The sequence below is a fragment of the Syngnathoides biaculeatus genome, chromosome 5, assembly GCF_019802595.1.
Source record: "Syngnathoides biaculeatus isolate LvHL_M chromosome 5, ASM1980259v1, whole genome shotgun sequence".
Classification (NCBI taxonomy): domain Eukaryota; kingdom Metazoa; phylum Chordata; class Actinopteri; order Syngnathiformes; family Syngnathidae; genus Syngnathoides; species Syngnathoides biaculeatus.
Window position 1 is genome coordinate 9,737,575 of NC_084644.1, and position 286,269 is coordinate 10,023,843.

At 42.9% G+C, this 286,269-nt stretch overlaps 13 protein-coding genes, 2 long non-coding RNA genes, 1 other non-coding gene and 1 pseudogene across 44 annotated transcripts in view; 4 read left to right on the plus strand and 13 right to left on the minus strand.

Annotated features, from left to right (window-relative positions):
- Positions 1-21,519: 21,519 nt before the first annotated feature.
- si:dkey-22o22.2 (neural-cadherin) lies at positions 21,520-146,469 on the plus strand. 2 transcript variants are annotated; one of them, XM_061820373.1, is made up of 35 exons: positions 21,520-23,012; positions 78,743-78,931; positions 81,945-82,170; positions 84,055-84,259; positions 87,772-87,883; positions 87,968-88,217; positions 89,628-89,770; positions 91,893-92,065; positions 92,149-92,317; positions 92,949-93,119; positions 97,249-97,305; positions 97,449-97,621; positions 97,868-98,035; positions 104,033-104,282; positions 104,557-104,684; positions 104,886-105,072; positions 106,090-106,233; positions 114,629-114,912; positions 118,725-119,354; positions 119,602-120,598; positions 121,738-121,831; positions 127,760-127,944; positions 129,229-129,464; positions 131,606-131,883; positions 132,772-132,989; positions 135,183-135,310; positions 136,197-136,327; positions 136,417-136,528; positions 136,631-136,811; positions 139,314-139,483; positions 139,583-139,847; positions 140,517-140,700; positions 141,597-141,847; positions 143,370-143,527; positions 144,635-146,469. In XM_061820373.1, exons 1-35 carry the CDS (start codon positions 22,106-22,108, stop codon positions 145,160-145,162), a joined length of 8,682 nt encoding a protein of 2,893 aa, XP_061676357.1. In that variant the 5' UTR covers positions 21,520-22,105; the 3' UTR covers positions 145,163-146,469. The 2 variants fall into 2 exon arrangements, with proteins under 2 accessions (XP_061676357.1, XP_061676359.1); XM_061820375.1 differs by lacking the exon at positions 97,249-97,305.
- LOC133501010 (uncharacterized) lies at positions 22,860-53,167 on the minus strand. The gene is made up of 3 exons (XR_009795072.1): positions 53,089-53,167; positions 40,153-40,252; positions 22,860-22,966 (listed from the first exon to the last, which is right to left on the minus strand). It is a non-coding gene; the product is annotated as an uncharacterized LOC133501010 (long non-coding RNA).
- On the plus strand, positions 58,506-58,624 carry LOC133501565 (5S ribosomal RNA; annotated as a pseudogene).
- Positions 146,470-146,784: 315 nt separating the features above from the next.
- ccne2 (cyclin E2) lies at positions 146,785-157,146 on the minus strand. Of its 2 annotated transcripts, none has more exons than XM_061820010.1 (12): positions 156,774-157,146; positions 154,830-154,871; positions 154,344-154,425; positions 153,499-153,555; positions 151,835-151,977; positions 151,622-151,757; positions 151,229-151,375; positions 150,466-150,561; positions 150,236-150,370; positions 149,015-149,126; positions 147,839-147,996; positions 146,785-147,322 (listed from the first exon to the last, which is right to left on the minus strand). In XM_061820010.1, the coding sequence occupies exons 1-12, from the start codon at positions 156,884-156,886 to the stop codon at positions 147,206-147,208; spliced, it is 1,338 nt and encodes a 445-aa protein (XP_061675994.1). In that variant the 5' UTR covers positions 156,887-157,146; the 3' UTR covers positions 146,785-147,205. The 2 variants fall into 2 exon arrangements, with proteins under 2 accessions (XP_061675994.1, XP_061675995.1); XM_061820011.1 differs by lacking the exon at positions 156,774-157,146 and adding an exon at positions 154,970-155,047.
- A 2,279-nt stretch (positions 157,147-159,425) lies between these two features.
- tp53inp1 (tumor protein p53 inducible nuclear protein 1) lies at positions 159,426-171,370 on the minus strand. 5 transcript variants are annotated; one of them, XM_061820548.1, is made up of 4 exons: positions 171,197-171,370; positions 166,930-167,247; positions 163,621-164,107; positions 159,426-163,388 (listed from the first exon to the last, which is right to left on the minus strand). In XM_061820548.1, exons 2-4 carry the CDS (start codon positions 167,054-167,056, stop codon positions 163,172-163,174), a joined length of 831 nt encoding a protein of 276 aa, XP_061676532.1. In that variant the 5' UTR covers positions 167,057-167,247; positions 171,197-171,370; the 3' UTR covers positions 159,426-163,171. The 5 variants fall into 5 exon arrangements, with proteins under 5 accessions (XP_061676532.1, XP_061676528.1, XP_061676531.1 ...); XM_061820544.1 differs by lacking the exon at positions 171,197-171,370 and adding an exon at positions 170,985-171,181; XM_061820547.1 differs by lacking the exon at positions 171,197-171,370 and adding an exon at positions 169,939-170,668.
- Positions 171,371-178,127: 6,757 nt separating this feature from the next.
- nagpa (N-acetylglucosamine-1-phosphodiester alpha-N-acetylglucosaminidase) lies at positions 178,128-194,874 on the minus strand. Of its 3 annotated transcripts, none has more exons than XM_061820803.1 (18): positions 194,600-194,874; positions 192,152-192,372; positions 189,274-189,541; positions 187,137-187,279; positions 186,941-187,049; positions 185,822-185,950; positions 185,637-185,746; positions 185,504-185,551; positions 184,529-184,654; positions 183,367-183,495; positions 183,031-183,156; positions 182,703-182,831; positions 182,282-182,410; positions 181,430-181,558; positions 181,073-181,201; positions 180,482-180,610; positions 180,060-180,108; positions 178,128-178,933 (listed from the first exon to the last, which is right to left on the minus strand). In XM_061820803.1, exons 2-18 carry the CDS (start codon positions 192,360-192,362, stop codon positions 178,720-178,722), a joined length of 2,307 nt encoding a protein of 768 aa, XP_061676787.1. In that variant the 5' UTR covers positions 192,363-192,372; positions 194,600-194,874; the 3' UTR covers positions 178,128-178,719. The 3 variants fall into 3 exon arrangements, with proteins under 3 accessions (XP_061676787.1, XP_061676785.1, XP_061676786.1); XM_061820801.1 differs by lacking the exon at positions 194,600-194,874 and adding an exon at positions 194,257-194,507; XM_061820802.1 differs by lacking the exon at positions 194,600-194,874 and adding an exon at positions 194,257-194,506 and having other exon boundaries at positions 187,137-187,276.
- Positions 194,875-195,391: 517 nt separating this feature from the next.
- Positions 195,392-203,742, plus strand: ndufaf6 (NADH:ubiquinone oxidoreductase complex assembly factor 6). Of its 5 annotated transcripts, none has more exons than XR_009795044.1 (9): positions 195,392-195,628; positions 196,650-196,749; positions 198,000-198,122; positions 198,694-198,750; positions 198,900-199,002; positions 199,071-199,204; positions 200,215-200,336; positions 201,227-201,283; positions 203,225-203,308. XR_009795044.1 is itself a non-coding variant. In XM_061820060.1 (9 exons), the coding sequence occupies exons 1-9, from the start codon at positions 195,435-195,437 to the stop codon at positions 203,351-203,353; spliced, it is 999 nt and encodes a 332-aa protein (XP_061676044.1). In that variant the 5' UTR covers positions 195,392-195,434; the 3' UTR covers positions 203,354-203,742. The 5 variants fall into 5 exon arrangements, 4 of the variants coding, with proteins under 4 accessions (XP_061676044.1, XP_061676046.1, XP_061676045.1 ...); XM_061820060.1 differs by having other exon boundaries at positions 200,235-200,336; positions 203,225-203,742; XM_061820063.1 differs by having other exon boundaries at positions 195,611-195,628; positions 196,650-196,753; positions 200,235-200,336; positions 203,225-203,742.
- A 3,476-nt stretch (positions 203,743-207,218) lies between these two features.
- LOC133501435 (beta-2 adrenergic receptor) lies at positions 207,219-215,376 on the minus strand. Its single transcript, XM_061821198.1, has 2 exons — positions 209,702-215,376; positions 207,219-209,089 (listed from the first exon to the last, which is right to left on the minus strand). Exons 1-2 carry the CDS (start codon positions 209,764-209,766, stop codon positions 208,021-208,023), a joined length of 1,134 nt encoding a protein of 377 aa, XP_061677182.1. The 5' UTR covers positions 209,767-215,376; the 3' UTR covers positions 207,219-208,020.
- A 7,231-nt stretch (positions 215,377-222,607) lies between these two features.
- plekhf2 (pleckstrin homology domain containing, family F (with FYVE domain) member 2) lies at positions 222,608-232,244 on the plus strand. Of its 2 annotated transcripts, none has more exons than XM_061820086.1 (2): positions 222,608-222,799; positions 231,065-232,244. In XM_061820086.1, exon 2 carries the CDS (start codon positions 231,076-231,078, stop codon positions 231,799-231,801), a length of 726 nt encoding a protein of 241 aa, XP_061676070.1. In that variant the 5' UTR covers positions 222,608-222,799; positions 231,065-231,075; the 3' UTR covers positions 231,802-232,244. The 2 variants fall into 2 exon arrangements, with proteins under 2 accessions (XP_061676070.1, XP_061676071.1); XM_061820087.1 differs by lacking the exon at positions 222,608-222,799 and adding an exon at positions 224,524-224,528.
- A 3,668-nt stretch (positions 232,245-235,912) lies between these two features.
- On the minus strand, positions 235,913-244,019 carry wdr73 (WD repeat domain 73). The gene is made up of 8 exons (XM_061820084.1): positions 243,864-244,019; positions 243,186-243,253; positions 239,902-239,990; positions 239,420-239,508; positions 239,277-239,344; positions 239,038-239,199; positions 237,254-237,589; positions 235,913-236,385 (listed from the first exon to the last, which is right to left on the minus strand). Exons 1-8 carry the CDS (start codon positions 243,920-243,922, stop codon positions 236,138-236,140), a joined length of 1,119 nt encoding a protein of 372 aa, XP_061676068.1. The 5' UTR covers positions 243,923-244,019; the 3' UTR covers positions 235,913-236,137.
- Positions 240,017-243,174, minus strand: pdcd7 (programmed cell death 7). The gene has a single exon (XM_061820083.1). It carries the CDS (start codon positions 243,106-243,108, stop codon positions 241,810-241,812), a length of 1,299 nt encoding a protein of 432 aa, XP_061676067.1. The 5' UTR covers positions 243,109-243,174; the 3' UTR covers positions 240,017-241,809.
- A 246-nt stretch (positions 244,020-244,265) lies between the features above and the next one.
- On the minus strand, positions 244,266-248,279 carry cfap418 (cilia and flagella associated protein 418). The gene is made up of 6 exons (XM_061820130.1): positions 248,046-248,279; positions 246,367-246,466; positions 246,218-246,276; positions 246,078-246,143; positions 244,931-245,026; positions 244,266-244,796 (listed from the first exon to the last, which is right to left on the minus strand). The coding sequence occupies exons 1-6, from the start codon at positions 248,267-248,269 to the stop codon at positions 244,637-244,639; spliced, it is 705 nt and encodes a 234-aa protein (XP_061676114.1). The 5' UTR covers positions 248,270-248,279; the 3' UTR covers positions 244,266-244,636.
- A 334-nt stretch (positions 248,280-248,613) lies between these two features.
- On the minus strand, positions 248,614-248,695 carry trnas-aga (transfer RNA serine (anticodon AGA)). The gene has a single exon. It is a non-coding gene; the product is annotated as a tRNA-Ser (tRNA).
- A 1,640-nt stretch (positions 248,696-250,335) lies between these two features.
- cd83 (CD83 molecule) lies at positions 250,336-259,996 on the minus strand. Its single transcript, XM_061821132.1, has 5 exons — positions 259,806-259,996; positions 259,581-259,705; positions 258,700-258,934; positions 256,442-256,560; positions 250,336-253,250 (listed from the first exon to the last, which is right to left on the minus strand). Exons 1-5 carry the CDS (start codon positions 259,843-259,845, stop codon positions 253,149-253,151), a joined length of 621 nt encoding a protein of 206 aa, XP_061677116.1. The 5' UTR covers positions 259,846-259,996; the 3' UTR covers positions 250,336-253,148.
- A 4,004-nt stretch (positions 259,997-264,000) lies between these two features.
- Positions 264,001-284,702, minus strand: zgc:113232 (uncharacterized protein LOC541546 homolog). Of its 16 annotated transcripts, none has more exons than XM_061820999.1 (31): positions 284,519-284,622; positions 283,662-283,714; positions 283,547-283,584; positions 283,346-283,452; positions 282,828-282,984; positions 282,704-282,744; positions 280,206-280,290; positions 280,057-280,122; positions 278,741-278,904; positions 277,348-277,482; positions 277,207-277,260; positions 277,044-277,097; positions 276,683-276,736; positions 276,559-276,612; positions 275,056-275,109; positions 274,923-274,976; positions 274,764-274,817; positions 274,591-274,644; positions 274,225-274,269; positions 273,124-273,177; positions 272,785-272,838; positions 272,644-272,697; positions 271,588-271,659; positions 271,462-271,497; positions 269,209-269,253; positions 269,087-269,119; positions 268,639-268,785; positions 268,142-268,318; positions 267,292-267,382; positions 267,121-267,198; positions 264,001-265,014 (listed from the first exon to the last, which is right to left on the minus strand). In XM_061820999.1, exons 5-31 carry the CDS (start codon positions 282,928-282,930, stop codon positions 264,815-264,817), a joined length of 2,112 nt encoding a protein of 703 aa, XP_061676983.1. In that variant the 5' UTR covers positions 282,931-282,984; positions 283,346-283,452; positions 283,547-283,584; positions 283,662-283,714; positions 284,519-284,622; the 3' UTR covers positions 264,001-264,814. The 16 variants fall into 16 exon arrangements, with proteins under 16 accessions (XP_061676983.1, XP_061676985.1, XP_061676984.1 ...); XM_061821001.1 differs by lacking the exon at positions 284,519-284,622 and adding an exon at positions 283,791-283,829 and having other exon boundaries at positions 283,346-283,404; XM_061821000.1 differs by lacking the exon at positions 284,519-284,622 and adding an exon at positions 283,791-283,817.
- On the minus strand, positions 266,757-267,114 carry LOC133501322 (uncharacterized). The gene is made up of 2 exons (XR_009795156.1): positions 266,899-267,114; positions 266,757-266,794 (listed from the first exon to the last, which is right to left on the minus strand). It is a non-coding gene; the product is annotated as an uncharacterized LOC133501322 (long non-coding RNA).
- Positions 284,703-285,129: 427 nt separating the features above from the next.
- snrnp48 (small nuclear ribonucleoprotein 48 (U11/U12)) overlaps positions 285,130-286,269 on the minus strand; it is a 7,287-nt gene continuing 6,147 nt past the window's right edge. Inside the window, exons 6-9 of the mRNA XM_061819616.1 lie at positions 285,712-285,833; positions 285,531-285,643; positions 285,353-285,457; positions 285,130-285,285 (exon numbers count right to left, since the gene is read on the minus strand). Of these exons, the coding sequence (XP_061675600.1) occupies positions 285,198-285,285; positions 285,353-285,457; positions 285,531-285,643; positions 285,712-285,833 (428 nt within the window). The 3' untranslated portion in view covers positions 285,130-285,197. The remainder of the gene's footprint in view (positions 285,286-285,352; positions 285,458-285,530; positions 285,644-285,711; positions 285,834-286,269) is intronic.

Consider the following 286,269-nt stretch of genomic DNA (forward strand, 5'->3'; position numbering starts at 1 on the left):
TTCAAATTTTTAATCAGTCACCTAAACCATCCGTCCATTTTCCAAGTGGCTTATCCTCACTCGGGTGCCCGGAATGTTGTGGCAAACTTGCTACTACACTGAAGACATGTAACTCTAAAATCATACTTCAACAATAAATAAATAAATAATTTTAAAAACGTCTGCCCGTAAAAATCTGTGCTATAGCTTTTGCAGTAATAATAAATAGAATTAATAATAAAAAATAAACCCGGTCGGTGCTTTCTGAGCTGACAAGTCCTTGCAGGTTCGCATCAACTCACACAGACTCTCGCTCAGTTCTGCCGAGTCGGCACACCTTCCATCATATTAGGTCAGTTTTTTTACCCACTCAAGTTCACCACGCTTGTGTGTGTGTGTAAGTGTATGTGTGTACACCTAAACACACACGCGTGCACGCACATATATATAGAATTAAAGACAGATTGAGAGTTTGTGTCGTCTCAGCTTTTACTTCTTGCAGACTTTTAAACACATTTGTGCATTTCTCCCAGATTGAGAAATTGAGTCTTTGTATGCGTGTGTGCGCGTGTGTGTGTGTGTGTGTGTGTGAGCGCGTGTCGGCGTGTTGGTGTGTGCGCCAGCTCGAGCTGTCGTCCAGGATTTACCCTCACTGAGAGTTAATCTGAGTGTCGTCAGGATTCTCTAAAGGTTAGAGAGACGGGGAAGGAGTGTGTTGGAACCATCGCGGCTGACCTCATTTTTGACGCAAAGCTAACACACACACATGCAGACACGCAGACGCAGACATGTACACACATAGAAACACACACACCTATGCGGCGTCGGGGGCAAAAACAAAACATGCGTGAAATTGGTCAAATTGTGCTTTCAGTCTCCACCTGCAGCAGCACACAGCGTGCACTAGCAAGCTCGCATGTATTTTCAACTCATTAGCTCTCGTAATTAATTTGCTGACTTATTTACACTCCATTTTCAAAATAAAATACTGGATGTCGTCACGCACGAGGCAAAGCAAAACAGTGATTTCGGTTTTTGGTCACACTCCCTCATGAAGGATTTCTAAATGGCGGGGTTAATAATCGTGTCATAAAAGCTTCATGAAGTTATGAATAAATTGCTACAAATTGCTTTACAACAAACAATGAGGGCTCGCTATTCGGAAAGAAGTTGGTAATTTTTCCATCAGTGACTGTACTTGTTTTCTACTGCCTCAGCGCTCCTTCAGAGTGCCTCGTTGTCACTGTGGAAAAGCCATGCATGGCTGTGATGGATAGAATCCAACCATCAGAGGCTTTTCGCAGTAGGTCCGTGTAAAAGAAAGATGCTTGACAAAGTAGCATCGATATTTACATATTTTAAATTTGTTTGGTGTGGAGGGATATTTTGTATTTTTTCTTTTAATTTGAGATGATTTTTTGAAAATTAATTTAAAAAGAAATATTTTGAGAATGGGGCCACGGTGAAATATTTATTTACTTATTTATTTAATTGTCACCTTTTTTTAATAAAGTATAATTTTATAGAGTGGCGGCACGGTGGAGAAGCTGTAGAGCGTTGGTCTCACAGTTCTGAGGTCCCGGGTTCAATCCCAGCCCCGCCTGCGTGGAGTTTGCATGTTTTTTCCCGTGCCTGCGTGGGTTTCCTCCGGGTAATCCGGTTTCCTCCCACATCCCAAAAACATGCAACATTAATTGGACACTCTAAGTTGCCCGTAGGTGTGATTGTGAGTGTGATTGGTTGTTTGTCTCTAGGTGCCCTGCGATTGGCTGGCAACCAGTTCAGGGTGTACCCCGCCTCCTGCCCGTTGACAGCTGGGATAGGCTCCAGCTCTCCCGCGACCCTCGTGAGGATAAGCGGCTAAGAAAATGGATGGTTGGATGTTCCTCTTCTGTGGGATCTTTTGGCGGTTGGCAAACTAGTTGAATGGTACACTAGCGCCAACAACCAATATCGTCCTTCCACTGCAAGGATTTATTACAGATTTGATCTGACATGGTCTGAAACGCACTCATATCTCAAATATTTGCTCGTATCTCAAAAGACGAAACAATGGCGGTGTGATGGTCTGAACGCTCCCCCGTGCTGAAAAGTCTCCTTGTCATGAATGCGCATGCGCTACTAACAGGGGAACTCTGGGTACGGAGCAGACGCTTACTGGGAAATCCCCCGGTCTCATAGTTCCCCTTCTTCTACATAGACGGAGCTAACATACGTTATGACCTAACCTTAAAACCAAAGTTGATGAAAAGATATACACATATATGTACATTCAGACTGGCGGGAAGTTTACAAAATATACGTGCATGTGCAATAATCACAAGGAGACTTTGCAGCACCGGGAGCGCTCAGACCGTCACACCGGCTGGTACTCAGTCAAAGTAGGTCTAAATTTGGGAATTGTTCTTCAGTCCCCAGTTCCAGGATATAGTCCGTGTGGTGGAAATGTACTTTCAAGTGAGTGAGACTTTGCTAAATCTAGTGTGCTTCCGGTCATAACGTGACATTCAAACATAGCGTCAACATTGATTTCCTCACATTTGAACTACAACTCTTGAAAAAAAAAAACAAAAAAAAAAACGTATAGCACAGCGTGAGCGGTCGCCAGCGTTCACGCCTCTTTGAAGCCACGCCAACTGGCTCCATTCCAGCGTGCTCATCTCATCCCAAACCAGGAAGCACGTCCATCCTTTTTTTTTTCCGCTGCTGCAGTCGTGCACCATTGTGAGTGTTTGGGTGGGGGGGGAGACAAGCGGCCCTAAGGCACGCACACCCTTTGTGACCCAATTTATCACACACACACCCATGCAGATTTACACCCACACAATGCACCTAATGGTCAGCAGGATAGGCGACAAACGTCACAATCCCGTGTTCCACTTTCAGGTCAATACATGTAATAACATTTTTTTTTAGCGTACAATGTTGTGCTGTGATGTTTGACTGGCTGATGTGCTACAAAGTGTTGCTACAGTACAATATTTTGCTACTATCTAAGGGTATGTTGTGTAGCAACGATGTACAGCCGAGATATTTAGCTATGATATTTAGCAACAATGTACAGGTATGATAAATACTTATGATGTGGTGCTAAAATCTATAGTTACGGTTTTGTGCTCGCGTCAGACTAGAATTTGCGGTTGCGATAATTGGCTGCGATGTTAGGTGAGAATGTTTCATTATGATGCAATGCTACGCTACAGAGTTGTGCTACGGAGTTATGCTAGAGAGTTAATCTAATCTAGTATAATCTAGTCATGTAATGCTCCAAAGATACGTTACTGAGTAATGGTTAGAATCAATGCCACGAAGCAAGTCACCAAGTTAAGCATAGAGTTACACTACTATGTAACTAAGTTACGCTATAGAGTTCTGCTATCAAATTAGGCTATTGAGTTAGCCTATGAAGTTATCCTATGGAGTTATGTTACAGAGTAATGCTGCAAAGTTATATTACAGAGTTACGCTACACAGATAAGATACAAATGTTTGATCAAAGTTATGCTAAAGGGATATGCAACTAAGTGATGCTAGAAATTAATACTACAAAGTAATGCTATTGAGTTACGATTATGACATCAAGTTATGATATAAAATAATGCTACAAAATGTTAAAATGTTACCTTATGGAGTCATACTAATGATGTACGCTACGGAGTAATGCTACAGAGTTATGGCTCAATGAAGTGACATTGTGAAGTAGCGCTAACCCAGCAAAATAATGCTACAAAGTCACACGAAGAAGTAGCGCTACAAAGTAACGCTGAAGGATAACAATGTGACGACGATGCAAACTCCAACAAGTAACAACGCTATGAAGTATCGCGACAAAGAATTGCTATGAAGTAACGGTACGAAATAACACGATGAAGTAATGCTACAAATTAACGTAACAAAGTAACGCAACAAAGAAATGCTACAAAGTAACACTATAAAGTAATGCTACAAAGTAATGATGTATCGCTACAAAGAATCACTATGAAGTAACGGTATGAAATGACGCAATGAAGTAATGCTACAAATTAACATAACAAAGTAATGCAACGAAGTAACGCAATGAAGTAATGCTACGAAGTAACGCTACAAAGTAATGCTACAAATTAATGCTACAAAGTAATGACTCAATGAAGTGACATTGTGAAGAAGGGCTATCAAATAACCCAGCAAAATAATGCTATGAAGTCACACTAAGAAGTAACGCTACGAAGTAACCTAGCAAAGCTGGAGGATAACGTTGTAACACAAAGCTGCAAACTCTAACAAGTAACCCGATAAAGTATCGCTACAAAGAATCGCTACGAAGTAACGGTACGAAGTAATGGTACGAAGTAACGCTCTGAAGTAACGCTTCAAATTAACCCAATAAAGTAACGCAACAAAGTAACACAACAAAGTAATGTTACGAAGTAACGCCACAAAGTAATGCTACAAAGTAACACCACTAAGTAACGCTACAAAGTAATGCTACTGAGTTATGATCTCTAGTTTCGGTTACGGATTACGACATCAAGTTATGCTACAAAATGTTAAAATGTTACACTATGTCACGAGTCACGCTACTGAGTTACGCTACAGAGTTACGACTCAATGAAGTGACACTGTGAAGTAGCGCGATCAAATAACCCAGTAAAATAACGCTACCAAGTCACACTAAGAAGTAACACCACAACGTAACCTAGCAAACCTGGAGGATAACGTTGTAACGCAACGCTGCAAACTCTAACAATTAACCCGATGAAGTATCGCTACAAAGTAACGCTACGAATTAACCCAACAAAGTAACGCAACAATGTAATGCTACGAAATAACGCTACGAGGTAATGCTACAAAGTAATGCTACAAAATAATGCTACAAAGTAACAATGAAGTAACACTATAAAGGTTAATGGTTACTCCACGGGTTTAGCTACGAATTAACGCTATGAAGTAACGCTGCAATATAATGTTACTGCACTCCGTGAATATTGCTTACTGAGTTCCGGAAAGTCCCAGAGTGAGTAAGTGGTATTTTTAATCATGCCTCCTACAGGGAGGAAATTATCTAAGACAGACGGGATGTCTTCTTTGGAACAATTTGTGTGTGTGCGTGCCTGTGACAGGCGTGATGTCGTTTGGAGATTTCACGAATTGTGTGCTGAATTGTGGAGGACGTCTGGTGGTGCGTTCAGGGACCTCTGGGTGTCGTCGTCACTCCCATCTGTCTACCGCTCTCAGGCGCACTGTGGAGATGAAAGAACGTGGGCTGATGAAACAGACTGGATGAGTGTCACACTACACACACGTATACACGATTCAAAGTCACTATTGGAATTTCCTTTGGGATCAATAAAGAAAAACTACTGATCGTTACTAAGAGGTCTGCGCCGAATTTAAGCCGCTTACATATTTTCATATTGGCTGTCAAAGTCACGAAATGGTGGAAAGCTGCACTGTTGCGTCGAAAGCAGTCGTCACTGTCGGACATTTATATTCATATTCCTTCGTAGATACAGTCGCATGGATGGGACGACTGCCGTGTGAAATAACAGACGGCAAAATAGGAAATATGAAATTCAATATGCGCTACTCTTCTCTAACCCTGTTGTGTCGAAAGCAATTTTTGCTGTCCGACAGGCTTTCTAAAACGCCTCGTGGGTCGTATTAGGGGTGAGTATCTGCGTGTGGAAAAAGTGGTCGGCATGTGTCAAATCGTCCGCTTAAATGCATTTATTGTTTTTAAATATGCAATAACATGTTCGGGGGAACTAATTTAAAAAGGAAATTATATGGTGTCCAACCTGGGGTGAAGCATTTTCCACCTCGGGTCATGTGATATCAAGTCATCATGGATATTCACGAGAAAACCGCCCAACATTTTTTTTACCCGTGGACGCGTTTAAAATTTATTGTGTTTCACTAGACTGACGCACCCCCCCCCCCCCCCCCCCCCCGTCGCTGGCTCCCCGGGAGCGACATTTGCTGCATTCATAATAATAATAATAATTTTCACTGTAGCCTCCAGGGGACAACAGTGGGTCACGAATAAACTGTTGTACATTGCTTAGCACGCGTGCTAATACTTACATAGTTCCCTCAACAATGTTATGGTACAGTGGTATGCTGCGATATTACACTGTGTCGCTACGATATTTCGCTATGATGATTAATGATGATGTTTTTGCCCCAATCCGTCGTTACAGTGTCTTGTTTTTTTGCTAGCTAGCTACACTTTCATGCTAACCTTTTTTGCGACGATGTTTTGTCCCGATTGTCATGAGCCAGGCTGGACCACGGCCAAGAGGGGCGTGGCCACTTCTCTGGTGCGGTGACACCTGTCACCGCTCACGGATGTTTCACATTGGGACTGTAATTAGAGAGCTATTTAAGTTGGGGTTTTTGTCACTGACATTTGCCAGTTCGTTGTGCCTTGAGTTTGTGAGTTGCATTCACTGACAGTAGGAATCTCCATCACTGAAAATAGTGTCGTGTTGAGCTATCCTCGTCACGGTGTTTCAGCTTGAATAAAACTATGCCTAACATTATGTCCTCGTCTTGGAGTCCTGCATTTGGGTCCAGCCCCTCACCGGAGGTTCGTAACACCGATGTCTTGCTACACTATCTCTTCTCATTCTTGACTCTCTCAATAGGCTACGCAGTGTGGCTGCATAAAGCCGGCCCAAAACAAAATTTTAAAAACAACGACTCGAGACACCACCACGACAATATCGACGCACGTTCACCTTCGCAATTTTACGAAATCGTGACTATTGTTACACCCTTATTCACTTTGCGTTCTTACGATCCTTTCTGGCTAAACTATCTTGCCACCATTTTACTTCAACATTACGTTCTAACGTAATTCTCCAACATTGTTTCAAACATAGACTATATAATAATTTGGGTACGACCTAAGCTTTAATGTTTCGGTGCGACTTGTCGAGATTTCATAGTTTTTCTCAATACGTCTCCCCGAGATGTCACGCATCGTCTTCCCGTGATGTCACGCTACAACGCCACTCGAAGACATCTCGTTATATCGACATACTGTATCATTATATCTATATCTCATGACGACATCTCGCTACAGCGACTCGCTACGAAGTCTCGCTATGACGTTTAGCTTGCTCTCTATCACTACTACGACTTTCCAAAACGCTGTCACGCGACGTTATTGTTGCTACAATATCTTCCGCCTGTCTCTCTCTCGTCTCTCTAACCAGCCGTCCCTCCCATCACATCATTTGCGCCGGTGGTCCCCTGCTCTCCGCTGTCACGCGTAGATACGCCTCCACTTTTCTGCTCGGCTGGCGAGGAACAAAAGGAAGATTTTTTTTGCGCTACTGTTGGGAAAACAGCGGGAGCGGGAAAAGTATGGAAATGACTCAACAACTACATGGAGGACGCTTAAGCCTTGATGTGACGTTTATTGTTTTCACTGATGTCATGTTGCTGTCGACAAACTTCTCTTCAAATCCTGACCTCGGTCTAAAACCGTAGCTGAAAAACCTAACCCTGTCTTGAAATTGTGAAACCCTGATTTAAAACTAAGACTCAAAATTCGGATTTAAAACCCAAATGTTTGGTTTCCAACAATGAGGCTTCAAACCCTCGTTTGCCAACCTTACCCATTCTTGAATTGAAAACCCGAACTTGGAAATTTAACCCCGGCTCCAAACTCGAATTCTCAACCCTAACCTCTTCTTTGAACTGTAAACCGTGTTTGAAATCCTAACCCAAGACTAATAATAATTGAAGACCTAATTTAAAACCTGAAACCCTAATCCTGCCTTGAAACCCTAATTTGAAATCCTGACCTTTCCTTGTCACCTTAATCCCAGATTCTACTCTGGTCTGAGACCCCAACCCTTGTTTGAAACTCTGACCCTAGCATGATATTCATATTTGAACCCCCACCCCCCACTTTTATCATCTGGTCTCTTTCTTGACCAAAGTTTCTGTTTTAGTAACGGCACGACAACGTTAGGTTGTTGTTGTGACATTTGGCTTGTCCCGTCATCATATATCCAAAAACATTTCTCCCGCTTCGCTTAGTTCGTCCCGTCGTGAAGGTGCTCTGGTCTGGTCTCAGCAAAGCGTTCCTCTCGGGAACGTCTCATCTGCTTGTCCCGCTGCATCACCTTCATCAAAGTGGCGCTGTACAGCGGTGGACGTATTACAGCGCATTCGCCCGCACGTCGTAGAGTCAACCGTGATGCCGGATCAGGGACCGGGTTTCCACGCTAACCGATGACTCCTTTTTATTTTTCCAGTGAAGAAGTCATGCTCCCCCGAACTGTGTTTGGAATCATTCAGTCAACCCCTGTTCCATAAAGGTCTATTGTCATCCCTATAAAATTCTAAAATAAGATATTGAAATGAAAAATACATATAAGATTATTCACTTCAATGTATACTCGAAAAAATGAATATGAGCGGAGAGCGCGTCATCCATGCGCAAAGTTGCGGGAGTCTCATCCGACGACATCCAAGTGGTCGCCATAATGGCTGCATCCTCTGTCCGTGGCGTCTTCCGGACATTCACCAATGAAAACACGCGGTACACCCTAACAATGGGAGATAAACACGCCCCTTCTGACCCGGAAGCTCTTTTCGAAGAAGAGAATATCACACAACCGTTTGAAGTTACCAGGGCAATATTACCCTATTGTTTCGAGCCATATTCAGATGATATGCGATCACGGCCAAACCGGCTCCCCGTCCGATCCGCTTCCGTGGCAGAGATCAGCTATTGCGGCTCATCGCCACCAGCCAGTGTGGCTCATTTTCGGCGCCGAGGTGGCTTATCACAGAGCCGAGCCGTGCTGCTTTAGGGGGTTGTTCATAGCCGCAGTACGCGATGAACAACACCGTTGATCCGGGGCGCTTTACTGCTTTGTCGTCGCACGCGGCTGAGTGCTGCATTGTCGGCAGCGTTTTTCAGAGCCGCCGCCGTCCGCGAGCCCGACGCGCAGCCTTTGCCGAAGCCGTGACCGGTGGACGCGGCGCCTCAGCTTCTGTGTGTCATTTTCGGCGCCGAGGTGGCTTATCACGGAGCCACGCCGGGCTGCTTTAGGGGGTTGTTCATAGCTTCCGCAGTACACGATGAACAACACAGTCGAGCCGGGGCACTTTACTGCGTTGTCGTCACACGCGGCTGAGTGAGGCATTGTCGGCAGTGTTGTTCAGAGCTGCTGCCGTCCGCGAGCACAACGCGCAGCCTTCGCTAGCGAAACTACGCAGCAGCCTTCGCCGGCAAGCCCGAGGCCGTCCGACGTGCACATCGACACATTTAGCACGCCTGTCATACGTACGCGGGTCTTTTGTTACGTTATGAGAGACCGATTACGTGGTCCGCCCCAAACTATTATTTTTTTTAGTAGCTGTATACACACCTACCTGTCATTTGGAACCCACGAAGCTGTCGTCCGTTGTACCCGTGCAATCCATTTTTCACGACGAACCGGGTCCCTTGCAAACTTATGAATGGTAAATCCACCCTCCCGGGTGTTCAAGCAATGTCCGGCAATGCAGCAAGCCGGCATTTTGGCTAACACGAAGGAACAACGAGCTAGCTTGCCGCAGGGAAAACTAATAGAAACAAACGAGTCCGCTTGAGGGCGCTCCTGCCATTTACGTCACTTCCTGCTTCTTCACGAAAACAAATCCCTCGAGAGGCTTTTCATGGGGGGAGTTACAAAAAGCTGTTTATGTCAGAATCATTTTTTGTGGTGAAAAAAAACGCGTGGGTCCATGTCGGCTGCCGTTTTTTCATGAATAACATACTAAAAAAATCATGCATTTCATGACAGTGGCCCTTGAATCACTATATTGTAGAAGGAAGAGCATTATGTAGGGAATACCCAATACTCTCTGCATTCAAACCCATCTCCAAAATGGCCAAATCTGTATATAGGCCACTGGATTGTGGCTATGAAGTGATTCCCAACACAAGTCTCGTTCTTGACACAAACGCCGTCTTCTCCTGCATCTCTGGGACTTGCTGCCACTTCCTTTTTGGCTTCCAGCTTCACTTGCGCCTTCCCGCTCTCATAAAGTGCTTTTTACCCGTAGCGTCTGCTTCATCCCGAACCATCTTTTCCCTACACGCGTCCCCCCGGGTCTCGCCATGCCGCTACTCGCCGTCCTTTAACTATCACGCCGACTTGACTCTCGTTCGGAGAGACGCTTTTGTGACGAAGCTGCTCGCCATCGTCACTGTTTGCATTCTGGATGTGGCCTAACGGCTCGGCATGGTTCAAACGGCAAAATGCAAATTTCTTTCTGCTCTTCACCTTCTCTGATCTCTTCATGCTTTTAACCAAGCAACAACCAGACGCTGTCATGAGCAAGGCCTGACCACTACCAAGAGGGGTGTGGCCTGGCCACTGCACTGGGCGGTGCCACCTCTGACACCTGACACCTGTCACAGATTCTGTGCCCTTTTGTTTGATCATGTCCTGTTAAGCTTGTTAGTTTGCCCCGTAGTCATCGGAACTTGCCGTATGTCTTTTGGATCCTGTTTTTGTCCCTCTGGCTTGTTTTGCACTGCTTTTCAGTATTAACCAGTTTCCTCAATAAAACCACATTGAACATTGTGCCTCTTCCTGGAAGTCCTGCATTTGGGTGCGCCCTCGCACCACTGGTTCGTGATAGACACAAACACACACACATTTTCTTCACTTTTAAAATCTCTTTCTGCAGGTGTCCCAACACTTTCATCCAAACTCCCCATTTTCAAGTTCTGTGGTATCGCAATACTTTTGTCCTCTACCTTTTTACAACCTGTTCATGTCGCAATACTTTTGTCCAAACTCTAAATGTTCACTTTGTGTGCGTGTCCTAATACCTTTGTCGACTTTGTCTTCACTTTGAACCTTCTGTTGGTCTCGTTGTACTTTTGTCCCCTGCTATAAATTTTCACTTCGTGTGGCGGTCCCAAAACTTTTATCCCAACTCGACACGGACGGTAAGTTTGTTGAAGTCTCTAAATTGGTCGCAGGTGCGAATCTTACTTTGTCCATGTCTTCCCTGTGATTGGGTGGCGACCAACTCGGTGTACACTACCTCACTCACCTTGGATTTGCTCCACCACACCCGTGACCATAGTGAGGATAAGCGGTATTGCTAGACATTTTCCTTACGTTCCTCTCTGTGTCTGAAAAATGTTGTCTATTGCTGAAGTCATTACAATATGACTTCTTTGATGGCGATCATGTCATGAGCAGGGCCAGGAGCGGCGTGGCCTGGTCACCGCTCTGGGCGGTGCCACCTCTGGCATTCGTCACGGCTGTTCCGCATTTAGCATGTTAATTGACCATGCATTTTATGTTGTAGTTTTCGTCACGGGCATTTGCCAGTTCATTGAGTTTGCACCGGGTCACTGGGTGCCGACACTACTTCTGAAATAAAACCCACTGCACATTATGGCTTTGTCTCGGAGTCCTGCATTTGGGTCCTTCCCCGCACCGATGGCACGTGACAGATCATGGGGTTCAGCATGAGTAGGTGCATGGAGGTGATGGCGGGAGAGGTTGAAGGATTAATAATCTGGCAGTCTCTCTCTGTCACAACACACTCTGATTGAGTGACTGGTTGACGGGCGTTTCCTGTCCATCTGTACGTTTAAACACTTGAAGATGTGTGAGTCCAGGGAGCAAGATGCAGACACACTTAAGTGTGCGTTCAGACGATCTGGAGTCTGTTGTCAGGAACATCAGTCAGTTGGAGCTCCTTTCAAGTTCACGGCGTCACTTTCGGAGCCTAAACGGGGAAAGACGCAGAATAAACGTAGCACAGGAAAGCTCGGATTTGAAAGAAACAGACAATTTGTGCCTTTTTTTTTCACAATTTAGAAGAGTTCCCAGGTGTCTTACAAATGCTCTAACGTCCTTGCATCAAAATCCCAAAAGAATGACACATACCATTCTGGTTGAAATCACTCGTTTTTTTTTTTGTTTTTTTTTTTTTTATGGGGGCGGGGGGTTCTTTCAGGTGTAAAAGCCAAAGACAGCTTTTGCTAAACTTGAGCAATTCACTTGTTGCAGTCCATTAAAGTCCCACTGTCATGAAATGGATGATTTTTAGTTTGTTATTAATGAAAAAACGGCAGCCGACATGGACCCATGCGTTTTTTCACCACAAAACATGATTTTGACATTTATGACTTTTTGTGACTCCCGCCATGAAAATCCTCTCGAGGGATTTGTTTTCGAGAAGAAGCAGGGAGTGACGTACCGGGCAGTAGCGCACTCAAGCGGACTCGTTTGTTTCTGTTAGTTTTTCGTGCGAGAAGGTAGTTCTTTGTTCTTTTGTGTTAGCCAAAATGCCGGCTCGTTGCATTGCTGGACATTGCTGGAACACTCGTGGGGATGGATTTACCCTTCACAAGTTCCCAAGAGACTCGGTGCATCATGAAAAATGGATTGCACGGGTGCAAAGGACGAGAGCTTTGTGGGTTCCAAATGACAGGTAGGTGTGTATACAGCTACTAAAAAAAAAACAATAGTTGTAATCCTTTCAGAATGTAACAAAAGATCCGCGTCCGTAATTCAGAGGTGCTAAATTTGTCAATGTGCCAGTCGGCGCCGTGTCCGCCGATCATGGCTTCGGCCGGGGTGGCTCATCCACGCTGCGCGGAGGTGGATCGGACAGGGAGGAATGTTTGGCTGTATGCGGTTTGGCCGCGAGCCGCATATCATCTATATATGGCTCGAAACAACAGGGTAATATTGACCCGGTCACTTCACTCGATTGTGAGATGTTCTCTTCTTCGACAAGAGCTTCCATGTCCCATAGTAGGTGGGCGGACGAGCCGCCGTCGAAGCCGCGGCTTGCGGACGAGCACGGCTTTGGCCGGGCTGTGTCATACATAATGTGTGGGAGTCTGTTGTTAGTTCGAAGTGATCCGCATATCATCTAAATATAGCTTGAAACAATAATATTGCCCCGTACACTCGGTTGTGAGATGTTCTTCGAAAAGAGCTTTCGTGTCTGAAGGGGTGTGTCCCGTAGTAGTGGTCACGGCGTGTTTTGTCTGAATGTCTGGGGTGACATCACGGACAGTTGATGCACCCAATATGGCGACCACTTGCATGTCGGATGACACTTCCGCAAACTTTACGCACGGATGGATTCATTTTTTCATATAGACATTGAAGTGAATAATGTTATATGTATTTTATATTTCAATATCTATCTTAGCATGTTTATAGGGGTGACACTTGAGCTTTAAAGTACGGTGTGGTCATGTGGCTTACATTTTTGGTCATGTGACTTCACTGAGAAGCCATTTGACGTCGCTGTGTGTACGCGTTACTTCACAGACAACATGGTGGTGTCATCGACTTAACTGTGTGGTCATGCAGCTTCTGTGTTTTTGGTCATGTGATATCATAAAGCACAGGGGTCAAACTCAAGGCCCGGGGGCCAAATCTGGCCCGCTGCATGATTTTATGTGGCTTGCCAAGGCAAATCATGTGTGTTCCATGGTTCTGGTTAAAATATGGAACACAATTTTAAATTGTCATATCATAATTGATAACGTTGAGATATCATAAGCATTTTAATGTGCCCAGAAATCAACAATAGTGGAAAAAACCATTACCCTTCATTTCTGATTCCAAACGTAGTTCATAAATTTCAAGTGTCAATATGATGAGGCGATTAATGTTTTTTTATGGTTTCACAGTCATAACAGCCGTAACTACAATCTGGCCCGTGACAAAAATGAGTTTGACACTCCTGTCATAGACACAATCCTATTTCAAGAAAAAAATGACACTTTTATTTAATTTCCTTTTCTCAAAACTGTCAACAGTGAAATGACAATTAAGGGTGGTGTGCTTCCATGCTAGTTGTTTATCATTTTGGATTTTGCACACACACTCTCACGCGCAAACACACCTTTATTTTTTTTTTTTTTCCTCTCGCGGGTGCGCTAAGCAATCTCGTTATTTATTGCAGCTAATTCATTGACTCACATTAGCGGCTTTCGCCAAGCGCCGACAGCAAGCGTGATGCAAACGCACCAAAAGCAATATTGCGTATTATCCCTTTTAGCGTGCACGTGTAATCCTTTTACGACGTGTAATTAATGTCATTTTTGCTCCTGCAGCTGCAGATTGAGGACATGAAAATATATTTTTAGTTTGCATTAAAAATCGTAATGATGTTTTTTTTTTCTTTTTTCGTTTTTTTTTTTTTTAAACACAGGCACGCAAAGTGCTTTTAAAGCCCAAACAAGCGTCCTCTAACTAAACATTTTAACAGTCGAGAGGACATTATTGTGCGTTTTTATTAAATGTGAACGAACCCTTTCAAAAGGTGTCCCTGCAACAACGAAGCTGATATTTTGCAAACAATTTTCAACATTTTGAGGGCTTTGCCATATTGAAAAATTCAAAAAGTGGCAAGTTTGTTCATCTCGGGGGAAAAATTTGAGTAGCGAATTTGAGTTCAGTAGCGGCACACTCCGGGATACGGGGAATACTCGGTTCTCGAATGTCTACGAATGTTCTCGAACAAATCGGTTTTCGAACAAAGATTTTGAGATTTTTTTTGCTTCTGTTTTCGAACGGAAATCGGTACTCGAACGCCCCCAACAAAACCCGGAAATAACATAACGCGCGCGGGCCGACCAGCTGAGCCACGATGCGCGTTGTGTATAACGCGCCCTCTGTACGGAGATGTGTCCCGCTAGCTACATGTGCTGACTGTGTTTTCTTCGTATTGAGGACTATTCACCCCCAATCGTGGCTCCAAAGACGTGACACTAAATAAGTTCTTTAGAAAGAGAAAAGAACTTCCGGGGGGCGAGTCACCCCAACCCAAGAGATTTGATATAGCCATTGATAGTTTTGCATTGCTTTTTTCTTGTGAACTTTAATAATGCTCTGTTCCATTACCATTTCTGCATTTTTGTTTTGTTTCAAAGATTTCATTAACTCGAGTTCATGTTTTTGTATGTTACGTTTTGTAAATATAAAAAAAAATGGTTTGCTTCCCCCCCACCCATTATTGCTTGTTGCTTATTCTACACTTTGTTAATACAAAAAGTTTACATGGCTGGTGGCCCAGTCGTTACAGATACGGCAATGCACTCCCAGCCTAGCCTACTCTACTACTAAAACATACATTTAAAGCAAAAAATAAATATATTTCTGAAATAATTGTATTATATAAAGTATTTAAACTATAAAAGTATTTCTAATGTCCAGTTTATTATCAGGAAAAGCTAAAAAAAATGCTTTAAAAAGCCCCCCTTTTTTAGGTTTGGAACCCATTATTTCTTTTTTCATTAATTGTAATGGGAAACATCGATTCGGTTTTCGAACAAATCGCTTCTCGAACCGCCTTCTGGAACAGATTGTGGTCGAGAACTGAGGTTCTACAGTATTTTGAAAATTCAACCCCTGTAGCCAGTTTTACTTGGAAACGTGAAATTTGGTGGGCAAGTCCATTCCGGTTAGGCCTACAAAATGGCTTTTTGGTTTGAAGCAGCCACTTTAGGGTCAATTTTGGCAGTTTACAATTTTCATTTTCAGAATGAATCGATAATGTATTCCGTTCCATGTCATGTCATTTTCCAAGCCGCTTATCCTCACAAGGGTCGCGGGGAAGCTGGAGCCTATCCCAGCTGTGAACGGGCAGGAGGCGAGGTACACCCTGAACTGGTTGCCGGCCAATCACAGGGCACATAGAGACAAAGAGTCGCACTCACAATCACACCTTGGGGCAATTTAGAGTGTCCAGTTAATGTTGCATCTTTTTGGGCTGTGGGAGGAAACCGGAGTGCCCAGAGAATACCCACGCAGGCACGAGGAGAACTCCACACAGGCGGGTCCGGGATCGAACCCGGGACCTCAGAACCGTGAGGCCAACGCCTTCCAGCTTCTCCACCGTACCGCCTCAAAAAAAAGTCTCAAGAATATGAATTCCGAATTTACGAATTAATGCATTTCGAGCCATTTGACTTTGCGCTGGGTCCATCCAAACAAGCAGTCGCTTCCCAATTTGCTGCGGAAACATCACATCGCATCCCATCATGCATCTGAGCGCAGGAGACGCGGGTGCCACTTGATTGACAGCTCTTTGAAAACACCGTTATTAGAGGCTGAGTGGAAAGAAATAGCTTCAAACACCCACTCGACGTACACACAAACGCGCACGTCTCTGCAACTCCAGAAGAGCCCGGCAGCCATCACATATTTTACTCAGCTACATTTTTTTTGGATTCGTTTTGTCAGGCCTAATTATGATTACGGTTAGCGGTCATTAAGTGTGCGCGCGCAGGGGCGGCGGGCGTACGCGTGCGTGCGTTCGATAATCACACACTTTGCCCGTCAGTCACCTGCGATAGGCAAACGCCGCACAATTTCGAGCGTCATTTGGCGGCTGGTCTCCATCTGCCGGGAAAACGCACGCGCTGGCTGCGTTTGCGTGTCGGCCCGGGTTGATGGTTGTCAGATTGCCGCGTGACATTTGGCGGACAGATGAACGCTGATTTGAGCCATATGTCACAGACTGAATATGGACGACGCAGTGTGGTGATGGGACTTCTGCCTTTGGTCTTGAGATTCAGGATTTAAAGGGGAAATCCAGTTCTTGCATGAACAGTGTATCCAATATTTCATGTAAATATGAACCATATTTTAACAATGTGATGTTAAATCCTCTCATTTAATAGTGTTTTGGGAAGATTTTTATCGACAATTACGAATTTTCAGGGGCGCTGCCATTTTTGTGAGTCACGTGTGACGTGTACAGTACCGCAAGAAAGGCTCGATTACGCGGGACACCGTTTATGCCCAGTGCCGATTTCTTGGATTTATCCTCATCTGATGAAGAAATAGCAGTATCGGTTGATCGGGAAGACGGAGGAATACTTCCAAACGGATTTGAACCTGTGGCTGTAAATGTTGAATATTCAGATGGTTCTTCGGAAGGAAATGACGCAGAGTCTGACAAGCGAGCTCCGGCGCCAGCCGCGAGCCGAGCTTCAACGTCCAGGGAGGCCTTTAACCGAGCTTCGGTGGTGGCGGAGGCCTTTAGCCTAGCTTTGACGTCCGCCGAACGTTAGCCCCGGAGGCCGAAGCTCGGCTAAAGGCCTCCGCCGCCCGAAAGCTCGGCTCGCGGCCCGCCACCGCCCACTTCGTTAGCCCCGGACGCCGAATCTAGGCTAAAGGCCTCCGCCACCACCGAAGCTCGGCTAAAGCCCTCCGCCGCCTGAAAGCTCGGCTCGCGGCCCGCAGCTAGAGCTCGCTCGTCAGACTCCGCGTCATTCCCGTCCAAAGAACGCACTTATGTCGCGCGTAGGCCTCCGAGTAGTCAGAGTCCGCGTCATTCCGCCCGAAGAACCAATCCGAATATTCAACATTAATTACAGCCACAGGTTCAAATCCGTCTGGAAGTATTCCTCCGTCTTCCCGATCAACCGATACTGCTATTTCTTCATCAGATGAGGATAAATACAAGAAATCGACGCTTGGCATAAACTGTGTCCCATGTAATCGAGTGTTTGGAACGGCACGGTACACGTCACATTCGCCCACGTAGATCATGTCACTCACGAAAATGACAGCGCCCCTGAAAATTCATAATTGTCAACAAAAATCATCTTAAAACACTATTAAATGAGAGAGGATTCAACATCACATTGTCAAAATAGGATGCATATTACATGAACTATTGGATACACTGTTCATGCAAAGCACCGGATTTCTCCTTTAAGTGTCCGCGCTTTCTGTCCTGAAACTGGTCTTTCCGTCGTGCGTTCTGCGTAACGTGGCCTTGAAAAGTGGCCTCACAATTACATGATGGTAATTGAACTGGAGTCACTGTTCTAGCGGTACACGGGCCTGACTTTGGTGCGGGCAACGTGGTATCGATTCCCGCTCATGGACGGTGTTGATACTTGCCCTGTGACTGACTGGCAACCGGTTCAGGGTGTACCCTGCCACCTGCCCGTTGATAGCTGGCTTGGCTCCAGCACTCCTGCAACCCTTGTGAGGATAAGCGGCTAAGAAAATGGATGGATGGAATTATGAACTAGTTTTGGCATCAGAAATCAAGGGTAATGGTTTTTTTTTAACTATTGTTGTTTGGGAAGTTTCTGTCGGCTTGTCCCATTAGCGGTCACCACAGCGTAACATCTCAGATGAACGCTTATATTTGTTGGGAACATAAAAATATATGATATCTCAAGTTTATCATTCATGATATTTGACAATTTGAAATTTTAGTAGATTTTCACCAAGAATCATGGAAGTGGACATACATGATATGCCGTAGCGGGCCACATAAAATTATGCGGCGGGCCGGACCTGGGCCCCGGGCCTTGGGTTTGACACCTTTTGAATATATGACTCAACACAGTTGATATCACACCAGAACGTACTTTTTAGTGCTCGTTTCCTTCACGTTCCAACAAACGCCTTCAAACATTCGGGGATTATGATGGTTCCCTACTAGGAGAGGAACCCTGTTGATTCGCGTATGATTTTTGATATCATTTCCACGCTTTTTTTTGTCGGCGCGTGCGCTTAAATGAGAACAAGCTAATAAAACAAGAGCAAACAAAGTGATTCCATTCATCCCGCACGTCGTTTCGCCATCTCGCCACTCACTCTCAAAGCGTCGCTTTGCTTTCATCAGGCCGCCGCCAACATGTGGAGATAATTCTGACGTCTCCGAGGGGGGGGGGGGTAGCTTCCTCTTCCCAACGCAGCTTTGAGCTGTCACTCTTTTCAAAGCAAAGAAAACACATTCATGTCTACAAAGTGTGCTTTTTTTTTGGGGGGGGGGGTAATTCTAAACATTTGAGCTGATGGATGAGCACCATGGGATTTGCTCACAAGTGATGTAATCACAAAGCGAATAGTCCAAACACAAGAGCGACCATATTCGCCTCCTTTGTTATCTGTTTGTGACCTGTGGCGACCACGACGGTGGCGACCGATCAGCGTGGAGATTGATCAAAGGCGTCAGTGTGTGATCACACCCAGCAGGAAAACCGCCACTTCATGAGATACAGTGAATACTCGGTTCTTGAACGTCCCAACGTTCTGCATTTTTGTTTTGTTTCAAAGATTTCGTTAACTCGAGTCACGAGTTAATGTTTTTGCATGCTATCCATCCATTTTCTTCACTGCTTATCCTCACGGGGGTCGTGGGGAGTGCTGGAGCCGATCCCAGCTGTGAACGGGCAGGAGGCGGGGTACACCCTGAACTGGTCGCCAGCCAACCGCAGGGCACATGGAGACAAACAGCCGCACTCGCAATCACACCTACGGGCAATTTATAGTGTCCGATTAATGTTTCATGTTTTTGTGATGTGGGAGGAAACCGGAGTGCCCGGAGAAAACCCACACAGGCACGGGGAGAACATGCAAACTCCACACAGGCGGGTCCGGGATTGAACCTGTGACCTCAGAACTGTGAGGCCAACGCTTTAACAGCTAATCCACTGTGCTGTTTTTGTAACCCCACCCATTATTGCTTGTTTCAAGTTATTCTGCACTTAATTAAAAAAAAGTTGACAAAGCTGGGGGCCAAGTCGCTACAGATACAGCAATGCACTCCCAGCCTAGCGTACTCTACTACTAAAGCATACATTTTAAGATAAAAATAAATAAATTTCTTAAATTATTTTATCTTACAAATTATTTAAACTATATATGTATTTCTACCATGCAGTTTATGTTCAGGAAAAGCGAAAAAATATGCTTTAAACAGTCTATTTTTTTTAGGCTTAGAACGCATTATTCCTTATTCCATTATTTGTAATGGGAAATATCGATTCAGTTTTCGAACAAATTACTTCTCGAACCGCCCTCTGGAACGGATTGTTGTCGAGAACCGACGTTGTACTGTGCAGTGTCAGTCAAGACAGATTAGTTAATTCTCTATTCTCTTCATTTCATAACATTTTCTTGAATGGACTGCTTCTTATAAGTGTACATCAAAACGTCATTTTTTTTCCAATTAGATGACATCATCAGTGTCAGAATTAGTAGTACTGGGCGACGTCATTTAAATGACTGTACGTTAGGAATGGTACTATTTCTTCAACCATTTACATTTTAATTTTTTTCCACAGAGCCACAGCACTGGCCAGTCGACGATGTTCGCAATTCTACGTCCACCGATTGGCTACTCTGAGCTAGCGAAGTTTGACGAGCAAAAACTTGTGAGCAGCCAGACACGGGTACAAAAATCTGGTTACTTTAAAAAAGTGTAACTTAAGTTAATGTATTGGGTCGTCATCCAAGCGACTATTGGAGTCAGAAAAGTGAAAAAAAAATACACATTATTGAGTAACTGGTGAGTTACTTTTGATTTATTATTTTAATAGCGTGAATGAACAAAACACGTGGGCCACTTTTAAACTAGTTAGACGAGAGCAACTAAATGTAACAGAGTAAATGTAACATTATCGATTACCCACATCTATCTGTAGCCAATTAACAATCAGTACCTCCGATGAAGTTAATGTATTTTCTTTCAATGTTTTTTGTCATGGTATTAATATAAATATTGTGAATTTTTCCAGACGATCTATGTGGCACAGTCGCGAGCTGTTTTAATACATTTTTTTTTTTTTTTTTTTTAGCATTGGTGATTTTATATATTAGAGGCAAGATGAAGAGGTACATTTAATTGGGTAATTCCCCGCTTACCCAATGTTGACATCAGTGCGGGGACCACGCAGTAAATGTTTGATTACATTTATTTTATTTCAACAATTAATTTATCTCTCGGGCGGCACGGTGGCTCAGCTGCTAAAGCGTTGGCCTCACAGTTCTGAGGTCACAGGTTCAATCCCAGACACGCCTGTGTGGAATTTGTACGTTCTCCCCGTACCTGCGTGGGTTTTCTCCGGGCACTCCGGTTTCCTCCCATATCCCAAAAACATGCAACATTTAATTGGACACTCAAAATTGTCCCTAGGTGTGATTGCGAGTGCAACTGTTTGTCTCTATGTGCCCTGTGATTGACTGGCAACCAGTTCAAGGTGTACCCCGCCTCGTGCCCATTGCCAGCTGAGATAGACTCCGGCGCTCCCCGTGACCCTCGTGAGGATAAGCGGAATGGAATTTATCTCTCGCAGCAAACATTTGACTGTTTTTCCAGAAAATCCAAGCTCTCCCACTCGCAGGACGGCGGCTTTTCGCTCAGTTGTGAATTTGAGGGTTACGTCTCTCTCAAGCGCCAGCTGAGCCGACCAAGCGTTTGATTTTATGAAGCACTGTGCACCTGCGGTCGGAAAACGATTGTTTTTCCACAACGAATCCTCGCGCATGACCGTGGAAGCGCGAAATGTTGACCAAAGGCCTAACATATGACCAGAGAAAAAAAAATGAACACTTTTTAAAAATGTTTTAATAGATTGAAAATAACTGCAGATGACGCTTTACGATTTTCTTTTTATTATTTGGTATTCTTTATCTTTGGATATCTGTAAAAACAATTAGAAAAAGTGGGCAAAAAATTAATTTATTTGACCAGATTTTGCCATTTACAACACAAAACCTTCATAAAATCTACAGAGCACAACATTATTGGTGTTCGACCTATGTCACAATTATGAGAAATACATTTGTAAAAAAAAAAAGTCTTGACCATGAGTGACTTGGGAGCTCATTTGGAGGGTTGCTCGCGAATTTCTGTTAAATCCCAAATTCGTCCCATCATAAAGTGGGTCTTCCCCGCCTGTCAATCAAGGCCGACTCCTGCTCCGCGATTGGTCCGTCTCCTCGTGGGGTGGGCGGGGCCTCCAGAGCCACATGGAGCCCCTTTGAGTTTTCTCCCAGTCTTGTGTTCTCCCCCCCGCCCCCGTTTTCACTCCAATCCAGCCTCCATCCGGCACTGGACACACTCGGCACCCCTCCGCGTTGGATGTCTCAGATTTGTCTATTTTCGGTCATTAAGAGACTTTTATTACTCAAAGAGAGTCATTCCGTTGAACAGGTTTTGTTTCATGGAGAAGAGGATGGAGTTGTTTTGCAATTTAAGGTCGGTTTAGGTGTTAAATTAAGGAAGTTTGACTCATTTCTTTCTTTTTTTTTTTTTTTTTTGGACGGGGGTGTAAAATTTGGAGTATAAAAAAAAGGACTACGGGGTTCTTGTTTTTGTGTTTCTTTAATGGAAAATGGGGGGGAAAGAACTCTCCCCGTACTTTCTCGTCGTCATCTTCCTCTTCGTCCACCTGCTGCCAAGTTCCGCTCGTCGCTCTCACTACTCCGGACGAATCCCGGAGAACTCCCCGGCCGGGACGCCCGTGGACGGCGTTGCCGTGCCGGTGGTAACCGACGTCTGCCCCGGTAGTGCGGCCGCGCTGAAAGGGAGCTACGCGTCCGATTTCCGGCTCGTTCGCCTCCACGGACGCCGGCGGCACCTGGTCCTGGTGTCAGCCAAACGTCTGGACCGGGAGTTCATTGCCATGTACGAGCTGAGCGTGGAGCGGTGCGCGGGGGCACCGGTCCTCATCCAGGTGGAGGTGACGGACGTCAACGACAACGCGCCGCGCTTCACCGGCGGTAACCGAACCCTGGAGGCGGACGAGTTCACCCCGCTCGGTGCGGAGTTGACCCGGTTGGACGCCAAGGACGGAGACGCGGATGTAAACGGACGCGTCACTTTTTACGCACAGCCCGAGTCCAGCTTGCTCCGCGTGGACCCCGAAAGCGGGCAGGTGACGCTGGCGGGCTCCCTCCGCGGGCTGAGCCGAGTCACAGCCCGGCTTTACGTCAAGGACGGCGGGGACCGGCCTCGGGTCGGCGGGCCGGTCTTCCTGGAGGTCCTTGTGCGCCGGTCGCCCAAGCGGAGGTCGCGCGCCCTGGCCGAGGAGGTTTCGTACGCCGTGAGTGTGCCGAATGAAGCCCGCGTCGGGGACCTGGTGTTCACGGTGCCGGACCGGAGGTTCGAGCAGCGGTGGTTCGAGGTGAGCGCCGACGCCGACTCGCCGGTGCAGATCGAGAGGGACTCGGGGAGAGTGTTCCTCGCGCGCAGCCTGCAGGAGCCCGTGGAGGTGACGGTCAAGATCCACAAACACAGAAGTAAGAACGAAACTCCCAATTTTATCAGCATAACTTTGACATCTCAGGGGAAAGTTTCGCGTTGATTTATTGATTGAGAAATATTTTGTCGAGCTGAGGTTTGGGTTTCATTTGATCTGCTGGCCCCTGGGGTCGAGTGATTGTGTTAAAAACATCTTTTGAAGAGAATTGTTTCATTAATAGTTATTTAATCGCCTCCCCCCATATGAATTCACTTATTTCAGAGTAGAAAGATAATAATTATTCATTTGTGACTGACACTGTCAGAGATATTCATTGAAAAAAAAAACGTTTAGAATTGTCAGTGGTCAAAAATAATGAAGTCCAGATACTTTGTTCCTTTACCCGAGTACATTTTTTTTTGTACTTGTCTTAAGTATTTCATTTTATGACCACGAGCAGATTGAGAAAAGTGAGATATTCCCCACCCACAGAGGCTCGTTTAATTATTTGGAGTCCTCCACATTTATGTCCTGCAAAGATTTTGAATACTTATGTTTTAGTAGTAACTATAAAGTGTGGATTTGAGAAAATGTTTCTCATTTTCTGAGTAGTTAAATTCAGTTTTGAGGATGGTTATCCAACAAGTGAACAACTGTAATCGCGAAGAACATGAATTCATGTTTTTAGTATAGTTAACCATTTTGACGGCTTCATTTCAATCCTCGTGTCACTCTCCACTTCCTCCTCATGGGCTGACACACTGCAAATGGTTCTGCCCGTTACGTGTCACGGTGAAAAAAAAGATTGACACATTTGATCATTTTGCTCAAATTTTGTTTTCGTCTTGCCTTCTCCTCCTCCAGTAACTCCGCACCCATTTTCTCGCAATGTGCCAGCAAAGTTTTATTTTTTATTTTTTTTTTTTTTGCACAATTCCTGAATCAAGTCTGTACATTTGCAGTAAGAAGCAGGAATAGTCCATTGCATGAGAAGGTAGGGGCAAAGCGTTTGCAATAATCATAAATGATTATATATATATATATATATAATCATTTATATATAGGAGGACCCAGGTTCGATCCCGGCCCCACCTGTGCGGAGTTTGCCTGTTCTCACCGTGCCTGCGTGGGTTTCCTCCAGGCACTCCGGTTTCCTCCCACATCCCAAAAACATGCAACATTAATTGGACACTCTAAATTGCCCCTAGGTGTGATTGTTTGTCTCGGTGTGCCTTGCGATTGGCTGGAAACCAGTTCAAGGTGTACCCTGCCCCCTGGCCGTTGACAGCGAGGATGGACTCCAGCACTCCTGCGACCCTCATGAGGATAAGCGTTTTGGACCTCGGAATCTTCGTCAAACTTTGTGCTCATGTACTCATGTACTGTAATCCAGTTGCTTGATGTTATTGGCACGTCATGTTTTGATATCCTAAAAATCAAGCCAACATGTGTTTCCTTCTGGTTAATATATATATATATATATATATTATATATATATATATATATCCAACCATTTTCTACTGCTTTTCCGGGTCAGGTCGTGGGGGGAGTAGCTTCAGCAGGGACACCCAGACTTCCTTTTCCCCGGCAACTTCTTCCAGCTCTTCCGGAGGGATCCCGAGGCGTTCCCAGGCCAGCCGAGAGACATCGTCTCTCCGGCGTGTCCTGGGTCGTCCCCGGGGTTTCTTTCCTGTGGGACGTGCCCGGAACACCTCACCAGGGAGGCATCCGAATTTTTGGAGCCAGGGATCGGATCGCCAAGGGCGACTTTGACCACTGCCCAGCTCACATCGCACCCGACCCCTATTGCCCCTTTCATAGGTGGTGAGCCCATGGGAAGGGGGACCCATGTTACACTTTTGGGCCGTGCCTGGCAGAGCCTCATTTTCTATCTATCTATCTATCTATCTATCTATCTATCTATCTATCATCTATCTATCTATCTATCTATCTATCTATCTATCTATATCTATCTATCTATCTATCTATCTATCTATCTATCTATCTATCTATCTATCTATCTATCTATCTATCTATCTATATCTATCTATCTATATCTATCTATCTATCTATCTATCTATCTATCTATCATCTATCTATCTATCTCTCTTTCTCTCTCTCTTTCTCTCTCTCTTTCTCTCTCTCTTTCTCTCTCTTTCTCTCTTTCTCTCTTTCTCTCTCTTCTCTCTCTCTTTCTCTCTCTTTCTCTCTCTCTCTCTATCTCTATCTCTATCTCTCTCTCTCTATCTATCTCAACCAAATATTTTTTTTTGTTTTGTTTCGCTGTTAATAATAAGGAAATGGGTTTTTTGGTGTAGAAAAGTAGTATTTTTACTTTTGTGCTTATGTACCATATTTCAGTCTGCATATCCGTGTTGAATCAGTACTTCTGATTTGACCAGTATTTTTATTTTTGTAACACTAGTTCAACAGCAGAGTGTGCGTACTTTTGCAACTTACGTTTGTGTTTGCAGTTTGCAGTGGCGTACTGAGCCGTTTGTAAAATTTTATCCATACTGCGTAGGCGCAAAGATAATAATGGTCACTTTTCATTGACGATCAATGTTTAATTTAATAGAATCCTCTTATGGTTGTAGTTTGCAGTTGTGTACAAAATCATCGTGAGATCTTGTTAATACTTTTGTCCTCAATAAGGTGTGTGTGTATACAAGCGCGCGTGTGTGTGTGTGAGCAGCCCAACACACTTCACACACGGTTGCTGCATGAGCACATACACACACACACTGGACTACAAATACCGTTGCTTTCGTCAAGTGTGTGTTCTTGTTTGTTTGGAGTACCAACTTCATCTTAGTGGTTGTTTAGTTTACTAAGTTGTTACCATTCAACCAATTCCATCCATCCATCCATCCATTGTCTGAGCCGCTTATCCTCACAAGGGTCGCAGGAGTGCTGGAGTCAGTCCCAGCTGTCATCGGGCAGGAGGATGAGTACACCCCAAGCTGGTTGCCAGCCAATCGCAGGGCACATGGAATCAAACAACCATTCGCACTCATGATCACACCTACGGGCAATTTAGTGTCTCCAATTGCGTTGGGATAAGGGAGAAAACTGGTGGGCTTTGAGAAAACCCACACAGGCACGGGAAGGAAATGGAAACTTCAAGTTGGTGGGGGCCGGGATTTGAACCATGGTCCTCAGAACTGTGAGATGAGCAACCAGTCGTTGACCCTGCCACATCAACCAATCCCCCCTGAAAAAAAATATTTGACACTTGCTAACGAAGACGGGACAACTAGTTTTGTGGGTTTAGAAACATTGACTGATGAGTTTTTAACGTATATGTGGAGGAATGAGTTGTAACAGTTTTTAATATATCACAGCATAACAAAGTCATCAATGCGGCAGAAAAGAAGTTGTAGCTTGCGTGTCCTGAACAAGACGTACGTTATTTTCTTTGATGGAGTTGTGCATGTACACAAACAGTTGTTGTTGAGTCACTCGAGGCGCCTGAGGATTGTCCTCAGAAGCGCTAGACTCGCATGTGAGAGGCCCCATAGTCCTTCAAACAGTCGCGCTGGAGGACTGCTAAGGACCAAAGTTCCTTGTTCGGATCAAATATTACAGCATTATTATATCTATATACATTTCTTCTCCAACATATCTGTCATCTGTGTAATATACATGGTTAAAATCTGGTCAAAATCGGACAAAACCAGTAGAACAAGATGGCCTTCAAAGGACACCTGGAAATAAATGCTTCAAACCAAAATGGAAGACTTCCTGTTTCTTTTCAAACATAGATTCTTGACAATTCTTTGTGGGTCTACTCATAATAGAAATGCCTACCGAATTACGTCTTGTTTTGGCGGCTGAATTCAAGGGACCCCTAGTAAGTTTCTTTCGCCGTGTCCCGTTAGTGGTCGCCACAGCGTACCATCTGAGATGAACCCTCATATTTGTTTGGCACAGTTTTTACGCCGGTTGCCCTTCCTGACGCAACCCCTCTTGGGGATTAGAGGGCCCCAGTGAGATATGAACTCACAACCCCTGGTTTACCAAACCTATCAAACCTAATCCTCTAACCACTGAGCTACGGAGTCTCTCAAGGAACCTCTCGAAATGGACAAATTCTATCCTAAAATTGCCACTACCATTGCGGGAGACGTCCAATTTGTTTCAAAGCTTGGCTTCTTGGATTTTTTTTGTGGGTCTACTCATGACAGAGATGCATACCAAATGTCATGTTGCTAAGTGAAACGGGGGCGCGAGGCTGAATTGGCAAAACGTTTCAAAAGTCTGCTGGAAATTGACCATCTTGACACTTTAGTAGCCGCATCAAACCAAAACTGCAGTCTTCCCTGTATCTTTTCAGGCACTGGCCTTGAGATTTTTTTTTCTGGCCCTATTGATGATAGACATGCCAACCAAATTTCATGTTTCCACGTGCTAAATTTGGTGGCACTGAGATAAAACTCTTCTTTTGAAGGCGACATCGAATTGGGTAAAATAACCCCAAATAGGGTACTTCAAACCAAAACTCCAGACTTCCTCTGTCTTTTTGGGCATGGCTTCTTGCCACGTTTGTGTGAGTCCTCTCATGATAGACACATTTCATGTTGCTTAGTGAAACTGGTTTGGGGTGAGGGTCGGGGGTCTTAATTAAAAACTGTTCCACGGGACACTACCGACGCCCTAATTGAGGCTCATGCCCTCGACTTATACCAAATGTGAATTACCGTCAGGATGAACAAGACTGCAAAATCTGGGTCAATCTCTGAAAATGGAAAATCCCAGAAAAATTTCAGGGGGGCCTTTGTACCACTTGCTCGGGCCATAAAAATGTCCATTTTTTTAATGTTTTGTTTAACTTGATTGACATCGTTTTCATGTACGATGTGGCCTCAGTCCGAACTGTGAAGTTGAAAGTGAGACCTTTTCAAAATAAAGTAGCAGAGTGTTGAAGATGGCAACGTCCTGTTTGACAAGATGAAATGACATCCAGATGCCGGTCTGACTGTTGCCCCCCCATAACTCCCACCCGGTCCCCCTCCTGCTGTACTGCCACCAGAAAAGTAAATGTTTAAGCAGGACTCTAAAATGGCCCCATCTGGACGGCGGCTTAGCATCCAGGTCACGTTTGTTCAATCAGCGTGAGCTGGCCGCGCGGCTGCTGTTTATTTGCTCTAATTAGCTGTGTTTGCTCACCTGAACGTCCCCCCTCGGCTTCGATTCTGATAGCGGGGGCGCCGCCCGGAGCCCCGGGCCCCCTCCGACAGGAAGCTTTGTTTTGGTTAAGGCAGACAGGCCGAGTCTGCCGTGTCTTTTGTGTGATTTGCGGGACACGCCGCTGAACGTCGTGTAAACTCCCGACTCTGATTGAGCCGCTCTGTTTTTTGTCAGCGGCCAAACCAGGGGCAGATGTGTCACCGCGTCGGGGTCTCAATTGGTCGCCACGGTCTCCGCAACTGACAAGACAAGGCTTTTATCTGCGATTGAAACTAAGCTAAGCTAACGTAAGCGTAAAAAGAAGGTACATTAAAGTGAACTTGGGTAAGACAACGAAATCAAAAATGGAAACAAAAGGCAAGTTCATCAATCACAGGCTACACTGAGCTACCGTAACCCAAGAGCGGATATCTTAACTGGAGACTTGTGATTCATTTTTATGTAACATATTCTGAAGTCAAGTTAAGACCAGTCTAACCTAAATTGAGCAGACAATGTACATTTTAAACAGACCGGTCTTCAAATAAAGTGTTATATAGTATTGGTAAAGGTAACAAAAACAGGCTATGCTAAGCTAAAATAAGATAACAAATTATATTTATACTGGTGTTCAGCTTCACTAAGGTATTGTAAATATATGTAAATGTTAAAATGTAAGTTAAGACCGGCTAGACGAGGTGAAATTCAGGAAAAAGCAGACCTCTTAAAGTGCAACAGTGTTGATTTAGCATAAGGTTTAGAAAATAAAGGACTAGGCAAAGCTAAAGTAAGCTAACAGAAGACAGCTTAACCATTTTTCAGTCAGTGGAAGGTACTGGAAAAGTAAACTATGATCGGCGATGCTAAACTCTCAACAAACATTTGAACTGGAGAGTGATATTCAATTCAAGTATGGTATAGGGAAAGAAATCCAAAGATAAATTAGGCTAATGTATGTACTTTAACCAGAAACAGGTGTTCAACTCTTGCTTGGATATCTTTGACAAACTAAGCTAAATTAAAGGTCCACTGTCATGAGATTGGATGATTTTTAGTATGTTATTAATGAAAAAACGGCAGCCGGTATGGACCCATCCGTTTTTTTCACCACGAAACGTGATTTTGACGTAAATGGCTTTTTGTAACTCCCGCCATGAAAATCCTCTCGAGGGATTCGTTTTCGACAAGAAGCAGGAAGTGACGTTGGAGGCAGTAGCGTGCTCAAGCGTTCTTGTATGTTTATTCTAGTTTTACCTGCGGGAAGGTAGCTCGTTGTTCCTTCGTGTTAGCCAAAATTCGGGCTCGTTGCATTGCTGGATATTGCTCAAACACTCGCGAGGATGGATTTAGCCTTCATAAGTTTACAAGAGACCAGGTTCGTCATGAAAATTGGATTGCACGGCTGCAAAGGACAAGAGATTCGTGGGTTCCAAATGACAGGTAGGTGTGTGTATAGAGCTACTAAAAAAAAACAATAGTTGGGGGTGGGTACGTAATCCTTTCAGAACGTAACAAAAGATCCATGTCTGTAAGTCAGACGTGCTAAATGTGTGAATGAGCCCGTCGGCGCCGTGTCCGCCGATCATAGCTTCGGCTGAGCTTCCGTGTCCCATGAGCCGCCGCAGAAGCTGTACCTCGCGGACGAGCGCGACTTCAGCTGGGCTGGCTCATACATATTGTCTGGGAGTCTGCTGGCAGTTAGAAGTGATCCGCATATCATCTAAATATGGCTCGAAACAATAGGGTAATATTGCCCCGGTCACTTTACTCGATTGTGAGACGTTCTCTTCTTCGAAAAGAGCTTCCGTGTCAGAAGGGGCGTGTTCGTCTCCCGCAGTAGGGGCCACGGCGTGTTTTCAATGGCGAATGTCCCAGTGTGACGTCACGGGCAGGAGATGCAGTCAATATGGCGACCACTTGGATGTCGAATGACACTTCCGCAACTTTGCGCATAGATGACGCGCTCTCTGCTCATACTGATTTTTTTGGTATAGACATTGAAGTGAATAATGTTACATGTATTTTGCATTTCAATATCTATTTTAGAATGTTTATAGGGATGACACTTGGGCAACAGAAGAGTCGCTTTCACCCCCGTCATGCCTTTTCCGGGGTTTGCCGGTCTGTACAAATGACGCTGACACCCAAATAGGGCGGACCAAATTGTTCCCACAGATATTCTGCCATTGAAGCTAGCATCAGAAATCCAACAGAGCTTGTGTAGCTATCATGTCGTGACTGGGACAGTTTGACACCTGGCATTAATTTCTCCCAGCCCGTTGAGATGAAAGAAATTGTCGCCCTACGTCGCGTAGTTATCCGAATGCGGCGCGGGACGCCGTGTCGCAGTGCGAAATCTTGCGGTTGCGAAAACATTCACCATTTTACGCTGCGAAAACATTCACCATTTTACGCTTCTCCCTGACATCAACCAGCCTTCGGCGACACACTTTGAGGCTAAAAGAGAATCACGAGTTGTTTTTCTGTGCCTGACGGGTAGGAAAAAAAAAAAACAAAGAAAAGACTTGATCACAGACACAAACAGTCGTTTATAGTCCCGTAAAGTTGTCTTTGCAGCGCAAGAGAGACGATTAATTCCGCCGAATAAAGATCAGTGTCGCACCCAAAGACAAAAGGATTCTAATGAGCTGAAAGCTCAGACAAAAAAACTCAAACTGCGCACAGAAAAAAAAGGACGACTTTGATTATTATTTCACAGGACAACACTGAGAACACAACAGCAAGAAACATTTTTAGCGGCAGCGCTACAGAGCTAATACATAGATCATTTTCATCCAGAGAGCTTGCAATATTTTGACACGCCAACACATTTATTTACACGGGCATTACAATACTTTAAATTCGTCCATATTTTTTCATTTCACATGGGCAGCAGATTATCTGAAGATCAATCATCGCTCAAATTTTGGCTAGCAACAAAAAGTCAAACAAGTGATGGCTCCGTAACTCGAAAAATGCGTACATTGTGGCACTCTGACAGTAAATCTATATTCAAAACGGCTTTTATGATATCAACACAAGCCTTTCTGTACGTGCACCGAAAATAACGACGAGCCCAACGAAATGAGAAAAACGCTCCCGTCGGCCACAGTTAGCGCAGCCGACTCTGCCCTCATTAAGCTGTTAACTAATATTTATAGTCACAGACTGTGGATACACAAACACTCTCACGCGCGCACACAAAGCGTCCGGTCGTGTTGTCACTTTTTTTTGGGAGGCGGAGGGGGTGCGACTGTGCAAGCCCTGAGGTTACATACAAGTTTTGTCGCTCCGGTTTATTTCATTGTCTTTATTTGTGGATTTAGCCAAAGGCACGAAGCAACCTGCCACAGCTTGTGTGTGCCTGTGTGTGTGTTTGTGTATGTGTGTGCGCACGCAGTAGCAAGTACCATCAAATTGTGTGTCCTGGAGGCAGCTGAGCGTCACAGAGTGCATTTATCTGTCTGTCATTGTCACCAACATTGATCACACCACTCTGGATATGTGTTTTCTTGCTGGTCCGTGTGTGTGTGTGTGTGTGTGTGTGTGTGGTGTGTGTGTGTGTGTGTGTGTGTGGTGTGTGTGTGAAAATGCCGCGGGATAAATTATGGTGGCCACATGCTGACGCTCCCTGCTATGACCTTTTAAAGGGGACCAAAGCAGTGTCACAAAAAAGTATTTTTTTTAATTTTGTGTGTGTGTATATGTGTATTTACATACCCAAATATATATATATACACACACATTGTGTTGAGCATCAATGCTAACTAATGCTACACAAATGAGCTAGGCAGTCTATGTTTTGTTTCGGATTGCTTAACAGCAGTAGTGGTGGTAAGTAAAGCACAAAATCAATTCCCTTACAGTTACTACATCAATATGCATTCTGTTACTTTTATTTTACATCTATCTATCTATCTATCTATCTATCTATCTATCTATCTATCTATCTATCTATCTATCTATCTATCTATCTATCATCTATCTATCTATCTATCATCTATCTATCTATCTATCTATCTATCTATCTATCTATCTATCTATCTATCTATCTATCTATCTATCTGAAATATGTTGCATGACATTTGACCAATCAGAGGGAGCCTGACAGCCACATGACTGCACACTGCACCACCGCCCTACACAAAAGCACAGTTTCCAAAGTGACTTTTCTTTTTTTGTACACAAAACATGTCTGAAACAACAGGGGCTGTCATGGCCTGTCATCTGTGTGTGCCAAAAAATGTCGCCGAACCAGCCTACAGGAGCTCCGCTTCAAACTTGACAAAACGCGTCGTGGTTTTTGTTTGTAATCCAACGCCTGGGGAGCCTATTGTGATGTTTCACAAGTGCAAATAAATAAAGATAATTTAAGTTCTTAATGATGTAATTTGTTATGGCTGTCACATCTGAATTTATTTTATAAATATTTACTTTAATCATTTTAATTTAGGCGGCATAGTGGGCCAGCTGGTAAAGCGTTGGCCTCACAGTCCTGAGGTCCCGGGTTCAATCCCAGACTCGCCTGGGTGGAGTTTGTACGTTCTCCCCTTGCTTGTGTGGGTTTTCTCCGGGCACTCTGGTTTGCTCCCACATCTCAAAAACATGCACTATTAATTGGACACTCGAAATTGCCCCTAGGTGTGATTTTGAGTGCGACTGTTTGTCTCTATGTGCCCTGCGATTGGCTGGAAACCAGTTCAGGGTGTACCCTGCCTCCTGCCCGTTGACACCTGGGATAGGCTCCAGCTCTCCCCGCAACCCTCGTGAGGATAAGCAGCAAAGAAAATGACTGGATGGATTTTAATACAAGCATGTCTGTAATGAACCTGTCGTCCTCTAGGCGGCGCTATCCAGGCTCCAGCGTGCTTTTTTTTTTTTTTGAGTCTTCATTGCTTCTCTTTGGCCCGAGCGGAACGTCCTAATAGCTTATTGACGGCCAATCGGCCGCAGCCTCGGGCGAGGCCGCTCACAACTAGGACAAGGTCGTCCAATCGGCATCCGCACGCATCCCGTGCAACCTCGAGCGCGAACAGCACCACATTGACAAAAGAAAATCCTCTGGCTAGCGGTGAACCTTCAAAAGCATCAAATAAAATTTTAAAAAAGTTAGTCTTCTTTGAGTTGTTGTTGTTGTATAAAAAGTCTTTAGATATGATGTAGAAGAAAAATACGTAATGGATAATTCATTTAAAAAAGTTCAAAATACAACCAGAAATGTTATTGTAAAAATAGAATGAATACAAAAATAATTATAATTGATAAATGGATATTTCAAATGTGTATGTAGAAAAATATTTTTAAAAAGACATTTTAAATGATGGGCGGCACGGTGGATCAGCTGGTAAAGCGTGCTCACAGTTCTGAGGATACGGGTTCGATCCAGGCCCCGCCTGTGTGGAGTTTGCATGTTCTCCCCTGTGCCTGCGCGTCTTTTCTCCGGGTGTGCACTCCGGTTTCCTCCCACATCCCGAAAACATGCGACATTAATTGGACCCTCTAAATTGCCCCAAGGTGTGATTGTGAGTACGACTGTTGTCTGTCTCTATGTGCCCTGGGATTGGCTTAGCGACCAGTTCATGGTGTACCCCACCTCCTGCCAGTTGACAGCTCGGATAGGCTCCAGCTCTCCCGGAGACCCTCGTGAGGATAAGCGGCTAAGGAAATGGATAGATGGATTCATGAATGAATAATACATGAATAAAATAAGTAAAAAATGCTCTAAATCAATTTTGAAAAAAATCCTTCAATCAGACATTTATGAAAAACTGAAGGTAAATATGATGCAAAATATTCCCTAAATAAAAACATGTACGTGATAGTTAATATACTGTCACTGGATAAGTTAAATAAATGTGTAGTAAATAGAAAAATCAAAATGTCAATAAAAATAGACATGTCAGACACATCAACGCACTTTCCCTTCCCCCTGCAGATTCCCCTCCACAATTAACACACAAATTGGAGCTCAGCTGTGGTGTGAGTTAGAGCGTTAGATGTTGCACATGTGCTGTGTGTGTGTGTGTGTGTGTGTCCCGCCAACCACACCCACGCAGACGTGTCCCCCTGTTGGGCAAACACACACATGCATAATTTTAACGCATGTGTGTTGACGTGTGCTGGCTAATTGTCTCCGCGTTGCTCTTCTCCTCCAGCTTAGTGATGCTCATTTGACCTTTCGCTCTTCCATGTTGATTCAGCTTCATGCGGACTGGATAGATGGAAGGGAACTATTGTTCGAGTGAGTTGAGGAGCTTTATTTAGAAAAAAATAGTGCTTTGGCACCATTTTGTGGCATTTTGATGCCAATGAACTGTGTCGAATCCACTTGAGGTCTACATTTAGACAAAAGTAGTGCTCTGCTGCCATGCTGTGGCATCTTGGTACGAGGAACAATGTCAAAGTGAGTTGAGGAGTTTCATTTAGAAAAAAGCGGTGCTTTGCCATCTCGTGGCAACTAGTTGCAGTGAGTTGAGGCTGTCCATTCAGACAAACGGAGTGCTTTGCGACCGTGTCGTGTCATCTTGTTGCCAAGGACGGCTCACCATTGGGTTTTTATCGTCATGATTTTGAAGTTTGTCGAGCAGACTCGAACAAAGTCCTTTCAAGAACAGCGTGGCGAATCCTGTTCAAAAGCGCGACGTCTTCTCAGCCCGTCTGTCAATCGCCACCGTGACGCCGCCTGCCCTATCTGGTCCCCTCGCAGTGGCCTCCCCCCCCCCTCCCCCTCCCCTCGGGAAGTCCCTCTGCAGGGTAAGAGGAGGACCGAGGGATGAAACCGGCAAGATTTGCTCCCTCCGGCCAGCAGCTTATCTGCTCCCAGTGCGTCTCCTCGGCGGGATCAGAGTCTCCCAAGGCAACCGAGTGATCAGAAGTCGAGAACTTTTTTAATAAACTGGATGTACTTCAAAAAGAAATCACTTCGGGAACCTCAGCTTTGTGCACAGAACTTTAACTGTAAAGTCAAGGGAGTTTTAAATCAAGCAAATTGTACTCAAATACAAACACAACATTTTTAGGAAAGATTTGTATTATTTCCAGTATTTTCACTTACTGTTTGGATCTAATAGAATCAAAACCAAATTGTTCTATTCTGTATTTGTATTTTTTTGTATTAAGTTTGTATTTTAATATTTTTATACATCCATATTTGTTTTCAATTTAAAAATGTCACATAACTAGAAGCTCCATGCATTAATTAAGTGCAAAGAATTGTAAATTACATTTAGTTGTAAATTGATAAAAATAGATATTCAGTACAGATATTTTTAAACAATCTTTTTAATTTACATGTATATGTTTATCTACATTTTTTGTTTACATTTTTAGGTTTGAATTTACTTTCAAAATTTTTAAATTCCTTTTCAAGTGAAAACTGAATTTTTATTCATACATTTGAAATGTTTACACGGTCACAGTTTTAATTTTAAAATGTACATTTTACATGACAGCATCTTTCTTTGACTTGAGTTTTTGCTTTTGAAATGAATTTTATTACTTCATTCATCATTTAAAGTTTGTGTTTTTATTTAAATATTAAATTTCTCATCATGAATTCTGAAGTCGTTTTTTGAAGGAACTAAACCATCTATATATATATATCCATCCATTTTCTTTACCGCTTATCCTCACAAGGGTCGCGGAGAGGGTTATCCCAGCTGTCATCGGGCAGGAGGCGGGGTACATCCTGAACTGGTTGCCAGCCAATCGCAGGGCACATAGAGACAAAGAGTCGCACTGTGAGGCCACCGCTCTTCATGTGCCGCCATTTTATATTATATATATATATATATATATATATATATAATATATATATATATATATATATTCTGCAATTGTACCGTCTCTTGCCTGTCGACAGCTGGGATAGGCTCCAGCACTCCCCGCGACCCATGTGAGGATAAGAAAATGGATGGATGGATATATATATATATATATTATATATATATATATATATAATATATATATATATATATATGTATTTTTTGTTTTTTTACGAGTAATATGAATTTTATTCTCATGATGGACTTCAGTATTTAAACCGCATATGTTGGTATATAGTCTAAATAATAATTTACTCACAATTATAACATAACATATACATGTAATACATAATGCAGTATGCTGTTCAATGGCATCCCCCTGTAGTGTTGCATTGTGGGATGTTTGTGTCATTGCCAGGTTGCAAGGGTGAATGCAGGTCATTTGTAGTCAATTAAGGCACAAGTAAAAAGTACAAGCGGGAGTGTTGTCATAATTACTTCAATCATCACTGACTCCCATCACCCCCCCCCCTCCCCCCCACATGTTTAGCCAGCTGTCAGCAGTCCCTGGAAACCTGACCCACATGCTTCTTTTGCCACATGGACACATTCTGGCCCACACACATGCCACGCATGTGTCAAAATCCACAAACACACACTTTGATGTCAACTTCTTTGATACGATGACAGTTGACTGTCAATCACATTGCGTTGCCATGGTTACAATACACGGTTACCCCCCCATTTTTAACTTAACGATCAAAATGAATACAGCGAGTCCTCGGGTTCAGACGGTCTCGACCTAAGACGTTTCGACTTTACAACGCAGTCCCCCGTCCGCCATTTTGTCTGGCTAATGCTCGTCCGTGTTTGTGCGCCGGTAGTATCTTTGCATTTTTCGCCCCCATTTTTAGACATTTAGTTACGAGTAGAAAAAATAGATATTGAAAGACGTCGCTTATTTTTGTGTAGTCTTGACATTAATTTACGTGTTTATGTCATAAACATCTTTAACTAAACAAGCCTGCTCCAAAACAACCAGCATTCACCCGGAAACAGGAAATGCAAGTTAACCGTACTGAGCGTGTACGGAAGTTAGGCCGAAAGTGCACGTTTGGAGCTGCTTCACGTACTGCGAGCGCATTTACGTCGAAAGTCATCAACATCATGAGCCACGGCAAAGGAAATTCAGTTACACTAGAGGTGCTCGATCGCGAGGCAGTGTGACGGCGTGCCCCCAACCCCCAAAAAACGATGTTAGACTATCATCCACTTCGTCGCTTGATTCAGGTGTAGCCAATACGTCGAGCGCACGCACATAAAGGTGCGTTCCAGCAAGCCGGCCTCCTATTTACGGCAGTCCCGTGATGCGTGCCCCCCCCAGACCCCCCCTCCCCCCACAACAACTCATCATGATTGGCGACAGGAATGTTTGTTACAATCTACCGCTAGCTTGTTGCTACGAACGCCGATTATGCATTTTCAAAACATTGCGAGTATAGACCGTTCGTGTTTATTCCTTGACAGGCCGGCGCATTGAATTTTTCTTCAGATAAAGTTTGTCAGATCAAGAATTTTTATTGATGAAAAATTTTAAATTCCGTTTTATATCATGTTCTACTAATATCAGCTGAAATTGGAAATGATCATTTCTGAGTTAGAATTTTTTTGTTTTATTTCTATTTTAATTATGTATTTGTTTATTTTATTTTTAATTTACAGTTATATCAATCCAATAAAGTCTTGAGATTCCATCCCTAATCACACGTGCAAACTATCTGCGAGCATGACTGACCACACCCATACATTTTTCAAATGTGAGTGACTGCATTACCATGGAAACGAAGCTAACGATCATAAAAAGATCGGAGAAAGGAGAGACAGCAACACCACCGAGGCTTCAGTCGGTCAACCGTGGTGACAGTTATTAAAAACAAATATTTTAGCGGATGGGAAGGGTTCCGTTCCTATATCGGATACAATCATCACAAAACAAGGTTCTTTGATACTGGTCAAGAAGGTTCCTTCGCAATAGCTGACGTCACCGCGGACATTCGCCATTGAAAACATACGGTGCACCCTAACTATGGGAGACGAACCCGCCCCTTCAGACACGGAAGCTCTTTTTGAAGAAGAGAACATCACACTACCGAGTGAAGTTACCGGGGCAATATTACCCTATTGTTTCAAGCCATATTCAGATGATATGCGATCACGGCCAAACCGCCTCCCCGACCGATCCGCTTCCGCGGCGGAGATGAGCCGTCGCGCCCCGCCATTTTCGGCCCCGGGGTGGTTTATCATGGCGGCTTCCCGGGGCGCTTTACGGCGATGTCGCCGCATGCGGCTGAGTGCGCCATTGTCGGGAGCGTTGTTCATAGCCGCTGCCGTCCGCGGGCTGACGTGAGAGCCTTCGGTTGCGAGCATCGACACATTTAGCACGCCTGTCGTACGTAAGCGGATCTTTTGTTACGTTATGAGAGACCGATTACGTGGTCCGCCCCAAACTATTTTTTTTTTTTTAGACACACCTAACTGTCATTTGGAACCCACGAAGCTCTCGTCCTTTGCACCCGTGCAATCCATTTTTCAGGACAAACCGGGTCCCTTGCAAACTTATGAAGGGTAAATCCATCCTCCCAAGTGTTCGAGCAATGTCCGTCAATTCAAAGAGCCGGGATTTTGGCTAACACGAAGGAAGAACGAGCTTCCTTCCCGTAGGTAAAACTAATAGAAACAAACGAGTTCACTCGAGGGCGGTCCTGCCATGTACGTCACTTCCTGCTTCTTCTCAAAAACAAATCCCTCGAGAGGATTTTCATGACGGGAATTACAAAAAGCTGTATACGTCAAAATCACGTTTTGTGGTGAAAAAACGCACGGGTCCATGTCAGCTGCCGTTTTTTCATTAATGGCATACTAAAAATCATCCATTTCATGACAGTGGACCTTTAACGACAACCACTACCTTGCACGATAGAAATCAGCACAACCACTAGAAAAAAGTCTGGGACGGTGCCCAAAAAGACACTACAAACACACACACATTATTGTCCCAATTGGTATTGGAACTGCATTGCAACACACGGTGAGTTATGATGCAACTAGTGTTCATAAAGATACTTCTCACACACACACAGTAAACACAAACATGCGGAGAGAGGTAGATTTACTATGACAATGAACCTGTGCGGACACACACACAAACACACATTTCAGTGATAATAAAGGTCTATAGTTGTTTGGAGATTCACAAAACTCTTCAGGGACGACAACACACACACACACACACGCACGCACGGAGAAGAGCCCGAGGCTGCGAGCGGTGGTCGTCTTGTCAGAGCTGATTTGAAGTCGCAGTGTCGCAAACACAAACCTGTTTCATATTAGATTACCAGCTCCACGATGAAGAGGTGTGCGCAGAGGGTTCCGTGCCAAGAGGTCCGGCCTCAACAGTCGTTAACACCAAGTCGTCTCCTGACTGTGTGCGCGTGGAGGGATCCGTGCCAAGAGGTCCAGCCTCGGCAAGCGCTAACATCCAGTAGCGCCTGCTGAATGCTTGCACGCGCGCACGTGCATTGGTGTCACCGATGTCACGACCGCGCGACACAACGCAATCTTGTTGTCATGGTGTAGTGTTTGCTCGTATAACCTTGTATTATCTGCGGTGTTTTGGTTCCCATGGCAATCATAAATGCCATCAAAGAGAACTATAGGGACGGACATGCAGTTGGCGGATACGACGTGGCTTTTTTTGCAAATATTCTCTCGAGAGCAAGGTTGAGTTAAAAATTCATTTTTCAACGTTGATGCATTGTATGGAAGTAGATTAGTGCCACCAGGATTTGAATTTGAAATGTAAAATAGTTTCAATAGTTTTATTTCAGTGTAATTTTTCAATGTTAACAATTCGACCGGCTGCAATTCGCTGTCTAAAATTCACCATCTGTGCCACCAGGCAGGGTCACTTCAGGTCCGAAGCAAACAGCCAGCCAATCGTAGTTACGCTTTCTTAGTCACGTGACGTCACATACTAAGAAAGCGTAACTGGATTGGCTTGGTGTTTTTGTCCTGACCTGAAGTAACCCTGCCTGCTGGCACAGACGATGAATTTCAGCCAGCGAATTGAAGCAACTGTTGAAAATGTGATCGTTTTACATTTCAAATTCAAATCCTTTTTTTCTGTAGTATTTCAAATTCAAATCCTATTTCACTTTACATTTCAAATTCAAATCCTGGTGGCACTAATCTACTTCCATACATTACCTTTTATAGGAACGTTAACCATCATGGGCGTCGCGGAGGGATGCCACTTGGCTGGGCTGTTGTAGCCCGCTGACATATCTAGTGTGTCTTCTCTTCATATCTGCGGAGACAACAGTAAAAAATAACAATAAAGTTGTACTTTTCAGAGTAAAAAAATGTGGTCTTCCAAACAGTGTTTCTATAATGTATCTATAATGGGATGAAAGTTTTTATTAAAAAAGGAGCAATTTCTTGATTTTTTTTTTTTTTTTTTTTTTTTTTTTGGGAGGGGAGCCAAAAGATTATGAGATGACGGTTACTGCACTTGCCTTCCTAAATTAAAAATTGCTACTCATCACTAAGAGTATGTCTTTTTGCTGGTAACATAACTTTTTTCTAAATGAAAAAAAAAATGTTGAAAATACCTGGAAAAAAAGAAAAAAAAGTATCCTAAAATTGGGATTTTTTTTTCAAATGAAATCACTTTCTGGAAAAAAATTAATATATTCATGTCACTTTTTTTGGTTGTTCTGTTTAGTTCTTTTATGGAAATATAAACCAGGTTTTTTGCTCACAAAATTACTTTTTTTTCTTAAAATGACTTTTTCTTTAAAGGAATCTTTTTTTTTATTCCCCCTGGATGCAATACCGGTTTATTTTTGAGAAACATAATATTTTTAGGGGAGGAAAAAAAATTATATTCTATTTTTTTTAGTAATTTTTTGGGGGTAAAAATTACATCAATTTTTTTAGTTACAAAAAAATATAGATATAATTTTAACCAGAAATACTTCGAAGCACAGCTTCATTCACGTCATTTGCTGAACAAACTTTTTGTTTTTTTACCAGCGTGCTTTTCTCGATGAGAAGTGAAGAGGCGCCTTTTAAAGAGCGAGAGAGAGAGAGAGAGAGAGAGAGCGTGCGTGCGTGTGCTTACGCATGTGTGCATGTTTTCTGTGGCTGTGTTGATGACGGACGCCCCGTCACCCGAAATCCCGTCACCCCTTAAAATGCAGTCACTCGTCGGCCACAACGTTAGGCACACCTGCAAACTGCATTGCATCATTCTCACAAGCGTTCCCATTTTTTTTTTCCCCCCCGGCGATGCAATTCCCTATAAACTACGCTAACATTAGGAATAACTGTGTACGTGTTCATTTTTCCACTTTTTTTTTCTAGCATATGGTAACCAACAGACATGTTTCTTAGTTGTCGTTGTTGTTTTTTTTTTTTTAACATTTAAAGAAATTGTATTAGTAGGTGCCTCCTCTAAACTTGTATGACATATGAGTTATTGTGTACCTTTTAATCAACAAAAGTAAAAGTCTTCATCCTCCCACACTGCCCTCAATGTTAAATGTATTTATTTTATGTTGATTAAAGAGTGAACCGCCTATAGGCGTAAGCGTGCGTGTGAATACCGTAATTTTCCAACTATAAGCCGCGACTTTATGCGGGGATGCGGCTAATTTGTGCATTTTTTGTAACGACCGCTAGGGGGCACTCGTGCGAAAAAAAAGGTAAGTGTGAGACCGGTGGAATATATGTGCCAAGGAAGTGACATTTACTGTTGTTTTTTTAACCGGCTCTGTTAGCGCTGCGCTAGCGTTAGCTGTGTGCTAGCGTATTGCTGCTGTGTTACTGCCGTGTCTCAGTGATTTTTACCGGTATGTTTTTTTTTTTTTTTTAAACCGGCCCTGTTAGCGCTGTGCTAGCGTGTTGCTGCTGTGTTACTGCTGCGTCTCAGTGATTTTTACCGGTATGTTTTTTTTCTTTTATCTGGCCCTGTTAGCGTTGTGCTAGCGTTAATGCTGTGCTGGTGTGTTCCTGCTGTGTTACTGCCACGTCACAGGCACCGTTTGGAAAGCTAAGTAAAGCTAAGGTATATTATTAAAACTTTGAAAACTCTTCTGTGTACCGTATTTCTTTGTAAATATCTTGTGTTGTAATATGGGCATATGTGGCTTTTAATCAGGAGCGTCTTGTGTATGTACAAAATGCGTTTTCCTTTAAAAAATGTACTGGGTGAGGCTTATAATCAGGTGCGGCTTATAGTCCAGAAATTACGGTACTTGTCTGTATGTTCTCTGTGATTAGATGGCGACCAGTCCTGGACGTACACTACTTCTCTCGAAAAGGTTCTCTCGGCTAGGCTCCCAACTTGCCTTCGTCAGGATAAACGGTAAAGAAAATGGACAGACGGACGGATGGATGGCGTGCAGTTGTCTATTGAGGCCTCGTGTCGGGAAACGGCGCCAAGTGGTGTGGGGAGGTTAAGGGTTGATGACAGACGGTGGCGGGTGATGGACGGGGGCGGTGGGGCGAGATGACAGCGGCGGCCCGGGCACGCTGTGGCAGGTTAGCGAGGAGACGGCAGAAGAGGAATGACTTGAGGGTGGGGAGCGAGGTGGGGGGGGGGGGGGGTCAGGAGCACTTGAACCTGAGGGAAACTCGGGAGCTGCTCTTTAAGGGGCCCTTGGAACTCAAAGCTTCTTGATACTCACACGGGCGGTGACCGCGCTGACATCACTGCGGGTATACTTAATAGATATTACAAATACTTAAATGGCATGTCTGAATTCATACATTAACATAATCTCATCTCCTATGTTAAATGCTGGCTTTTAATGCCTTTCGATTACCGAACCGTGGTAAAAAAATACCAAGAGAGACATTTTTGTCGGTTTTGAAACTGTGACTTTTTAAAACCATAACCTACCTCGAAACGGTAATCGTCCCAGGGTGTGAAATATGTACCACGATATAGCAACACCGTACTCCTGTGTCTTCAGCTGAAGCAAACGTATGTCATCTAAAACCCAAACTTTGCTGCTATATTATTTTTTTTTTCTCCCCCAAACATACCCCGAGAACACGCGAGATCCGCTGAGTTGTGCTTTTTAAAATTCCGCCTAATTGGCAAATATTGTTAATGAGCAACAGCCCAACAGCTGGAGGCAGCCCTTGTGCGTCCTTAGACGTCCCCCAGAGCCTTTGACCGCTTGTAGTCCCGAGACCGTTGGACTTCAAACCGGTTCGCATTTGACTGCTCGCTTGCCCAGTGTGACCGTCCTCCTCCTTCATCTTCAACATTCTTTTCATCTTCCCGCTCACCCCATCTTCAGCTCACACACACCTGACTCAGCATGGTGTTTTTTTTGTTTTTTTTTTTTATATTTTGGAACCCCAAAACAAGCTTGATGGAGTAAAGCTGAACATACAGCCTGCAGACACCATGCCAGCACCTCATCCACTTCCTCTTCTTCATCTCCTCATCTTCAACTTGCTTTCAAGGAGAGATTTTTTTTTCTTCCTTCCGTCCATAATTTGAAAGCGCTCGAAGGTGTCGTGATAAAAGTTCGGTGACATTCTTTTGCTTAAAATCCACAAAAGATTACAGCATACTTCATAGCCACTTCTCTCACTGTGGCTGAAATCACTCAGTTTCAAAGGAGAAATTCCGTCTCACATACATATAAGTATGGCTCCTGTTACCATGACGACCAGGGTGTTGGGACAAAGCTAGGGGCTTAGAGCCGCATTACTATCCTCCCCTCCCCCCAAATAACCCTATCAACGCTAACCTCTCCTGGTGTTAATGGAGAAAATAAAAGCCACCACTGTCTAATTTAATCCATTACATATAAAGATTTTATTGTGTATTTCCAAGAGTAGAGGCACAATTTTCATCACACAGAAAATTACATTTTGCCAAGGAAGTGCTGCAGTTGAACGGTCAGGCTGACTCAATTTACAGATCTTCAATTAATTTATGACAGTCTTCACAAACTTCCAAGGTTGTAGTGACAAAAAATTGGACAGAGTACAAAGAAGACTTGCGTTAATAACGCTACATTTGAATGTTACAGTAAAAAAGTATGTGTGCAAGTAGAAAATAAAGTGTCAGAATTGTGAAAATTCCTGCCCTCAAACACTGTGCTTGTGTCTGCTGAATAAGATGAAATCACGCCGCTCTCAACTATCAACCGTCAACCAAATCTCACTTCTACGAGCCGATGAATAGTGGATGCGAGTTTTCCAGTATCTTTCTTCTGACTACACATAATTACGTCTTCGAGCTGCAAAAATATACTTATTTAAAGGCTCCGGCAGCTGGGAATTTGCAGTATAGCAGGTACCAGCTCAATGCGGGACTTTTCCAAGCCGTAGCAACGAGGCGTTATGAATTGAACGTTTCTCTTCCTCATCGCTCGCTTCTTTCTTTATGTCCTTTTGTTGTTTTTATACAGAGAGCTCTCGTGTTAAGACGGTCTCGACATAACACTTTTCGAGTTTACAACGCCCTTCCCCCGTCCGACATCTTGTCCTGCTAATGCTCGTCCGTGTTTGTGCGCCGGGAGAATCTTTGCATTTTTTTTTTTTTTGCCCTCCTTTTTCGACATTATCGCCCCAAAGAAGAACGCTGTCTCTTCTACCAATGCATCTGCAGCCAAAAGAAAATCCATTACCATGGAAACGCAGCTCAAGATCGTAAAAAGATCGGAGAGACACCAACACCATCGAGGCTTCAGTCGCTCGACCGTGGTGACAATTATAAAAGACAAATATTTTAGCGCATGTGATGGAGGGTTCTGTTCCTCTCAGATATCATGATTGCAAAACAAGGTTCTTTGACACTTGTCGGGATGGGGAGAGGATTGAGGACCAGGTTCCTTCGCAATAGCTTAGCGCAGCCTCCCCTTCTTCTTCTTCTCCATCCACCTCTCGGCAGTCATGCTAAGTACACCATCTCGTTTATTTCAATGTATTTGTTTTTTTATTCAAAGTATTTTGATGTAAATTCTGACTAAAGTCGAAATTCGAGTTCAGTCGCTACTGTAGGAACGGATCTCAGTCGTAGACCGAGGACTCCCTGTCCATGTCGATTGCGCAGGTGTGCCTAATAAATTGGCCTAATACACTCCGCACGCTTTTCGTCATTGCTCACATTTCTGTCCTCTTATCTTGTCCCCTTTACCCGTCCGTCCGCCGGTTTTCTCCACCGCTTACTCGGTTTCAGGCGACTCACTGGAAACCGGGAAGATTCAGACAGTGAACCTTTGACTGTGAGCCAGGGTGAGAACACTAAGCTGTTCCTCCCTCTTCCGCATCCTCTTGATTTGAATCTCATTTTCATCCCCTCATCATCACCTTCTTTATCCTCCCTCCCGCAAACCGTCTGCTTCACATTACAGCCCCACTGCTGCACGTGCACACGCAGACCCTCTGGGTCAAAGTTCACCATCGGAAAGGTGGCTTTCATCAGGCGCACCTTCTTCTTCCTCTTCCTCATTCTGTCGCTACTTCCTCAGGGGTATCTTCGGATATGTGAGGGCCAAATGCAAGCTACTGTGTGTGTGTGTGTGTGTGTGTGTGTGTGTGGTGTGTGTGTGTGTGTGTGTGTGTTTGTGTGCATGTGCCAGCTGGCATTGTGTTCAGAGCTGGTGGAATGCATACCGCAGGGCTCCAGAGCCTGCGACTGGGACCGATAAGGCAACCGGACACACACAGAAGATGCTGCCAAAGATGCTTTTAAATGCGCTCACAAACACAAAGTCTGGGGAAAGAAAAAAAAAAAGTGTTTGCTCAAGTAGTTCAAGCGATGAAGTTGCTCCAACGGAAGTCGTGTGGAGGAAATAAAGTGAGTAAACGGCGAGCGCGGCACCTTGGCGGTTAGTTCAGCATGTGCCTCACAGTGGAGCGGGCCCAGTTTTGAATCCCGGATTTTCTGAGGGTATTAAGGCTTCTTCCCACATTACAAAAACATGTGTGTTAGGTTAATTAAAGGTCTAGTGTCAGCCCTATAAACATTCTAAAATAGATATTGAAATGACAAATACATATAAGATTATTCACTTCAATGTCTACACATAAAAATAATTATGAGCGGAGAGCGCGTCATCCACGCGCAAACTTGCGAAAGTCTAGTTCGACGTCCAAGTGGTCGCCATATTGGTTGCATCTACTGGCCGTGACATTCGCCATTGAAAAAACGCTGTGGCCCCTTACTGTAGGACACGCCCCTTCAAACACGGAAACTCTTTTCGAAGAGACAACATCACACAACCGAGAGAAGTGTTCGCGGGCAACATTACACTATTGTTTTGAGCCGTATTTAGATGACATGCGGATCACGGCCAAACCACCTCCCCGCCCTATCTACCTCCATGCGGCGTTGATGAAGCCCCACTTCCGCGGTGGACATGAGCCACCCCGGCCTACAAGGCCTGCGGAGGCCGTCCTTCAGCGCCTGCTGCACGGAAGCCTTCCAATGCGCACATCGACACATTTAGCAACCCTGATTTATGGATTACCCCCCCCCCCAACTATTGTTTTTTTTTAATAGCTGTATACCCACCTACCTGTCATTTGGAACCCACAAAGCTCTCATCGTTTGCAGCCGTGCACTATATTTTTCACGACGAACCGGGTTGAGGCATATTTAGATGATATGGGGACCGCAAACTAACTAACAACAGACTCCCAGACATTATGTATGACACAGCCCGGCCAAAGCCGTACTCGTCCCCAAGGCACGGCTTCAGCGGCGGCTCGTCTGCCCACCTACTATGGGACACGGAAGCTCTTTTCAAAGAAGAGAACATCTCACAATCGAGTGAAGTAACCGGGGCAATATTACCCTATTGTTTCGAGCCATATTTAGATGATATTCGGATCGCGGCCAAACCACATGCAGGCAAACCACCTCCCCGTCTGATCCACCTCCACGCGGCATAGATGAGCCACCCCGGCCAAAGCCGTGATCGGCGGACATGGCGCCAACGGGCACATCGACACATTTAGCACCTCAGACTTATGGACGTGGATCTTTTGTTACGTTCTGAAAAGATTATGTCCTCCCTGCAACAATTATTTTTTTTAGTCGCTGTATACACACCTACCTGTCATTTGGAACCCACAAAGCTCTCGTCGTTTGCACCCGTGCAATCCATTTTTCACAACGAACCGGGTCTCTTGGAAACTGAAGGGTACATCCACCCTCCCGAGTGTTTGAGCAATATCCAGTAATGCAACGAGCCGCCATTTTGGCTAACACGAAGGAACAACGCGCTACCTTCCTGGAGGTAAAACTAATAGAAACAAACGAGTCCACCAGAGGGCGGTCTTGGCATGTAACATCACTTCCCGCTTCTTCTCGAAAACAAATCCCTCGAGGATTTTCATGGCGGGAGTTACAAATAGCTGTATACGTCAAAATCATGTTTTGTGGTGGAAAAAAAACGGATGGGTCCATGTCGGCTCCCGTTTTTTCATGAAAAACATACTAAAAATCATGCATTTCATGACAGTGGCACTTTAAAAGCTCAAATTTTCCTTTTGACGTAAATATTAGTGTGCATACTTGTTTCTGTCTATTCGCCCTACAGTTGACTGGCGACCAGTCGAGTGAGAGTTCCACTTCTCTTGCCAAAAGTCAATCTGACGACGAGCGTGAACTGTAACAATCCTCACTCTGGGGAACACCACTCTCATCATAAGAAGTCACATATCTTTGAAATATGACAAAAATTGCCTGTAAAAAAATAAAAAAATGGAAGTTGTCCATAGGGGAGCTCCTGATTTAATTGAATGAGGTTTTTATTGGGGTCATAACGCTTTTATATAAGTGCGCGTGCGAAAGTGCGTTTACGCGACAGACTCCGCTAACACCCAATTTGTCTTCATAAAGCTCAAAAGATGAGAAGAAGTGGAGCAGATTGTAAAGAAGGAACAAGATACAAATTTGGCAACTAATCAGAAGAACAGGAAGCTTCGCCGCGCCGCGCCGCCGGTAACGTCTTCCCGCGCAGCTAATTGGGAAATAAAAGTGGGCTGTGGAGAGGAACCACTCCTTCCATCCTTCAGTTTTCTCATCTCCTCACGCGCTTTCCACTTATTTGTCTTGGTTCCTTCGCTCACACTTCCTCCTCGATCACTCGCTAACAGGATTAGTTCTTAGTGAACTGGCGGACTTAATTACCAGCAATAGCAGCCGTACGCCTCATTAGAGAACCGTCCCGCTTGTTTTTTTTTGTTTTTTTTTTTTTTTTTTCAAAAAAAAAATTCCCATACCAGCTTCTGTAATAGCACTAGCTCAAATGCTAACCCCCAGGCTCATGAATTGCTTATCACGAAAATCTACACTATCTGCCGATGTTATCCCTAACGTGACGGCCGACACGCCCGGTATTAGCTTCCAATGTTAACCCTGATGTTTGCTTTTGAAGTTAGCTCCAATTGCGGCGTCCAATGTTAAATTCTGAAATTAGAAGATGGTTGCCTCTCATGTTAATTTCAGATTTACATCTTCAGTTAGCATCAAGTTAGTTTATAAATATTCAACCTTATCTCTCTAAGTTGTGTTCATAACTTAATTTCCTGTGTTAGCGCTAAGGAAAAGCAACGTTATCGTCTGACATTAACTGTTAGCTTCCAAATTATGCTTCAACTGTAGCTTCCAGTGTTACCTCTAAATTACGTCTTAGGTTGGAGCTAAGATAAATCAAAATTAGCTTAATTTTAGCTCCTATATTAGCTTCTTAAGTTAGCATCAGTGTTACCTCTGTTAAGGTCTTCTAAAAGTCCCTCGAATATTACAGCAAAAGAAGATACACGTTAGCTTCCAGCATTACCTCAATGCCAGAGCCAAGCAATGTTATCACCAGGCGCTAACTCCAAATTTAGCCTGAAATTAGCTGTTGCCTCTACATGATTTTCCATTTACCTCTTATTATTACAAAGAACAAGATTAACGTTAGCATTCAACGTTTACGTTTGCGTCTTATGTTTTGCCGCGTCTGGTTCATTTAATAATTAATGCCGCGCTTTTGGATTACTGGCCAGAAACACACAACAGCTGCAGAACAACAGTAATCCCGCTCACCGGAGCGCGGGCAGGGTTTTGTTTATTTGGACTACACACATACACACGCACGCGTGAGCAAACAAAGAAAAACACACAACAGCAGCAGCATCCATCTGTTGTGGGACCATCTCAGGTCTCCTAAAAACCTCAAACAGACATCCCCAGAATCCGCTCTGTGGCCTGGTGTACCGCAGGGCTCTGAGCTGGCCCCCCCCCCCCCCCCAACCCCTCCGCTGCATGCCGGATTAGCACAACAGGCATCTGGTCTGATTTAACGGCCCGCAGAGATGGCGGGAGATTTCGACGGGTCGTGCTGGGCTAACACACCAACGAATGCACAAAAAACAGTCGAGATGATAATAATACGACTATAAATGTGAAAGAAGCTCGTGTAATTGATTTAATGTTTTTGTGTGCATACCTTGGTTTTACATAAGTGGACGGTTGGATTCGCATCAGGTACATTAAGGGGACAAAATGCGAAATATGAAAGTGCAGAAAATACAGACATACACTATGAGTGTCAGTCAAGATCTCAAGTACGGTTGACTTTGCCATTGATTTGTGCTGGTTTTTGATGACAGTTGACAGTTTAGTGGACACGCCCACAGCGTTCAAGAGTTCTATTTTCTAACATTTTGAAGCCTCGGGTTTTTTGTTTGTTTTTTTTTAAATCATTCAAATTTCAGTTCAAGCTGTCACGTGAAAGCAGGAAACACATTTCAGTTCTGTGTTGTTGGGATTGTTGGGGTTCCTGGAGCACAGGGCAATTAAGCTCCCCCGTAGTGGGCTAAAGAGCCCCACAAAAGGCTGCATTGAGCGGCCATGAGAAGCTGCAGGGTGGCCCCCCCACCACCACCCCCCCCACCCCCATCTTAGCGCCCGCTTCCAGTTCCTCAGAGGCGTAACCTCTGTTTTGTTTGCACTCTTGATTGACAGCAATTATGGGTGGGGTCACACGAAGAGGGTACCTTGTGTGCGTACCCACTAACACACATGCAAGTGTGCAAAGGCACTTTTCTTATTTAATTCCCATTAAAACGCGTCATTTACATGTAAAATGATGCAAATTGATGTATTAGAGAAAGAACTCGATGAATATTTGTAGTCGTGAAAAAAAAAAATCACATTTCTGTGTAAAATGATCTCTATGACTCAAATAATGACCGTTTTTTATTTTTCACTGTAAAGTTCTCCGATTTTTCTGAAACGGTGACGTTTTTCTTGGTGGTGCAACTGGTTAGAGTGGCTGCCTCGCAGTTCTGAGGACCGTGTTTTGAATCCCGGCCCCGCTTACGTGGAGTTTGCGTGTTCTCCCTGTGGCTGTGTTGGTTTTCTTCGGTCACTCTGGTTTCCTCCCACATCCCAAAAACATGCATTCATTGGAGAGTCTAAAATTGTCCCTAGGTGTAGTTGTGAGAGCGAAAATTGAAAATTTGAACCATTTTATACAAAAATCATACTTGGTACTGTAATTTGAATAAAATACTAATTATTGCTCATTGCTTGGAAAATACTTCATTTTCTTTATTTATAAGTTATTGCAATAAATAAATTTGGTTTGAAATAAAGGGACAGGGGCTGCACAGTGGATCAGCTGGCAAAGCGTTGGCCTCACAGTTCTGAGGTCCCGGGTTCGATCCCGGACCCACTCTGTGTGGAGTTTGCATGTTCTCCCCCGTGCCTGCGTGGGTTTCCTCCGGGCACTCCGGTTTCCTGCCACATCCCCTAAACATGCAACATTAATCGGACACTCTAAATTGCCCGTAGGTGTGATTGTGAGTGCGGCTGTTTGTCTCGATGTGGTGCCCCGTGATTGGCTGGCAACCAGTTCGGGGTGTACCCCGCCTCCTGCTCTATGTTAGCTGGGATGGATTCCAGGATTCCCACGACCGTTGTGTGGATAAGCGGCTCAGAAAATGGATGGACGGTTGAATACCTCAAAAGTGAGCTTCATTATCTCAGCGAAGTCCAAAATTACACATTGGAAGTGCTTTGTGGGGGTCCCTAACGAAGTCCCCCACGTGTTTCTTGGACTTGTGCTAATTAAGATTCTCGCTCTTTGCCTTTTGTGTTTTCCTCCCTCAACGTTTCCACACAACGGCGCTGCCCTTTAACCTTCCCTGCCAATCACGCGTGAGAGGGGGCGGGTCCTCAGAGGTGGGGGAAACGACAACGGGGGCGCGACGGGCGAGCGTCGGCGGGGCGCCCGGAGGGTCCGGCGCGGGGTGACGGCTCGCAGCAGGCAGCGCTTAATATGAGCGTGTGCGTCCTGTGTGTATATGTGTGTCCACGTGAGTCATTCCCGACATGACAGAGGGCATAAACTCCGCGTTTGTCACGGCCTTCATGTCCTCAATACGCCTCATTTTCTCTTAAGCATGAGCACACACACACATTGCAGCATCATGGCTGGCTGCTTCATGTCGCCGAATTGCCCCTCAGACATTTTGTAACATATTCTGACTAATTATGACGAGTCGGACGGATGACGTGTTGGACCGTTTGCGGTTCCTGCTCGCATTACGCGCTCATTCAAGTGCATGAAACGCTCAATATGCTATTGTGTTATGGAAATGTGGCGAAGTTAAGCGGATGTGTGATGTCTGAAGATGTTTGGTCAGGATTTAACTTGACCAAAGTTTGTTTTATTTATGGCGAGTCAGCAAACTTTGCCGCCTTACCGTGCGCGTGTGGAGTGAAGAAAGTTTTACATTTGTCAGCCTATCCATTATTACCGCAAACAGGAAGGGGCTCAGAGCTGATCCCTGATGCAGTCCCACCTCCACCTTAAATTCTTCTGACAAACCTACAGCACATCTCACCGCTTTTCTGCTGCCCTCACACATGTCCTGTACTTTTCCAACATATTTCTCCACCACACCAGACTTGCGCATGCAGTACCGCAGTTCCTCTCTTGGTACTCTGTCGTAGGCTTTCTCTAGATCCACAAAGACACAATGTAGCTTCTTCTGACCTTCTCTGTACATTTCCATGAGCGTCCTCAAACTCTACTAAATTGGACGCTTTCACCCCAAATCTCTGACTTGCAGTGTTTTTTCAGACAGGACTTCTTGAGACTTTTTCATGGTTCTACTTATTTCAGACATGCCTACCTAACATCATATTTCCAAGTTAAACTAGCTGCAGGTGATGAATTTTCAAAAATGTTATGATCTGGGTTACAGAGATTTGCGCTAAATTTCCTGATTTCCTACTGTAGAGTCGTCCATATGTCAAGTATATCTGGTTCTAATTTGGTAGCAGTTGGACAAAATCTCAAGCACGAGTTCATCTTTGAACTCGAAACGGCCAAAATAAAGCCATATGGTGGCTTAGAACCAAAATGGCAGGCTTCCTGTGTCTTTTCCGGCATGGTTTCTCAATACCTTTTTTTGTGGGTCTACTTTTGATACCTACCAAATGTCTTCGGAGGCTGAATTTTCAAAAAGACTTCCTGGGCCTTTACGGGAAAACCACGATGGGGCAGAACCTTCCTCAACCGATACAGCGGCTCTTGTGATCATGAATATTTTTCAATTTTTTTTCCCCCTTTTTTTCTGTTGAACAAATAATGTGGTAAACGTGACGAGCAAAAAGACACTCACACGGGATTATGTTTGGACTCCCAATGACATCCTGTGGCTTGATTGTCGGCACGGAGACGGGTCTCGTGTCGCCCTCTTGACCTATGGCGGTGTGTGCCGTGTTTGATTGACAGCTGTCAGCAAAGCACTTGATGTTTTGTTTGTGCGAAATTAGGCCTGGAGCACTATTACAACAGCTGTGTCTTACTAGTAGCACGTTTTATACTACATTTCTGCACACTATTAGGTCATCTTTTTGATACTAGTAAGACAACTACACGTCATTCATGAAGCAAAATTGTGCACTAGTTGACAACTGTGTGCTACTGTTTTATTGAAAGGATCGGTGCTGGTCGGCGCTCAGGAGACAAAGACGACACTCAACAAAAGACCAACGTTCCCAAATGCTATTTAGCCTCAATAACTGGCATATTTATTTCGACCAAATGCAAGTTCTCAAAATACAGTTGACATTGCGTGAAATCAATCATATGAGCCCCTTACCTATGCCGAGAAGGCGGAGAGCCAAACACCCAGGTAGAGCTCCGCTCGTCAACCAGCTGGGCGTCCGTACGCAACCCGCAGCAGACTCTACCTGTTTGTACTCTCCATCTCTCTTTCATACTTTTCAGTTGCGTGCGAGAGGAAGGGCGGGTGGCCTACCCCTAACCCCTGGCGCCGCAACGTTTGTTTCCTGATTTACTATTGACACTTAAGTGTGTCCTTCAGGCTCTGAAAAACATCTTACGCAGCCATAACTGTCAAGACATCCCACAACAATGTTATGCATGCGAACAAGACAGTGAAACGGTCAAGACGTCTTGACCAGAAAAACAAGTTAGTGAAAAACAACTTATATAACCATGGTTGCACAGTACATTCGGGTATTCAACGGTTATGGGACGCATCACTCATTAACACTCCTCTCAGCTACTACAACTAAAGGTGAAGCACTGTTGGAGTTTTTTTTTTTAAATGTCACTAGTGGTGCTAGTAGCATGCAGTTTTCAGTTAGTGCACAGGTTTCCCTCACAAGTAAGTAGTAGTTGGGTTACTAGTATCCCATAATTGTCCTACTAATGGGCAGAAATGTCATACAGGAGCAGTAAAACCTTTGGAATAAGATAGTTGTTTTGCTTGTGCACCCTAGTTGTTATATTTGTGTGTAAAATGTTTTTGGACTAGTGAGTATAATAATTGGATAGTGTACTAGTTTATAGATATTAAACTTTTGGAAAGTCATTTGAGAATTAATTGTACATCCATCTTAGTATTCATGTACTAGTATGATGGTTGTCCAGACTAGTCTAAGGCCCGCTAGTAGAATGATTATTCCGTAATGGTAATATTTTTTAGATTACTTTTTGAAAGTTCTAGACACTTGTTGGACAAGTTCTGCATTCGTGTAGAGCAGGGGTGCCCAGACCTTTTTACCCCAAGATCTACTTTTCAAGGAGCCAGCCTCTCACGAACGACCAGGCAGAGGGGGGTTGATGATGATGCTCCCAAACCGCTTTCAGGTTGATGTTATGTTGCCTCCTACATTTAAAATACAGAATTGGCTTTTTGTGCACCGTATTGTCTGTGCTTTCATCCACACCATCTCATGCTGCACTTTCTACTTTGACTTCAGACCAGACCTTTTACACTCGGAAAATAGAAAACCTCGTCCAGTTTAACCACTTTTTGTTCCATTATTCACATACTTTGACAGTCGTTGCATTTTATTTTTTAACTTTCTCCATTAATATCGAAAGTAAACATAGCAGCATGTCTAGCTCGTCTTTGCTCTACGTTGAGCAGACTGTGTTGCTAACTAAAGCAGCGGTGGTGGATGCTGTCATTATGAAACACATTGATGGGCTGCGTAAGTAGTGTATCATCCGTAATTGAGTGTACGTCTTTAAGAGCGAAGGGGGCAGGTGTAAGGTAAACTAGGAAAATGAGAGTGTGGCGGAGCAGCGGTCGTTGTTAGAGAAAGTCCCGTGTGCTGCCTAAAAGAAACCAGTGGATTCTTTTCATTTTTCACAGTCCATATGTGAATTGTGCCATTAAATATAACAACGAGTCATCCCTCACTCATTGAATCACATTGCAAAATGCCACAAACTGAACAGCTGTATGTTATACTTTCAATTTGCATTGGATTATTTTTTTTTTTGCGCACAATGCAGAATATCTGCGAAGAGACTCCATCAGCGGTGCACTATTGCGCACGCGCACAGATTAGAGGGAACATTGCCTGACGTCTTTTTTTTTGTTTTTTTGGCATGCCTTCCCTCGATCGACCAAGAATGCCACGCAATCGACGCATTGAGCACGCCTGGTGTAAAGCAACTCTATGCTACCACTAGGGCAAGGATATTAGTGCTCATTTTGACGCTGTTCATAGCTTAAAGGAGGCTACTAGTGCATCAGATATGCCTATTAGTTTGGCCCAAGTCATGTTACTAATGCAGCACAGTAGTTTACTAGTGAGGTTTAATTGCATACTAGTAGACCTTAAGTGGCTCCAGTTGTTAGAGATGGGCAAGTACCAATACTATTTATCAGTATCGGGATGATATCGGGCTTATTTCAAGGTATACTCGTGAGAGCTGTTGATTTCAGGAAATGATACTTAAAGCAACAACAACTCTGGCATTGAATCAGTCCTCCGTGCCAGTAGTTGGCGCTACACTGTAACATATCTTTGAATCATCACGTGCATCAGAAAGAAAGAAGTTTTTGTTCACATTATTATTATTTTATTATTAATTGAAATTTGATTTAATCAAAGTACTTTACTGATATATCGGTTCTCTGCATCTGTGCATACTCAAAAGTCGATACTCATACTGGTATCTGTCTGAAAAATAGCAGTAGCAAACATCCCTACTAGTCGTGAAAAAATCACTAGTGCGACACAGTCATTCTACTTGGGGCCCGAGTGGTTCTACTCTTGTCCTACTAGCAAATAATACAAAGAGCGTTCAGTACTAGTATAGCTTCCCGTAGGCCTTGTTGTCTGCCGTGTTAAATCTCAGTCTGCCGCTATTCTGCATTCGAGCGCTTAAGAGCCCATCTCTTCGGCGAATAATAAATGTGACATCACTTCCTGTGGCGAGCAAATGTCGAGCCGACGTCTTCGTTCATAATTCACACCAAAAACTATTTTGGACTTTTAGGTGTTTTTTTTTTTTTTTTTTTAATTTTATTTTCGTTTCGCGAGGTGGCGCGTTTACGGCAGCGGTGTTTCCACGGTAACCCCATCCAGCCCCACCGGATGCATGCGCGCACACACTCGGTCCGTCTGTTTAATTAAGTCCATTAAGAGTCTGGTGGGCTGGGATCAATCCTAACCTGAATGGCTGCTGACTAATTGAAGCGTTAACGGGGGTGGGGGGGGGGGTTAACGGACAGATCAAAGGCATTCGTAATTACGTGGGAGAGCGCACGAGAGAGAGGGAGTGAGAGAGAAGTGCAAATTAATGAGGAAGGATGCTGGAGTTTGTTTATTTATTTTGTTTTTTAATTCGGGTATGAGTGAGTGTTGATGAGCTACAAACGAAGACATTTCCCATCAAGCCTCGCTCTCACCTCAGGTGTGGAAAAAACACCGAGAGGGAAGACAAGGGGGAAATGATGGATGGGAGGAGAAAAGAAAATGGAAGTGATGAGGAAATGAGAATAAGCAAAAGTAATGAGGTGACGGTGGTGGCGGCAAGCGAATTGCAGACGAGACCAGAAAAAAACAAAACGACAAAGGAGAGAGATGAGGAAATGGACACAAAAGGTGAAGACAAGGAAGGAGACGCAGAAGATTTAAGAGAGGACGAGACCAGGAAGTGAAGACATAAACATAAGGAAGTGAAAATGAGTAGAGAAAAGAAGGATGGAGGGCAGGAGGAAGTGGAGGCAACAACGCCAAAAACGCGGAAAGGAAGACAAGATGAGCCGGGTGGAGGATCAAACGAGAAAAGGAAAGGATGGTGAGAGTCGGTCGAGTGAAAGAATGGACAAGTTGTGTCAACACCCCCAAAATAATGACGTGTGTGTGTGTGTGTGTGTGTGTGTGTGTGTAGCCTGCAGGGTTGCTGCAACTCGTAGGCCTGATGTCCATCCGGCCTCGATTACAGCAGGGCCCGCCAGGCTTGCATCACATGCGCACACACACACACACACACACACGGAGTGTTTTCCTGTTCAGAGGAGGCTGGAAACATTTGATCTTTTACTGGTTCCCACTTTCATCCTCATTTTCTTCACCACCTCCTTTGATTCACCCCTTCCGCGTCTTCTCTGGTATTCTTCACTTCCTCGTCTCATTGAGTCTCTCCATTTATTCTCTTCTCCTCCCGCCTTTTCTTCAGCGCCTCTCTTCTGGTCTATGTTTTCTATCCTCGCCCATCCTTCTCTTCAGTTTTCCTCTCCCTCTTCCCTTCTTCTTGGGCTTTTCCTCTCCTCTTCTCCAGTCTTTTGGTCATCTTCTCCCCTCTTCTCCTCTTTTCTGCACACTTGTTTTGCACCCAAACGGCTTCCCGTCGTGACCCCGTGCAATCTCGGACCAATCCTAGCTTGGCCTGAGCGGATGAGATCGCTTCGGAAATCCAGGACAGAGCGTGCCCCGCTTTCCATAACTTTACGACTGAACGTGTTGGCTATCGCTAGGTATACGGCAATCTGTCGGCCATATTGAATGTGTCAGTTTTACTCGCGTCAACATGCCACACATGCGCTAACAACGCTCTGAGTTAGCGAAAGTTCTGGGGCGCAGAGAGCGCACCCAACGTAAACTTCCCGTTGCGCACTATTTTGTCGTGTCTGTGCGACGGTGTTTAATGCAATCAGCAAATACATTTTTATAAGGATATCCGTGTGTGTATCTGTTATGGGAAAGTGTATGCAGTGTTGTATCAGCGTGGAGCCAATAGTTTCTACTACTTTCCTCCTGCTTTCTTCTCTTCATCTACATTCTTCTCGTCTTCACTCCTCCTTTCCTCCCTGCTCCTGTTCCGTTCATCTACTCCTCTGACTTCCTTCTCTTCCTTCACTCACTCACCTACTCATCCCTTCTTTGCCACCTCTTCTCGTCATTTTCTTCCCCCTCTCACCTCTTCCTCTCTATCACATCTACTCTTCTCCTTCCTTCCATTCCTCTCTTCTTCTCCCCTCATCTTGTAGTCCCTTTGTTCCTCATCCCATCCAGTCATCTGCTCTTTGACATGGATCCGCTCCACTCTTTCTCCCCTTTGCAGCTTTCTCCTCTTCATTTACTCCCTCTCTTTCCATCCGTTCACCCTCCTTTTCCTCACTTTCTTCCCATTCTCCTCCCACCTCTCCCCCATTATTCACCCCCGTTATCTTTTCCTCCTGACTACCTGTTATTTGTCTTTCTCCTTTTGCACTTTTCATCTGTTCTCCGGCTCGGCGAAAGAAAAAAGCAGTCAAAGCACATTAAACACGAGGGACTGAATCCGGTTAGATTTTCCTTCTTTTTTTTTTTTTTTTTTTTTTTTGTCGCCGCTCTGTGTCTCCCCGACCGGATGACTGAGATTGCGCTCCTTCATAATGGAGGAACGTTCTCCGCCGTCTGGGCTCCATGACAAGTTCCTCCCCGGTATCGTCTTCTCCTCGGGGAGCTTGCGCTGAGACAGTTTGTGGATGAATCTTCCACGCGTCATCCTGGCACTCCTCCTGCCCTGGAACCGAGACGATTTCAGCTGGCAGTCAATAAAATGCGAACGCGCTAACAGTTAAGTGTGTTACAGTCGAGCAAGATAGCAACCGGAGGTCAAAAAGTTGCAAGAGAGGCTAAAGAGGTTTTTAAATCATGGCCTGTACTCGGGTACTGTTTCAAATTATGAAATGGTTCAAATAAAATAATGAGGGTTTTAGATTTTAAGCTGTAATTAGATACCAATAGGTAAAATGTTAAAGGGGCTTACGGCCATGCTACCCTGAGAACGCCCGATCTCGTCAGATCTCGGAAGCTAAGCGGGTTTGGTCCTGGTTACAACTTGGATGGGAGACCGCCAGGGCATACCAGGTGCTGTTAGCTTCTCTCCTCGGCTAAAATGCAGAGGAGTTGCGTCAGGAAGGGCATCCGGCATAAAACTGCGCCAAACAAATGTGCATTCATCTGAGAAGAGACGCTGTGGCGACCCCTAACGGGACAAGCCGAAAGAAAAAGAAGATGAAATGTTAAAGGGGAAGTCTGGTCGTTGACATAACAATGTATCAGGTAGGTGATGTCATATGTACTGTACCTTGAAAATTTGAGGATAATCCGATACCATTTGATGGTGTTTTGGGAATATTTTTATCGGTAATTATGAATTTTCACGGGCGCCACCATTTTCACATGACTTACGTGCGGGGACGTGACGTATTACGTCCTCGCGTCTTCACATGCGGTACCACCATTATCGGACACGGTAAAACGCCTTACTGTATCGCGAAATTTTGCCATAATTCGGATAGAAATAATCCACGGAATGTCCGGTGGTATGTTCTGCCCATTAAGAAAAATAAACATTTAAGGACCCAGTGGTTAGCGATGGTTAGCGATAAAATGATATCGGATTAACCTCAGATTTTCAAAGTACATACAGTACATATGACATGACCTATCTGATACATTATGTCAACGACCGGACTTCCCGTTTAACATACTAACAATTTGTATCTCTAAATGGCACCTGATCAAATGCTAACACGCTAACAGATGACATGCAAAAAGATAGGAATCTAACAGTGGGTGTGCTAGCATAGCAAGATATCAATCTATAGCAATAGCAATACCAAAAAAGCAGACCAGTAAGTATTTTACATTGTCCCCTAAATTTGGGTACCATTTCAAATTATAATGAGTAAAACGCTAACATGGTATCCAATAAGGATTTTATCTTTTTGCTGTAGTTGGATATGAAATTTCAAGTGGCACTTGATATAATACGAACATGCTATCAGATGGTACGTTCCCATAAAACCAGATATCAAACTGAGCGCAAAAGGCACTAAGGCAGACCCGACCCATCATGATTTCACACCACCTCCAAGGGTACGATTTCAAATGAGGAAATGGTAAAATATGATCAGTTGCTATGATACCAAAAAGTAAGATAACCCCAGTTCAAAATGGATTATGAGGATTTTGCATGTTACCTGATTAAAAAAAGATACTATTCATAATTGATAAAATGCTAACAATCTAAAGATTGGTATACAATCATACCGCTAATTACCAAAGTACTGAAAGCGCTCATTCAGATCAATATGGATTTACTGTATTCCCCTACGTTACGGCAATCAATAAAATGATGCGATCATTTGGTATTCAGCTAATGAGTTTTAAGTGTGTGTGTGTGCGCATGCGTGTGTGTGAATGTGCATGACCGTGCACGCGCACACGCATTTGCGACCCATCAGCGCAGATGATGAGTCAGGTAGACGTTAGCATTTCCTTAACTGTCTCAAGGATGTGAGTCACCTTCACTCTGTCGTCGAGTCCAACAGGAGCCGAGAAGGGGATGAAGTGAGACATAATGAGAACACTGAAGTCAAGCCGGAAGGGGGGGGGGGGGGGGGGGATCATAAAACAACAAGGAAAACTGCAAATTTGGCTGCTTCTGATGTATTCACTCACGGACGTTCCTCCCGAGACGACGCGCCGAGCTGACGCTTGTCTGAACTCGTCGTTTTATTGTACGTAACATATATGACATCACTGGCTTCGATGCTGCTACGTTGACCTGTGATGTCAGTGGGAATATCTCATGCCTCGGAAATATAATATAAAATACTGGAGGTGGAATGTGCCAACAGTTGTGTATTCTGACAGACAGATCGATCAAGAATTTACTGAGTACCTTGTTTTCAGGAACTATTTCAAATAAGAGCAGATCAAACACTAGCAACAGTTGACTATGCTAACATATAGCAAACTGACGTGTTTACCAAAAGTGCTAATGCAAAATTGTTCAAGATTTTGTATTAAGCTGTGTTGTTGGGTGCTGTTGAAAATGATCAATTAAAACGCTAACCTGACCACACCTGGTATGCTCCAATATAGCAAGATTGCAACCTGGGTTGAAAAAGCACTGAACCGTTTAATGAAACATTGTGTCAGATACACGGATCCCATTTCTATTGACTATGGGTTGTTTTCATGTGACGTCACCTGTCGGGCTGCCTCGAACGGCGGCCATTTTTGATCCCTGAGCTCGCGTTACTCATACATAGGCAAGGTGGACGACATTACGTTTCTAACTGCATTTATTGAAGACGCGACCGACAGCACAACAGGCCAGACTGACTATTAGGCTACGTGGCATGCACACATCACGGGACTCAGAACTGCGTAACAAAGGCGCAGTATTGTGCGCTTGATCTTTTACTCTATGTGACAGAAATCAGGAAGGAAGAGCACTTACCTGCATGCTAACACGGAAAACAACAGGCGGTGGAATATTATTTTTTTAATATCGAGGCAAACTCCATTTATTCCATTTTTTTTTCAAAAAGACAAAAAAATAAACAAATCTAGTATTTCATAAAATTTTCGAATCTTTCATGTGACTAACAAAAAAAACGATCTTAACTGTAATGTTGGAGTATCGATTAAGGTTGTTAGCTTAGCTCGGCGACACATTAGCACAATGGAAGTTGAGACCGGGCAGCGGGATAGCAGCGTCGGGCAATCGTTCGCAAAGCCAAGTCTCTGTGAAGCACAGAGTCCAAAGTCTTTTGTCGGAAGCGTTAGACGATGTCCCTGCTCACGCAGCTGGACTTGTGTACCGGATCGCGAGGCTTTGAAGAGCGCGCCGACTAGCAACTCTGGAAAAAGCTTCAGCGAATTGGCGAGAGTTGTCGAAAAAAAGTCAGAAGAATGGTTAGCAAGTCCTCTCTTGTGTACTTGAGCCCCAAGACGCCCGTGAAACACAAAAACACAAACAGTAACTGAGAGTATTCCGTAGACTTCCACACCGGGTACGCGTTAGGTACGGAGGCTAAATGCGGCGCGCAGTGGTTCAGCAAAAAATGTGACGTCGGTGAAAACAACCCATTGAAAAAATGCTAACTTATAGCAAGATGGCAACCCAAGTACCAAAAGCGCTAAAACTGGTCTACAACATTTATACCATGAGTACTATTTTTTTTAAATGAATTTATAAAATGCTAATGTGCCAATAGATGGTAGACAACTACAAAGAATAAGGATTGTACATAGAGCACTGTTATTTCATACTTTTTTGACAATTGATAAAATGCTAACATGGCAAAAACCCATCACACTTACTGTATATAGCAATTTTTCAATCTCATTAGAGACTTAACGTCATCCTCTGCAATTTGGTACGATTTCAAAATTATAATTCTTAAAACGCTAACATGCTAAGAGTTGTTTTTCTAACATTGCAAAAACCAGACTGTATCAAGAGGTCACGATCAGAAACACTCACTTCACTCACTCTGAGATTGCGCATTTTTAATACTTCACTTTTGTATGGTCTGTTGCAACATCTCGTTTATGAAATCGTATTTCAAAAGATACTCACACACACACACACTATTTGAGGTTCAACATTGTGCTTTGTGGCAAAGACTTCACAATTGCCTACAATGGATTTAAGCCATGACAGGACTCAGGAGACCCCAAACACACAAACACACGGAGCAGCTTTACAAGATTGGACCAAATTGGCTGAATGCTGCTGTTGGTTGGATGTGTGTTGCACTTTGTTCACATAATGGACCAAATCTGATCTTTTTGTGTGTGTCTGCATGTGTGTGTGTGTGTGTGTGCGCGCACGCACAAGACAGATACATAAGTGCATCAAAGTTGATAAGAGACTCAGTGTGGATTAATTCCATTCATCACAGTTTGTGTGTTCCACAATTTGTCTCTTTGGCGCGCACTGGATTTGCATATTTTTGCGTGTGTGTCATAATTTCTACATCAGGACTTCCTATTAATAGTTGCATTGTACTAACATCAAACAATTCATTTCCCGACACTTTCAGTTGTTTTATACGTCGCGTAATTTGGGAAGATCAAATGCCACGATGGACGTGATAAAGTGCTAAAACCAACTCCGAGAGATCAAATGCTGCCATGCTAACAGTTTTTATGCTAGCATATACTGAATAAACTGGCAAGATAGCAATCTGAGTTTTTAAAAAAAGCACTAAAACGGATAGATAAGGATTTTACTTTGTTTCCTGTATGCAAGTACTATTTAAATGTACAATTACCAAAACGGTAACATACAAAGAGTTGCTAGTATAGAGGAAAGTATAGTCTGCGCTAAAGCAGATTTCGAAAGATTTTACATCGTTCTCTGGATTGAGGAACTATTTCAAATGAAAAGTGATAAAAGTTGATGTACTAACAGATGTCAAGATGGTAAATTGACTACAAAAAAGAGCTAAAATATCAATGATTATTTTACACTGTGCGTTAAACTTGGATGGTATTTCAAACGGCTTGGATGCAATTTCAAATAGCAATTGATAAAATGCTAAAATGCTAATGTGCTACCAGATAGCAACCTCAATACAGAAAACCTCAATAGGAAAAACACCAAGATGAATATTTTGGATTTTACATCATTTCATGTATTTGGGTACTATTTCAATTGAAAGTTGTTCATATGCTACAATGCTAACAGTTGGTATGCTAACGTAAAGCACCATAGCAACCTACCATATTTTCCGCACTATAAGGCGCACCTTCAATGAATGGCCCATTTTAAAACTTTTTCCATATATAAGACGCACCGCATTATAAGGCTCATAGAATAGTTACGTTATGCATCTCATTAGGTGGAGCTGCACTAAAGGCCCAATATTGATCCACATATAAGGCGCACTTGATTATAAGGCGCACCTTCAGTGAATGGCCTATTTTAAAACTTTTTTCCATATATAAGGCGCACCGCATCATAAGCCTCATAGAATAGTTACGTTATGTATCTCATTCGATGGAGCTGCACTAAAGGCTCAATATTGACCCAAATATAAGGCGCACCGGATTATAAGGCGCACCGTCGGCTTTTGAGAAAATTAAAAGGCTTTTAGGTGCGCCTTATAGTGCGGAAATCACGGTAATTACAAAAACCGTTACATACATCTATAAGGATTCTCGAGTGCCATTTCAAATTACAATTGGTAAAAAGCTAACATGCCACCAGTTAGTAAGGAAACCAATATTTTTTTTTTTTAAATAAAATAACACAATGATCATGCCTTTGTCGGGATAATCAAAGGACCGCGACGATTTCTCCACAGGCCCGCCGTGAGTACGACACGCGGACAAAAATGAACAAACATTCTGGAAAATACACACACACGCGCAAGATGAAAGAATGTGCGCAGTGACACTGTGGTGTCGATGCATCTTTGTTGCCGCAGATGACGGCCAGAGATAATTCCCTTTGAGTCACGGGGAGGAAATCCCTTCACCAAAGTTGAAAGCGCCTCAGGCTGACGAGCAAATACACACACACAGACGCACACATGCATACAATAAATCCTAGTGCTCTAAAAGTACAGAGTTCCATGCTACCTTAGTGCTTTTTGCACTTGCGTCACTATCCAGTACTCCCATATTTTACCATGACAAATGTTAGCATGTTAGCATTTTATTCTCATTTTAAATGGTGTCTGATCACAAAGAATAATTAAAAAAAAAATAAATAATAATCTTGCCGCCTTTGTGGCTTTTGTACTCGGGTTGCTATCTTGGTATGTAATATATGATTTTGTATACTTATCATTATAAGTTGTACCAAACTCCAGAGATCAAATCTTTACCAATCCGCCTTATCGCTTTCTATATTAAGGTTGGCACGCTGCGATATGTTGGCATAGCAACCGCTAGCATGCTATCAATTGTCACGGATAGTGATTAGAGGGTCTCGGAGGAGAACACGCGTGTACAACGACGTGACACGCTCGTGGCGGATGCGCTCGCGCACTTGTCAGCACGCCGCGCCATCAATAATGGACGAGGCGCCGCATTAAACATTGAACACTTTATTTTTTAATGGTCGACAAAAGTCCTCAGATATTCATAATTCAGGTCGGCCCCGCTCCTCTCGCGCGTCGCACCGGATTCTTCCTCCTCCTCGGGCGCCGTGACCACGCTGCACACAAAGCGCGTATCCCGGATCCTCCTCATCCTCATCCTCATCCTCCCAGGACTCCTCTGGAAGTGCGATACAAACCCCTTACCGCTACCTCCCCCCGAGCTCGGTTCAGTCGGGTACGCTAGTTAAGTCACACCCCACGGAATCTTCAAAAATTCAGCCCCCCCGAAGCTAGTTTTACTCAGCAACATTAAATTTGGTAGGCATACATATATTGAGAAGCACAGCCCGAAAAGACCACTGATCTAAAAAAAAAAAAAAAGACTGGATGGCTCATTGGCCACCAAAACTGAAGTGGCCATCCGCCATCTTGATACTCCCAAAACAAGCATGCCGTTTCGTGGCTGTGAGAAAACATTCCACAAATAAGTTAGAAAGATTTACTTTGAAACTGTTAAAGTTTGTTTTGTAAAGGTTTTTTTTTTAATTTTCTGATTGTTGATGTTTACGGTTGTTGTTGTTCACCGTTCACTCTCTGCTTCACCTTTATAAGCCGTTTTTTTTTTTTTTTTTTTTTTTGAGAAAAAAGCAATGTCAATAGTTTCCCGAACTTCCATCAGTGGATAAGCAAGAAAACACATTTTCTGTGAATTTTTTTGATGAAATTCATAATACAGAACTCTGCAAATTGAATGAGAATTTGAAATGGGAGGAAACAAGTTTAAATTTTGTCTCTGAAATAGGACATCGTAGAGACAACAAATGAACGTTTTGCATGTATTTTGCGTGTCATTATTTCCAAAATATATCGAACTGATTGACTTAAAATTTAATGATGTTATGACAAAAAAATGCTTAGTTTTTTGCTATGTTACGATGGTGCTTCACAGCGTATTTTGGGAAAAGTTAACATCACGGAAATTGGGCCCTAGCTAATATGCGAGGTAATTTCTTGGGAGTCACGGTGTTCTATGTCTTTCCATTGCACTTCGCCTTTTTTGTCTTACCAAGTCGAATTAAAAATCCTTCATGTTACCAGAACTGAAGTAATGTCAAGCTCACACGACCAGTTTTAATTCTACATGCCAAACTTTTGAGAAAACCCCCACCATAATCCAACCTGTTAAACCATGTCCTCCACTCGTTTTGGGAGTACCAAGATGGCGGCCAACTGGCTTCAACCAATCGACATACCGCTCGATGTGTATGCGCTATCTAGTCTTTTTTTTTTTTTTTAGATGAGTGGAAAAGACAGAAGAAGTCTGCCATTTTTAGTTTGAAATGACCCTTTTGTGGGTCATTTGCAGGGATCCATCAAAGGCAAACTTGGTCGCACTCCCACGGAATGAAGACAAAACACAACCCCGCAGCCAATTTCACTCAGCGGCGTGAGATTTGCCAGTCGCCCGTTTATCATGATTACACCCACGTGAAACCCTCAAGAGGCTCGGAGTTAAAACTAAGGCCTGCTACACATACAAACATTTTTGAAAAAAAATCATCAATCGTGTTGCGTGTGGTGTGCGCTGACAATCTCAACAGGACAACCACACACACACGCACGTTAACGATTGTGTCGCTCAAAGTCTTGAGAATGGACGGATGAATCTTTTTCTTTCTTTTTTCCCCCGCTTTATTCTCCATGTTTACTTCCTAGTTTCATCTCCTGGTGTAACTCTTGCACAACTCGGCGCACACACACATCAAGCGGCCTCTGTAGAGACGGCCTGCACCAGTCTGTTACTCGAAGGTGATTAAAACGAATGCTGTGAATTCTGGGTAAATCCCGTTCGACCAGTCCGCTTGCCCCACTTCCCACCTTGCCTTTCCCATGCGTTTCTATCTTTGACATCGCACTTTTCCGGCTTTGCTTTTATTCCTTTTTTTTTTCTCCCTTTGTTTCTCTCACATTTGTTTGTTTGGATCGCTTCAATATTTCCTCTTTTTGGTCTCCGTCTTGATGTTCCATCCCCGCTTATCCGGCCACGCATGCATTGATCGGCGCTCGAGATGAGGCGTGTGAAGCCGACGCGGGCTGGAGCCGAGGGTCCTCCTGAGCGGCTCCGTCAGGGGCACCGCCAGGCCCGGGCGTAGCTTCGCTCCGTGGGAAAGGGGGAACGCGTTTGCCGGGAATAGAACAATAACGGCACTGATGCAAGCGCCTCGTCATTTTTCCCTCTGTGGCCATATTTCATTTAAAAGTCTCATTATCACGGCGCGGTGCTCGAAATGACCTCAGATCTGGAAGAAAAGAGGAAGCGCTTTTAATTTGGGTGGGGAAAATGAGTTCACTTTTTATCTTTTATTGACATTTCATAGGTATACAATTAGAATAAGATTTAGATGAGAAGTTTCTGGTTTTACATTCCCCGTTTTATTATTATGTGATTATAATGGCAGCACAGTGGTCGACTGGCTAGAGCAGGGGTGTCAAACTTATTTTTATCGCGGGCCACATTGTAGTTACACTTTCTGTCAGAGGAAACCATGAAAATCTTTAATTGACCCATCATAAAATTTACACATTAAATTGATCGACTAGGGCAGCATGGTGGAGAAGCTGGTTGGCCTCTCAGTTCTGAGGTCCCGGGCTCAAACCCGGACCCGCCTGTGTGGAGTTTGCATGTTCTCCCCGTGCCTGCGTGGGTTTGCTCCGGGCACTCCGGTTTCCTCCCACATCCCAAAAACATGCAACATTAATTGGACGCTCTAAATTGCCCCTAGGTGGGATTGTTGGTGCGATTGGTTGTTTGTCTGTAGGTGCCCTGGGATTGGCTGGTGACCGGTCCAGGGTGTACCCCGCCTCCTACACAAAACAAAAACTATGGTCAGTTGAAGCACCTGATTTGTCAATAGGCGTGAATGTGAACGGTTGTTTATTTCCATGCGGCCTGTGATCGGCGGGCGACCAGTTGAGGGTGTAGCCCGCCTCATAAAATGGATGAATGGGTGGATGTTTCTTTTCTTCTTCCTTTCTGAAAAATCCTTATGTATCACCAACATGCCAGACCCATGGGCACTTTATTAGGTACACAATCCAATGTGATGCAAAACTTCTGCCTTTGCAAAGTTAATAACAATTACTTTAGGTTTGCGTTCATTTCCAAATGTTTTTTTTTTCTTTTCTGATGGTTTGCAAACGTTTTGAGTATTTCGGTCACCAAGAGAGCGGCAGCAAACAACTCATTATGATGCCGTGTTTTGAGTTCCCTTTTTTTTTCTTCTTCTTTTTCAATTTAATGCTACTGGTTTTCTCGTCAACGCTTGCCCTAAAAGTGCATCTTCTCCACACTAACCACAACCTGCAGCCCTAAGTGACTTTTCATGTTGCTCCTCACTTGGCCTGCACGCTCCTCCTGAGAGTCTCAGCCAGGATTCTTATAGACGGGAGGGGGGCAGGGGGGTGGATAGCGGTCAGAAAAAAAAACATATACACAGACCTTAACGCATAAAAACACATAACTTCACTTAAACACACACAAAAAGGGAAAAGCTATGAGAAAAGCAATAGTTGAAGACATCAATCGAACACACTCCACATTTGAGCGTCAAATTGTACAGCGACCCACACAGTCCAGCTTAAAGCCCAAGTGTCATGCCTATAAACGTTCTAAAATAGATATTGTAATGAAAAAAACATGTAACATTATTCACTTCAATGTCTATACGGAAAAAATAAATATGAGCAGAGAGCGCGTCATCCACGCGCAAAATTGCGGAAGTGTCACTCGACATTCAAGCGGTAGCCATATTGGCTGCGTCGGTGACGTCTCCCCGGATATTCGCCATTGAAAACACCCTGCGGCCCCTCCTGTGGGACACCCCGCTTCTGACACGGAAACTCATCTCACAATCGAGTAAAGTGACCGGGGCAATATAACCCTATTGTTTCTATCCATATTTAGATGATATGCGGATCACGGCCAAACCGCATTCGGCCAAACCGCCTCGCCGCCCGATCCACCTCCGCGGTGGTGATAAAAACAATGCCGCCTGTGAGCGATGACGAAAACAAACAGCCCGATCCACCTCCGCAGCCGAGATGAGCCACTGCAGCCCGGCGCCGCGACGAGTCACATCCCAAAAACTTGCAACATTGATTGGACACTCAAAATTGTCCCAAGGTGTGATTGTGAGTGCGACTGTTGTCTGTCTCGATATGTGCCCTGTCACTGGCTGGCAACCAGTTCAAGGTGTACCCCGAATCCTGCCCGTTGACAGCTGGGATAGGCTCCGGCACTCCCCGCGACCCGAGTGAGGATATGCGGCAAAAAAAATGGATGGATGGATGTCTATAAAAACAAAAAGTCAGCCATTTTGGTTTAAAGCAGACGGTCTTTGACAAACTCCTCCTTAGTTTGTATTGTTTTAACTTCTAAATTGATTATGCAATATTTCAAATGAGTTATGTTCCATTTGAATTCATGTACAGCACTTTGTTTCAGCGGTGGTTATTTTTAAAGCGCTAGATAAAGAAAATTGAGTGGCGTATGCTGCTTAATGTGGACAGAGCATGGTGTCAAGTTTCACGATCACTTTGAGGATTCACCACGAGAAAAAAAAGCACCCAGCTTTAATTATTATTATTATTTTCATTTCCTGCATTGCTCGTCGTCAGCAGTGCGAATGAGGTTTAATTAAGTGTGTGCCTGCAGGTCTTTGCCTTTCTATGCCAGTGTGTAAAGTAGGCCAGTCTATAAGGTTGCTAATTAGGATGCGGCAGGCCGCTCTGTCCACTGGATCCCGCAGACCAGATGGAGGACTGGGTTCACCAACAGAAACGCGTTTGTTTGCCAGTCGAGGTTTTCGCGCGTTGGTCTCGACGCTCACCGCCCCGCGACGTGACCGAACTGTAACGTGTACAGGAATGCGCACGCTTTAGCGAGCTTTGCGCACACACACACAAAGTGCAAAGTGAGAGCGCTTTTCACGTCGACTTGACGTGTCGCCATGGCGCCCGGCTCCCGTTGGGACACCTGTGTCGCTGTGGGTTGCTATGGCAACGCATCCCACTCTGTCAATCATGCGCACACACACACACAAGCGTTTGGAGCAAATTAAAATGGTTTTCAATCCCTGCAACCTGACCCGCATATAAGCGGAAGAAAATGGGGAGAAAGACGGATGGAGACAAAATGACATTTCGACCCAAAAATTATTCTGTAGTAATGCCGCATGACTTTTATATTGTTTTTGGCATATTCCACTGATGAACCAAACTAAATAATAGTGGTACCTTGAGATATCATGTTAGGTTCAAGTCCCCCCTCCACACCCCACCCAATTAATGTGATTTTTTTTTCAAGCAAAACAGCATTCTTTTATAGTTTGCATTATTAAAACATATTGATGACATAATTCAATACAATGTAAGGAAAACTTTTTGCATCATGACAAATTTATGTTGATTGTGGTGCTCCTTCTGTTATGTGCATCCTGGCCACCTGGGGGCAGTATAATACAAGCTGGTGTACAGCGCATTCTCGCGTTTGGCACTCATAGATTCACGTAGTTGCAGTTTTTTTCCAATTACATTTTTTTTTCATTACAAATTTTTTACATTTTTTTTTTTGAAGGTGGTGAACCTTACCTTAAACGCTGATTGGCAGGATATCCTGGGTTCTTCCTAAAATTTTCAGGTTTAAAAAAAAAACAAACTTTTTTTTTTTTTTCAAAAATATATTTCAATGCAATCACAATATAATCGCTGCAATTCATATGCTGATTTTGGCGATTCGTGGTACGGCCCAGTCCCTTCCCCCTGCGTATAGAGCTCGTCGACCTACGTCATAAAATCACCTGACTTTTGTTTATCTCGCCACATTGGTCTGGCAAAGAATTGTTCAAGGCTAAGTCGGTCGGAGACGACACAGAAATATGTCTTATAGCACGACGCGGAGTCTTTTCCGATACCGTTAGACATTTAGAAGGTGAAAATGAAGGAATGTATGTGGAAAAATTAGATAAACTCGGCAAAGAGGACCCGTATTTAATGCCGAAGTCAATGTTTTCACCAATAAGAATAAGATCCATATTTTCTGGTCTTTTCAGCTGGTATTCCATAGAATGGTCTCTTTGAATATCTGTCTCATTTGTTGTGACTTCCAACAGCACAACAGGTCTCAGATATTGTAAATATTTTCCTCTGCTTCAACGTCTCCCACAATGTCGAGCAGCTCTGATTGAGCGGCAATATGGCGCTGTGAAAATGGTGGCTATTCTCAAACACACAACCACATAAGGGATGCAACTCTAAATCCCGACTTGCTTTACTTGACCTACTGTAAAAAAAAACATAAAAAACGTTCAGTTAAAAGTGTGCGGCAAAGTGAGGGCACGGAAGATGAACCCAATATGGCGGAGATTCACTGTAATAATAAACACAGTGATGGCTGCTGTTTGGCGTTAACTTGCTTCCTTTCTTGTGTATCTTTCATTTATTTCCTTCCCGTCATTCCGTCACCCGTCTTCCACCTCCCACCTCCTCCAGCGGCATCTTGTTTTCCTTCCCTTTGCTAATTGACGCTCCTCCGGCGAGACGGCATGCAGGAGCTACTTTCCTCTGTCTATTTCTACCGCGTCTTCATGCCGAATAACATCAAGTAGCAGTCGGATCGCGTCTGCTTCCTCCTGCGTGGTGAAAGGCTGCCGGTGTGACACAAACATGAGCACACAAACATGTACACACTGATGTTAAAAGACTTTTTCACAGCTTTCACCTTCCACGCTTATTTGGCTTGAGTTGTTGTGAAGGTTTGTCAAGACGAACTTCAACAACAGTGTTTAGACTCCAGCAGGACATTTTTTGTGCATGTTTATTGTCAGAAGTTGTGAAAGGCAGGGGAGTATCTGAAGATTGAACACAATGAGATAAAAAACAGAATTAGACCCATCGCAACGCCGACATGGAATCCACGCAAAACTGACGTAGCGCGGGAACGGCACAGAATCAACACGTAACCAAGGGAGAACAATGCAGAACGGATATTAAATCAACAGTCGACAAACGTGAATGGCATGAAAACAACACAGAAGCAACTTAGAACTACAAACAAATCAACACAGAACCCACACGGCTACAACACAGAACCAACATAGAACCGTCACACAGATGAGCACCAAACATCGAACCAACAATGACGTAGCCTACAATTGCTACAGAACCAGCAGATCAACACAGAACCTAGACGGAGCTGTCACGGAGCCAACATAGATTGAAAACAGAACCAAAACGGGACACGGAGACAATACATAACCCACAGACCATCACAGAACTATCATGGAACCAACTTGACAATACAGTACCAAAATAGACCCATCACAGGACTCGCACGCAGTATAGAACCAACTTGTAGGATATCTACAAAGCAAACCAAACAAAAACAGCTACAGATCCAACATAAACACACAAACAGTAGGAGAGGAGTAACAGAACCATCACAAAACCCACCCATCCATCCATCCATCCATTATCTACTGCTTTTCCGAGTCGGGTCGCGGGGGAAGTAGTTCCAGCAGGGATACCCAGACTTCCCTTTCCCCAGCCACTTCATCCAGAGGGATCCCGAGGCGTTCCCAAGCCAGCCGAGAGACATAGTCTCTCCGGCGTGTCCTGGGTCGTCCTCGGGGTCTCTTTCCAGTGGGACATGCCCCGAACACCTCACCGGGGAGGTGTCCGGGAGACATCCGAATCAGATGCCACAGCCACCTCATCTGGTTCCTCGCAATCCGCAGGAGTAGCGGCTCGACACTGAGCCCCTCCCTGATGACTGACATTCTCACCCCATCTCTAAGGGAGAGACCGGACGCCCTGCGGAGGAAACTCATTTCGGCCGCTTGTATCCGGGATGTTGTTCTTTCGGTCACGACCCACAGCTCATGCCCATAAGTGAGGGTAGGAACGTAGATCGACTGGTAAATTGAGAGCTTCGCCTTTTCGACTTAGCTCCCTCTTTACCACAAATGCGCATCATTGCAGACGCTGCACCGATCCGTCTGTCGATCTCCCGCTCCATTCTTCCCTCACTCGTGAACAAGACCCTGAGATACTTGAACTCCTCCACTTGGGGAAGGATCTCATCCCCGACCCGAAGAGGGCCCGGCATGAGTAAGAAATTACTTATGTCGCTCTAAGTTATAATAATTTTCAGTGTTCTTGACTGAGTTTGCTGGCTGAAGATGACACGGAGTTGTTGTTTTCCCATCTTTTTGACAAATCACAAATCAAATCCTAAAACCAACTTGGAACAATTAAGGAACCAACATAGAACCCACACAGAACCAACCTCGGACCATCAAGAAAAAAAAGCCAACAACATAGCACAAAGCGAATCAACACAGGAGCAATATCGGACCACCGTAGCGAAATAAAGTTATCCACGTCTTAGTCATGTCCCGCTCAGTCAGTTGAAGGCGTGGCTAATGAGGAGTGCATTATGGGAAGTCAGCTCGCATTCAAGTCCGGCACCGAGACTCATCCGTACCGATGTTCACTGAGCCTCAAAGATTTAACGGGCCACGGAAGCGGCCCCGCGGGCATCCTGGACCTCGCCAAACTCGTATTCATGAGCTCCTCGGCGTGTGGAGGCAATTTTCACTTCCCGCCGTCACCTCGCCGCATGAAAAATGCAGCGGACGCAAAAGTGTGACAAAAGAGCGACGGAAGGCGACCCGCGTCCTTCGCGATCCTCACGACGGCGCTCCTTTCGTGTCGGACATGCGTCAAGTTAACACGCGTGAACACGCTAACGTGTGCGTCCCCGCGGTCGGCGCTCGCCTTCGTGAACATTGCGTCTTCGTCTTCCCGTACGCTCCAGCAAAGCCGACTTGGGCGCGGTTTGGTTTGGCTTTGTCGCGGCGACCGGGTTGAGTGGCGCTTGGCTAGTGCGAGGAGATGATGTTTTCAAATCAAAACATGGTCAGGAGCAAAGGATCTTTATCTTGTTTTAGTCCTTTTTGTTTAACTCCTGATACTGTTGATTTTTAAGACCAGGAGACATTTTGTTCAACCGACACTTGTTCAACTCCTTCCCTTTTTCTCCCAACTGTCTCCTCAGCTTCCTCCTCCTCTTCTCCTTCCCATCGTTCTCCGCTATTCATCTTCCTTCTTCCCATCTTTACTCCTTCTTTTCTTCCTCTCTGCTTCTTTCCCCCCTTTACTCCTCTTTGTTCTCCTGCTATCCTTTAAACCTTCTCCTGTACCTGCTTGTTACTTTTTCCTCGATACCTCCATCTTTACAGGACTCCTTCCTTCAACTTTTACTTCTTTGCTTTCTTCACTTACGGAACCCCCCCATGAACCTATTTTTCCCCTTCTTCTCCTCCCACTAGAACAGCTGAACTTAATTTGGCGCTCAGCAGAGACACTTTTAAATGGTCCCGCGTCCGGGCAAGGGAAACCAAGATCCAAATACTCATCATAGGGGTTTTGGAGTTGTAGTTTGTCTGGTCCCTCACCTAGGACCGTTTTGCCACGGGTGACCCTACCAGGGGCATGAAGCCTCAGACAACTTAGCTCCTAGGATCATCAGGACACACAAACCCCAACACCACGATAAGATGACAGCTCGGAAAAGGGCGGCGTGTCCTCTCCGGGTCGGGGATGAGATCCTTCCCCAAGTGGAGGAGTTCAAGTATCTCGGGGTCTTGTTCACGAGTGAGGGAAGAATGGAGCGGGAGATCGACAGACTGATCAGTGCAGCGTCTGCCGTGATGCGGACTTTGTATCGGTCCGTTGTGGTTAAGGGGGAGCTCAGTCGAAAGGGAAGCTCTCAATTTACCGGTCGATCTATGTTCCTACCCTCACTTATGGGCATGAGCTGTGGGTTGTAACCGAAAGAGCAAGATCCCGGATAAAAGCTGTCGAAATGAGTTTCCTCAGCAGGGTGTCCGGGCTCTCCCTTAGAGATGGGGTGAGAAGCTCAGTCATACAGGAGGGGCTCAGTGTCGAGCCGCTTCTCCTCCGCATTGAGAGGAGCCAGATGAGGCGGTTGGGGCATCTGATTTAGATGCCTCCCGGAAACGCCTCCCTGGTGAGGTGTTCTGGGCATGTCGCACCGAAAAGAGACCCCGGGGACGATCCAGGACAGGCTGGAGATACTCTGTCTCTAGACTGGCTTGGGAATGCCTCAGAATCCCTCCGGAAGAGGTGGAAGAAGTGGCTGGGGAAAGGGAAGTCTGGGTATTCTTCTTGAAGCTACTTCCCTTGCAACCCGACCTGGAAAAGCGGTAGAAAATGGATGGATGGATGTTACATTCTCAACAGCGACAATTACAGTTTAATGAGGGTGTCTGTACTTATGCAACCACATTTTTTACTTCTTCAATCAAAAATTTTTTTTGTGTTGAGTTTTACAGATAGGTCACACTAATGGTGGAACATATTTTGAAAAGATTTATCATCCTGGCATTTGAAGAGGGATGCGTACATTTCACATATTTACAAGACTACAAAAAATATCCATCGTAGCTCTTGATTTGTTCTCGCCTACTCATATGTGGTGGGTGGAGCTAACTTATAAACATCGGAGTGAGGGGAAAAATATCATGGTGGTTGCGTACAAAGAAATAAGATTTACCCCTTTGCAACTTCTCTTTTTTTCCTTTTTCTTCCCCCTTTCTCCTCCTCAAACCCCCACCATTCATCTTTCGCTCCACTTTCTCCTTCACTTGCTTATTTCCGCTCACCCTCACTCCTCTTGCTCCTTCCGTACTCCTTCACTCCCCATCTCTTCCCCTTCAAATGACTCCCCTTTACCCCCTTGCCCTTCTTCTCTCTTCACCCCCTTCAGCTCCTTCTTCTCCTCCTCACAGCCCCTCAATCCATCCTCCTCCACACCTCCTCCCTCCTCGCCGTCCCGCTGTTCCGTCAGGCCGCGTTGATGTTGATTGCGCTAATGGGCCGCGTTCCATTTGGCCGCTGGAGGGCCGCAGCATATGTAAAACAAGCCACTTTAAAATAGACGCCATTATTCTGCATTTAACCAGCCAGGGGTGACGAGCGTCCGTACAAAAGGAGGACGTGAGGGAGACATCGTCATCTACACCTCCTCGTCCTCCTCTCGACTGAAAAAAAGTGAAACGAATGTCATTAATTGAAAGTGCGATTTGACGCGGGTTTCATGGGAAATTGTGGTTTCTTGTTCAAACCTGTTCTGTTCACTTTGCCTGGATGCAAACTTCTTACCCCTCATACCCAAACAAAGGTACTTCAATTGCATTTATATCATGGTTCAATAAATCTAATGTGGAAATTTATTTTAAAGTCATTGTCAAGGCAAAATAAGTGTCTTTTGAAATAAATAGAGCTCGTGCACGTGACGTCACCATTTTCACGCCGCCATATTGCCGGTCAAACAGAGCTGCTCGACATTGTGGGAGACATTGAACCGGAGGAGAATATTCACAATACTCGAGACCTGTTGGGCCGTTGGTTGTCACAACAGACGTCACAGATATTCAACGTGATAATTCTATGGAATACCACCTGAAAGGATCAGAAAATATGGATGGATTTTGCCAATTAAACACGATGGATGGTGCCTAACTAAAATACGCACACGCCTGTGTAGCGATCGCTTCATTTCAGCTAGGAATTATTCTTCTCAATATAAAGTTATCAAGAAGTATTTATAATGCCAAGTTGGCTCATTTGAGAACAATGCGTATTAAAAAAAAAAAACTGTCGCAGAGGTTTACGAAGGTTAAGTGTGGCCGCCACCGCTTCCGTGTATGTTCCGTCCTCTTTTTATTTTTTCAATCATAGTTAATTAATGCAAGTTTGTGTAAAACCAGGGGTCATTTATTTAAATATTGGCATTTGCATTGAAACCTACCGGAAAAGATCGGTGGACTCCGCCAAAAGTTAATATGTGGCCGAACACGCTTCCGTGTTCACGTGGCGTCAACCCGTCACTATGTGGGATTTATTCCTGATTGAAAACAGATCCAGCAACAAAGTATTTGGATACATCCCGACTTTTCTAAGCTTTCAAACTCTTCCGTGTAAATCTTGACAACTTCCTCACCAGATCCATGTGTAGATCTAGTTGTTGTCCAAGAGAAGCGGAAGCAAATTAACTATTTAATTAATTTAATTAAATTAACGAAAACATTGACTTCGGCATTACATACGGGTCCTCTATGCCGAGTTCATCTAATTTTTCCCACGTAGCTTTGTTTATTTTCACCTTCTAAATGTCTAACGGGATGGGACAAGACTCTGCGCGTCGTGCTACAAGACAATATTTCCGGGTCGTCTCCAACCGGCTTGTTAGACCGGCAATATGGCGACGAAAGCAAAAGTCCTGTGATTTTATGACGTGGGAGCACGAGCTCTATAGACCACAGGAAAAAGTGCTGTTTACAACCCTGCCAAATATGAAGGAGTAAAAACAAAGGCAAGTGTGACAAATGAGACTTAAAAATTGCGGAAAAATGAAGCTGCTTTCAAATGCTGTGGGTATGTCGGCGGGTCACTCACAATACATAACAGACATTTAGTAAAAAAAAAAAAAATCCCAATCGTTCAAAAAAAGGAAGGAAAAAGAAGGACAGAGGAGATCAGAAGGGAAGAAAGGAATCAAAATAAGCAAATTAGAAGTAAGTGGTTGCTCGTACGTCTGCGTCACAGTTCGAGGCTTCCATTTTGGCTTGGGACGCCAGAGAAAGGAAAAATTAAGGACAGAATTCGGGTAAGAAGGGAAGAGAAGAATCTAGAAAAGGAGAAGGAAAAGAAGTTAGAAGGGACAGAAGGAAAGCGCTTCCAGCATGTTACATTTTTACTCTTTGTTAATGCAATTTTTGCTGCAAAGGTAAAAGTAATAGGTTTGAATAGGATAAAAATCATATCCGCTAGCTGTAACAAATTACTCGTGTTGGTCTAAAGCACAGGTGTCAAACTCAAGGCCCGCCGCATGGTTTTATGTGGCCCTCGAAGGCAAATCATCTGTATCAACTACCATGATATTTGGTAAAACATGATCAAAATTTCAAATATTCATGTCATATAAATGATAACGTGTTATTGCAAGCATTTTTGTGTTATCGAACATCAGTAGTTGAAAAACCCATTACCCTTGATTTATGATTACAAAAGGAGTTAATGAATTTCATGTGTAAATATATTGAGGTGGCTAAAAATGTTCATAACGGCCCTCCGAGGGAAACCTACAATTGTGGCCCGGGAGAAAAATTAGTTTGACAACCCTGGTCTAAAGTTGAATAATTTTCAGTGTTCCTCTGACACAGTTTGTTGGCTGAAGTTGACACGGAGTTGTTCTTTTCCCGTCTTTTTGACAAATCCCTCCTTGGGATAAAAAACAAAAAAACACACGACCCAGAGTCTCAAAACAAAACCTGTCTTTTTTTTTTTTTTTTTGGCAAAGTCATAAAAAAAAAGTTTGTGTTGTCTTGCCGGGGAACAGGATGCAGATAAAAGGCGCGATAGGAGCTCGTTGACTAATGTCAGCGCGTCCCCTCGGGGCCCGCGGAGACACCCGCTTTCATGACACCAACTGAAGATCGTGCAGCGCTAGCTAGTTGAGCTACAAAGCGAGGAGACGACAACGCATTCGCAGCTAACGACGCCAAAAAAAAAAAAAAAAAAACAAGGAAAACTGCAGCTAAAACATACAAAACAACACTTTGTCTAGTTGACGGCACGAAATGACTAAATGCGGTGTTAGCAAATGGCTAAAGTCTTTCATGTAAAAATGAACCAAAAATGTGGCATTATACTGATATCAAAGAGTTATCTTGTTCTATTTTACTTCCAGCACATAAAGTTGTGTACACTTCACAAAAAGCTAACATGGCGCTGTTGTTTACGTAAAAGTAACCAAGCCTATGCGCAAACAAAAGTGACAAAAACTAAAGCGTTAGCAAATAGCTTACAAAATGGATGCTAGCAAAAAGTAAAAAAAACTGTGACTTTATCCAGCTCTGCACCAAAATAAAGATTCTGAATCATTTGTCTTAATATTAGTACACTTGAGTGTGCAGTCGTGTGATTGGCTCCAACGGCCTCACAGTTATAGCGCCACCTGTTGCTCGGGCTTGAAACCGAGTCTCTGTCTTTTCTCCCGCAGGTGACGAGTGGTACCTGTGCCGGTTGACCCTGAGCTCCCTCAGTCAGGGCCAACTGCAGTGGACCATGTTCCCGGCCCCCTTCCTGGCAGCCGTGGGTCCCGACGCTGCCCCCGGGTCCGTGATCTACCGCCTGTCGTCGCGGCAACGCGACGGCACGCTCGGACAACCGCAGTTCCTCCTGTTAGACGGTAAACATTTGACTTTGACTCAAAATCAAATGTTTATGAGTTGATAATTTTGTTATTGTCATCTTTATTGAGGTTTGTATGTATTAGCGCAACGGTTTTGGGTATTTTTTTTTGCCCTTGGGCCCATTTGTGCCTCACTGGTGCAAAAGGCTGCTAAGCTAACAAGGCGAGGCAATTTAGAATATATTTTAAATTTAATGTCTATAAATGATCATATTAGAGCATAGCTTAGTAGACTTAGTGTTAGCATGACATTATATCCTGATGTATTTTGATGTTTTATATGTAAATGTGGTCGTTTATATCTATCCCTATGCACACATGACATGGATACATTCAAAGAAAAAATGTATATGTATTACCTGTCATGTGAATTTGCATGTGACAAACCTGCTTTGGCTCGGAGGACCGCTGATTTACAAATCTCAATAAAAAGTGACTTGTTGAATTTCAATTAGCGTCAAAAAGCAGGAGATGGAGAAGGAAAAAAAGATCACTGTTAAATGTCCCCCCCCCTTCACCCCCCAATGCTAAATGCTCCCCCGGGGGTTCAAGAAAGCTCCCACGTTGGGGAATAATAGGAGCATTTCCGGAGAGGCGGCACAGTGGGTGGATGAGCGCCAGTGGCTGTGGATTTTTTTTTTTTTTTGCATTTTTATATATATTTTTGTTGAGTGAAAGAAGATATTTTAAGAGTTGATTATTTTTTTTATTGCTTCCCTTTGGCGTAATATGAATACACGTGTACTTGGAAATAATTTACTTATTTTCATATGTTGCCAATATGGACCGAAATGAGATTAGGTCCCACTTCATACTATTCTATTTATACGTTCCCCACTTGAGATCCAATGCAAAAATTGTCCACGACAAACGTATCGTAATTTCCGGCCTACAGAGTGCACCTGATTATCAGCCTCACCCAGTACATTTGTAAAGGAAATACCATTTGGTACATACATAAGTTGCACCTGTGTAAAAGACGCAAATGCCCACATTGAAACCCACATTGAAAGATGAGAAATTTATTAAGAAAGATGGTAAACAAACTTTTAAGTGTTAATACTTTAGCTTAGCTTAACATAGCAACAACACGATAGCATGAACAGGAATGGTTAAAAAAAAACAACATACTGGTAAATAAGAAAAAAAAACAGCCACGGCAGCTACACAGTAGCAACATGATAGCACAGCACTAACAGCCGGTTAAAAAAAAAACCCATACCTAAATCTCTGAGATGTGGCAGTAACACAGCAGAAACACGCTAACGCTGGTGCGGCGCTAACGCTGGTGCGGCGCTAAAATTGGCGCGGTGCTAATGCTAGCATGGCCCTAACAGGGCCGGTTAAAAAAGAACATACCGGTAAAAATCACTGAGATGCGGCAGTAACACAGCAGCAACATGCTAGCACAGCGCTAACAGGGCCGGTTAAAAAATAAAACATACCGGTAAAAATAAATGAGACACTCCAGTAACATAACAGCAACAGGCTAGCACAGCGCAAACAGAGCCGGTTAAAAAAAAAACATACCAGTAAAAGTCACTTCCTCGGCACATATATTCCACTGGTCTCACACTTACCTTTTCCGCTCGAGTGCCCCCTTGCGGCCGTCAGAAAAAAATGCACAAATTAGCTGCATCACCGCATAAACCGCAGGGTTGAAAGCGTATGGAAAAAAGTCGTGGCCTATAAGCCGGAAATTATGGTCATAATGCTCACTTTTCAGTTTACAGTATGAACTTAAAGGCCAAAATATTAGGAACGACTCACAGCGTGACAGAATAATTTCATAATGGCAATACTACAAAAAAAAACTATACAGTACAATCAAGGAATCTAAAAAAAAACTAAAAATTTTTTTACCTGTTGTCAGGAGTATGTTTCTAATTGAGTATATGGTTGTATTTTTTTCTACTGCGTTACTTTTGGAGTGGCTTTGTTGGGCCCGCCTGAAGTATATCACAGGGATGCACACGCTTGAGAAACTTGCAGAGCGCTTCGGTATTGTTCACGGAAAAAGTGGCCCACCGCCGTGACCAAGCGTCAGCGTAGTGAGAGAATGATATGATTGACAGGTGGGCTGCAGCTGCGACCAGTCGAGGCCCCCTGGTCAACAGCTGAGGATCCTTCTTCCTCTTCTCCATCTTCATCTCTCCTCTCCCGCGGGCTCTTTCCAAAACTTGCCGATGAACTCATGCTAAAAAAAAAAAAAATGAACCATTTCGTACAAAAATCATACTAGATACTGTAATTTGAATATAACACTCATTCTTGCTCATTATTTGGAAAATACTTCATTTTCTTTATTTATAAGTTATAGTAATAAAGAAATTTGGTTTGAAATAAAGAGATGTGACATTCAAAATATGGTACAGTAATAATACTGTATTCCATATAATTATTTAGTTTATTTTACTGATTATAAAGAAAGCGATTGCAATCAAATTTATAATGTACTTGTGAAGCAGTAATAATAATAATAATAATAATAGCGAAATAGAAAGTACCGAAAGTACTAGAGAAATCCTTAATTGTCAACAAACGGACTAGCTAATGTTTAAAGAATATACAGTAGGCACACACACGGTTACTTATACTTATTTACAGATTCAATATTTATTTCGCAATTTGCCCATTATTTATTTTATTTTTTATTTAATTTTAAATATATGAATGTGATTACTACTTATTTCTTATTCATTTTATTTTATATATATTTTTAACATATTTTTCATTATTTTATTTTTCATTTTCAATGTATTTAATTTTATATTTTTAGAGCATTCCAAATATTTTATTGGGAGGTTCAATTTATTTTATTGAATTGACTTTTTAATTATGTTTTCATTTATTTATCTATTTTTCTTTTCTTTTTATCATTTTATTTTGACTTATTTTTCCAAAGTCCTGATTGTTTGAACTGTTTTTGAACAAACGCAAATTGATAGAAAACAGTGGCTAACAAGAAACGATAAATCATACAGCATAACTTTCTTTCTATGGGTGTCAGGTGGCGAGGACTGCTTCGAGGTGGACCGGCGTTCCGGCGATGTCAGGACCACGGGGCGCCCCCTGACCCCCAGCCACGAGTACCACCTGCGGGTCCAGGCCGTGGACGCGGACGGGCGCAAAGGTCCGCCGGCCACCGTGTCGGTTCTCGCCGGCTACCGCCCGCCGCAGTTCACTAACGCCACCTACGAGCTCAGCGTGCCCGAGAACGTGGCCGTGGGACAGCCGTGAGTAACAATCAGGAGTTTTGATGACTACAGTACCCACAATGCATCGGGCAGGAGGTGGGCTACAACCGGAACTGGTTGCCAGCCAATCGCAGAGCACAATAGAAACAAACAAGCGTTCGCACTCACAATCACACTTGAGGGCGATTTAGAGTCCCGGAGAAAAGCCACGCAGGCACGGGGAGAACATGCAAACTCCACACAGGCGGGTCCGGGATTTGAACTCCGGTCTTCATAACTGCGAGCCAGAAGATGCCCCGAAAAATGGCTGTATAAAACCTTTTCTCAATGACCAACGAATTGTGGGACTTGGTATTTGCTGCGCACGTGTTATACACATGTTATATGTTGTGTGGTGATAGAACGCCCCCCCCCCCCGTGGAAGGTGACGAAAGACGGAGGAAGGAGAGAGTGAAGGATTGGGGGGGTGTGAGAGGATGAGGAGGAGAAAGATGGAGGTTGGGGGGGGGGATAAAGGATGAAGAGGACCCAGATGCAAGAGTGTGCGTGGCCCCCGAGGCTGAGAGTTTGAAAGTGTGGCAAATTCAAATATTTATTAAAAGCGAGGTCTGGATAAACATGAAGGGATGAGCGTGTGTGTGTAAGTGTGTGTTTGCATGGATGCGCGCACTTGTGTGTGTCCCTTTGGGCTTCTGGCGCAAAGCACATTGTGTTAATAATATCCAAGTGTCCATGCCACCCTGTGAGTAGTGTGTTTGGGGGGCATGTTCGTGTGTGTGTGTGGTGTATCCATTTAAGCGCATTTGATGTGTCGCTAGTTTGTCGTTCAGTTTTCGTTTTCAAGAAGACGTTTGAGCCTTGGTCGTTCGTTATCTCTAAAGAACTACGTTTCCCATGATGCCTCGCGAGCAAAGCCATCGACAAGGCTGTATTGTCGAGTGGGTGATGTCATTTTGATTTTGAACAATTTTCTGTAGGGGGTGGCACGGTGGACCAGCTGGTAAAGCGTTGGCATCACAGTTCTGAGGTCCCGGGGTTCGATCCCGGACCCTGCCTGTGTGGAGTTTGCATGTTCTCCCCGTGCCTGCGTGGCTTTTCTCCGGGCATTCCGGTTTCCTCCCACATCCCAAAAATATGCGACATTAATCGGACACCCTAAATTGCCCCTAGGTGTGATTGTGAGTGCGGGTGTTTGTCTCGATGTGCCCTGGGATTGGCTTGCAACCAGTTCAGGGTATACCCCGCCTCCAGCCCGTTGACAGCTGGGATAGGCGCCGGCACTCTCCGCGACCCTCGTGAGGATAGGCGGCTAAGAAAATGGATGGATATAAAAAAACGTGCCTTGCGACTGACTGCCGACCAGTTCAAGGTGTAGTCTGCCTTTTGCCCAATGTTATCGGGGATAAGCTCCAGCCCTTGTGAGGATAAGCGGCTTGGAAATTAGACATAGACATATAAAACATATATATATATATATATATATAATATATATATATATATATATATAAAATGGAAAAACACATGTGAAATAATTTTAGCACACATTTTAAACACCAAAACATTCAACCGAGCAATCACGTCTGCTAACGAAAGTCTATTAGCTTAATGCTAACATGTAATATGAAATGCAATTGATGTGCTCATAGAAATTAGCTTGGCGGCCGAGCCGGGTGGAAAACTCCCATCTCCGACACTCTCACTTTTCAGGAAATCCTCAAAAGGCGAACTTTGAACGCTGCGTCGTCAAGGAGGGCGAGCCATTTTTAATGTTTTTAATTGTTCAATAATTTATTTATTATCAACCTTCAGAAAACTGCTGCTTTACACACATAGAGCAGCGACGCATAGAACAATACGCACATGCAAGTATTCTTTCCACCGCCCGGCAACACTGAGTCGTCTCCCCGATTTTGTCGCACGCAGCGTGGGCGCGGTCCAGGCCGTGTCCTTCCAGGGGAAGACGCTGGCCTACATGCTGCAGTCGAACTCCGGCAACCTGTTCAACGTCAACCAGGAGAGCGGCGCCCTCAGCCTCACTCGCGCCGTGGACTACGAGAGCGGACACAACGTGCACACGCTGCAGGTTCGGGCGTCCGAGCCCGACACCGGCCTCAGCGGCGTGAGCGAGGTACGGAAAACGAAAAGAAAAAAAAAAAACGCAAGTGACGGACCACTTCGTTAGGAATGATATCAAGCATTTTATAATGAGACATATTTTGCTGATATATGACACGTACTGCCGCAAAAAAAAAAAAAAAACAGTCAGCAGTGTTATTTTTTTCCGTCTTGAGTGAAAACGAACTTCCAAGTGCAGCTGCTGAATCAGACTTTGTGATGCAACTCTTCAATTTGCTGCTCGTGCCGCACATGCCGCCGCCATTGCCCTCGTTTCCATCCGCGACTTGATGAAAAGTCAGCACATCAAAGCTGCGTTCACAAGCTCGGTGATCAGACGCCCCTGCCGTCGCATCAGCACTTATAAAGCCACGCGTGCACACTCTTATACACACATTTGTGTATTTATGAAAAAACGTAGCTGACACCTCTTGAGAAGCTCTGAAGATTTCGTAGCTGTTTGTATTAACACACACACACACCTGGAGGAGTCCATTATCACCTCCCCTGCTGTCCAAATGTTGGTAAGTGCTTTAAAATGGCCCCTGAAGGCTGAGCCGCTCTATTAGCTCGGCTGGCTCGTCCACTCCGAGGGTGTGTGTCGCGTACACCACTTCCTCTTCACTAACATTGTTCATAGCGCACCTCATCGTAGACTCTATCGGCCTTCAGCCCCAAAGGACATTTCGGATGAAACGTCACCCGGGACGCAACCACTGGAACGCGAATCAAAGACAGCGTCTTCACATTACGTCTGAATCCACATTATCTTGGCAAGATGTGATACGACTCTACATCCACGCACGCCGTTCACATGCCATGATGTTAAGATTTGTTTTGGAAAAGTTGTGAAAAGTGTATTTAACAGTGAGGAGGCAAAGAAGGTCCCCGACTAAGCTCTTACGTACTAGTCGCTGTTTCCACAAAGCAAAGCAAATACTGTATCCGGTGTGTGTCTTCAAGTTGCAGGTATTTCAAGGTTTAGACTGATCATAACATCTATGCTAATTTATATTAGCCCCTCGATGGCATTTTGCGATATATGTTAGCACTAAGCTACCTGACTATTTCTTGCCAAAATGATGCGGATTAGTTGCGAATTTCCGTTAGCCCGTCTATGGTATTTCGCGATATGTGAGCACTAAGCTAGCTGACCATTACTTGCGAATTTCCATTAGCCCGTTTATGGCATTTAGTGATATATGTTAGCACTAAGCTAGCTGACTATTTCTTGCCAAAATTATGCGGAATAGTTACAAATTTCCATTAGCCCGTGTATGGCATTTCACAATATATGTTAACACTAAGCTAGCTGACTATTTCTTGCCAAAATGATGCGGATTAGTTGCAAATTTCCATTAGCCCGTCTATGGTATTTCGCGATATATGTTAGCACTAAGCTATCTGACTACTTCTTGCCAAAATGATGCTGATTACTTGCAAATTTCCATTAGCCCATCTATGGTATTTCGCGATATATGTTAGCACTAAGATAGCTGACTATTTCTTGCCAAAATGATGCGGATTAGTTGCAAATTTCCGTTAGCCCGTCTATGGGATTTCACGATATATGTTAGCACTAAGCTATCTGACTATTTCTTGCCAAAATGATGCGGATTAGTTGCAAATTTCCATTAGCCCGTCTATGGTATTTCGCGATATATGTTAGCACTAAGCTAGCTGACTATTTCTTGCCAAAATGATGCGGATTAGTTGCAAATTTCCATTAGCCCGTCTATGGTATTTCGCGATATATGTTAGCACTAAGCTAGCTGACTATTTCTTGCCAAAATGATGCGGTTTAGTTGTGAATTTCCATTAGCCCGTCTATGGCATTTCGCAATATATGTTAGCACTAAGCTAGCTGACTATTACCTTCCAAAATGATGCGGTTTAGTTGCGAATTTCCATTAGCCCATCTATGGCATTTCGTGATACGTGTTAGCACTAAGCTTAACTATTACATTCCAAAATGATTTGGTTTAGTTGAACATTTTGGTGTTTATTTACAGGAGTGACAAACCGGTAAAAGCAAGTACACTTTGCCTCTTATTTGGAGAACTATGTGAGCAAAAGAGTGAGAACAGGCTCAAATAGATACTTAAAAATGTGTTTTAATATGTTTATAGGTGTGGGAGGTTAAACTATTAAAAAAATGTCTTGTTTTTATTGTGGTGCTTCTGTATCAGCGTTTTTCACGTACTCTGGGTTGGGGATCCATCATCTGCTAAAAAGGGGCATCACTAATATTGATGTAAAGTGAAAGTGCCTCTAACAAAAAAATAAAATAAATATATATATATATATATATATATATATATATATATATATATATATATATATATATATATATATATATGAGAAATTTATGCATTAAACAAGAATAACTAGGTGATATTGCTGTCCGAAAAAGGAACGCACAGCACTGGAACAACCACATACATGTCAGTCTATTTTGAGTGCTAATTATTGCTAAAAAGCCCGTGTCTTCACATAACCACAGCTCATTTTCACTTTTTTTTTAACATGTCATAAGATGCCACATTTAAATTCATCTGGCAGACTATTGACCTGTCTTGATAGGTGCTGCTGTTTTGGTTAGCAAGGGAAATGATCATCTCTATGAACTAAGATAAGTACACTTGCTACCTATTTTTTTTTTCATGATGGAAGAAAGGAGTGGTGGTGTTTTCATTTTCTATTTATATATTTATTTATTTATTTATTTATGTATTCATCCATCCATTTATTTATTTGGTTATTTGTTTGTTTGTCTATCTATTTATTTATTTGTTTGTTTGTCTGTCTATTTATTTTTGTCTATTTATTTATTTGTTTATTCATCTGTCTATCTCTCTGTCCATCCATCGATCTTTCTCTCTCTCCATCCATCCATCCATCCAGTTATTTATTTGGTTATTTATTTGTTTGTTTGTCTGTCTGTCTGTTTTTTTATTTTTGTCTGCCAGTCTATTTATTTATTTATTTGGTTATTTATGTATTTGTTTGTCTGTCTGTTTATTTACTATCTCTCTCTCTCCATCCATCTATCTCTATCCATCCATTTATTTATTTGGTTATTTATTTGTTTGTTTGTCTGTCTGTTTATTTATTTTTGTCTGTCCATTTATTTATTTTTTTATCTGTCTATCTATCTATCTGACTGTCTATCTATAGGTTGGCCCTTTATACCCGGCCATTAATTGGGGCACGTCTTTATTTGAGGAGTTTACGCGTCTTCCGACCTTTCCCCTCTGCAACGTCGCCACCATTACCAAAACGTTTAGCATGTGGAAGCTCTCGGGACTGAGCACTCAGCAACCTATTCCATTAATTTACAGGGATGGGAAAGTTGCGCGTTGGTTTGAGCTCCAACGGGTCGGAACGTTGGTTACAGAGAGTCGGAATTAAGAGGGAGAAAGGAATTTTCTTTTGTATTTGTCTTTATTTTGTTTCCCCCAAAAACTGTAAAAAAAATGTATAAATATAATTGCATGCTTAATAACATTAAGGCGCTGCCTGCAGGTTGTTGTCTACATAACAGACGAAAATGACTGCACCCCGGAGTTCCTGCACTCCATTTACACCCGGGACAACGTTCCTGAGAATGTCACACCTGGAACGTCGCTGCTACAAGGTAAGATTACATCACAAACCTTCCCTCTTGTTAAATTGTAATTTTCTCCATTGTGGGACTGCTAATGTTTTATATCATCACCAGTTGTGGCCCGAGACTGTGACTCCGGCATCAACTCCGAGCTCTCCTACTCGGTCCACGGCGGCGACTTTGACATCACGTCCGCAGGCGTGGTCAGCGCCGCCCGCCGCCTGGACTACGAGCGACCCAATCACGTCTATGAGTTCCTGGTGGTCGCCATGGATGCAGGGACACCTCCCCGTACCGGCACCGCCTCCATACGCATCCGGGTGGCCAACACCAACGACGAGACGCCCGTTTTCTCGCAGAGCGTGTATGACAAACTCTCCTTCAATTTTGCGGAAAAAGAAGTTTGGTCATCTGTTACGAAATAAATAGAAGATAAAATAGCTGTTACCAGAATTTTAGAGGAATTATCAGTTAGCAGATTAGCAGAAGAAGAAGCGACGGTCCCGATTTTTAGTTTTAGTTGAGGAAGAAACTAGGCTATCTTTTGCTAGATTATAAAATAGCTCGATCTGTTACCAGATTAGCAGTATTTGATGGATCCAGATTAAACGTTGCCAGAATAATACTAGTAGAAGAGTGAGATAGCTGTTGCCAGATTAGTAGAAAAAGAAGACGAGCTATGCTTCCTGTTCGCAGATGACAATAAAAAGCAGAATCTAGGATAAAGATGCGAATCTAGGTGTTACTTGACTAGTAAAAGAAGCTAGTCCATATGTTACAAGATTCACAGAGGAAACTAGCCGCTTTGTCATAACCAGAACTCTAGTGTGGACCCAAATGCACGACTCGGTACACGGGGAGGCAGTTAAAAGAAGGTCTTTATTTGTTCTGAGGTCGTAAAACGGGAGGTCAGTCAGAGAGGGCAGCAGTATCAAGGACGTTAAGCTTACCGGGTTGGTCAGAGCACAGGCAGAGGTCGATACGCCGGGATCCGGGATCAGAAGCGAGGAAGTGCTGGAACGAGGCATGGATGGCAACTATCTGGCAAAGCCAGACCGTCCGTTGGGTCCTATAAGGGTTAGGTTAGGGTTAGGTGTCTGGTGTTCTATGTGACAGAAGAGTCTATGCTAGGATGAAGGGCAAAGTCTATAAAACAGTGGTGAGGCCGGCCGTGATGAACGGATTAGAGACGGTGGCACTGAAGAACTGAAGGTGGCAGAAATTTCGAAGAAGATTTCGAGGTTCTTGCCCGAAGTTAGCAAATTGGATAGGATTAGAAATGAGCTCCGAGGGACAGCCAAAGTTGGATGTTTTGGAGACAAGGTTAGAGAGAGCAGAATTTGATGGTTCGGACATGTCCAGAGGAGAGAGAGTCAGTATATTGGTAGAAGGGTGCTGAGGATGTAGCTGCCAGGCAAAAGAGCGAGAGGAAGACCAAAGAAAAGGTTGATGGATGTTGTGAGGGAGGACAAGAAGACTCAGGGTGTTAAGAGAAGAAGATCCACGAGATAGGCCTGGATGGAATAAGGTGACACGCTGTGGCGACCCCTAATCAGGACAAGCCGACAGGAAAAGAAGAAGAAGAGGCTAGGCCAGCTGTTACCAGATTCATACTGTATAGTGGAAGACTCTTGGGTAAAACTACTAGGCTACTAGGTCACGGTAGTAGTTGTGAAAGAATCAGAATTTGTCCGTGATCAGATTAGCAGACGAACACGAAGAAGCAAGGCGATCCCGGTCTCATTTTCTCATCTGGATTCTTTGTTTTTTTTAGATACAAAACATTCCTGAGTGAGGACGCGGGACCAGACACCCTGGTCGCCATCGTCCACGCCAAGGACCCCGACGGCGATGGCGTCTCGTACGCCATCACCGGCGGCAACGAGGACAGCAACTTCTTGTTGGACAATCAGAAAGGTGACAATGACAGAGGGAGACTATTTGGGGTTTTTTGGGACTGCATTGCAGTTCATCGGTTCGCAGATGTCCCAGATTCTGATTGGTTACCACCGTGCTATGCCGACCCTTACGAAAAAAAAAGAGAATCTACAAATAAAATAAAAATGTATGTCTAATGAATTTGAATTATTTTGTCACTGGCTTACATAAGTAATAAACATGCAGTTTTACAGTTTTATGAGAAACGCAAAATCGTGTTGGCGCTGGTTCTCCCCGGATAGTCAGTATGTTATTTGTTAGCATGCATTAGCATAACAACATGCAGCAGTGACAGGAACATCAAGGCTCATACACACACACACACACATGCAGCAGTCGTTGCCGTGGTAACTAGTATATTGGGGACGAAGGCAGTGAGCCCCCAAACAGCCGTGTGTATAAAACGTGAATACACACATAATTATTTATTGGTATTTAGCCTGTGTTGTGCATGTTTATTTTTTTGTGTGTTCTGCACCTTATCGCCCAGCATGCACTCCTCTACTGCACACCCCCGTACACACACACACACACACACACAGCCGACGCGCTAAACACATAAATGGCTATAACAGCGTTTTATTGTTACCCGCACACGGCAGATGGCCTTTGGCTTGCCGGGATGTTGGGTTTTGTCACTTCAAAGTGTGTAGTAAGTGTTTTCAGATAGTATTTTTCAGTCGATGCGCTTCCTGGCAAAGCTGCTTATGTGTTGGTCTGTTTGCTCTGTTATGCTAATGCCTCCCCCCCGATTGTTCACACATGAAAACCCGACATTGGTTTTCCAAAAAAACAAACTAATGTGCCGTTCTTGCCGCCCACACTGGAAGTTGACGCTAGCTGCAGTTCCTTCAAAGGCCACGGGAAGTTCTATCTATCTACGTCTGGGGAACTCGTACTAATGTCTTTGTATGATGGCGATGTACAGTGAACATCCATATATTGAATATATATATTATTAGGGGTAATTAAGATTTATCAGAGAATTTCATATTTTCTTTGAGGTCAAAAGTTGACATACTGTACGACTTGGTTCAAACATTTTGGATTAACCTTCCACAAGCTTCTGACTGTACCAGCTACTCGCATTTGAAAAATGTACAGGTGTGGTCAGTCATGCCCGCAGATATAAAGTTACAGGTGTGGTCCACCAGTCATGCCCGCAGATATAAAGTTACAGGTGTGGTCCACCAGTCATGCCCGCAGATATAAAGTTGCGGGTGTGTGTTCTGTTTGTGATTATGAGTGTACCCCTTTAAGAATGGAGGGGAGTGGTGTCAGGTAAACAAGGAAGTAAAAGTAGGCTGAAAAGACATCAGGCTGTGGTTCACTGCGCTGGATCGGTTTTCATGTGCGCTGAAAGTGTGCGAAAAGTGCGCAATTGCACAGTGGCTCAGCTTAGATGGAACTTTGGTCAAGACTACACAAAATAAGCGACGTCTTTCAATATCTATGTATTTCTACTCGTAACAAATTTTTCGCGTGTGATTTTTCGTGCTCGACTATGCAGATTTGCGAGTTAAGCGCCCGCGAATCACAGTGACTGCAGTACTCTGCCGGCATCCTGGCCCAGTCCTCCTGAAAGAACTGGTGGAACTGAGTCAGGTTTGTCGGTTGCCATGCTCGCACACGCCTTTTCAGATCTGGCCCCAAATTTTCGATGGGATTCAGATCAGGACTTTGTGATGGCTACTCCAACACATCCAAGACTTTGTTATCCTGAAGCCACTTTTGAACCATCAATTAACTCACATCTGGTCAATTAACCAATCAGGAGCTCCAAAGCCATGACCTCATCACCTGGGCTTCCCCGTGTATTTTAAAGACAGAACTTTTTGTGTGTGTAAACGTTTGACCCCAAAGAAGAAAATCTAAAATTCTCTCAGAAATTCTTTGTATCATGTTTGTGAAATTTAACAAAATTAAATAATTTTGCTGATCCTGACTGACCTGAAACACAAGTGGTTTAGTCTGGTTAGATGTCAGACAGTAAGACAAAACATGAAACATGTGTTTTTGTGGATGTAAACTTCTGGCTTCAACTGTAGATATGGTGTTGCTTTCTTTTTCTTTACCACGAGAGCATTTCCTGTTTTTCAAGGCATCATTAAGCTCCGACGGAGCCCCCCGCCTAGACTGAAGGGTCCTCAGTACGTCCTCACAATCACGGCCACGGACGACAACGCATCCGGCGGTCCGTACCCTCTCAGCAGCTCGGCGCAGGTCATCGTCGGAATCAACGACATCAACAACAACAAGCCCGTCTTTCAGGAGGTGGCGACCGTTCGATTAAAAAAACGTCTCCATATATATGGAGAAACTCAAAGACAGCTGATGGTTGCTATTTTGATCTGTAGTGTCACAACTACAGTCTGAAGGCGACTATTCTGGAAAACCAGCCCCACGGAACCTTTGTGCTGAAGGTCCAGGCCCAGGATGCCGACATCGGGGTGAACGGAGAAGTCAAGTACGGCATCATGCACAGGGACGGGGTGTCATCTGGTTTTGACATCCATCCCGACACCGGTAGGCATCAGCGTCACGTCACCACCGACATCAAGTAGTCAATCATTTGAACACGCGGTGGTACCTTTTTTTTTTTTAACCCAAATTTTAGTTATGAGTGAGATTCTGATATGCGGCTGCTGATGGGAAGTTAAAAAAAAAACCTATATATATATTTGTATGAAAATATTAAAAAAGTAATTCTTCGGAATATAGCTGAAGAAAATATTATTTTGCATAATCCTGACAAGAACATACACATTTCATGCTAGTACAGTGGTGGCGTTATGAATGCTCCGATTTCAGAGTATTTGGATTTATGAGCAGTTGCTCGGTTGGTTTTTGGTTTGTTGTCGAGGACCAAAATTTGCGATATGAGTGAGGTTCAGAAACGTTCCAGAAATTATCCATATTTTTTGCACTTTAGCCACAATTCAGATCCAGACATTGAGGTTGAATACCTGACTGACTCCAGCTCCCGTTTTAAATGAATGGGCCACGCCCCTTAAAGGCACACAGTCAACACACGAATTTTAGAATTGTTATAATTGTACTTTAAAACAAATGTTTTTATTTCTTTATGCACATAAAAAATAGAATGGAAGAGATTATTGGTAATTCCATTGGAAAAATCTATCTTGTTTTTCTTCAGGCGTGATAACATCGGCGGTGAGTTTCGACCGCGAGCGTCAGCGTGAGTTCACGCTGTCGGTGACGGCCACCGACCAAGCGGAGGAGCCGCTCATCGGCATCTGCCAGATCACAGTCCTCGTCGCGGACCAGAACGACAACGACCCCAAGTTCGAGAACAGCCGGTACCAGTGTGAGTGTTTGGTTCCTTCCCATTAGCGTCCAGGACAACCAGAATCTTCTCACATCTTACGAAAGAGATTGAGCTGAATATATAAATTTTGTCAACTGCGTATGTATTGTTTTGACAGGGTTTGAGTTTTTTAGAATTTTCTGTTGTTCCAAGATGAAAATTTGTTTTCTACAGAGGAAGGAAAACCAACACTGCACTTTAAAGGTCAAGTGTCATCCCTGTTAAGATTCTAAAATAGATATTAAAATGAAAAATACATATAACATTATTCCCTTCAATGTCTACATGAAAAAATAAATATGAGCGGAGAGCGCATCATCCATGTGCAAAGTTGCAGAAGTTTTATCCAACATCCAAGTGGTCACCATATTGGCTGCATCTCCTGCCCGTGATGTCACACTGGGATATTTGCCATTGAAAACACGCTTTGGCCTCTACTGTGGGACACGCCCCTTCAGACACGGAAGCTCTTTTCGAAGAAGAGAACATCTCACAATCGAGTGAAGTGTCCGGAGCGATATTACCATATCGTTTCGAGCCATATTTAGATGATATGCGGATCACGGTCAAACTACCTCCCCGCCCGTTCCACCTTCGCACGGCGGTGATAAAAACAACGCCCCCCGCAAGCGACGACGACGCCGCGGCCAAACCGCCTCCCCGTCCGATCCACTTCCGCCCTGGAGATGAGCTACGGGGGCCCAGCGACACGATGAGCAACACCAGCCGACAAGACCGGCGGCCGGCTCGGCCTTGTCGACAAGGCCGGTGGCGATTCACAAGGCCTGCGGAGGCCGTCCGTCAGCGGTTGCTGCACGGAAACCTTCCGATGCGCACATCGACACATTTAGCAACCCTGATTTATGGATTACGCCCCCTCCCCAACTATTGTTTTTTCTTAGTAGCTGTATCCACACACCTACTTGTCATTTGGAACCCACGAAGCTCTCGTCCTTTGCATCGGTGCAATCCATTTTTCACGACCAACCGGGTCTCTTGCAAACTTATGAAGGGTAACTCCACCCTCCCGTGTGTTCAAGCAATATCCAGCAATGCAACGAGCCGGCATTTTGGCTAACACGAAGGAACAACGAGCTACCTTCCCGCAGGTAAAACTAATAGAAACCAACGAGTCCACCAGAGGGCGGTCTTGGCATGTAACATCACTTCCCGCTTCTTCTCGAAAACAAATCCCTCGAGAGGCTTTTCATGGGGGGAGTTACAAAAAGCCATACACGTCAAAATCATGTTTCGTGGTGGAAAAAACGGATGGGTCCATACCGGCTGCCGTTTTTTCATTAATAACATACTAAAAATCAGGCATTTCATGACACTTGACCTTTAGGTGTGGGTTATAGTGTTTCAAAAGAGGTTTAGAGTTTCAAAGTACGCTTTTAAATCAGGGTCGGAAGGTTTGAAGTCATGGTTAAGGTTTCAAAATATGCTTTCAAACCAGGGTTCATGCTTCAGATTCAGGTCTCAATCTCAAATTAGGGTTTTAAATTTGGGTTAAATTTAGTGTTTTGAGGTTTAAAACATTCAAGATCATTCTAGAACCTTCGTCAGCTCTTTTTGAAAGATCGAGACGAATGTGTGTATGCTTTGTTGTATGTGAGCTGGTGTGTAGAGTTCCGAGATGAAATGAGGTTTTTATTTTGGTGCACGGCTCTGACTCGTACGCGAACGTTTGAAGATCACATCTGTTGCCGAGCTTCATTCATTTCCATAGTTAGCTCGCGCTCACACGTGCGCCGCTCGTTTCTCGGCGGCGTGCCCCCCCCCCCTCGGATTTGTTTCGCCCGAGACGTTACGTCGGGATCAGGTGAAGTTTGTCACTCGGACCGGTAGCCGTCAGTCCGTATCGGCTTCGTGACGGACGGATCGATGAAGGAGGGATGACAGAAGCTCGGAGGAGCGATGAAGACGCTCCTCGGGCCGCAGCGTGTTTGTTTGTGTGATGTGTGTTGTTGTTGTTTGTGCGAGCGTGTTTTGACAAGCGCCGTGTCACAATTCGTCCTTGTCACATTAGCGCAGCGGGACCTCATTAACTATTTAGCACAAAGTCACCAATTCAAATGGCTCTGGGATGTGTGCGTGTTCTGTATGTGTGTCTGTTTTAGCATTCATCATCATACACAAAATCAGCATTTCACTGTTATTTGTGCAAATGCATATGTGCAAAAACAGAATATATTGTTTTAACCGAGCTCTAAGACAATAATTTAAACGAGATTTTTAGGTTGTTTTAGTGTTTCAAAATTGGAGTTCCAAGTCAGGGTTATGGTTGAGATTTGAAATTATAGCTTCAAAGTATGGTTTTAGAAACAAGGTTAGATGTTCAAACTAGGGTTTTAATCCCGTGTTATGGTTTCAAACAAGGATTAGGGTTTGAAATCGAAGTTTCGAAACTTAGATTTCGTCTCTATACTCAGATGTGATTTTTGTGGTTTAAATTGTCTCCCGTGCCAGAATCCACACTCGTTCTTGTTCCGGTCCAAGTTTTGGAAGCGTGGTGGAAGTTAGGTAGGCTTCTGTTGATTAGTCGAATGTGTTCCTCCCGACCAATGAAAAGGCTTGTTGTATATGAGGCGGTTCATGGGGCTATTTTCAAGTGAACACGATGGCGGTGCTCAAGAGGAAAGATGCCTTTCGAGTGAAAGAAATTGATAGATATGTCAAAAATAAAGTTCCGAGGGATTGGATGGAACGAGAAATTGTCGATGCCGTTGGTTGGAAGGAAGTTACCACTCTGTTAAGGGACTTCATTCGCAAAATCGATCGACCTCGTGAAGTTCACGCGAAACGACAAAAACACGCCAAACAACTGGAAGCAATGAAAACGAACCTTTCCATAGCTGGCACATTCGGATAACCCAACCCAAGGCCAACAACCCACCCCAGTTGCAGGCGATGAGAGTTCAGAAGCAATTACTTGTAAAAATGTCTGTATTATTAACTGGTAACGACACGTGACGTTAATAGTTGTTGTCAAATTCATGCGTGTCAATCATTTACAAAAAAGAAGAAATTCAAACGTTTTTGAATTGATACAATCTACGCTATGAAAGCACACTTGCGTTCCGCGACGCATAACTGAAATCAATTTAGTGGTTTACTTAGATGAATTTATTATTTTGGGGGGTAAAGGGATGCACTTAAATCATGAACGATCATATTGTGTACATTTTGAAAACAGAATAGCGTTTATTTATAGACGTACTAGATATATTTCATTCATAATACAATTTATAAAAGTTGCACGTTAAAATTGGTGATCATCCTTTGATCATGCTTGCAGCCCCCAGACCCAGACCCCCGGCGATTTTTCAGTCTTTTTTCCATTCATTCAAATCACATGTCTGTATATAAGGCTTAATAGAGTTTCAAGTTTAAGGTTTGGAGTCAGGGATAGGTTTTGAAATGACAGTTGACATCTCAAATTACGGATTCAAGAGAGTGTCAGGGCGACAAATAACATTTTTAAACCAGGGTTTGAAGGTCGAAACAAAACTCTGGGGTTTCTGAGTTAGGGTTTCAAATTAGGTTCTTGCAGTTTGGGGTTTTCAGCCTAGTTTAGAGTCTCAAACAAGATGTAGTTTTTCAATCAAAGTTTCAAGGCATGGTTATGGTTTCAAATTTAGGTTTCATTTCAGCATTAGGGTTTCAATGCAAGGTGAAAGTTTCAAATTAAAGTTTTAAACCAGGATTATGCTTTCCAAATTTTTCAGGACAGGGTTCAGAGAAATTTGTTTTAAATGATGGCTACAAGTCAGGATTGGGTTTCAAAATCGGACTCCAAATCAGGATTAGGGTTTCAAGTTATGGTTTCAAACTAGTATTTGTGTTTCAAAATTGGGTTGAGGTTTCAAAACAGGATTAGGGATTAAAGCAAGGGTCAGGGTTTCAAATTAAGAGTCGAAGGCTGGATAAGGGTTTAAAACAGGGATAATGTTTTCAAAGATAAATTTAAGGTTTAAATTTGGGTTTCAAGCATACTTTAAGGTTTCAGACGAAGAAGAGCACAATTTCACGTGAGGCTGAGATGCCGGAAATGCAACATCGGGAAGACAAATGACTTCGTTTTTTTTTTTTTTTTTGGGGGGGATTGGCGGTGACGTTTGCCGTCCAGTCAGCAAGAAGTCTGCAGGATTTCCATTAATGTCCAAATGTCAGTTTTTGGCTTCGGGTTAGAACAGCCGCAACACAATGCTGCGCTCCACGTTATTTTACGCATCTGCCGTCATGTCAGTGGCATCAAATATTCAACGCGGCCGCGGTGGAGGTAGACTGACGACCCACCCCCCCCGCGCGTGTCTCGGCCTCTCCCAGACTTTCTGCGAGAGGACACGGCCGTCGGGACCAGCTTCCTGCGGGCGGCGGCGCACGACGACGACCAGGGCAGCAACGCGGCCATCACGTACTCGCTGTCCCCGCAGAGTCCGGCTTACCTCCACATCAACCCCAGCACGGGATGGATTTACGTCAACCAGCCCATCTCGCAGGTGAGACGACCCATTTGCGGCCGCAAAGTGCTGCTCAGTTCCACACAAACAACTACACTAGCTGTGTCAGAAAGGTTCCAGGACTGGTTTTATACAAAATCTACAAAATCTCTTTGGAACACTTCTCTGGCAATCTCCCTAATGAATTGACTCTCTCATTGGTTTATACATTAAAAACCATCTTCAATACCCACATCATAATCCCCGTGAAGAAAAAACCTCTGAAAACTGATTTCTTTGTCTCAGACGTCCAAGATCAGCCAGCAGATCGTGGCGTCAGACGGCGGCAACCGCAGCAGCTCGGTGGAGCTCACCGTCATCATCACAAACGTCCACAACCAGCCGCCGCATTGGGAGCAGCCCGAGTACTGGGTCACCGTGCCCGAGGACACCGTCAGGGACGCCAAGATCCTGGTAAGTACGACTCGAATGTACTTTGGCAGTGGGAGGACGGAAGGGTGTTTTAAAAAAAAAAATGCTAAAAAGACTGTCAAAGTAGAGGTACTTACCGTAACTCCCAACCTACAGACTGCACCTAGTTATAAGTCTCCCCCAGTACATTTGTAAAGGAAATACCATTTGGTACATACATACGCCGCAGCTGTGTAAAAGCCGCAAGTGCCCACATTGAAACACGAGATATTTACACAGAAAGACGGGACACAGAGAGTTTAACGCTAGCGCCGCAACGCTAACAGGGCCAGTTCAAAACAAAAACATACGGTAAAAATCACTGAGACACGGCAGTAACACGCTAGGACTGGTAAAAGTCACTTCCTCGGCACATATATTCCACTGGTCTCACTCTTACCTTTTCTGCTCGAGTGCCCCCTTGCGGTGTTAGGAAAAAATACACAAATTAGCCACATCACCGCATAAACCGCAGGGTTGAAAGCGTGACAAAAAAGTCGTGGCTTATAGGCTGGAAATTACGGTAGTCAATTCATTTCAGTAAAGCAGTTATAGAATATACTACTACTCATGTTGTCCCAATTAAAAAGAGAGATTAACACACTTTGTCACATCACAGGGAAAAAAAATGAAGTTTTTTCCATGAATAATAGAGGATATGTTTTTTTGGTTTGTTTTGTTTTCAATCAGTTTATAGGTCATAGGTGTCCAACTCTGGCCCGGGGGTCAAATTTGGCCCACAGTGTAATTATATTTGGCCCGCGAGGCAATTTCAAATTAAGGCCTAAATGGTTAATTCATTCATGGTTACGTTTTTTTTTATTTTCCAATTTATTAGCCTGTGTAAGAAACTAATTTTGACATTTATCTCGGAAGGCTGCAAAAAGAAAAAGAGGCATTTAATTTTTATTTAAATTTTATTTAATATGCCATTGATATGTTTTTTTAAATTATTATTCTTATTACTACTATTGTTATTATTAGTTGTATTATTAGCAACTCGACTTTGCACGCTTGCACTTCTAAGTTATATAAGCCTTGCTTGTTCAATATTCATTGTTCCACAGATGCGGAACATTGCTTACCTACCTATGTGTGCAAGGCTCGAATAAAGTGGTATCGCATGTCAAAATTTCAAATTTTGCGCATAAAAAAAAACACATTGAAAAGCAAAACGGCAAATGAGTTTAACAAATGAAAGAAGGGAGCGTATGTGTCACGACGCGCTTACGTCAACGATGCCTGGACGCAGAAATGAAGCAATTCCATTGACAGCGGTTGCAAGATGCGACGATAAACGTTGACAAGTGGGGAAGGTGTGGTAGCATCTCACAGACCTTCCTCGCTGCCAAGTATGAGACAGAAGTGAAGTTTGTTTGTCTTGTTTACTCACGTAACAGTAGCCCTGCAGACTGGGGAGTGTCTCTATTAATTATGAGTACCATCAAATTTGCGGCAATTTTAAAACCCAACCATAATAGTACGTACAGTGTGCTTTTCGCGAAATGTAGTTACTGCGTGCCCATGATCTGTAAGTTGCAAACATCTGACTCAAGTTGGTGGAAAAACATGGCGGATGTGGGCGGCGAGGAATAAGTTTAATATAATGTGGTCAAAATCATGTGAAGAGAGATGAAGGAAATTTGTTTTTCTCTTTTATTTTGTAAAATCACTCTTTAATTAAGCAAAAAGAAGGTTTCGAGCAAACATAACCTTTACAACGGTTCAGTTAAGATTTTCTTCAATTAAAATGTGTAAAATTGTTTATTTCACTGTTGTGCCAAGATGCCATGCAGAAAAGCGGAAACTCGAATTTAATTTTTTTTTAAATTGGTCTTATTGTGAAATTCAGCCCTACTTTCATTTAGCTAATAAGAGAACAATACAGAGTTGTGCTCATATGTTTAATAACCAGGGCGGAGATTGTGTGATTTGTGTAATTCTTTATCATTATATCAGGTTTAAAAAAAAAAAATAAAATATATATATATATATATATTTCATTTGTCTTGACTGTTCTTTAAAAAAAAATAAATTGCCATTGTGGCACACATGATATTGAAAAAGAGGAAGAGCAATGGATAAGAGTGTCATAAAGGAAATAAAAGAGTAACAACCGTAATAAAAATCTGCAACATAGCAAGACTGTGAAGCAAGAACCGTGATATCGCGGACGATTACTGGATCTGTATTCCGTGATGCTGAGTAGCAGGGACTCATTGTTCCGCGGGCTGGGAATCGTTATTTCCATGACATGTGCCTCCCTCCCGGAACTCACACGGTCTCAAGTGTAAAATGATCCATGTATTATAACTTCATTACCTGTAAAATACACTCATGTCTCCCAGAGCGCAATCAATCAATTAATCAATCCAAAAGTTTCAAACCTCTCAAGCCTAGGATGACTTTATATCTATTTACATCTTGTAAAATATAGCGAGCACAACAGTACAAATCTGTTTTCAAATGTCGGCAGTAAAAGTGAAAAGTCATGTTCAAATTCAGTACTCGAGTAAAGTGCAAATAAAGTAAAGCCTCGGTTTCCAAACGTCCCCGTTTTCGAACAAATCGGTTTTCGCACGAAAAGTTCAAGATTTTTCTGCTTCTGTTTTCGAATGAAAATCGGTACTCAAACGCCCCCGACAAAACCCGGAAATAACATATTGCGCGCGGCCAGACCACCTGACCCACGACGCGCTTTGTTGTGAATTCCCACGCCGCTGAAAAAAAAATATTTAAACTATACATGTATTTCTACTATGCAGTTTATGATCAGGAAAAGCTAAAAAATGCTTTAATAAGCCAAATTTTATAGGCTTGGAACGCATTATTTCTTTTTCCATTCATTGTAATGGGAAACATTGATTCGGTTTTCGAACAATTCACTTTTCGAACCGTTTTCTGGAACGGATTGCGGTCGAGAACCGAGGCATCACTGTTCCTGAAAAGTCTACTTAAGTACAATAATAAATAAAGAGTACTGTATTGCATTCCACCACTTAGCCACAACAATAGGTACAGAAGCGAATGAAATATACCCTATCCAGAAAATATTATAAATGAAGAAAATGGTATCAATAGATTGTTGCATACATTTCTGCACGTAATTAATACATGTGCCTAATAAAGTAGTCTCTGCATCTCCCTGGCTGGCTTCTTGCTCTCCACTCGGGTGCTAATCACATGCCGGAGGAGCGCAAGTTTTAAATTTAGCCATCTTGTTAATTACACCGCTAACGAGGTAGAAAGGCAGGCTGTCATTTTGTGTTAGGTTGTTTTTTTTTTTTTTTCATAACGGCACATGTGCTATGATTATTTTTAAAACTTCACCAAAGTTTACTCGTCTCCACCAAAAACTTCGTACGTGTCATATTATGTATGTTTGCGGCGTTATAAATTGTTGGAAACGATGTATTCACACTGCAGTTTGCATTGCACAGTAGAAATTAAAGTGAAGAATAGAAATTTTCCATGAAAATTTAAAAAAACAACTACAACAGCATGATAGCTCGCATGTCAAACTGAATGTATCATTTTGTGATGGATCCTCGTCCGCTTGAGCAATAGAAATAAGAACAACTGGAAATAACCTAGTGTGACTTTAAGTCCCACTGTCATGAAATGTATGATTTTTAGTATGTTATTAATGAAAAAAACGGCAGCCGACATGGACCCATGCGCTTTTTTTCCACCACAAAACACGATTTTGACGTATACAGCTTTTTATAACTCGCCATGAAAATCCTCTCGAGGGATTTGTTTTCGAGAAGAAGCAGGAAGTGACGTAAATGGCACGACCGCCCTCAAGTGGACTCGTTTGTTTCTATTAGTTTTACCTCAAGGAAGGTAGCTCGCTGTTACCGTCTGTTATGCCGTTGTACTCTTATGCCGGCTCGTTGTATTGTTGGATATTCTTTGAAAACTCGGGAGGATGGATTTACTCTTCATAAGTTTGCAAGAGACCCGGTTCGTCGTGAAAAATGGATTGCACGGGTGCATGCAGGAGCCGCTGAAGGACGGCCTCCGCAGGCCTAGTGGATCGCTACCGGCCTTGTTGACAAGGCCGAGCCTGCCGCAGGCCTTGTTGACAAGGCCGAGCCTGCCGCAGGCCTTGTCGCCGTGGTGGCTAGTCACCGCGGTGGCTCATGTCCGCCGCGGAAGTGGGCGTTTATCACCGCCGCGCGGAGGTGGATAGGGCAGGGAGGTGGTTTGGCCGCGATCCGCATATCATTTAAATATGGCTCGAAACAATAGGGTAATATTGCCCCGGTCACTTTACTCGATTGTGAGACGTTCTCTTCTTCGAAAAGAGCTTCTGTGTCAGAAGGGGCGTGTTCGTCTCCCGCAGTAGGGGCCACAGCGTGTTTTCAAAGGCGAATGTCCCAGTGTGACGTCACGGACAGTAAATGCAGCCAATATGGCGACCGCTTGGATGTCAAATGAGACTTCCGCAACTTTGCGCATGGATGACGGACTCTCCGCTCATATTTATTTTTTCGTGTAGACATTGAAGTGAATAATGTGATGTGTATTTCTCTTTACAATATCTATTATAGAATATTTATAGGGATGACACTTAGGCTTTAAGCGTGTTTAAGTGTATCGATGACGGTCAAGCCGAGAGTGTTTTTTTTTGGTGTTTTTAAGTTCTTAGTGTTTCTCACTCAGTGTCACAACGGGAAAATGTAGAACCTACAACGGAAACACCCCCCCCCCCCCGCCCCCCCATATTTTCTAGGCTGAACCCAAGTTGGTGTTTTTTTTTTCTCAGTATGGAGAGAGGATGACGGTCGAGGTTGTCCCCAGGTTAAATACAAGAATGAGATTAAACCTCCCCAAAAATATGCTGCTCGAGCGGCAAACAAAACTCCAATATACATGGAATCCCACCCGGTGTAGGATCAACTGCAACCAAACAGAGAAAAAACGCATAATTCACATAAAAAATGTACAGAACTAGCATAAAACTTTCACAGTACCAACAGTTGAACTTTTTATGTCTGACAAATTGACTTGAGTTCTATCACACGATCATTCTGGTCCGGGAAGACTGTTCCAGAATTCTCCGTCATGTTCCGGAACATTCTGTAATGAGAGCTCTTTGCGACCGCTCCTTGTTGTCCCTACAAGGATGATGTGCAGCCTTGCAGCGCTCAAAGGTGACGCGCGTCAGGCGTTCTTTTCACGCGTCGCCATGACGATGTTCTTGGTCGGCGCGCCTGATCTTTGTCAAGAGTCGCTGTGAGGGGGACAAAAAATGGATGACCTCCACGCGGCATGTCAGGAGCGAGAGAAGCAACACTCCGTTGTTCAATTTCATCATACTTTGACATCAGCTCGAAATACGGACAATCATAGTTATAGTGAAGAGCAAAGAGTTTTTACATATTTTATAGTGAACCATCAGAGAGCTAATCAATTACAGAACCAAATTAGTGCCAACACAGACTAACATAGATTTGGATTCAACACAGAAACAAGATCAGACAACACAGATCAAACATAGAACAAACACAAACGGCACAAAACTATCAGACTCAATCAAAACAGAGCTGACATATAACATCCATCCATCCATCCATTTTCTTTGCCGCTGATCCTCACAAGGATCGCGGGGAGGGCTGGAGCCTATCCCAGCTGTCAACGTGCAGGAGGCGCGGTACACCCTAAACTGGTCGCCAGCCAATCGCAGGGCACATCGAGACAAACAGTCGCACTCATGATCACACCTAGGGACAATTTAGAGTCTCCAACTAATGTTGAATGTTTTGGTGATGTGGAAGGAAACCAGATTGCCCGGAAAAAAAAACCACACAGGCACGGGGAGAACATGCAAACTCCACACAGGTGGGTCCGGGATCGAACCCAGGACCTCAGAACTTTGAGGCCAAAGCTTTACCAGCTGAGCCACCTTTCCACCCTCCGACATAAAACATAGAAGAAAAATATCACTGTCAGTCAGACACAATCAAAGTGTAATTATTTATGATCAAACTACAGACTGTGAAGGCCACGTCAGCCCTGGGTGACCCGCGGGTCACCTACAACCTGGAGGAGGGTCAGGTGCCCGAGACCAACATGCCCGTGCGCTTCTACATCAAACCCAACCGGGCGGGTGGCTCGGCGTCCATCCTGGTGGCCGAGAACCTGGATTACGAGACCACGCGCTTCTTCGCCCTCAGGGTCCGAGTACAGAATGTTGCCGCCGTGCCGCTCGCCTCCTTCGCCACCGTCTACGTCAACGTCACAGGTGAGGACACCGTCTTCCGGGTGCCCTCATTTCGTATCTGGACTCAGGCACGCTAACCCTAGCCCCGGGCTAACGCGAGCGCCGCGCTAACGCTGCGGCCGCATCACCGCATAAACCGCAGGGTTGACAGCGTGTGAAAAAAGTCGCGGCTTGTAGGCCGGAAATTACGCTAAATATATTATTAAAAAATAATTCAACAAGTATTACATCCAGGACTTTTATGTAAATGCTTAAAGAAGCCGTCTAAATCTACCGCAATGCCCTCTTTCTTCAGACGTGAACGACAACGTTCCTTTTTTTCTGTCGTCCACGTACGAGGCCACGGTTCCCGAGGGGGCCGAGGCGGGCACGTCGGTGGCTCAGGTGTCGGCCGTCGACTTGGACTCAGGTCTTCACGGCATGGTGAGAATATGTATGTTTTTTGGTATTGCATATGTGTATGTTGTTAAAATATTGGTTGCTTAAAGGGTTCTAACTTCTGCAACGGTGATGCTTGTTTTGTTAGCCCATCTGTGGCGTTTTTATCATGCCTTAGCATTATGCTAGCAGACATTTGAGTCAATGATTCTGATCGCAGTCCCGGTCGTTTTTTGGTACATTCAGGTCCACTACGCCATCTTGAAGGACGAGAGTGGAGACTCCGGGTTGTTCAGCATTGACCCAATGAGCGGCACCATCACCACGCGGGCCTCCTTCGACCGAGAACAGAAAGCCTCTTACCTCATCGAGGTCCAGTCGCAGGACGGTTCTGAATCAGCGAGAGCGGGACAGCAGGGACAGCCCAACACAGGTACCAAACTCAAAACTAGAATAGAACTAACACAGAACCAATGTAATAGAACTCAGAACCGGCAGAGGACGGACTTAATAGAACTAATACAGAAACAACACATGAGAACAAGACAAAGCCAAACTAAAAGAACCGAATTAATAGAACCAACAAAGAACCCACGGAAACAACTCAAAACCTACTCAGAACTGACATATAGTATTAGAACCGATGTAACAGAAGCAACAAAGACATGAAATAGAATTACCACCAACTCTGTATAACCGACTTTGAAACAACATAGAACCAACACAGAACATAAAGTGTCTGAGATAACCTAGACGGAGCCCTTGAACAACTCAAAACCAACATAGACCAAGAAAATGGAACCAACACAGAACAAACACACTACCAACTCAAAACTGTTGTTATATAAACAACACAGAAGAATGGAATAGAACCGTGGAAACAAATGTAATAGAAACAACCACATTTTCGGCCAGTCGGTGGTATCGGGCGATCATAAGCATTTTATGCTAATCGTTTGATCGGCTTTACTGTCATAATTTGCCAATCCTATCAATGACGTCGTCGTCATTAAAGGAGAGGACAGAGGAGGACGTTCGTGAATGGCTTGCTTGTATTTGTATTGTATGTATGTATTTTTGAACAATTAAGTACACAAGCATATACAGTAAATGAACAGGTCATCTAAATAGACTCTTTGCTGCATCTTGTGGTCTAATCGGTTCTGGGTTTTTTCTATCGGTCATCGGCCACAAAAATCCTGATCAACATAGACACAATCTAGGACTGATATAAACAAAACAGAACCAATGTGTAATCAACATCAGTACCATCACAGCAGCAACACAGAACCAACAGACTAATACAGAACCAATATGGGACCAAGCTGAAACCACTACAAGACCTATACAAAGCCGATCCAGAACCATCACAGAACTCAAACAAAACCAATGCACAGTCAAGGCCAAAGCAACACAGCATTCTTTTTCTAACGGACATCTTCCCTTTCAGACACGGCCTACGTCAGGATCTTCGTGGCCGACGTGAACGACAACGCGCCGACGTTCCCGTACTCTGTTTACGAGGTGAGCGTGGAGGAGGACAAGGATGTGGGCTTTGTCATCATCACCGTCACCGCCAACGACCACGACGAAGGTCAGTCCGCCACAGCCTAGAAAATTTGATCTCAAAAAAGATGATAATGAACGTGCAGAAAAGCCACGCTTTTTTTTTTTTTCACAAAGTCAGCATGCGCTAAAAGGCCACAAGATGGCACTGAAACCTTAGCTAACAGTAAAGTAGTAATTGGCATCAAGGAAGTATGTTGATGACATACATTTCAGCTGATGCTGTTTTTTGGGGCTCTTAGCAGGTGGGGTGGGGGACATTAATTTACTAACAAACTAAACAACTAAGCAATGTTAGAAGCTTCGTCATGGGGGAAAAAAAACTACTTACTTCCTTGACACCGAAATGTCCTACTTTCGTATTTAGGCAGGGCTTTTCGAAGGAGTTTGCTCTGTGGTGTTATTCTGCTGTTTGTGGTTGTAACATGTCACTATTCAATCTTCATAAGCTCCCTCAAAACCCTAACCCTAACCCTCCTCAACAACTAATATCGAGCCAAAATAAATCCAACACAAAATCATCATAGACAACATACAAACCACAGAGTTTCAGTAAAATAAATAAAATGCAGAACCAGTATAGACCCAAAATACAACCAACAGGAAAAAAATCAAGCATTGAACCAAGTAAGATGACAAAACAACACAGAACCAATACACAACCAATATAGTACCATGACACAACCAACAGACCGAACATAGACCAAACAACATATCAGTAAAACAGTAAAACATGCAGCAAAATACAGTAGTAGCCATACATATGAAATTAATTTGTTCTGGAAGTCGTTTCATAATGTGACTTTTTCCATTTGTAGAAGCGCTTTTTAAATGTAAATAGCCTAATCCGTTCCAAGCACCGAACAAAAAAAAAAAAACATTCAAAATACATAATGTAAAAAGTAATAAAAACAAAGTTTATTTACCTTTGGCGTTGGGCGACGATACGAAGAGAAGGGTGAGTGAGAAGCGAAATGCATCGTGGGGGGACTGAAGATGACGTTTGACAGCTAAGAGAAAACGTACGTACAAATGTGTACTTTGCCATTGTGCGCTCGCGTGTGAAAGCGCGAGCGTGTCATTCGATGACTCCCCGAGTGTCGAAGGGATAACGAAGCGCATCACGGGTAAAGATTGAGGTCCCTCCTAGCCAATGGGATGCCAGGAAGATGTGAGGCGATAGCCAATGAGAGAGCAGCTCTGTCTCGCCGCTTTCAAAGCAAGATACAGGATGTTTACGTTCGGTGGAATTTGGGGGCTGCGAATAGCAGCGCCTATTTTTTGCCTTTCGTATCTTGAATTTTCCTTTGTAACTAAAGACAATATTTTTGTAACCTGAATTTTTTGTTACTAGAGACGTTCATCTGTAAACTCAAATTACCACGGTACTTCTTTGACACCAAAAGAACTATTGAGACAACGTTTTACTGTTTGTATAATTCTGTTTTTTCTGGTTCTAACACGTCACCATCCGAACGCCACCAGCGCCCCCCAACAGACCCCCGCCGCCGACCTCTTCCCCTTGTTAGCAGGCGCCACCGCCGCTCCCCCGAGCTGGATAGTTTTGATGTTTTTGTTTGTCTTTATCCCTCACTCGTCTTCCGCCTCCGCTCTTCACCAATGAGCAGCAGGAGGCCACAAATCAACAAAACTGCCGTCTCGCTTTCTGTCGTCGTAATGACGGCGGACGCCGGCGATGCCTGGCAGCCTCCGAGGGGTTGGCTTCTTTTCACTTTCTTTTAGCACCTTGCGCTTTGTCTGCTCTGCCGCTCGATGTTAGACGCGCTCGGTCTGGGGAGGCCTTTGGGTCCGTTTTCCTCATTAGGTGCACCCGCGCAGTCTACAGTTGAACACCCGCTTATTGTAGGGGATGTGTTCCAAACCCACCGGCAAATCCGTGCTATAGCGAGACCGTGCATAAAAGAGAATTCATTGTGTATTCAAACATCAAAATGTTCAACCAAACTACATAATTTGGTCCGACTAAAGCACAGGTGTCAAACTCAAGGCCTGGGGGCCAGATCTGGCCCGCCGCAGGATTTTATGTGGCCCGCAAAGACATATCATGTGTATCAATTTCCGTGATTTTTGTTCAAATCTGTACCAAAATTTCATATGATCATAAATAACACTGAGATATCACAAGCATTTGTGTGTTACCAAACATCATCATCTGATTCCAAAACTAGTTCATAAATTATGTGTAAATATGATGAGGCGGCACGGTGGATCAGCTGGTAAAGCGTTGGCCTCACAGTTCTGAGGTCCCAGGTTCAATCCCGGACCCGCCTGTGTGGAGTTTGCATGTTCTCCCCATGCCTGCGTGGGTTTCCTCCGGGCACTTCGGTTTCCTCCCACATTTCAAAAACGTGCAACATTAATTGGACACTCTAAATTGCCCCCAGGTGTGATCATGAGTGCAACTGTTTGTCTCCATGTGCCCTGCGATTGGCCTGCAACCAGTTCAGGGTGTACCCCGCCTCCTGCTCGTCGACAGCTGGGATAGGCTCCAGCACTCCCTTGCTACCCTCGTGAGGATAAGCGGCGAAGAAAATGGATGGACGATGAGGCGACAGATTTTCATGGTTTCACTGTCATGACGGCCCTCTGAGGGAATCTGTAACTACAAAAGTTACGCAAGAAAAATGAGTTTGACACCCCTGGACGAAAGTGCACTTGATGCTAACTTACGGTACGCTATCATGTGAAACAACACAGATGACGAAAAGAATTTAGCACAGCAAATATTACAGGATCTCAGTCAGGGAAATCTTCCCTTTGGAGCCAACACAGACACAACATACTCCAGAACCAATTCATTACTGACATAGAATGACAGAGACAGAGGCACAGCATCGACACACACAACTCTCGCAGAACCGGTCATCATGGACCCATCATGGTACCAACTTTGAAGTGAACTAAAATCTACACAGACCCATCGAAGAATCAACACGGGCTAACACCGAACAAATCTAAATCCAATACAGACAATACACGGAACCAACAGAGATGCAACACAAATCCAACCTACAATAATTGTACTGTTAGAGCACAGGTGTCAAACTCAAGGCCCGGGGGCCCGATCCGGCCCGTCGCATGCTTTTATGTGGCCAGTGAAGGCAAATTCCGTGTGTCAGCTTCCATGATTCTTGTGAAAATCTGAACTAAAATTTCTAATTGTTAGATAATGAATCATAACATTGAGATACTACAAGCATTTTTTGTGTTACCAAACATGAGCATAGTTGAAAAACCCATCCATCCATCGATCCATTTCCTTTGCCGCTTATCCTCACTCGGGTCGCGGGGAGTGCTGGAGCCTCTCCCAGCTGTCAACGGGCAGGGGGCCGGGTAGACCCTCAACCCGTCGCCATGGAGACAGACAACGGTCGCAGTCACAATCACACCTCGGGGCAATTTCGAGTGTCCAATTAATGTTGCACGTTTTTGGGATACGGGAGGAAACCGGAGTGCCCGGAGAAAACTGAAAACCCCCATTAAATTTGATTTCTGATTCCAAAACTAGTTCATAAATTTAATGTGTATATATGATGAGGCGGTGCAACAAATTTTATGATTTCACAGTCATAACGTCCCTCTGAGGGAAACCGGAACTACAATCTAGGCCTGACCAACATATATCGTCACAGAACCGACATAGATTAAACATTGAACCCGAAATTTACATCAATTCAATATTCAGCCAACACGCAACCAACGTAACAACAAAATACAAATCGCACACCCAAATATAAGACGGCCAAAATAGAACCCACGTAGCCCCATAGAGAAACATTGAATAGTACAGAACCAAAACAGAACCGCCATTCCACAACTGTCACAAACCCAACACATCATCAACGCAGAGTTGACGTAGAACCAACATAGTAGCTTCACAAAACTGCCAGAACCAATTGACAACCAACAAATAAATAATACACAACCAAAATAGGAATGACATAACACTGACATGTTTGCAATATTTGTATTTTTGCAATATGCGAGGCTGAGGAAACCCCGTTAAAATGTATATATATTTTTTTCCTTCATCTCGTCTAGTTTGCAGAACTAAACAAAGGCAAAGTATAGGATGGATGAAATGTGTCATGTTGCGCCCCCCCCCCCCCCTCCATCTCCCCCACTTTACTCCCTCCCCGTGCCGCCCCGTAAAGCTGATTAGTCGGTGCAGGTCTTTGTCACCCTGTGTGATTTCTGCATGCTACTCGGCCCTCCGACTGGAAAATGTGCCGAACTAAGTGCGTCTGCTAATGAGATCAAAAGGCTGTTTAAGATTCTGCCGAGTCGGCTCTTTAGCGCCGGTGTCGCCTGGAGCGTCGCGCGCACACTTAAACACTTCAGCACCTTCGCAAACAACACGTGCACACACGCAAACACGTACACCATGGATGAGCACACACATACACACACGCATACTTAGAATCCACACATGAACGACACCACAGAACCACCACAGTACCACAATAGTACCAAAGGACTAAAACCACCTTAGAAACTAAACAGAACAAACAGTGAAACAACACGAAACTGACGTAGACACATCATAAACCAGTACGTTGGCCTCACAGTTCTGAGGACCCGGGTTCGATCCCGGTCCCGCCTGTGTGGAGTTTGCATGTTCTCCCCGTGCCCGCGTGGGTTTTGTCCGGGAACTCCTGGTTCCTCCCACATTCCAAAAACATGCAACCTTAATTGGACACTCTAAATTGCCCCTAGGTGTGATCGTGACTGTGACTGTTTGTCTCCTTGTGCCCTGCGATTGACTGGCGACCAGTCCAGGGTGTACCCCGCCTCCTGCCCGTTGACAGCTGGGATAGGCTCCAGCGCACCCTGTGACCCTCGTGAGGATAAGCGGCAAAGAAAATGGATGGATGGATGAAAATCCAAGATACAAGAAACACGATATCACAGCGCTAACACAAACTAGCAAATTAATTAGCATATACTTAATGCAAAACCGATACAGGAAAAAAAAAAAACCCCATAGTACAACATAGGAGTGTCACAGGAACAACACAGTCAAATAACCAATAAAGAAATTTCACTGAACCCAAGCAGATCCGGACCAAGCCTCACAGAACCAACGTAGAGCTCGTGTACGCAACGTCACCGTTTGCACGGCGCCGTATTGCCGGTCAAACCCAGCTGCTACGTTGAAACGGAGCAGATTTTTCAAATGGCCCGAGACGTGTTGTGGTGTTGTTGGTTGTCACAACAGACGAGGCAGATATTCAAAGAGGTCAATCTATGGAATACCAGCTGAGAAGACCAGAAAATATGGATGAATTTCTGCAATAAAATATGATAAATAGCGCCCAACCAAAATACACATACGCCTGTAGCGATCGCTTCATGTCAGGTAGGAATTATTCTTCTCAATCTCAAATAAACCAAAAAGTATTTATGATGCCAAATTGGCTCATTTGAGAACAACATGTATTTAAAAAAAGAAAATAAACCGTCTGTCGTGGCAAAGAGGTTAACGTGTGGCCGCGATCGCTTCCGTGTACGTTCCGTGGAGATGTCGCCGTCTTTTTTTTCAATCATAGTTAATGAATGCGAGTTTATGTAAAGCCAGGAGACATTTATTGAAATATTGAATACTAGCTGAAAAGATCGATGGATTCCGGCAAAGGTTAACGTGTGGCTGAATACACTTTCGCGTTCTCCAGCCCTCAATCATGGTTAATAAATGCGAGTTTGTGTAAAACCAGGGGTCATTTATTTAAATATCTGTATTTGTATTGAATACAAGGTTAATGTGTGGCCGAACACGCTTCCGTGTTCACGAGCTGTCTCCCAGTCACTATGTGGGATTTATTCCTGATTGAGGACGGATCCAGAAATGAAGTATTTGTATACATCCAGACTTTTCTACGGATTTCAAACTCCTCCGTGTAAATCTCGACGATTTACTCACCACATCCGTGTGTAGATCCAGTTGTCCAAGATAAGCGGAAGCGGGTTAACAGTCCAATTTCTTATCGGCGAAAACATGGACTTCTGCACAAAATATGGGTCCTCTATGCCAAGTGTCTCTCATTTTTTTCCACGTACCTTGGTTTAATATCACCTTCTAAATGTCTTACGTTTATGTTAAGACGTATTTTCGGTTCGTCTCCACAGAATTAACTTGCGACAATGCTTTGTTTGACCGGCAATGTGGCGAGTCACGTGATTTTATGACGTAGTTGCACGAGCTCGATTGACTAACAAACAACCCACAGGCCAAAAACTGAACTAACACAGACCCGTATAAAACCCTCACAGAACCAGCACACTAACAAGACAAAAACCAAAATAGGACTGACCCAGAACATGGCACGATCACAGTACAGTACCAGCAAAGATGAATAATACTCAACGTAGTCCAACACAGTAACAACACGCAACCAACATAAACCCTTCACAGACCTGAACAGCGTTATCATGAAACCATCACAGAACCAACATGCGGTTTGAAGTATTATCCCACTCTCGAGACATTTTTTCCTGGTTTTTTTTTTTTTTTTTTTTTTTTTCGGTATCCTGATGTAATGAAACTTTGAGCTGTGAGTGATCTGGAGTCCTTCAGAGCGTGGCCACACAGCTGGGGGACAACTTCCCCCTCAGGTCCACCTCACAAGGAGCCCTCTGCTGACCTTCATCTCATTTTAGAGTCTCCTGCCGGGTTGTCAATTAAATCCGCACCGGTGTGTGTTCCTGTGCATGTGTGTGCGTTTGAAGAGGCCAGTGCCATATGGCGCCGCCTGATCATTAATGAGGCTGCCGCGGGCGAGGAACCACTGGAGCTACTCCCTCGTACGCGTTTCACCACACACATTGGTCACCGCAGATCCGTGTTCAGGGGCTGTGAAGGACCAGAGAACCTCAACTCTCACACACACAGTTGGAGTCCTCCGCAGATGGCGATGGGCCTGCTTAATTCTCCTCGGTGCCAGTCAGTGTTGCGCGAGCCTCGGCCCAGACGGACCTGCCTCTGGGCTCCCATCATGCATCTGTCCGTGCGCGTCCACGTGTTTGCATGCACCGAGGCCACGTGTGTAGAACATATTTCCGTTTGACGTTCCACGTGTATATCGTCATAAATATCGGGATGAACCCACAAATTATCGTAAGGCAGGGGTGTCGAAATCATTTTTCTCGCGGGCCACATTGTTGTTCCGGTTTCCATCACAGGGCCGTTATGACTGTGGAACAAAAATATTTAATCATCTCATCATATTTACATAATCAATTTATGAACGAGCTTTGGAATCAGAAACCAAGGGTCATGTGTTTTTCAACTATTCACGTTTGGTTACACAAAAATGCTTCCAGTAGCTCAACTTTATCCACCCTCGTGAGGATAAGGAGCAAAGAAAATGGATGGATGGATGGATGGATGGATGTTTTTTTTTCATTTAAAAAACTGTGCGCAACAATATCCTCCCCCAACTGTGTAGCATGAAATTGGAAATATGTTTTCCTGTTTTTGGTCAATTGGGATTCCATCCATCCATTTTTTCGCTTATCCTCACGAGGGTAGCAAGGGAGTGCTGGAGCCTATCCCAGATGTCAACGGGCAGGAGGCGGGGTACAACCTTGAACTGGTCACCAGCCAATCGCAGGCCACACAGAGACAAACAGTTGCACTCACAATCACACCTAGGGGCAATTTAGAGTGTCCAATTAAACACACACGGAGAACATCCAAACTCCACACAAGCGGGGCCGAGATTGAATCCAGGACCGCAGAACTGTGAGGCCAACGCTTTACCAGCTGAGCCACTGCGCCTCCCTCAACTTTATCATTTATGATTCATGACAATTTGAAATATTGGTAGAGATTTTTACAAGAATCATGGAAATTGGCACTCTCATTTTGGCTTCGCAGGCCACATAAAATCATGTGGTGGCCCAGATCTGGCCCCCGGGCCTTGAGTTTGACACCTGTGTCATACAGAAAATACCAAAACATATACAAGCAATGTTCATCTTATCCAATTTTGTTTTCATGTTGTGTGAAAGATGGATATGTCCATATCCTGTGCCAATACATCATCGCACTACTACTCGTGTGTGTGCGCGCGCGCGCGCGCGCGGCCTGATTTGAGGAATATTCATGAAGAAGCATATACAATACAAATGTAAATATGCCAGAGGCTGCTTATTTGCATATGTAGTCCCTTGGCAGGTGACAAATAAAGACAGGCAAACACATAAAGTCATGCGAGGTATGCAAATGTGCTATTATCCACGTACACGCTGCGACATGCCACACGAGTGTCACGGATCACAAGAAACGTTGGTTGTACGCGTGTACCTAATGAAGTGTCCAGGGACCGCGGCGTTGTTGTTTTTTTTTTTTTTCGTTCGCTGTCGTTTCAACTCAATGTATTTGAGCTCTATGCCCCCCACAGGTGCCAACGCCAAGCTGCGCTACCAGATCGCGGCGGGCAACGCCATGGGCACCTTCGACGTGGAGCCCGAGGTGGGGACCATATTCGTGGCCCAGCCGCTGGACTACGAGATGGAGCAGCACTTCGAGCTGCGGCTGGTGGCCTCGGACGGCAAGTGGGAGAACGAGACGCTGGTGGCGGTGCGCGTGGTCAACCGCAACGACGAGGCGCCCGTCTTCAGCCTCGGCGAGTACCACGCCGTCGTTCAGGAGGAGCTCACGGAGCTCCCCGTGTTCATCATGGAGGTGCGTCGCGAATATACACAACAGATACAATTGTTCTGATGATGGTCCAGACCTTATTCAGTTTTCACTTAGTTTCCTTTTCCAATAATTTTGCCCATACTTTCATCACTCCTCGATTTCTTGTCACTTCTTGTAAGCCCGACCTCATCTTCAGTGCTTCCTCATGTTCTTTAAAGGTCATGTGTCATTAAATGGATGGTTTTTAGTATGTTATTAATGATAAAACGGCACGCATCGTTTTTGTTCACCACAAAACATGATTTTGACGTATACAGCTTTTTGTAACTCCCGCCACGAAAATCCTCTCGAGGGATTTGTTTTCGACAAGAAGCAGGAAGTGATGTAAATGGCAGGACTGCCCTCAAGTGGACTCGTTGGTTTCTATTAGTTTTACCTGCGGGAAGGTAGCTCGTTGTTCCTTCGCGTTAGCCAAAATGCTGACTCGTTGTATTGCTAGATATTGCTCGAACACTCGGAGGGTGCATTTACCCTTCATACTTTTCCAAAATACCTGGAAAAATGGATTGCACAGGTGCAAAGGACGAGAGCTTTGTGGGTTCCAAATGACAGGTAGGTGTGTATATGCAGCGACTAAAAAAAATAATAGTTGTACGGGGTGTAATCCGTACGTCAGGGGTGCTAAATGTGTCGATGTGCCACCCCAGCCGAAGCCGTGAACGGCAGACCCGGCGCTGACGGGGTGGCTCGTCGCGGCACCGGGCCGCTGTTGCTCATCTCCGCGGCGGAGTGGCGTTGTTTATCACCGCCACGGGGGTGGATTGGACCTGGAGGCGGTTTGGCTGGAGCGTTTTCGTCGCGGGCGGAGTTGTTTATGACCGCCGCGGAGGTGGATCAGGCGGGGAGGTGGTTTGGCCGTGATCCGCATATCATCAAAATATGGCTCGAAACAATAGGGTAATATTGCCCCGGTCACTTCACTCGGTTGTGAGATGTTCTCTTCTTCGAAAAAAGCTTCCGTGTCACAACGGGCGTCGGAAAAATCTGTTGTTCGTCTCCCATAGTAGGTGGCACTGCGGGTTTTCAATGGCGAATGTCCCAGTGTGACGTCACGGACAGAAGATGCAGCCAATATGGCTACCACATGAATGTCGAATGAGACTTTTGCCACTTTGCACATGGATGACGCGCTCTCCGCTCATATTTATTTTTTTGTATAGACATTGAAGTGAAGAATGTTACATGTATTTTTTATTACAATATCTATTTTAGAATGTTTATAGGCATGAAACGTGACCTTCAAAGACGTGGTGTTTTTTTGTGCATGATAGAAGATAATATCAAGTTCTCTAAGAAATCCTCTCTCTCGTTATTGTGGCATTTAACAAAATTAAATAATTTTGGTGATCCTGACTGACATGAAATTGGAGAGATTTTGTCCGATTTGACTTCAGACAGTGAGACAAAAAATCAAATATGTTTTTGCCCAGTGTATGTAAACTTCTGGCTTCAACTGTGTGTCCACTTTCCATCTTTTTTTTTTGTCCCAAAATTTTGTCTCTTCTGCAAATTTTCTTCTCTTCCACTCTGTGTAAGTGTCGCAATTCTTTTGTCCAATCTTTTCACTTCTTTTCTATGGTGTCCAATACTTTTGTCCAAACTCTCTATTTTTCTTCCTTTCACATTCTGTGGCGTCGCAATGCTTTTGTGAACATTTTCATCGCTTTTCACTTTCTGTGGGCGTCTTGATACTTTTTGGCCCAAATCCATATTTTTACTTAGCGACGGGTGTCCCAATAACCTCACACGTGTGTTCCGGTCGTCGGGTCAAGAGTCGAACATCATCTGAAAAGTTTCTCCCTCCTCCTTTTTCGCTCCCCCCCCCTCCATCGTCCTGTGGCTTTCATCCGCCATTGGTCACACCTTCCCGGCGTGACGCGCGCAATCAGATTAGCAAGATGGAGGCGCGCCGCAAAGGGCAGGGAAGTAATCCGCCGTGTCACCCGGTCCAGCGCCCGGGCCCCGCTTCCCCGGGAATTGATTTGATGTGCGCCGCCCGCTCACTTTGGCATGACATCACCTGCCCCCTTTTTCGTCCCCGTTTGTTCAGACAATCCACCCGATGGGGGGAAATCCAATTTGAAATGAACGGTTTCCGCGTCACCTCTGCTCCGTTCTCCTCGTCTTATGCGTAGTGTGTTCCCCAACCAGCCTTTTTACATTCGGAAAAAATAGATAATATATAACTATTCCTGAGCGCCTGTTCACACTCACTCACTCTCAAGAAATGAGAGCTATAATATCACATTAAAGAGAACAAAAAAAAAAAGAGGACTCCGTTGAATGCGTAGGCTGTCAAAAAATACGCAAAGCGTTTTTTGTCACGCCCAGTTCAATTTTACGAAAACTGACGCACACCGTAATTCGCGCACCCGGTTACAAGCGTCACCGAGTACGCTAAAAGGGCCTGTTAAAATAAAACTTACCGGTAAATATCACTGAGACACGCCAGTAACACAGCAGCAACACGCTAGCACAGCGCTAACAGGGCTGAAAAAAGTCATTTCTTCAGCACATATATTCCAACGGTCTCATTCTTACCTTTTCAGGTCAAGTGCCCGCTTGCGGCCGTTAGAAAAAATGCACAAATTAGCCGCATCACCGCATAAACCGTGGGGTTGAAGGCATGCGGGAAAAAAGTTGCGACTTGTAGGCGGAAAATTACGGTATGTCTAAAAAGAAAGGCATGTTGTATACAAACAACGAAATATTCAATGTGAAACAGCAAAGATGGTCTCAGACAAATTAGCATAAATGTTACGGTAATTGTGAACCTTCCAACTGGAACTTTAACACGCAGGGAGTAGCAACTCGTAAAAACAGTATGAAAAATACTCACAGGTATTTACAGTGGCGCCTTGACTTCTATGTTTTATTCATTCATTCTGATTTGTATTTCAAATCAACTTTTCCCAATGAAATAAATGGAAATTCCATTGATCTGTTCCAGATCCATCCATTCATTTTTTTTTCGAGCCGCTTATTCTCGCAAGGGGCGCGGGAGTGCTGGAGCCTATCCCAGCAAAAAATTTTGCCACAATTTTTTTTTAGTTGAGAAAAACAGTGTTGTGTTGTAAAATTAACTCATTAACAAAAACGTAATAAAATACACTGTAAATGAACTGGTTTCACAAAGCCAGAACTGGAATTTCATTGTTCCGCTAGTCACTGCATGTAGCAGCCATCAAGAGATGAAAAAGACATTTCTCGTCAATAAATGGTAATATTTGAATTAATATATTAAATTGGATAATTCCAGCATACCTGATGATCTCTCACAGCACAGTAGTTTGGAATTACGGATTTAGCTCATCGCCACGACAACGCACATCGGGGAGGAGGAGGAGGCGGCAGCGACGGGATCACATCAAAGCTTTCTGTAAACAAGAAGGAGACGGAACACTCAAAAGTGTCATTTTGCTTTCTCTTATGCGCCGACTTTGCCATTAAGTTTTAATTGCGTGGCTGACAGCCGGGCGGCGGCGCCAGGGGAGATAAAAGGACGCCAACGGGTGACAAAGCTGAAGGGGGAATGTTTACTTTTATGCGGCTGCTTAATGAAAAACATGGCGATAAGACGGGAGCGAGACTACGGTGGTTATTGGATTGCTTGGTCATAGTTTCAGTGGAGTATAATTTGAAAGAAAAAAAAAATAAAGATCATATTTAAAGCTGCACAGTCTCAACGGTGACTCCAACTTGTCCGTACAAGCTAGCTCCAAACTGTTTATTGTCCATCCCAGTTGAAGTTTACTGTCTTGACTTGGATGATGGCGTCGTTCTCATTTCTCCAGGTTTCCGCCACTGATCCAGACCAAGACGCTGACCAGACCGCCCTGCGCTACTCCCTCCACGGACAGGGTGCGGGGGGTGAGTTCACCATCAATGAGCGCACCGGGAGAATTTACGCCCAACGGCGTCTCGACCGGGAGGAGCGTCCGGCCTGGAGGTTCTTGGTCTTGGCCACGGACGAGGGAGGGTCAGGACTCACGGGATTCGCCGACGTTCTTTTGGAGGTCCGCGACGTCAACGACAACGCGCCCTTCTTCCCGTGCCCGGCGCTGGAAGTAGATGGCTGTTTCTTGGGCCAGGTAGCTGAGAACTCCCCCGCAGACACCTCTGTCATGGAAATGCGAGCTATGGACCTCGATGATGCCAACGAGGGCAAGAATGCAGCGCTGAGCTACAGCATCGTCAAGAACGTCCGCAATGAGATCAACCTCAACCTGTTCTCCATCAACGCCACCACGGGGACTATCTACACCGTTCTGCGCTCCCTCGATCGTGAGGCGGAGGAGCGCTACCTGGTGGTGGTGGAGGCTCGGGATGGAGGTGGTTTGGCCGGGACCGGGACCGCGACCATCCTGGTTTTGGATGTCAATGACCACCCGCCCATCTTCTCCCAGAGGGTCTACACTGCCCAGGTGAGCGCATGTTTCTCTATATTTTTCTTCAATAATGTATTGTAAAGATGGTATAAGCGACTTCCAACTGTTTCTGAGACAGCAACATGTCTCCGTAATACCGAAATTACAGTTATAAGAATACCCAACTTTCTTAATAGTTTTCATCGTGTCAAAACTTATTCGGTATGGTGAACCAAAACTAGGCGGAGCAGACAAATTTTTATACGTAGATTATGGTGCTAATAATACATGCCGTATTCTTTAGGTAACTGAAGACCTGGAGGTGAACAGCGAGGTTCTCGTGGTGTCCGCCACCGACGGAGACCAGGATGAGAACGCAATGGTGACCTTCAGCATTGTGAGCGGTGATGAGGACAGGAAGTTTTTAGTGGAGACCGACAAGTTGAACCGACGCGGTGTGATCAAGCTGAAGAAGAAGGTGGACTTCGAGAAACCCCAGGAGAGGACTTTCAACCTGACTCTGAAAGCAGAGGACGCAGATTTCTTCAGCTTGGCATACTGTCTGGTGGAAGTGCAGGACTCCAATGACCATGCTCCAGTCTTCTTGCCGCAGTTCTACGAGTCGCCAGCCATGTCCGAGGACGTTCCCGTGGGCACCATTGTTGTCCAGGTGATGGCTACCGATCTAGACTCCGGACAAAATGGACGTTTTTCGTACAGCATTGCCAAAGAGTCGGACCCCTACAATCAGTTCCTGGTGGACCAGTCCGGTTGGGTGGTGGTGGCTAACTCCTTAGATCGGGAGAAAATCTCTCAGCACCGGGTCGTGGTCCTCGCTTCCGACGCTGGCAACCCGAGCCTGACTGGCACAGCCATCATCATGGTAACCGTGCTGGACGTCAACGACAACGGTCCGGAGTTCGAGGGACGCTACCGGCCGGTGGTGTGGGAGAACACGCCAGCCCCGCAGGCAGTGTGGATGAATGCAAGCTCACGACTGCTGCATGCTACCGACTGTGACCTCTCATCCAACGGCGGACCCTTTTCCATACGGCTCCTCACGCTTACTGCGGACGCCGCCAATTTCAACCTGACCGACTTCCGCAATGGCAGCGCAGCTATCACTGCCCTGCGGACGTTTGACCGCGAGCGCCAGAAGGAATACCGACTCCCCATCCTCATGATTGACAGCGGCTCGCCCGCCATGAGCTCCACCAGCACGCTGACGGTGATCATCGGAGACCGCAACGACCACCCCCACTTGCCAGGACACGCCAACTTTATTGTGTACACTTACGAAGGTATTTACTATCCTAGTTTGTCCGTGTAGATTCTGGGTCTTCCAGTGTGGTTGTTGACTGTCTTGCATAACGACCAACTCGTTGGCAAACAGATTGTTACCAATGTCATGAGAAAATTTTGCTTGAAAGATGATCCGACGTAGTTTTCCCCCATTATGCGGTAATCGGTGCTCTGGTTGTTAGTATGCTACCAAGATCACAATAAAAAACAGCTGTCCTAAAACCAGATTACACCAGTTTAATTTCAAAACTTTGCTGAGTTTTGGTGTATGTTTTTTTCCAATCCATCCATTCATTATCTACGGCTTTTCTGAGTCAGGTCACGGGGAATTGGCTTCAGCAGGGATACCCAGATTTCCCTTTCCCCAGCCACTTCTTCCAGCTCTTCCGGAGGGATCCCGAGGCGTTCCCAAGCCAGCCGAGAGACATGGTCTCTCCACCGTGTCCTGGGTCGTCCTCGGGGTCTCTTTCCGGTGGGACACGCCCGGAACACCTCACCGGGGAGGCGTCCGGGAGGCATCCGAATCTGATGCCCCAGCCACCTCATCTGGCTCGAAACTGTGACCCTCCCGGATAACCGGGCTTCTCACCCTTGTTCTAGGGAGAGGCCGGACACCCTCCTTGTATTCGGGATCTTTTTTCAACCCAGCAGATTTTTTAGAGTTGTTGCGTCAGGAATGGCATCTAGCGTAAAAACTGTGCCAAACAAATATGAGCATTCATCTGAGATGCCACGCTGCAGCGACCCCTAACGGGACAATCTGAAAAAACTTACTTAGATTATTTTTCGTTTGTCTTCACCTGATTGCAACCGAGATTTGATGCTGAACTTTTTGTGACTGGTCGTCCTAACCTTCACATTCCCCCAGTGTGTCCTCCACACAGACCAAATATGACTACCATTGAGCTCATAAGACGTTTTTGTCACAGTCGAGTGCTTCCGATGTCTCGCTGCAGAACACATGACTTATTTAGCGGTTCAGACCAGCTGTCAGCCACTGTAATTTACTGCTTGGGACTTAGCTTGTATTTTTTTCATGGTCTGTCTTTAGGGCTTTTCCACGCGAAACCTACATTTGTATTTGATTCTTTTTCGAAGTTAATTTGTTGCTTTGGACTTTTTTTTTTTTTTTTTTCAGGTAATCTGCCACCGACAGTGCTGGGTCAAATACCGTCCCCGGACCTCGACGACTGGAGCGAGAAGTCGTATCGATTTGAAGGCAAACCATCAAGGTACCAAAGGACGTCAATGATTCGAGGGCAATAGCCATTTGTTCTGTGTAATTGGACTTTACCGTGAGAACTGATAAAATCAAGCTTAACTGTTGGTATCTAGGTGGCACTTCCTGGTTCTCCTCCAATCACCAGCCACGCTCTTACCGAGATCCAAAAACTCCAGTCCCCAAATCCGAGCAACGTAATCTGAGCAACGTGAAATTCGGTAGACGTACTTTATAAATCATAAATAAACCGATCGAAAAGTCTAAAGGCTATTGCCAGGGTCCAAGGTGAAGCGTCTCAGAGATTTTGACCAAATGCTGAACATTTTTATCCACGTATATACTAAACCGCTAACTATTAATTGAGTTCCTTAAGGTCAGAGCTTGATCAAAGGAAGTCAATGTAGTTTTGGAAATACAAAACAAAAAAATCAATTCATCACATTTGGAGACAAACAAGGAGAAGAAGAAGAAAGGGTACTAAAAGAGAGAGTGACAGATTTAAACCAGAGGAAGACAGACAGTACAAAGGTGCGCCGTGACAAAGAGACAGCGACACAGAAACAGGCAGGAGACAAAGAACGGGTACGAGTTTGGAGGATAGGAGCTATTTTTACTTAATGCGTATTAAAATTACCCCGCCGAAGCTCAGCGAGGGTACGCTCATTTTGTTTGACGCCTCGAGTGAGCGTAAGGAAAAGGCGCGCTCCGTTGTGTCACCGTCACCTCTGACTTGACACCTCCAAGGAAGGGACCACAGGCAACAAAGGATGTTAGCAAACATGGCACCCACCCGGGATCTTCAGAACTTGCCATTTTTTTCCCTAGTGGAGGGAGAAGGGGCAGGTTTTTACGGCATGTTATTGGGCAGGCATCTATCGGAGGGGGGTGTTTATTTTTCGCAAGTGGTCAAATCCAATTGATCTGATGAATTCATGAAATGGTATCTCATATTGTTGCGGCATCTTGGTGCCAAGGAACATTGTTGAAGTCAGTTGGGGAGCGTTGCCATTATCCTCGCGTGCCCCTTGCCAAGACACTGAACCAATCCACGCTGCCGACGAATGAATACGGTTGCATGTTTGGTGGTGGTCGGAAGGGGCCGTAGGCGCAGAATGGCAGCCGTGCTTCCACAGGGCACGAGTACAAAAGTAGCTTATCACCACCAGGGTGTGTTGAGGAGTGACTGAAAAATGGGTGAAATTCTCAAGCCTCTTTGAGTGGCTGGAAATATACCGCATCATCTTCATCATAATCTTGGTGCCAAAGAACTGGAAATGTTGAAGTGAGTTGAGGAACTTCATTTAGACAAAAGTAGGGCTTTCCTGCCATCTTTGTGGGTAGAAGATAATTAGGAGTTAATTGAGGTGCTTAAATCAGAAAAAAAGTACCACTTTGATGCCGTTTTGTGGACTCTTGTGGTCACGGAACTATGTTGAAGGGAGTTGAGGAGCTTTATTTAGACAAAAGTAGGACTTTCCTGCCATCTTGGTAGCTAGGCAATAATTAGAAGTTAATGGAGGTGCTTAAATCAGAAACAAAAAGTACTGCTTTGATGCCAATTTGTGGAATCTAGGTGTCACGGAGCTATGTTGAAGTGAGTTGAGGAGCTTCATTTAGACAAAAGTAAGTCTTTCCTGCCATCTTGGTGGCCAGGAGATAATTACATGTTAACTGAGGTGCTTAAATCTGAAAAACATACTGCTTTGATGACATTTTGTGGAATCTTGGTTTCACGGAACCATGTTGAAATGAGTTGAGGCGCTTCATTTACAAAAACGTTGTGCTCTTCTGCTATCATATGACATCTTGGTGCCAAGGAACTATGTTGAAGTGAATTGAGGAGCTTCATTTAGACAAAAGTAGGGCTTTCCTGCTATCTTGGTGGCAAGGAGATAATTAGGAGTTAATTGAGGTGCTTAAATCGGAAAAAAGTACTGCTTTGATGCCGTTTTGTGGAATCCTGGTGCCACGGAACTATGTTGAAGTGAGTTGAGGAGTTTGATTAAGAAAAAAGTTGCGCTTTCCTGCCATCATATGACATCTCGGTGCCAAAGAACTTTGTTGAAGTGAATTGAGGAGCTTCGGTGAGACAAATGTCGTGCTTTACTGTCAATTTATGGCATCTTTGTGCAGAGAACCTATGTTGAATTTAGACAGAAGTAGTGCTTTGCCACCACCTTGTGGCATCTCTGGGTATCTCTAACATCTATTCAGGAGAATTGTTCACTAGTCACAGCGAGAATCAAGAATAGCGGACAAACACTGCGTATGGATTTTAAATTGGATGGCAAGTATATCGACAAAGATAAGATGATCGGTTTTAAGGATCGCCAGAGCGGGAAATGCGGGTATTACACAGGTTTTACAATTTAAAGTTAAATAGCAATGGATAAAAAATAATTGGCTTGAGTTTATGATGAGAAAAAAATGCTCAAGCTGCCTTCATACCGAACCGCTTGGTGGAAACGCATCTGTTTGTTTACGCGGTGTTCACATCGTGCTCTGAATCCCCACGGCAACCGCGGTGGGTGACGCGTGTCGCCCGTGGAACGTGACGTCTATAAGGTTTGAATCCGAGCGACGGCGGCGGCGTAGACACGTCGCACACGTTTTGGCCCGCTTTCAGTCGCCGCTAATGAGGCCATCTGGCGGGCTGTCTGACGGGCGCGGCGGCCGCCGCGTGTTTTGCGCCGCGCGAGCCCGATGGCGCACGTGCAAGTCGGTAGCCGGGCCGCGTTGACGTCGACGGTGCGGTCGAGCGCGAGGGTTCCGCGTCAAGACGGTCCGTGCGCACGTGTCGGACCACAGAGCGCAGCTGCTCTCGTCGCCATCTTAAAGTCGGCCTTTAATTAAGTGGATAGAAATATGAGGTGGGATAAAAGTAAGTTCAGTTTCCACTTGAAGAAAAAAGGTTGTTGTAGTTACACGTGCGCTGTTTTTGCCCAAATTAAGATCAATTAAACACACTTTAGGCTTGAAAATTCAACGGAGGGTTTTCGATCCAACGTGAAGGGTTCTAATAACGAGGCTTTCAAGGCAAGTGTTGCGTTTTCATTGCTTGAGTTTGTGACTTGCATGGGGGGAACTTAAAAAGTTGTGGTAGGTCCCTTCCTTCCTTCCTTCCCTTCCTTCCTTCCTTCCTTCCTTCCTTCCTTCCTCCCTCCCTTCCTTCCTTCCTCCCTCCCTTCCTTCCTCCCTCCCTCCCTCCCTTCCTTCCTTCCGTCCTTCCTCCCACCGTTCCATTCTTCTTTCCTTCCTTCGTCCCTCCCTCCCTCCTTTCCTTCCTTCCGGCCTTCCTTCCTTTTATGTATCTTTTCCTTCCTTCTTCCCATCGATTGTTCCATTTATTCTTCCTTCCCTACCTTCTGGTCTTCCTCCCTCCCTCCCTTTCTTTCACACCATCCTCCCTTCCTTCCTTCCTTCCCCTCCCTGACTCTCTCCCTCCCTTCATTCCTTCCTTTGTTCCTTCCTTCCTCCCCCTCCCTCCCTTACTTCCTTCCTTCCCTCCTTCCTTCCTTCCTTCTTTCCTTCCTTCCTTCTTTTCCTTCCTGACTCCCTCCCTTCATTCCTTCCTTCCTCCCTCCCTCCCTCCCTCCTTCCCTTCCTTTGTTCCTTCCTTCCTTCCTCCCTCCCTCCCTTCTTTTGTTCCTTCCTTCCTTCCTCCCTTCCCTCCTTCCTACCCCTCCTTCCCTCCCTCCCTTCCTTCCTTCCTCCATCCCTTCGTTCCTTCCTTCCCTCCTTCCTCCCACCCTTCCATTCTCTTTCCTTCCTTCCCTCATACCTCCTCCCCCTTTCTTCCTTCCTTCCTTCCTTCCTTCCTTCCTTCCTTCTTATTCTTATCTCTTTTCCTTCCTTCTTCCCATCGATTGTTCCATTATTCTTCCTTCCTTCCCTACCTTCTGGTCTTCCTCCCTCCCTCCCTTTCTTTCACACACCATCCTTCCTTCCTTCCTCCCTCCCTCTCTCCCTTCCTTCCTTCCTTCCCCTCCCTGACTCTCTCCCTCCCTTCAATCCTTTCTTTGTTCCTTCCTTCCTTCCCTTCCCTGACTCCCTCCCTCCCTTCATTCCTCCCTTCCTTTGTCCTTCCTTCCTCCCCCTCCCTCCCTTACTTCCTTCCTTCCCTCCTTCCTTCTCCTTCCTTCTTTCCTTCCTTCCCTCCTTCCTTCCTTCTTTCCTTCCTCTCCCTCCCTTCCTTCCTTCCTTCTCCTTCCTTCCTCCCTCCCTCCCTCCTTCCCTTCCTTCCTTCTTCCTTCCTTCCTCCCTCCCTCCTTCTTTTTTTCCTTCCTCCTCCTTCTTCCCTCCTTCCTTCCTTCCTTCTTTCCTCTCCTTCCTTCCTTCCTTCCTTCCTCCTCCTTCTTTTCCTTCCTTCCTCCCTCCCTTCATCCTTCCTTCCTCCCTCCCTCCCTCCTTCCCCCTCCTTCCTTCTTTTTCTTTCCTTCCTTCCTCCCTCCCTCCCTTCTTTTGTTCCTTCCTTCCTTCCTTCCTCCTCCTTCCTCCTTCCTCCTCCTTCCCATTCCCTCCCTCCCTTCCTTCCTCCTCCTTCCCTTCTTTCCTTCCTCCCACCCTTCCTTCTTCTTTCCTTCCTTCGTCCCTCCCTCCCTCCTTTCCTTCCTTCCTTCCTTCCGGCCTTCCTTCCTTCCGTTTATGTATCTTTTCCTTCCTTCTTCCCATCAATTGTTCCATTTATTCTTCCTTCCCTACCTTCTGGTCTTCCTCCCTCTCTCCCTCCCTCCCTTTCTTTCACACCATGCTTCCTTCCTTCCTTCCTTCCTCTCTTCCTCATTCCTTCCTCCCTTCCTCCTCATTTCCTTCCTTCCTTCCTTCCTTCCTTCCTTCCTTCATCCATCCTTTGTCCATTCATTCCTTCTCTTTCATTCCTCTGATACTATTCTTCTTCTCCCTTTATCCATCTTCCTTCCTTTTCACCCTTCTAACATTTCATTCATCCTTCCTTTGTACATTCCGTCCTTGTTTTCTTCCGTTCTCACTTTCTTCACTTTTAATCCCTTCCCTTTCTCCATTCCTTCCTTCCAACTGTCCTCCCTTTTTTCCTGTGATTGCTTCCACGCCTTCTTCTTTCTTTGTTTCCTCCCTACTTTGTCCTTCCACGCATTCTTCTTTCCTTTATTCCTTTCGTCCATCCTTTCTCTCATGCATCCTTTCCTTCTTCCCAACAATTGTTGCATCCATTCTTCCTTCCATCCCTTCCTCCCTTTTTTCCACACCATCCTTCCTTCCTTCCTTCCTTCCTTTCATCCCATCAACCCAACTTCCCTCCCCCTTTTTTTTATCCCTTCCCTCTTTAAGTTAAGTTGATTAAGAAAGTGCATATGTCCTTCCGGTCGTCTCTGTACAGAATTTAGCAAGACGTCATCCCAGAGTCAGTGAGTGAAACAGTCAGAAGTGAAACATTCGTAATATAATTTAGAAGGGGGAAAAAACTCATTTTATTACAAAGATGTAATACTTTATACTATCGGGCAAGGTGCCAAGGTGCCATAACATAACTGTCCTTGTCTGTTGCCCGGGCAACTGAGGCATGAAGAAAGACTTTCTTTTGGGGGGGCTTTATCCAGTTGACCAGGAATTCCAAAACTCTGGAGATGAAAAGTGTACTGGTGGCCTGATATATGAATGAATTAATTTTTATGTTTCTACTATAAAAATTTCAACCAATAAGGAACATTTCAATTATGCAAAGGTGGCTGAAAACACAATATGGGGAAAATGTATTGTTTACTTTTTGCGTTTTCACGACTAAACTTAATGGTGCCATGGCTGGCTGTAAAGTGCTTTATTTGGATGTTTTTGTGGATGTTTTTCCCCCAAGCAATTTTCCTGCGATGTCATTTATGATTTTCCAATTTAAAAAAAATGACACACGTTTTGTCCCAATCCTCATTTTCATTCAAACATTTGAATCCCTGATTCTGTGCAGGTTGTTCAGCGTGAATCATAGTTCGGGCCAGCTGAGTATCAGGGAGGGCGTCCCGTCCGGCTCGTACCAGCTGCAGGTGCGCGTGTCCGATCCCGCCTGGCCAGACGTCACGTCCACGGCGCACGTGGAAGTGGTGGAGCTGCCGCGGGAAGCGCTCCGGAACGCCGCCTCCCTCCGAATATGCAGTAAGTGTCGCTTGTGGGGCAGGTAGTTCAGTACCATTGGTCGGTCGATCAGTTAGTCAGTCGGTGAGCTAGTTGGTTATTTATTTAGTCAGTCAGGAAGTTAGGTAGTAATTCAGTCAGTAGTAGTAATAGTAATTTCCGGCTTACAGAGCGCACCTGATTATAAGCCTCACCCTGTACATCTGCAAAGGAATTACTATTTGATACATACATAAGCCGCATCTGTGTAGAAGCCGCACGTGCCCACATTGAAACACAAATTGAAACATGAGATATTTACAAAGAAACACAGTACACAAAAACAGTTTTCAAAGTTGTAATACCTTAGCTTAGCTTAACATAGCAACAACACAGTAGCACGAACAGGACCGGTTAAAAAAAAAAAAAAACACACACCTAAATCACTGAGACAAGGCAGTAACATAGCAGAAACACGCTAGTGCAGTGCTAACGCCAGCGCAGTCCTAACGCTAGCATGGCACTAACAGGGCCGGTTAAAAAAAAATAGACACTGGTAAAAATCGCCAAGACATGGGAGTAACACAGCAGCAACACTCTAGCACAGCGCTAACAGGGCCGGTTAAAAAAATATATATATACTGGTAAAAATCACTGAGACACGGCAGTAACATACCAACAACATGCTAGCACAGCGCTAACAGGGCCAGTTAAAAAAATATATACATACCGGTAAAAGTCAGTTCCTCGGCACATATATTCCACCGGTGTCACTCTTACCTTTTCCGCTCGATTGCCTCCCTTGCGGCCGTTAGAAAAAATCCACAAATTGACTGCATAAGCCGCAGGGTTGAAAGCGTGTGAAAAACGTTGCGGTTTATAGGCCGGAAATTACCCTACTAGTAATAGCGATTGGTATTTAGTCAGCTGGTTGGATTTCATTCAATAAATTATTAATCTAGTAACTAATGTCAGCTAGTTACTAATTCAGTCAGTTACTTACAAAGGAAAGTCAGGTGGTCAGTTAGTTAGTTAGTCAGTTAGTTAGTTATTATATATAGTTCATTGGTCAGTCAGTTTTAAACTTATTTGCTTAGTTAGTTAGTCATTGGTCAGTTAGCTAACCAGGTAGTTGTTCTTCCATGAGTCACTTATAGTATTTAGTCTCTTGGGCAGTTAGTTGATCAGTTACAGTTAATTTAATTAGATTACTTAATAGATTGGACCAAATGCACCATACCAGTTTGCACAGGAATCAAGTCACAGTCCAAAGTACTCAAACCTGCAGGGAACTGTCTGAGAGCGGACTCTTTGTTCTCCTCACAGACGTGACAGTAGACGAGTTGTTCTCGTCCAGAGGCGGCGAGGAGAGCCGCTACTCCCGTTTGCGTCGGACGCTGGCCGAACTCCTGCAGACGGCGCCAGAAAAGGTCCACGTCTTCTCGGTGCGGGACGCCGGCCCGGAGCGGACGAAGGAGCTGAGCGTGTGGTTCGCCGCGCACGCTTCGGCCTACTACAAGGCCGAAAAGCTGCACGGCTACGTGGCGGCAAGTAAAGCAAAGGTGAGCGCTACCAAGTCCACATCAACACCACTACAGTATTTTTGATCACATTTGACGTTGTACACAGCTTTTACAGTACATTTCATTTCACTAAAACCTTCAAAGTTTTAATACCTTAGCTTAGCTTAACATAGCAACAACATGGTAGCACGAACCGGGCTGGTTAAAAAAAAAACAACATACTCGTTAAAAAAAAAACAAAAAAAAAACCAGCCGCTGTGTAGCAACATGGTAGCACAGCACTAACAGGGCCGGTAAAAAAAAAACATACCTAAATCACTGAGACCCGGCAGTAACACAGCAGCAACACGCTAGCACGACGCTAACGCTAGTGCAATGCTAACAGGGCCAGTTAAAAAAAAAAAAAAAAAAAAAAACATACCGGTAAAAATCACGTAGACAACACACTAGCAACATGCTCGCACGACGCTAACGCTAGCGCAATGCTAACAGGGCCAGTTAAAAAAACTTACCGGTAGAAATCATGAAGACAACACAACAGCAACACGCTAGCATGACGCTAGCGCAACGCTAACACAGTGCTAAAAGGGACGGTTAACAAAAACAAAACATACTGGTAAAAGTCACGTAGACAACACAGCAGCAACACGCTAGCACGATGTTAACGCAAGCGCAATGCTAACAGGGCCAGTTAAAAAGAACTTACCGGTAAAAATCATGAAGACGACACAAGAGCAATACGCTAGCATGACGCTAATGCTAGCGCAGCACTAACACGGTGCTAACAGGGCCGGTTAACAAAAGCAAAACATACCGGGAAAAATCACAGAGACAACACAGCAGCAACATGGCTTATGGCCATTCTACCCTGAGAACGCCCGATCTAGAAGGTCTGGCACTGGTTAATACATGTGTGAATCATAGTTCGGGCCAGCTGAGTATCAGGGAGGGCGTCCCATCTCTCCCCGGCTAAAATGCAGAGGGGTTGCGTCAGGAGGGGCTTCCGGTGCCAAACAAATGTGCGTTCATCTGAGATGACACGCTGTGGCGACCCCTAACGGTACAAGCCGAAAGGACAAGAAGACAGCAGCAACATGCTAGCACAGCGCTAACGCTAGCGCAGCGCTAACAGGCCCGGACTGGTAAAAGTCACTTCCGGGGCACATATATTCCACCGGCCTCACTCTTACCTTTTGCCCTCGAGTGCCCCCTTTCGGCCATTCGAAAAAAAATGCACAAATTAGCCGGCTCATCGCATAAGCCGCACGATTGAAAGCGGGTGAAAAAAGTCGCGGCTAATACGCCGGAAATTACGGCATTTGGTTACAACGGTTTATCAGTTGGTCCGTCACCCAGTGTGTCACAGGAGTTAGTTACTTAGTCAATTAGCCACCCAGTCGGTCACTTGGTAATTCATTCAGTTATCTAGTCAGGTAATTTGTCAGTTACGAGTCACCGTCTGTCCGTCTCATTCTGTTGTTTACAGTGATTAGTCAGTTGATCAGCTGCTAAGTTTCAGTAGTTGAATCATCCCTTACGCCGTCAATTTCTCCAGTTAGTCAGTCACTCGGTTGGTTAGTTAGAGGACACGGAGCGAGTTGAAGATTCCTTTGCGTTGGTTCACTTCAAGCATTTGACACACACAGTGAGTCAATACTCGACAGGCCTTTCAACGTTCAAGTGCGTCACTAAGTGGATGTCGATGTGACACACGTGTGCTGTATAACACTCGCACACGCTTGTGCACGCGTGTACATGAATACTTAAGATGCTTTAAAAGCTTGACAGCAGTCGCTTTCGAGACCCCAACTGCACGTGCTAAGAGTCAGTCATCCGTACACGCACCGGCGCTAAAATGTCAGATCGAGACGTCCGCCAAGGTCAAACAGTTTGGATTTAACGGCAGATTCTACACACCCCGCTTGGATAATCTGAATTTTCATTCATTCATTAAGACAAAACTGAAATATAAATTGGAGGGCTAAACCTAGCACCTAAGCCTGAGCATCTGAATCTGTTCAGAAACCCCAGTTGGAATGCCCCAATCATTATGTTAAAGTCCAATCCGAACACAGGACTAAATCTTCAGATCCAAAGACATATTGACATATTGTGTATTGATTGCCAGTATTTCTATGATTTGAATCAGCTCCGCATTTTTCGGGTGTTGTTTGTTTCAGCTGGAATCCGTGCTCGGCACGTCCATCTGCCAGGTTGGCGTGGACGACTGCCCCCACGCAGACTGCGCCCGCTCCGGGGGCTGCTCCACCCAAGTGTCGTTCGCCCAGACCCCGGCGGGCCTCAGCGCGGGCGACGTGTCTTTGGTGTCCCTGCGGGCCAAGACCGCGGCGCGGTGCGGCTGCCGCGGACGCGAGGCCGCGCACCCGGCTTGCTCGGCTTACCCCGGAAACCCCTGCCTCAACGGGGGCACCTGCGAGGACGGACCGCTGGGGTACAGGTGGGTGAGCGGCCAGCCGAGTCAAGTTCACCTCTGAGGCAGGTTTATGTTCAACGGAGTTAGTTAGTTAGTTAGTTAGTTAGTGCTTGCATGCATGCGTGAGAGTTAGATAGTTTATTAATAAGTACCGTAATTCCCGGCCTACAGTGTGCACCTGGTTATAAGCCTCACCCAGTACATTTGTAAAGGAAATACCATTTGGTACATAAATAAGCCGCACCTGTGTAAAAGCCGCAAGTGCCCACATTGAAACCCACATTGAAACATGAGATATTTACAAAGAAAAACAGTACAGAATTTAACACTTGTGCCGCCGCACTAACGCTAGCTCTGCGCTCACACTAACGCTAACGCTAGCTCCGTGCTAACGCTAGCTCTACGCTAACGCTAGCTCTATGCTAACGTCATGCTAATGCTAGCTCTACGCTAACGCTACACTAACGCTAGCTCTAGGCTAACACTAGCACTGCACTAATGCTAACACTAGCGCCACGCTAACAGTGCCAGTTAAAAAAAAAAAAACAGGTAAAAATCACTGAGACCCGGCAGTCACACACTAGTGCAATGCTAACAGGGCCAGACCAGTAAAAGTCACTTCCTCGGCACATATAGTCCACCAGGAAATTACAGTAATCCTTTCTATGAAAGTAGCTAATCAGATGGTCAGTTGTTAGTTGATTACAGCAGTTAGTAGATTTTTTTTTTTCTTCCGATGTTATTTATTGTAGGTTATTCAGCTAGTTGGTGGGTGAGACAGTTTGACAGTAGGTTAAAATGAGACTTTCAGAATTAAAATGATCAATGTAGCAGTCTACGTCTTCACTCCATCAAGTAGCAGTCACGATAATAACAATAAAGATGGACGTGCCAAATGTTTCCGTGCGTCAGGTGCAAGTGTCCGCCCATGTTGGACGGGCCAGAGTGCCAGCAGACCAAGCACAGTTTCGGGGGTGGGGGCTACGCGTGGTTCCCCCCCTTAGCGCCGTGCTTCCAGAGCCACATCTCCGTAGAGTTCCTGACGGCGGAGCCCGACGGGCTGCTGCTCTACAACGGGCCGCTCGGACCTGCCCCCCAGCCGGGAGAGCCCCAAGATTTCATTTCTATCGGTGAGTCCGTGGCTGGAATTCAATGTCTGCTGTATAGAGCTACGTGTATAGAACAAACAAAACAAGATGTGACTGAAAACGCTCACGAGGAGCTGCTTTGACCAACTACGCCACACCCCTTCAGGACTGTTGCTGTCGCGACTTTCGGCTTGTCCCAACCCGATTTCTCTCCGCTCTCTTGACTTGCGTACTTCCGTAAAAGGCCTCCCTGCCCGTAGATCCGAGAAACTTGAATTTGTACTTAGCAAACATGCTGATGCTCTCGTTCTCCGCAACAATGGAATTGGATCAATGTGGCATGTCAGCAGACAAAGAGCATCACGGGACGTTAATGTCAGCTCCCGGTGGTCCTGATGTGGCGTTATAGGATTAACCGGCCCCGACGCCGCCCCCGCTCTTTTCCCAGACACATCTTGCGTAATCTGCTGCCATTAAATTTATGTAATTATTCCACCCGCCGGCTTGTTCTCGTTTCCTGGTCGGGGGGGTAGAATCAAATATGGCCGCCTCATTGATCGCTAGAGAGCTTTTGTCATTAAAGCGTCGATAGCGATGGCGCACGCCAAAGCGGGGCCGACACGCACGGCGGACATGAGGATATCGAAAGCGGCACGGAAGAATTGACCCGCCGCTTCCGTGCTGTTTTTTTAATGGGATTCATCAGCTAGCACAGCAGTTAAACGCACGAGCCCATCAATTTACTGTGCAGACACAAAGCATTCACAGCCAGTCACTTTGTTATAGCCTTATTGTAACATGGGGGGGTCCGTAAAATTCCCCACTCAGCACTGCAAAATAAGAATTGAAGAAAAGGTTTGGAGGAGGAAATGGAAACTTAGCTGTTTATCTGGAAAAAACATTTTTAAAACCTAATACCGTGATGCCTCGGTTCTCGACCACATTCCGTTCCAGAAAACGGTTCGAAAAGTGATTTGTTCGAAAACCGAATCGATGTTTCCCATTACAATGAATGGAAAAAGCAATAATGCGTTCCAAACCTAAAAAAAATTGCTTTTTAAAGCATTTTTTTTAGCTTTCCCTGATAATAAACTGCATAGTTGAAATACATGTATAGTTTAAATACTTTATGTGATAAAATAATTGAAGAAATATATTTATTTTTTGCTTAAAATGTATGCTTTAATTCACAACAAAATGCGTCGTGGGTCAGCTGGTCTGGCCGCGCGCAATATGTTATTTCCGGGTTTTGTCTGTGGCGTTTGAGTACCGATTTTCGTTTGAAAACAGAACCAAAAAAATCTCTACATTTTCATTCGAAAACCGATTTGTTAAAAAAAGGAGGGCGTTTGAGAACCGAGGCTTTACTGTATATTCCATTGTGGGAAAAGTGAAGCGGTAAAAAAAAAAAATTATTCCATCCATCCATTTATGCACTGCTTATCCTCACACGAGTCGTAGGCGTGCTGGAGTCTAACCCAGCTGTCAACGGGCAGGAGTCGGCGCACACCCTGAACTGGTCGCCATCCAATCGTAGGGCACATAGAGGCAAACAGCCGCACTCTCAATCACACCTAGGGGCAATTTAGACTGTCCAATTAATATTGCATGTTTTTGGGATGTGGGAGGAAACCGGAATGCCTGGAGAAAAACCACGCAGGCACGGGGAGAACATACAAATTCTATTGGGGGGGGTGGGTGGGGGGTTGAACTCCGGTCCCTCAGAACTGTGAGGCAGATGTGCTAACCATCCACCGTGCCACCCCACTTTATTTCATTTCAGAATAAAATGCATTTATAAAATGTATAAAACGACCTTTTATTTTCATGAATACATTTTCAAAAATGTGTACTTTTCTCAGATTGTTGTTTGAGGTTTGAGGGGTAAAAGGCGATTCAAGTTTTCTTCTGATTTTGGGAAATGTATTCAAAATAAAAATACAAAAACATTTACAAAATTCTCTCTCCCAAAACTTTTTTAACCTTATCCTTATGAGTAACATTTTCTGTAGGGGGGAATACTTTTACATTTTAGTTGTTGCAATAAATGAATATTTCATGAGATTATTGAATACAAACAAACGAAAAATGAATCCATAAACTTTAACCAATTTGAGGAAAAGCTGCAAAAATGACTCTTCTGAATTGGTTTCAACACTGCAGTCGATGGCTGCCCCCTAGTGGCCGTCGACGTAATCACAAAGTGAAATCATGTCCTTGTATGTTTCCATGCAGAGTTGAAGAGAGGCGTCCCGGTCGTCAACGTCAACCACGGCTCCGGAACCTTGACCCTGCAGCTGCCGCCCAAATCCAACGTTGCGGACCATCGCTGGCACCGACTCGATGTCTTCAGCGACGGCAAGGTCGGTACTAGTAACTAGTAACGAGTAACTCTTTACTGCTGAAACTTATACTTCGACAAAAGTGCTTGCAATCTGTACTTGAGTTGAAGTACAGACGCTTGAAGGAAAAAGTCAATGTTTGAATTCAACTCCTTCAATGAAGTAAAAGTAAAAAAGTACATACTCTGTCATGTACTTGTTTTTTTCAAGTGCACTCTGAAAAGTACACGGGTATAAAAGTAAATGTTAAAATGTCCATTCTTTGTACTTAAGTACAAAAGCAAAACTTCATCTGAAATGTTTTCCTGTAAGTACAAAATGTACTTCAATGTAAAAGTACAGAAGTTGCAGTACCCCTAAAAATCAAACTTATGAAGTATGAACTCTGAAATGTACTTAAAAGTCCAAACTCTGGCATGTACACAACTGCAAAATTAAGCCATTCGTGGGCAGCGTCCCATTTTTGGGACATCGTGATTTTCACGCATTATATCCTTCAGTATATCAAAATATTGAAGTGTTCTGATTCTGATTCTGGTTTTTGGGATGATCTACTAACAAAACCCAAGTACCCTCTCGCGGGCAGCGTCCCATTTTTGGGACGAGATTATAAATTAGTAAAGTTATCATATAACTTAACCATAAAGGAAAAATAAGTGTTATTTCCTTGATTTAGGCCTGTTAGGGGACTTTTATCTCAATAGGGCAAAAAATTGCCACCCTGCCCATGAAAGGGTTAAAAAAAATTTAATTAAAAAAAGTGAAAATGATTCAAAGGTAGTGTGAAAGTAAAACAAAATAGTGCAAAATAAGTACTTAAATGCAAAATACATCAATGTAAAACCTAAAAATGTGTACACGGTTGCTTCCTGGGGCTGAAAACGAGTTCTCAATGCGTTTCATTTAGGCTGTGGAGCTGGTCCTGGATCAGTGCTCGGGGGCGGCGGTCAACGAGCCGCAGGGGGTCGGTGAGGGAGACCCCCGGGAGACGGACGAGTCAAGCTGCAGGGTTGCGGGACAAACGCCAGGAAACGAGAGGTGAGAAGCGGGCCAGCGCCGGGCCCAGAAATACTCGCGGGGAGCACGTTGACCGACCCGTTCTTCATGCTGGTCTTCGTCTTCCTCAGGTACCTGAATGTGTATCAGCCGCTCCAGCTGGGCGGCGTCAAGCAGACGTCCCCTCGGCCGCGTTACCCGAGTTTCCGCGGCTGCATCCGGAACCTGGCGGCGGACACGCAGGTGCGCTCGGAAGAGGCGGACTACGGACCCGCGTGATCGCTCGTGAAAAAAATACGTCGTGTTATTACGATTGATCGTTATTGGTGTGCGGTCGTCACTCAGGTGTACGACCTGGAGCAGCCCGGCGAGAGCGTGGACAGCACCCCGGGGTGCCGGGCCACGGACGGCGTGTGCGTGACGGCCGGCGGGCCCTCCTGCGGGGCTCGCGCCGCCTGCCTCGCCGACTGGGGCGCTTTCAGCTGCGAGTGCCACCCCGGCCACGGCGGGCACAAGTGCGACGCAGGTGCCCGTTTGGTTTTTGCGTGTCTGCCCGTGTTCTGTGCCGAGGGGAGGGTTGGGTGTGTTCCATTTGCGTTTGATATTTTGTATCTGATTTGTTTGGATTGTTCTGGTGTTTTGTGTGTGTGTGTGTGTTAGCCTCTCATATTTGCTGCATAACTCATTTATTTATGATTTTTGCACTGAGGCCAAAGCCCAAAGTTTTTCTTTGGCACCGTACAGCGGCATCTTGGTGCCACGCAACTACTGTAATTTCTCGAAAATAATGCGCACATTTTGCCAAAATGTTTTCAAAAAGTGAATGGAGCGCATTATATTTAGGTAAGGATGAAAAATAAAAAATGCAATTACACTGTATAGTCGTATACAGGTAAAAGTACGTGGTAAAAGAACGTGTACACATACATTTCGATATGATATTCTCATCTTACACGTTTATATTTATTACGGTAATGTGCGTCCCCAACCTGAACTCTATGATCTCCTCGGGGAGCTTGCATTTTACGATTTACATCGGCACATGCACATTATTATTAATGATTGTTATACGGATAGTTTTTTGAAAAACAATACAAATACAAACCAAACAAAATATTAATATAGAACATTCCTTATATTCTGAGCATATGGGTAGCGGCAAATTGGTGGTGCGCATTGTACACTGGTAGAAGGGTTTTCCTGATTTTTTTTTTTTTTTTTTTAAGATCAGCTTTTGGGATGCGCATTATACTTCAGGGTGCAATATACTGGAGAAATTATGGTATGTTATGACAACAAGTTAATTGAGAAAAGAAAACTCGTGGTGGTCCACCAATTTACGGCATCTACGGGTACCGTAATTTCCGGCCGACAGAGCACACCTGGTTAAAAGCCTCACCCAGTACATTTGTAAAGGAAAGACCATTTGGTACATACATAAGCCGCACGCGTGTACAAGCCGCAAGTGTCCACGTTGAAACCCACATTGAAACAAGAGATATTTACAAACAAAGACAGTACACGAGGAGGGTTTTCAAAGTTTTAATACCTTAGCTTAGTTTACATAGGCCCTGTAGCTCAGTGGTTAGAGCACTGGTTTGATAAACCAGGGGTTGTGGGTTCGTATCCCACTGGGGCCTCCACTCCCTGAGAAGGGTTGCGTCAGGAAGGGCATCCGGCGTAAAAATTGTGCCAAACATTTGTGCGTTCATCTGAGATGACACGCTGTGGCGACCCCGAAAGGGACAAGCCGAAAGAAACTTACTTACTTAGCTTAGTTTAACATAGCAACAACAGGGTAGCATGAACAGGGGTGGTAAAAAAAAAAAAAACAAAACAACAACATACTGGTAAAAAAAAAAAAAAACAGCTACGGCAGCAACACAGTAGCAACACTAACAGGGGCGATTAAAAAAAAAAAAAACATACCTAAATCACTGAGACGCGGCAGTAACACCACAGAAACACACTAGCGGGACGCTAATGCTAGTACGACGCTAACACTAATGTGGCGCTAACAGGGCTGGTTAAACAAAAAAATACATAAATCACATGTGGCGGTAACACAGCAGAAACATGCTAATGCTGGCGGTACGCCAATGCTAGCGCAACGCTAATGGTAGCGTTGCGCTAACAGGGCCAGTTAAAAAAAAAAAACATACCTAAATCACTGAGATGCGGTAACACAGCAGAAACACGCTAGCCCAACCCTAACGCTAGCCTGGCGCTAACAACACCGGTAAAAAAAAAAAAAAAAAAAAAAACATACCTAAATCACTGAGACGTGGCAGTCACACAGCAGAAATACGCTAGCGCGACGCTAGCACGGCGTTAATGCTTGCGCCACGCTAAAAAAAAAAAACATACCTAAATCACTGAGATGCGGTAACAAAGCAAAAACACGCTAGCGCGACCCTAATGTTAGCGCAACCCTAGCACAATGCTAATGCTAGCACGACGCTAACGCTAGCTTGGCACTAACGGGGCTGTTTAAAAAAAAACAAAACGTACCTAAATCACTGAGATGCGGCAGTAACACAGCAGAAACATGCTAGCACGACCCTAATGCTACCACGACGTTAAAGCTAGCGCGACGCTAACGCTTGCGTAGCGCTAACAAGGCCGGTTAAAAGAAAAAAAAAAACATACCTAAATCACGGAGACGCGGCAGTCACACAGCAGAAACACGCTAGTGCAACGCTAATGCTACTGCAACACTAGCGTTAGCGTGGCCGTAACAGCGCCGGTTAAAAAAAAAACATACCTGTAAAAATCACAGAGACAACACAGCAGCAACACGCTAGCACTTACAGGGCCGTTTGGAAAAAAACATGCCAGTAAAAGTCACTTCCTCGGCACATATATTCCACCAGTGTCACTTTTCCGCTCTAGTGCCCCCTTACAGCCGTTAGATAAAATGCACAAATTAGCCGCATCACCGGCGGCAGAGTTGAAAGCGTGTGGAAAAAAGTGGCGGCTCCTAGGCCGTAAATTCCGGTAATCCTAAACCGTGGTTTCTCCCCCTCAGTGGTTCCGGAGTTCTCTTTGGATTCCAACAGCGTGCTGAGGTTCCACCTCCGAGGAGGGGGCAGCCCCAACCGGCGCACCGACGTCCAGCTGCTCCTGCGCACCCGCGCCACGTCGGGGACTTTGCTGTCCGTGACGTCTCGGGACGCCGACGAGTACATTGTGTTGGAGGTACCGGCGAGTCATTATTTTCATTGGTCAAATTGAGGTACAGGCAGTTAAAAATGAAAGAATTCAAAATAGAATCATATTGTCACGGCTTTGGCTCAGATCGCGGAGGGCCACATCTCGGTCAGGGCCAACCTGGGCGACGGGGCCCACGCCCTTCGGCTTCCGGGTCAGCGAGTGGACGTGGGCCAGTGGGTGCTGGTGGGCCTCAGTCGCCACGACAACCTGTTCGCCCTGCGACTGGAGCAGGGCGGCGGCTCGCGGGAGGCCCGCGCCCGGCTGGGTACCCGGCGGGAGCTGGTGGTGGACCCCAGGAGCCTCACGGTGGGGAGGGGGCCCAACGGGGGCGACGACGGAGACTTTCAGGGTGAGAGAGGCCACAGCAAATTGACGACGCCCCCACTAGATCAGACTTTTAAGCGATGTTCTATGTTCTGTTTGTCTGTGTTGTTGCGTGTAAAGTCGCACTTATCTGGAGGTTTAGAACAGGGGTGTCAAACTCATTTTTGTCGCGGGCCAGATTGTCGTTATGGTTTGTCTCAGAGGGCCATTATGACTGCAAAACCATAAAATTATTTCATCGCCTCATCATATTTACACATGAAATTTATGAACGAGTTTTGGCATCAGAAATCAAAGCTAATGGGTTTTTCAACTACTAGTGTTGATGTTTGGCAACACAAAAATGCTTGCAACATCTCTAAGTGATCATTTATGATGTAAGAATTTGAAATTTTGTACAGATTTTAGTAAGAATCATGGAAGTTGACACGCGTGGTTTGCCTTCGCGGGGCGCATCTGGCCCCCGAGCCTCGAGTTTGACACCCGCAATGTCTACGCTAATGTCTGTTGTTGCCTCTGGCCTTTTGCATTATTTGTTAGCATAAAGCTAGTGAACGTTCACCAGATGAAATGTGGCTTGGATGAACATTAAAATGAGTGTAGCATCGATTCAAATGTTCATTCGCCCCAATGTGGCATTTCATTTTGTTTGTGAGTCGATTTATGAAATGATCTCGAACGTGTGTTCGTTTAGGTTGCCTGCGGGACGTTCGTTTCAACGGCCGGGCGCTCCCTCTGGACGGGTGGAGCGGCGGCGAGCTGGTGAGCGTGCTGGAGAGGCGCGGCGTCACGTTGGGCTGCTTCAGCGACGCCTGCCGGGCGCAACCCTGCGCCGAGCCGCTGCGTTGCGTCGACCTGTGGAGGAAACACCAGTGCAGGTACACACGCACACACACAAAAAAAAATAACACTTGTAAACAACTACTTGTGCAGGATTATACAGTGCGTGTGATTTTGTCTGGCTACGTGTGTTCCTTCACCGTTTGTGTTTGAATATGCATTCCCTAAAGGATTATAATTCGATCACAGTTAATGCTAATCTTTAGCACTTTTTTTTTTTTTTTGTGTGTTAGTATTAATCTCGTTGAGACATTTCTAAGGAAAACGTGCTTTGTTGTGTTTATTTTGACATGAAATCTTCTGGGAAGATGGCGTCAAAAAACTTGAAGCCTCTTTTTGGAACAATCTGCCAAACTGCTGCTAATTGTGTTGGGTTTTTGTTGACTGCTACCAAGTTAGAGCTCACATAGCCACAAGGTGGTGCTCACGCAGCTGACCTTTTACCCTGGATGAAAAATGTGCAGTTTTTTGCTACAACCCATAATTTATTTATTCAATACTTTAAAACATAAAGAGGTATCTATATTATATTCTCTCTGTCCTCAATTTTTGCCAGTGCTTTGAAATCTGACAGACATTTATTTCAGTCCTTTGGAATATTGTACATATGATGCGGCCCCTCCCCGAACCAAAAAAACCTGCCATTTGAACTACTGGCTTATTATATCCCCTGATGCCTCCCTTGAACTTCCTTTATCAATAGTATTATTGATCGTGTATCAATCATTTTGGCATTGGGCGTCCTTTTTTTGGGGCTTGAGCACCTTTCCCCAAAAATGTCTGTGGACGTGCCTGCAGGACTCGCACGGTATGTCAAGTTTTCACTCGCAAGTCAAAAAAAAAAAAGAACAAATGACATGAAATTGTAAGTCGAAGTCACTTGTATCTCACAGCTTGTTTTTATTTTATTTTATTTTATCTCGGGGTCTCGCAGGTGCCCCGGCGGTCAGGTGACGCTGATGGACGAGTCGGGCTCGGAGCGCTGCGTGCCGTCGCCGTGCGGTCCCGCGTCGTGCCGTAACGCCGGCGTGTGCCAGCCGCTGTCGGCCGACAGCTTCCGGTGCCGCTGCCACGAGGGTTTCCGCGGGCAGCGCTGCGAGCTGGGCCAGTACCGGGGCCACCGGCTGGCCGCCCTCAGCCCCAGCTCCATCCTGGCCATCAGCATGTGCCTCCTCGTTTTCTTCGGTGAGTTGCTTTTGCTTGCACAATTATTATGATTATTATTATGTCATCAAATAAAGAAAGAAATTGTAATGATTTGACAAAAATCTTGATGAAAATGAATTAGTGTGTTGTTTATTAAAATATTGTAGTGCAGTAAAGCCTCGGTTCTCGAACGTCTCCCTTTTCGAACAAATCGGTTTTCGAAGGAAAACTTTGAGATTTTTTTGCTTCTGTTTTCCAACGAAAATCGGTACTCGAACGCCCCCCGAAAAAACCCGGAAATAACATATTGCACGTGGCCCGACCAGGTTGCTTGTTTAAAGTTATTCTGCACTTTTGTTAATAAAAAAAAGTTTCCAAGGCCGGGGGCGAGTTGCTACAGATACAGCAATGCGCTCCCAGCCTAGCGTATTCTACTACTAAAGCATACATTTTAAGCAAAAAATAAATATATTCAATTATTTTATTATATAAAGTATTTAAACTATACATGTATTTCTACTATGCAGTTTATTATCAGGAAAAGCGAAAAAAAATGCTTTAAAAAGCCCAATATTTTAGGTTTGGAACGCATTATTTCTTTTTCCATTAATTCTAATGGGAAACATCGATTCGATCTTCGAACAATTCACTTTTCCCACCGTTTTCTGGAATGGATTGTGGTCGAGAAGTGAGGCATCACTGTATGTTAATGTATTAAATCAAATAAATACTCTTGCTTTGGTTATTCACATTATATAAATGGTTACTAAACTAAACTTAAATCATGTAAAATTCTTACATACAAATACGGTGTCATATTTTTATTTTATTCAGTTGAAGTGGTTATTTTAACATCCAAAAGGAGGAAAAAAAATATAGAATGACATTGAATTGTTTTGTTCATCAGAACTCTATTTTAATATATCGAGTGAAAAATGGGTAATGTTTTCATTTATCTTTAATAAAAATCGTTCATTACAGTTGCAAATTATTGGTTGAATATATAAGAATCAGTACAAAAACTTTCAAATGCAAAAATGTTATTTTAAAAAATGAAACGTGAGAAAGAATCATTTTATTTATTAAAGCATTATTTTGTTGAAGAAAGGATAAAATTAATTATTAAATAAAAGAATAAAGTTTTCATTTTATTGAAGAATTCATATTAAATTCTAAAATATTTACAAGTAAAAATTCATTGATTTTGTTCATAAAAACTTACTTTTAAATAGGGAATAAAAAGAAAAAGAAAATGTATATATTCTGAACAAATTTTGCAAATATTGATTAAAATACAATTAGTTTGATGAATAAATAATATGGCATTTCTATTTATCGAAGATAATTAAAAATGATTCACTGTCAGCCTTCCCAGTTAACATGGATACTTGACTTCTAAAGCCGTCAATGGCAATGAATGTGTTTTAAGAAAGTGTGAATAAAAAATATATACATATTTACAGTTCACAAGGGTTTATTATTTATTTATTACACATTTTTAGATGATATTCAACTCCTCCCCCCCACCCCCCCACCCCCTTCCCCCCTTTCCTCCCGATAGCCGTGCTGGTGGCGGTGACGGTGTGGAACCAGAAAGGAAGCCGCAACAAGTTTCGCAAGCGAGGCGTTTACCACATCCCGGCCGAGCACGAGAGCTGGGAGGACATCCGGGAAAACATCCTCAACTACAACGAGGAGGGCGGCGGCGAGCAGGATCAGGTACCCGAACCGAGTCCCGAGCGGACACAGAAAAATGGAGTCGACCCGACTATCCAAAGTGCTACCTTCCACCGGAACCTTCGTGGGACTTTTAGTTCTTGGGGCTTTTGTAGTTTCTGGAATACAAAAAAAAAAAAAAAGGAAAAATAAATCTGGTATGTTCAGCTACCTGGAACAATTTTTATATTGTACATTTAAAAAACATTAATTGGACACTCTAAATTGACCGTAGGTGTGACTGTGAGTGTAATTGTTTGTCTCGATGTGCCCTGCGATTGGCTGCCAACCAGTTCAGCGTGCACCCCCACCCCTCCGGCACTCGTGAGGATAAGCGGCAAAGAAAATGGATGGATGGATTACATTTTGTCAAAATAAAAATGTTTTGTTTTATTAGAACTCTATTTTGATATATCGAGTGAAAAATGGGTCATGTTTTCATTCATTTTTAATAGAAATGGTTCATTACAGTTAGAAGTTATTGGTTGAATATGTAAGAATCAGTTAGTACAAAACTTTCCAATGCAAAAATGTTATTTTAAAAAATGAAACATGAGAATGAATCATTTAATTTATTGAAGCACTATTTTTTTAGAATAAAATAAGGATTTAATTCGTTTTATGAAATAATTCATATTAAATTAATTCTAAAATATGTAACAATAAAAATTCATCTTTTTTTTCATAAAAATGATGTTAAAATATGAAATAAAAAGATGGTCATTAAGTTATCAATAAAATTCTAAAATGACAAATGTTATCATTCAAATGAACAGTTTTACATGGACAGTTTAAAAGGTACCTTAATTTGTTGATTATTAATTATTAAATTAAATCAATTTTTATAATTAGAGGAACTCTAATATTATTATCAGAAACAAAAAAAAAACACATTTCAATGAATGATTGGTTATGTAGTAAAGGAATTACGTAGCATAAAAATGTAAACGGTGGGAATCCATTATTTGAAACATTATTTTTCAATTTTACTGAATCATTGGGGCATGGTTTTTAGTGGTACATTTTAATTGTAGACTGTATTGCAATGTAAAGAAAATGAAATCAAAATGATGATTGAAAATGAAATCTTTTCATTTTCTCCGCCCGCAGAAAGGCTACGACATGACGGAGCTGAAGCGTCCTCTGTGCTCCAGCCTGTCTCAGTCGTCTTCGTGCACGACGGCCCCGCTCATCAAATCGTCTCCGGGCTCGCAGGAGGAGGTGCGCCCCCCCTGCCCTGCCGGCCCCTCCTGCGCCCCCTACCTCAGCGTCCCGCAGCCGCACCTGCGCGCGCACCCCCACCCTCCTCCTCCTCCGCCGCCGCCGCCGCCGTCGTCGTCGCGCTCCCACGTGGACTTCAAGAGCTACGTGTCTCGCATCGTGTGGGAGGCGGACCACGACGTCGACGCGATGCCGCGGGACGTCTTCCGCGTGTGGCGGGAGGAAGGATCCGGAACCCCGGCGGGGAGTCTCAGCTCGCTGGGCTACGACGGCGAGGAAGAGGACGACGGCGAGGAGACGGCGTACGAGCGACTCTCGCGCTGGGGGCCCAAATTCCAGACGCTGAGCGACATGTACGACCGCCCGCAGGTGGCGCTCTCGTACGTCCATGACTTAAAACGGCCTCCGAGCCACTAGGGGGAGCCACCTCGCGTCCTCGACCTTCCGTTACTTTTCCACAAAACAGGTTGGATTACAAAATGGACGCCGTCGGCCATCTTTGAAGAGGACAGAGTGAAGTTGTTCAACATAGCGGTAACAATCATTTCACGATTTGGATGCCTCGTGCTCCTTCACACTTCAAGTTCCCGGAACCTTTTAGTTCTTGGTACTTGGAATTATCCGGATGAAGGAAAAACTGTACTGCAGACTCAACTCCAAAAGTTCCTGGTCTTCTGAAAAGTACTGCATCGTTTTGTTGAATTGCCACCTAAAGTTTTTGAATTTTTTAAAATCTTGTTAAGTGTAGTTGTTGGGACTAAAAATCTGATATTTTTTATTATTCCAAACAGAGTCATGTGGTCCTCTCGAAGGTGCCCCTCCCCCCTCTGAAATCCACCTAAACCTCCTGGGGTTTTCCTCTTTTTTTGGTACTTGTAATCTCGTTTATGTTCAGTGCTTCAGATCCCACCCAAACCCCAAATTTGCACGTTTTCACCCAGGAGTATTTTAATCAGTACCACATTCAAGAGCTCCACCTTGCTAAAAAAAAAAAAAAATCAATAGAACATTTCTACAGAATTTTTAAAGAACTATAGAGAACTTTAGATCCCAAGTCCTCACCTGAAAGTTTTCTTTTTATTATTTTTTTTTTTTAGGAACGTAAAGTTCCTGTAACTAATTTACTACCTTGTGAGTGAGGTCTTTTTTTTTTTTGTTTTTGGAGCTGATAAATTCTCCTGAAGCTAAATTTGAAAATATTGTAGTTCCTGGGGTCCAAACATTTCCGCGGTCAGGTGATTTTATTTGCATTTTTTTTTTCCAAAATGAATAAAAATGTAGTTAGTCCTCAGCTGCCTTAGGAATGTACTTTTATCTTGGGACTTTTTTGGAAAAAAAAAAAAAAAGAAAAGCAAAGGGAGAACAATCACTCGTCCTCACTTGATGGGGAGTGACACTCAATCTTTCCCCGCCCACGTTCAAAAATGAAATTATTTTCATCCGGATGACTGAAGAAGACGAATCCAATGGAAAAAGACGATTCCGGTTTCCATGGAGATGATTTTGGCTGTAAACGTTTTCAGTTCCCAGTCGAGTTTAAAGCTAAAATCCTTTCCTGTGCACCTCAAGTGTGAGTGTTTCTGCTTCTTTTTCAGTCATTTAGAAAACTTGCGTGATTGTTTCTTTCTTTGAATTGTACGATACGGTGTAAATATGGACATGGTGTAACGACCTGACACGGAATATTTCCTTTTTGTACGTGAATTTTAATAAAGAAAAATGGCTTTTCCCCTAAAACAGATGTTTTATTAAATGTAGACCGGGAGAGTAAAATGTGGAAATTAAAACATAAACATTAAAATACCTCGAGTCTACGAGCTAGAACTTGCGTTCCATTTACTTTTTAGTTATTGGTTGATATATTCGAGGTTCTCGAAACTAAAATCAATAGAGTGAACATTCTGTATGTTGCAGTTCCACGTAAAGTTCCAGGAAATGTGCAACATTACAACCTAAACGTCTGTTTTTAAGTCCGATGTCAATGGACAGTAATGACGCGCATTATTTTTTAAAATCTTTTTATTTAAAAGATGACCATATAAAAGAATATTTCTTCCAAAAACTGGAACTGTACACAAACAAAAAAAAAACAATTGTTTGTGCATCTAAAGGCACAAATGAGGACGTGTGGTCATAAATAGCACTCGAGATTCTTATTGAATTTTCTTTTTTTCCCTCTGTTTCTAACTCAATAAATACGAGCTGGTAGCGGCACGTGCAAGCGGCTCTGGTCAAGTTCACAGGAATGAAACAGTCAGAAAAACAACAGACACGAAACGAGTGGTCACCGCGAAGCTCTGCGTGTTCCCGTGCCGGCGACGGGACGGGAAAGGCTCCGTGAAGAACAAGCACCGAGGAAGTCTTTCACAAAAATCTCATTTCATGGATTGAAGTTCAACTTGTTTCGTTGTTTGTTTGTTTTTTGGCTGGTAAAAAAAGGTCGTCGAGGTTCTCCCTTGTTCAGTGGTTGGACGGTTTCTCCGTGCTACTGGGCGGAGTCAAGACGGGCGCCACGGCGACCGCGGGCGACAGCGGGCAGTCGTCGGTGTCCTTACTCTGGCGCTCTTGAGCTTTTCTCTGCGAGGAAACGAGAACAGTCCATTTGATTTCATTAATGTGAATAAACATTCATCCATCCATTTTCTTCGCCTCTTATCCTCACGAGGGTCGCGGGGAGTACTGAAGCCTATCCCAGCTGTCAGCGGGCAGGAGGTGGGGTACATCCTGAACTAGTTGCAGGGCACATAGACAGTCACACTCACAATCACACCTCGGGGCAATTTAGAATGTCCAATTAATGCTGCGTGTTTTTGAGACGTGGGAGGAAACCGGAGTACCCAGAGAAAAGCCACACAGGCACGAGGAGAACATGCAAACTTCACACAGGCGGGGCCAGGATCAAACCCGGGTCCTCAGAACTGCGAGGCCAATGCTTTACCAGCTGAGCCACGTGAATAAACATACACAAATCGAATTAATAATACATAATCTGACTTCAAACCATCTTTTTTGTGGCTATTTTTGGTTATTACAAGCACACAAATGCAAAAAGCAGATTTTTCTCACGGAGGACAAAACCAAATGTCGACTCACCAGGAGGTCCAAGTAGGTGATGTGCGTCTGGATGTTATGTCGGTCTTCGTCGTTCACTTTGGCGAAGGTCTTGAGCTGAGGTTTGTCCTCCGAGCGCAGCACGTCCACAAAGGAGCTCATCCACCGCACGCATCCGGACACGCTTTCCCACGTCAAGCCTGACACGCAAAACACTCCGCGTTAGCGCATTAGCATCTTAGCACACGCGAAGAGCTCCACTGCTAGCATGGCGTCAGATGTGAAATGCTCAACTATCCAACTGTACTTTTCTTTAATATATATATATTAGGATACAAACTTCTATTATTATAGAACATTGCTAGCACAAAGGTAACACGTTAGCAACTGCTAGCACGTTAGCACGTGATCAACACTCATTTGAATTGTAATCTAGACTACAAAATTGAAGTGTAAAGTCAGGGATGAGAATTTTCCACGAATTCAGTTTTTTTCAGCTGAAAATGTCATTTTTATGAAATGTGTAAATCCGTTGAGAACATTTTGGGGGGAAGGGGGGTACGGCTTGACACGGGGGGAGGCTGTGAAATTAGCATCTATTGGCAACGCTCGTCGTGAAATTAGTCACAGCTGTGATAGCGGAAAATGGCATCGCTATCTGTTTACGGCATTGCCATCTGTTTGCATTAAATATGGTGTTCATAATAACGACAACATTCCGATTTCCGGCATCATTTTGGCTGTATTTTGTCAGTATTTGTACGCATATGTTATCGAGCGGTCTGCACGTTTGCCAGTACGGCAAAAATCTTGGAGCGAAAAGATGAAGAAATTGATAAAAACTACGGGGGTAAAAAAAAAAACTCTTTCATATGGGCATGGCTTGAAAAACGTGAAACCGTGCAGATAGGAACGAAAACTTTATCAACAGGTCAAACCAAACACATACAAAAAGTGGACGTTCACGGCAAAGTGCTGTGCGCTCTGTGTTCCGATATGATCAATTATGGAAGCCGAGGAGTAAAAAAATATCCAAACTGTGCCAAACAAATACGCGTTCATCTAAGATGACATGCCGTGGCCACCCCTAACGGGACAAGGCGAAAGGAAAAGAAGAAGAGAAGAAGATCCAAACCAGGAAACAGGGATGATAACAAGCAAAATATTAAAATCTTGCTATTTACCGACCAACTGTGGCGTGAGATCTGCACAACGTACCGGACACTTTGTTGACGATGTCGAAGGTTGAGAAGTGGCAGAATGCGGCGGCGGCGAGAACGCTGTAGCTGAAGTCCAGCGAGCCGATGTCCATCATGCACAAGTCCAACAGCTGAGGGGACAAAACCGTGTTGAGGGAAACGTAAGAAAGGCTTAGGAATAGGAAGCCTTTAACTGCGAGCATCTTTGAAAAAACAGAAAGACCTCTGCTGGTCACATGTTAGCAAACAGAAATGCCTCAACGTAACGGAGACATTCTTAGCAACTGCACTTTTTTTCAAAAACAAGAAGGCCTTAAATCAGGGGTGTCGCACTCATTTTTCTCGCGGGCCGCATTGTTGTTCCAGTTTCCCTCAGAGGGCTGTTATGACTGTGGAACAAAAATATTTAATCATATTTACATCAATTTATGAGCTACTTTCGGCATCAGAAATCAAGGGTCATTTGTTTTTCAACTAATCACGTTTGGTAACACAAAAATGCTTGTAATATCTCATCTTTGTCATTTATGATATAAGACGATTTGAAATTCTGGTACAGATTTTGACAAGAATCATGGAAATTGACGCTCTCGATTTGGCTTCGCCGGGCCACATAAAATCATCTGATGAGCCAGATCTGGCCCCTGGGCCTCGAGTTTGACACCCCTTTAAATGGTAGAACGTTAGCAAACAGGAAGTCTTTCAATGGGATAACGTTAGCCACTGTCAGCCACCAGGAAGGCCTCAATTGTTAGAGCGCACTTACAACCAGGAAGTCTTTCAAGAGTATAATGTAAGCAACTGTTAAGACCACTTCATACTCCCACGGTCGACAACCCCTGGATTGCCCCCCCCCCCCCCCCCCCGCGCCAACATCTCTGCAGCGTGCGACGCACACGCCAAAAAAATGACTACATAAATTCCCGCACGGAGAAAGCCACGGAGCTCATCTCTCTTGTGATTGGCCCATTTCAGTCACACGCTGTCACGACCTACTCACCGTTCCTCCGCATTCCTGATTGATTTTACTGCATAATTAAACATATCATCCGGTCATTTAAATACATTTTTCAACCGAGAAGGCCTCAATTGTTAGCGCCCGTATAAACAGGAAGTTCTCAACTGTGAGCATGTTAGCAAATAGGAAGGCCTCAAGTATTAGCACGTGAGCAAAAAGAAGCTCATCAACTGTTAGCATGCTAGCAACTGAAAAGGCCCGTTTTCAAACATACAACCTTACCTGCGTGATCTGGATGTACGTGTCCTGCGAGAACTGCGGCACCAGGAAGTTTTCGCTGTCTTTCTGGGCCTCCACCTGAGCGTAGAGCTTGAGCCAAGAGATGGGAGTCTCGGGGCAAAGGTTCCAGTCCAACGCCTGCGAGGACAAGGGTGAGGAAATCACATTCGCGCCAGTAAAAAAAAAAAAAAAAAAAAAAGCGTCGACGGGTCAGCTCGGAACGGGGGCGCCACCTTGAGGATCTGAAGCTCGGTGCACTGGATGTCCCACGTGTCGCACGCGCCGTCTGTCACGTAGGCGAACTCGCGGATTTTGGGCGGGTAGATTTCCTGCAGGAAAACATTCTCATGAAGAGACATTCAAAGGGCCAGCACAACAAAACACCCACCCATACATTTTCCAAGCCGCTTATCCTCAAAAGGGTCACGAGAGTGCTGGAGCCTATCGCAATATGGATGTGTGCATCATGCATGATATTTACATTAAATGGTGGGGAATAACCATACAACAACAATTTAAAATAATAAAAATGTTACATTTAAAAAACAATCCACTCATGTTTATATTAAATAAAAATGATCTAAATATTAATAAAAACAGCAGTTTAAAAGTTATTTTATGCACACACAAAAAATAAAATTTCTCTTACATATATATAAATGAATAAAATTTACAAGTCAGTTTCCGGAACGGCATTGTGGATCAGCTGGTAAAGCGTTGGCTTCACAGTTCTGAGGTCCCAGGTTCGATCCCGGCCCCGCTTGTGGAGCGTTTGCATGTTCTCCCCCGTCCCTGTCTGGGTTTCCTCCGGGCACTCCGATTCCCTCCCACATTCCAAAAACATGCAACACCAATTGGACTCTCTAAATTGCCCGTAGGTACGATTGTGAGTGCAGTCGTTTTCTCTTTGTGCCCTGCTATTGTTTTTCCAGAGTGCTTTATGCATAAAGCCGAGTTGAACGGCAGCGGGTGTACCAGTGGAGGATGACCCCTGACCTCAATCTTGGAGGCGATGAAGAGCGCGGTGATGCCGATGAGCTGCAGGTAGTCCTTGTTGACGTCCTCCTGAGTCAGCATGAAGCGGTCGAAGAAGTCCTGCGCCAGGTACGCCGTCTGCCGGTGGAGCCGGTACACCTCGCTTACCTGAGCAACAAACACAAAAATAAATATTTAGAAAATCAATTTCTTATGCTTATACTGTATATACTAGATATATTTTTTTTTTTACCGGTATGTGAATTTGCTTCACTGCATGGTTCCTTACTAATCCACTCAAAATGCAACATTCCCTTTTCAGTCCTAGCGTGTCTAAAAGCAGCATGTGTGCACGTGTATATTAATTAATAAGCGTGTGTTTGTTTTGTGCGTGTGCGCGCGTAAAGTTCTGACCTCCAGCAGCCAGTCGAGCAGGATGGCCCTCATGCCGGGTTGCAGTTTGGGGTGTCTCTGCATGTAACTCTTGTCGTGAACGTACTTGAGATCCTTGTTGAGCATCTTGATCCACACGTCGTCCGAGCTGGCCCAACTGCCGCGGTCGTACGGTCATTAGTGACGCACCGGAAATGGGGGCGGCCATCTTGTGGCGGCGTCAAGGGGCCTTACCTGAGGCGAGGGAGGGGCGAGGCCTTGATGAAGAGGTTTTTGAAGCGGTACTGCTTGAAGCTGGACGGGTCGGTAGGCTCCACTTCTTTGTGCGGGGTTTCGATGAGGACGCACGGGCTCGCGCCGTCTTCCGACCAACATTTCTACACACCCAACCCAGAAAATAGAAAAAGATGCAAAAATGACATACCGTACACAACATGGCCACCATGCAAAGATCTAAAACAGGATTAAAAGGCTTTAAGATAACCATCCATCCGTTTTCTTCACCGCTTATCCTCACGAGGGTCGCGGGGAGTGCTGGAGCCTATCCCAGTTGTCAACGGGCAGGAGGCGGGGTACACTCTTAACCTGTTCCCAGGTTATCGCAGGGCACATAGAGACAAACGGCCGCACTCACAATTACACCTAGGGGCAATTTAGAGTGTCCAATTAATGTTGCATGTTTTTTTGGAATGTGAGAGGAAACCGAAGTGCCTAAAGAAAACCCACACAGGCACAGGAGGAACATGCAAACTCCACACGCGTGGTGCCAGGATCGAACTCAGGTCCTCAGAACTGTGACGCCAACGTTTTACCAGCTGATCCACTGTGCCGCCTGCTTGTAATTCATGCTTCCCATCCTTAAATATGACTTCTAAGGTTCCAGTGCTAAGTACGTTTTTATTTGTTATTTTTTTTAATCCACCAGCGCAGTGGAACAGCTGGTAAAGCGTTGGCCTTACAGTTCTGAGGACTGGGGTTCAAATCCCGGCCCCGCCTGTGTGGAGTTTGCATGTTCTCCCCGTGCCTGCTTGGGTTTTCTTCGGGCGCTCCGGTTTCACACCTCCCAAAAACGTTAATTGGACTCTCTAAATTGCCTCTAGGTGTGATTGTGAGATTGCAACTAGTTGTTTGTCTCTATGCACCCTTCAATTGGCCGGCTAAACAGTTCAGGGTGTACCCCGCCTCCTGCCCGATGCCAGCTGGGAAAGGCTCCAGCACTCCTGTGACCCTCGTGAGGATAAGCAGCTAATAAATGGATGAATTGAATTTTTAAACCTTTACATTTTACCTGCAGACTTTTGAATGTATTTTAATTTATGCAATGATATTGCCCTCCCCTATTTGTGATTGGATATGAGCTGAACAACTTTCCTTTTTTTTTTTTAATTGATTCATCCAATCATTTAAACATTCTGTTTTGGAATTGTTGCGTAAACGCTCAGCTTGCCTCATTCTTCACACAAGGAAAAAGCAAATGGGCGGAGGCTATGAGTAGCGACACCGTGTGGCGAGAAGGGGTCACTTCAACGCTACTGCTGTCATTGAACCCCTTTGCTCGCTCACAACCTAATTGACCACCTCATTTTTAATGGAAAAAAAAAAGAAAAGAAAAAGTGACATTTAAGAAATAAGAAGTCTAATTGCCTTGATTTAACATTTTGGATGACCAAAACCAAGATTAAAAATCTAAAAAATAAAATCTACACGGACACAGATTTTTTTCTTGTAGCAAACAAGTTGGGAATTTTTTTTAAATTGATAATGTGATGCTAAATTTAAAAATGACTTCAAGCTAGTGATTAGGTGTATCACTGCAGAATAAAAGGAGTCGAGAAGCAGCAGGAAAGCCGTCATCGGGAAACAAAACAATCAGTGCGCTGATGACGTCAAACACAAACCTGAATTTCATAGCAGCTTTGTTTCTTGACAGACGGTTGCGTCTTCTTCGCAGCGGGCTGCCAAGTCGGAGAGGAGAGCAGATAAGAAACATGTTACACAAAAAGTCACTTTTCAATAGAGTGCACACAATTAGCTTATATGGGTGTGAAAATGGCTTCTTGCCCATTTCTGAAAATGTGTCTGCTAAAGATATTGAGTATTGCGTTGACATAATTCTGATTCAAAAGTCGGATCTCGTCAACCTTAAGAGGCTGGGTGAAGATCCAAAGCTCTTTCAAGTCGTGACAAACTACATAACAGTGTTTGTTGACATTGGGTGAACTGCTGCCGAATTGCAACGCTTGCATGAAGCAGGCCGAACCCCTCTAAACAGACTAATTTCATCAAGCCATGAGGTAGTGCAGGCAACCAAATAACTTATTTTGTTGAAAAAAATTAAAGATGGCTCCTTTAACGTTGTTTTTTTTTTTTTTAATTATGTTTGTGATTGGCGTCATGGTGGATCAGCTGGTAAAGCATTAGCCTCACAGTCTGATGACCCGGGTTTGATCCCGGCCCAGCCTTTGTGGAGTTTGCATGTTCTCCCCGTGCCTGCGTGGCTTGTCTCCGGTTTCCTCCCACATCCCAAAAACATGCAAAACTCTAAATTGCCCCTCGGTGTGATTGTGAGTGCGACTGTTTGTCTCTATCTGCCCTGCAATTGGCTGGCAACAGGTTAGGAGTGTACCCCGCCTCCTGCCCGTTGACAGCTGGGATAGGCTCCAGCACTCCCCGTGACCCTCGTGAGGATAAGCGGCAAAAGAAAATGGATGGATATTGGTGATTTGCGAAAATGATAACCCACCTCGCACTTCCTTTTCCTCAGTGGCGGTCTGATGGCGGGTTCGGGCATGTTTGAGTCTCTGGTTTGAAGGGTGATGCGGTCGCTATGCAGAAACATGAACATGATCATAATCGTCATCCATTTTCTATTTCTATCCTTTGCACAATTATGACTGATCATAGATGTGTTTAAAGTATCATAGGGAGGGGTCAAACTACTAAGAGACTCAAAAAAAAAAAGTCTCATATTGCAAATTTTCACCCATACCCACAATTATCAGGTGCGTTTCCTGTTACTACAACTTAATAGCATTAATGATAGAAATGTATGCACGGTCATCAGCCTTACAGATGACACGGGGACACGTTTAAATAATGTGATAATGGTCTCGCCCCACCCGGCCCACCCTAATCCCACCACGCAGAAGACGGCGGGTGGGAGGGCGACCCCACCCGCTTCCCTCCTTGGAGATCCCACCGAGCTCATCCCGCAGCACCGGTTGCTCACCTGCGCCTGGACATGGTTGAGGTGACGGGATTGGTGCGTCTGCTGCAACAACCAAAAGACACAAAATGTCAGCGCACAACAGTAAGATTTGAGACCCAGACCGACAACAAGGGTGGGGGGCCGCGGCAGTTGATCGTCACCTATGTACTAAAGACCCCCGGGTGTCCTATTTGACTCGCATGCTCCAAACCAAAGTCATCACCGGTCTGGAGACATTCATTTGAAAGCTTATAAATTAGTAATGACAAAACATTACAAAATGGTGGCTTTAATGGGAAATGATGAATATTAGTGTCAGACAGGTGGGCAGTCAACCCCTGTACATTCATTTTTACTAGATTATTATATATATGTATAACTAAATTATTATTACTACTATTACTGTATTATTACTATTACTAGAGTCACCATTTTGCTTAGTTTCAAGCAAACCTGTGTATTTGGTTGGGATTTGTAACGTTTTGGCATTATTACTATATTACGACATATTTACATTGCAGTCTTCAGGAAGAACACAAGTCAGACACATTTACAGACCAACTCGCTTAAAAAATCTTTTTAAGGCCTATTTCACTTGTTAGAAGTTATACATAAGAAACAAAAACGTTATATTGAATGTAAAATCATGAAGAGACCTTTACATTCATTACTTGACATCAGTGATATAGATATTATTAGTTAGGTATTATATATATATATATATATATATATATATATGTATGTATGTATTACAGTGACTCTGATATTCATAATTGAATCTTAAATCATACTGTTGTACGAAGCTCAAAGGGCAAAAGCAGGCTAATATAAATACAGAAGCTCCTAGTCCCACTTGTATTACACATCGGTGGAACACATGTCAGAGTGTAATTGAGCAGTAATGACAAAAAAACGCTGGAAAAAAAAACTAATCAAATACACGTAACTGGACGACACAAAACAAAATGGTGGATTTAATGTTAAAAAAAAAAAAAAACAACCGAATATAAGACTCGGGCTGACGCCACTGAGGAAGACGAGGGGGGGGTGTTCTTCCCTCATTTCCAAACAAAACAAAATCCCTAAATACTACACTTAAACGCACACTTTTCACCCCCTGTGATAGAATAAACGTTCGCAAAGGCCCTCGGCGTACTTTGAGCGAGGGCGAACGTCCGAAATGTCAACTTTAAGCGAGAATACAAACGTAAAGAGGCGCCAATTCGGCCAGCGTTAAGCGGGAGGATTGTGGAAGCTCCCCCTCGAAAGGGCACAAAGTAGCCCCGAAAGCCGCACGACGGGCGCTCTCGTCAACTTTACAGCCCTCTCAAAAATGTCATCAAACTAATATCGTCCACAGCAACCGCAAGAGTGGCCATTTAAGTGCGGGTAAACATGTTTAAAAGCGAGCTCAAGTTTGAGAGGGAAGCTCCTGTAATTAGCCGCTGCTAGCCGAGCTGCTATCTGGGTCAACTCTGCTAACAACACATAATTCAAACAAAAACAACAACGAAACTTTTCTTCGGTCCCATCTGCAACTCGCTACACGTAGAACAACAGAAAAAGTAGTTTTGGAGACGAGAGGGGAGGGAAAAGGGGGAGACTTATTTTTTTTTTTGAACGAGGCTGTCGTTTGTGTACACAGTCGTCAAAAGCGTAAAATGGCAACAAGTACGACGATAAAACGACTTGGAGCACACACATCGGACATTTTGGGATCATTTGGTATTACAAGTAGTCATAAAAAAGGCGCATTTTCAAGTTAAAGCGCGCTATTGTGGCGCAAACCGTCGCCTGCCCCGTGTTTGAACGACAAAACGAGAGACGAAAAGATCTCACGACGCAAATAAACAACTTCAACTGTGAAGACGAGGTTTGAAATACGCATAACCCCCCCCCCCCCCCAAAAAAAAAAAAAAAAAAATCAATCAAAAAAGAGCTCGTCGGACGCAGTGTTGGTCTTACCTGCGAGGGGGGGAAGAATGAATGAGCGAGAGCGGATCAGCTGCGGCGCCGGCGCCAATCCGCATATCCGCCCGCGCATGCGCACTCCCCGCTTCGCGCAGAAACCCGCTCATAAATTCGAAAAGCGGCGGAAATATTCTCGACAGGACGCGTCCAGCCGAAAGCGCCGAGACGCCGGAAGGGAATCGCTTCTTCGGGCCAAGCGTTCGCCGATTCCTCGAGCCTTTTTCGTCGCTTACTCCCGCCAGATCGCCTTGCTTCCGATGGGCGCTCGTACTTGATGGTGTTTTCCCCACGGAAATGGGGCTTTCCGTTTGTTCCGGTTGGATTTGAACGACGCGGCACGCCCCCCGAAGTCGTCCCGGATACAAACGGTACACAGAAGCGCTCGGTAAGGGGCATTTTTGCGCAATTTTTCACCCGCTGCAGGAGAAACTTCCGCGTTCGGGGGCGGGGTCGACCCGACCCTCGGCCAATGGGAGCACGAGCCCTGGTGCTCACGTGACTCCCCAGTGTGAATGTAAACACGCGAGCACGTGGAGCGGCTGTCAAAGTTGTCAACAAAGTGAAAATGTGGACTTTTGAACATTAAATCTACTTTTTACGACGTAGAACACAGTTTTAATATAACTCTAGTACCGGAGCACAAATATAAACAGCTTTTCAGCCGTTTGAGCCACGTGAGTCCGTGTTGTTGACAAAATATTGATGAAAAAGGTAGTAAGTGACATCACTTCCACAATATTCGATAGATAGATAGATAGATAGATAGATAGATAGATAGATAGATAGATAGATAGATAGATAGATAGATAGATAGATAGATAGATAGATAGATAGATAGATATACACACACACACACATTAACTCTTCGTGTACACACCCATTAACTACACTCAGTGTGTGTGTGCGTGTTTTATGTATTGGTTATTGTATAACATTTGGAATTTTGCCTAAATATCGCACAGTTTCAAAATGTTACTTAAAATCGCAAAGTTTGTAGTAGTTTTAGTTTCCTGTTTTTTTTTTTTGGGGGGGGGGTATTTCTAAATTGTTACACTTGCATGACATAAAATGTGACATAAAAACACTGCATATTTAATAAATGGGATATGAGAAGGGTTATGACTGGATAAAAGTTTTACAGTCAATATAGGTGCTCTGTGTATGTGTGCATTCTTGAGTGATTTTTTTTAGTATATGGCTGCTATATGGCAAAGAGGGATGATTTTAATAGATAGATAGATAGATAGATAGATAGATAGATAGATAGATAGATAGATAGATAGATAGATAGATAGATAGATAGATAGATAGATAGATAGATCCTTGTGGAGTTTTATATTTTACTGTTGTACTGAAGAAGAAGAAGAAGAAGAACTGATGTTTTTTGTAATGTAATGTTAATTAATGTTAGCTTAATAACGGAGGTAATGGGACACAAACCTTCCAAAAAGTTCACCTTTTGTCTTCTCAGACGACAGAGTATTTTCCACAAAGTTATCGGGATCGTCAAGATGTCTTCTGATAAAACTGAGATGAGTCTCAATGTTGTTTTTGCTCAGTAATGGTTTTCCTCTCGGAATTCTGCCATGCAGGCTTTTTGCGCAGTTTTTTTCTTCTTCCGGTGAAGTCATTAAGAACTCACCTTAACAGAGGCAAGTGAGCTTTATGGTTCTTTGGATTTGTTGTGGGGTCTTTTGTGACCTCTTGCATGAGCTGTCACTGCACTCTTGGGGTAATTTTGGTTCTCCATTTGTGGATATTGGGTCTCGCTGTGGTTTGCTGGAGTCCCAAAGGTTTAGAAATGGCTTCATGACTTTGTCCCGAATGAAAAATCTCAATTGCTTCCATTCTTATTTGTTCACGAATGTTGACGTCTTGCTTTTGAGGATCTTTTGGTCTGCTTCACTTGTCAGGCAGGTCCCATTTCAGTGATTTCTTGTTTAATAACATGTGGCAGTATCAGGTCTGGTTGTGGCCCAACAAATTGAACTCGGGTGTGATAAACCAGTTACGTTTTAACGGTGGAATGGGAGTGAGTAAAGCCATTTTTCACACAGTCCCACGTAGGTTTGGATTATTTTTCTCCCTTAATAATAACAACCATTTTAAAACTGCATTTTTGTGTTTACTTGTGTTGTCTTTGACTACTATTCAAATTTGTTTGATGAGAAACTGGTGGCAGGGTGGCTTAGCTGATTAAGCGTTGGCCTCACAGTTCTCAGGACCCGGGTTAAATCCCGGCCCCGCCTGTGTGGTGTTAGCATGTTCTCCTCGTGCCTGGGTGGGTTTTCTCATCTCACATCCCAAAAACATGTAACATCTAAATTGCCCCTAGATGTGACTGTGAGTCTATGTCCCCTGCGACTGGCTGGCAACCAGTTCAGGGTGTACCCCGCCTCCTCCCCGTTGACAGTTGGGATAGGCTCCAGCACTCCCCGTGATCCTGGTGAGGATAAGCGGCAAAGAAAATGGATGGATGATGACAAACCTTTAAAGTGTGACATTCATTCATTCATCTTCAAAATCACTTACAAACATGGACAAAAAAATAAACCAAAAAAAAGAATCATATTCGACATTTGCAGTAAATTGACCACGAGTTGCCAAAAGGTACCACAGAAAACACTTCAATGAGCAACGTTGAGTATGAAAACATTTATTTTGCGACTAGTAAGAGATCACACGTCGGAACTATTACAGTTTGAAAACAGACGACCCCACATAACAGATTTCCGAGCAAAGTGAATTGAACAATCATATATATACAAAATACAGAAGAGATATGTAGATACATTTTTATAAAAAGTTAACCTTACAAATCCTACATTTTTATGTTTTTTTTTTTTCTTTTGGCAAAGTGCGGTATTATTCCAGTAAACTACACAACAAAAACGTGTAACACTCAGTGTGTGTGTGTGTGTGTATATGGGAGGGGGGGATACAAGTAAAAATGCCACATACCGTATTATTCTTCACACTTATGAATAAACAAAAAAAAAAATGAGGTTTTGCTACATGATTCTGTCTGGTTGCTTTTGAGTCTTTAGAAACACACAAAAAAAAGAAAGACTGGTGCATAGTTGACATCCGTTTGGGTCATTTGTTTTCTTGAAGAATGTTCCAAAACAAAGACGGGGCAAAAAAAAAAAAAAAAAAAAAAAGGCCAAGTTCTTCATTGATGCATTGTCATAAAAACATCTCAACCCGGAAGGCACGTGATGATGCACAATTTTTTTTTCAAGGCATTGAACATGAAAATAAACAACAAGAAATCCCTGTTTGTTTTCAGGACGACAGAATGATCGAAAAGAATAACCTGCGATCCCTTCTGTCACAAATATGACACACGCAAGAAAAAGATTGCTGAATTAGCAAGACATTCAAGAAATGATGAAAAAAAAACTTCCAAATGCACCGGAGAAACCTCATCGGGATTCCCTTGCCGATGACAGACATGTCCTGATTTGTTATTTCTTTGTCATCTGCTTAAAATGTGCACATAACTGTTTATTTTAGGGAAAATCATCTTAAATACGCGAGTACATACAGGCAGGATTATAGTTAGTATACACGCCTTATGGTCCATAAGCCCATTCACTTCTGCCCACTTCTTTCATATTAACTGAAATTATATTTAAAAGTTAAAAAACAAACAAACATGGATACAGTTTCCTACGTGAACAAAGCATTACTCAAAATTTTTTTTCATCATGTTAAGAGCGCCAAGCTCAAAAACAAACATCATTTTAATACCATACAAAAAGATTAAAGATCATCGCTACCCTTTTTTTTTGGTTTAGTTTTTACCAAGTCATTTAACTATTCTGACATAATAACAATAAAGAAAACGAGTCTTAATCAACAGTCCAGGGACCAACACTAAATTGTCTTATGAACGAAAAAAAAAATAAAAAAAAAATTCATCAGCTGTCAAGTAAATCTGCATTTTCCGTGTAAAAAAGTGATTGGTTGTGACCCTGAGAAGTGGACTGCAGATTTATTCAGGGAAAAAAAAAAAAAAAAACAATCAGAAAAATAACATTTTTCTTTCAATTTTCTCTTTTGTTTTTTTTTAAATTCTTTCCGCTAGTGGACTAACAATTCTACCACCACGACTGATGCAAACACACACGCACAAACGTCATCATACTGATATGTAATCTGTTTTTCAACTTTTCAAAAAAATATTTTGGACTTTTTTTTTGTTTTAAATACATTTTCTCTTACATTTCTATTCATCGTAAAGCTACCGTTAAACAAGGCAAGTTGAGTGATATCTAACATTTTTTTTAAAACTTTTTCTTCCTCTTTTTAATGTGAAGAAAATGTGAAAATGACAAAATATCAGAGGCAGGACCACAGTTTTTAACACCTCAATCGATCCCCTCGCGATGCTCTGGAGTGAATATTCCTTTAAAATAAGGACAATCAGTTGAGTTCTATATTTACACTGATTTGAGTTTAAGTTGTGAGGATATTTTCACCTTCAAGCAGAGTTCGAGTCAGAATTAAAGCCTTGTACGGAAAACATTCGAGAGAGGGAAAAAAAAAGACATCACATTTTACGGCAGATGAATTGCAGAAAAATGATGTGGCCAGCTTCGTTTTTTTTTTAAGCCGCATTTGCGTGGAAAGCACTTGTTGCTGTCATGCCCACGCCGCCCCATAACTAATCATCGGAATGTGTAAAGCCGCAGCGGCTGTCTGAGTGAGACAGGTGGGCATGTTTTGCCATTTTTCGGGATGGCAGTTGCTCTATCCATTATTTATTTTTTTTTGCCCAAACTGCTTATCCTCACAAGGGTCGCAGGAGGGCTGGAGCTTATCCCAGCTAACTTTGCGCGAAAGGCATACTACCCCCTAAACTGGTCGCCAGTCAGTCACAGGGCACATATCGACACCACCACCGAGCGGGAATCGATCCCACACTCCATGCACCGAAGTCAGGCAAAGTCAGGTGTCAAACTCAAGGGCCGGGGGCCAGATCCGGCCCGCCGCAGGATTTTGTGTGACCCACAAAGGCAAATTATGATTATGAACTTCCATGATTTTTGTTAAAAACTATACCAAAATATCAAATTGTCACGTCATAAATGATAATGTTGAGATATTGCAAGCATTATTGTGTACCCAAGCATCAGCAATATTTTAAAAACCCATTAACCTTGATCTCTAATTCCCAAAACTAGCTCATAAATTTCACGTGTAATTATGATGAGGTGAAAGATTTTAAGGCGAAAGATCATAACGGCCCTCTGAGGGAAACCATAACACAATATAGCCTGCGACAAAAACGAGTTTGACACCCTTGCACTACACCATCAGTGATCTCTGGCCGGAGTCATTAGCCTAAATCACACATTTGGGGGGAAAATAATCCAATATATTGTTTTGCTATAGGGGCACGGTGGGTTAGCTGGTAAAAGCATTGGCCTCACAGTTTTGAGGTCCCGGGTTCAATCCCGGAACCGCCTGTGTGGAGTTTGCATGTCCTTTTGCCTGCGTGGGCTTCCTCCAGGCACTCCAATTTCCTCCAACATCCCAAAAATATGCAACATTAATTGGACACGCTAAATTGGCCCTAGGTGTGATTGTGTCTAAGTGCCCTGCGAATGGCTGGCAACCAGTTCAGGGTGTACCCCGCCTCCTGCCCGTTGACAGCTGGGATCGGCCCCAGCCCTCCCCACAACCCTCGTGAGGATAAGCGCTGAAGAAAAATTGGATGGATGTTTTGCTACATCCTAACAACGTGCATTAGCAGATATGCAGTGTTATATTTTTCAGGTAACCCAACTCCCACCTATTGAGTTTTTCTGTTTAGGCCACAGCCCTGTCTAATAGAAAACTAGGGCTCTGCCACCATCTTCTAAACTTTTTTTTTTTTAGGTGGGGGCAAAGATTACTTACAGAATTTCGCTAAGCAGCATGTTCTCAACTTCTGAAGTTTCAACAATGGGAATAAAGAGAACTACATGAAGCTCCCCAAATCATGCTAAAACATGACCAGGCAGGGGAATAGTAGTACATTTTACTTGGGAAAATTCAATTCCATAACGATAACTGACAGTGGATAAAAGACCCCACCAGCATCCAGTAACTCGAACCCCGCTTTCTGGCCTGCAAATGTGACGAGGGGTTTTCAAGTAATCCAAATAGGTCGCCTGGTGATGACATCATCAGGGCGCGCCGGGGGAAAAGTGAGCCTGCCTCTGAGTAAAGTGACCTACAGCGCTGAGTCTACATGTTAGAAAGAAGAGTCATTGAAGGAGAGGACACGCAAAATGGCCTCCCACGATGCTTTTTACCCAATCAGACGTTTTGGGTGTTAAAATGGCGTCCGGGACGTGCTGCTGGTTTTTTTGCTGTGTGACGCCGACGCGACGGCGTTGTCCTCAGAAGTTAAGGTGGCGCTGGCTGGGCTGGTGCAGGTGGGGGGCGCCGGCCTTGGGCGGGTGCAGCAGGTTGAGGCGGCGCAGGGCGTTGCGCGACAGCAGCGGCTGGCCGGCGAGGCCCGGGCGCTGAGGGAGGAGGCCTGCGCGGGGGCAAAGCGCCGCCGCGTAGCACGCCGACTGATGGAGGCCCGCGCGGCGCTGGACCGACACGTCTGGCCTAGGAGGGAGGCGGAGACGAGGTATGAGGACGGTTCTGCTCACATTCCGGACAATTATTGTGTACATTTGCAAAAATATCAAGCACTCGTAACTCCAGAACTCTAATGCAAACCGCCTCAATCACAAAATTTAACTACCACACAACGACATCCGGAATCCAAACTCCGCTATCTGAATTTTCTACCTGAACCCGAACCCCAAACCCATCAAGCAAGTGCCGAGAACCTTACCTGTGACGTACACCGTCCAGAGCACGCCTGCCTTTCTCCTTGGGGGCAGCGGACAGTTCCAGGTCCAGGGAGCGCTGCAAGGGGGTTGGGTTGAGCCTGGGGGGGCTGTGGTGGGCATAGACCGACATGCTGGGATGTTCTATCAGCAGGTTCTCCAGAGGACTGGTCTCCACCAAGACCGACTGGACCCCGCGGCCGGTGAAACACGGCGGCGGCGTGACGAACCAGCTCTCCTCCAGAGACGACGCGTCCAAACGCAGGAAGTCGCTCTCCTCCTCCTCCTCCCCCTCGTCGTCTTCGCCGCCGCCGTCCGGGTCGGTGTCGGCCGTGGAGTTGAGGGAGGTGCAGGAAGCGTAACGGATTGGGGGGCTGGCCACGGGGGACGGGATCATCACCAGGTCGTCGTCGTCATCATCGTCGCAGTCTTCCTCCCGGCCGACGGCGGAGCCGGAGAGGCTGTCGACGCGCTGGCTAGAGCAGCTGTCAGCTGACGACACAAAAACGAGCGATCCGTTCAGTACGATACGTTTCAACTCAAAATTGTCACAATTTTTCCGAACTTGCCATAAAAATGTTAAATAAAAATATTTAACGTTTCTTTTTTTATTTAAAGGCACCATGTTGCCTGTTAAAAACTGACCAAAATGGAAATAAAAAGATATATTAATTATTTTAAATGTGGATAATCTTGAATTATATTGACCCGATTTAGTAAACGTTCAATACCCTTTTTAAAGTCAATTGTATTTATTTTATGGCTTTTTTCCATTTGTTTTTTCAAATTTTTTGACTTCAATTATTTTTGTAAAGATTGTACAGTATTGTAATTTTGCATGCCATTTTCAATGAACTAAACAACCATTACATAAAAAAAGCAGCAACTAACATTACATGTATTTTTGTAAATGTATTGGAATTTGAAATAATTTTACTGTAATATTCATTTCATGGAATTTCCATCCATTGAATGAGATGTTATCTATTTATATTTGAAACCCTTTTCTTTATTTGAAGTACCATTATTTTTAATGTATTTAAAAGAAATTTGTATTTATTCGTCAATGTGTCAGCTTCATTTATAAAATTTGTATTCCTCTAATGGTATTTCAAATTATTTTAACTAATTTTTTTCAATTTATTGTAATTTTAATCAGACTCACAATAAGAATTCCTTAAAAGGAAAATTGGTTTTGCAACAGAAGCACAAAACGTTACACAATGACAATTATTAACAGGGAAATAGGACCCTATTAAAAATGTTAGCCACAATTAAAAAACAACAACAAAAGAAACCCCATACACAAGATCAGTCCATATTCAGTCCAGAGCTCGTGCCAAAATTAAAAATTACTAAAAAGTATTGCAAAACTTCAACATGAAGGTGTGCAAATAAGCAAAAAGTACCACATTTGATTTTCAAGTACTGTACACTTTTTACAACTACATGTAGAACAAACAAGGGAAGCAAAATAAAAATTATTTTGTGCTCCAAAGAATAAAATTGCAGTGACTTGTGTATAGCAACTGGAGGCGCTGTGTTCACTTTTTTTCCCCCTCAATTGTGACCAACCAAAACCTCACGTGACCAAACCAGACCACAGGCTCACTAATAGCAGCTTTACAAACACACACCAACACGCTCATTATTTTTGCACACTGAAAAGACGCCAAACGTGGAGGCCAACACACACAGGCACACACACTAAAACAGGCCAGTGTCTGCCTCCAGTGACTCACCCAGACAGGAAGTTGAGAGCTCAGCTGGCTGGATGCTGAAAATAAACTCATCAGACTTTTGCTTCTTAAGGAAGCACAATATTAATATCGCCGTTTATGGACTTCATCTTCCGGAGTTTTCGTTTTCCTCCTAATAACAAACAATTTGTCAGTCAGGTGACCAGAGAGTTTACGCAACTACCTCGCAACCCCTGCTGACTGTTTACTTCCTGTTTGGAGGCACGTGCCACGCCCACAAGACGCTTCATCGGGTACACCAACAAATTATGTACACGACCACCTCTAACAGTCTTGGCCACTTAATTCCTAAACCTACCTCCTACCTTTAAATCCTGAACCCTAACTAACGCCCAACATGTAAACGTACACTCAGAATCCCTGATACTTAATCCCCAAACCTGAACCACTAAAACCTTAACCTGAACCCAATTTAAATCCTAACCACACCTCTTAAATTCTAGATTCTGACCTCCGCCGAACTCTGTACCCACAGCACCTGCTTGTTTACCCGCAGGACACATCATTAGATACAGCAGCGAAAAACATCCAATGCAAAAATATCTGTAGTTACGCCATATTTATCTTTGACACCATAAATAATCTACATGGGGGCATGTTTCTCTCTTCTGGGCCACTCTTTTATGAAAACAAGTCAAGCGAGTTGGTGCCCACTTGCACCCAATGACTCCACTTCTCCCACCCCCCCACAAAAAATATTCACACGCTTGTGGAATCCGAACCGGCTCGGCTCGTGCCACAACGGGTCAGGTTATGTATGTGTTTTGACTGGGACCTATTTTGGGACATTTGATGGTTCCAGAATGTTGCTGCAACCGCCACTCGTCTCAATTTATGAACTAGGCCGGCACAGTGGATCAGCTGGTAAAGCGTTGGCCTCACGGTTCTGGGTCCGCGGGTTCTATCCCGGCCACACCTGTGTGGAGTTTGCATGTTCTCCCCGTGCCTGCGTGGGTTTTCTCCGGGCACTCCGGTTTCCTCCCACATCCCCAAAACATGCAACATTCATTGGACACTCTAAATTGCCCCGAGGTGTGATTTTGAGTGCGGTTGTTTGTCTCGATGTGCCCTGCGATTGGCTGGCGACCAGTTCAGGGTGTACCCCGCCTCCTGCCTGTTGACAGCTGGGAGAGGCTCCAGCACTCCCCGCGACCCTCATGAGGAAAAGCGCCAAAGAAAATGGATGGATGGAATTTATGAACTAGTTTGGAATCAGAAATCAAGGTTAATGTATTTTTCAACTATTCACGTTTGGTAGCACATGAATGCTTGTAATATCTCAACTTTATCATTTATAATATATGACAATTTGTATGTAGAATCATAGAAATTTTGGCTTTGCGGGCCACATAAAATCATGTGGTGGGCCAGATCTGGCCCCGGGCCTTGCGTTTGACATCTGTGCTGTAATGCAACATCGCAGGAAGACGCACACGAGTTGCTGATTTGCTCATTTTACTTAACCACTTTTAGGAAAATACGACTATAAACAATAGAGCGGGTCAGCCTAATCAAAGCCGTTGCCAGTCGCACAAGTTTGAGCATGAGACTCACCCAAGAAGTTGACTAGGATCCAGTCTTCGTCTTCCTCCGCTTCCGGCTCCACGTCGCGGCGGTGGCGTCGGCTCGGCTCCGGCGCGGCGTCGTCCCCGAACAGGGCGCTGGCGAACCTCTGGAACATCCTTCTGGGGTACGGGCGTGACTCGCGGAGGGGCGCCGAGGCACTTCGGTCATCAGCTGCGGGCAGGCAGGCGCTCTCCCGGGGCGCTAAAGTGCATCAAGGGTGCGTGGTCGCGGCTCATCGGAGAGCCAGGGGGCTGCACATGGTTGGACAGCGGCGCAGGATTCAGGGAGACCGAACAACCGGGAGACCTGAAAGATAAACAGAAAATGTCAATTACCTTAACTACAGCCCACACCTGGTTACAAGCCTCACCGAGTACACCTGTAAAGGAAATACCATTTGGTACATACATACGCACCAGCTGTGTAAAAACCGCAAGTGTCCACATTGAAACACGAGATATTTACAAATAAAGACGGTACACAGAAAGAGTTTAACGCTAGCTAATGCTAGTGCTAACGCCACGCTAAAGCTAGCACAAACGCTAACACGGTCGGTTAAAATAAAAGTTACCAGTAAATATCACTGAGACACACCAGTAACACAGCAGTACCGGTAAAAGTCACTTCCTCGGCACATATAATCCACCGGCGTCATTCTTACCTTTTCCGCTCGAGTGACCGTTTGCATCCGTGAGAAAAAATACACAAATTAGCGATATAGTCTTCCTCCAGTACATCGCAGTTCATATTGTGGCTTTTTAAACAATCACGTTTTATAAGTTTTTATGGGCTATCACCAAGTCCAAATTTAGAGCTGAACACCTTCAACGTGGCACCACAAAATAGCCAACAGTCGTCAGCACAGAGAAGAAAGATTATAGGCTTATATGTGTTTGTACTTGGTGATCCTCTGCGCGTGTGTGAATCAGACATTGTTTCAAGTTTTAGAATTGCATAACATCAACAGGAATCAACCCTAATTCCTGTTAGTCTGTTTACAGCATTTTGGCCGGTATTAGCATTAAGCTACCAAGTTTGGTTAAGCATTTTTTTCACGTTGAAATATCCAATGTTCTATTCTCGTTTGTGCCAGTTTTATAGTAGATTTCACGTGAGATTGCCCCCCCCCAAAAAAAAAGCCTAAAGCAACCATGTGTCTCTTTTGGAAAACCGGAAATGCGTCTTCTTTTGTTTCCTCAAAGTGATAATACACAAGTCTCCCATTTCTTGACAGCGAGAGTGACAACAGGCTCTCAGAAATACTGTACTTTAAAAAGTGTGTTTAAACGGGTTTAAAGCATGTAGGATCAGTAAGACAAGCTAAAACATGGGGTGTCAAACCTACGGCTCGCGGGCCATAAGCGGCCCGCGGGACAATTTAAAAGCGAAAAATATATTTTTAATAAGATGCATTTCATGGATTGTCCGTCTGTTTTGATCAGAGTAGAAGACAACATTGTTTTGATTAGAGAAGTAGACAACAGCATGCACTTGTACAGGCCAAAAGATAGCACGTATAAGGAACAAAAACAAGTCCAGACTAGACTAACGCCTTTAAAATGCTACCTTAGATACTGTTTGCATTGCAAAATTACAGCTCTGTGAAGATGAATCCTCACTGTGATTTTAAAAATGTGCAATTTAATGTTAGTCAGCAACTTCATGACAAAAACGTACAGTGGAATTCTACTGTTCATGCAACTCCATGAATATTGAGTTTTGTATTGTATGTGTATTTCATGTGTGAAGTTTACACATTTACAGGACATGTGAATACTTCTTTACACATGTAATGGCGCTCTCCTTAGTTTCGCAGGGATTAAATTTAGATTTTGGATGCACATGTGTAATGGTTTTAAAATTTCTTTAGAAATCTCATTTCATCTTAAAGTGCATTACGATATTTTCAATACCAATTACTTGTTAAAAGTTTTGTGCCTTTGTTTGCAACGCATATATGAGTAATGAACGCAAATTGCACATATTTGTCTAAGGAAATCTGATGTATTTCATGAAATGTTTTGTAAAAGGTATGTTCATTAAATTTTAACATTTTCCTAACATTCTTATGCTTCTTTTACACCAAAATAAAGCAAATGATATTTTGGTTATTTATAGCAGAGTATGGTATAATTTTAATGGTCCGGCTCACATGACATCTACCGAGGCCGTAGTGCAATGAGTTTGACACCCCTGCTCTAAAAGGTGCTTTTAAATATTCTCTACTGCAGATTTGCACCTATAGTGCACTAGGATAAACCAGGCTTTATTCCAACAGAGTTTTCCCTCGCTTGTGTTATAAACATTAAGGATTAATCTCCTGTCCGCAGCTGCAACGCCTTCAGCTGCTAAGCGGACAAAAAGACCCTGTTTCATTCAGCAGCAGTACATAGAAAACACGCACAGCTGACCTCTTCACAGCAGGTCGTCAAAGTAGAGGACAAAGCGCTGTCATTCAGCTACGCAATTATATGGGTTTAACTAAAGCCACAACATTAATTTGAACTCTTCAACTCAAATCTCGGATTTATTTGGCAGTACGTAAACTACCCACGATTTGCCTTGGCTAATACAAGCTGTGGTGCGTTTAGGACCACGGGACCAAAGCCACGACAGACCTCAATTTAACCCACCTCCTCTTCTAAAATAAGAACCACAAAAATCGATATTGTATGGTAAAACTCACAGTGACCTCTCTGCCAGTAGATGTGTAGCCGCTTCGTTTTGTCCGGATACCCTAACAAAGTGCATCGAGTTGGTTCGCTAACACTCCCGTAGCTAATTTACGATTGAAAGCTACCCACTGTCCCGAGGAAAGGTGTTTTTCTGCTTTTTAAGTTGCCACATCTCAGCTCAACTTCGTGTGGAAAACAGGAAACCGGAATATCGTGATTTTAAGTTTGTATGTGGAACTTTGTGTGTACTTCCGCGAATGTTCAAATCGTCCGTCGTTACGGAACTCGCGTGACGTTCACGGTACGCACGTTCTTTGTTTACCAGAATCGAAAAGACCGCATCGATGTGATTGTTTACTCGTCAGAAGGCCTTTGTTCGTACAGGTGGAAGAGCGCCCCTCCTCCCACACAGTTCTTTGCCACAGTTCGGACCACAACCTGCTTTGAATCCCTGTAACTGAATTCACACTTAATAAAAAAAACATTTGTTCGCCAGTCCGTGAACGCACAACGGGTCCACTGCGTTCGTGCTTCGTTTACGACCTCCTCTTCACAATGGTAAATTTCAGTGTCAACTTAAAAGTAGCCTTTTTCCCCCTGACGCAGTCGATTAACTTTGTATCTGAACGTTTGGACGATGGGGGTGGGGGACGACGACACCTTCGCCGAGAACAACAACCCAGTGTGCTGATAATCTGCTGCACCTCCTCCACACACAGTCAACATCCTAGGACCAGCAAACAAATCCAAGAAACACGACACGCTCGGTGTTCTAATAAAACCGCCCAACAAGCAGTATCAGAGGTCACTTATGATCTGACCAAACTTGCATGACTTGCTCTGACAAAGGCGAATTCCGTTGGAAAACGTGGCTAAAATAAGTAGGAACTACCGTGTTACTTTGGTAGCGAACGGATTTTAATCATGTTTCCGGTCCAGTCCTAACACGGACCGCTTGATCATTTTATCGGCAGTGATTATTTTTAAAATTGTTGGTCGAGAAGACTGTTTGTCTAAGACCGTTTGAACGGTTTGCAGCAAGGCGGGGAAGACCAAGAGGAGAAGGGGATGGGGAGGGCTGTTATTCGACACGGGTTGGGGAAGGACTAACCAACGTCTATCTGAAAACAATGTTATAATCATGCACAGACAGAACAATTGAACGCGCCGGGGAAAAAGGTGCATTTAAGAGCGCAGAAAACCCTACGATGGGACAAAATGCACAACGAACAGAGCGGCGACAAATCGACCGTAAAACCGTAATAAATGTCCGATAACTTCACATTATCGAGTGTTGATAATAAAAACGTGTCGAAAGTGCGTACAATAATCTAAGTCAGGCGTGTTTGAAGACAACAAAGAACCCACCTGCAGATCAGCCGACGGCGTGGAAAAAAGACAAACTTCTCGAATGCGAGGTAGATGTATGTTTTCTTTTTAAAAAAAAAATGAAAAACTCGACGCTTTCTTCGCAGAAGAAATAAAGTAGGAAAGGGGGTAACGTTAGGACATTCACATCGGCTGCTGTTTATTCTTCCCCCCGACGACTCCTTTTGTTATTGTTGTGTGAGAAGGCTTACCTAAACAGCTGATCGGCATGACGTCAGGGAGAGGCGGAGCCACCGCCAGCGTCTCGACCAATTGCGAGACGCGCTGAAGACTGTCACTAGCACACGTGACCGTGCTCGCTGAAGGACATGACTGGGCAACGCACCCGCGAGTCCCAGAAAGCTGCAATGTTACGTAAGCCGGCGCATATCCGGTTCCGTTTTGAACTTTTCGAAAACCATAAAGCAATTTAAAAAACTAAACAGTTGTGTTATTGTTTTGTTTTAAATGATCTTTAACAACAGGAACTCACATTTATTTTACATTTGACTTCGCACATTTTGTCAAGAAAGCACTAAATAAGAATTCTTTACGCTAGTTAGGACACTTCCGATTTGTTCAGTTTTTTTTTCCACAGGAAATCATGGAGAAATATTCTTTTTTTAAATTTTAGGATCTTTAATAATGGTAACTTTTGTGTTTTTGTTGATGAATTAACACCATATATTTAAAAAAAACAAGGAGCAAACTAATGTATTTTTAAGTAAAAGTTTCTTTCCTTCATTTTTGGAATATTGTGAAAATAATCCCATTAGGAGTTACTCCACTGTAGCTTGCAGCGGCTCAATTATAATAATTATGTGACCATTTTATATATATATCACATAATTCCGTATCATTGCTTTTCATACGGCTTGACTTAAATCAGACTAAAACAAAATCAATGGAGCCTGGACTACTTCAATATTTTTTTTTTTTGGGGGGGGGGGTGTAATTTTTCCGTCAACTAATTTCTGCACTTAATTTAAAAAATACAAAAAATGAGTCATCCTCGTCGCTGTCCTAGATTTCCGTATGTCTTGACTCGAATCAGCCAGACGAAAACAAAACCATAAATTGGGATTGGAAAATCATGATAACATTCGTTTGCCTAACCTGCCTTTTTTTTCCATTTGCCTGCAAGTAGGTCGCACCTGGCCATCAAATGACATCGCCACACTGATAAGAATGTCCCGGATGGGTTCTGCGTTACGTCAGCTTCAGCGCTCTTAGAACTTTCCAAAACTTTGCGCTGAGGGCATTGCATTGCTTCACTCCCTCATCCAAATATTTACACTTTCCAGAGTTCTGTATTTGCAATTTGTTGTTCAAATATTTGTCACCCTAAAAACTGGTCAGTTCAAATTAATTTATTTCTCTTGCGTTGTCACTGAATAATTGAGTATTTTATTGTAAGTGAAATAATTTAAATAAATACATTAGGAGATTGAATGAATAAATAGTATTAATTTTATTAGTGTCATATATATTACTGTATACACTGTATTCATTTATGTCATTTTGCATATATTTATATGAGCATATACATATTTCCATTTATTTTATCATACTTAATTCATTTTAATTACATATTAAGTAACATTTAAGAATTTTAAATACTATATTAATAAAATCCAAATATTTAATGTAGTGATTTATACATATTTGGCAAATGAACAAAACATTATTAATATAAAAATAAATTAGTTGAATTCATTATAATTCTTCTTTTCCTTTCAGCTTGTCCCGTGAGGGGTCTTCACAGCGTGTTGTATTATTATAATTATTATTATATTATATATATTATAATTATATTTCTTATATTATAATTATAATATATATTACACATTATAATTATTTCTACATATTTTTTTCAAACGTTGTATGAAAGTAAATCTCCGAATGACGTGTCCATGTAAAAATCATGATGATGCTCATGAAAACAATGACTGTAAAGCACCTTCATGATCCTCAATCACAGAGGGTATGAAAAGTTTACACACCCCTGTTCAAATCCCTCAATTATTGATTGACTCATTGATTGAAAAAAAAAAAAAGAGATGAAGATAGACCAAGATTTCAAACGTTTTTCTATTATTAATGTGACCTACAATGTGTACACGTTTTAGAGAGGGAAAGTAAAATAACAGTTTCTAGTGCCTGTGATGAACTTCAAAGAAAGTTCAGATGCTCCGATAGGCTTTTCCTGACATTTTTAATAAACATTTCTTTTTTTTTTTTTTTTTTTGCTAAGTCGCAGAAGCCTGAACTTTTTGTTGCGCTAACACTGACCGCTTTTTGGAACCACGTTGGGAATTATTTTTCAGAATGATTGATCTTTTTTTTTGTGGGGGGAGGGGGGGGTAATCAGAAAAATATGACATTTGAACAGGGGTGTGTAGTCTTTTGATAGCCACAGAAGTAGACAATTGGGCAAAGTAAGTATGCAACCCTTTTCTTCTTCTTCTCAAGCGAATCATTAATGAATTACAGTATACACGATGTACAGGAACACTTGACTTGCGGACAAAGTGTCCACCCTGCTGTAATGAGTGTGTCAGCGTTCCGGCAAAACAATAATAAAGAGCCTCTTCCATATGTGGAGGGGTTGTGGGTGGGATTATTTTTTTTTTTTTTTACATAACAGTGTTTTTTTTGTGGGTGTTACACAACTGCATCGCGCGTTGGCCGTCAGCGGCAGGGTGTTTTTTGTCCGGACTGTTGGGAAATGGGACCAGACGTACAGCAGAGGATCACGAAAAGCAACTGTTGAATGGAGGAGTTGAGCATTGCGTCATATTAGTGTTGATTTCCACTTTTTTTTTTTTTTGCCGTGTGTGATTGTTTTCTGTAGTAGTAACACAGCACAAAAATCTTACGCAATGTTAAATAGAGGCACTGAAGCATCTGGAAATAGTTACATTACAGGCATTTCTCTTGGTTTACGGCACACATTTTGTCTATTATTTTCATTTTATTTTTGTTTTCCTATTAATAGAGTTAGGGTATTTACTGGTAATTTATTTAGCTTTAATGAGAATTATATATATATTTTTTTACAGTTTTTGTATTTTTTTTGTATTTAATCTCATTAGATTTAAAATGTATCATTTTTTTGTTTGTATTCTGGACATATGTTAGATTACAAAATATTGTTTCGTCTATTAATTTGCATTATAGTACGGTTATAAATTGTTTTAATGCTTTATGATTTATTTAAATTTTATTTAAAAATCTATTTGCGTATTTTTATTATTCAATTTGACTTATAAAAAGCTTAACTAATCATAAAATATTTAATATAATATAAAAACCTATGAACTGTAAATACTTGGTTTAACTTTTTATGAATTATTCTACATAGAGGCATTTTTAAACATTTGATTTGTATTAAGCATATATACATATATAAAATATAAAAAGTGTCATTTAGATTCCAGATTTTTATTTTCATTTAGATTTTTTCCATTCAATTTGTTTTTGCATGCATTTTCTTTTCTTTTTGTGCAATTTGTATTCCTTCATGTGTTATATTAGTAAAATAATAACTAAAAATATTAGTTTTTGCATTTCCATTTATTTTTTTTCTTTTTCTTCTACAATTTTATATTTTTGTCTATTTCAAAATGTTTCATTTTGTTTAGAATATTGTTTACATGTAAAAAATTATATCTCCACAAAATAATGTTTAATTTGTATTGCATTTTATTATTTTTGAGTGATTATTTTGCTTTTTCACTTTTGAGGATTATTTAATGTGCATTCATTATGTTTCTTTTTAAATAATTTTGGGCAGTTTTCTTCTGCGCTGGATCCTTGGTGTAGTTTTGATTGAACAACAAATATCCCAAAATTGACATCTACCGCCATAATAAAAATAATAACGGCAAAAAGCATCAGCGCCTGGTCTTGTGACCGTTACCATGGTGACTACATGGGTGGTAGAAGGGTCACAGGGTCATGACTTTATTGCTGAGGGGAAGGAGAAAAAAAATGATGGGTGGGGGGGGAAAAAAAGAAAGAAAAAAATATATAAATGGTTTGAATTTTCTGCTTTTGTTGTGCTTTTAAATGTCAGCGTTTTACTTCGCATTTTTATTCAAGGACGTTTTATTCCAGTGTTGACCTCGCATGTTTACAAGGGAGGGTCACGACCTTCCCACACTTCAGGGCGTAAACACGGCCAGTGGAATGTGGGCGGAGTCTACAAGGCAATGACCGCCGATCTGACCTCGTGCTGTTGCTTTTGGCGTTGACTTTCTTCATTTAATCGCACAATTCTGTGTAATTGTCATGACGTTTATTTGTAGTTTCATACTTAGGGTGGAGTGTTGGGCCGCAAAAATGTGAACACACCCACGGGAGCAAATGACACAAAAATACACAACCACACACACTCTTTCTCTGTGGTGTTGCATCAGAATTATTGACTTTATATCAGTGGCAAAGTCCTCCGAGTCACAATCTGCTTGCGTCAACATGACAACAACAACTCAATTATTATCTGGAAATGTCCATCTTATACCTTATGTCATTTTAAAAAAAACTAAAATAAAAAATATATATATAATATATATTTTTTCGCCAAGTTTTTCTCTTTTGTTTTTCTTTTTACATTTGTATTCACATTTATTTAGATTTTCTTTTTATTTTAATACATTTTTTTCATTATCACCATCAGACCTGTTACTGTCATTGATAAAATTTGTTCAAATTTTATTTAAATTTTATATAAATGTTTTTTTTTTGGGTCATTAGACGGGTACATGATCTGATTCACTATTTTAAATGACAAGGTTATATGTAATGCAACAAATACTTTTAAAATCATTTATGAATAAATGATTTATAATGTACATGGAAAGTAAACTGCAGATTTTAAATACATTTTACACATCTATATATCCAAATATTCACCAATTAAAAAATTCAATAATTTTAAAAATGAGAAGAATTTTGTAATACTGGGCATTTTGAAATGTATTTATTTTAATTTAGGTCATTTTGACCTTTCCAAACTAATTTGTTCCTTTTTTTGTTGCACTTGTATTTTCAATTTTTTGTTTTTTATTTTATCTGTATTATTATATTTTTAAGTCTGCCAAAGAAAAACAATGGAAACGAGAAAAAAATTATGAAAAAAATTGTTTAAAAAAAGGAGTGAAGTGAAGGTGGAAAAATTGGGTAAAACATAACAAAAAGAAAAGAGAAAGGGAACAAATACAGTATCTTGAAAAAAATTAGAATAAAAAGCATAGTGCAAAATTCACCCTCAAAAACACACAAAAGCAGAGATGTACTTCTTTATCATCACCTCACAAGAGGATTCTGCTTATTTTGTCAGAAATATTTTGATTTTGTCAAGAACATTTATGTCTCAGCTGAAACGCATGCACACAAGAAAAAAAAAATAATATTTTTCTATTTTCTTTTTCTATTTCTTTTCCTTGCACAGCTTTTTTTCTTTTTTAAATCAGTTATGTTTCATTCAATATGTTTTGGCACTAATTTGTTAAATATAGGATTGTGTAGTGACTGTTTTATTTACAGAATGACAAGAAATATCGGGTTGTATGGTCCATTAGCAAAGCTAAATTAGGGAGGATTTGTCAAATAAGACATCACGTGATTCTAAGAACATTTATCGTGCAGATTCCAAAAGTCAAAATCAAAACTCAGCATTCAGAATGCATGAGACTATAAAATATGTATTAAGGCAAATGATTGTGATTCTGTGGGTTTAACGTGCGTATATGTATTAGTGATTAAATACATATGTGATCATTTAGGTGTGAATACACATGTTTACATACATATCTAGTGATGTAAATGCATTATGTATGCATTATTTGCATTGAGCATGTGTATAAAAAAAAAAATGACATACTATACAAATACCGTAATTTCTGGGCTATAAACTGCAACTTTTTTCCACAGACTTTAAACCCTGCGGTTTATGCGGTTAATTTGTGCATTTTTTTCTAACAGCCGCAAGGGGGCACTTGAGCGGAAAAGGTAGGAGTGAGACTGGTGGAATATATGTGCCGAGGAAGTGACTTTTACCGGTACGGCCCCGTTTGCGCTGCGCAAGCGTGTTACTGCCGTGTCTCAGTGATTTTTACTAGTATGTTTTTTTTAACCATCTTTTCCTATTACGACTCGTGCTGCTTTTGTGATAAATGATAGAAATGTAGCTTGATCGTTGCCATGGAGGTGATAAGTGACTTTTAGACCAGCGGTGTGACAGCCGGACTAGCTAGCGAGCCGCAGCCGCGTTAGCCAGACAAGCTTTAAGATATTTGTGTGTGTATGTGTTGGCATCATCAATAAACATTACCACCATTTCTTTAGTGGAATCCAAATCTTATGTCAGCCAATCAATAGTTTCATTTTCGACATCCCCCCCATAATGTGTTGCAACTGCCTGGAACAAGATATGGCCAAACCAGAACACCAGGCACCTCAGCAATAGGAAATATGTCCAAAGAGAAATGGGGGGTGGAGAAATTGGCAACAGGAAAGGATCAAATTTAGTCAAAGGGATACAGAAAACCACAAAAAAATTGCTTTTTAAAGTTGAATAAGAAAAGGAGAAGAATGAAAAAAAGGACTAATAAGATGAATACATATAAATAAAAGTACATGAAAACTAAAAACAGAAAATTTGATTTTTAGAAAAAAAAAGAAAAAAATCCAATATGGAAATGTCAAATGGAAAAGGAGAACTCAAAGAACAAAAAGTACAAATGTGAACAATGAAAAGAATGAAGAAATGGAAAAAATTGAAAATATGACGAATAATGAATACAAAAATGTTAAAAAAAAATCCCAAAAAGAAAAGGAAAAACTAGACAACAATAAAATACGAGAATAAATATGGGGGGAAAAGTACAAATTTGAAAAAATATTAAAAAAGCTTAAATAGAATGACAAGAAAACAATTGCAACAAATATCAGAAAAGGATAAAGAATGTAAAAAGAAAATAATTTGAGGAAAAAAAAAAACTATAGAATTTAAAAGCTGCATCACTGCCCCCCAGCTAGCTTGTCTGTGAAGCCCCCCCTAACCAGCGCTCTGAGGCAGGTTTTCCATCCGGACAGTTTCCCCCTACCCCACTCAAGCCATCACAAATTGACAACAGCCAGAAAAATGAATATATTTATTTCTTCATTTGTTTAACATTGTACTGGAAATATCTAAATTTTTCCGTAATTTCTGCATGAAAAATTTCACATTCTTTCAAAAATAAGTTTGTACTGCATTTTTACAGTTGTTTCAGATGGCAGGTAGCAGCAAGTATCCCTGAGAACTACCTCAAGCTCCAAAATTTTCCTTAAAAATTACATTCATATTGAGTTGTCATATTTAAAAAAAACATTTCACAAACAGTGGTGTAGCAGGAATTAAATGAAGATGAATGATAAATAATATAATTTTTTTTGCCACCTGACAATTGCAGAAGCGAGCTGTTCTCCTGCAGTCGGTGATGAAATACCGCCAGTGACAATGTAACCGAATCTCTATGGGCGTTCACTTTAACTTATCTGGTGTCGAGGGAATGTGGTTAAATTAGTCGGCGTTGATGTCACGCAACCCATCGCGTGCCGACTTGTTGAATGAATTTGCAATGTCATTTCTTATGGGTGAAAAAAAAATGCTACAGACCTTACAGCGCCGCAGACTTTGTCAGGGTGTGAAAGCCACGGGAACAGCTTAGTGGCTTTTCTTCAAGTGTTATATTAATTCCAGAGAGGTGGAGCAATCCCGATCCCATCTCCCGGGCCCCCCTTCGTTGGAGTCTCCCCCGTCGAGGGCGGTCAGCGGCAGGTAGGTGTAGTTGGCACCTGTGCGAGTCGGCAGTGAAAACCTGCACAGTTGCATAGCCAGCGCCAGGAGGCTGAGGAGCAGCAGAACGCTCAGGATGATGGTCAGTGTCAGCCATGTTCTCCTGTGGATGGTATCATATCATATTTTGGGCGGAAAATGTAATGGGAATAAAGTTATATCAGGAAAAAAAAAAACAGTTACTGTAATTTCCGGCCTACAAGCCGCAACGTTTTTCACATGCTTTCACCCCTGCGGTTTATGCAGTGATGCGGCTAATTTGTGCATTTTTTTCTAACGGCCGCAAGGGGGCACTCGAGCGGAAAAGGTAAGAATGAGACCGGTGGAATATATGTGCTGAGGAAGTGACTTTTACCGGCCCTCTTAGCGCTGCGCTAGCGCTGTCCTAGCGTGTTTCTGCTGTGTTACAAGCGTGTCTCAGTGATATTTACCAGTAAGTTTTATTTTAACCGCCCCTGTTAGCGTTAGCGCGGAGCTAACGTTAAACTCTTTGTGTACTGACTGTCTTTGTAAATATCTCGTGTTTCAATGTGGGCACTTCCGGCTTTTACACAGCTGCGGCGTATGTATGTACCAAATGGCATTTCCTTGAAAAATGTACTCGCTGAGGGTTATAACCAGGTGCGCTCTGTAGGCCGGGAATTATGATGTGTTTCAGTTGAAAACAGGGAAAAAAAAAGGATAAGAAAATTGACAATTTTTGTCAATTTTGCCAGGATAAAACGGCAGAATATGAGTTGTGACTAAGTAGATGTTTTCTATAAAAAGGTGCAAATTGTCAAAAATAAAAGGAGACAATAAGTAAAAGAATGATGAATTTGGAAATTGAAAGTGAACAAAATGGAAAAGAGGGGAAAAAACAAAGTAGGTCAAGAATAAAAATGAGAAAAAGACAGAAAATGAGAAAATACCATAAAAGAAGAATTAGTACAGGGAAAACAACATAAAGCAAACAAAATATGAAAAACAATAAAAATGAATACATAGGAACATAAGCAAAAGGGAAGGGACAGACAGGGAAGGGGGGTATAAAGAATGTTATGGTCTTTTTTTAACAATGACATATCAAATTAAGTCATATTTGGGGAAAACAATCTGAGATGGAAAAAGATGAGACGCTGTGGTGACCCCTAACAGGACAAGTCAAAAGGAAAAGAAGATTTACAGAAAACAATCTAATTAACTAAAGTCACATTTTTATAATAAGTAAGATATATTTCTAAACTTACTCAGTCAGATGAGTTTTCGGCTCCTGCTCTTTGGTTTGTGAGCGTTCGTCTGTGACGAAAGAAGATAAAAAAGGGTTGTTGCGCAATGATGATGACGACTGAACACAAAATTCTGACACACCGAGGACGAACGCATCAATGGACAACGTGCTGCTGAACTAATGTTGAGCGTTGGTGGGAGTCGAACTTTTCTGTCGTCACTTGGAACGTGAAGCATCTTATCTTTGTGGTTCATTTCATTTCAAGGATTTTCAACTCAATATTGTCTTTGTATTGACATTCAACGCAACGGCCCGAATTCAGTGGCACTGGGGTTTGTGAGTTCGTATTGGCCTGCAGATCCCCCTTCCATCCTTGTTCACCCCCCACTTAGATTTTCTTTAAATAAAAGACAACGAGTCATTAGGGTTCATAACATGTACCTTCTTCACAGGTTTTTCCAGTGAACCCCGGAGCGCAGCTGCAGCTTCCATGGATGTGATGGCACGAGCCGCCGTTCATGCAGGAGCACGTCTGATTGCAGCCGTCGCCATAGAAACCCTCCAGACATTCTGCGACCGGGAACACAACGCGACATTTATCTGGAGCTTGGTCCCTCTGAGGAAGGTGACATATAATTGATTTTGTGATATGGAAATATTGCTCATAACAGGGCAGCATGGTGGCTCAGCTGTAGAGCGTTGGCATCACAGTTCTGAGGTCCCGGGTTCAATCCCGGACCCACCTGCGTGGAGTTTGCATGTTTTCCCCGTGCCTGCGTGGGCTTTCTCCAGGCACTCCAATTTCCTCCCACATCCCCAAAACATGCAACATTAATTGGACACTCTAAATTGCCCGTAGGTGTGATTGTGAATGCAACTGTTTGTCTCAATGTGCCCTGCGATTGGCTGGCAACCAGTTCAGGGTGTACTCCTGCCCGTTGACAGCTGGGATAGGCTCCGGCACTCCCCGCGACCCTCGTGAGGATAAGCGACTAAGAAAATGGTTGGATGGATGGTCATGACAAATGATACCTTTTTCACAAGATTCTCCAGTAAACCCCGGAGAGCAGCTGCAGCTTCCGGAGACGTGATGGCACGAGCCGCCGTTGCTGCAGGAGCACTTCTGATTGCATCCATCGCCGTAGAAATCCGGCAGACACTCTGAGACCAGAAACGCGATTTACAACATACATTAATCCTCTTTCTTTGTAATGTCTATTTGAAATTATGTCAACTCTTTCTCTTAGCTCCTCTCACTAGCATAGTCAATACATGTTAATGTCAATACAAGTCTGTCAGTTGCATCATATAACGTAAAACCTTAACCAGCTAAAGCAAGACCACAAGAGTTGTTTATTTCTTTCTTCATTGTTGGCTAGTTTCTTGTACCTTCTTCACAGGTTTTTCCAATGAACCCCGGAGTGCATCTGCAGCCTCCATGAACGTGATGGCAGGAGCCGCCGTTCATGCAGGAGCACGTCTGATTGCAGCCATTGCCATAGAAACCCGGCAGACACTCTGATATAAGAAACATAATATGCAGTTTTCTGCATGAATCCTCTTTTCAGGAAATATCTACATAAAATTGTGTCAACTGCATCATGTGATCCAAAACCCAAGCAGCTAAACTACCGTAATTTTTGGCTTATAAACCACGACTTTTTTCACACCCTTTCAACCCTGTGGCTTATGCGATGATGCGGCTAATTTGTGCAAATTTTTTTAACGGCCGCAAGGGGGCACTTGACCGGAAAAGGTAAGAGTGACACCGGTGAAGTATATGTGCCGAGGATGTAACTTTTACCGGTCCGGCCCTGTTAGCGTTGCGCAAGCGTGTTCCTACAGTGTCTCAGTGATTTTAACCAGTATGTTTTTTTTTTTAACCGGCCCTGTTAGCGCGGCGGAGCTAGCGTTAAACTCTGTGTACCATCTTTCTTTGTAAATATCTCGTGTTTCAATGTAGGCACTTGTGGCTTTTACACGGCTGCGGCGTATATATGTACCAAATGGTATTTCCTTTACAAATGTATTAGGTGAGGCTTATAGCCAGGTGCGCTCTGTAGGCCAGGAATTAGAGTAAAAATGATGACGATGATATGACGATGGGTCTATAAAAACTCAAAGGGCTGAGCTCTTCACGTTCCCACAATGATGATCCCAGCCAAAGAAATGCAAACCTGGCCCGAGCACTTCTAGTCTACAACTAATCATCATCTTGTAAATATGAATAATAACAAGTACCTTCTTCGCAGCTTATTCCAGTGAACCCCGGAGAGCAGATGCAGCCCCCGTGGATGTGATGGCAAGAGCCGCCGTTCATGCAGGAGCACGTTTGAGTGCAGCCATCGCCGTAGAAACCAGGCAAGCACTCTGAGATCGGAAACAAAATATAGTTGTACGCGCCAACCCGTGGATGTCTTCATAAGCTTGTGTCAGCTCCACCTTTGCTCCTCTTGGTCATTATGTATGTATGACCAAGAGGGGCATTATGGTATGTCCTTATGTCCAACAATTGCATCAAGTGATTTAAAAAAAAAAGATACAGCAAAACTAAACAATATGATTCATCTGTAAATTGGTCTGTTTGTGGCTCCGAGGAAGGTGACCGGCTCACACTCAATGACATCTCATTTATTTTAATCATAGAAATATGGGCAAATACCTTCCCCACAGGTTTTTCCAATGTAACCCGGTGTACAGGTACAGTTATCGTGGACGTGATGGCACGAGCCACCGTTCATGCAGGAGCACGTCTGATTGCATCCGTCGCCATAGTAACCAGACAGACATTCTGAGACCAAGAACACAGGATACATTTAATTAATGGACATCTACATACAATCAGCTTGTGTCAGCTTCTTTTCTTAGCTCCTCTCACTAGCATGATCAGTACACATCATGGTTTGCTATGAATACACGCAAAACCCAACCCGGTTAAACTAAAAATACCACATTCGATTCTTGCAATGTTACCAAATTTTTTTTTTTACCTTCACAGGTTTTCCCAATGAAGCCCGGAGCGCAGCTGCAGCCTCCGTGGACGTGATGGCACGAGCCGCCGTTCATGCAAGAGCACGAATGATTGCAGCCGTCGCCATAGAAACCCGGCAGGCACTCTGGGATCAGAAATACGATGCACTGTTTTGCAAATTAATACTTTTTGGGCGGGCGTCTGTATAGACTTGTGTCAGCCCCTTCTTTTTGGTGCTCCCGCTAATTCAATGAATACACGTCGAAGTCAGGACACAACGAGAATTCGGTCCGTCTGCGGCTCAGTGGCATCCGCAACTCATTTTAATCATGGAAATATGGGTCATAACATATACCTTCATCACAGGTTTTTCCAGTGAAACCCGGCGTGCAGCTGCAGTTATCATGGACGTGATGGCACGAGCCGCCGTTCATGCAGGAGCATGTCAGATTGCACCCATCGCCGTGGAAACCCTGCACGCATTCTGAGACCACGAGTACAACATAAGAGTTTTGAAGAGGTGTGTGAAGGTAAACGGGGTTAAGTCCATCCAGTCTCTGGGCTAATGACTTGGGAGTGCCACATGGATCTGTTCTAGCTCCAATATTGTTCCAATCTATATAAATAACCTCCCAAATTGCTGTCTGGCTGTAAATTGTCACTGTAGGCAGACAATACTGTTAATCAATGTCTCTGCTTAAACACCCAGTCTTCTTCTTTTTCTTTCGGCTTGTCCCATTACGGGTCATCTTTTTCCATCTAAGCCTATCTCGTGCATCCTCCACAGACTGAAAAAGATCCAACACAAACCTTATTTAAAAACAACACGTGGGTGACTGAATCTCATTCAGCTAACAAAATGAAGAAACCTGCTTCCATCCCTTTCTTAATTAAAATTTTGGTTCGTAACAGTACATTTCATGTGCATAACAATAATTTAATCAAACAAGTAAATGAAACAAAGTACTTGGGAATTTATCTGGACAACACTGAAAATTTCAGTCGCGTTATAACACAGTATATGTAAGAAGGTCAAAACAAACATGAAATGTCTTCATAAACAAATCTAAGTTACAAACATCAACAACCGCAAAGAAATCTGTCCTCTAACCTTATAAACAGACAATTTAGAAAATAGACAAAAAAAAGCCAATATGGTAGGATCACTGTAAAGGAACAGAAAAGCATAAACTCTTTACGCTGATGCTACTTGTAATATATGTATTTTTTTAAGCCTCTAGTGAACAAGTGATGAGATTTAGCACTCGTGCTAAAACACTTGAACCGGTGCATCTAGTTTGTTCAATGTTCTTGTGATGTCTCTATCAACTACACTAAACACGAATCCTCTTTTAAGAGATGTCTAAATTAGCTCCTGTCAAAACCCTTTCTTAGCTCCTCTCGCTCGCACAATTAATACCTGATCAAGTCTGTCAACTGAATCTTGATGCAAAAACCAAACCAACTAGAATACAAATGACGGTTGGCCTTCTGTCATGATGATAAATGCCTTGTACCTTCACAGGATTTTCCAGTGAACCCCGGAGCGCAGCTGCAGCCCCCGTGGACGTGATGGCACGAGCCGCCGTTCATACAGGAGCACGTCTGATTGCAGCCTTTGCCATAGAAACCCAGGAGGCACTCTGAGACCAGAAAGACAATATATAGTTTTCACATTATTTTATATAACGTAATTTCCAACCTATAAGCCGCGACTTTTTTTCCACACGCTTTCAACCCTGCGGCTTATGCGGTGATGTGGCTAATTTGTGCATTTTTTTTTTCTAACGGCCGCGGGAGGTACTCGAGCGGAAAACGTGTGAGACCAGTGGAACATATGTGCCGAGGAAGTGACTTTTACCAGTATGTTTTTTTAAACGGCCCTGTTAGCGCTGTGCTAGCGTGTTGCTACTGTTTTACTGCCGTGTCTCAGTGATTTTTACCAGTGTGTTTTTTTTTTAACTGGCCCTGTTAGCGCTGTGCTAGCGTGTTTCTGCTGTGTTACTACCACGTCTCAGTGATTTAGGTGTTTTTTTTTTTTTTAAACGGCTCTGTTATTGTTGTGGAACCATGTTGCTACCTTGTAGCTGCCGCGGCAGTTTTTTTTTTTTTTTAACCAGTACGTTTTTTTTTTTTTTTTTAACCAGCTCTGTTCGTGCTACCGTGTTGTTGCTATGTTAAGCCAAGATAAGGTTTTAAAACTTTGAAAACTCTGTGTACCAACTTTCTTTGTAAATATCTCAATGTGGGGTTCAATGTGGGCACTTGCGGCTTTTACACAGGTGTGGCTTATTTATGTACCAAATGATATTTCCTTTACAAATGTACCGGGTGAGCCTTATAATCCGGTGCGCTCTGTAGGCCGGAAATTACGGTAGACACTTCTGTCTTGGTATGGAAATAGAGGTGACTTCCTCTTGATAGCACAAATAATACATGTTGAAGTTCATTTGTTACAGTTTTTGTGCATTATAGAGTGTGTTTCTGAATACCTTGACTACAGTTCTTGCCTGTCCATCCGGCATCACAGAGACAACCACCTGCAGCAGACAGAGAAATCAAACACATGAGGTAGAAAATGGGCTTAGAGCTGACTGTTTATGGTTTTGGGGAGTGGACGCTTACTGGCGGCACAGACTCCGTGGGCGCCGCAGTCCGACGGATGGCAACGCTGCGGATGGACGCACAAGACGGTGGAGACTGCCCGAGCGCAGCGCCACCTTTTGTCTGTTTTGCTGTGGTGGGATTGAGAGGGCATGAAAATAGAGGTGACAGCAAGACGTCCTTATTATTTTTGAGGCGCAACCTACCATTCATCAGAAGGGTAGCTGGCCAAAGAGCCGTTGGACACAAAGGTGGAAGAACCGCCACCGTCCAGATTGATGGCGTTGATGACTCCATTATTCTTCAGGAAGACGGCCATCTCAAAAAGGCTCATTCTGTTAAAATGTGCGAAATCTTGAGGCAAGCATTCAGCAAAGGTAGGGGACTTCAATCATGACTAGGACTTTCCCCCAACTTAAATTTTATATTCATCAGACTTGAACTGCATGATTTAACAAGCCTGTTTACATTGCACATTATTTCCAAAGTGTTTTCAAACCTTACTATCTCAAGGCACAAACAGTGGTGTCTTGAGGTCTTAGTTTATATTCCGTGATCTCAAATCACCTGTCCTCCTTTGACATGTAAGAAAATGACATTAATCAAACCCAACAAAATGTTTTTAATGTGTTTTAAAATAGCACTATATACTATTGTACTTTACAGAGTAATAGCAAATTAAATGAAAGTTAAAAAAAACGAGTTAGTGCCTTATGACATAATGCTTCAATTTATTTCAATGCGTTCCTACTTGTGTACCCACTTTGCCCACCAGGGGGCCCTGTAATACAGTCATCAAGCCCCAAACTGTACAGATCTCAAAAGATGGCAAAAAAAACCCACTAGTCTAAGTAAAGCTCCTCTCTCATTTCAACATAGGCACCCAGATGTGACATCTTGTCGTGAAAACAATAATTTGCTAAAAGGTAATTTTGCGAATAGCAAACCACGAATACGTGGGTGTTCACTGTATACTGACATAAAGATCTCGCCTAAGTTACAATGGGTACTAATCAATACAGGGTCTTGCAATGAGTAGATGATTATAAAATGGTTTTATGGGAATAAAAATATTACCATTTAGCGCACATGACAACAGCGACGGTGTCATACGTCTCAAAATTAGCTACAAGTCGCCAATTGAACCATTTCTAAAGTTCCCTTTTCTTCCATTCACATCTGGCACACCCAAACAAATATAATTACAATTATAATCAGTTATTTAAATGGATATTTTTCACCTAAATCTTGGCCCCTCAGCATTATACTTGAGTAGTTGTTGAGTTTTTACAAATCAAGTAAAAAGTCTTTTTAGTTCTTCGTACCCACTTTCTCCCGTCCGTCCATCCACCTGGAGCAAGATGACCCTGCCCTCGGCATCGTGACCCAACGCCGTCCTGGCCGAGATGACCTCGGTGAAATAGCGGAAAGAGCCTGCGAAAGAACACGGCACACCTTTGGTCACAAACTCCTGTGTGTGACCACGTGGAAGAACCCGAGGACCCACGAGAACGTTCATACCGGTCTCCTGAGTCTTGTCGCACTCAGCTGTCAAACTGGACTCGATGTAAACCTCCCCATTTCTGAGCAGCCACACCACTCCGGTGATCAACTGAACAAAGGGGTTAAATTGGTCCAAAACTTCCTCTTGAGACAGATACCTGCTGACACGAAAGGCTTATTTTAATAAAAATAAGCTAAACTTACACAAAAAAATGGATAAACACACAATAGAGTACAGACCTTGTGCACCTATGTCACCAAAGTCACGTGACTGGCCATACTGCCGGTCAAGCAAAGCATTGCTCAATGCTAAGTCAGTTGGAGACGAAACGAAAATACGTCTTATAGCACAACGGCCACAGTTTTTTCCGATTTCGTTAAACATTTAGAAGGTGATAATAAACGAAGGTACGTGGAAAAATGAGACACACTTGGCATAAAGGACTCATATTTAATGCCGAAGTCAATGTTTTCGCCGATAAGAAAGTGGACCGTTAACCCGCTTCTGCTTGTCTTGGACAACTGAATCTACACTTGGATCTGGTGAGTAAATTGTCGAGATTTACACGGAAGAGTTTGAAAGCGTAGAAAAGTCTGGACGCATACACATACTTCGTTGTTAGAGCTGTTCTCAATCAAGAATAAATCCCACATAGTGGTGGAGCCCCTCAGATTTTTTCAAAACAAATACCAATATTTAAATGAATGACCCCTGGTTTTACACAAATTCGCATTCATTAACTATGATTGAAAAAAAAAAAAAGACAATGAATCGGCTCCTCCGTACACGGAAACGTGTTGCAGCCACACGTTAAACTTCGGTAAACCTCTCCGTGACAGTTTTTTTTCTTTTTAAGATGCATTGTTCTCAAATCGGTCCAATGCGTATTTAAAAAAAGAAAAAAAATGTGCCAGGGAGTCATCTCCAACGTATACGGAAGTGTGTTGCGGCCACACATTAATCTACATAAAACTCTGTGTGACCGACGGTTTATTTTCTTTTTTGAAATACGCATTGGACTCATTTGAGAACAATGCATATTTAAAAAAAAAAAACTGTCAGGGAGAGGTTTACCGAAGATTAAAGTATGGCCGCAACACGCTTCCGTGTACGTTGGAGACATCTCCATGTCATATTTTTTTTCATATGCATTCTTCTCAAATGAGCCAATTTGGCATTATAAATACTTCTTGGTAATTTGAGATTGAGAAGAATAATTCCTACCTGAAGTGAAGTGATCGCTACACAGTCGCGCGTATTTGGTTGTGCACCGTCCATCACGTTTAATTGCCGAAATCCAGTGATCTTTTCTGGTCTTTTCAGCTGGTATTCCATAGAATGATCTCTTTGAATATCTGTCTCATCTGTTGCAACAACCAACAGTACAACAAGTCTCGGGCATTGTGTGTATTCTGTTCCGGTTCTTTATGCCCTACACTGTCGAGCAGCTCTTTTGGACAAGGCAATCTGGCGCCGTGAAAATGCTGACCTCACCTGCACGAGCTCTATACAGGTATACATATTACAATCCTTTTAACAAGCTAGTGTTACAAAAATACTGTATATAGGTATACCTCAAAGATAATTTCTTCCTCCACGTACCCGTCAAAGATGAATGTAATTGTTTTTTAAAATACTAATTATCTGTGCTGTTACAATTCCTCAGTTAGACCCTTCCACAACCCCACCCTGTGAACAGTGTACGAATATAATGTTTGTTGAAAACTCTTATTTCCCAACACCCTCCCGGTGACATAATATTTTTAAATGCCGCCCTCGAGTGAATTATTTCTTGCTTTGTGTAGGATTACTGCAGTTATAAATGCGAGCTCTACAAATGTCACTGCCTGTGACGTTTAAAAAAAAAAAAAAAAAAAAAAAATGCAGCTGTGCATTGCATAAACTCCACCATGTGAACAATCCAGATTGTTTTTTGCAGTATTTACAATGGCGGCATGTTGCTTTTGTAAACCTTGGCCAAATATCCACAAAATAACTGTTTGATCAATAAAAATACAAACAAACAAAACACCCTAAAACACAGATTTTTATAATGGTAAAGCCAAACAGCTTCATAAAAATCATGCATGTTGCACAATTGACATGGCGCCCTTCAAACTCTGCGGATGCAAGTGCAGAAATAATCCGTCTTACCCGGTCACCAAGGTCCCATCTCTCCTGATGCCAAACTGGGCGTTTTGCACGCCGCCACTGTCCTGCACCATCCTGCCGTCGCTCACCAAGTTCCCCAGGCACTGGCCAGTGTGGGTGTTGAAATAGCCGGCGTTCTGGGCGTACAGACAGCCGGCGGCCTTGGATGTCTCTTCCACTGTGGCCAAGCGGGAATTGCCGCAGCCTCCTGGGCGGCCGGGCTCCAGTACTGACAGGGTTCTCAGCGGGTCGTGGACCACCGTAAAGTGACCTGAAGCCAACCAAAGAGAATGAACGCCAGGCTAGGCCAACCGAAACTAACCGAAAGTCAAAAAGGTGCCTTCGTGCCATATTTTGCCATCTGTAGGCAATTTTAAAAACACCTTTCAGTAGGGGCCAAAATTATTGGCAGATTTTGCTATTAGCGGCAGGGCTAGGTCACTACCCCCTCTGAATAGTGTGATGAATACGTTTAGGCCTGCAAGGATTGGGTACTTGGGTATTTCAAGTACCTCGACTAAAAATACTAATAATAATTCCCGTAATTTATGGACTATAAGGCGCGTCTTTTGTCACACGCTTTAAACCCTGCGTCTTATACAATGATGCAGATAATTTGTCTATTTTTTTTGAAGGGCTGCCAGGGGCGCACTAGCAGAAAAGCTACGAGTGAGAGAGGTGGAATATATGTGTCGAGAAAAACACAAGGTTAATGTAACTTCGCGCTTTGTACATGAATAAAATTTGCATGCACAGACCCTCATCATAGAAAATAGAAGAAATGCATATGACGAGGCTTTCAAGTTAAAAGCAATCGTGCTGGCCGATAAATAAGGAAACAACTGCTGCACGTAAACTTGGCATAAATGAATCGATGGTGAGACGTTGGAAACGGCAGCGGGAAGAACTGGACCAATGTAAAAAGACGGAAAAAAAAGCTTTCAGAGGTCATAAAAGCAGGTAGCCCTAAACCGCGTTGTTGCTGTGTTACTGCCACGTATCAGCCACTGCTTGGAAAGAAAAGTGTGAACAGGTTGGACAGGATTAGAAATTAGCTCATTAGAGTGACAGCCAAATTTGGATGTTTTGGAGACAAGGTTAAAAAGAGCAGACTTGGATGGTTTGGACCTGTTCAGAGGCGAGAGACGGAGTATATTGGTAGAAGGGTGCTGAGGATGGAGCTGCCAGGCAAAGGAGCGAGAGGAAGACCAAAGAAAATGTTGATGGATGTGGTGAGGGAGGACACGAAGACTGTGGGTGAGAGAGAGGAATTGCACGAGATAGACTTAGATAGAAGAAGATGACACGCTGTGGCGACCCCTAACAGGTAGAAAGAAAAAGAAGATGTTATTGAAACTTTGAAAACGCTTTCTGTGTACCATCTTTCTTTGTAAATATTTCATGTTTCAATGTGGGCACAGTCTTATAAACAGGTGCGGCTTATGTGTGCACAAAACGGTTTATTCTTTAAAAATGTACTGACTGAGGCTTATAATCAGGTGTGGCTTACAGTCCAGAAATTATAGTAATTACAAAAATAAAATGAAATCTCTTAATCCTTTCAGCCTCCGAAAACAGTTTATTGAATCGTGATCTCAACTGAAAAACAGGTTTTACCTCTTCAAATCCAAATTCAAGACACACCTATTCCAGACTGCCTACTCACTTTAACATTTCCCATTTCATTTGCCACTTTAATTGATGTTTTTTGTTATTTTTTTTCATTATATTGCTCACTTTCTTTTAACTATGATGACTTTGAGTCAATTTAGACCACTTGGTCCGGCTTTTAAAATTTGCTACAATTATCTGACAGCTAAAGTTAGTCTACTAATATTGACCAGCACAGATTTGGAATATGGCCACACAGTAGCCGACCGGTTAGGACATGCTAAGCGGGTCATCTACATCCATCCATCCATCCATTTTCTTTGCCGCTTATCCTCACGAGGGTCGCAAGGAGTGCTGGAGGTTATCCCAGCTGTCAATGGGCACACACACTCACAATCACAATCACACCTAGGGGCAATTTAGAGAGTCCAATTAATGTGGCAGGTTTTTGGAATGTGGGAGGAAACCGGAGTGCCCGGAAGAAACCCACCCAGGAACGGAGAGAACATGCAAATTCTACACAGGCACGTCCTGGATTGAACCCGGGACCTCAGAACTGTAAGGCCAACGCTTTACCAGCTGAGCCACCGTGCCACCCCGGTCATCTGCAGTGCTTGCATTATTACATTTTTAGAAGGCATGACGTTAAATGAACAAGTCAACATTCCACTCTGATTAAAGGATTTTTTAAAATAAATAGGTCAATATTATACTGTGATTAAAGGACTTTTTTTTTTTTTTACAATTCAATATGCTGGTGCCTATCCAAGTTTACTTCGGGCAGGAGGCGTGGCACACCCTGAACTGGATGCCAGCCAATCACAAGTGCACATGGGGACAACCAAACAGTTGCACTCACAAGTACACCTCAGGGCATACAAAAGATGAATTTATTGTTTTGTGAATAATGCTGAAGATTTAAAAAAAAAAAAAAAAAAAAAAATCAACTTTCTAAATCGCAAACAATATTTGTCTAAAATAAGCACACACACGTAGAAAAAAAACCTCTTGTATATTTAAGAGTATTTTCTCATAACATTCATCCTCACCCAGAATGATGAATAGGTCATTTAAATTGGGCTCACATCTTTATGTTTATCGGCTTCCCAGGGAGGAGGACGAGCTAAGTGTGGCTAAAGGGTTAGCCACACTAAAAGTTTAGCCATTCTCCAACTCCACACAGCTTGCGGCTCGGGGATTTTTACACTGCTTAACCGCATTTGCTAAAAGGTTTCATGACCCATTGCCAACCCTGTGGTTGAATACTTGCCCGTCACGACACGTTCAGGAAGTTTGTATATGAGCAGCTTGGCCTCGGCCGCCGGCGGATTGCTTCGGTTGCTGGCGGGAAAGATCTCGTGCGTGCGGTTGCCGTGCACACTGGGCTGACAGTCCCGGACCTGGCGGTGCGAGTGAGGAGTGCTTGGGTCATCCGTGTAAGGCAGCAGGATGTCCATGTAGGTCACCAAAACGTTTTCCATCGTCGACACCCTTAAGAGGGAACGTAACGTAAGGGACAGAAAAGTGGGAAGAATTGTTCAGAGAAAATCAACATCATATACTTTTTTTTAACATACATTATTTTTTCTTAAAAATAATATCTATTCAAAGACCCTCGTGAGGATAAGCGGCACAGAAAATGGATGGATGGACGGATGGATGTGTAAAAGCATAGGACACATGTGTTAGGACAAATGCATATTATGTGGATATGGTACAGTACAGGCTTATACTAATTATGTATACAATATTCAATATGTCTGTCATAAGGCGGCATGGTGGTTCAGCTGGAAAAAGTTGGCCTCACAGTTCTGAGGTCCCGGGTTCAATCCCGGACCTGCCTCTGTGGAGTTTGCATGTTCCCCCCGTGCCTGCGTGGGTTTTCTCCGGGCACTCCAGTTTCTTCCCACTTCCCAAAAACACGCGACATTGATTGGACACTCTAAAATTGTCCGTAGGTGTGATTGGGAGTGTGGCTGTTTGTCTCCATGTCCCTGCGATTGGCTGGCAACCAGTTCGGGGTGTACCCCACCTCCTCCCCGTTGAGAGCTGGGATAGGCTCCAGCACTCCAGTGATGCTTGTGAGGATAAGCAGCAAAGAAAATAGATGGATGGATGTCTGTCATGAGTTTTGGTGCAAAGGTATTCGGAATATAGAACAGATAAAAAAATGCTGAGAATATGGTACATTCAAGGCTTACATTAATTACTTACACATCATGATATAAAAAAAAAAAAAAAACGACAATTGACAATCCAGGACTGTTTTTGGAATAAATCATCATTCCCCCCCCCCCCAAAAAAAAGACTGACACTTCACCCCACGGTGAGAAGAAAATCACGCACTGCTGCTTAGCAAGCTTCAAGTCCGCCCGGCCGGCTTGCATCACGACAGTCCCTCACCGTTTGGCACTTCAGACGCCGACAATGACACAAATGAGTCGGAGTCAACAAATGAATGATGAGGGTGGGAACACAGGGAGCAGCCATCCACCTGGAGCACCGCCATGTACTGTAGTTAAGTGAAAAAAAACTATCCATCCGTCCATCCATGCATTTTCTTAGCTGCTTATCCTCACAAGGGTCGCAGGAGTGCTGGAGCCTACCCCAGCCGTAAACGGGGAGGAGGCGGGATTCACGCTGAACTGGTTGGCAGCCAATCGCAAGGCACATGGGGACAGAGAACAGTCGCACTCACAATCGCACCTCGGGGTAATTTAGTATCCAATTAATGTTGCATGTTTTTGGGATGTGGGAGGAAACCGGAGGGCCCGGAGAAAACCCACACAGGCACGGGGAGTACATGCAAACTCCACACAGGCAGGCCCAGGAATAGGATTGAACCCGGGACCACAGAACTGTGAGGCCAACGCTTTACAGTTGCTCCACTGTGCCGCCTGAAAAGTGGTGTTGTGCATTTAAAATCTGGAGGGACAAATTTTAAAGGACAATAAAGCTGATTCTAATTCGAAGTTTCTTGCAATTAAATTTACATCGCATATTCGAAGTATAAAATATAGTCATTCAATATATAAATAACCTACATTAGAGGCGTATAATTTGTGCTACATTAGCGATACATACATTAAATATGTAAATATGTTTCTTTTAAAAGCAAATACGGTAATAGGTATTGAAAATGTAAAAAAACCACAACACAAAATTAGCTCCAGTGGAGTCAAAAATGTCGACCACGTTAAATGGTTGTGAAATGTGGAAGTAGGCGAGCCATAGTCGAGTAAAAAAGTTTTCTAGAGGACAAAATAACTCAAAGTTGTATATAATTGTTGGCAGAGTATTTTGAGGAAGGACCAAAAAAAAAAAAGTTTATGCAGGCTAACTAACGAGTATCTCAGTCAAACTCAACGGACTTACCCGTCAGCGGGAGTCTGGCTCGTCCACAGCCGACCACATAGACACAAAATAAGCCACGACAGCACCACATCTACCCGTATGGTTGCCATGAAAGGCACTCCTGTCCTCGACTATAACGTCAAGTTACTTTTCGATCTCTTGTCACACTGCATCGTCTCTTGTACATTCTTTTTTTTGTTGTTGTTTTCGCACAGATGCAGTTAAAGTAAACTCAGTAAGGTTTCCGGTCATGCTTTCCAAACTAAAAGTCACGTTGTTTCCGTGAACAGAGTTACGAAAATAAAAGCATAGGTCCTTACTGTACCGTGATGCAAAAAACGTAATCATACAAATAATGCTTTACCAGGTGAGTTATAGGATTCCTTAGCAACGGTGGCTTGCGTTTCGTTTTTGTTGTTGTCTTTCATCTTTTGTTGTTGTGTTTTATGAATTTATGAAGAGGAAATTGTTGAACGCAGCGTCTTGCAGTGGAGCCTGTGTAATAACTCTCGGTGTACTTCTTTAATTTAGTTTTAACCAAATAGATTTATTTTCAGACGGGAAAAAGACGACCACGCTCACGTTCTACTTCCCTTCACACACACACACACACACACACACACACACACACACACACACACACACCACACACACACACACACACACACACACACACACACACACACGCACACGCACACGCTAACTCAACCGGAACCGGAACATGAAAGATGCACAGTATAAATACTTTTTTCCTCCAAGGTAATACTTCCCTCTGGTGGACACATTGAGTAAGAGCGCACATACTGTTTTGATAATACAGTACAGTACCGAAATAAATTGTGCAACAGAAGCCTCCAGATTCCATTTACATGTGATTTAATACCTGGAAGTATGCATTAGGTACACAGCCTGAAACCTCACACAGTTCCACTACAAATTTGAGAACAATAAATCAATGGTCATCAGTCGGCTTCTGTTGTAAAACTTACTTACGTGATCTCAATAAATTGAAATAAACATACTGTAATTCATTGCGATGTACTCATAATTCATGTGGCAGTTTTCAATGATTGCGTGAGCGCCCAAGAGAACATGTTACACAGTTTTGCCTTAAGAGGCGCTAATGAGCTTATAGTTGGTGGTTAGCAACCTCAAACGTCGAGAGAAGGAAAAAAAACTGGAAGTCGGAGTGTCAAAACATGGCAGCGAGCATCAGTTGTATAAACCACGCAAAGTCGTGCGTTAAACCCTCGCTGTTCTTCACCGTCCAGCGGAAGACGTCTCCGGCCGGTGCATGTGCTCGGCGGGCGGCCGAAATTCGGAGTGTGAGAGCCGCTGCCAATGCCGCTGCGGATGTTCAGCACAACGAAAGGTTCTGTTTGGAGCTGGTCAGGTGGGTCCCGGCTCGTCTTGGTTCAACTAGGGAAAGACATGAATACAAGCGACACTTTGACATTCTTCCTCTTTAATATATTCAACGTGCTAAAAAAAATCATCAGTGTAGGTTTTGGGAAATGTGTTAATATTCATTTTAAATAAACAGCCTGGTGATAGTCGTTCAATCGGGCTCGTGCACATGACGTCACCATTTTCATGGCGCCATATTGCCGGTCAAACTTATGAAAGCCAACAATCACGGTTCATGCTGTTTGCTGCTGTAACTGAATTATCTCTATTCATCAACGAGTTCTGAATCAAATTTACTTGACTTTTAGTTGTAAAGCGAATCTTTGTGTAAGTTTTTTTTCCCAAACATTGAAAAGTTATTTGAGACAAGGGATGTACTTATACTATACACCTGTACAGTACCTGTAAAAAAATATTAAAATAACTACACACTGATACAGCTTCACCAGACTAATACACACCCTCTGGATGAGAGGGATATCAGCCATGTGGACATATGTAAACACGGGGGACAATACTTAAAAGCTTACTGCAAATTATGCTGCTCTTGGGTGGCCATCTGGTAATTACCGAGTTACGACACTTGACATCCACCCCATGCCGGCCAAGCCAGTTGCTTTCGTATCACAAAGCCAAAGCTAGCAGGAGATAATAATTCAATGTTGTCGTCTGATGTCGGGATGATGGGTTGATGTCCGTCAACTTTTACTCAATATTGACTGGGCTTAAGGCACTTACTGGTTTTGTTTTTTGTACAATATGTCTAATTTAGTTTCTGAAAGCAAAAGTGTTGCCAAAACAAAATTGATCCAAAGCCACATTTTTGTTGCCATTTTCAGTTGAAGTACCAGTTGTCAATTTCTTTCTGCCATTGGAATTAACCTTGTGGCCTGTTGTTAAAAAAAACCTTCGGTAAATGTTTTTGTTTTGTATCAATAGCAAGAAAGTACGTCATTTTGGATCTCAAAGGATGACTTTAACATGTCTTCCTTCGTCTTCCCCCTCAGGTCCAGGGACTATGAAGGTTTTGTGTGCTCCCTCCTGCTGCCGGAGGCGGCACGACGCTCTGCTCTGGCTTTGAGAGCCTTCAATGTGGAGCTAGCACAGGCAGGTAGTCCATCAGCTATACTGGTGTTATGGCACAATATGGGCTTGAAAAAACGTCTTTTCTATCTTCCTTTTACCATTGGAAGAACATATCTAGAGGGAAGGCTTGGATGTGTCAAGCAGACCGTGAGAAGCTCATTCATGCTTTTATCTCAAGTAGACTTGACTATTGTAATGGTCTTCTAACTGGGCTCCCTAAAAAGAGCATTAAACAGCTTCAGCTCATTCAGAATGCTACAGCTCGGATTGTGACCAGAACAAAGCGCTCAGAGCATAAAACTCCAATTCTTGAGTATTTACACTGGCTTCCAGACAATTTTAGAATAGATTTTAAAGTTCTGCTACTGGTCTATAAATCACTAATTGGTTTAGGTTCTGGGCGGCACGGTGGATCAGATGGTAAAGCGTTGGCCTCACAGTTCTGAGGATCCGGGTTTGAGCCCGGCCCCGCCTGTGTAGAGTTTGCATGTTCTCCCCGAGCCCTTGTGGGTTTTCTCCAGGCACTCGGGTTTCCTCCCACATCCCAAAAACATGCAACATTAATTGGACACTCTGAATTGCCCATAGATGTGATTGTGAATGCAGCTGTCTGTCTCTATATGGCCTGCGATTGGCTGGCAACCAGTTAAGGGTGTACCACGCCTCCTGCCTGTTGACAGCTGGGATAGGCTCCAGCACTCCCCACGACACTCGTAAGGATAAGTGGCAAAGAAAATGGATGGATAGTTTAGGTTCTGAAACATGAAAGAAATGCTAACAGAATACAAACCCAGTAGGGCTCTGAGATCGACTGACTCGGGTCTAATAATCGAGCGCAGAGTCCAAAACATACTAAGAGCTGTTTTAATTGTACTTTTTCAAATGCTTTTATTTCTATGTTTGATTGCTTTTAATCATGTGATGTGCATGCCGTGCGCTATACAAATAAATGTGTAATTTTCTCGGTTTTTATGGTCTAGCCAGCACAATAAAATTATTGCTTTGCTGCAGTCTTGTGGAATCATGGTGCCAAGGAATTCTATTGAAGTAAATTGAGGAGATTCATTTGGACAAAAGAAGTGCTTTTTGTCATCATCTCACAGCTTGGTGCCAAGTAAACTATGTCAAAGTGATTTGAGGCGTTTCATTAACACGATAGTTGTGCTTTGCTGCCATCATGCTGCCAAGGAGCTGTGTTGGAGTGGGTTGAGATTTATTTACATAAAAAACATGGATGTATTTCATGCCTGCGTTCCTTTTCTCTTCACAAGGTGAAGGACTCGGTCTCTCAGAAGTCCCTCGGTCTGATGCGAATGCAGTTCTGGAAGACGGCCGTAGAAGACATCTACAGGGACAAACCACCCAACCAGCCAGTCAGCACTGAGCTGTGGAGGGTAACTAACGAAATAGTCAAAGAACTCGAAAGTACTTTTGCTTCACTAGTGTTAATGCCTCACTAGTAATATCTAGTTGTGTGTGTGTGACTTTATTATTAAACAGTCGTTGTACTTGTCTTTCTACTAAGATGCCAAAGTTAAATCTAATGCTAACGCTAGCGCCGCACTAAGGTTAATGCTAATGTTAACATCATGCTAATGTTAATCCGAGTACCGCACTAACAGGGCTGGTTAAAAAAAAATCATACCAGGAAAAATCAGAGACACAGCAGAACAGGCTTGAGCAGCGCCAACAGAGCCGGACCAGTAAAAGTCTTCCTCGGCACATATATTCCACCGGTCTCACTCTTACCTTTTCCGCTTGAGTGCCCCCTTGCGGCCGTTAGAAAAAACTGCACAAATGAACCACATCACCGCATAAATGGCGGGGTTGAAAGCGTGTGGAAAAAAAGTTGCGTCTTATAGGGTGGAAATTACGTTAGTTACCTTTTTATTTTTGTGTGATGTTTGTTGATATTTTTGGTCTATTTGAAAAGATGATTGACCCAGTGGAGATTTTGTTTTGCAGGCGGTGAAGAAGCATAACCTGACCAAGAGATGGCTGACCAGAATCATAGCAGAAAGAGTAAGGCTCCATAGGCACACAGCACTACATTTGGGCTTGCATGTGCACTGTAAAAAAAATAATAATGAATTTGTAATATAGCACGGGTGGGAACAATGAAACAGCGGAGGAGAAATGTATATAAAATAGATGCATTGGTTTCATGTCAGGAAAAGGATCTGGAAGACAGAGGTTACCGGAATCTCCAGGAGCTGGAGTCATACGCCGAGAACACGCAGTCTCCGCTCTTGTACTTGCTCCTCGAGTCTTTAGGTAAGAAGGTCTTCCAGGAACAAAATACAAACTTTTTCATCACTTGCGTACGCGCTTAATTGTGCCAGGTGTGAAAGACGTCCATGCCGATCACGCGGCGAGTCATGTCGGCAAGGCGCACGGCATCGTGACCTGTCTGAGGGCGACCCCTCATCACAGCCGCCGGCGCAGAGTCTACCTGCCCATGGACATCTGCATGCTGGTGAGATACAAAAATAAAAATAGACCACAAAGTCGTACTGATTCAACTCCTCTGGTTGAGTGAAAGTGCAATCAAATATAAAAGTACACACTCAAAAGTACAAAGGTAAAACCTACTGTAATTTCTGCCCTAACAGCTGCAACTTTTTTCCACACACTTTCAACCCTGCGGTTTATGCGGTTGATGCGGCTAATTTGTGCATTTGATTTCTAACGTCACTCGAGCGGAAAAAGTAAGAATGAGACCAGTGGAATATATGTGCCGAGGAAGTGACTTTTACCGCCCTGTTAGCGCTGTGCTAGCGTGTTGCTACTGTGTTACTGCCATTTTTCAATGATATTTACTGGTAAGTTTTATTTTAACCAACTCTGTTAGCGTTAGTGCTAGCTTTAGTGCGGCGCTAGCATGAGCACTGGTGTTAGCACGGCTAGCTTTAAACTCTTTCTATGTACCGTCTTTCTTTGTAAATATCTCATGTTTCAATGTAGGCACTTGCGGCTTATCACAGCTGCCGCGTATGTATGTACCAAACGGTATTTCCTTTACAAATGTTCTGGGTGAAGCTTATAACCAGGTGCCCTCTTAGGCTGGGAATTACGGTAATTCATTCATCTAGATCCAGTGGCTGTCCTTTAAACCATGAAATGATGCAGTGTGTCATTGACAAAAATGTGTGTATGTTTTTGCAGTGTGTTTGCATCTGGTTTTGTTGTTATATGTTGTTTTGTTAAATATCCATTTTTGGTGTTGCTGTGTTTTGTCTGTGTTGGTTGATGTTTTTGGGTTTCGAACAACATGTTTGTTTTTCTGTTTTGTACGTGCGTTTTTTGTGTGTGTGATTTTGTTTTTGTGCATGTTTTTCTTTTTTTTTTAGCTTTGTAAATGATGAGAATAGATTTTTCTGTTTTGTGTTTGTGTGTATGGGTTTGTGCCAATCTGTGTTTTTTATTTTTATTTTTTTTGTATGAATGTGTTTAGTGCATGCGTGATTTTGTTTCTTTTGTTCATAGGTTTGTTTGTGTGCTTGTAGCACGGGGCCTCACAGGAGGACTTCATCAGGCGGAGCCAGGAGCAGAATGTCCGGGACGTGGTGTACGACATAGCCAGTCAGGCTCACGTTCATCTTCAACACGTCAGTACCCACCCCTTGCGGCAAACCACAATAAAACACAACTCAAATGACATCCATCCATCCATTATCTTTGCCGCTTATCCACAAAAGGGTCGCAGGGAGTGCCGGCGCCTATCTCAGCTCTCAACGGGCATGAGGCGGGGTACACCCTGAACTGGATGCCAGCCAATCGCAGGGGACATCAAGACAAGCAGACGCACTCAGAATCACACCTAGGGGCAATTTAGAGTGTCCAATTAATGTTGCATGTTTTTGCGATGTGGGAGGAAACCGGAATGCCCATCCGGAGAAAACCCACGCAGGCATAGGGAGAACATGCAAACTCCACACAGGCTGGTCGGGGATCGAACCTGGGACTTCAGAACTGTGAGGGCAATGCTTTACCAGCTGCTCCACCAGGCCACCTACTCAAATGACATACTAGTGTTTTTTAGTTGTTTTTGACATGCGTGTATATAAATAGACAGTGAAGACTCGTGGCAAGTTCCGCAACCCAGGCTAAACAGACAAAGCTTGTATGCATGTTCCAGCATCTGAAAAAGTGGCATGTGAATCGGTGAGCTTTTTCTAAAGTATAGCTAAGGATCAGTTCCGTAGGAAAAAAAACATGTGAAGAGGTAAATTTTGAGTAATGGTCCTCAAATTGCCCTGGGTTTCTCTATGCGTATATTTTGTGAGTTATTCCCTAAAGCAAGCTCGTTTGCGATGTTCACAGCTCTCTTTAGAGGTGTGAGCATTCTTTGCTAATTAGCGGCAGAGCGTCACTGTGAAGGTTATTCCAACGGCTGCGTACAGTTTTTGCTTCCGCAAGCACACACACACACATATAGTGATAAAGTCAACACCAGCTTACATTTATTTTTGCTATTGTCTCCTTTTACCCCCTCCAGGCACGTTCGTTTGGCCCCAGCGTCCCGGCAGCTGCGATGCCGGCTTTCCTCCACACGGTAAGTCGTCACGCAGCAACTAATAGACAAATGAGACCCCTGGGCGGAGTTGTGTGCTTGGTCTTACTTTGATGAATCTGGTACGGGATGTCTTGGAGCTTTACCAGGGTGCAATGAAGTCTCACGAGTACCCCAGTGTCAGAGCGTTAGTCAGACATCACAAACCATTTTTCACAGTGCAACCAATAGAATCCCTCAAGGGGTAATTAATGACTTATGCTGGACGAATTATGCTTTAATTTAAATCTACTTTGACCATTGTTAAGGCATTTCATTTGTCGGTATTATTTTGCAGAGATGGATTTACAACCAAAATAAAGTTTCATGATTTGCAGCATGTTTTCTGGGTGGATGGGATTTTTCTTCTCGCTCTTGCGCGCTCTTGCTCTCTATTGCTTGCTGTCTTCTAGTACAGCTCAGTGCTGCCCACTATAGAGTAGTTGCGTTCTGGTACAGCTCAGTCCTGCCTACTACATTGTACTACACTGACTTGCGTGTATGCTGTAAAAAAAAAAAAATTCCCATAATATATCAGCAATATAGTGCTGCGATTGACTTGCAACCAGTTCAGGGTGTACCCCGCCTCCTGCCCGTTGACAGGCTCCAGCACTCCCCGCGACCCTCGTGAGGATAAGCGGTGGAGAAAATGGATGGATGGATGGATGGATGGATGGATGGATGGATGGCTATTTCCCCTCTAAAGTCTTGATGTAACTGTAGCTAGTGAGCTGCTATCTCGTACAGAATGGTGCAAGCGCCCCTTATCTTCCACTAAAAGCCACTCGGCATGCATAAAGCATGCGATTTTCATGCCGCGGTGGTCCCCCGATGGTTATATTTTCGCATTTCCATGTAAACACTTAAAAATTGATCATGAATAATTGTAGGTTTGAGTGACTGCCATCTGTTGTGTTGTTATTCATAATTCAATGAATTGTAATTAACCACTTATTAAAATCAAAATGAATGTACAGTGGTGCCTTGAGAGAATAGTTTAATTCTGTGACCGTGTGTAAGTATAAAAACATAGTGAAAACCATCTGTCCCTATTATCATGGAAATTTCAATAGAGTACTCTTTTCGAGCTGGTGGTTTTTTTAATCATTTATTTTGGGGTTTTCATTATTGTAATAAGTTATCATTAGAAAACAGGACTACAATATTTAACTGTAAAAAAAAAAATCTACAGTAATGACTTAATGAAATAGTTTTCCCCCTGAATTTTTTGCTTCAGCTTAATAGAAATTGGCCTGCTTCTTCTGGTGTGTGCATTGTGACCAGCTGGGCGCAGTATAAAACAGACCTGCATTTACACATTGGGGTGCTTGATCCTTGGTTGTTAGTAAACTGCCATAAGGGTAGTTTTGCACAGACTAATAAATGTGGCTAATAAAATTCATATATTATCTGGCTACATGTGTTGCTCCACTGTTTGTGGTCAACCGCCCGTTGCTCGAAAGGTTTTAACGTGGCAGCACAGATGCCGTTTGTTAGCCCGTCTGTTGTCTTTGTTAGCATTAAGCTAAACAGACCGTCATAAGGCAAAGCTATTTGGTTTTAAATGCACAATGTGTAATTCTTAGTTCTGTTTAGTTTGAATGTAAACTTCAGGTGGGGTGTCAGTAAACAGCTTGAAGCCTGTGCCATGAAAAATTGTTTACGATCTGTTTAACTGCTGAAGTGAGTTGAGTATATTGCCCTCATATGTCAAATTTTTGCTTCTAAATCACAGCAAAAAAAATGTCCAGACAACATTTAGCATCCTGTAGAAGTTTTAAGTCGGCTCACTCATGTCATCATTCGATATTTGAATTTGTAAAATTTATTCAACCAATATATTTTTTTTTACTTCCAAGAAATCACTGACTTATGAGATAAATTCCAAACATGGAGATGTAACGTGCGACTCTTCCTCTTCTGTGGTGTGTGTGCACAATGCAGGTGGTGCTGGAGGACTTCCTACAGAGGGTACGGAAGGCGGATTTTGACATTTTCCACCCGAGCCTGCAGAAACGAAACCCTCTGCTCGCCATCCAGCTCTACCTGCGGTCCTGGAAAAAGACTTACTGAAGGCTCTTCCAAGGTCTTCACAGACTTCTGCCGGACAATCACTGACAGGAAGTAGACCATTTAGCTTGGATATAAAAAGTCTAAACGTGTTTCGGAGAGTTTGTCACGGTTCAATGAAAACAAGTTTGAACTTTTTGGCCATAATTCCAAAATGTATAGTGCAAAAAACAACAGTGCTCGTCACCACAAGAAGATCATATCTGTGGTGGTAGCAGCATCATGATTTGGCTCTATTTTTCTTCAGCTGGAACTGAGAAATAAATAAATGTCATTTTTAGCACAAAACCCTCAGGGTTCTGCTAGAAACCATAAGTCAAGAAAAGCCTGTTAAAATATCTTATCTGAATTTTTGTTACTATTAAAGATTAATCAGAGGAACAATAAATAGTGACAGGTATGTGCTTTCTTTTAATATATCTTTTTTGGCTTTTTGGAGAGGTGTGTGTGTGTGTGGTGTGTGTGTGTGGTGTGTGTGTGTGTGTGGTGTGTGTGTGTGTGTGTGTGTGTATATATGTGTGTGTGTGTGTGTGTATATATATATATATATATATATATATATATATATATCAAATCATTTCATAAGCAGCAGTTTGGCAGATAGTGAACTATCATATTTAAAAAGTGGCTTCAAGCTGTTTAATGCCAGTCTCAATTGAAGTTTACTGTGAAACTAAACATGTAACAAAGAGAATTACACAAAACAACCACGCCACCTTGGCAAGTCCACGATCATTGTGCTAACACATAATGGGAAAACACTATTGGCAGTTTAAATAAGCATCTGTGTGGCGTTGTTTACCACAAAACATGCAGCAACACATGAAGACACAAACTATTACAATATTAACAGTCACTGGCATATATTTATCCTCTGCACACAAAAAAGAATAACATTGCAGATTATGGAGTCACTTAAATGTGAAATTTCTGGAACAGATTTAATTTCCATTCATTTCAGTGGTGTAAAATGATTTGAGATGCAAGTGTTTTAAGATAAACTAGTATCTCACGGCACATCTTTATTTCTGTTTTGCATGGTGGAGTTTATCAAGAATAACTAATAAGGGGCATTAATTGTGTAACAGGAGTTAATGTTCTCCTGATTTTTTTTTTTTTCTTTAAACACCTTATAGATAGTTTATTTCTATCGTGCAATCTGGTACGGTAAATTGCGTCCATCCATTCATTCCTGTGTTGAAGGGTGGTAAAATCAAAAAATTTATAAATAAGATTTTGTTTTTTTTTTTAAGTAAAAGGCGTTTGCATCAGCTGTCACACTGATCGCTTCCTTACGTAATGCACCCTGGTGTTATCTGAAGGTGGCACGTGTTACCGTGCATCTTTCATAACGTGAATCTTTCATGATTTAAGTAACATGAAAAAAGAGGAACGGCTGAGGGGGAGTGAAGTTGGTAGTGGGGTTTTGTTTTTTTGTTTTTTTTTTTGGGGGGTGTGTTTTGTTTTTTTTACAGCACGTACAAAGCGGCCCAGGTGCCAGGAAGATAGAGAAGGCTCCCGTGATTGTTTTTGGCTCACCGATGAGAGCTAAGACGAGAGCTTGTTAGCGCTAAATGAATCCTTTTGCCTTCAGGACTGCGTGTAATTGACAGCTTTGCTGTTTACGCATGCACTCACACCAGCTGTGTGTTGTGCTTCGCTGGCCTCGGCTTTGCGTTATTGACAGATGTCCTCTGAAGTGGCCAAAAAAAACAATTTTATGTTTTATGTAGGCTCAGACTGTAAAACTTTGCCATAAACCTATATTTGTTGAGGGACTCTTGAACGTATTTTCGGGGGGCTTCTCCCCTTTAAAATAGGCCTAGTGACATCACTGATCCATACTCGTAGATTTTCACTTGAGAATTTATTTTTTTGTTGACTTTTTGCTTTGACGGCCGACAAATTTAAAACATATACTTTGTATGCCTTGTATCAAAATTGGGATGTGATTCTTTTGCACATCTGCAAATGATGAAACTATTAAGAGTCATCTTTTGCTGTTGTGAACACACGCGGGCAAAAAATGTTCGTAGCACAGAGTTGAGGAGGCGGCGAATTGCAATGCCCAGGGATTAGCGCAGGCCAGGGTATCAGTGTCTTAGTCAAATTTGAAAGGGTCCAGATTCTCTTCGGTTCTGGTTTCAACAAAAATGTCAACATCCAGCAACTTTGATTAACGCTAATTTGAAGATGTTGAGAATACAATATTTTGTCTTTTTTTTTTTTTTTTTTCCTGTGCCAAGTCGCAGCTACGAAAGGCTTTTAATTGGGCCTTCACTAACTCTCACCTGATCGACTGTGATTGGACTTTAGGGGTCGGGGCACCGGTGTCGGTGTAATGGCTGAGAAAGTGTGGAGTTATCTTTTGATGCTGCTAAGTTTTGATGGTGACTCGCTGCCCTTGAGAGCAGTTCAGCAGTTCATCTGAGGGGAAATCCCCGCCCCCCACTCCCCCTTCGACCCAACCTTTGGGTTCACCTCCCAAATCACATCATTTTCCAAAAAGGACAGGGAGCAGCCGCAGGAAGTGGGAGTTTTTCCCATCGACACGACAAGGCATGGGCTGGTGTCACAATTTAACAGTGTGATAATCCCGAGTAAAAATATTGCAGTTTCACTGGAGCCATCACTATTCCAACTAGAGCTTATAAATTTATTATTTTGAATTTTGCATTTTTATGAAGATGAGAATACCTTTTCTCAGAAAATGGCTACCTACTTCACTGCTCCTCTCCAGTGTGTGAAGTTATGTCACATAGTTTAGGAGAATATATCGGGTGAATATGGCAGATCATCTGCCATATTCACCTGATTTGTGTCGCTCAGATTACTAGCTACAGTATTCCCCAAGATGTAAAAAAAGAAGAGTTCAGCGGTTAACATTTTGCCACAGATCCCGAGGTCATTGATGCCGTAGAGCACAGGTCTCAAACTCAAGCCCCGGGGGCCAGATCTGGCCCGCCGCAAGATTTTATGTGGCCCGCAAAGGCAAATCATCTATATCAACTTCCATGATTTTTTTTTTGTGATAATCTGTAAAAAAAAATTCAAATGGTCATATCATAAACGATAAAATTGAGATATTGTAAGCATTTTTGTGTTACCAAACATGAACAATAGTTGAAAAACCCATTACGCTTGATTTCTGATTCCAAAACTAGTTCAGAATTTTCATGTTTAAATGTGATGAGGCAAAAGATTTTCATGGATTCACAGTCATAACGGCCCCGTGAGGGAAATCGTAACTGTAATGTGGCCCGCGACAAAAATAAGTTAGACACTCCTGCCGTAGAGGAGTATTTTGCAGTCCAAAACTAAAGCTTCTATGAAGAGGGGAGCCATAAACTCCTTGACCGCTGGAATTTTTTTCTTTTGAATGCACATGTCCAACTGATCAATATTTCAGGGATTTTTGCACAACTTTCAATTGCTCGCAGTTTCTACCTATGCCTTTTCTGAGACTCCAACCGCCTGACGACACCATGATCTTAGAGTGGCCTGTTCCTCTTGAGAACGTCCTGTTTGAAGACTTCCTAAATGTCACCCACTCATCTTAAGAGTGTTACAAGATAGTCACAAAAATGCAGAGAAGTGATCGTCTTTGGAACTTTTTATGACTCAACTATTCTGAATTTTATTGTTCACCTCTTTGTTAGATAATAGCAAGTTGTACAAAAAGCACAGAAACTTTGAGTAGCTAGATATACATAAATTGAGATGAAAATAAGGTTATTCCCTGATATTTTACCGGGAGGTCCAATATCCTGAACCTTTTGTGGGTAGCGTAATTGTATTGCATTTGTTATCTGTTGAAAACTTCACATGAGGAATTGGTGTGAAACGTTGGTCTGCGTCATACTTTTTATTGAGCTCAGATGAAGAACGATTCCACAGACTTTTAGCACAGCTCCACACAAAACAAGACAAATCCTCTCCCTCCCTCTAAAGGATCATGGTAGTATGAAAACTGAATAAATCTTCAGCGAATCAAAACTTTCAAACCAAGTGGGTCTGATAAATGTGGCGAGGGTGGGGGAGTTATTTATACTGTTCAGGGTAATGGTTGGCGATCGGAGGTTAGGTCAGGTAAAGGTGTAGTACACAATGAGGGTACTAAAAGGTTCAAGAGGATGGACCATCCAAACAAATTCATTGTACTCAGGATATTGGTTAATTTAAAGTTAGGAAGAGAGATTTCAGTTTGGGTTCAGGTTACTGGATAAGAAGGAAGAGGCTAGAGTTCAGGTGATGGTTCGGGTCTGGAAGGAAGAATGATAGCAGTTGGGGGAAATGATGAGTTTTAGAGTAGCTGTTCAGACAGGAAACAGATAAGGAGTTACGGTTGCGTTTTAGTGTTACTGGTTAGGGTAGAATTAAAGATAGGAAGGAAGAGTGTTAAGGTTAGGGTATTCGACCATCAAAACTGTTAACCCACATACTGATACGTTTACTGGACAACTGATTGTGCACACTCATCAACAACTTTACCGAACATCCAATACCTTCCATCAACAGCAACAATCCCTCAATCCCTCCCTGTGAAAATTCATCCAAAAAGTTCAGGTCCTAACTGGAGCCCGGCTCAAGTGGTCTGTGCGTTTACGAGATGTCACTTTCAGCAGTCCACAAGACAGACATGCAGACTCAACAAAAAAAAAAATAAAAGCTCAAGACTGTCTGCAACTCTTATTGGCGTCACTCAGCAGCAACTTGTGCACACACAGTCTGAACTTCTGGTCACGCACACTGTAAATAATCACATTGCAGCAGCTGTTGGTGGCCAAAATCCAGAAGGCGAAGAAGGAGAAATTGCACCACTCATTGCCCAGAACGTTGCCCACCACAAAGACTGCGATGGGTGTAAAGGAGGCTGTAAAGGCCACCGTCAGTGTCCCGATGGTCTTGGCTGCCTTGATGTCAGAGAAAGTGGGCTTGCTGGCTTTTTGGCATTCGGCCTCTGCCAGGTGTTTCCTGCGCTTGGAGTGTTGCCTGATGCTGGACAGCGAGATGATGTTGATGGCCACTGTGCCGCCCAGAAGGGTGAAGTCAAAGGCTGGGAAGAGGAGCAGGATGTTCCAGGCCTGCGAGGGGAACTCGCCGATGGTCCCCAAGGCGTAGTTGCACATACGGCTGCAGGTGTTGTACTCCAGGACGATCTCGCGGCTGAACACCAGGGGCGACACGGCCAGGAAGAAGCTCCCCAGCCAGGATAGCACTATGAGGATTGTGGTCCGTTTGCGCGTGATCACCGAGTCTTTATGCAGCGGCTTCAGCACAGCAATGCTACGCTCTATCGTCATCAGGAAGATGGTGGTGATGGACACCAGTGTGCAACCGGCGAAAATGGGTCCGATAAGGGTGCAAGGGTGGAAGCTCACTGAATGTGAGTTGTATGCCGTCCACTCGGGCGCAGAATCACCAGCCATGAGGTAGAGCTCAGCGTAGACAGACAGCGGCACAACGAAGGCACCTACCACAAGGTCGGCCGCAGCCAGCGAGGCTTTTAGGTAGCCCTGCGGTGTCCTGAAGTGCTTAGTACCCAAGATGACCGCCAGGGTCAGCAGGTTACCGAAGAGGATGGCCAGGATCAGCAGCACCATGAAGACCACAGTGAGGATCTTGTTGCCCAGTGTGCAGCAGCACACAGTGCACGGCGCCTCCTCCGCGCTCTCCAGCATGCTCGGCGGGCCGGTGTCGATCATTGGACTAACCTGGGCCAGACGCTCACATGAGTACCTGAATGATAACCACAATAATTCAATTAGGAGTTGGGTGACTAGTTAAGGCTAGGGAAGAAAAGGTTAGGTGCTTGGATTAAGATTGGGGTGAGGGGTTAGAGGTTATGGTTACTGGTCAGGATTAGGACTCAAGAAGATTGGAGCGGCAGTTTCTCATTTGGAAAGATTTTGACTTTGGAATTGAATACGCTTGGAAAATGGCTATTAGTCGTTAGATAGATGCCATTCTCTTCTCCTGGGAACTGGCTAAGATCCCTTGAGCAAGGCATGATCTTCACTCCCCGAACTCAAGAGGTGTTAGCATGCCGCATGTAAATTCTCAATTTTCCCTTGAGGAATTGAAGTCAGTATAATAAAGAAAAATATTCAAGACATGCTTCTATTGTTAGGAAGGAAGAGTTTTTGTTTTTTGGGGCAATATTACAGTTTAGGGTTGTTGGTTTTTTAGGAAGAAAGGGTAAGGTAGGTGTACTGTATTGGGTTTAGGTTTTTGAGTTAGTCACGTTAGTACCTTAAAGCAAATACCCATTTCAGTGCCACAATGCCCGATCTCAACAGTTTTCAAAGTGCGCGACACCTAGCAACAAAACCGCATTTAACAGGAAAGAACCTTGAAGACGACCTCAGCTTGCTGCCTCCTGCAAGTATCCAGCCTTGTTTTTGAAATTGAATCATTTGTTGATAAGCTACCTTGCCAGGTTCACTGCCAGCAACACTATTACTATTTAAACTGATCTTTATTTATATGTTTCTTTCTCAAGAGGTAAACACACACTTGCGCTTTCTCTGGGCAAAAAACTACAAGGTCATTTTTGTATCGCGCGCAAAAAGGTAAACAAGAATGAGCACAAAAGATAAAGTGTTTCATTCACTGTGACAAATTCAGGCTTTGTGACCTTCATGGTGAGAAATCCTACGGATGGGAGTTCATCGCAGTAAATAAAACACTTCATTTTTTTATGAACAGTCCTCAAAATGTATTTTATTTCGCTTTCCAAATGTCTTGAAAACGACGAGTGACTGTTGCCACTGCTTGTTCTCTTTTCATTGTACGGTGTAGCAAAAAAAAAAATGTTTTAAATCCCAACAATTTGTTGATGCTCATCTGTCTTCGAAACTTGCTTACAGTTAGGTGGCGCTCATTTGTCAAAGTGGGAGTGCTTGAATTCACCCCAAATGAGCTCTTCAAACCAAAATGGCCGAGTTCCTGAATCTCAGGCATGGGCCTTTTTGTTTGTACATTTATTTAAGGTCTCCCTGTTTCCTGTTGATACTTTTTTTCCCCTTTAGCCACATTTGAACCTGTAGGCAAAAAAAGTCCTCACAATTTAGCGATTCCTGCGTACGATCGCCGCTCATTTGGGTGCATTCTCTATTCTAACAGGATTTCATCAAAATATGAGAATTGCCCAAATTGAATTAGCCAAAATGTCCACATTAAACCAAAATGTCTGACTTCCTGTCCAATTTTATGTTTTGTAGTCCTTAAAATCATCCATATTTTTACATGCGAATGTATTCTTTTGTGAAAACATTAGATATTTCCCACCAAAAAATGTTCATTTTTTTCTGGCAAAAAAAAGTTATTTTTGGAGGAGTTGGGCATTTTATAAAAGAAAAGCCTGCTGTATTTTTTTTAGAAAAATGTATATTTTTTTCCCCTAAAATTTATATTTTTCAAGTATTCTTTTACAGGATTTGAAAAATGTATGCAGTGCGTGACGCAAATGATGGTCAGAGCAGATTGTTTTTTGTTTTTTTTTTACCTCATCGGCTCTGTTCAGTATTACCAATATATCCTGTAGACCAGGGGTGTCAAACGCAATTTAACCTGGGGCCTCTGGAGGCGGAGTCTGGCTGAGGCTGGGCCGCAGCCTCAGTGCACATGGACTTATGTAGGATTAAAATTAGAAATAAAAAACAGTCCTATCTTCTCAAACATCTTTTTTTAAAACACAAAATAAGATGAAGGACGCTGGTGTTGACAACTTGTCTAAAACTTCTGGGGAAAAAAAAAAACTCCTTGGCAACGCTGCTGTAACTTTATCATTGAAAATAGTTTCTCTGCTTGCATCAGGCCTGGTGTGATGGCCTGAGCGCTCCCGATGCTGAAAAGTCTTTTTGTGATTAATGTGCATGCGCGTATATTAATGCGCACACGCGTATATTTTGTAAACTTCTCGCCATTCTGGAACATCCGCATCCATGCTTCAATGTGTACCGTTCGACAACTTGTCGCCGCGTGTTCATGTTCGCTCAGAAAGACGAACACATCGAATGTACAGATATGTGTATACTTTTGTTTTAAGGTTAGGTTAGGGTTAGGTTATAACGTATGTTAGCTCCCTCTATGTAGAAGAAGGGGAACTATGAGACCAGTAAGCGTCTGCTACGTACCCGGAGTTCCCCTGTTAGTAACGCATGCGCAATAAATCACAAGGGGACTATTCAGCATGGGGAGCGCTCAGACCATCACACCGATCGATGTCACATGCCCGATAGCCATCTACCCCACCGTGATTCGTCTGCTGCGCACACAACATTGTAAAAGTGCCATCCATATAAAACTCAAGGGGCTGCACTCCCATTATACTTTCATATTAAGGTGGGGGCCGCAAAACATCATCTTGTGGGCCACAAATGGCCCGCGTGCCACACGTTTGAGACCATCGATGTAGACTATCGGACGATTGGGCACATCAAACTGCTCCCTTTGCACAATTGTCATCGCACTGGTTTATAACGTCGAACCGCGAACGGGTCAGGGCACTCCGTACAAGCGTAACACGCACTCTTAACTGCTCTAAATGCTTGAAGACTCTGCATCCTTGCAAAACTGTGACTCTTATAAGAAATTGTTCCCTATTAATTCAATGTCGATTGTTCTTCGTTCTTGTTAGTTTGTTTGGAGTTCTTCTCCGTACTCAACATGAATGTCAAAATTCACAAATTCCTTGAGTGTCGTTCCACACTTGACCGTTAAAGTTGATTCTGATTCTGATTCTGACTACAGATGTGTTTTGAGATCAAACGCTTTGTCCAAACAACGAGTCAGAGGACGTAAAATTCCCGATGTCATTGAGGGCCAACAATTCCATTGCTAATTTAGTTGAAGTTACATGGCACAGCGGTACTGATTGTGGATGCCCTGGGAATATTAATACATAGAGGCTGCAGTCTGATTGGACCAAAAAAAAAAAAATCAAATAATAGAAGAACGAGAAACAGTACAGCCTGGAGAAACACCATGAAGTGAAAGGAAACTACTAGGGAATGAATTAATACAATTTAATGGAACAAATAGTATTTATTAGTAGTTTGTTGGTCGATTTGTAATCATGTGATGTCACATCTTTATATGAGTAAATAAGTCGGCTCTGTTGGCTCATGTGAGGCCGCAGGATGGATGGAGGGATGGATGGATGGTGACATCATAATCTAAGCTGACAGCTGTACTGTAGTAGTAAACACAAACCAGCTGCCTGCGCCGTGATTTTTTTTTTTATTATTATTTTTTAAATCCGCACAGACACAAAGAAAAGAGGCGCTGTAACATGAAACAGCAGCCGTCACATTTGACACCCCAGGCCAGGAGTAACATTAGGTACACGTGTGTGATCTCATGCCACGCTGTCACGGATATGATATTTGTTTTACATACTTGAATTCCAATGCTGTGCCGTGGTTACTTAACTGTTTGGCCAAAAATGAATACAAATGCAGTAGTAGCTCTTGTGTTTTAGTGTAATTTTTTTGTCCCCATTGTATTTGACCATTTGTTTTAAAATCTAATCAAAATATATAATATAATTATAATTGAAATCAATTTGAATTTAAATTTTAAAATATTTTTGAAAAAATTGTAAGCTATGTATTTATTTTAAAAAGATATTTCAGTATTCTAATCTCTTAAAAAATTATTATTTTTTTTTTTAGTACGGAAAATGCGTTCAGCTGCTGCATATGCTCAAGAATCTTGTGATGTTAAAGAAAGTGTACAAAGATCTCACAAAAGCAATCATAAGTGTATTTTTATCACGGGGAAGCTAATTGTTTTATTATTTTGTCAGGTGTTTAAATAACGTGTATGCCTAAATATGCTGCCTTTAAATGAGCTCTTACTAAAGTTGTTGCATTGCATCTCCTTCGAGTGTGCAGGTACACCAGATATTGTCACGTTTTACTCTGTTAAAAAAAAAAAATCGATGTACAGTAGAACCTCCATCTGTGTGTGTTTGAGGCCCCTGAAGACTTAAACGTCACAAACACTTCTGCTGCTTGAGTTTAATAGTAATAGTAATGCGTCACTGCGACTCTACTGTGATGCTAAATAGTGATGCTGTACTGTACACTACTTTAGTAGCATTAGTGCAGTTTTCCCCATCAGAGGCAAATTATGCGTGCTTTAAAGCTGTTTATTTGTTACTCCCAGTTGAAGTTTACTGTAAAACATCCACCCATCCATTTTCTTTACCGCTTATCCTTATGAGGGTCGCGGGGAGTGCCGGAGCCTATCCCAGCTGTCAACGCACAGGAGGCGGGGCACATCCTGAGCTGGTTGCCACCAATCGCAAGGCACGTAGAGACAAATAGCCACACTCATAATCACACCTAGGGGCAATTTAGAGTGTCCAATTTATGTTGCATGTTTTTTGGGATGTGTGAGGAAACCGGAGTGCCCAGAGAAAACCCACACAGGCCCGGGGAGAACATCAGACTCCACACAGGTGGGTCCGGGATTGAACTCAGGACCTCAGAACTGTGAGGTCAATGCTTTACCAGCTGAGCCCACCGTGCCACCCAATATTTAAATAATAAAATTAATTTATGGTTCCTACCTTCTGGATTTATGGATATGATGGATAAATAAATGAGGGACTACGCGAGCAAAATGCCACAGATGAGCTACCAGAAATGAGCAAAGACGTTATAATAATTGTAAAGCATCAAACATTGGAAATTTAATGCACACCGAGCGGCAATGTACCTTTGTACAAACAGATCGTATACTTGTACAAACCCATCAAAATAAATTGCCTGAAAAATCGACGATTTTGCTTGGTGTACCAACGATAAGCCACAACATAGCTGGAGGCTGGGTGGGAGGGGGTGGGGGGCGTCCCTATTATAATAGTGACCTAAAGGAGCCCTTTCTTGTATACAGTAGATGCTCCAAACTGTTCGACCCCCGCCCCCACCCCCACAACTCGCCTCTACCCACCCTGTCATTGCTTATCTCTCAGTTTCACATTCATTTCCTCCAGCGGCCAAGTGCACACGCAAGCACGCACGGCACCATAAACAGTCGCTCCCCGCGTCCGTGTAGCTGCTCATGCGGAAGGCTCGCTCACATCCAGCTAATCATCTTCCCCGGAGTGCCAGTGCAAATAAACGCATGACAACGGTCGCACTATATTTACATGCATGGATCGACTTCGGTTGTACTTAGGGCAGAGACAAAAAAAAGCCTGCGCACACCTGTACAAAGGATCTAAATGACGGCGAGTTAAATAATTTCAAAAGTTTTGACCTATAGGCTACAAATACAATTGAATTTTTAAAAATAATCTTTTCAAATGTGGAGGGTTAAAACAAACAACTGAGATTACGTGGATGCATAAGTGCGCACACCCTTCTTGGAAGTCGAAAACAAACAACTGAGATCACGTGGATCCATAAGTGTGCACACCCTTCTTCTTGGCTCAGCATTAACCAGCCGACCACATCAAAACTGGTGGGTGGCCCCCCTTTTTCAGGTCGTCAGTTTTTGCAAAAACATGCATATTGGATTAATTGAAGACTCTACATTGTCCACGGATGTGATTGTTTGTTTGTTTATATGCATTCTGGGATTGGCTGGTAGCCACTTGGGTTTACGCCGCCTCTCCCAGGCGATAGGCTGTGGCACACCTGCAACCGTAGTCCCGATAAGCAGTAGAGAAAATGGACGGATTGATTCAAAATGAGTCAGCACACACCTCCACCTCACCTCAGTGTCCTCACAAGCTTTTCATTTTTTATTAGTTCTAGCCGAAGCCCGAAGATATTGTGCTGAGAGCGATTGCGATTTCGAATTGTTCATAATGCCTTGAGGGTCGTCTAAGGCCCCAGTACCAGCTGAAGAAAAACAGCACATAAATGTTAATTATATGTCAAACTACAACCACTAAAATAAATCTAGTGTTTTTGAAACTGTTTGTTACCTATGTAAAGATAGATTTACAATCAATTCTTCTGAAATGTTACATTAAAAAATTGTATTTCCTCTATGTGATATCTACTGTATTTTCCAGAGTAAAGACTTGAAAGCATGTTTAATACTGAGCATTATTGTCTGTGTTTCAAAATGTTTTATTCTTAAATAAATTATTGGAAGAAATGTCTCTATATTGTCGTATATTCATTCCATTTATTTTATGTTATACTTATTTTCTGTTTTAAATGTGACATTTTTCAGTCATCGTATTGTATTTTTGAATTTATTTTAAAGTAAGTGCCTATATTTCACTTATTTTAATCATAAGGTACTTGTCATGTAACATTTAAGTACTTTATTGTATTTTTATTAATGTATCAAATGTGTTTTATGTTGAACTGTTTTAAATCGGACTTCTAAAAAATCTATTAGTATGGTTTTTGCATTTTTATACATATTAATGATAGAGATAAACATAAAACCATATTAATAATAAACACAGCTTGCGCAATTGGTCCTGATGTGCATTAAATCAAATGTAACATAAGCTTGGGATTTTCCTTCCTTAAAAGTGCACAAAAGTGTGATTCTTTAACCTCCCCCCTGCCCCCCGCAAAAATAAAAAATACAAAATGACCTTAGAATACCTCATAGGTGATTTTGTACTTACTTGGAGTGTCACTTTGAGGATGCAACTAGAAGTGTGCCGTTCATCTCGCCTCCACCGCTGCCCGCACGTGGCAGCTTCTGCTCCCTTTACCAGCCAAAATTAAAAATAAAAAAAGAAAAGAAAAAATCCAACTCATCAGCTCACGTCCATCACGGCTGAGCATCCCTGGTCCGGTTTACAGGAGAATGAGGATGAGGATGATGATGATGCCCGATGGTGGTACGCTCAGCCTTTATAAAGGTCTTCCCCTGCTCCCTCTATTGGTTGAGCACGAGGATGATGACAGCGGATCATAATGTGAGCAGCCGCTGTGTCGATGTGGACAGAAATGATCAATGTATCACACAAGTCCACTTGGAAAACAAGTTTTTTTTCTCACCTTAATCGTATTTCTTTTGATACTGGTAAATAATATATTATATTTAAATCCAAATGAATACAAAAAAAAAAAATCAAACAATAATAATGTACCAATTCAATAAACATTTGTAAACACATCTAAAATAGCAATCTGACACTAATTATTTTTTCAACACTTCTTATTTCAGGAATCAAATTATATATTTTTTCCAAGAAAAAAATCCATTATTTATGGGAATAAATATGTATTTTTTCAAAAGCAATTTTAAAAAATATATTTTAAGATCATAATTATATTGTTTAAACTAAGAACATGGTCATCTCTTTGGAATAAATGTATATATTTTTCAAGATAAAAAGCCATAATCGTACAATAATTAGTCATATTTTTATTGATTTTCAAAAAATATATATTACAATAGGCTGGCAAACTGTTCAGAGTGTATTGTTCCTCCTGCCCATTGACGGCTGGGATAGCCTCCGGCACTCCCGTGACCCTTGTGAGGATAAGCAGCTAAGAAAATGGATGGATATGTTACAATGCTAACGTGTAATCTGAAATGCCATAGACTGGCCAACAGAAAATAGCATAGCTGTTACCTTCAAACAAGTGTAATTTTAAGACACCAAGCATCAAGATATACACACACATCTTCCAACAAAGGCGGCACAGTGGCTCACCTGGTAAATTGTTGCCCTCGCAGTTCTGAGGTCCTAGGTTCAATCCCAGAGCCACCAATATGGAGTTTACATGTTCTCCGGACACTCCGGTTTCCCCATACATACAAAATTAATTGGACTCTCTAAATTGCCCCAAGGTGTGATTGTGAATGTGTCTGTTTGTCTATGTCCACTGTGATTGGCTGGCAACCAGTTCAGGGTGTGCCCCGCCTCCTGCCCGTTGACAGCTCGGATAGGCTCCAGCACTCCCCGCGACCCTCGCCAGGATAAGCAGCAAAGAAAATGGATGGATGGATCTTCCAACAATATGGTTGGGGGGAAAAAAAAGTATGATTAGAACTAGTGCATCAACATAAATTAGAAGTATAGATCGAAAGAAGTCATTTCGTAAAATAGCTGCACAAATGATTAAGGTGAGCACACAAGAAAACCAAAAAATTTAATTTTCCCTACTGAGAAAAAAAAATCATGAATTTACAGTAGCCAGATGTTTGTTTGTTGGAGTTTGTTACTGCCATCTTTTGGCATGATGACAAAAGCGCACTAATAAGTCAAATTTTTGCTCGCACCACAAAGCACAAAATTTGACTAAGCTGCCGCTTAGAGACTCGAAAAACCGACAAAGTAGGACACCCGTAGATCTAGCTACAACTATGTACTCTATAAAATATTTGCATTATAAGGAGGGCCTACTTTGAGGTTGCCTATTGTTTTGGCAGCGGCTCTGAATGAGTGTTTCAAAGGATCTCTCGTGGTATACAAAAGTACAAGTATTTAAATTTAGCAAGTTTAATCTCGATCTGATCTTATTTAATGTTCAACTTGTGCATAACATTCAAGTAATTTTTTCAAAATCAAGTGAAGCATTTTTTTTTCAAGTGCAATTCATTTGTATTTACCATAATTTGTTAGCGTTATTATTAGCGTTAGCGCGGGGCTAGCGTTAGCGCGGCACTAGTGTTAAAATCTCTGTGTACTGAGGCTTATTACCAGGTGCGCTATCGCTAACGCCGGCTAACACTAGCACCGCATCACCGCATAAACCGCAGGGTTGAACCCGTGTGAAAAAAGTCGCGTCTCGTAGGCCGGAAATTACGGCAACTTTAAAGAACAACACATTTGCAGCCATCATCTTCAAGAAGTGTTTATTTTTAAACATTTATTTAGGGACTCGTTTTATTTGGCTTTTATTTGCAATGCATATTGATTGATGTGCAGTATTTAAGTAGCTTTTTTGGGGGATATATTTATGGGGCCAGCACGGTGACACAGCTGTAAAGTGTTGGGCTCGCAGTTTTGAGGTACAGGGTTCAATCCCGGCCTTCCTTGTGTGGAGTTTGCATGTTCTCCCCATGTCTGCTTGGGTTTTCTCCGGGCACTTGGGGTTCCTCCCACATCCCAAAAACATGCAACATTATCTTGACACTCTAAATTGTCCCAAGGTGCGATTGTGAATGCGACTGTTGTCTGCGTCCATGTGCCCTGCGATTGGCTGGCAACCGGTTCAGGGTGGACCCCGCCTCCTGCCCGTCGACAGCTGGGATAGGCTCCAGCATTGCCCGCGACCCTTGTGAGGATAAGCGGCTCAGAAAATGGATGGATATTTATGCGCAGGGGTCAACATTTTGCGAACCACCGTGGTGGGTGATGATGTCATGGACCTGTGCGAGGGTGTGTGAGGCTCTTGGGAGAGAAAGTGAATCTTTTGCTTCAGATGCTGACACAACACTTTAATCTGCATCAGATCACTGGTCAGGCTGCCGCCGTGACTCCCGGATTAAGGATTACCCGCCCGTACAGCGCACACGGGGAAACACGGGATTAGGCCTGCGTGTGTGTCTTTGTGTGCGTCGTCCGCTGCAAGCAGTTCCAAGTCAGAGGATAAACCGTTACGCTTTGAAGCGCAGGAACGACACTAAATACTTGTTCAAAACACTTTGAGGTGTACTCAAAGGTGTGAAATTTAATTGTACTCTGTGTGCGTCATTCAACGCACTTCCTGTGTGTTGTTTAAGGTACTGCAGTGTAATTTGTGTCATTCAATGTGCTTTTGATGTTCCAGCTACTTCGTGTGAGTCAGGGAAGGTACTTGGCTGGATGTGTGTCATTGGATCTTTGTATTTTTTGTGGGTATTATTCAAGTATTTCACGTGCAGTGTCTTAAGTGCCGTATTTTGCGTTTTTTAAGGCACTTCACGTGTGACATTCAATGAACTACACATCACGTTTTTTTTTAACAATACATTTTTGTCCCCATAAAATTCAACATTATTCTCAATAAATGTTTATTCTCAATTGATATGACCTTCTTTTCTTTTGTTGTTGTTGTTAAAAATAATATGACTTTTCTATCACCACTTTGCTCTCTGAGTCTGAAGATGATTAAAATATAATTTTTGAACTTAATTCATTTTGAACATAACTAAGAATATTTGAAATTACTTCTGTAATTTTGACCAAAAAAAACTAACATAAAGTACATGGTAGCATGAGCAGACATTTTTGCTCAAGAGCTACATTAGATTTTTAAAAAATCACAAATGTTATTATTTTTAATTTTTATTATTATTATTTAAAAATTCTGCATTTATATTTTTTATAAAGTGTAAACTATTTCATTTTGATAATAAGACAATTATTCTTTTTTGTTTTAAAATGAATATTTATTACATTTTAAATTATAACTTTTTATTGAATAAAAAATTAAAAAGGTTAATTCATTTGTATCTTTACATTTTAATTGTGTTATTTAGAATGATAAAATAAGCTTACTCCATTTTTAATCTAGCCACCAAGCCTTTGCAAAATCAAGAATTGTATAATATTTGAAGCATTCATTTATTCCTTTTGCTAATATTTTTTTAATTTGTAAATGTGTACATTTAACTTTATTTTGTATTTGTAAATAGTATTTTTTTTTTAAATAAGTCACAATGTACATCTGATACTTATTTGAGGAAAAAAAGCACATGCATTTTTATTTTTTTAAATGGTAAATTATTTATTTTAAATTAAAAAAATATCATTAAAATTTTTGCATCTATATTGAACAGATATTGCTTACTAAATTACTTTTAATAAATTATATATGTGATCCATAATAATGCAATAATGCAACCATAATATAAAAACACATACCAAAACATAGAATAGAATAGAATAGATAGAATAGAATAGAATAGAATAGAATAGAATACAATAGAAACAATAAAAATCAGTTAGGAATATCACAATGCACACAATTCTGCAAATGTCTAATATCTAAAATGTCTAGAAATGTCACTATTGATATAGTTTATTAATTGATTTTACATGTACTGTATATTTAACAATTATTGTACCTTGTCAAAAACATACAACACACTGTAACATGCACATGATGATGATGATGATGACATTGCTGAATCTGGCCATGGCGTGCTGATAGTGTCCATTGCAGCCCTGCCCGGCCAGCGATGACTAAGAGGAGGGGCTGGGGGAGGGTGGGCGATGATGACACAGCGCCTCGCGTGGCACGAGCCGGCGTTCGATCCCCGCACGCCACCAAAGAGCGTGGCGTTAATTCGCTCTGACTGTGACATGCTTTAGTTGCTGTCTGCGGGCCTCCCTCATCATCATCACCCCAGCTGGGCGAGTCCCTGGAGGGCTGGGGGATGGAGGACGGGCGAGGGGAGGTGGGGGGCCTGACAGATGGGTGTGTGTTCGCTTTACGCTCCACTGGCTGGCCTCTGAGTCACGTTTGAGTGTGCAGTGATGTCATCTTTGTTTGGACTTGCGTGCCCAAGCAAGAAAGCAAGCAAGAGGAGAGGAGAGGATTGTGGGAGATGCTGCATCAGCTGAACACATATTTTTTTTCTCCATTTTTTTGTTTCATATTATGTCCAATGATGGTGTTTCGACACACCGCAGAGAAGAGCGTTGTGAACAATCCTGCCAAATTTGAATGATTAAAGCAAACCGCCAAGTAAAGGAGCCTTCAGGAATCAAAATCAAAATTAAAAAAAAATAAATATATATATATAGTGGGGATGGGGGACTTGCGCCCAAACAGAAGTGTGCCACTAGGCACTGTTTTAGCCACACCACAGAAAATGTGGAAAAACTGAAATGGTAGAAAAACAGTTTAGCGCTGATCCTCACAACTCAATACTGCAGTTCTCCATTTTAGTAGGTTTTTGGCAATGTTTAAAGTATTTTCAAAATGAATCTCAGAATGGACTTTGCAGTCCATTCTCAATCGTTTTTTTTTAGAGCTTGGTGAATTATATGCCAATGAAAATTTTGAATTTTGAAAGTCTCGATTTGACATTCTTAAGATACTCTATGTCCTTTTTTTTTGTCTTGAGGGATAAGTACAATTAAAGGGACAAGTGAGCTTAAGAACTCCGCCTCAAGGTGGCGCCAGTAAACTTCATAAAGTCCATCCATCCATTTTCTTAGCCGCTTATCCTCATGAGGGTCGCGGGGAGTGCTGGAGCCTATCCCAGCTGTCAACGGGCATGAGGCGGGGTATACCCTGAACTGGTTACCAATCAATTGCAGGGCACATGGAGACAAACAGACGCACTCACATTGATACCTAGGGGCAATTTAGAGTGTGCAATTAATTTTGGATGTTTTTGGAATGTGGGAGGAAACCAGAGTTACCGAAGAAAACCCACGCAGGCATGGAGAGAGCATGCAAACTCCACACAGGTGGGTCAGGGATTGAACCTGGGACCTCAGAACTGTGAGGCCAACGCTTTACCAGCTGAGCCCCCGTGCCGCCTTCATAAAGTCTAGCTCCCATCAATTCACATTGGTTTCCTTGCAGTGGAAGGCCAAAATCACTTGGTGGCGCTATGGTAACATTTTATTGTCAATCCTCAATATATGTGGAACATATAGAGGGCCAGAATCACTTTTTCAATAGGCCACTGCTAACAGAAAATTAATGATGAAAAATAAAAAAAGTAAAAACAAAACAAAAACACAACACATAAAGACAAAAAACATCCATTCATAAATACTCTTGTTTTATGATGTGGTCGAACCTGGAAGAAAAGTTATGGGGTCTCCCACAGATGTTGCGTTCACGGCGTGCATGACGTCACTCGCCCCACCCCTCGGAACTAAATTGAAAATAAACAAGCGACAGAAGCGTCGGCAGTAAATTAACACACATGCACATACAGAAAGAATGTGTCAGTTCTCGAGTCCCACCCAGACCCCATCACCCCTCAACTCCTCTCGGTCACTTTTCAGACCCGACCCGAGTGGCTCAGCTCAAATCCCTCACCCGCCTGAGTTGATGGGCACAATTGAAGGCAGAAGGAATTTGGGGGATGAGGAAATTAGTTCTCAAGATGGATGGGAAGGAGTCACCCGACAACTTCAGATGACATACTTGAGACCATATTCGCGATTTAATAATCCGCGCAATTTCCATTTATGTTGCGTGGGTCTGAGTCAGCACTCCCAACCTACTTTGCTGTCGTTTACCCTGATTAATTCTGTGATTTCCGACCTTCCAAGTATTCCTTGAATCCGCCTGGTCGGACTAGAAGTTCTGAGTTCCGACCATCCTTGAAGGCATCGCGTTGCTCGGCTGCCTTGTAGTTGTTGTTGACTTTTTTTTTTTTTTTAACTGAGCCAAGCAGCGGGCGGTGGTGCGTTTGCGGCTGCTCGGCTCCTCTGTGACGGACACTTTCTAATGGGACGACCCGCTCAACTCGCTCCATCGGCTACATATATAACGCGTTCATAGTCGCCGGATAACAACAAGTGGGAGGGAGAGAGAATAAAACAGAGAAAAGATTCTGGTACGTATTTCGAGTTTTTAAGGGGAAAAAGTTACTCGTTAAAGCAAAGTGTCCTACATACTGTTTACTAGCTTAGCTGATGAGCTTTGACTTTTCTCACCGGAGCTCGAGTGAGTTTATCCAACTGGTGAACTTTGCACGGTTAATAATTCTCCGGGGACCAAATGGGGCAATAACTTCCCCAGCTTTACGTTGTTTGAGTTTGACGTCGGACAAAGTCGACGCGAGCCGCGTTTGAGGCGAAGAAGCTAACTTTCCAAGCTAGGCTAGTCTAGGCTAAGGCTAGCAACAGTTGGTCAAAATCGGATGTCAAGTTGAAAGTTGTCCATTTCGACGTATCGACAAATCTGTCATATTAAATAGTTAAAGTTGTTCTAATGCTTGTTTAAAAGTTCTAATTTGGAAACACTGCAATGAACGTTTTAAGTTTGTTTGATGGTAGCATGGTAACTAATACTTTGCACAGCTGCCACTCAGTTTTGAGGTTCGGGGTTCGAATCTCGGATTCCTGTGTGGGGGTTTGCGTGTTGTGGCTATATTTGTGTGAGGTTTTCCTCTTACTGAATGGCTGCCAGTCCATTGTTTGTCGGTATGGGGTCTGACATTGATTGGTGGCTAGTCCATTGTTTGTTTGTGACCTGCCGTTGACTGAGCTTAATTGAAGACTCAAAAAATTAGTGTGAATGTGAGTTACGAAGCATTGTTTGTCTCTGTGACCCCTCGATTGTCTGGGGACCAGTCCACCTTCATTTAGGATCAAAGTCAAACTACTCTCCAGAGTGTTCTAAATCATTTATAATCTGAAATTTGCTTTTGAAGTGTAGCGAAAGTATGATCCAGACGCTTGATGAGTCTCCTTCCTGTTTCAAAAGGGAAGTTGCAGTTCAGCGAATTTCATTGGGGCAACACAGTGGAGCGGCTGGTTAGAGCGTTGGTCTCGCAGTTCTGAGGACCGGGTTTCAAATCCCAGCCCCGCCTGTGTGGAGTTTGCATGTTCTCCCCATGCCTGTGTGGGTTTCCTGCGGGCACTCAGGTTTCCTCCCTTATTCTCAAAACATGCATTAATTGCCCCTAGGTGTGATTGTGATTACGAACGGTTGATCGTTTCTATGTGCCCTGCGATTGGCTGGCAACCAGTTGAGGGTGTGCTTGCCCAAAGATAGCTGGTATAGGCTTCAGCACTCCTGCGACCCTTGTGAGGATAGGTGGCCAAGAAAATGGATGGATGGATGGATGGATGATTTGGCACCAACCATGGTTTTTGCTTTTTCTTTGACTGTTTTGACACTTGGCCAGAAGTGGTGGGGAAAAAATGTGACGATGACCGTGGGACAGGAAGTGGGGGAAAGCCAAACACGAGCCTCGATCCTGGCTGAACAGTACAGACCCTTTCCAAAAAAGTTTAGTAATTTCCATAAATCCATTCAAAAAGTTATTTTAATCTATTATAGATGCAGGGTCCACAATTTAAACAATCTCAAGTATTTTATTTTTGCATTATTTAGGTTTCCAGCTCTGACCTTTTTGTTTTTGGGTGAGGGTGCCCATCATTTTCCTCTGGGTTATAGCCCATAGATTTTCTATGGGGTTTAGATCCGGCAAGTTGGTTAGCCAGTGAAGTACTTTGATGGTGTGCGCATCAAACCTGGTTTTGGGGCTGGAATATGAAATCTGTATCTCCAGACAGATCCTCAGCGGAAAGAATCCTGAAGTCCTCTAAAAGATTCTGGTAGACTGGATTTTAGAAAGCAAAGTTTTCCAACACCTGCACAGGCAGGACATTGCACCCCAAATCATGACTGACGGAATAATTCACACAAGACCTCAAGCAGCTTGGGTTGTGTTCTTCACCCGTCTTCCTCCAAAACCCTTGGACTTTGATCCTTGAATGAAAGGCACACTTTACGTTCATTGGAAAAGAGGACCTGGGATGACGGTCCGTAGTCCAGTCCTTGTCCTTGGTCCATTTGAGATGCTTCCCATGTTTACTCAGAAGTGGCTTGACCCGAGGAACCCGACTGTTTTAGCCCATTTCTATGATGGTCTTCTGGTCAGTTGTCAAGTCTGGGCAGGTGCTTTAATTTTAGTTGATGATCATAGTATTTCCATTTTTTGAATTCATAATTTTGTCAGTTTTATAAACTGGAACCCCCAATTATTAATGAATAGATGTTTGAAATATGGGGCCCTGAATCTATAATCTATGAAGGTTTAACTGTTTGAATAGAATTATGGAAATAATTTCATGTAATTCATTCTTTTGGAAATGGTCTGTGTCTACTGAAGTTGTGAATTATTAATATTGCATAATTACGAATGTACAACATTGAGGAGGGATTAAAATAAATTTAAATCTAATCTAAGAAAACAAAAAAAGAGGATTAAGATGACGCATGTTGATGTAAGTAAAATAAATTTAAATCTAATCTAAGAAAACGAAAAAAAAGAGGATTAAGATGACGCATGTTGCTGTAAGTAATAATAGTCTAATTATGCAATATGTGTTTGATTTGTACAAAGTGAAAAGTATAATATTGACTGAATTATATTCTTACTTTCAACGATTAAAAATGTTAGTTATGACCGGGAAGTAGGTTATTTCAATCCCCCCCCCCCCACTTTTCTGACTTTCTACTCGGTGTTCGATGAGCAAAAGGCAAATTTCACTTTTGATTACTATTTCAAATCAGTTTCTTGCTCTGTCGCTTTGAGGATTATGAATGTGGGCATTGTACACCTTAAACGATTAATGAATATTCTATAAAATAATGGAATTGTTGTTGGGGAAACGCAACTTCCCATGTTGTGTAAGCGTTTGCGCCTCAGGTGTGGAGGGCGAGGCGCTCTTGAGTGATCTCCCTTTCTCGATTCCCCCCACCCCCCCCGCACAGCGCCTTAATCCGATATGTCCGTGTGTGTATAAATGGCTGCAGATTACAAGGTACCTTGTGTGGACCTCGCCACGGTACGTGAACTGGAATTTACTGTTGCTACGGTAACACCTTGACAGGCAGCACTCGAAGTCATTCTCAACTGACCAGTGGAAAAATAAGTTAATTGCTATATAAAACAAGGACTGCTGAAGTAGCACTATTAAAAGTAGTGTGTCTATAAACTACTCACAAATGCTTATGAATTTCAGAATGAAGCAAAAATGCTTTGTAACATCTGAACTTAATTTCCCTCAACCTTTGAATGCTGCACTGGAAGAGTCACAGAAAGCTTAGAAGTGCTTGTCCTCGGAATTTCTCATGGTTCAAACAGCCGTTGTCAACATTGCTGTCCGTCTGATTTGATATCTGTGGCTCTTCCAGTCTCCCTGGAACTCTTGTTTTAATCTCCTGATGGTACGATAAAGTCAGTGGTTAGTGGAAAAGAGATTGGATGAGTCACAGAAAGAGAGAGAATTTCTGCAAGCGATTGACACTCCCTTAGACGTGATTCAGATTGCCTGAAATTCTCGTTCAAACGGGAAAAAATAAGTACAGCCAACAGTTTGCAGCTAAACAAATACATATATAATTGTCTTTTTTTATTATAACTAAAACAAAAGGATAGGAAGGATGAACTAAAGATTCACTCTTGCCTCGGCTGATGATTGCCACTTCCCGCAGGCCATAATTTTCACGTTATTCATTCATTTACTAATCATACACGTGATTATGAATGGTGTCAATCAAACATGAAGATATTTTACCCAAAATATCGTACAGGAGCTAATGAAGTGATCTGCGAGTTCTGATATTGCTGCACAGAAAAGCCAGGACAGATTTCAACTAAACTTGTGATGAATACAAAATGATCGAGCAGCACGTTTGGACATGTCAGCCAATCGAACGGCTCGACTGTTGTTACAACTTGATGTGGATATAAAACAAACAAAAAAAAAATTGCTGGCTGCTGTGAAATGAAAGACTAAATGGTTCTGGAGAAACATCTTCCGTCTCAATGTTTCTCATGAACGCACGAAGGTTATGTAATATGTTAATTATTCCTTCCGGCTGTTTTAGAAATGTGTTCAAGCTTGAACCGTATGGAGTCGACTTACTAAAAAGCTTATGACGAGCCTTAAATTTCAACTGCCGTGCTCTGCTTGCACACACCGACGAAAACGCGTCTCTACAAGTTCTTTCTAGTATGATCTATGTGGTTCGCATTGAGTTGATCCCAACGTTTCTGCTTCAAACCAAAATGGCGGATTTCTTGTGTCTTTTTGTGTGTGGCTTCCTGAGACTTTTGATGGGTCTACTCGTGATTGACATGCTCTCTTCGTGTTGCCAGGTCAAACTCGTTGGAGGCTGTATGGGAAAGAGTAGTGGAGGGTAGACTCGGGTCAGAAGTCAGTATCTGCGAGCAAGAGTATGGTTTCATGCCTAGAAAGAGTACCACAGATGCATTATTTGCCTTGAGGATGCTAATGGAAAAGTACAGAGAAGGTCAGAAGGAGCTACATTGTGTCTTTGTCGATCTAGAGAAAGCTTACTACCGAGTACCAAGAGAGGAACTGGACATGTATGAGGGCAGCAGAAAAGTGGTGAGGTCTGCCGTAGGTGTGACAAGAATTTAAGGTGGAGGTGGGACTGCATCTGGGATCAGCTCTGAGCCCCTTCCTGTTTGCTGTGGTAATGGATAGGCTGACAGATGAGGTTAGACTGGAATCCCCTTGGACCATGATGTTCGCAGATGATATTGTGATATGCAGTGAAAGCAGGGAGCAGGTGTAGGAACGATTAGAAAGCTGGAGGCACTGACTGGAAAGGAGAGGAAAGAAGATTAGCCAAAGTAAAACAGAATATATGTGCGTGAATGAGAAAAGTGGAGGGGGAAGAGTGAAGCTACAGGGAGAAGAGATAGCGAGGGTGGAGGACTTCAAATATTTAGGGTCAACAATCCAAAGCAATGGTGAGTGTGGTAAGGAAGTGAAGAAACAAGTCCAAGCAGCTGGAACAGTTGGTGGAAGGTGTCTGGTGTTATGTGACAGAAGAGTCTCTGCTAGGATGAAGGGAAAAGTTTACAAAACAGCGGTGAGGCCGGCCATGATGTACGGATTAGAGACTGCGGCACTGAAGAGACAACAGGAAGCAGAACTGGAGGTAGCAGAAATGAAGATGTTGAGGTTAGAGAAAGCAGACTTTGATGGTTTGGACATGTTCAGAAGCGACAGCGTGAGTATGTCGATTGACGGGTCTTGAGGATGGAGCTGCCAGGCAAAAGAGCCAGAAGAAGACCAATGAAAAGGTGGTGGATTGAAATAAAAAAAAAAAAACATGGATGTTGCGAGGGAAGACACGAGGGCAGTGGGTGTTAGAGAGGAAGATGCACGAGATAGGCTCAGATGGAAAAAGATGACACTCTGTGGCGACCCCTGACGGGACAAGCCAAAAAGGAAAAGAAGAAGAAGCAGACACAAAATTATGTTAAATCTCGAGTTTTTGTTTTTGCATGTGGTCGTGCGAAAGCATCTAATACACATCTTCAATAATTCAATTTATTAATAAGTCACCCTCAAATCCAGTTTAACGTAACATAAAATTTGGTCGGTATATCCATCATGAGTAGACCCGCAAAAAGTTCTCAAGAAGCTATGCCGGAAAACACACCAGAAGTCTACCATTTACCAGACGAGCAACTGGTTTTGGCTGACAAATTCATACAAGATACGACAGGTTGGCGAAAAGATATTTCCCAATCCTTGCCTGCTCGCAACCCTGACACGTCGAGAGCTAAAGGGTCCGTCTCCAGATTTGTTGTTTTTTTTAATCCTGGTTATCACGCTTCACACAAAATGTCGCTGCGCCGACGAGAGTTGATGCTGCACTAACGAGCCATTAAAAAAAAAATAAAAAGTACGTTCAAACGACCGAGATGACGGCAGGCCGCTTATAAGGCTAAAAGTCACTTTGACTCATTAATTACGCGTTGTCTATAAAGCCGCAAGCATGAACTTCAAATACTTTAATTACGACACAGGGGCTAGAAGAGATTAAACAAAAAAAATGAAGAATCCTTTTTGTTCCTTTGGTTGCATTGATGTTTAAAATATTCAGCATAAGAAATGAAAGCAGTTGCTGCGTGATGCTAATCAGTCACTGCTTCCCGCGTTATCTACCAGGCGCACGTCTCCGTGTGAAGTGGCCAAAGTTGCCGAGAGACTCCGCAACACGGCTTTTTGAGGCCGCCCGCGTCTTCTGTTCAGCGCCGCCAATTATTCTCATCCGACAGCGGCCGCATCTGCGCCTTCCTTCGCACCTCAGATGTCCGCGCTAGCGCCTCGTTAGCATGCACGTGGCGCTCCTCATGTCAACCAACAGGCTTGCTTTTGTCTCTGTAGCGAGCGTCTTAACGATTAGCAGGCCAGTGAGAACACCTTTAGTGTGGGGGAAAGGCTAGCATAGATAATTAGCATCATTAACTAGCTCACCTTAGTAGCATGACTTACACAGTAGCCAGTGAAACACATTTGGAGTGGGGGGTTCTACACCCACCTGCAATAAGTGAAAATTGATGATAGAGAGGGGCCTTGCGCTTTAAAGTTTTCATTCCTTAGATCACTCGTTCTCAAACCTTTGGCATCCAGTACCACGTACAAGAATTTTTAGCCTGCCAAGTACCGTCACTATTGGCAACTTTTAAAATATAGTACACTCGTAGGCCTTTGTGTCCATTTAAAAACAAAGTAGAGGCTTTATGCCTAAAAGTAAAATTGATATTGTTGTAACCCACTTTAATATCATTAATCCATCCATCCATTTTCTTTGCCGCTTATCCTCACGAGGGTCATGCTGGAGCCTATGTTGTAGCCAAGTTGGATGGTCGTTATTCCGTATTGCGACACCAGCCCGAACGGAGTTGGCGATAGCGTCGAGTTGTCTTTCGGATTCGGCTACTGGAGGCGGGTAGCCGCCCGACACGATGTTGGATTCGTAGCCGGCGTTCCCGGAGAGCTAAAGCACATTCTTCTTAAACTCTCTCACAGTCGACGTGACACAAAAAAATAAAACCTGTATTCAAGTGCCAAACCATTCAACTACGCCATATGATGGCAAGCGTCCATTAGCTTTAATGCTAACATGCGTAGCGGTAGAGTAGCGCCGATCACTTGCATTGATCACTAGCATCTGCTACATGTTTAGTTTACGTCCTCGTCCTGTGAGGCGAGCGCTCGGCTTTGTGAACGTGTTAATTAACGCGTTGAAGTGTGTGTGTGTGTGTGTGTGTGTGTGTTGGGGTTGGGAGGTGGGGGAGGGGGGCTGCACGAGGCCCTGAGCTTGCGTGGAATGCCAACAACCTCGTCGCCCTCAGCTGGATCACTCGATTGAAAAAGCAGCAGTCAACCAACGCCGATGTGTTACCCGTCAGGCCGTATCATTACCGAAAATTATGGATAGTTTCACCCTTCAAACACGTTTCAACTGTAAACATATGCAATAATTACTTAGTGTCTTTATTCTTGGTATATAACAACATTCACGGAAATATGTTTTATAGAACCCTGAGGGGTAAAAAAAACTCGTCATATTGTGACATTATTCATTAAAATTTAATTATTTTTTAAAAATATTTTTAATGTTTAATAATAAAATATTTGGGTGGAATTTTAAACTTTTTCCTTCATTTTGACTTTACTCAATTATTAAAAATGTAACAATTGTAGTATTACAACTATTTATAGAAATTACTAACATTTTTGAGAAAAAGAAATGCAACTACCTTCTTAATATCACATTATTCAGTGTTGTAACTTATGAATTTATCACTTATTTATTACTCTATTACTATGACTTTACTCACTATGTTTTCAATGAATTGATTCCCTCAGAAAAAGGTTTACATTGCCGATAGATGCCATTAGATGTTAAATTTTTCTGTAAATGAAACTCCTCAGCTGACTTTAACATGGCGCCAAGATGGCGGCAAATCACTACTTTTGGCTACATGAAGCTGCTCATCTCACTTCAACATAGCCATTTGGTACAAATATTCCACTAGATGGAGCCAAAGCACTACTTCTGTAGCAGAGCACTGTTTTGGTCTAAATGAGACACCTCAACTCACATCGACATAGCTCCTCGATACCATGGTGCCACAAGACGGTGCCAGAGCACTGCCTTTCTCGTAACGAAGCTCCTCAGATCATTTGAACTTGGTTCTCGAGCACCAATACGTACTGTACGTAGAGGCAAAGCGCAAAGATCCCCAACAGAGTGGTTCCCTCGTTCGTCTTTGGCGTTTGAGCTAACGGGCGTGTGCGTTGTGTGGGCGCAGGCCGGGCCAAGATGGTGGACCGCCTGGCCAACAGCGAGGCCAACTCCAAGCGCATCTCGGTGGTGGAGGGCTGCTTCGGGGCGGCGGGCCAGCCCCTGGCCATCCCGGGCCGCGTGCTGATCGGCGAGGGCGTCCTGACCAAGCTGTGCCGCAAGAAGCCCAAGGCCCGGCAGTTCTTCCTGTTCAACGACATCCTGGTGTACGGCAACATCGTGCTGCAGAAGAAGAAGTACAACAAGCAGCACATCATCCCGTTGGAGAGCGTCACCATCGACACGGTGCCCGACGAGGGCGAGCTGCGCAACGGCTGGCTCATCAAGACGCCCACCAAGTCCTTCGCCGTCTACGCCGCCACCGCCACCGAGAAGTCCGAGTGGATGAACCACATCGGCAAGTGCGTCCAAGAGCTGCTCCAGAAGAGCGGCAAGGCGCCGGCCGGCGAGCACGCCGCCGTCTGGGTGCCCGACTCGGAGGCGGCCGTCTGCATGCGCTGCCAGAAGGTCAAGTTCACGCCCGTCAGCCGCCGCCACCACTGCCGCAAGTGCGGCTTCGTGGTGTGCGGGCCCTGCTCCGAGAAGAAGTACCTGCTGCCCAGCCAGTCCTCCAAGCCCGTGCGCGTCTGCCAGTTCTGCTACGGCCAGCTGGTGGCCGGCGTCCGCTCCGACTCGGTCGGGCGCCCCGGGGACTTCCGGGACGCGTCGGACGACGACGACGACGACGACGATAGCAGCGACTGAGCGGCCGGCCCCCCGGGCCCCGACCCTCGAACTGAGCTGCGTGGCACCGAGGTCCGCTTACACTTCCCCCGCTACAAGGTAAAAAAAAAAAAAAAAAAAAAAACTCTAATACTTTAAGAATAAAAGCCTGGGACTTTGAGGAATTTTTTTTTTTTTTTTTTTTTTGGAGTACACTAATCGGCAAGAAAATGTCAGAATTTTAGGGGGAAAGTCAAGATATTTGGAATTCATTTTTTTTTCATGAAAAATAGGATTTATAGTCATTTCTCAGATAATAGGAAGTCATATAAAATGAGATGAACTACTTTCCTCTTTTCATTTTTTTTGACCCTTCGCCACTTGTAGGGTTTAGCTGCATTTCTGTTAAAATTTAAAAAGAGAAAAAAAATGAAAATATTTTGGGGAAAAATTGAATATTCCTCCTCTAGTACTTCCCATCCAAGAAATAATACTTTAAAATTCCAATTTTCTTCTTTTACGTTTTCAATGATTAAATTTAACTTTTCACCTTTGACAAAATGGCAATTTTAATTTTGAAAGATTTTTTTTCTAAATTTTTCTTTAATCGAAAAAAATACAAGAAAGTAGTTTGACATTCTTTTCATCAAGGAAATATTAGGACTTCTAGCTATGCAAATAAAGTTTTTCAAAAGAAAACCAATTTTTTTTTTTTTTATTCACACATTCAAGAAACATGTTTTGAGAATTTCCTTTGTTCCTATTATTTGAAGATAATTTCTTTTTGGAGTAGAACAGGAAAAGAATTAAAATTAAAAAAGAAGTAAAATTTGGGGGATTTTTTTCTTTCCACAAGCAAAAAAAATTGGGAAAAATGTAAGATGTTTTACAAAAACAGGTTTTTTGGGGATTTATAGTTGAGGAAAGGTTTTTTTTTTTCCTTTATGAAAGGACTTCATGGGAAGTCTTCATTTTTTTCAAGGGAATAACTTTTTTTTTTTTTTACTGTTTCACGCAAATCCTATTTTTTATAGAAAAAAATATTGAGAAAAATCTTAGTCCTTATTTCTGGAATCAGTACCTCTTTCTTGCAGTCAAAGTATTTTTGCATTTTGTAGTATTTTCAGCAATTTCTCTACAATGTACTACGACGTGATCACCTTCGTGCCTTTTACAACACACCAAACCCCACCCCCCACCCACACCCAAAAAAGACACAAAAGCAATTTGGTGCTTGTTAAATGTCACTTTGGCAACCGTCACCGTGGCAACGGGACTTTTTTGTTCGGAGCTCATTGTCAGTTTAGAAAAAAATTCTTGAGAGAATAAGGATGTCTTTCTTTTTAGAGAAATATTTTGATTTCCTAATTTTTTTTAATTAAAATTTAAAGAAGTTTTTTTTTTCTTTTCTGTATAGATCAGACTCAGAAGATTGCTAAACAACTTTAAGCCTCTAAAATTACAACTATTCTCATTGTAAACTAAAGATTCGGACATAAAAAAAAAAGTAAAAAAAAAAAACACAATATTGCAAGTTTATTCTTGTAAGAATACATTTTTTTTTCTTTAAAAATAAATATCCAACTTCAAATCTGTAAGATTGACTTTTTTCCCTCCCCAACATCAATGAATAGATTAAATTTTTTTCAGAAATGTCAATTTTTTTGTAAAATGTATTTTTTTTTTCATATTCATGTAAATTTACAACTGATTAAGGTTTCTGATGGGGGGGAAAAAAGAAAATGCAGCTTCATTTTCTTCAAAGAATTTATTTTTTTGGGGGGGTAAGTATGAAATTGTTAGAAAAAAAAAGATGTAAGCTGTTTAGAAAAAAAAAACAAAAAAAACCTTTCGAGTCAGACTTCTTGTGTCCGAATTTTATTTTTGCCAAGTTTGTGGCACTCCTACAAAATGAGGGAAGTTTGAAAAGCATATGAAAAATTAAGGGAATTTTTTAAAATTCATATTTGTTAGAAACAAATCCAACATTGAGGTGAACATCGACGATCTTTTGATTTCACGTCCGCTCCATGCTTTTTAATCACAGTACTCTTTGTTGATTTTGTAGAAAATGAATTTTTCCCGTTGTCCGTCCGATCGACGTCTGAAAAGGGCCGCGATGACACCGGCTGTAATCCGTTTGTAAATGATTGCTTTTATGATGACGGCCATCTTGAATAATATCCTTTTGTAAACGTTGATCCACTAACTTTTGCTGGCGCGCTTCCTGATTGGCGCACCGGTGAAACCTCCCGTGCCACAAAATGGCGGCTTTGGAGATTCATAACATGGCTGATTTTCCTTGGAATTCTGTTTTTGCTTTGTTGTTTCAAAAAGGGCTTCAATCAAGAATGTAAAAAATCTGATTCATGAATGATGATCACTAGATTATTAAATCTTGTATGAGTGAGGAAGTCTTGCATCCTTTTTTTTTGTCAAAACTAAACTGCCTATTTGATTTTTTTGGATTACAGTTTTATATTGCACTACTTTGATTTGCATTTGAAACATTTTCAGGCCATTTTGTCTTTTACTCCTTTTCATATCAATGTTTTGAGTGCAGTCACCCATGAAACTCCTTTTTCAGAAACTAAGGTTTTATATTTAATATGTCCCAATATTGTCATTTGATAAAGAACAAAATGTCAAGTAGAAGGAAACCCTTGCCACCCAAAATATGATTCACACCAATTAAAAAAAAAAAGTTTTACAGATTTTAAAATAAAAACATTTTTTTCCAAGAAATAAAAATATATACAGTAATAAATTATATATTAACAATTCTCATTATTTTGTCTTTTGGGTGGGAAAAAGTAAGTGTATTGCTTCTGTATTTTAATTTAAAACTATTTCCATAAAATCTTATGGTATAATTTCAGATTAATTTGCAGACCTCCAAACCTATCTGAAAATTGAGAAACATTTTTTTGTATTTTCAAAATATACATATTTTGTTGAAGTAGCAATCAAAGAAACAAAAGACAGTAATATAGAAAGACCAAAATATTTTGTTTGCAAAAGAAAATAAAACTTTTTTTTTTTTTTACCTATACAGAAAAAAAAACGAATAAAAATTATTTTCAAGTTTTGAAATAAAATTCAAATGAAAAATGTTGAGTGGAGAAGGGAACCCTTACCATCCAAAATATGATTCGATCCAATTTAAAAAAAAAAAAAAAAAGTTTCACGGATTTTAAAATAAAAACTCACCAATTTTTTTTCCAAGAAATAAAAATTGTACAATAATATATAAAGTAATAGTTCAAAACAATTCTTGTATATTTTTGGTCTTGTGGGGGAAAAGTTATTCATGTGTATTGGTTTTGTATTTTAATTCAAAACTATGAAAATCTTGTAGTATAATTTCAGACTAATTTAATTTACATACCTCCAAACTTATCTGAAAATTGAATGTTTTTGTATTTGTTGAAGTAGGAATCAAAGAAATGCAAAAAATTTCAGCAATATAGACAGCAAAATATTTTTTTTTACAAAGGAAAATATTAAAATATTTGTCTTACCTGCAAAGAAAAAAAGTATTTCAAAAAAAATATTTTTAAGTTTTGGAATAAAATTCTAACGTAAAATGTTGAGTCGAAGGAAACTCTTACCACGCAAAATATGATTTGATCCAATTTATATATATAAAAAAAAAACTTCCACCAATTATAAAATACAAATAAAAAATAAATTTTTTCCAAGAAAAAAAACATTGGCAGAAACATATACATTAATAAATTGTTAAAATATATTCTCACTTTTTGTCTTGTGAGGGAAAATGTTAATTGTTTGGTGAAGTAGGAGTCAAATAAAATAATTTTGTTTACAAAGGAAAATATCAAAATATTTGTCTTACCGACAAAGAAAAAACATTTTTCTTAAAAAAAAAATCTTAAGTTTTGGAATAAAATTCAAGTGAAAAATGTTGAGTAGAAGGAAACCCTTACTACCTGAATTATGATTCAATCTAATTTAAAAAAAAAAGTTTCATAGGTTTTAACTGGCTGAGTTAGAGGCAAACATTCAAGTTTGATGTAAAAGAGCCACTTAAAAGACACATGTTGGAAACGAAATTTGACAACCATACATTTTTTGCGCATTTGAGATCCCCCAAATGGGTCACAACAAAAATGAGAACACAAAACAGCAAAAGTTTGTTGATAACTAATTTGCTCTTAAATATAATCTTAAATCTTTTTTTTTTTTTTTTACACATCACCACTTTCCATTTATCCTTCACTGCCAGGTAACAAAAATGTCAGCTTTACAGATGCCACGCACGCCTCCTGTGATAAGAACATTAACAAAGAGCACCATCCAGACTCAAACGTCGTTTCATTTCAAATTTCAAATTCATCTGAAGCCAAACGGCAAAAAGTTAGCGCGTCGCTCCAGCGTCGATCCAGTCCCACACGTGCAGGGACGCGTCGGTGGCGGCAGACACCAGCGTCCTGGACTCTTTGGGATGCCAAACGTGGCCGCTGACCCCGACGGCGCCCCCTTCGGCCTCGACCGACGACCGCGGCGAGCAAACGGCGTGGCCGCGGTGCTCGAACAGCGGATCGGCGTCGCGGGGTTCCGACCCCCACGAGGACGTGTCGAAGATTTGGACCGTGCCGTCGAAACCTGGGGAAAAAAAAAAAAAAAAAAAAACGGATACAAGAGTTCATAAAGTTGAAACTCGAGGCGGGAACTATAAAAATTGTGGAAATCGTGATGGAGGGACTTAAAATACCAAATCAAAAATAGATACAACATTTTCAAGAAATAAAAATCATAGTGAAAAGTGACATTAAAATATGCTCACTTTTATAGACTTCCAAAACATTTAAAGTACTTGGAAATATGAATATATTGATACAAATCCTGTAATATTGAGCAAAAGTATGTATATTACTTGGGTACGTTAAAAACATATCTCATCCATTTTTTGTCTTGTGAGGAAAAAAGTTATGTTTTATTTGTATTAATTGTGTATTTTAATTCAAAACTACATTTAAAATCTTATAGTATAATTTCAGATGAATTTACATACCTACAAATTTATTTGGAAATTGAAAAAGTTTTTTTCAACTTATTTAAATAATTTTAGTTTTTATTTACTTATTTTATATTTTAGAAATATTTATTTATGATTTAAATTATATTTTCAAAATGTACTTTGTTGAAGTTGGAATCAAAGAGACGAAAAAAAAAAGCCAGCAAAATGGAAAGACCAAAATATTTTGTTTACAAAGGAAAAAATTAAAATATGTGGCTCATCTACAAAGAAAAAAAATTAACAAAAATAGATTTTTTAGTTTTGAAATAAAATTCAAATGAAAAGACGCTAATGTGATTTTTGCCTTACAATTTTTTTAAGAGATAAAAGTAATTACTATTTCTGCAATTTTCACAGCCTGACTTTTATTTCTACCTGCCATTTTTTCAAAATCACAAACTAATGCGAGGAACCCAATCAGAACCCCCCACCGGAGCATCTCCTTGCGCTAACCTGACAGAGAGATGGCGCCGTCCAGCGCCGGCGCCCACGACACGTCGACGTCATCGGGGCGGCGACGCGACGTCCCCGCGGCCAGCCGAGCCCGGCGCACGACGCCCGCCGGGTTCCTCGGGTCCGACAGCGCCGCCCGCCCGGACGCCGACACGCGGACCAGCCCGGACTCGGAGGCGTCCGTCCACCACGCGTCGGAATCCGGAGCGGGCGCCACCTGCGGAGGACGCGACGTCCGCGTGTCCACGGTGAGAACGTCGCCGGTGGCGCAGGCGGCCAGGAAGACGGCGTCGCTCCGAAAGAGCAGACGGGTCAGACGCTCCTCGCGGCCCGACGCTGCCGGGACAAAAACAGGACACAGAAACAACCGCAAAAGCTGAATATAAAAAAAGAGATAGAATTTCAAGAACCTTTCCAAAAGATATTCGGCTAAAGAATATAAAATTTGAAGAAATCTTCCAAAACTTCCCTCTCAAAAATATTCAGAAAAAAAAAGGTAAATAATTTAGTCTTAACTTCAAAGTTCAATAAATAACTCAAGTGCAATTTAAATAGATAATACATTAACATTTAAAAAATATTTTAAAACTTCCAGGTGTCCATTTTTAGGACACAAAAAGCAAACAAAAATAGTAACGAGCAAATCGTTGATATTCACTCCAACATGACCGGATTTTTTTTTTTTTTTAAATCATAAATTGGAAGAACGCCAGGGTGAACGAAAACTAAATTCTGATCCAAACCTTTCAGCTGCAGGAACCTGCAAACAAAAAGTTAAGGGAAAAAAAAAACATTTTTGGAGTAGACTAATCAGCAAGAAAATGTCAGAATTTTAGGGGGAAAGTCAAGATATTTGATATTCATTTTTTTCCATGAAAAATAGGATTTATAAAGTCCTTTGTCAGAAAATAGGAAGTCATGTAATGTGAGATGAACTATTTTCCTTTTTTTCTTTTTAATCCTGAGCCACTTGAAGGGTTTAGCTGCATTTCGCTTTATTTTACAATTTAAAAAGAGAAAAAATGAAAATATTTTGGGGAAAAATTTAATATTCCTCCTCAAATACATTCTTTCAAAAAAAAAGAAATTTTATTTTTTCAAGTTTTCAATGATTAATTTCAAGAAAAATTCAGTTTCTCCTTTGAGAAAACGATAAAATAATTTTGAAGGGTTTTTTAATTTTTCATGAAATAGAAAAACATACAAGAAAGTTCTTTGAAATTTTTTTTTCAAGGAAATATTAGGACTTCTAGCTATGCAAATGAGTTTTTGAAAGGAAAAACATTTTTTTTTATTCACAGATTCAAGAAACATGATTTCAGATTTGTTTTGTTCCTATAAATTTAAGATAATTGTTTTTGTAGTAGAAGAGGAAAAAAGATTTTAAGTTGTAAAATTTGGAGGATTTTTTTTTTTTTACAACCAAAAAATATGAAAAAAAAATTAAGCTGTTTTGACAAAAAAAAGTTGCATTTGAGGATTTTTCTTGGGATGTCTTGATTATTTATTTTTTTAGACTTTTTCACAAGCAAAAAAATGTGAAAAAATGGAAGCTGTTTGACAAAAAAAGGTTGCATTTTTAACCTTTTTTGGTTGGTTCAATTAATAACTAAAATGCAATTAGAATGGATAATACACTAAAATAAAAATAATTTATTATTATTTTTTTTTTTTTTAAATCGTAAATTTAAAGAGCGCCATGGTGAACAAAAACTAAATTCTGGTCCAAACTTTTGAGCAGCAAGAACCCACAAACAAAAAGTGGTCACGTTCCAAATGTTTACCGAGCCGGTAGAGCGTCTGTCCCGTGCCGAGTCGCGTCAGCTTGACGTCGCAGACCCGGCAACCGTGCAGAACCTCCGGTTCCGGTGACAGTCGTGCGGCCATCTTGACGCCGCCCCCGCTTCCCTCGGCGCCGCGGACGCTCGCCGCCTTCGCAATGACGTCTGACGGCCGCCGCACTCACGTCAACCGACGGCCGAGTCGGGCCGGCCCGGTTTCCGGAACTTCGGACGGTACGTACCGGTGTCGTGGCCGCCGAGGTTCCACACCTGCAGGTCGGAGGTCAGCCCGTCGTTGGTCACTATCAGCCTTTGCAAAATCAAAAACACAAAAACTTTTGAAAGTCAAGACAGGAAACGCCGACGTCGCCGCTTCCTGCCTCACCTCGTTCCCGGGACGTGTTTGAGGACACTGACGGGGCCCGAGGAAAATCCACCGTGGAGCACTTTGAAATCCCGCTCGGCGCACAGACCCTGAATGCACCACACGCAGGCGCCGGGTCAATACGAAAAAGTTGATTTATTCCATTCCGGAAATTTTTTTTTAACTTGTTCTGAGATGTCTGAATTTGGGATTTTCATTCACTGTCACTTATAATCAAACTTGAAAAAAAATAATAAATGAATTGAATAGTTTTTTTAATTTTGCAATTACGTCAGGCTTAAATCAGCTTTTTCACGATAATCCAATTATATAACCAGCACACGCACACACACACACACACAAACGAGCAGATATGAAAAAAATTCAAACACGCAACCACACGAACAAACAGATGAACATAAAAAAAACACAGTTTTTCATCTATGAAAAAAACTACAATCACACCAGCCATGCAGTATTATTATTATTATTATTTGAGTCACCTTATTTTCTTCGGCAAAGAGTTTTTGAGGCAAACACAGCTCCAAAATTTCATTTTTGGTGGACTTGTTGTAACCTGCCACACAGATGGCTGCAAAGGGGGGGGGGGAAAAAGGAAAAATAAGCACGTTGTTGGCAAATTTAATATTTGTGGGCGGAGTTTGGCTACATCTATCACGTGATATACTCCTCGAGAAAAACGCACTTGTCCCGAGGGCGAACAGCTCCCCCGTGTGGTCACAAGAACACATTGCGGTTGACATTTACAATTTAGCCATCTATCCATTCTCTTAACCGCTTATCCTCACAAGAGCCGCGGGAAGTTATCAATTTTCTATTGTAATACGATAAAACCCCACACATATAATAAAATAATCGGATTATAAATTAAGAGTTCCTCATTAGGGTTGGGCGTGGCATGGAGCCTTCCCCAAAAATATTTGGTTTACAATTCAAAAACACATTTGAAGAATCTTACAGAAAGCAGTCAAAAGATACATGTAGAGAATCACCTAGAAATGTGTAAATATAGTTTTTAAAAATGAATAAAATGACAGATTATTGTGTCAACTTGCATTTTTACAATTAAAAAAAAAAAAAAAGTAGCACCTTGTCTGTTCTTAAATTGGGATGTTAAAGGGCGCGCAAGCCATTTTCTGCCATCATTACACAATTATTATTAAATCATGAAAAAAGACATCATCTATTCCAGTCAGGAAAACCTTTTTAATAACCGCACATATGATCACTGAAGTCGCATCTAAACTCAAATGAATGGAAATGCCATAATTCTATTCTATTCTCATCACAAAAAAAATCATAATCATAATTCACCCTACCTACACACAAGAAGCAATAATTACAGAGAATGTAACTAGTGGTAGGAAATGTGTTCATTCTGATCTGTGGGGCAATGACACTCGGAGGCACAGGTGTCAAACTCAAGGCCCGGGGGCCCGGTGAGATATCACAAGCATTTTTGTGTCGCCAAACAACAATAGTTAAAAAACTCATTACGCTTGATTTCTGATTCCATAACGAGTTCATCAATTTTGTGTGAAAATATGATGAGGCGGTTAAAGATTTTTATGGTTTCACAGTCAGAGCGGCCCTCTGAGGGAAACCCCGAGACAAAAATGAGTTTCACACCCCTGACGTACAGGACAAGAGGTTTGGGGAACAAACATGTAGATGGCCACAACTTCTCAGTCACCCGCAGTACTCCATCCATCCATTTTCTTTGCCGCTTATCCTCACGAGGGTCGCAAGTAGTGCTGGAGCCTATCCCAGCGATCAACGGGCAGGAGGCAGGGCACACCCTGAACTGGTTGCCAGCCAATCACAGGGCACATAGAGACAAACACCGCACTCACAATCACACCGAGGAGCAATTTAGAGTGTCCAATAAATGTTGCATGTTTTTAGGATGTGGGAGGAAACCGGAGTGCCCGGAGGAAACCCACGCCGGCACGGGGAGAACATGCAAACTCGACACAGGCGGGACCGCGATCGAACCCTGGGTCCTCAGAACGGTGGGGCCGACGGTTTACTAGCCGATTCACCGTGCCGTCAGCTTCAGAACTATTAAATGTTTTTCAGTTGAGAACCAAAAAAATAACCAACAGTAGTATTGTTATATTGTCTGTCTACATGTGTTGCGCCTTGATTTGTCTTGAAATGTCCACTGCTTGAAGGGGTATACGTCATCGATGCTTGATCGCTTAGGACATTTTTCAGTTTTGTTAGCATTAAGCTAAGCTGACTTTCACTAAGCAACGATGATTGGTTGCTTTACATACAAGTGAAGTACTATCTGCCAAACTGCCGTTTTTTTTTATACTTTCTGACTCTATGATTGAAAAAAAAAAAAAAGAAAAACAACAAAAACAAAAAAACATTTTGGTAGATGATCATTCCACCAGAGCGGCTGCCCAGGCAGGGTGCGACGGCGGCTCGGGCACGATCCAACCCGGCGGGATCGACGTCCCGTCACAATGATCATCCGGCACCAGGAAGACGTCCCACTGGCGTCGTACGTGAAGCAAAGCGTGCAGCGAGGACTCGGCTTGGGCGTAGTAGTCCGCGAACGGCTTGAGGGCGGCGTTGGCGGGCGCCTCCTCGCCGAACAGCATGGCGTCCATTTTGTGCTTGTGCCGGCGCTCCCTGTCCTTCCTGAGGGCGCGCCGCTCTTCCTCCTGCACGCTGTCCAGCATCACTGTCAGCGCCTTCTCCTCCGCTGTGTAAATGAGGGTCCTGGCCTTGGTGACGCGCCGCAGCCCGTCCAGTTGGCGCTGGAACGCCGCGTCCTCGCCCTCCCCGGTGCCGACGCCCCGGCGGGCGGCGGCGTCCTTGCGCAGGCGCCGCAGCTTCTCCAGCGAGCGCAGGACGTCCTGCATGCGCTTTATATCGCTTTGCTTCTTGCGCACCTCGCACAGGACCGAGTCGGCCGCCAGTTGCAGCTCGCGCTCCTTCTTCTCCTCCTCTGCCCGGTGGATCTGTTGCAGCCGCCATTTGTCGACGGCGCTCTCCTTCTCGGCTCGCCGCGCCTCCCGCTCGGCTCGGAACATCTCGGCTTTTCGCTTGCTTTTGAGCCGCCGCTCTCGCACCTTCGCGACGTGACGCTTTTTAGCATCAAAAGCGTCCGTCAGGCTCGATAATTTATTCTGGAGGTCCTGTTTTAGGCGTAAGGCGTCCCCGTAAGCAGCGGCCCAAACAACGCTGTCGTCGCCGAGGTTCCCCGTAAGCTTTTGGCAGGATTCGGACAGTCGGGATGCAAGACGCGCGGCGTCACGTAAGACGCCTCCAAAATCGAGGGGAGATTTCGACTGTGCCGTCCGAGAATCTTCTTTAGTTTTCCTGGTTCTTCGCTGTAAGAAACAACCTAACCATTGTTCGTCCTGCTTCCTCTGGAGAGCATTTTCATCCACGGGAGAGTCGTGAAAAAACTCGCTGGGTGCCCGCAAATCAGTTTTTGGTGCGTCCCAGTTGACATTCTGGACCACTGGTTGGTAAGTCGGAAGCGGAGGCGGAACGTTGGGGAAGTAGCCCATGGGAGGGGGTTGCGGAGAGGGGAAAGCGCAGGGGAATCCAGGAGGAGGATGGTTGGGGTTTATTTCGTAGCCGTAGCTAGTCGGCACGTCTCTGCCGGTAGCGTAGCTGCTGGGATTCGGGTGACTCTTAGGCGCGCCCGAGCCGTACGTCCAGTCCATTGTTTTTTTTTTTTTTTTTTTTTTTTTTTTTTTTTCAAACAAGGACCGGAAAGCGTTTAGCAAAGGGATTTACTCACTTTTCCCTGATGTCCACTCAATGACTCGGGTGGGAAACTCCAGTTGGTAAACATGAAGGTCTCTGTAACTGCAGACAATACAGGATCATGAATTTTGACTTTATTGCTTTCACAAGAAAACTCTTTTTAAAAAAAGTCAACTACTTCCACATTACAGGATAAAATAAGTTCATTCTTATTCAACGACGTTAGCTTTGTGGGGACACTGAAGCCATAAAAGAAGGGTAACGGACACACACACACCAGAAACTAAAAAATAAGTCCAATATGAGTAGCAGAAGCAAACCAAACTTTTTTCTTGCACTTTAAAAGTGTAATGAGTTTAAATCTAACGCAATTATATCGCCATTGCAAAACGTGAAATAATTCCAAGCAGAATTACTACCGGCTAAAATAAAATAACACCGACACATCATTAAATTAAGCCTAAATATGAACAAAGAAAAATGAGTATAAAGACACTTGTGTAGTTACAACGAGGGCTGCTTTTTAAAACGATTACAATAATTCGTGATAAGGAGATGCTTTGCAAAATTTGAATTTGAATGAGTTCAATCTACGATTCCTCGGACGTCCCCCAGATTAAAATTTGCATAACTAAATGAGGCCACATACCAACGACAGAAGCATAAATAAGTATACTGAAACTAACGTTGACAAATTGACTCAATGACTTACGTTTTTAACGATTCAATAAACCAGTCGTCCAAAATTTCGTCATATTCAGACTCGTCCATCTTGACGGCCCGTGCTCCTTTGTGGCTCTTCTCTTCCGGTTAGCCGCATCGGTTACAGCGCCACACCGTGGACTGGCGGATGTAGCGCATAAAGCTGCCGTGACTGACTGGAGAATCGAAACTGAATCAGTCCGAAAATTCTCTATTAAAAATTTCTCTGTTCATCAATTTATGTCAATAACATTGACAGGCAAAAAAAAATGTAGGCTCTTTTTCCAGATGGAAGAAGGCACAATTAACGTGTTTATGTTTTATTATTTCACTTTAAATGGATACTGTTTGTTGATGTGCCATGATTTTATGTAAAATATCTGTCTCGCGTCAATAAAGGTTTGCAAAAGAGTGGGAAATTACATTTTTATTTAACGATGTTTTTTACTCACTGAAAGGATGCTTAAAAGAAAAAAAAATCAACATTTTCTGACTCATCTGAAAAAGTAAAACCTATAGCAAGAATCTAGTAGGATCAATCAAAAAGATCCAGATACTGAATTATTCAATGAAATACATAATTAATTGACGTAAGTTGAGAAGCAGCACGAGTGGGTATGTCTACTCGGTAGACTGGTCCAAGTGTTTACAAATAATTCACATTACACATCATAATATCTCTTAAAAGAGCATCCCATAACAGTCTGATCCACTGTTGTGTAGAGGCTGCATAGCCATGACGACAGAGTGCAAATCTTTTTGAAGGGAGTTTATGATGATGGTTTAATCCGGGTGTCTCGCACACGCCCATCTGAGCTGCTGCTGCGTGGACACGTCGGTGGCATCCGACGCGGTGAACCAGCTGCACTGGCAAGCGTACGCCCGGACGCCCCTCCTCTCCTGCAGCTTGGCTCCCAGCTTCCCTTGGTTGGGCATGTTGTTCCTCCGCACAGCCAACCCATAAAAAAGCATTATTTTCTTTTATTTTCATTTGAGATGAGTGTGTTTTGAGTTATGGTCACGGACACGGCATAAGTCGAGGTACCAAAGTGCTTGAAAAATGCGGTTTAGTCTTACCTGAGGAAGAGGTAATCGCACGACGAGTCCCACTCGCAGTCGTCAAACGCTAGCACCCGGAAGTCACAGGAAGTGCATCTCAGCTGATCACATGACCTGCCCCGCACATGCCCATTACATCATCGTGGGTGAGAAGAATGCATTTTAATCACTGATCTAAAATAAAAATAAAAAAAAAAAGACTGGATGGCTCATTGGCCACGAAAACTGAAGTCGCCATCCGCCATCTTGATACTCCCAAAACAACCATGCCGACCCGTGCGTTAATCGCCAGTTTCGTGGCTGTAAGAAAACCTTCCACAGATAAATTAGAAAGATTTACTTTGACAGTGTTAAAATTTGTTTGTAAAGTTTTTTTTTTCTGATGATCTTAATTCACTTGAACAAAGTTTTGTTTACGGTTGTTGTTGGTCACTGTTCACTCTGTTTCACCTTTTCGGAAAAAAATGATGTCAATATTTTCCCAAACTTAATAAGTTGATATGCAAGAAAACACATTTTGTGAGCAATTTTTGATGAATTTCATCATACAGAACTCTACAAACTTAATTTGATTTTCAAATGCGAGGAAACAAATTAAAATTTTCTGTCTCAAATAGGACATCGCAGAGACAACAAATGAAGAATACATTTAGCATATATCTTCCCATTGCGGGTCCTTATTTCCAAAAATATATCTAACTGATTGACTTAAAATGTAATGTTTTTATGACCCCAAAAAATGCTTGTTTTTTTTGCTATGTTGTGATGATAGTGCTTCATAGCGTATTTTGGGAAAAGTTAACATGTCATGGAAATTGGGCCCTAGGTAATTTCTTGGTGGTAACGGTGTTCTATGTCTTTCCTTTGCACTTAGCCTTTTTTGGCTTACCAAGTCGAATTAAAAATCCTTCACGTTACCAGAACTGGAAAAAATGTCAAGCTCACACGACCAGTTTTAATTTTACATGTCAAACTTTGAGGAAAAACCTCGCCATAATCCAACCTGTAAACCATGTGCTCCACTCGTTTTGGGAGTACCAAGATGGCGGCCAACTGGCTTCAACCAATCAACACACCGCTCGATGTGTATCCAGTCTTTTTTTTGTAGATCAGTAATTTTAACCACATAAATCCTCATAGTAGAGGATAACATGTGTCTGGCCACCTTTTGGAAGTGGCCGTTCCCACTCCTTTATCCGTGGCGCTCCCTCCGAGGTAAATGGGACAACACCTGGACGGATGGATGGATGCAAAACATTATGAGCGAGTGCGGTTTCTAATATTGGGCTAGCTCGTTATGCTCACTTTCTTCCTCCAGACTGACAATGAATCTGGTCGTCCTTTCCTTTGCGAAGCGATGTCGTCTGAAATGAAACACGCACAACCAGTCCGTACAATATTTAAACAAATAAAGATTTGATTTTGATGACATAAACAAACACAAAACCTTTAACCTTGGTCCGAAGTGCATCAGTGTAGTCTTCCTCCTGGAATTCTTTCAGTAGCGAGTCTACATCCTCAGTGATGCTGCTGCTGGTTATCTTTTGCTCACATCTGGTTGCACAAGAAATACTCATTAACTAATTCATAAACCTGGCAATTATATTGAATAAATAAATACGGTGCAACATTAGACATCCACAGAGGACCAGAGGAATTCTTCTGTATTATGTCTTATTTCCTCACTCTTGATTCTTCACTGAGCATTAGTTTTGCCGGAAATGGCGTCACCCGTTCAGACTCGACTAAAAGATCACCGATCGCTATCTACCTGGGATCAACAGTGCGTCGAGTTTGCGGCATAAAAGGAGGAGGATCTTGTGCCACATTCATTATAGAGCTCGTGCACGTGACGTCACCATTTTCATGGCGCCGTATTCCCGGTCGAGTTTGGTAAACCTCTCCCCGACAGATATTTTTTCTAATTTTATTTTTTAAATATGCATTGTTCTCAAATGAGTCCAATGCATATTTAAAAAAAGAAAAGAAACTGTCGGTCACAGTGATGTTTACATAGGTTAACGTGTGGGCGCAACACGCTTCCGTATGGGGGTCTATCCCAGGGGTTTATTTTCTTTTTTTAAATACGCATTGGACTCACTTGAGAACGATGCATATTTTAAAAAAAAGTCTGTCACGGAGAGGTTTACCAAAGTTTAACATGTGGCCTCAACAGGCTTCGTGTACAGAGGAGCTGACTCGCTGTCTTTTTTTTCTTTCAATCATAGGTAATCAATGTGAGTTTGTGTAAAACTAGGGGACATTTATTAAAATATTGGTATTTGTATTGAAAAAATCTGAATGGCTCCATCACTATGTGGGATTTATTCTTGAATGAGAACAGATCCAGCAACGAAGTATTTGTATGCGTCCAGACTTTTCTACACTTTCAAACTCTTCCGTGTAAATCTCGACGACTCACTCACCAGATCCATGTGTAGATCCAGTTGTCCAAGACAAGCGGAAGCAGGTTAAGAGTCCGATTTCTTATCGGAGAAAACATGGACTTCTGCACAAAATATGGGTCCTCTATGCCAAGTGTCTCTCATTTTTTTACACGTACCTTCGTTTATTATCACCTTCTACATTTTTAGCGGTTTCGGGCAAAACTCTGGGAGAAATTTTGTTGTTGTCTCCAACCAATTTAACATCGAACAATGCTCTGTTTGACCGGCAATCTAGCCAGTCACGTGATATCGGTGACGCAGATGCACGAGCTCTATACACAAGCATCAATATTTACTAGTTGATACGTCTAAAAGCCTCACATTTTCTCCAGTTGCCATGGCTACTCGTGGCGCAAAGATTGGCTCAAAATGAAACATGATGCCATGCATTAATCACTGTGTGAAATATTGTTTGGAGCCCATCTAGTACTTCTGAAAACCCAACACATTATTATTACCATTACTTTTTTTCAAGTGCATATAACAGTATGTTGTCACGTCGTTGCTAACATGCAATTCGATGCAGTAAAAAAAAAAAAAAGAAAGAGGAATGGTCATGATAATAGTGTGTTGTAGTAGATGAACTACAAACACAATTTAACAGCCATTAATATTGTCTTTTAATCGAACAAACGTCGGCAGGACGTCATCTTTTCCATGAGCTTAGCCTAGTTAGCTCGGTTTACCCGGCATTCCGAAGCTCGTCTATCCCGCACGCTCTCCCCTTTTTAGGGCCCGACCGACTGTCAGACGCGACGGATGTGTTGCCACAGAACTTCTTTTCCACTTCGTCTAACAGCTCGTCTAAGTCGTCGTCCATGGGGGCGGTCTGACTAACTAGCGAGCTAGCAATCCAGCCATTGCAACATTCGAGGTTGCCAAGGAACGCCAGCATGAGGCGGAACAACATAGAAACTCCTTCGAAGTAAATTGTATCTGTATTTCATTGGTTTATCCCGGGCAACTTAAATCAAACAATAAAAATAGAAAAAAGAATCAGGAGCTATGAATTTATTTAGACCTTTTATACCGGCCGTTTCGGAGTAGACCGTGGAGTAAATCCACTTTGGCATTTATTTTCAAAGTAAAAAAGAAAATGGGACATTATGAGTGGCTTGACATTTCCCTTGGGACGGCTAAACTGATAATTATCGTAAGAATAGAATGTAAACACGTTCGGTAAGTAAGTCTTTTTTTAAAAAAAAATCTGCAAAACTAAGAGTATATATTATGGATCTCCAAAACAAACGGTATCGTTGTCGGCAGGATTCGAACCTGCGCGGGGAGACCCCAATGGATTTCTAGTCCATCGCCTTAACCACTCGGCCACGACAACACACACGAGGATTGAAGTTTTGGCCATATGTCAAATCACAAGTCGAAATTTTCCTTTCGGCTTATCTCGTTAGAGGTCGCCACAGCGTGTCATCTTTTTCCGTCTTAGCCTGTCTCCTGCATCTTCCTCTCTAACCCCAACTGCCCTCATGTCTTCCCTCACCACATCCATAAACCTTATCTTTGGTTTTCCTCTCGCTCTTTTGCCTGGCAGCTCCATCCTCAGCACCTTTCCACCATTATACTCACTCTCTCATCTCTGAACATGTCCAAACCATCAAAGTCTGCTCTCTCGAATCTTGTCTCCAAAACATCCAACTTTGGCTGTCCCTCTAATGAGCTCATTTCTAATCCTATCCAACCTGCTCCCTCCAAGCGAGAACCTCAACATCTTCATTTCTGCTACCTCCAGTTCAGCTTCCTGTTGTTTCTTCAGTGCCACCGTCTCTAATCCGTACATCATGGCCGCCCTCACCACTGTTTTGTAAACTTTGCCCTTCATCCAAGCGTAGACTCTTCTGTCACATAACACACCAGACACCTTCCGCCAGCTGTTCCAACCTGCTTGGACCCGTTTCTTCACTTCCTTACCACACTCACCATTGCTTTGGATTGTTGACCCTAAATATTTGAAGTCCTCCACCCTCGCTATCTCTTCTCCCTGTAGCCTCACTCTTCCCCCTCCACCTTTCTCATTCACGCACATATATTCTGTTTTACTTCGGCTAATCTTCATTCCTCTCCTTTCCAGTGCGTGCCTCCAGCTTTCTAATCGTTCCTACACCTGCTCCCTGCTTTCACTGCGTATCACAATATCATCTGCGAACATCATGGTCCAAGGGGATTCCAGTCTAACCTCATCTGTCAGCCTATCCATTACCACTGCAAACAGGAAGGGGCTCAGAGCTGATCCCAGATGCAGTCCCCCCTCCACCTTAAATTCCTCTGTCACACCTCACCATTGTTCTGCTGCCATCATACATGTCCTGTACTATTTTAACATACTTCTCTGCCACACCAGACTTACGCATGCAGTACCACAGTTCTTCTCTTGGTACTCTGTCATAGGCTTTCTCTAGATCCACAAAGACACAATGTAGCTCCTTCTGACCTTCTCTGTACTTTTCCACGAGCATCCTCAAGGCAAATAATGCATCTGTGGTACTCTTTCTAGGCATGAAACCATACTATTGCTCGCAGATACTTACTTCTGTCCTGAGTCTAGCCTCCACTACTCTTTCCCATAACTTCATTGTGTGGCTCATCAACTTTATTCCTCTATAGTTCCCACAGCTCTGAACATCCCCTTTGTTCTTAAAAATGGGAACTAGAACACTTTTCCTCCATTCTTCAGGCATCTTTTCGCCCGCTAGTATTCTGTTGAATAAGTTGGTCAAAAACTCCACAGCCATCTCTCCAAATTGCTTCCATACCTCCACCGGAATGTCATCAGGACCAACTGCCTTTCCATTTTTCATCCTTTGTCGTGCCTTTCTGACTTCCCCCTTACTAATCATTGGCACTTCCTGGTCCTTCACACTTGTCTCTTCAACTCTTCCTTCTCTCTCATTTTCTTCATTCATCAACTACTCACTGGCGATCAACTCCATTCGACTATCGAATGTTTCTAGACAACACTTACTTATACCCCATCATTCCTTGCAATTTTTTCATACTTTATTTAGACATTGACAGATGCATAATTGGACGTGCCACAAACACAAAGTGTAAATACGTTACTCAATACAAATTAATTGGTGTCAACTTGAAAAATGACATATAATTGTGACTATAAAAATAGGTCTTTTGTAAAAAAAAATAGACATTTAAATGCTCATACAGAACGAATAAAGAACATCAAGTAATAGGACAATTCCCCATTTACGTCTGGAAAACTATACTTTTTTCTATGTTATACTGTATGGGGATTCATGAGGAATCCACTTTGAAAGAAAAAAAAAAAAGCACAAAATCAACAAAGAGAGAAAGACAACAAAGTTTTCGCTGTCTGAAATTCAACCGGCTACAATTCGCTGTCCAAAACTCACCGTCCGTGCCACCAGGCAGGGTCACTTCAGGTCAGAACCAAACAGCCATCCAATCGCAGATACGCTTTCTTAAGGGGTGACGTCACGCGAGTTCAGAAAGCGTACCTGCTATTGGGTGGGCGTTCGGTTCTGACCTGAAGCAAGCCTGATGTGGCCCTGACCTGAAGTAACCATGCCTGGTGGCACGGACGGTGAATTTCAGACAGCGACTTGTAGCAACTATTGACAATGTCATCACTTTACAATTCAAATCACGTTTTCTGTGGCATTTCAAATTAAAATCCTATTTCACATTACATTTCAAATTCAAATCCTGGTGGCAGTAGTTTACTTCCATATGGAAACCTCTAATGGGCCAAAAGTGGTCCAATTTGATTTAACTGGAAAGACACCTGCAAAATGTCTGACTTCAAGATAATTATAGCATAATGTCAACAAATGTAACATTTTATAATCAATCACTGTCAAAGCAATCTATTGAACTAAACTGATTATTAAAGTTTCTCTGTAGAATCTTTTTCACAAAGAAAATGGTGATAATAACCTAATGGGTAAGAGTGAACATAAAAATGTTGACCACACACAAGCAAACATTTTCATTCGATGTAAAGAGTACATAGGAGGCCAATAATGGTGAAATGTGGAGGGCAGTATTAATATTCTTTTATCTATCAACGCTCCATTCTGCCGGTGTTATTAGGAAGTACAAAGTGAACTAACACAGTTATGCTGAAGATGTGCGTCTCAATAGTTTAGACACCAAATCCTGTATGGCAAAAATATTAAATTCCCCATCTTAACCGGGACATAGGGAGCCTTGTCCGGTTCGTCGGCAAAACCAGAAGTTGCGTTAATGGTAAAAATTACTTTTTGTCATCATTGGTCAGAAAATTAAATTATCTTCCAAATAGATAAGATTAGAGAGTGTGCTGCACCTTGTATGCACACTTAGTTCAAACATTTGCAAATGTTGTGTAAAATGTCCACCAAACTACACAAACACACACTGGTAACACTGTCAGCATGCACGCCAGGACATGTGTGTGTGTAAGCTACCACACGATGGCGCTCACAAACCAGCGAGAAACTTTAGAATTTGACCTATATAGCATTTTCGCACGGTGGTGAGGATAAGCAGCTAAGAAAATTGATGGATGTATTTGTGGTACTTATATCCAACTCTTCCGCAAGAGGTGTTGTTTTTAATCCATGCAAATCACTTTAAATTGTAATTTATTCGTGAGGAGCAGGATTAATAAACTTTGATTGAGCATGGATGGCAATAGCGATATAAAATTTAATCTATTTTTAAGAATAAACATTATTAGAATAGACAGTTGCTGTATTGGGGGGGTTGGCTTTAAAATATAAATTGCATTTTCCTTAATTTCAATCAAGAAAGATGATTTCCAATTGAGGGATTTCATGTGACATCGCACAGCCGGAAGTTGGCCACGACAGGGGGAATAGCTTTTGGAAACAGCCATTTGAAAAAATTTGCCTTTGTTTAACATTTGATCGCATTACGACAATTTTGTCAAGTGATCGAACGTAGCGACAACGGGACGTCAATCGAGATCTGCAGTTCTACAGGCTGCCGACAATCATCGAAAATCAAGGAGATAAAATGAAAAAGTTGTCTGAAGAACGACGTAGACTTTACTAGTCAACCTCAGCCAAGGTGTCACGGGGAAAAATGACTCGGTTATGATTGAACTCCTCCTGTGAAGTGAGGAAAAAAATGTAACCTATGATATATTGTTTCTCAAGCCAGCTGCTTAACTTGACGTTGAACTTACTTTTGCTTTAACAACAGTCCTTCCGTTCTCAAGTCAAACCTTGACTTCTCTCACCCACCCTCAAACCATCTGATTGGAGGCCTCCAAGGCCTTTGCGACATTTCTACTCCTCTGCAGTGCACTTGATGTAAAAGGTGAGTTTCCTCTTGGCTTGTCCCATCAGGGGTCACCGCAGCGTGCCATCTCATATGTTTGGCACAGTTTTTACACTGGGTGCCCTTTTACTGACGCAACCCCTCTTGGGGAGTTGAGGCCCCAGTGAGATACGAACTCTGAACCCCTGGTTTACCAAACCAATGCTCGAAAACTACTGAACTATGGGGCACCCGGGCACTTGATGTGCGATATTGAGCCCCCGTCCCCCCGCCAACGCCGACTTCCGCACTCCGTTGACGTCAGTGAAATCCCTCTATTAGAGTGTTGTGAATCTGAGCACGCTCGCCGCCGGAATTCAATTGTTGTACTCAAGACTCCATCGTACTGAATTCTAGTCAAGGAATCTTAACCTACGACTGAATTTCCCGTCGTATTTTCATACAGTGCTTACCCAATCACCATCAAAGAATTTAAAACCCCGTTTTGCGTTTTGGCGGTCATCTGGGGAGAACTAGGATCCTGAAACGGCCCGAGAGCTGAGGTTAGCTTGAAGTGATGCGTCCTCTGCTTTCCACACTTTCTTTTGGTCATGCTGGCGCTTTCTGAAATAACACTGCAGGGGGGGGGGGGGGGGGGTTTAAGAAAAATATCTTTAGTAATACACGTAAAATTACTGTTTAAAATGTGACACACAAAAGAGCTTCAGTCCGATTTGAAAAAAAATGTAAAGCTATGATACATCAACTACAGATTGGCAGTGCATCTAAACTTGTCTGGATCAGATCACGAGATTTTCCCCCGGTTATTGGTCCAATCGCAAATGAGTCGTCATGGTTATGGGAATTAGATTGGAGGACATTTCACTGAAATTCTGATGGCTCCATAGAGTAAATGACTCCTAATGGAGTGCCGGGTACCTGTGCCGGCACAGTTGAGTATAAGTATCAATGCTTCATGCAGCGTCATCTCACCATCGTCACTGGTGAGTACGAGAGAAACAATAACACTTGCTCATGGCTCGAACAGGGACGTGGACAAGGACACTGACAATGGCAATGGACCGACAAGAACTGAAAGAAATCAGGGAACTGAACACAAACAGATTGACAAGACAACAAGGAACACCTGGACAAGAGACAAGTGGGCGGGGGGAGGTGATTGGTCGACACAAGGTGGAAAGTCAAAGAGAACAAAAGGAGACAATCAACTGAGTGCAGAAGACGTGAAAAACATGGAAACAGGAAGCCCTCCCTAAGGAACAGATTCCAGACAAAAAGTCAAAGGAAGCCTGGAGAAGGGCTCACAGACCGCGATCGGTGTCAGTCTAGTGGCCGTCCAGGCCCCCCAAGATGAGGCGCTTAGCTTGGGAGTCTAAGAGGTCGGCCAGGACGCCAAGCACCCGGGCCTTCACGGGTCCATTCAGGCGGATATCGATGAACCACATGAACCAGCCACCTCCTTTCGATATCTGGACTCCTCACCATCTTTGATGAGGCCGATCGGTGTAGTGTCATCGGCAACCTTCCGGATTGACCACTGGGTGCGTTGAGGTACAGTCGTTTGTGTAGAGAGAAGAGCAGCGGGGCGAGCTCACAACCTTGGGGTGCACCGGTGCTGATTGTCGCATGTGGATGGGGTGGCGTCCCGCAGCCTCACCTGCTGCGTCCTGCCCGCCAGGAAGATCCACTGGCAGATGGTAGGCAAGACGCTAAAATGGAAAAGCTACGAGGGGAGGAGATGGGGCGTGATGGTGTTGAATGCAGAGCTGAAGTCGCCAAACAGGATCCTCATGTAGGTCAACTGCTGTTGAGGTGTTCTATGACAGGGTTGGGCAAACTCAGCCTCACTGAGTTTTACATTTTGACTGGCGGGCCTAGTCAGAACCAGATGCTTGGATTTCATAGTCTTAATACTAAGATTTACTTCTCATAGGAACAGTGTTGTTCAGGGGTTTTATTTTTATGCCACGTCTATCAAAGTCTGGCGTTAGTTTTGTTGCGGGAATTCTCAGAAAAGCAGCTGGCAAGTAGCAGGAAGGTCACTTTCAGATCACAAGGTCAGGACCACAGAACACTCTTCCGCTTTGCATCAGTCGATCCTAAATCAGGTCGGGACCAGAGAAGCCGGCGCCGTTTCTGGGTGTTGTACAGAAGTACAAACACAACCCAACCCAAAATGTAGACACGCAAGACTTTCCATATTGCACCTGACATCTTTTGTCGGGAACAACTAAAATCTTGTAGTGTGACAGAATCAATGATCAACAATTTGGCGGTATCATCGCAAGATTAAAAGCCTCCAACGTAGCACTTTGACGTCGAAGATTGCATTTTGCTGCGATGCCTCAACTTCCCCTCAAAACGATGTTTCCAGAAAACTTCGAGCGCGGGTGTCAAACCCCACATCTGGTGGCCAGATCTGGACCATTAAATCATTTAATGTGGTCCACAAAAGCAAATCAAGTGCATCAACTTCATGTCGCTAAAACACCAAAACTGAACACACTCTTCATTTTTAAAGGGGCAATCCAGTGCTTTGCATGAACAGTGTATCCAATATTCATGAACATATTTCAAGTAATATGTATCCTTTATTTTGACAATGTAATGTTGAATCCTCTCTCATTTAATAGTGCTTTGAGAAGATTTTTGTCGACTAAGAATTTTCAGAGGTGCTGCCATTTTCGCGAGTCATCTGACCTACATGCGCGGATGTGACGTGTACCGTGCTGCGACAAAGTCTCGATTACATGGGACACCATTTATGCCCAGCGCCGGTTTCTCGTATTTATCCTCATCTGATGAAGAAATAGCAAAGAAATGACGCGGAGTCTGACTACTCAGAGGCCTACGGCGGAGCCCGTTAGTCCCAGACGCCGAAGCTAGGCTAAAGGCCTCCGCCGCCGCTGAAGGCGGCCCACGACCTGAGCTTCGACGTCCGGGGAGGCCGTTAGCCGAGCTTCGGAGTCCGGGGCTAACGGCCTCCGCCGCCTGGAAGCTCAGCTCGCGGCCCGCCGCCGGAGCTCGCTTGTTGTTGGGCCTTGGCTTACACATTTACGTCGCGCGTAGGCCTCCGAGTAGTCAGTCTCCGCGTCATTCTGCGTAAAGAACCATGCAAATATTCAACATTAATTACAGCCACAGGTTCAAATCTGTACGGAAATATTCCTCCGTCTTCCCGATCAACCGTTACTGCTATTTCTTCATCAGATGAGGATAAATCCGAGAAATTGGCACTGGGCATAAATGGTGTCCCGTGTAATCTAGCCTTTGTTGTGCCACGGTACACGTCACATCAGCGCACGTGGGTCATGTGACTCACGAAAATGGCAGCGCCTCTGAAAATTCCTAATTGTCGATTAAAAAAAACACTATTAAATGAGAGGATTTAACATCACATTGTCAAAATAGGATACATATTACTTGAACTATTGGATACACTGTTCATGTAAAGCACTGGATTTCTCCTTTAAACTGGATTCTGACTTGAATTCTTGATATCCATTAATTTGTTGCGTATGTGTAAAAATATGAGGTGATCATCAATTTACATGAGGTCAAAGTCATCATATCTGCTTCGGCGCATGAATCGGCAGAACCCGGTGCATAATGTTTACGGACAAACTTTAGTTTATATGCCCATTTTGATTCAGTTATCACAATTTTCTCATCTGAATTGTTTTAGTCGAATTTTACGTGACAAAAAATAACGAGATTATAAGGTGCCAAAAACTGCAGTTAATTCAGTGGACAAAAAAAAAGTGTATAAAAGGCCATTGCATGTGCGTGCGGTGTTGTTACTTACGTAGGCCGCCACTCCAAGCACCAGCACAATGGAAACCAGACTGACCATCGGTAATTCATCACACACTCTTAGTTTTCCAACGGGAATGGCGGGGTTTCCGACAGCAACGTCCTTACAATCTGGAATTGGTCATAAAACACAAGTGCATGTTCAATATTATCACGGGTTCTTTGCAGCAAATTTATCGGGTTTTGATAAGGGGTGGAAAAAAAAGTGAAAAGGGGTTCATAAACTGCGTTTTGGTGCCACGAGATGGCGGCAAAGCACTTAAAGGAGAATATTGTAGCCGCAGGGGTGTCAAACTCATTTTTCTCGCGGGCCACATTGACTGTGAAACAAAAATATTTAGTCATCTCACCATAATTACATCATCAATTTATGAACGAGTTTTGGAATCAGAAATCAAGGGTCACGTGTTATGACCATTTGAAATTTTGGAACAGATTTTTACAAGAAACATGCAAACTGACGCTGTAGATTTGGCTTTGCGGGCCGCATTAAAATCATGTGGCGGCCTAGATCTGGCCCCCGGGCCTTGAGTTTGACACCCGTGTTGTAGCGGATCAGCATTTTATATCTAGAAGTACTGCACACAACCATGAACCCATGACCGTATTCAGTATTGAAATTATTCCACACAAACAAACCACATTCGGACGAGGCTCATCAATAACTAATATTCCAACCTAGCAAATGAATTAGCACAAACTGACGTGATATCAGATGGGGAAACAAATGTAGCTATAAGCCGCAACTTTTTTCACACGCTTACGCGGTGATGCGGCTAATTTGCGCATTTTTTTTCCTAACGGCCGCAAGGGGGCACTCGAGCGGAAATGGTAAGCGTGAGACCAGTGGAATATATGCGCCGAGGAAGTGACTTTTACCAGTATGTTTTTTTTTTTTTTTTAAACCGGCCCTGTTACCACTGCGCTAGCGTTAGTGCTGTGCTAGCGTCTAGCTGCTGTGTTACTGCCGCGTCTCACTGATTTAGACATGTTTGTTTTGTTTTTTTACTGGCTCTGTTAGTCCTGTGCAACCGTGTTGCTACTGTGCTGTGTAGCTGCCGCGGCTGTTTATTATTTTATTTTTTTTACCGGTATGTTGTCGTTTTTTAACCGGTAAGCCTGCGCTAGGATTAGTGCTGTGCTAGCGTGTTGCTGCTGTGTTACTGTCTCGGTGATTTTTCCCGGTATGTTTTTTTTTGTTAACCGACCCTGTTAGCCCTGTGCTAGCGTCTTGCTGCTGTGTCTCAGTGATTTTTACCAGTATGGTTTTTTTTTTTTGCTAACCGGCCCTGTTAGCGCTGTGCTAGCATGTTGTTGCTATGTTACTGCCGCGTCTCAGTGATTTTTACCGGTATGTTTTTTTTTTAACCGGCCCTATTGCACCGCGCTAGCATGTTTCTGCTGTGTACTGCTGCATCTCAGGGATTTAGGTATAATTTTTTTTTTACGGGCTCTGTTAGTACTGTGCTACCATGTTGCTACTGTTTAGCTGCCGCAGCTGTTTTTTTTTTTTTAACCAGCCCTGTTCATGCTACTGTGTTGTTGCTATTGTAAACCAAGCTAAGGTATTAAAACTTTGAAAACTCTTTCTGTGTACAGTCTTTGTAAATATCTCGTGCTTCAATGTGGGTTTCAATGTGGGCACCTGCAGCTTTTACACAGCTGCGGCTTATGTATGTACCAAATGGTATTTCCTTTACAAATGTACTGGGTGAGGCTTGTAACCAGGTGCGCTCTGTAGGCCGGAAATTACGGTACACACAAGCCCGTAAGTCATTGAAGTCACTTTTTGTCAGTCAAATAAATTAATAAATGAAAATTAATACAGGCAGACTAAGATAGGTTTGGGAACACTGTGGGGGGGAAACAGATCTTTTACTTTCACTTTCACAGTGCAGTATGAACAAATATTACCGCGGCAAACAACTAGGTAATGTAATATCCCAATGTCAATCCAGAGCCCTGATGGGTAAAAAAAGAAGGAAAATTACTCTTTCGAAGTATTTGGTAGTACAACTGGCATAGAAGCAATGCAATAAAGTGTAAATAATTGCGATCAACACAATAGCAATAAAGTCCAAGTAATATTCACATATACCTACCATTTCCCGCATTAGTAATACTGTTGATAAATTACAGTACCTAATTGTTATATATATATTTTTTTTTACACTTTGCTCGAGCAATACTTCACTCATAACCAAAATCTGGGTTAGAAATGAAAAAACTGCGCTGAAACAAAGATCGTACCCGACAGCTTGAGGACCACCATTCCTTTTTGGATCCTCTCACCGACGGGCGCCTCCAGGAAGCAGCCGTACTTCCCGCCGTCGTCGCACGTCACGTTGGGCAGCAGGATGGCCATCGTGTCGTCGAGCACCACCTCCCGCGTCAGCCCTGCAAAGTGCTCCACCGCGCCGTCCGGGAGGTCGCGTAACACCAGACCCCGTCGCTGCGACGTCAGCGGATCACCGTCCAGCTGCATCTGTCAATCAACGCAGTTCCATGAGCGGCTAAAGAAACAGAAAACGTAACAAAATTTTTGAAAAAATGGATGGCTGTGGTGTATTCTGGCAATATCTGTGAACAAAATTCAGACAAAACTTGAAAGTAGAATTTCTAAGTCCTGAACAAAAAAAAAAAAAAAATTCGGCAGATGTTCCCCAAGGGCCAAGCCCAGATTTTTTTGCCCCACCCCCCCATCCCCCTTTTGCACAAAATCACATTTGTCAATAAAATATGCCACTTATCTCAAGACAAATGAATGAAGAGAACTATTCAGCAAAAAGACATCTAAAATTGTCCTTTTCACCACATTGAATTTCCTTTGACATGTCTCATGATGTTGACGACTTTGGGCGGAAATGCGCTCGCAGGGCACGCTCAGAACGGTTAACTTGCATTTCTGGTTTCCGGGTGAATAACAGTTGTTTTTTGAAGCAGCCATTGTTTAGTTAACAACGTTTATGAAATAAACACGTAAATTCAAGCCAAGACCACACAAATAAGCGACATCTTGAGAGAATGCGAGAGGGGGGGGGGGCGTTACCGTTACTAGCAATTTTCATGAAAATTTAAAAATCCCGAATTTGGAAGAAACGAAAGTGAAAGAAAAACAAGTTCATCTTTACCCTGTACCAGCTCACATACATGTACTGCACCCCCACTTTGCCCTCGGCTTTGCAGGGCAATTCAACTTTTTCACCCGAAACGGCTTGAACGGCGAACACTGGCATGTTTTCCCCACAAACGCCACCTTCCAATAAAAAAAAAAAAAAAGCATACGCGCCACATATGTTACATAAGTACAGTATTCCGTGGGAAAAAAAATCCATATTGTCGTTGCAAATACTCACAGAGTGTCAGTAGGCTGAAGACCGCACGAATTGTGTACATGGCTAGAATACTGACGAGAACTTTAGGTTTTAGCGCCGTAGAAAAGGAGTCGGACGTGGAGTATCGAACGCGAGTTTTATTTGACTTTGCTAAGATGATCAGGGAAAAACCGCGCCACCAAGCGATTTGATTGGTCCCTGCAACCCCGTCCTCTTCTCTTGGCTGCTTCTGCCTATTTGGCACCGAGTGCACTACAACGCGACACCATCGGTCACCGACGCATCCCCGACGGATGCTTAACACCTGCTGACACTGTGAAACAAGGAGAAGAGATACAAGAGGCGGGGTCGGGTTCGAACCCGGTTCCTCAGAACTGTGAGGCCAACGCTTTCCAGTTTCAGCCGCCTGAATATAAACATTTGCCTTTAATATTGACAGATGAATTGAAGAATACGTCCTCTTTAATGTCATCTAAAAATATACATTTTCCTGTTTGAAAGAAGTCTTTTGGAAGTAGTACGACGACACATTTCGTGATGTTATTACAAGCTGTTGTTTTTGTCAGCCCTTGACAATTTTTTTTGTTCAAATACAAAAATAAAAAAACAATTATCAGGGCAGTGGACAACTGATGAGCACATCTGCCTCACAGCTCTGAGCATCGAGGTTCAAATCCGGTTTCCACCGAATTCCCAGAACCACAGGGGGTGGGTTAAATGAATCATTGGTGCGAAGAAGGCGAAGCTTGATTTACGAGTTGTTTCTCTCGTTTTCTTTGTGTAACGTCACGCGCTCCCCTCAATAATTATTCTTGAATTAGTGCCCAACCTACGTAAGTCCCGACCGAGTACGACAATCACTACTTTAGTGTCCTCAAACATCCTTCGTTCAGTCTTGGTGTCTCGGTGCACGTCGAAGGCTTTTAGGACTCGCTAGTCCGGTTTAGCTTAGCTCGGTAGCCGCCGAACAGATACACGTTTGTGCATTGAGATCATCGCAAAATATCGCTCACCACAGATCAAGTGTGTCAATCATTCACACGTAGCTATGTTATGCAAGCGAAGAACTGCTAATTCATTTATATGAGACATGTATTGAAAATCAAATATAGGGCATACCTTCGTGCAAACATATGTGTTCCGGTTGATATTAGATGGATTCAGTTGATCATACAATCTTCCACAAAGTTTGATCCATCGAAGACATTTTTCGTACTGAGTCTTCGGTTTTGGAAAGGGTACGAATTGAACTCCACCAACTAGCTTTTCAGTATACCTGTCGTCAATATTACAAAGTCCGTGACTATACCTCTTAACCATTTTTTGTTAAAGAACCCAAATACGCGATAAAATGCTAACAAAAGCTATACTGGACCATGTAACGTTGTCTGAGGTAACGGCGGACGCCAAAAGGGGGAGTGGTTTATGCAGACCTCTGGCCTCTGATTGGTCAGTGACGCTGATGACGCAATTTCTACAGAGGGGTCAATTGCTTCTGTCACCGCAAGAACCGTTACACCGAATTTGGTGCTGTCTGTTTTTTGATCTAACTCCAAAATGCGTAATTTCAAAGCATCGTCTTATAAGGTCGTCGGAAGAGTTTCACGACAATGTATTCTCATTAACTCAGTTGGCTTTTGACGAGAGAAGCCACGCCCTGAACTGGTTGTTACCGCTTGAAATATGAAAGTGATTACGCATGGCTCAAATTTAATGGATTCCCGTTATCATTACGGTAACATTTTCGCCGACTGCGTTCAAATAAAAGTGTTGATTGTTGTACACAATCCGCATGGGACAAAAAGTGATACTGTGCACATGCTGCATTTACATCTTGCACACTGCGAATATGCATGGTAAGGGGAGGGAAAGTCCTACTTGAGATCACTTCTAATAAAACTTAAAAGAAGGAGAGAAAGTGGGAATATTAAAAAAAAAAAAAAGCATACGCGCCACATATGTTACATAAGTACAGTATTCCGTGGGAAAAAAAATCCATATTGTCGTTGCAAATACTCACAGAGTGTCAGTAGGCTGAAGACCGCACGAATTGTGTACATGGCTAGAATACTGACGAGAACTTTAGGTTTTAGCGCCGTACAAAAGGAGTCGGACGTGGAGTATCGAACGCGAGTTTTATTTGACTTTGCTAAGATGATCAGGGAAAAACCGCGCCACCAAGCGATTTGATTGGTCCCTGCAACCCCGTCCTCTTCTCTTGGCTGCTTCTGCCTATTTGGCACCGAGTGCACTACAACGCGACACCATCGGTCACCGACGCATCCCCGACGGATGCTTAACACCTGCTGACACTGTGAAACAAGGAGAAGAGATACAAGAGGCGGGGTCGGGTTCGAACCCGGTTCCTCAGAACTGTGAGGCCAACGCTTTCCAGTTTCAGCCGCCTGAATATAAACATTTGCCTTTAATATTGACAGATGAATTGAAGAATACGTCCTCTTTAATGTCATCTAAAAATATACATTTTCCTGTTTGAAAGAAGTCTTTTGGAAGTAGTACGACGACACATTTCGTGATGTTATTACAAGCTGTTGTTTTTGTCAGCCCTTGACAATTTTTTTTGTTCAAATACAAAAATAAAAAAACAATTATCAGGGCAGTGGACAACTGATGAGCACATCTGCCTCACAGCTCTGAGCATCGAGGTTCAAATCCGGTTTCCACCGAATTCCCAGAACCACAGGGGGTGGGTTAAATGAATCATTGGTGCGAAGAAGGCGAAGCTTGATTTACGAGTTGTTTCTCTCGTTTTCTTTGTGTAACGTCACGCGCTCCCCTCAATAATTATTCTTGAATTAGTGCCCAACCTACGTAAGTCCCGACCGAGTACGACAATCACTACTTTAGTGTCCTCAAACATCCTTCGTTCAGTCTTGGTGTCTCGGTGCACGTCGAAGGCTTTTAGGACTCGCTAGTCCGGTTTAGCTTAGCTCGGTAGCCGCCGAACAGATACACGTTTGTGCATTGAGATCATCGCAAAATATCGCTCACCACAGATCAAGTGTGTCAATCATTCACACGTAGCTATGTTATGCAAGCGAAGAACTGCTAATTCATTTATATGAGACATGTATTGAAAATCAAATATAGGGCATACCTTCGTGCAAACATATGTGTTCCGGTTGATATTAGATGGATTCAGTTGATCATACAATCTTCCACAAAGTTTGATCCATCGAAGACATTTTTCGTACTGAGTCTTCGGTTTTGGAAAGGGTACGAATTGAACTCCACCAACTAGCTTTTCAGTATACCTGTCGTCAATATTACAAAGTCCGTGACTATACCTCTTAACCATTTTTTGTTAAAGAACCCAAATACGCGATAAAATGCTAACAAAAGCTATACTGGACCATGTAACGTTGTCTGAGGTAACGGCGGACGCCAAAAGGGGGAGTGGTTTATGCAGACCTCTGGCCTCTGATTGGTCAGTGACGCTGATGACGCAATTTCTACAGAGGGGTCAATTGCTTCTGTCACCGCAAGAACCGTTACACCGAATTTGGTGCTGTCTGTTTTTTGATCTAACTCCAAAATGCGTAATTTCAAAGCATCGTCTTATAAGGTCGTCGGAAGAGTTTCACGACAATGTATTCTCATTAACTCAGTTGGCTTTTGACGAGAGAAGCCACGCCCTGAACTGGTTGTTACCGCTTGAAATATGAAAGTGATTACGCATGGCTCAAATTTAATGGATTCCCGTTATCATTACGGTAACATTTTCGCCGACTGCGTTCAAATAAAAGTGTTGATTGTTGTACACAATCCGCATGGGACAAAAAGTGATACTGTGCACATGCTGCATTTACATCTTGCACACTGCGAATATGCATGGTAAGGGGAGGGAAAGTCCTACTTGAGATCACTTCTAATAAAACTTAAAAGAAGGAGAGAAAGTGGGAATATTAAAAAAAAAAAAGTTTCCGCTAAAATGTCAGGGAAATCCTACTCATACCCATATGACCTTTACTAAAGGTTAGACATCCCACACTTATCACCACATTTTTCCACGTGGTTACTTCTGATTCTCCTCTTCACGTGTATAAAAAGTAATCAATTATGTTGTATAGGTTATGCGTCACAATGTTTTGCCATTTTTAATCTCAAGAGAAAAAAAAATATCAATTTAACAGGGGGTGTGTTGACTTTCTATAACTACAATATATGTGGGAATTAAAGATTGTGTGATTGGCAATGTTTTTATTTAAAAAATGTTTTAAATAACAATGGGTAAGCACTCTACGAAAGCTCATAAGATTATTAATAAACTTCACACTTAATGGAGTATTTGAACCCTGTTGCCTCAGAATTTGCGTCCCAAAAATGAAATAATATAAAATATTCACTGTGTGACAACGACGCGAGGACGACGCAGATAAAAAAAACAGAACGTCAGGCAGTTTATCTGAAACACTTCAGAGCACAGTTCATGTATTTGAAATACTTTACATCATATTTACACGCCATCCTTCATTTACTTACCAAGCATCTGGAAAATATTCACAATGCGTCAACTTTTTTCTTTTTTTTACTTCTTAATATGTTTATGATTGAAAGGCCAAATTATCCAAAAATAGGTGTCAAGCTTGAGACATATAAAAAAAAAACAACTTTAAACTGTAATTTCTACCAAAGGTACACCAACAGAAATTGAGTATGAATATTAAATGTGGTTTTGTGGGTAGACAACAAAGAAAAAGTATTCCATTATGGAATAACGCAGTAATGACAACAGTGTGCAAAAAGTGAAGCCCTGTGAATAATTTCCCGATACCCTTTTTGCTAACTTGCTTTTTACACATCAGGAATAAAAAAAAAAAAAAAAAATGGATTGTATGAAAGATAAAAATGACCCAACCAACAAAACGGATGCTAAGCAGACTGTTCCTGGAGCTGAATACCCCCCTCGGGACTGTACTCGGCCCACTGACATTTACATCAGATTCAAGCTTAAATAATGCAATATGATGACGGCGAAGTGACTCTCCCCACTCTGTTATTTTTCAAGATTAGGAACTGAGGGGTCCCTTAACAAGACCCTGCTCTTTGCGCATCACCGGCGCGTGGATGCTGCAGTCCCGAGCCTCGCAGAAACCCGGAATACCGGATATTCCCACCATTCCGTTGATTCCCAGGGGACCCGGGAACCCGCGGGGGCCGCGTGGACCCTCCATGCCGTTTCTGGCTACGCCGGGCTCGCCTGGAAAACCTGGGAAAACAAGAAAAAGTGGTCTTCACCCACCATCTGGGCTATGAGCTGGCCACAAGTGTCCACCTTGCTGCATTTACTTTGGATTGACTGAATCATACGATTTGTGTAAAATGGTATCATTCATCATTTTTTTCCATCAGATTAAATCAATTATCCATTTTTCAACAAGGTGGAATAGTATGTGATATTCTTAGCCGATTAATGGCTTATTGCAGTCAATTGGAGTCAATGAATGACTTTTTTATTTTAAGAAATGGCGATGCGCTTTGCTGACCATAGAGAAAAGGTACACTTTAACAGGTGGAACTCAAAATATATTAGAAAACAAATTTTCATGTTGTTTTCCAAATTGTGCATTGATGCCAATGGAATTATTGATTTAAAAAAAAAAAAAAAACAAATTGATGTTTGATGCAAATGACAAGAATTGATGAACACCAATAGATTGATGCCTCGGTTCTCGACCACAATGCGTTCCAGAAAACGGATTGAGAAGTGATTTGTTCGAAAACCAAATCGATGCTTCTCATTACAATGAATGGAAAAAGAAATAATGCGTTTTTAGCCTAAAAAATTGGGCTTTTTAAGAGCATTTTTTTGTAGCTTTTCCTGATAATAAACTGCATCGTAGAAATACATGTATAGTTTAAAGTGGGACTGACATCCCTATAAATATTCTAAAATAGATATTGTAATGAAAAATACATATAACAGTATTCACTTCAATGTCTATACGAAAAAAAAAAAAGTGAGCGGAAAGCGCGTCATCCATGCACAAAGTTGCGCAATTGAGTGTCCCTCGACATCCAAGTGGTCGCCATATTAGTCACGTCCTCTGTCCTTGACGTCATCGTCACTTCCGCCGTTGAAAATGAGCAGTGCCTGCTACTATGGAAGCGGAACAACAGATACACTTGCATTTTTTCGACGCCCCTTCTGACACCGAAGCTCTTTTTGAAAAGGACACCACCACACAACCGAGTGACGTTACCGAGGCAATATTACACTATTGTTTCGAGCCATATTCTCCCCAAACAATTTTTTTTTTTTTGTAGCTCTATGCGCACATCAACACATTTCATACGCGGATCTTTTGCTACGTTATGAGAGAGACCGATTACGTGGTCCGCACCAAACAATTTTTTTTTTTCGGAGCTGTATACACACCTATCTGTTATTTGGAACCCACAAAGCTCTCGTCCTCTGCACACGTGCAATTCATTTTTCATAACGAACAGGGTCTCTTTCAAACTTATGAAGGGTAATTCCATTCTCCCGAGTGTTCAAGCAATGTCCAGCAATTCAATGAGCCAGCATTTTGGCTAACACGAAGGAACAACGAGCTACTTTCCCGGAGGTAAAACTAATGGAAACAAGTGAGTCCACGAGGGGGGCGCCGCTGTCCTTTACATCACTTCCTGTTTTTCTCAAAAACAAAGAGGATTTTTATGGCGGGAGTTACAAAAAGCTGTATACGTCAAAATCATGTTTTGTGGTGAAAAAACACACGGGACCAAATTGGCTGTGGGTTTTTCATTAATAATATACCAAAAATCATCCGTTTGACGACACTTGACCTTTAAATACTTTATATAATAAAATAATTTAAGAAATATATTTATTTTTGCTTAAAATGTATGCTTTTGTAGAAGAGTACGCTAGGGTGGGAGTGCATTGTCGTATCTGTAGCGACTCGGCCCCGACCAAAAGTGCAGAATAACTTTAAACAAGCAACTTGCCTTCTTTGGAGCCATTATTGGGGGTTAATACGGTCGTCCTCCATAAGAAGAAAAACAACAGTCACTACCGGGACACGTCTGTGTATAGAGGCTGCGTTATACAGAATAAGAAAAGTGCGCTGGTTGCGTTGCGTTCAAGTACCGTTTTTGTTCGAAAACAGAAGCGAAAATAAAAAAAAAAAAATCTAAAAATTTTCATTCAAAAACCGATTTCTTCGAAAACGGGGACGCTCGAGGCCCGGGGCTTTACTGTAGTTTGTTTGGATGGCTACTGCCCCATTTGCCCCCTCCTTTTATACAGCACTGCCCACCAGCAGTCCTTCACCACTGCTTTCAATTTCAATCAACGAAGAAATGATCTCACCTGGAACCCCTTGGGGTCCATCAAGTCCCGGGAAGCCTTTCCCTGGATCGCCTGCAACTCCTTTAGGACCCTTTTTGCCTGCTCAAAAAGGCACTGATCAGGTTCCACAGATAAATGGAAAATGATTTATTTAAATGAAAAAAAAAAAAAATCTTGAAAGGACGGACGGACCTTGTTCACCCTGCGCTCCTTTCTCTCCCTCCAGGCCTCGGTCTCCTTGAACTCCGCGGGCTCCCTTGGCTCCAGCTTTGCCTGCTTTTCCCTATAAGATATGGAACAAAAAGCATGTGTCACGTTATGATATTTTAATCTATCACAAAGAATGAATGGACCCGCAAACCTCTGAAGTGAAAAATATAGAAAACGTCAATAAAACAATCCATCCATTTTCTTTTGCCGCTTATCCTCACGGGGGTCGCAGGGAGTGCTGGAGCCTATCCCAGCTGTCAGCGGGCAGGAGGCGGGGTACGCCCTGAACTGGTTGCCAGCCAATCGCAGGGCAGATAGAAACAAAACCAGTCGCACTCACAATCACACCTACGGACAATTTGGAGTGTATGATTAATGTTGCATGTTTTTGGGATATGGGCGGAAACCGGAGTACCCGGAGAAAACCCACAAAGCCACAAGGAGAACATGCAAACTCCACACAGGCGGGGCCGGCATTTGAACCCTGATCCTCAAAACTGTGTAGTAACAATCTAATCAGTTATTCCACTGAGCTCAGTCATTCATTCTCCAAGTCGCTTGTCCTCACAAGGGTCGCAGGAGAGGGTCTATCCCAGCAAACATTGTTCAAAAGGCAGACTACATCCTTAACTGGTTGTGAGGCAGTCACAGGGCACATATTGACACCATCACTGAAGGGGAATCGATCCCACGCTCAATGCTCCAAAGTCAGGCGTGTGTACCACTACACCATCAGTGACTAGGTACTAATAATGTTGAATTTCAGATAAAACTTTTTGCTAAATCCATCCGTTAATCTATAACCCTGTCGCTATCAACACAAAACTCTTACGGTTTTGCCGGCTGGTCCAGCGGGTCCTTTGGCTCCAGGCGGTCCGATGAGCATCCGGTTGTTGATGGGGCAGCCCTGCGAGCACTTGGACCGGATGGAGGCTGCGTACTGCGAGATCTGAGCCGTGACCACGCCGCGGCACAGCTGCAGCACCTGCTCGTCCGACAGGCCGGGACCCTGAAGGCAACGTTTGGTCACACACCCACACACGTGACGAAAATGCCTCCTCTAAACCGGTCCGCACTCCCTTAATTGGCAAAATCTTGAGATCTTCTCACTGTTATTATTTACGATATGCTCTCAATTTATCGTCCTCACCCATTTTTTTTAAGGCAATAAAAACATCATGAACCTTTTTGGTTATATCTTGCAATATGATCCATAATGGAGCAGACTTTTGCCTTTGTTTCAGTTTATGTCAGCGGTCGTCAAACACCTTTCCAGCACCGTGAAGTATCTTGGCCTCGATTGTTTACAAAAATTCCGAAATCACTCACGATGGGCCCCTGCAAGCCTCTCGGTCCAGCTTGGCCTCTGACGCCAGGGTCTCCGAGGAGACCGCGACCTCCTCGGGTCCCCGGCACACCGGGAGCACCCTCGGGGCCGGAATTGCCTGGTTGACCCAATCCACCTTTTGGACCACGCTGGAAAGACAAAGAGAGAAAAAAAATATTGTGAGGTGACAAACAATTATACTTTTATTCTTGCAGGATGAGGAGAAATTTTATGGAAGTATATATGGAAAGCCGTTTGAACATTACATGTGCCTGACATCGAGCTTAATTAATCCAATTCACCACACAAGAACACCAACTGTCTTAAAAGTAACATGCACACTAGTAGGAAAACTTTGGCATACTAGTAAGACAACAACGTGTTACAAGCAAGGCAAAAACGTGAACATTTTGGTTTCCGCGACATCAGGATGAGGTCACGGAAACAAACCTGTCCTTTGTCTCCACGGTCGCCAATCGCACCCTGCAAACAGAAACCAAAGTCACGGGAGAAAATGTGATGTGTAAATGTTTTACAGCAAATAATAATAATAATAATAATAAAAAAAATACCTTCTGTCCTTTTTGACCCTTTACACCTGTCCTCCCCTTTGCACCCTGCATTTGAAAGTGAGAAAAAAATGAGAAAATACAGTAGTTAAAGGGCCACTGACAGGAAAAGCATGATTTTTAGTATGTTACTAATGAAAAAAAAGGCAGCCTGAATAGACCCATCCGTTTTTTCCCACCACACAACATGATTTTTACGTATTTGGCTTTTCGTAACTCCCGCCGTGAAAATCCTTTCGAGGGATTTGTTTTGGAGAAGAAGCAGGAAGTGACGTTATCAGCAGACGCCCACTCAGGCGGCCTTGTGTGTTTATACCAGTTTTACCTGCGGGAAGGTAGCGCTTTGTTCCTTTGTGTTACCCAAAATGTCGGCTTGTTGTATTGTTGGATATTGTTCGAACACTTGGGAGGATGGATTCACTCTTCACACTTTTCCAAAAGACCCGGTTTGTCGTGAAAAATGGATTGCAAATGGCGCAATGGACAAGAGATTTGTGGGTTCCAAATGACAGTTAGATGTTCATTGAGCTATTAAAAAAAATAATAGTGGGGGGACGTAGTCCTCTCAGAACGTAACAAAAGATCCACGTACATAAGTCAGGGCTGCTAAATGTGTCAATGTGTGTGTCGGCGCCACGCCCGCTGATCACGGCTCCGGCCAGGGTGACCCATCGCGGCGCCGAGCTGGGCCACTTTACGGTGTTGTCGTTGCTCACGGCTGAGTATACTACATACTGTCGGGGAGTCTGTTGATAGTTAGAAGGGATCCGCATATCATCTAAATATGGCTCAAAACAATAGGGCAATATTGCCCCGGTCACACTCTTATTCGAAAAGAGCTTCCGTGTCAGAAGGGACGTGGGAAAAATGGGAAAATCTTACCATACCATAGCAGGTGCCACTACGTGTTTTAAATGGCGAATGTCCCAGTGTGACGTCTGCTGATGACGTTGCAGGCAATATGGCTACCACTTGGATGTCGGGTGAGACTTCCACAACTTTGCGCATGGATGACTCTTTGCTCATATTTATTTTTTCATTTAGACATTGAAGTGACTAATGGGAGAACCCGTAGCTCAGTGGTTAGAGCATTGGTTTGCTAAACCAGGGGTTGTGAGTTTGTATCTCACTGGGGCCGCCACACCCCGAGCGGGGTTGTGACAGGAAGGGCGTCCGGCGTAAAAACTGTGCCAAACAAATATGAGCGTTCATCTGAGATGTCACGCTGTGGCGACGCCTAATGGGACAAGCCGAAAGAAACTTACATTGAAGTGAATAATGTTATATGTATTTTTCATGTATATTTATAGGCATGACAGTGGCTTTTTAAGAATGTCTTTAAGAGTGAGTTAACCGAGCAGAGTCATCAGCAGTATGTTAATATTTATACTGATAACAAGAACTACTGTATCAGGAAGACCAGCATGCGCTTGACGCTAGTGAAGATAAGCTGGAAATAAAATGTATGAATTTTTATAGCACCTATAAAAAAAAAAACAAAGGACTTGAACTATATGTTTATCTTTGAGTTCTGTAAAAAGAACTAAATGAGTAAGTACAGTAAAGTAAGAAAATAAATTAAATGCAAATTACAAAATGCAAATCACATTTTTCTACTGATATGTCAAAAAAATCCAGGCGGCACGGTGGCTCAGCTGATAAATTGTTGGCCTCACAGTTCTGAGGTCCCGGGTTCAATCCCGGACCCACCTGTGTGGAGTTTGCACATTGTCATGCATGCACTCCGGTTTCCTCCCACATTCCAAAAACATGCAACATTAATTGGACCCTCTAAATTGCCCCTAGGTGTGATTGTGAGTGCGAATGGTTGTTTGTCTCTATGTGCCCTGCGATTGGCTGGTAACCAGTTCAGGGTCCTGCCAGTTGACAGCTGGGATAGGCTCCAGCATTCCCCATGACCCTCGTGAGGATAAGTGGCGAAGAAAACAGATGGATGGATGGGAAATCCACTCTTTCCCTCCCTCTTTTTGTGTCCTAATTAATGGCGCATATAATGTTACTTGGGATCCAATTGTTATCTTATCGGTACGACATTGGCTTTAATATTAACATATTCACATGACAAAACCGCTCGCTTCTCTCATCGTAATTCAAATGGACGACACTGTTGTTGCCGTCGGCCACGTGCTGGAATTCAATTTAGGCGTTCTTGAGCACCCCCAAAAATGGGCGAGAAACACTTCTGGGAGGAAGTACTAAACGGTCAATAAATGGAACTCGGAGAACTGGTCTCACCGTGTCGCCGTCGGGTCCGGTCTCACCTTTGGGCCCCTGCAGAACACAAGAAACAAACACACATAGACATCATGATAAGTTGTATTGAAATCGAGTAGTTGTCAGTGTTGTGAAGCAAGTACTCACAATGGGTCCCGGTAGGCCATTTGGTCCTGGCTTTCCTGGGATCCCAGCGTCTCCTTGCTCTCCGCTAAGACCCTGATAGAAAGACAAAGATTTTTTTTTTTAAATTCATATCTAAATAATGGCACACGTGTACAAAATTTGAATGTGGATATGAACCTAGACAATGAAGTTGGACAAAAGTATCACACAGTAAACCCAAACAAAGTGAAAAGAAGGAAATATACAGACAAAAGTATTGGGCCACCTAAAGGAATCAATGAGAAGAAAATATGGATTTTGGAGATGTGTTGGGACCCCTACAAGAAGTTCAAAAGGAATGATGGATGTTTGAACAAATATATTTGGACGGCCAGGTGAAAAGAAGAAAATGGAGTGTTTGGAGAAAAGCAGCAGGATGAAAAAAGTAGAAATTGTGCAGTTGTGAAAAAATATTAATTAGATCAGCTGTTGGAAGTAAAAAAAAAAAAAACCAATGGCATTTATTTGGACAAAAGTATATGCGAAAACTACTTCCACATTCGGCAAATCAGGTCAAAGTACTTCCGCCTTGTTGGGGAAAATGAGGAAGGTCACGTGTTCAAGCCACTCGTGGGGGGGTTAGTAGGATTTTAAATAGTTTCCCAGACGTCGCACCCCGCCGCACCATGATCGGCTCCAGCGTCATGGGAATTGCTGGTTGCTGGTCAGGCGGCCCTTTAAATGTCTACAACTTCTACTTTTGTCACCAAGCGACCGTGTCGGTCAAGTGATGTTCCGCATGTAGCAGATAAGGCATCGGGTACGGGAAGTCGAAAAGGATCGGGACACGTCGCGGATGTGAACAAAATGAAAATGTGAAGGGTTGACAATATTAGTGGCACACCGACGGGTTATGTAAAGTTGAAAATGTGGAATTTGGACAAAACTATAGGAATACTCACAGAGGGTGAAAACAAATTGTATAATTTAGACAAAAGAATTGGGACACCAAGGTGAAATCAAAATATAGAATTTGTAAAAAAAATGAAATTAAAAACATTTGGATGCGCACATACTGTAGATAGTTTAAAGACTCACCACGGAGCCCACTCGGCCTCGAGGTCCTCTCGCGCCACGGTCGCCTTTGCTGCCCTGCAACAATCAGCAGAACCTCGTTGGCACCACACTGGACTCAAGCGGCTTAAATAAATTCATATGAATGCATAAAGCGGCTATCACCTTAGCACCGAAGGAGCCTGGATCTCCCATCAATCCTGGGACACCTATGGGACCCTGAAGATACAAACGAGAGGCTCTAGATGCGTTGTGGAAATTTAATAGTATGTACTATAGAATGGGAAAGTGTTTATTTTACCACTATACTGTTGTATTTCATCTTGTGCATCTAACTAGTTATTTAAAAAGACAAACTAATTAAATGTAAAACAATGAATGCTTCAAAAAAATCTAAATAAATGCAGCAAATATTACAAGACTCTGGGTAATGTCAATGCTCACTGGGGCGAATTATCGAAGAGAGCCAGCAATACCTGGCCCCTCCAGGTATAAACAACTCACATCTTCTCCGGGGTCGCCATCACTGCCTGGAATGCCGCTGAGACCTTTGGTGCCCTGACAGAGAGATTTAAAATGTAATATTGGTCCAGCAGAAGACGCTCAATGCATAATCTAAAGTCATGTTTCCATAGAGAAAATTATTGGATCATGTGGGAACTGTTTCAGATTTTTCCAAGACCAAAAAGATACATCTAAGTGGCAAGAACATTTGAAGGTTATCATCTCAGTGACAGTCGCATCTTTTAACGTTTAAAGTGTGCGCAATGTACAATTTTCGACAAATAGTGTCGCTACATTAAAAAGCCAAAAAATGTATGAGAGTAATAATGAAATGAATATCAATGCTTGCTGTCGTCTCCCGTAAACAGGTCCAGAAAGTACTTTACGAAAAAGCTCGGGCATGTTCAGGTAATTTTTCTTGAACCTAAAACTGAAACCAAAATGTAAAGCCACCCGAAACCTTTCTGTCGATGCAAAATTTCCCAAACTTCTCATCTTCAACAGCAATGTTTGAGCATTCTCATAAGATGAGTGAAACTCTTCACTTATACTGAACTGCAACTGTACTTCTCACAAGAGTGAAACCGCCACTGAAATGACTTCATTAAACACTCATTTTGAAACCTACGATTAGTTAACAAGTGAACATTAAACATGAAATCAGTCCACCTATGACCTCACAAATGTCCGCCTGGAAGAATGCCATCCATCCATCCATTTTCTTTGCCGCTTATCCACATAAGGGTTGCGGGAGTGCTGGAGCCGATCCCAGCTGTCAGTGCGCAGGAGGCAGGGTACACCCTGAACTGGTTGCCAGCCAATCGCAGGGCACACAGAGACAGAAAACAGTCGCACTCACAATCACACCTAGGGGCAATTTAGAGTGTCCAATTATTGTTGCGTGTTTTTTGGGATGTGGGAGAAACCCGGAGTGCCCGGAAAAAACCCACGCAGCCACGGGGAGAACATGCAAACTCCACACAGGCGAGGCCGGGGTTGAACCCGTGACCTCTGAAATGTCAGGCCAAAGCTTTACCAGCTGAGCCACCGTGCCGCCATCTGGAATGATGGTTAAAAAAAAAAAAAGTGTTTAGTCTTTACCTTTGGTCCAACCGGGCCATGGCCTCCGGTCTGGCCAGGATAACCCTGAGTGCAAAGAAAAGGGAAATATTCAGACAGAAATATTGAAAAAAAAAAAAAACCACACACACATCTAATGAATACAATTGATTTCCATGTATTAAATTATTAATTATCAATGTGTAGTACTAGCGATACGCAGGCTCCCTCTAGTCGTATGTGAAGGCCTAAACTTCTTAAAAGGGAAACTTCTGAAATAGCTTAAACATTGACATTGTTCAGAATTTTGATTACACTTCTGCATCCAAGCAATTCAAATGCAGGTGTTATAAAACGGAACAGGTGACAGATTCCAGGTAAAAACAGAGTCGGTGCGACGTGTCCTACATTGTAGCCCCTGTCGCCGATGTCTCCTGGGAATCCGGGCGCTCCAGTTTGACCCTGCAGAACAAGCCAAGAGACCCAGTTGTCAAGGGCAACATCTGATGGTCAACAGCATTTAAATTAAACAAGCAAACATCAGACGTAAGCTTGAAATCTTTCATTTTCTTTTTAATCACCTTGTATCCATCTGGTCCTTGAACTCCCATTTTGCCCTCTTCGCCCACAGACCCCTGGGTAGACAAAACAGACAGGATATCTATAAAAGTTGTAAGTAAAAATAAAAACGTGAACCACTTGACGATATAACATTCTTGATATACATGTCTTGAATTTACCTTCGGACCTTTACCTCCTCCTAATCCAGTGGTGCCAGGATCACCGCGAGAACCCTAAAAAAACATAAATACAACTCTACTTTTAATTATTGACCTTTTGACCAATGTCATCTTGATTGACTGATTTTCTTACAGTGTTACCAGGCCTTCCGACCCCTCCTCGCGGTCCCCCCATGCCTGCTTCACCCTGCAAAGACGAAGTGTCAAGTCACCATGTGACCCGGTCAAAACGGTCACAATGTCTTTTAGTGGTTGGGTTCAGGTCCAATCATGTCCTGTTTTGTGAAATGTCAAGAGTTTGTTTCTGCATGTCGAATGGTGAAACTACTAATCGCCCGAATAGCCTTCTTTGCCGTTACAGTTTGTCATTTCATTTATTAGTGTGTGTGCATATTTCTAAGCCCATGTATGATGTCATCTCAATTTGTGCTAGCGTGTTATTTTAGCTAGTCTGCTAGTTAATACAACTGATAGTCCTCATGTGAAGGTGGTTAGTTTGCATTGGTTTAAGTGCTTTTTTGGGGGGAATTTGTATGAAATTACAAACCCCTTTTAGGGACTGAGCTATTTTCATAATGCCCTAATGACCTACAAGATGTCGCTAAAGGCATTGCGTTAGCGGAGGAGTAGCTAGTGTTGCCCTGGTGCTCAGCAGTGAACAAAAATGTGATATAAGATTCCACAAGAGGTCAGTCAGTAGATCCGTTGAGAAACACAAAAATTATGACATTTTGAAGATCCAAATCAACCAGGAAGGTCACAACTTTTTGTTCTTACCAATTGTTTCACCAAAGCCATAATTAGCCCATTTTCCCAATCTTTAAATGGTCACAGCTTTTATGTTATTTGAGCAATTGAGATCATTTAAGTAATATTTTAAAGGATTTTCAAAGTCTTTCCAATGATAGTAGAGTTTTTTTCAATTACACGAGTTTGAAGTTTTATGTAACCATACCTGTCAACTCGTTCGGTTTAGCCGTTGTTTCTACGGATTTTGTGGTGAATCTTACGTATTCGCCCGTATATCACAAATCATACGGATTCTGCAAATTTCTGTTTTGAAGAAAGTTACACATGAATACAATTCTGAACACAGTAATGCCACTAAATACACTTTGATAGTTAAACCTCAGATATTATCATTATGGAGATCTAGAATAAAAATCATTGAAAAACTGTGTTTTTTCCCTCCGTTATTTTGACATATAATTTGCTTTGGTATGTTATTAGGATTTTTTGCTCTCTATAAGGATTTTTTTGATAGTTTATACCGGTTGGCGCTCCGAAAAGTTGACAGGTATGTGTAACATACCTACAAATAGAAAAGTAGTAATTGTTGTTTTTCAACATACATGCTAGTACCCACGTGATTCAGGTGCACCAAACCATTTAACTTTCGGGTAATTGTTACTGTATAAGTGGAGTTTCTAGTATTTTCAAATCTTGGTTTGGGGAAGACTGATGTACACTATTTCATATCTAAACATTTCATAAAGGACACATTGAACATTTAAGCGAGCGAGTCAATGACTAACAGAACGTCACAATAAGTTTGTCCCAGTGGAGTTGCCGTACTTGTGCTGCAGGCTGAACCATTCCGTGGGTGTTTTTGGTAACTCGACGTTGAGTATATTACCTTCAGACCCGGCTCTCCAACCACACCCCGGTCTCCGATATGTCCTGGTTCTCCCTGGTGAAAAAAAAAAAAAGGTAATTTTTCAGCATTGAAAAAAAAGTATTTGGTCGCGCTCTTTACTCACCATGGCACCGAAGAAACCTGAACCTCCGTCTTCACCTTCGGGTCCGGGATCACCCTGAGATCAAAGGACAACCGCAGATACAAACAAAACACTTATTAGTCTCGAATTATTAAGTTTTATCATGCTATTAGCCATGAAGTGGGAGGAAAGTTTATGTTTAAGTACTTGAAAACTCTGTTTTATTTGCTTCTAGATTGAGCTCATATTTACAATATACAGTAATTTCATGTGTGACCCCATTTTATGAAAAGTATCTTGACTACACTTTCTGCATGCCTCAATATCTGAGTTTGTGGGGGGTGGTTGCCATAGCAACACAGGTTAGGGTTAATGTCCCCATCGGTCATTTTAAGTGACTCACCACTGGGCCGGCGTCTCCTCTGCGTCCCGCTACTCCTTTTGTTCCTTTATAACCCTAAAAACGCAAGTCAGTAGTTTATTTGTATTTATTTTGATGTCTTATCGTCATTATTTGAAGTTTTTCACTGGACGGTAACGGTATGTCGATGATGTTGGCGCGTCACCTCTCTGCCTTGATGTCCCGGTGCTCCGGTTTTACCCTGCAGGCCTCTCAAACCCTGACAGGAAGTGAAGACACCAGATTAAGGGTCTTCTGATAAGCGGTTCGAGAAGCCTCCGTCGGGAGGGTTTGGACTCGCGGGTACCTTGGGTCCAGCAAAGCCGGCGAATCCCGGCTCTCCGGGTTCACAGTCGCACTCGGTGGGACCCTCCTCGCCCAGGGCTGCGTTGCCACCAGACTCCTCTGAGGACCCGCTGTCAGGACCTTGGTTGAACGGGACCTGAAACGGTGACATTATTTTTCTCACATGTCTCACGTGTCTGACGTTGTACAAGATGATAACTAAAGACTAGATCTACCAACTCTTGTTTTTGTCTATTGACTACAAGAGTATGTCTATGGTCTACGTCTGTTGGCTACTGACCAAGTCCACTCACTCTCCTTACAGTCTACCATAAATGCAAATTTTATATTCTACAACTTTTTTTTTTAAATATCTGTACCCATATCAGTGGCACTTGCCTCTATTTTACAACCAAACATGTTTGTTTCTTCTTAAGTATTTAGAATATTATGATCACTGACTACTTCTGTGTTTTAGATCTCATTATCCATCCATTTTCTTTGCCGCTTATCCTCCCGAGGGTCGCGGGGAGTGCTGGAGCCTATCCCAGCTGTCAACGGGTAGGAGGCGGGGTACACCCTGATCGGGTCGCCAGCCAATCGCAGGGCACATAGACACAAACAATCGCACTTGCAATCACACCGAGGCGCAATTTAGAGTGTCCAATTAATGTTGCGTGTTTTTGGGATGTGGGAGGAAACAGGAGTTCTCTGAGGAAACCCACGCAGGCACTGGGAGAACATGAAAACTCCAAACAGGCGGGGCCGGGATCAAACCCGGGTCCTCAGAACTGTGAGGCCAACGCTTTACCAGCTGCTCCACCGTGCCACCGATCTCATTATCATTATGGATAATAAAGATGATACTTGTTCATTTTGTATGTTTATTTAATGTTTATTTGTTTTTAAATATTGCTAACAACAATACCAGCTTCTATTTCAACTCTCAATGTGAAAGAAAATCTATATTAATTTTGGTATCATTTCCAATTTACTTTTTTGGGGGGGGCTGATATTAATATCAGCGATAAGAGCCTTTATTTTACCACTTATTTTTCAGTTGTTTTTTTTTTAAAACTACACACCCATCCATTCAATTTTTGTACAGATACTTTTAAAAAATATATCAATACGTTATTGAGGAGACTAGCCTCAACAACTCACTATGATTTTGGTTTCTGTTTAAAAACTATATCTGCATATTTACCGCATGAGTTATACCAACTTCTAGTGTAATTGGTGTCGCAACTTTTGGGAAATACATGATGTGGTATCGCTCATCATTACAGTAGCTGCAAATGACTGTTTTGAATGAACAGGTGCACCTCCCCTCCCCCCCCCAAAAAAAAAAAAAAAATTCTGCATCCATGTCAACCGCCCCTACAAACCACACCAGGGCCTAGTTTGTCACCCACCTTCCTCCGACCCAGTTTGTCCTCCTTAGCGTAGTGCGACTCGGTGGTGGTGATGTAGGGGAATGCGTCCTCTGTGATCATGGTAACCTGTGTGGGGGCGGCCTCGTAGGGGTCGTAGTCGTCCTCCTCGGGATTCTGGTCCTCATCGTAGCCATGAGAAGATTCTGGTGGAGATGACGACGTGTGTTAGTTTTTAGGTTCACTCACCAGTGGCCACCCTGAAAGCCCTTTCACACAGAGATCCTACAAAACAGCCGGAATAGAAGACCCTGTATCCAGATTGTATAGATCCCAGCGAACTATGGAGACTTTTACACATCGTAGATATAAAATAGTGGTGAGATAGCGACAACTACTTTCAAAACAAAAGGGGCGGGACAAACGAGTGTCCAGTATCAAAGATCACAATTGTGTCTCATCTGTCCAGCAACACCACCTCTGTTCCGGATGGAAATTAGGTACCTTTCATACACGACAGTAACCTTTGCCTTTTACACAGTACACACAGAAAAAAACAGTAAATGTTCACGCAGCAACAGAGCATCCTGGAGTAACATCATTTGATCTCCAAAATGTTTTTCACAAAGCAACAATTACTTTGAACACAACTGTCCAAGTCTTGCATATCTGTACCACAACTGCACACAGATAAAAATTAAATGTCAGCTAAAAGAATTCTAAAATAAAAATGCAAATTTAAACACTTAAACCAGGTACAAAGTTTTGGTCATGGTCATGGAACAAATTCAAGTCCCATCTTTTCGTATACCGTAATTTCCGGCCTATAAGCTGCACGTTTTTTCACACCCTTTCAACCCTGTGGCTTATGCGGTGATGCGGCTAATTTGCGCTTTTTTTTTTCCTAACGGCCGCAAGGGGGCACTCGAGCGGAAAACGTAAGAGTGAGACCGGTGGAATATATGTGCCAAGGAAGTGACTTTTACCGGTTACCGTTAGTGCTGCCGTGTCTCAGTGATTTTTATCAGTATGGTTTTTTTTTAACCGGCCCTGTTAGCACGTCGGTGCTAGTGTTAGCGTTAACGCGGCGGCCCAAGTGTTAGCATGACAGCGCTAGTGTTAAACTCTCTGTGTACCATCTTTCTTTGTAAATATCTCGTGTTTCAATGTCAGTTTCAACGTGGGCACTTTTACGCGGCTGCGGCCTATGTATGTACCAAATGGTATTTCCTTTACAAATGTACTGGGTGAGGCTTATAACCAGGTGCGCTCTGTAGGCCGGGAATTCCGGTATATTCGCATTCTTCATCTCCAAAGGATGAACGATTTTTGTACACGTTAAAAGTCATGTGACCGACCTGGCTGGTGGGGCCTCAAGTGGTCATAGCGGTCCAGGATGGAGCCCTCGAAGGTTTGATCCTCACCTGCACATTCAAGCCATAAAGTTAATGAATAAATGAATCCAAAGCATGTGAACAAGATATCCGTCGAGCGTATCGGCTCGGACCCGAGTGGTATCCGGAATATTCTTCCTGGCAGAGAGCGCAGACGACACAAAGCAGCAGGACGAGCAGCGTCCAGGGAGAAGAAACCTGGCAACAAATGCAGGAAACTTGTTAAAATGTCCATTTAGCTCATATTGTTATCCCTTACAATTTATATTGTAGAAAATATTGTGGTTTATCAATATGGGAAAGACTAGGAGTTGCCTACCAGTAAATTCATTGCAAGAAAGAAGAGAAATTTTACAAAGCATGCAGGGAATGCAGAACATTTACTTCCAAGGTTAATTCATCAGTAAAACCGATCATTTTGAGTTTATTTCTCCAGGACATTTTTTTTTCTATTTCACATTTTTGTGTGTGGCTTCAGTAAGTTTCAAACGTGTCTATGCTGACATGCACTGCTTCCACTAAAAACCTGGCTGCAAACAGGGATGAGCTATAGTTTATTCAAGCTCAGATGCATTCGGGAGAATTTTTTTAAAAAAGTAATGAGCGAGTTTCATTCCCATGAAGAAACGGACAACGCAAGAGGAATCAATGGCATTGATTGGGAATGACAAGAGTCAATTGCACGAAAACATTGCCAAAAAAAAAAAAAAAAAACAGGCCCATTTATACAATCCAAAAGCAGCAGTAGATTTTGGACCCCAGATATCTGCATCCATATTTTCCATATTTTGCCGCTGTCATCTTGCCTCACCTCTACAACTTTAAATGAGAAACTTAAGGTTGTGCACCGTTTAAATGCATTAAAAAAAAGATACATATTTTTTCCCCAAGAGAAAGCAGTTATTTTTCATATCACCGGGAAACAATGTGTTTTATATTTCAAATATTTTTGTGGAAGTTGATGCTCATAAAAAAAAACAAAAATCATTTTCAGTATACAGAGTAAATCCCAGAAGGGAAAAAAAGGCAAAATATGTCTTAAATAATTGCAAAATCATTTGCATTTTCTGTAAGTATAGGGGTAAATAAAATTGATTAAAATTTTACATAAATAAACAAACAACAAACAAACAACTATTTTAAAGAAACATTGTCCAGTCACAGAGTGAGAATAAACATCCCACAACTCTTACAGAACAGTTTCACTATTTTTCATGATACATTTTCAATTTCAATTTATGAAATACGTATTGTTTTGGAATGATTAAATATTTACTTCAAATCGCTAAGGTGTCACTTCTCAGATGAAATTAATGGAAAATAGGAATTGAAGAACCTCATGGAAAACAACTAATTTAGCAACTCAACATTCTAGTCCTGCAGCATAATTAATATAAGTTATTATAATATATAATATAATATAGCAACGTGATTATCCCAGAATTGCTGTGCACGTATTGAGATTTTCTGTTGGAAATGTGCATCTATCTTTAAATTATATGAAAAATCGGAATGACCTTAATATAAATAATGTCATGTGCTGAATCTCAGATTAAATTGATGGGTAAGTAAAAATGTAACATTTCAAATAGATTGAGTAAAAGTTACATTTTAATGCGTTAACGTGTTAAGTTGTTGTTGATTAAATAAAACATGAATAAAGACACATATCAAGTCAGCTTACAATCATATTTTTTAAAAAATAGCTGCAATACAATGAGTGCAATCATCACTGCAATAGTTTCCTGGTGCATCTTTCTTGGTCCCCAAACTGACTCAGTAATGGATTGAATTTAAAATTTAAAAGTGAGTTGTTAGCTGAAAATATCAATGCTTGATTTGAAAACAATGTTTTAAATATTACAGTATATTCCCTGTCGGGGGTTTTTTCAAAATGATGTTGAATACTGTTTTATGTTTACATTTCTTGAATACTTAATTAATGATGTGGATAAAGTTTAGTGTAATTAAAAAATAATTAAGAATATTTATTTACAGGTTTTTTTTTAATGAATTAAAAAAAAAACTTAAAAAGGAAGCACATAAACCTTGTTAGACATGTGACATGGAAGCAATGCAGGGTGACCCAGCTGGACCTCAAGGCCAGAGAGGTGAGAGCGTCAAGGATTCGGTCCTTATATACTTCATTTTGTTTTACCAAAACCTATTTGTAAAAATATAGGAACAAAAAATAAATAAATCACTGGACTTATTTATGAATTTTATTTTTTTATATTTTCTGCACTAAAAAATAAATAAAAACTACTTTATTCAGCAGTTATTTTGTCAGTAGTTTATGGAATAAAACACATTTAAGTTCATTTTACTCAAGTACAGAATATACCTGGAAATATTGCAAGGGTCTCCTGATTTTTCTGGTTTAAATAACTCTGGGTGATGCTTTAAAACTGGAATTTCTCCTTCCTATTGGGCTAATAGAGGCGTTTTTTCATCCTATTAATGACTTTAACATGCAATAAAATCTCAAGAGAGACTATTCTTTATTTTGTTGCTTTTTTTTGGTTCTCGTGACATCAATTGACACGTCCCATGTTCTCATCCACTCAATCAGGTCTGCTGGGCGGTCACCAGACCAGACTCTGGCACTCACCTTGTCATTGGAGGCTCCCATGGTCCTGCAAGAGCAAATTCCTCACCAATAAACTCGGTGCTACGTTCAGGAACAAAACACCAAAAAGCGATGCAGTTACAACGGCGGCTCGGCGGCTCCTCACTGCATGATTTCCCGGGGACGGTCGCCCTCCTGGATGCGGGGTATCTCTGGCTCTCTCCAGGAGCCCTCAGGTTCCCAAGAGGCTGGCGGGCCCATCCTGGCATCTCTCGTCCAATACGTCTTCTTCTCAACAGGGTGAGAAATACCTGAGGTTGAGTCTGCAGTCGGACGAATACAAGGAGAAGTAAGACAGACACACAAGACGGAGAGCCTCCGGTGGTCAGGCAGGTGTTTGCAGGTAAAAGCATAAATCATTGGGAATGTTTAATAGTTTAATTTCTTGGAAATGGAGTGAGAAATTGCAACTTTTCAACCAAACACCAATGAAAATGATTCCCTTCACCCCACTCAAAAATAAAGACCTCAATTCAATAGGATGCTAGATGTCATAGTCTTGTAATGCAAACTGCACCTAATTGTATATATATATCTTTTTTTTGCTACAAGATGCAGAATATAGTTTACTTTATACGTGAGCATAAAACGATTGAAGTTCGTGAAATGAAAAAGCACGGCGACCTTTGAACTTTCCTCGGTGTGACACTCCTGTCCAACATTCCGTGGGTTTTGCCGAAAAACTGGCAGCCAATCAGGAGGTGAGGAGGGCAGCACGTGATCACACAACGCTCAACGAAGCAGATACAAATACAGTATTCTTCATTTTTCAATCTCCTTAGTAGCCCGGTACACACTTATATAGAAGTTAAACAAACCTGACACCTGGCTGCGTGGTAGCAAAGCACCACAGGGCATTGCTTCTGAAAAATGGAAAGAAAGAGAGGCCAATAAAGGGGCGTAGAAGAAGAAAAACAAGCGAGGCCAGCTGTTGGCTTGCCTGGTCAAACCGTTGTGGTGCCAGTTTCTTGCCAATTCTTCACTTTGTTGTTTCTATTGTGGCATAAAAGACACTTTACAATCTACAATTATTTAACCAACAAGTTTTCCCCCCATTTCCACGTTTTACCTGGATAAAACTTGTGAAGCTCCGCCTCACACCAAAAATTTATTTTCTTATTGGACGACGTCCGCAACAGCGCAGAAGTGTAGTTTTTTTTTTTTACGGGCGATACCATTGGGCAACACCAGAAATATGTATTGGTAGAAATGCCATGTATTGATATAATACGCTTTGCCGTTGACGAAACAGTACACCTCATGACAATCGGTTAAGAAAAATGAGCAATTTACGATTTAATTTCAGGGTTCGTGTATTATCGACCTTTCAAACATGGCCGCCACATAGCACGTTAGCGTATCTAGTGTTAATTTTATAGTGATGAAAATAAAATATCACAATCCATCCGTTTTCCGAGCCACTTATCTTCAGAATGTTCCCGGGAGTGCCGGAGCCTATCCCGGCCTACTTCGGGCGAAACGCGGACTACACCCTGTACTGGTCGCCAGTCAGTCGCAGGGCACATATCGACACCGTCATTTGAGTTGGAACTGAACCCACGCTGCCTGCACCAAAGTTAGCAGAATATACCACTACACCCAAAATAATAAATTAAACAATTACTGAGATTCGTGTAACCTGAGCTGTAAAAGTCATTAAGCTAAGACAGTTTTTAGTTTATCAACTTGTCGTTACTACCTTGGTAAAAGAGAAGCGGGCACACGGAATAATATGCACTTGGGTCAACAAGTTGCGCCTTCATCCATCCATCCATTTTCTGAGCCGCTTATCCTTACCAGGGTAAATGGAGGGCTGGAGCTTATCACAGGTACTGGGCAGGGGACTGGGTACACCCTGAACTGGTAGCGAGCCAATCGCACGGCACATGGAGACAGACAACAGTCGCACTCACACTCCTACCTAGGGGCAATTTAGTGTCCAATGAATGTATAATTTCGGGATGTGGGAGGAAATCGGAGTGCCGGAGAAAACGCACACAGGCACAGGGAGAACATGCAAACTCCACACAGGCGGGACTGGGATTTGAATCCCGGTTCTCAGAACTGTGAGTCCAACGCTCTTGTTGCGCCTTAAATCAGACAGATAAATACTTAGTTTATGATTATAACTAGTTCAATAGCCATCTCTTAATGTCTACCTGGGGAGGAAAAAAAGCCTTTTTTCTGATTGGATGACATCAAAAATGGCACAGAAGTTTACTTATTTAATGGCCATTATAAACGTATATAACGTGATTCATCAACAGTAGAAAAAAAGAAAGCATTTATATGAATTTATTTGACATTTGTTTAAGACTTTCAAATGTCCAACATTCATCCATCCATTTTCCATACCGCTTACCCTCACTAGAGTGAAAATAAAGTAATAATAATTAAAAAAAAAAAAACAACACAAAAACTTCCACTTGAGAAAGGGTCCATTTTGCTGTTGGAAAACTTTTATTAACATGATTTCTCAGTCGGGAACTGTCCCTCCTTCCTCGCTCCAGTTTCCTTTTCTTTTTCTTCTTGCTGTCTGTCTGTCCTCCGGGGAGCGGGAATGTCTGCAAAATCAGACGTCAGATTAAGAGAACGTCCGGAATGATGATTGACTGAAAAATACGACTTTACCTCTTCCTTTTGCTCTTCTTGCTTTCTCTGTCGCGGCTGCGGTGACGCCTGCTCCGCGATCTGCGGGACTCCGAGGACGAGGACTGACGCTCATCCGACCTACGACTTCCGGAAGCAGATGGGCACGAAATGAACGCGTGGGCTTTCGCTTTTACGGTAAAAAAGAAGCTCAAAGAACCTCTGGGATGTTCCTTCTCTGGCCTCCTCCTCCTCCTTGTCATCCTCTTCGTGTTCTTCCTTCCACTGTCTGGCGAGCTCCTCCGAGTGGACCTGGATGACTTCCCTGATGACCTGTTGTGCAATAAAATTGTTGCGGTCTCACAAAAACCGCTTCTGACTTTCCACCGCGGGGTTTGTACCTCCGTGTAGGACTTCTTGGTGATGTGGACGTTCTTGGCGCGGTAGGACTGCCGCCTCCGCTTGTAGTCCCGCATCTCCGCCATCAGCTCCAGATGGGTCTTGGGTTCGCTCTGTTGTTCAGCTGGGGGAAAAAAAAATAATAATAAAATAATAATAATTATCAAAAAAATCAACCACAAATATGGAGTGACTTATGTCCAGAGGTGACAAAACTAATCACACGTTGTATTTACATAAAAGCACAGCTATTCGTGTCCCCCCCCCAAAAAAAATCTGATTTTTCAAGGTAAAACTTAAAATACACCAAATCTGAAATATACTGAAGAACAAAATGTTTTTTTTAGTAAATTGTAGACATCTGTTTTGATAATTTGACACAAATAATTTTTTTTCCCCCTGATAGCAAGATGCCACAACATGGCAGCACACGACTACTTTTGTCTAATTGAAGCTCCTCAAGACACTTCAACATAGTTCCAAGTTGAACCAAATGACAGCAAACTACTACTTTTGCCCAAGTGCCTCCACTCACTTCAATGTAGTTCCTGGGCCCAAAT

Coding starts and splice junctions, on each gene's coding strand:
- si:dkey-22o22.2 (XM_061820373.1), top strand. CDS start 22,106: ATGGGGGGGAAAGAACTCTCCCCGTACTTTCTCGTCGTCATCTTCCTC. Junction 97,622..97,867: donor TCAACCAGCCCATCTCGCAG/GTGAGACGACCC, acceptor TCTTTGTCTCAG/ACGTCCAAGATCAGCCAGCA. Junction 141,848..143,369: donor GTGCCTCCTCGTTTTCTTCG/GTGAGTTGCTTT, acceptor TCCTCCCGATAG/CCGTGCTGGTGGCGGTGACG.
- cfap418 (XM_061820130.1), bottom strand. CDS start 248,269: ATGTTGTTCCGCCTCATGCTGGCGTTCCTTGGCAACCTCGAATGTTGC. Junction 246,144..246,217: donor TGTCAGTCTGGAGGAAGAAA/GTGAGCATAACG, acceptor CCATCCGTCCAG/GTGTTGTCCCATTTACCTCG. Junction 245,027..246,077: donor GGAACGGCCACTTCCAAAAG/GTGGCCAGACAC, acceptor TGTGCGGGGCAG/GTCATGTGATCAGCTGAGAT.
- ccne2 (XM_061820010.1), bottom strand. CDS start 156,886: ATGAGCGGGTTTCTGCGCGAAGCGGGGAGTGCGCATGCGCGGGCGGAT. Junction 151,758..151,834: donor TCGCCCCTCCCTCGCCTCAG/GTAAGGCCCCTT, acceptor CGACCGCGGCAG/TTGGGCCAGCTCGGACGACG. Junction 150,371..150,465: donor CCGAGCTTCAGATCCTCAAG/GTGGCGCCCCCG, acceptor TTGTCCTCGCAG/GCGTTGGACTGGAACCTTTG.
- ndufaf6 (XM_061820060.1), top strand. CDS start 195,435: ATGGCAGCGAGCATCAGTTGTATAAACCACGCAAAGTCGTGCGTTAAA. Junction 199,205..200,234: donor CCATGGACATCTGCATGCTG/GTGAGATACAAA, acceptor GTGTGCTTGTAG/CACGGGGCCTCACAGGAGGA. Junction 201,284..203,224: donor TGCCGGCTTTCCTCCACACG/GTAAGTCGTCAC, acceptor TGCACAATGCAG/GTGGTGCTGGAGGACTTCCT.
- wdr73 (XM_061820084.1), bottom strand. CDS start 243,922: ATGGACGAGTCTGAATATGACGAAATTTTGGACGACTGGTTTATTGAA. Junction 239,991..243,185: donor TGAGTGGACATCAGGGAAAA/GTGAGTAAATCC, acceptor CCCCCTTTGCAG/CCATCTGTGTGGCAGGTTAC. Junction 236,386..237,253: donor CGGCGCCATCTCTCTGTCAG/GTTAGCGCAAGG, acceptor TTTTTTCCCCAG/GTTTCGACGGCACGGTCCAA.
- cd83 (XM_061821132.1), bottom strand. CDS start 259,845: ATGTACACAATTCGTGCGGTCTTCAGCCTACTGACACTCT. Junction 259,706..259,805: donor CTTCAGCCTACTGACACTCT/GTGAGTATTTGC, acceptor TTTTATTGGAAG/GTGGCGTTTGTGGGGAAAAC. Junction 253,251..256,441: donor TGCTTGGAGTGGCGGCCTAC/GTAAGTAACAAC, acceptor CCCCCCCTGCAG/TGTTATTTCAGAAAGCGCCA.
- pdcd7 (XM_061820083.1), bottom strand. CDS start 243,108: ATGGACTGGACGTACGGCTCGGGCGCGCCTAAGAGTCACCCGAATCCC.
- nagpa (XM_061820801.1), bottom strand. CDS start 194,345: ATGGCAACCATACGGGTAGATGTGGTGCTGTCGTGGCTTATTTTGTGT. Junction 185,951..186,940: donor GGACGGACGGGAGAAAGTGG/GTACGAAGAACT, acceptor ACATTTTAACAG/AATGAGCCTTTTTGAGATGG. Junction 185,552..185,636: donor CCACGGAGTCTGTGCCGCCA/GTAAGCGTCCAC, acceptor TGTCTGCTGCAG/GTGGTTGTCTCTGTGATGCC.
- tp53inp1 (XM_061820548.1), bottom strand. CDS start 167,056: ATGTTCCAGAGGTTCGCCAGCGCCCTGTTCGGGGACGACGCCGCGCCG. Junction 164,108..166,929: donor GATCCTAGTCAACTTCTTGG/GTGAGTCTCATG, acceptor TTGTGTCGTCAG/CTGACAGCTGCTCTAGCCAG. Junction 163,389..163,620: donor CTGGACGGTGTACGTCACAG/GTAAGGTTCTCG, acceptor CCTCCCTCCTAG/GCCAGACGTGTCGGTCCAGC.
- plekhf2 (XM_061820086.1), top strand. CDS start 231,076: ATGGTGGACCGCCTGGCCAACAGCGAGGCCAACTCCAAGCGCATCTCG.
- zgc:113232 (XM_061820989.1), bottom strand. CDS start 283,579: ATGCCCTGTGGTGCTTTGCTACCACGCAGCCAGGTGTCAG. Junction 269,120..269,208: donor AGGGTCAAAAAGGACAGAAG/GTATTTTTTTTA, acceptor TTCTGTTTGCAG/GGTGCGATTGGCGACCGTGG. Junction 267,383..268,141: donor CTGGACCAGCCGGCAAAACC/GTAAGAGTTTTG, acceptor CATATCTTATAG/GGAAAAGCAGGCAAAGCTGG.
- LOC133501435 (XM_061821198.1), bottom strand. CDS start 209,766: ATGATTCAATTTCAAAAACAAGGCTGGATACTTGCAGGAGGCAGCAAG. Junction 209,090..209,701: donor AAGCTGAGGTCGTCTTCAAG/GTTCTTTCCTGT, acceptor GTTATCATTCAG/GTACTCATGTGAGCGTCTGG.